Here is a 232,618-nt window from a genome sequence, read left to right on the forward strand (position 1 = left end):
CTAACTGTAAAGCCGTCTTGCATCCCCGGCTGGCTTCCTCCCAGTGAGTGAATTACCTTGCCATCAATACAAAAGTTAACTGAATGGTCATGAGAATCAGAGAAGACGAGCTTTTGTGCTGTTTTAGTAATGCCAAGGATAACTGACGGGTCCTTTTTAACAACACTGGTTAGTTCGACAGAGGCCTCTTCACGAGAAAGACATTCAATTCCTTGGTTGTGCATCGAGATCAGGAGCCCTTCCGGAGCGTCATAAATGCAAAGCGGTTGACCCTGGTTTACCACAAAATAAATCTCCAGTTGGGCTTTGTAACGCTTCTGCTGAATGTCAAAGTCAAACTGCGATATTTTGAAAATGGTCTTCTTGTCAAAGGTGAGGTGTTGCTGATTGTTTATATCGGGAGAAAACGTGACTAACCTTTAAAAATCTCTATTGTTTTACAAACCCAGCGCACGTTTTTAGAGGGATGTCGGCCCGCAAATTGACTTGCCGATAAAGACCAGAAATTTATAGATCTTTTTATAAATTTCTCATCCTCAATCCCGTTTCCCGCCGGAAATAGTAAAAAATTCCCGCGTCCCGCCAGAAAAATAAGCAACTTCCCGCTTCCACGCTATCCCGCATCCCGCCTTAAAATTTCCTTTCATCCCGCATCCCGGCAGCTAAAAACGCCTCATCCCGTATCCCGCCAAACCTATGTTAGACCCTCTAGATGGGGATCTGAATTTTGGCCGCGGGGTGTCCGCAAGGCAAGAGTTACTGTAATAACATTTACCAGTAAACCTAAAACTGATGACATTAATTTTATAAAAAAAATCCTTCAAATTAATCCATCTATTATTTTCCTTGATCAAAAGAAAACTTTTCTTTCATATAAATTGCCTTTAGAATAAATACTACTCGGGTCCACGCTAAATCCCACAACACGACGAAATCTCATAGTCCATTTGTGCTATCAGTTTTCAATGTGTTATCAGTTGTTACATCATGGTTTTTGTGTCTGGTCTTTCCGCCGTTTTAGAAGCAATTCTATGTATACTCTAGTCCTTATAATTGGTAACAACACACAAACACCCATTATTCTAAGTTACCTGCTTGTTGAACGTCGCCTTGAGCTTCGCTCATGCCGTTGATCGCCTTTTTCTGCTGAGCGACCAGGAACGTGACCTAGAATGTCGAGTTTATGAAATTAAATTTTGCCAAAAGATTGCAGATTTGAACCAGAAAGAAAACCGTAAATCAACGTTTACTCCAATTTACCTTCTACGTGTGATTATCTTTTCTCTTCTTTCGCTTCCCCATGGAAAAAAACTTTCTGAAATGTTGACTTTTTTAAAAAACGATCCAGTAAGCTCCAAGTATACTCAGTGCCCGTGCTCAGTCGAAAGCAATCCAACGTGCTCAAATGACCTATTCCTGGCATATTGTATGACATGATTAAACGTCATGCAGCGCGAGTAAGACAATAAAATCCTGGCAAGTTATTAACAGATTAACGACCCAATGCCTAACCAGTCAAGTTTGAGTCAACTAGTACTCTTTGATTCTGGTCTCCGGTGAACTATCAATCAATAAGTCCAAATACCAAGGAATACTGTATAAAATGGGTCATAAAATTTCAAAAAGCTTTAAAAATCCATGTTTAGGCGCGCATCGTAAATTATTGTTGTTATCTAGACGCCTGATCCTTAAGCCCATGGAAAACACGCTGATCCCGATCCCGAGGGCTTTGATCCCGGATCCGAGGCTGTGATCCCTGATCCCACCCTTTTTTAGGCCTTTGATCCCTGATCCCATATACCTCGTTACGACCCTGCGATTTACACAAGCCTAAAAATCCGGATTTACCGTACACTAACTACGAGTGTTTCGATCTCGACAAGATGACCGATGATGAATGTAACTAGTACCGCTGCCGACAAAATCTCTCTACTAGTTCCTAGTAAACCCAAAATAAAATTAAGCTTAATTGTTCTATTTTTTTGATCGAGAAAAAAGTTGGAAAGTAAGTGATAAGAAAGCTCAGTGATAGCGAGTGAAGTACAATCACAAACAAATACAAAGCAAAATAAGTCAAATCTCTCTCCATTCAGTTTGTGGTCGTATACAAAAGACTCCACGCTCTGTTCGTTTCGGATATTTCAAACAAACTAGTATTCTTCAAATTTAGTAGCAAAGTCTCGTTTTTACCTTGATTCGTTTGCCATAGTTGGGTTTTAATTTCCACGTTTTCGCACAACGTCAAACAAGGCTTCTAGACGTCCGCACGTCAAGGGACACCGCCGTCTCAGAAATCTACTCATGCGCAGTACGTAACCGGAAGTAAAAAAGTCCCACGTCGCCGTCGCCGTTGTCGGATCGTAACGTCCCTATTCCGGCGAGAACAAATGGTGAATGATTCACTCCTGGAAGCAAGCCTCTGAGGAGAAGTGAGAACACCGTTTAGGCAAAACTCTACAATTTGTGTACTTTACTAGCCTGTTCACAGACTCTCTTCATTTTTAGATATCGTCGAGTGCACGTATAAAAAAAAAAAAGCGCGTTCCGCCCTCTCTTACGAGCAATCGCTTATCTTGTGCGCGCACCAAATTCCCAAAACAGAAAAACGTCTGTGAGCAGGGTAGTACTTTCTGTTTCTACATATTTTTCCCACGGAGCTGGCAAGTGCAATTAATGACGGCTTTTTTTAGCAGGTCAACGTAGAGCGCTTTGCGGCGAACCGGCTTGGGAGGTACTTCTAATTCTAGTTGCTGACAAATGTTTTGAAGCATTCCAAGTTTAAGTCGCTCCAGAGATCCTCCCTTGGCCATGGCACAGATATCGTACTGATCGTAAGTGATGGGGTGCTGTAGCGTGATGGATAGGATTGTTTCTCTTGCCATGGTAAAGTTTTCCTCTTCTACTACAGCTTGGATTTCAGCATCATCGGATGTTTGCCGTCGGACCTTCGCTGCAAGACGTGAGAAATATGAAGTGCACTGCTGCGGGGTAAGAAACTCGGATACTTTAAACAAACGAACACCATCAGGTCCTTATGCACGTCTCATTTCACGTGATACGATATCACCGTCCAACCGTCCAGTTTTCTGCCGCTGGTTTGACCAATTGTAAACTTCGCATTTAGATAATCCCTCTGGTTTTGGTTAAAGCGATATGCTTTTTTGCTCGGCTTTAGCGCCCATCCTTCTTTTACCACTAATTCGCCGGATGTAGCCTCTCTTGTATCCCTAAAAGACGCAAACGAAATAACTTGACTGGTCGTGCCCTCCTCCAACCTGGACTTGTAGTCTAGTTTGGCAAGGTCTAACAAAGACAGCCTTTGAAAGACCTTAACACACCCATCCTGAGGGCAGGTAAACACGGATGACGATTCATTTGTATTGTCAGTGGGATCATGAACCTGCTCCACTTCCGTCCCTTACTTCTTCCTTGACTGAGTCGGTTTTGGGCTAAGGGGTTTAAAGTCTCCAGAAGAAAACTCAGATGAAAGCCAACCAATGCCATGCTCTGAAGTAGATAACACATAAAGAAACAAGATTTACATAAAAAGCACTGTTCACCTACTTCAATACTTCACTCTGCACAGCCTGTGAAGAGTGTCCCTTTGGTCCACTTTGCTGCGCGAACAGATGAAACGTTTGCTTTTTACATCTTATGACCGGACATGTTCTTCAGAACCGCCATATTCTGCAATGTTCGTTTTAAAAATTTTGTAGAACAAATCAAGGACTATAAATTTATAAAGGGTCTAAGGGGCTTAAGTATTTTACAAAGCAAAACCCCACGGGGTGGCAGACACCCGCTCCTCCTGCGTACCAGGATGGGAAATGGATGCCTTTCATGCGTCTGAAGGCTATAACAAACGATAAACGTACACCTTTTTACTCAAACTATAAAATATATATTTGCGCGATGAAATAATTCTAAAAAAGGAAGAATTGTAAATTTTCATTAGCCTAACCTTCTGATGTTGTTTCCAATGGGATCTCTTTTCCCTTTCCCATACCATAAGCGCGCCAAGCTACGAGAATTTCGTCTTTAAACTCGAAATTTTTTAATTTGTTGATACCAATAATCTTTCTGTTGTCATCTACTACTGCTTCCTCTTCAACACTTTGCATGACAGCAACTCGAACTCCTTCTATCCCCCCATGCGAAAGAAGAGCACTCTTCAGTTGTTCGGCATTGGTCACGTCATTTCCTTCGTTTATGAAAGTCCTGACGTGATTCTTGCAGGTTGCAGCGAGCCTGTCTGCGGCACCTTTTCCACCCTGTGGGTCAGAAAAGTCAATGCGCTTGATTTCGATGCCGGTGGAGGAGGATATCACTGGGCATGAGAGTACGGTGGACGACGAATGATAACATCCTGCGTTATCTTGGCGAAAGAACGCCTTGTTAATCTCACTGTGCTCCAGCTTGATGGTATTCAGGACATCCTGCATGATTTTAACCACTGCAGCACTGCCTTGATTGCACGACCGGACTATGTGCAGAAAGCCCTGCCACTGGAGTACCCCGCTCACACGACGGTAGACGACAGAAACGTGCCAGGAGATACCTCGCTTACCAAACCAGTCGGTTTGGGACTCTCTGTATTTTTGTGGCAGGAACTTCATGGCCCAGTCGTTAATTATCAAGACAGTGTTGTGCATCTATTCTCGCTTGGTCTTGGTTAGCTGATCTAAGGATGTGGCATTTCCAGGACATTATGGCCAGCTGGGCTGTCTGGAATATAAATAGCGCTTCGTCTTTCGCGTCCTGAGTCGGAAAGGTCGTCTCGCCAAGGACCCGTTCAATCTTTGCCAGAGTTTCCTGAAGACTTTGACAACGGTCACAAAGATCAGTGTGTTGGTGACTGCATTGTTGCTGGTAATCTGCATCACTACCGTCGCTAAGAGCAAACAACACACAATGGTCTGCTACGTTAGAGGGGCTTGTGACATGAACCTGTTGATAAAACAAACTGAAATTACTGTTTGTCTGTGCTTATACTTCAATATAATAGTTAATCAAAGGATTTTATAATCTAACATATATTATTAACGTAAGGGGGCGAATAACTTTTAACCTTAACCTTAGAAAAAAAAAACTATCCTCGTGCGCGCATTGTTAATCTCGAGAATTTATGTAAGCTAGTTACACGTGCACCATTTAGTGAAGAAAAAGAGTACAAAATATATATTTGTTTTACGGAATGATTTTGTTGACGAGGTAAAATAATTACTTACTTTTAGTTTTATTCAAGCTGTCTTTCTGGAGTCAGAATTCACATTACCTTATAGTCTCCCTTCAAATACTGCTTGCTTGTCATAAGAGCTTGCACAACTGTAGTCTCCCACTCCTTGCCGGAACCTAATCCCCCTATTTGGCGTACGAGGGCCACGAGATCATCAAATGCGCGAGCACCTTCAGCTGCAAAATAATCTAAGCCCTGCAGTGATTTTCTTACAGAGGCACTGCACTTAAAGAGTACCCGTCTCATAGTAGTTTCGCTGAATGGTTTGAAGTTGATCTCCAAACAGTACTGAGTGTACTGTTGTATCACTCGCTCGGGTATCATCATACGGATTACGTTAGGTACTTGAATAACCTCACCAGACGAAAGCTTGAGATGTTTTTGCCCAAATGGAAGGTCCTGAACAAGATGCGGGCTCGTGATGAAACCAAGAAAGTGGTCAAGCTGCCTCAAGTCTACTCGTATTCGTGTGGTAGGCTGTTGTGGAACTTGAGCGCCTCGGCCAAACTGTGATCGATGAAGATTAGCCATGGAGTATCGGTATCTTGTTAACCCCGGGATATAACGGGAAATGTCGTTGAAAGTTCCAACCCCTGCCATAATCGAAAGCACTTGTCTACGGGTATCCCAGCTGGTTGCATTCTGGTACGCTTCTGCTGGGGCCTCTAAATACAAATGCACTGAATGTGACAACTCGCTTACACCTAGGGCCTTGTTCATAGCCGTAGAAGAGGCTAGACGTCGCCAGAGTTCACCAGCATTATCAGGGGTGACGCACTTTAGCACAGTTGCTACTATTTCTGTGGCTCTCCTTGTTTGACGTTGTCTTGTTCGCTCAGAGGAATCACTCCAAGAAAGCCATGGCTTTCCAAGCGGTTCAAGTTTGCATGCTGCCAGGAACTCACTCAGCTTTTCGCGCGGCTCATGTAAGATCACAGGTGTGGGCTCGTCACTCTGAGTGGAAGCTGTGCTTATTGTGTCTGGTGACAGAAAGGTGTCATCAGCGATTGCTAGACGTCCAAGGCTTTCTGCGAACTCTTCAACAGATTGACCGGTATCACTTTGTCCTGGAGATGAGTTTGAGCTGTTCTGTAACATACAAAAAAGACGTTTAGACATCAATGTTACTTCAATATTTCTGTTTATTTTGTCACTAGGCATTAGTTTTTTTATTATAGTTCGAAACTTAAGTTATACATCATTTTAAAAAAATAAAATACGAATTTACACTTTCTGTTGTTGGTTTGTCTCCGCGAAATGTTGCTTGCACATTCTGCAAAGAGCTGTAGCAAAAATAAATGTTAACCTTGTTAAAAGGCCATCGCCGATTTCTTTACTATTCTTCAAAGCCATTTTCTTCTTTGGGGGGAGGGGAACAGGAGAATAAAGGGTATTGTAACGCTTGCGCATATGTTGCTTTACGCCCTCGCTCGTTTAAAATTAAAGCGTATACTTTAGCTACAAATGTGTTACGATAAACTTACGCGATCCAACTTGAATAAGTTCATGCCGATCGCCTTTGACCGAGGCTGTTTTGTGAGCAGCTATTTCTAGTGGAATGCTACACTTCACTTTTGAGGATCTCCAGCGCACCCCAAATTCTGCTCTTTGGCGAGGGCATATTGTCAATGACAAGTGGGACTCTTCCACTGCAAATACCCCTAAAGAAAGGTAAAGGGAAAATTATCCATTGCATACATCACGAGCGAGTTGAGAGGCTCGTGTGCTAGGAGATCTCGAGGTCCCCTTTTTCATAAAAAAGTCTTTAAAGTCTGTGTATCAGTGACAGGTGTGTGTGCGTGGGTGGCGGAGCGGGGGGGGTGGGGGTGGTGAATAAAGTTTTTTTTTGCTATCGTAGGCGTTAATATTAGGTTTGCAAAATATTAACGCCGCGGATAAAAGCCTGCGATTTTTAAAGAGATGAACTCGTTTGCTTATCGTTCTTGCAAGCAGGATACAAAAGAGCGGTACGCAAGTACTGGGGACAATAATTTTGTCAAATGGAAGGGGACATTTCGGTTCGACCGACCGAAATAACCTGACCGGTCAAAGTGGACCAGCTTCAAAGGCGTTCCCAAATATTCTGGTAGGACCGAACCGAAATGGTCCATTCCATTTGATTTCTAACCGAAACTTGCGGAATTTTGGGCTGAATGGAAAGCACCCGAAGATTTTCTTAGAATAACATGACCATCGTGAGGTCTGTGATAAAGAGATGATGGAAATGTACACCACTATTAGCCGCTACGTAAGACGGTAAGACAGTACATAAGATTTACCTGCTCTTGCTAACAGCAGTTTCCATTCAGTGTCAAGTGCTGTATCTGCTTTAAATCCATACAGCTCGCAGTGCCTCGAAATGTCCCTTGTACAATTTCTTAAAGCGAGAACTTCAACTTGGCCCGGATAATCGCTGCTTAAACCACAGGGTGTGGCGTCGTGTAATAAACCAGAAAAACTACACGAGTGAAACGTTGCCGAAGCCATGACAAAAAACAAAGCTCTCCCAACAAACGAGACAAACTCCACTAACGCTGTTTCGGTATTCGTAATACTAGACGGGAATAATTTAATTAAAAATAATATCGTGGAGGCACGTGCAATAGTAAGTGGCGAAACAGTTCGTGACAATATATAAATTTTATTCCAGGAGCATTTGACCTGGAAATGTTTTATTAATATTGTTCCTAGAGTCGAATATTTCTACACTGATGATCTATAAACAGACGTACGGTTGTACATTTTTTCATTGGGACAGCTGTAATTGCTTCTTTGTCTGTTTACATTGTGTACGAAGTATAGCACGTACCGTCATATGCGACAAGCTAGCGTGACCAATCTCTGCACGTTTGCTAAATTACACGTCATATGATCTTGTTATCCCGTCTAGTATCTGATTTGTTCGCTCAATAAGAATAATACTCACCTTGTCAACTGTGTGGTTTGAGCAGTGGTTAATTTTCATCATTGTATGTTATTTTCGGACCAAAACATAATCGGGTTTCATTATTATTAAAGCGTCTGATAATGCGTAATAAGCGCTGCGTGGGAAGTGTTTAGATAGCTCAAGCGCTGAAGTTGCTGGACACATTTTGGTCAAAATCAGGTATGGATGAGTTGCCACTTCACAGGACAAACAGATTGAGAGATGGATTTAACTTCTATCGCAACAAGCAATGGTAAGTTGTTCGTTCAACAAAACTTTGCGTTAAAAATATGAATTCATTCAGCGGGCCGTCTAATTTGCATAAATTTTATTTACTCAGATACTCAAATTGCTTACTTTAGTGTGAGGACTATATTGGATTTCCAGAGCTAAAACTTTCCAGTAATTTAGTTCAATAGCCAAGGTTTTATTCTATATGGGTTTTACTAGGTAACGGCATATACCAGTGGCCTTTTACAACAGTTAAAGTTCGCCTTCATTTATTAACATTTCCAGGGATACAAATTTGACCTTTTTAAACTTGTCGATTGTAAATGTTAAAAACTTCTGTCTTCAAATTTCTTTTAGGAAATTAAAGAGTAAGTACGAAATAATACTCGGCTGAAGTTTCGATGTTAGGGATTGTTTCTTATGCGTTCACCGTTTTCTCGAAGTTGCGGTCGGATTTTGTTCTTTTGAGTACGAAAAACCAGCAAAAAATCGATTTTTCAAACTTTTTGTAATTTCTCCCGTACAATGAATCGCTTGAACCCAAAATTACTTTTTCTTCAATAAGGTTACTAAAAGGGATGTTTTGGCGAGAGGAAAGAAAATTCGTTTTTTTCACGAGTGTCATGCGATTTTCGATTTTCTCGGAAAATGGCTCTTAAGTCGCCAGGCAGGTGTTTCGCTAGCTTTCGTACGACATTCGGTAACATGTCTTTCAGCAACCGGCTTCCCACCCCCTCCTCCCTGCTCCTAATTTTTTGCACCCCTTCGCTTTCGTGTAAGTCTCACTTTGCTAAAAGAAAACGGAAACGATTGTTCTCATCGACAAATCCCTGTTGCGCGCGCCACCATTTTCTTTTCTACAAAGTTACCCGTCAATCGTGTTTGCACCTTTGTGTTACGATTCACATGCTGATCGTCTGTCAGCACCTGTGTCTGATTACTATTGTCACTTTGGGTCAAATAAACATCACGTAGAAAATAAAAATCCAAAGTAACAAGAGGCATTTATTGCGGCAATAACGTTTTGCTTCTCTAAACCCTTTTTCACGAGCTTCGCTGAAAGCAGTGAGAACTCTTTTGTGCAATAGCATCAACAAATAACTTCTAAGGTAAGAAGAAATAATCATTACTGTGATGAACTAAAATGTCCGTGAGTATTTCAAACTATTTAGCTGCCATTGTGCAGTTCAAGGTGCACGTTAGTCTTGGTCCACAAACACAGGTAATATTTAACTTACTGGAACAGTTCGTTTCTGCTAGATTTGTGCGAAATGTTCACAGTTCAACAAAATCTAGACGTGGATAAGTTGGTTGGTAGGTGGCATTAATTTTCGACCAGAAAAAGCACGAAAACTGCGAATTCCACCGAAATAGTATAGAAAGAACGCAATCTAATTTTTAATGTTTCTTAGATAACACTTGTATTCTTTGATTTAAAAAATAGCGAGAAACTACGCCACTAAATAAAGAGAGGGTTTTTAACATCTCCCGATTCGCGTGCGGTTATTATTATAGAAAATGCCCCGGTAATTCGACATCTATGTGAACACAACATACGTGTCATCTTACTATGTTCAAAAGTAATAATATTCATAGGTGTTCATGGTCTGCCTTTCGGAGACATCTTATACCATAACTGCATCAGGTCTAAACTAATTAAAGAAAATAAGCATTCTTCAGGTAGCATACGTTATTGCCATGGCGTCTAAGAAAAGTTATCTTTGTCTTACATATTCCACCCGGAATGAATGTGCTGGGTACAGGGAATTCTTTGTTCTAATTTGCCAACCGAGTAAGCGACAAAGAACTGACTTGCTCGCTCGGTTTACCCGAGCCGTTCTGTACGTTCTAGCAAAAACTCAAGGACTTCAGTGTATTCTTTTGGCTGAAATCAATCCTTGAATGAAAAATAGTGTTCTATTTAGACGATCTTTCTTTTTTCCTTTCAGAGTGTTTTTATTGTCTTCGATCTCGTTTCTACCAAAATAAACGAAAAGAAATGTGGCTGATTTCCAGTCATCTTGACCTCACGCCTGATTCTATCATCAGTTCGGTTATTTCATTCATAACAAATGTTGGTCGTTAGTTGGATTAGAGCTTCGGTGAACTTTCGAAGAGATTATTCTTTACGACCATTCTTTTTTTAAAATTTTTTCGTCAAGCCAAGATCGTCATTTGCCATCCACCCTTAATGTTTTCCTTGGATCTCTATTCCAGCTCATATTGCTTTAATTTTTCAAAATATTTGCATTCTGCTGTAAAATTGCTCAAATGGATCAATATGTGACCCATTTAAAATACCGTTGTTAATTTTAGCCACTGGAAGAGGAAAACACGAACTTACATTTGTCATCATTGTTACTCTTTGTTTGTTTGTTTGTTTTTTTTTTTTAGTTTAGTCATTTCCATATTTATTTCCGTTAAAAGAATCAGGGTAACTTTTTTTATTGGACTGATTATAAACTAAAGAAAAAGGGATTTTTAGAGATCTTTATCGGCTAGAGAATAAATGAAAGGAACTAAGAACGTATTATCATGAAACGGCCATTATTTTCCAAGACAAAAAAGGGGTTAAAACGCGCATGTAATGTCTTAAAAAGCAATGGCCTCGCAAAAATTAAATTTATATTTGTTACTGTCTCGCCTATTATTTGTTTGTTCAATTTTTCCACCATTTGTCTTCTTTTTGAAATATTTTTGCTGGTCTCGAATAATTTCCTGAGGGTGATCCTAGGGAGTTCAAGGTTTTGATTATTGGTGCCTTTTGTTAGGAATAGGTAAAAAATTCCAAATTAGCCTTTTTAATAGACATTTTAAACCAAAGCGAACAAACTAACCTAATAATTCTTCTTCTGTGATTTAATTAGCGAAAGTTTTCCCTCCAGTGTATCCTTCATAGTGTAGGAGAGAAAATTAGCCTTCGTCGAAAACTACATTTTGAATTTTTTTTTTTCCTTTTTTCACCCAACTATTTGACAGAATGGCCAAAGAAAAAGACTCCGAGACCCACCGTATTGACGACATCTTACGTTATGTTGGTGAATTTGGTTTATGGCAGAAGTTTTTGTATTTTTCATCATGCTTCCTTGTGATAGTCCCCAGCGCCATTCAAATAGCCTCGCTAGTGTTCGCCACTGGTACACCAAAGTTTCATTGCGTGACACCCAACGTCACTTGCGAGGAAAGCAAGTGTTGTGACAACTGTACCACTTATGCTTTCGACAAATCCTTTACAAGCACTGTGACTGAGGTAAGTTTCGATAGGAGGGTTAACCTTCAGTTCTTGCAAATTGATCACTGGGGGAAGGGGAGAGAAGCGTGTAGTCCTCCCAATAGACGTACGTCGTTTAGGCGTCTCAAGCACTGAAACAGACGCGGATAGATGTGCATATCGTGATCAGCATAAACGACAGTAGCCTAAGAGCAGGCCCTCGAAGACTTTAAACGAGTCGGGGAGACTTCTCGTGGACTCGCGTTGCTAAAGGCCTCAAACTTTCCCGCGGGCGTAAAAAACGCTTCTGCTGAAGCGCTGATTATGGAGAGGCCTGGGGAGAATAAAGACACTCGCATAGCCCTTGGGTACTCCCGTCATGTACCAGTAAGGTTCACCAAGTTTATAAAACCATAAAAGCCGTGGTTTTTAATGCAAGCATTACATTTTTTTCCAGTGGAATCTGATTTGCGACAAGAAAAATATTGCTGCCTTGGTTCAGTCGTTATTTGTAGCTGGTATGATGGCAGGATCTATCTTCTTTGGCGTGATATCAGACTTCTTCGGAAGGAGGTTCTGTCTTTTTTTATGCAGTGCTTTAGCGGTGAGTCTAGTTTTCTGGTCTGCACATAGCGCGTGAGTCAATAAAGAACCTATGCGATATCTTTAAGGGCCAAGGCCAGTCTTTAGAGCCTGTAATGTATGTGTGCATTACACTCTGAATTAACAGAGTAAGTCGTTCTAAAATGTAGGCCGATTATCAAGTTGTAAATTGAAAATCAAAATTACACGGGTACTGCAAGCTAGCTGAAACTAACCAAGGTCCTTATTTTTGGTCGAAGAGAAATTAATATCTGGTCACTTGCTGCTCAGTCAAGAAAGGTATTCAAAGTTGAATTTTCCAGTTGCTGCTGTTTGGGAGATTTAAATTACATTTTCCTATTTTGACTTCTTATCTCGGTCACAAAATGTGATATTTTGTCTCTCTTCATCTCTTACTGCGACCTTTCATTTTTCTTATTTTAGCTGAGTTTTAGCCTGGCGTCAGGTTTTGCAGACTGTTTATCATTTTTTACTTTCCTCCGCTTCTGTGCGGGTGCTGCTATAACCGGTCTGTTTGTGGGGCACTATGTTTACATTTTGGAGCTGGTAGGGTGCAGCTATCGCACTCTTGCTGGAAAAGTGCAGGATGTCTTCTGGGTCATAGGCGCTTGCATCACGGTCATGACTGCCTACTTGGTTAGAGACTGGAGACAAGTGCTATTGATCGGTAGTATTCCAGCGGGCCTCTTCTATCTTTTATGGAGGTGGGTGTGTAAATAGAACCAAATACGAAGTCACCAATAGAGTCAAAAATGGATTTTGATACAGAAGAAAAAATGAATGTCGATTGAAAAAACCACTCAGAGCCAAAGAAGGTGAGAAAGGGGTTGGTTTGGTAGTTTGCGCGCTAGACTTGGATCGAGATGCCTGGGTTCAAGATTGTACCGCTGCCCGCTGCTTTAACTCGTGTATCAGCGGGCTCGTGTTCACGCTGCCGGAAGGACGGCCAAATGGAACGTTAAGCACTGGAAGAGATTTGTATGCCATGTAAATTCTCCGGATTCACGATTTTTTAACAAAAGATGAGGTAGTCTCTGACATCCCCCCACCCCCGCCACCTCTTCCTGTTAGGCTCCAATCACAACATGAACCAGAAACAGAATAACTTTGGCATTAACTTTCCATCTAGCGAGAATTTCGTAACACTGAAAAGCAATGACAACAGTCATTATTTTGTCCGCGTTCAACAGCCCTATTATTTTCAAATCTTATCTCAACATTTCTTTTGCAGCGTATTTCCGGAGTCTTTAAGATGGCTGGTTGCTCGTGATCGTTTAGAATCTGCTCATGCCATTCTTATGAAATACGCTGACAAGAACTCCGTGACTGTTGACTCAGAGACCCTCATGTCTATGTTGGAGGAATGCAAAGCGGCTTCGAAGAGAGTTGCGTCTGAGGTCAAGCGGTCACCTCTTAATCTCGTGCGCACACCAAGATTGAGAAGAAGAACTGTGATTCTTTGTTATAACTGGTTCGTTCTTTAAACATACTCATTTCATTCAATAGCAACTTCCATTCTGAGTGATATACAATCAATTTTCTCAACCAAAGTTGATCTTTTACGTTTTGTTTTTTAGGCTTGTTCTGAGCATGATATTTTACGGAATTATGCTGTATGTCCCAAGCTTGGCTGGTAATATGTACCTAAACATTTTTCTGATGTTTGTGAGTGATTTACCACACACTCCCATGGCATGGATTGTGTTCAAACAGTAAGCACTTGACAGCTTTAATTTTTTTAGTTCATTCTAGAGTGGATCAAGAGGAAGGCAGGGGGTGCGCACTCCCCTCCCCTAAGATGGCCTGCGTCCTTCTTTTCTTTGGGGTAGCAGTTACCTATTTACGTTCCCCCGTGATAATATTATATTCTTAGTTTGTATTTCCGTCTCTCAGGTTTGGTCGCCGTATTCCGCATTGCGTGTTCATGATGATCAGCGGTCTTTCGTGTCTGTTCGTACTTCTTGTTCCGGAAGGTTGGTGACAAAACTCATTGTAATTGGTTTTTATATAGTCAAACTTGTTTCTCTGGTAGGAAAAATAAGAATTTAAGAGAGATGTCGCAAGAGGGACATCTGTTAAAGTTGTTTCGTCTCCTGTGTACAAAATTACCTGGATACATTCACTGAAAAATTCAACTGATAACTAGATGCAGGAGCCCATTGCTCCTGGTAGATAACATGACTTTTTCTCTCGATCCAGCTCTCCAAATGCAACTAGATCGAAACATACTCTGGTGACAACGGAAAGTTTAAACGAGAGATTGTTATTAAGAAATACTGAAATAAAGCTTAATAATTGGCATGGTGCCCTTTGTCCAAATAGATCTGAAAGGTTTAATAACGGCATTGGCGCTGATTGGACGATTCTTTGGATCAGCCTCGTTCTCGAACGTATACTTGTACAGCAGTGAATTGTACCCCACGACCATCAGGTAATCTGAACCATAATCACGAATGATAAACGTCAACTGCTCGAAGATTTCCGATGATATCCGAAGCGCTTCTGACGTTCTCGAAAGCAGTTTCAAACCTTCAGCCTTAAAAGAGCAGGTGGTAATATCTCGCATCTTTCGTTGCAACGCCAAGAATCCTTTTGTCTTACGTCAGAACGTTTCACTGACAGTAGCATCCAAATAATTAATATTCTTTTGTAGGAATATGGCTCTTGGTACTTGCTCGACTTTTTCTCGTATCGGAGGCATGGTTGTTCCTTTCATCATTGCACTGGTGAGTTGCACCATCGGAAATAAAAGAAACATGGCAGAATAAATTTTTCCCCAAGAAATATTCATAGTCTTTTCATGGCTCGAATTTGGTCGTTCGAGCCCGTACATTGCGTACTGTCAATCACACTTCGCTGCACAAACCAGACACTTTATAAATTGTATTTGCTGGTGTGAAGAAATTTTTAACAAACCTAAGGGAAATTCACTTTTCAATCTGGTCAGTCGCTCCTTACTAATGGTAACAGTTATTTTGAGATTGTACATCGTCCCATTTCGAGGGGTAAGATAAGTGAAAAGGAGTCTGTCGTATTCAGCAGGTTTACGCTGGAGATTTGAAGCAGAAAGTTTGCGCTTCAACTTGCCTGAGATTTGAGCCTCATGGTAACTCTCTCAACAAAGGGTTTGTTTTCGCGTGTTATCATAACATTCAAAATTGCAAATCAAAGAAAGCCACGAATATTCTAGTTTCTTTATCGTTTCCAATCTGCGTTGACATCGTAACTCATTTGATTGCGTTTTTGGGGGCTTGTAGGCTCAGTTGCCTGGTGTGTCTGTGACTTTGCCTCTGGTTATACTGGGTATTCTTACCATTATCGCCGCCTTGATGTCCCTGTGGCTGCCCGAAACTCTTCTGTCCAACATGTGCGAGACGGTGCAGGAAATAGAAACTTCTAAAGAGAACTACGGATTTATTTGGATGGGAAAGCCACGACCTCCACTCATCTCTTTCCCATGCAATAGGTACGAAGCATCACACACTGGCGGCAACAGGCACAGCCTGAGAAAGTGACAGAGGCATTTGAAATCAAATTTAATTTTCTCCATGCTAAGACTTGTTTGTTATCTCTTAGTTTATTATTGTCCTTAAGAAAGGGTTTAAAAAAGGCTGACACACTGTGTAAATCCTTTTACCACTATGTATTACTAAATGGTATAATGTAAATTTTATCTCTACAGTGCCCAGGACTCAAACAAAGCAAACGGAGAAAATGCGCACGTTTTGGCAGAGAATCCTGACAAGAGCCAAAAAGGAAGGCCCTCAGAAGAACCCGAGGACCAAAAAGAAACTACACCTCTGACCACTGCGGAAGATGGGTCCCCAGAGTCCAATATATAGCTTTATTTAGATAGCTTTTAAGACTGCATATACGGAATAGTGTTATTTTAGTGTGGGGAATTAGGTCAAAGTAAGGATCGCTCCCATCCTCCCACTTACACTTGATTTCTTTTTAACCTCAAACATAAAATTACAAGGTATAAGATTTTTGTAGCAACAGATCTTCGTCGCCCTGATGTCTCGATGACTCACATCAGATGTTGTGACCGTATGGTTCAATTTTTAGACGAGTCACCGCTTGGAGGATTTATTATTCCTTCCAGTTTGGCTTTTCTCTTCTGGTGAGAGTATTACGTTTCATAATCTCTCTTTATCTGACCATGAGGCACGCGTGCAAATGACGTATATATAAAAGAAAGCTAGAAAATTGTTTTCAATTTTATTGAATCAAATGGGAATTGATGGACGCCTTAGAAACTAGTCTCGAGACGTTTTTACATCCATCGTTGCTTCATTTTCTGTCTTTATTCCCTCATATTTTGCTCACTAATGCGACCTTAATTGAAGATCTAGAAATGACATCATTGTGGAATCATAAATGTTACTGAAGCAGCAGCAGCAGCAGCAGCAGCGGTAGGGTAGTTAAGGGACTATCTATTGTGGTATCACAGGGCTATGAAACACGCGATCATTTTTTGTGCGTCAAGTTATTTTCCGTTGTAACCAATAACAAATGGAGATAATAAAATGACTGTACAACAATCTGCTGATGAAATAAACACCATGACCAGAGAAGGGGAATTTAAGAAATGTCATTTATTACCATTTAAAATGGCGTGGTTAAAACCCTTCATATACAGACCACTGTTAGCACGGTACTTAGAAAACTAAATAATTTAACAACAAACTTTTAAAATATCTTGCCATAACATTTACAATAAGATAATTCGTTAATTGTCTTCCGTTGAAACGAAAGAAGTTGAATTTAATTAAAGGATACCCAAATCCCATTTTCTGTGCGATAAATAATTTTAAATTTTAAATATGTAATGGAAACGCCTAGGCCTTGTTTATAAAGATAAGGACTGCTTCAGTTATCAAATTGCATTCGAAACCAGTACAATTCACCGTAACAAAATCCACTTTGCAGATTAAATAAAATTCACTGTGACTTTTACAGCCTTTTTTGAACTTTCATGGGACGTTGTTTGGAATCCCGGAACTTTTCCACCTGTCATTATCAAAAAGTGGGATACAAAGAAACAACTTTTATCTCATAAAAATGAAAACATCATAGAGGGTTTTTTTTCGCAGAAGTTCGTCAAACTGAAAATCAATGTGTATCGTAGTCCTTTCATGTTAGTTTTAAAGATCTCCCGTTCGCAGAAATTAATTAATATGCCCAGGAGATGTTTACAAGTTAAAAGTTCCTAAGAACTGTGTCAAAACATGTATTAGAGGTAAATGTTCTGTTATAGACCAGAAATGTTAAACCACAATAAACTGTCTAAGGAGTAATTCGCTCTCTGAATCGTCAACCTTCAGTAAAGGGCACTTAAAAGTTTCCGAGCAAAACTAGTCGAGTGGGTAAGCAAAGATATAATTTTTATAAGAAAATATTACAGATGTTGATACATGGCTTTGTAGATACTTTAAGTACCAAAATGATCTCGAGTGTTGCTGATGTCCTGAATGCAGTGAGCGGGTATTAAGAAAAACTGCGTTCTTCTGAGTTCCCTTATCATGCAACTGATTAGTTACCGCGAGCGCTCGTCAACACCAGCCGCAGCCATGCTATTCTCCAAAAGCACAATTTGTTCTGTAAAAGGACACAATGAAAAAAGGTTATCATTCGAATCAAGTTAACGGCTGTTTGATGGTACAATGTCGCAAAAATGTTTCGTGTAAACTAATTGGTCAGTTCGTGTTGTTATTGGCCGCACGGCTCGCTTGGTTTCGTTCTGTCGGTAATTTAAGGTCGTCCTGTAAGGTTCATTAGATGTGTTATTAAATGTAATGAAAGAGTCATTTTACCGGTTGCCAGCAGTCCATATTATCCTCGACATGAACCAAGTGAGCACCTATCCCACAATAAGGAAGGAGCAGCACACAATCAAAACCTGCCTCGATTTCATACTACTCGCCCCAGCGTTTCTGATGAGGTCGGCTTACCTTCACTCAAGTCTCCAATTATACTCATTTTCTGAAGAAATTCCTTGCATATGTCGTTTCCGAGACCAAATGCCTTCATGTTATTGAGAAACGTCCTAAAGATAGATATAAAGATTGAAAAGATCTTTAGTTGAAAGGAAAGCACATTTATTCTCGTAACTTGCAGTTTGATTTAACATATTTTGTGTCTGTTTTCCTAAGCAATTTATTCTCTGTTTCCCCTTCTCTTTCTAGATACTGACCCTAATTTACCAAATACGCTGTTCTTGTCACATTCTTTGTATTCACTTTGTTCTTGTACAGTCCAACTCTGCCACGTATCGCTAAAAGGTAATAAAGGATAAGGGAATCAGTAGTTGTTGCGGAAAATTTTTCCTTTCTGTGTTAGTTTACGACTAAACTGATTGACCAGTTAAAGTACTCGACGTTGATTGTTCAGTAAATAAAACTAGCCTTGATAAACTAACATTTATTGTTTACCTAGCTAGGGGCAATAATCACAGGGTCATTAGTATAGTCTAATATGGTGGATTATAACTGAAATTTGAAGTTTCATTTCATTTTTCAAAATGGAAATAATATAGACAAGTTAAAAGAAATTTCATAGGAAATTATTTTGTTAGTTCGGGTCAAGATCCATATTCAGAAATTAGAGATGGATTTCTGACATCTTAAAAGTCATGCGAGTTCTAGGAGAGTTTGTTTTCCCCATTTAGTTCAGCCGGAAGTTAAACCATAAAGTTTGTTTTGGTCCAAAAGAAGGTCAAATTGAGCGTCACATCATATACGAAAGAGAGAAAAAGTCAAATAACGCCGATAATGAGCGTGTTTACAAACAAGACAGCACGACATAACAATGTCACGGGTCAAACCTTGGTATGGCAGAAACTTCTCGTTCTCCATGTACGGCATCGAAAAAAGCTGCGTTCCAGAACCGAAGTGACTTCCTAAATTGAGGAAGAAAACCAAAACAAAAACAAAATCAAAACAAAACACAACTTAATACTCGCAGTCCTAGCGCGATGTCTACAATCAACGCGCAATTCTATCGACATGGGGGAAGAATTACAAAAAAGTCCGCTGTGGCTTTGACTAATTTTCCTTGTTCTCCTAGAAAAACAGAGAGTTTTCTAAATTTGTCGTTTGAATCGTTTCGTGCGTCGCAAAAAGCTGGTAAGGTACGAAGAGGAGGTAGTTCGGAGAAGCTGCATTGCGAAAATCCAGCTTAAAATTATCTAAGTTTTTCATATGCAATCCACGTAATCTCTTCCATGTCAAACCAACCCAAACTAATGTTACACTACTCCTTTAATTTTTTGGAGGATCGCCAGAAATTTCCGGCGCTATGAAAATATATATAGATATATGAAAATCCGGGCTCAATAGTTCGATTCTTGTTACCACGCTGTGTTCTTTATGTCAACGTACTTGTACCGAATATTAAAATCAACTTATCTAGGGCTAAAAAAATAATGAATAAAGACCCCCCCATTACAAAAAAATAAAGGTTTGCATCGACAAAAAAAAGCATTTCGTGTCATGCAAGAATCTTCTCACCAAATCGGTTGATCTCTGAGGTATGGAACAATAAACTGCTTCATTACTTCCTTTCCATCTGTAAATTAAATTAAAAACGAACAAACAAAAATTTAAGTCGTCTTATTAAAGAAACTATACAAAGAAAGTGAGTGAAGACAGTACATTGCAAACGTGTGAGTGGCGGATTCAGACAACAGGGGGGGAGGGGAGGGGAGGACGAGATGAGGGTGGGCCGAAAGAAGAACGGTGTACGAAAACCTTAAAAAATGTTCTAAATTGCGACTTACCTTTGTTAATTTGAAGGAAAAATGTAAAACACATGTTCATTAAAATCTTGGCTGGCTCAAAATCGTCAGCTTGGTTACATCTGATGAGAAAATAAACGTTACAAGAGTTCAATCCCACAGACTGCTTGTAAATCCTCGCTTAATAAAATAGATCTCCGCACATTCGGCGTGACGGTGAACCGCATATTAGTTCAATTTCCCTTTAGTAAGTGATCTCATCCTACAACTGTTCCCGTAAAAAAAAAAAAAAAAAAAAAAAAAAAAAACAGTTTAATGTTTTCATATGAGTGGGTGACATAACCCAAAGGTGACGTAACAGAATTACGCTAATGCTGGCGGCACGTTTTCTGGACTCCACTTCCTTTCCTTCATCAATACTGTGATATGTGATATAAAACCGATAGAAGACTGGAAAGCACTCACTTCCCGTGACTTTCAGCGCCCCTCAATCTTTACAATTTCAGTATGTCACTACTTCATTGTCCTCAAAATTTTCAATTTTTTCGCTTTACTGTATGTAAGTGTGAACACAAATAAGGAAAAGTTCTTTGTCTTGCATTTTACGCTTTTGTTACTGACACCTCGGTTCGGTTATAAAGTTGGAATCCACATAATCTCATAAATTCTCGACACTATAAAAGCTACAGTGAGATCTGTAACACAAGCGCACTCCATATCGAGTGGTTACTGATTATGCAGCCACTGACAACAGCCCTGTGGTGGCCAGCTTAACACAGGCTGAATAGTGCTGATGTCCAAAAATTGGCAGTTACTACACTAGGTAATACCAAGAACTGAGTCACAGCATATTATTTCCTTTCCTATGTACCAGTCGCCTGTCGTATAATCACATGTGGTTTCAGTTCCTTGTTAGCGGTTCTTATTACCTTGTGTGTTATCTACATCAACAACAACTTATCTAGGTCCAAGTATTTTTCTCTTTTCAAGTTTTTCTCCCACAAAATTCCTGCTGATCGGCTTACAAACGAGTTCTTCGCCCTTCGGGTACTATCAGATCAAACGAATCATTATGGACTATTCTGACCAAGTTATTATGGTGTCTCCAGTCAGAAAAGAAGTTCTCAATACGTTGCCACTTAAAAAAAAATCTTTATGTTTATTTCTTCTCCCTTTCTAAGAATCCTCGATTTCAAAAACTGGTGGATGCCCAATGAATGCGGAATATTAAATAAAAGAGAAGTACATTCGCTCAACACAATTGAAACAGAAAAACATCTACAATCAGGTTATTTGAAGATCAATCAATTTTAATTCATTCCCAACAAGACATAAGATGTTATCATGCTTGAATTATTTATCAATGACTGAAACAAAAGCAGCTCCTCAATGAAAACGAATGTATACTACGTTTCATTTCAATAACAATCTGTACAAATCTGTACAATTTGTTGTTTCCGGAAGTTTTTTCAATTTTACGACAGATATTTAAACGATAAGTTTGTTGAAAGGTGAGAAATATGGTTGTTAACTAAACCTTTCATAAGTGCATGTTACACGACTATCAATTATCACGATGTATTGAAATGTAGCCGAGTACACATTGCATCTGATTTTGAAAGGGAAGGAAACTGATTATCGTATTTTTTGTATCATTCAAAACTTTTCTACAATGGATTTTATTAACTTAACACGAATGTAATACTTTTACCTCTTCAGATACAAAATAATTATGTTGTAATCATTTAGTGAAATCTACGTTCGAGCGCAATATTCTACGAAGTGCGAATTCATTAATTATGTAATAGAAATCCTCTCTTCTTTCAGATAAAAATTGGGATAAAAGGGAAAAAATAATAAGAGGCATGGAAGTGGTGAGTAAAATAAGCATGGTGGAGATAAATTTAAAAGCACGAGAGTTTCTTTTTAAATTCTATTCAGTTTTGGAAGTTTACTAGAAAAATCATTCGTGCGTCAACTGTCACCCATAAAACTGTGAACTACCAAACAAACGCTGCACTAATTGGCGTCATTAAGAGATTGTTCATTAAAAATTAATTTTTTCTTAACGGAGAAAAATATGCAGCTTGGCTGTAGGGTTGAATATTAGTGGGGTTATCGAAACCAACAATCGGAATGAGCCACTTAGGAAAATTAAAACCCTCGCATCTGTACATCTACGATCGCCTCGGGCAAGAGAAAAAGGAATCAGGCGAAAGCAAAGCTGATGGCTACATGGACGACCAGCACACTTCGGTTGAATTACAGCAGGATTATAAAATACAGCTTAAAGATGACGGGCTTGGAAAATACAAGATAAGTCCGTTGGGTTATCTCAGCGATCCTAAAGATCTAGTAAGAATTGGCTTTAAATTTACAACTCAGTGTTTCTAAAATTGTTTATGTGACAATATATTTTAACTGTCACTGCTCTAGGTAGACCAACTAAAATTTTGAAAAAAAAACAAAAGCAAACGCAAACCTCGACATATTTGGTTTACTTTTAACAAATTTAGTTCGATATTTCGAAAACAAATGTTTGAACTGAAAACTTATCCATTTATCGTTCGAGATGATTGATTCGATAACGGATATAAAACACCTCAGAACCATAATTATGGTTTTCGTTCTATTTTCTTTACAGCGACAGTATAGTAATTATTTTGCCTTTTTTGAAAATTGTTTTAAACTTTAAATTCCTATTCTTGCTTGAAGCAAAATTCACCCAATTGTATAGTTTCTGACCAGCGCCAGTGCATTTTGTGTAACTGTAAGTTCTTTGTGCTAACCTTAAATCTATTTTAGATGTTAGATGAAAATTATCAAAATCATTGGAAGTTGTAATAGAATTGGCCACTCTTCTAAATAGCATACACTTCCTTCCAGAGACAAAAAATTTTAGTATTTTCAAATACACTTTGCATGTTAAGGAAAGATCTTACACATCCGTAATAAGCGCTGAAAAAAGAAATGTGCAAATACCCCTGTGATATTTTTCTTCGTTCTGATTGGCCGTTTGTATACTTTGGTGTAAGTTTTTACGACCATCAATCGGGTAAAGTCCGCTAAAAATGTGGAATGCTAAAGAGAAATTGTAAGTCGGTTCATTTTAGCATTTTTTGAGACCTGTTTCCATCTCAATTTTGTGGCGACCACTGTAACTTAAAGTCAACAATGTTTCTTTTCATCTTACAATGCCTGAATACTGATGTACAGTAGTTTTTCAGCCGAAATTTTCTAGTATGTTGGTTTTTGATGTTGGTTTCTTTGTTTACTTTTTCTTCTTATAGGAGACTGCCAGAGGAGGAGTTCGCACCAAAAATGGGGTGAGTATGGAAATTTTATGAGAAGATAAAACGGAAATTTTTGCCACCAGTAAATTTACATCGAAACTATATGCTCAAGGCTAACTTTTATGACCCTATTTTCAGGAAAAGAAGTCCACAAACAGTGTCACAAAGAAAAAGGTTAGTATTACATCTTAGATGACATAAACATCTGCGTTTCCTGAATTTTCTTAAAAATAACAGTTCACATTAAGCTGATGCTAGATACGGTTTTACTACATGTGATCCTACATGGCCTGTTGCACATCCCTCAAGCTCATTGTTTTTGCCAATCAGTTGATCTCAGATGATTGTTTCCAAAACAAAAACCCACTTTCATGATTGCATAATTATATAATATTAACCCTTTAACTCCCAAAAGTGATCAACATGAATCTTCTCCCTATAATATCCTTTCATCATCCAGCAAACAGCTAATAATAATATTCAAACTTATCAGGTAGAAGTTGTTGTCTTGATCTAACATCAAGTTCTCCAAACTAATTTACAAGGATATGTGTAGCAGCTGGAAGGGAGAATTAACAATCAGATCTTGGGAGTTAAAGGGTAAATGAATGGGTAAATGTTAATGCATGGAACCAAAACCACATAAAGAGATGGTTTTAAAAAAACATGGTTTTTCCAGTCCCTTGACTTTAGTAAACCCTAAGGGATTTCATCAAAACCCTTCAATTAACTACAATTATTATAGTAATTCAGCAGCCAATCAGATAAGGAAAAAACAATCAAAAGGAGACAAAAACAATTCCAGGTGAAAGAAATCATTGCAGATGGCCTGAAACCTTAGATAGTGTCAGTGTCCAAGACATGATTGGTTCCAGTTCGGCATCTGATTGGCTGATAAAACAGAGCAAGTTTCAAACCAATCAAAGAGTGATGTGAAAAAAAACCAGTGAGAGCAATCCTGGAATAATTTCAACTCTTAATAAGTGAAAATTTACTAACTATACAATCACTAGGCAAGGTATTAAAGATAACTGAAGAATTGACTCATGAAATAAATAAGGAAAGAGGAGGAAAAAGGTCCCACTTACTCAAATAAAACAATTGCAAAGTACTGTACAAGTCTGAAGAAGATGGTCTCTGGCACACTCTTGCAATATACTCTCTGATGAAAAAAAAGAAAAAAGGAAATTTTGAGACTAGTTTAAATCCACTTTGTTCTTAAGTAATGCCCCAATCAATTAAAAGCTTCAACACCTTCCTCCCACCCCCCTCCCCCCAATCTAAGACAACCTAGAGGCATTTAACTGTCATCCTTCTACCCAGGGGGTGGTTAATTTAAACCTTATATGGGTGGGGTAGGGAATTTGAACCACACTACTCATGTCTTTCTTGCAGAATAGGCATGTTTTATCCTATAATATGGAGGCAATTAGAAGAATATAGGCATGCATAGCATGCAAGAGTAATTTTTTTTGGCTGGGTGTGTTGAGATGGGACAGTTTGTGTACTTAATGTTTTCATTTTTGTCACAATAAAGAGCATAACTTTCAAAAAACAATCATATATCACAGAAAGACAGAAAAAAACCTAATTTATCTGAACTCACACAGATATTATGTGATTTATTGTCTCTATTGTCTAAATACTTCTATGTAAAAATGAAATGCCTAATGCCATGCTTACTGTTGTCTCCTTCAAAGCCATTGTTTGGTCTCCTCACACAACACCATCTATTTCCCGTTTGAGAGAGAGTGTGTTGCATGACAAGACCAAATAACAGTTGCCTAAGAGACAGCTCTTACTGTCATTCCTCCAAAAGAGAGAAAATCAAAATTATTCCTCTACAGTTAGTTACCTCAAAAAAAATTACACCTAATTTTACTACGAAAAGCAAACTGAAACTCTGTTGTACCTCAAATAGACCTTAACCAAAAATATATTGCAATCTTGAATTAGAGAAGATACATTGAATAAGAAAAAGGGTAATATTTCAAAGAGGGCTCCTTAATAGGTTGTTGCCTATCTGGACTTTGCCCTCTGCATGTGTGAAATATGTGACGAAATGCAGGTTGTTTTACAATGGATTAACATGCAATTGGGTTAAGTCCAAGGTAGCTTTAACTGACTTCAATTCATAGAAAAAGTCAAACACAGGAGAACTGCATGGAAAATTCAATACCAATAGCATTTAGTTCCATGTGAATTTTTTTTTCAGTGGGATTGTACAATACGGTTAGAATATGTGATAAAATGTCAGTTGTTTACCAGAAAATGACAAGTGATAGAGCAACATTTAATATAGCAAAATGGAATTTGATTGATGGAATACAATTGAAGCACATGAAAAATTACCTGATGTTCATGTAATGCAATGATTAGGTATGTTCTGATTGGACTTTGGACATTGTTATCATGATACATGATGGAATGTAAATTGTTTGGCATGTGAGTTGTGAGTAAAGGAGCCAAAAAAATACACATTCTAACTTAAAAATTTAAATGTGTACCTTCCACATCCCGTTTAATCTTGATTTTAATCGACGAGGCTCTTGCGAAGGTCATAAACCATTACACTTAACAAATGAGCTCAAAATTTCTGGTTAATGTCATTCTTTGCACACAGCTCTTTGATCCATGACATCATTTACAAGAAAACAATACCCAAACACTGTGATTGGTGCAAAGTGTTAAAATACTATGATATGATTGGTGTCAGATACATACCCTAATGTGGCAATCTAATTGGTGTGAGATACATATCCTAATGCAGCAATGTGATTGGTGCAAGCAACATGCTACTATATGTGCTAACATAGAGTTTGATTATTTTTTTCTTAATCCAAAAAAAAGTAACTAAAAAACATCACCAAGAAAGTCACAGTCACTGATATTGCCTTCTCCAAAAAAAAAGGACAGTCAAATCCTGCCCTTGGGGAAGGCATTCGAAAACAATTTTGGTTCCTGGGGGGGGGGGGGGGGGCAGGAAATAAAACAAGCCAATCTTCAAAAAGTCAAATGCCAGGGGAGAAGGAATGTTGATTTAAGCTTTGAACTGATCGACAAATAAGCAAAATGAACACTTTAGCAAGGTGACTGATTAGTAATGGTATAAGACTGAGTGGAGTCCTATTCAGTCTGTAATTATAGGAGTGATTAACAAAATTGGATAACTGCAAAGGGGGGGTCTAATTTGTTAATAACAAGGTTAATAATTATGAATTATTCACCTAAGTGGAGGTAAATATCCACCACTCTCACTGACACTGAGGTGCATAACTGTTTTAGTGTGTGCTACATATATAACATAAAAATGAGTTTATTTCTTATTGTATACAGAAAAATGGTTGCTCAAAGGTGAATAGCACTTGCAATTCACTTCAAACTAGCCAATCAACATGCACAAAAAAGCACTATTCACTTGTGTGGTAAATATTAATTCCCTTTACTGTTGAAAAGTCAGGTTTAATCATCTGGACTTGTAAATTGAAGTATATTTCAACGGAGTTACATTACCTGGTTGTCAACATGTTTGGAAAAGGAAAGACGTCCCACACTATGCTGTAGAAGAGAAAACAAATTATCAAATGGCTTGTAATCAGTACTGCATGCTTATACAGCTACTTTTGTTTGTGCAGATAAGAAAGAGATTTTAAAACACCAAAAAGTTGATGAGCAAAGCAAAATTTTGATACAAATAACTAAATGCAATGGGACTATAAATATTTCTTTGAATAAAGAAGGCAAAATCAGCAATAAGCACATAGACAACTAACTGGCTTCCCTAACAGAGCTTATCCCAGTTTCACTAGCATGAAGCAGCTACATTTTGGAGGCTAAACTTCTAAATTTCCTCATGCCTTCCATACAGTTTTCTATGACCACTTTATTCCTGGGTACAGAGAGTATTGTGAGAGTAAAATGTTTTGCCTAGAAATTGAAACTCAGTGACCCAGCCTTGCTTTAAAACAAGACATATTTGATCCACAATTCACAATGCCAACCACACAGCTGGTGGCTGGCTTTGCTTTATCACATTTGGGCTCAACATTACAATTAGTATGGGCGATTGATTTCAAGTGCAATTAGGTGATAATATGCATGTCTTGAGTAAATTTTTCAAAGACTACAAAACTGCACAAGCCCATAGGGAAAGTGCAAATTGCAGTCTTTGGAAAATGTACAGGTGCTTTACTTACACCAAATAGCAAGAGAAATCATGTTGTTACTTAAAAATAATTTACATGAAAAAAAATGTAAGATAAACAAAATTTTGAAAATGTGCACGCTATTTGTACTTTGTACTCATGTCACAACTTTGCATTCATCTTACATGAAAAATGAACTTGTTTTCAGTCAGTCAGACGTCTATAATGTTTTCATGTGTATTATTACCTGATTAAGGATTCCAAACTTGAGCTTGTCCTCCTGAGAAATAACGCTTCTAGGAAACAACAAATAATTATCAGAGGAGGCTGCAAAGCAAAAAACTGTATTAAATGAAAGTAAAATAACAAAAATCAGCCTAGAAAATTCAACTACAACTAGTCAATAAAAACCTGAGCCTTTAATTTGTTTGGACTATATCCTAATGACTTTAAAAATATTCCACTAACTGCTATTTACAGTATTCCAACCTACTCTTCTAGGAATATTTTTGCTACAAAATCTTTCATAAACTCCTCAGTCTCCTGTTCAAACAGCTCTGTTTCTTCATCATAATCACCCTCTGAACAATCTGTTGAAAAATTATAAAAATATATGCTGTCAAATACAAGCACATCACCATGCCAAAATAACAATGCTAGGTCCTCATAACCCAACATTGAAAGGGTTTTAACTACAAGCTTTTCTATGCACTGGTATATGAAGACAAATAGATTCACCAGAAGACTATCCCCTATTTTTTAAAATACACATCTGTATTGATTATGATATGTCAAATTAGGAACATACATTTCTTGGAATGTCTTTTTCTCTTGTGGTGCCTGCCCTTGTTCATTTTTATGATGTGTTTCACTGAGAAAACATTATTACCTCTTTCCCTAACTAAGGAAATCAATTTTTTCTTCTATATCATTGATAGGTGCTCATGGGTAATGGCTTCACATTCAGATACAAAGAAAATGCTTATTAAAATGACTCTTTGGTAATAATTTTGAATTAATTAAAATTTGCCTTCCTGTAAAAGCCACATCAGTTCAAAACACTTAGAGTGTCATACTCTTAGAGTGAGTAACTTCAGAAGGGGTGAAGCCTTATAAAATTGAGCTTGTATCAATCAGAGATTAGTGCTCTTGTGGTTGTGTCATTGAAAACCAAGAAAAATTAAATAGTAATTTTGTAATTATAACAGTTTTAGAGGTCTGATTTTATGCAATTTATTCAGTAATATGCAATTTATTCAGTAATATTCTATTTGTTACCATGACTTCAGTTCACATCTCTTAAGAATGCATTATGTCAGAGCCACTATTATTAAAATTATAACAATTATTATGAATCATATTTTGAATAATTTAACAGCATCCTTTTTTCATATGGCAACCAATATTTTTGTTTACAGAACCTGATCTTAAAATCTTACGTTACAAAATGGTGACTTTAAAATAAATCACTTTCACAACCCTGAATACCCATCCTCCAGCACCTAAGTCTGTTCTCAACAGGTTATGGCTGACTGCAGAAGTACGAAACCTACTACTGTATGTTGCATGCTTGTGGTAACTTAAATTCATTAATCAAAAATTTTTTTTCTTTAATTACTTTCAATCACAAGGTTAAGAATCAGGGTAAAACTAGTGTGCTAGTATTAAATGAGTCAAGATCAGGTCAATTTAAGAAAAAACAGCTATGCTAAAGACAAAATCAAAATAGTGCTATTAGTTTGATTAAGACCTGCTGAGACTGACATCAATATATTACTGCTAGGAAATAAATCACAGTCTATGAAATGGAACATCAATCTTAGCCCAAAAAAACAAAACAGCAGGAGCCCTTTCAATATTTTCCAAATCTAGCCTATCATCCATTCCTTAGGCGCTCTATTGATCTTTAATAAGTAATTAATACAGCACTCCTCATGTATGCCTAATGTAAGTTTCATATACGCAAACAAACGATTTATGTTATCCAAAAAATTGATAATCCAACGTTTATCTCAATTCTTGTCGTTATGCAAGAGAGTGGCAACTTCTAAATCTACATGAGTGGCGCTGATTTCTACTAATTTGCAAATGAATGTAATATAATTTCCCAGTTTTCGACAACGTACCGCTCTGATCACTCCATTCCTTCATGTCATTCAAAAAATCTAACGTCGTTTTAAGCACATAATCCCCGGAGGTTCATTGATCAGCTGGTGGCAAAAGACGCCAACAAAACATCAGAAAACATAGAAGACGACATCATTATATCCAAAACAAAGGGGAGCGGAAATGCTTTTAGTTCTTTAGATTCCAGTCCTCCTCGTCGCACGCAGAACAGAACCCTGTGAACATTGCGCATCTATTAATTGAAAAAACAGCTGATCAGTTAAGCGAGGGCTCATAAAATCACCCATAAAGCAAAGCAGGTTTTGTTCCGTGGCAACGTCTCCGAAAAACAAGTGCAAGCTACAGGAAAGCGACAATGGTGCGAATTTTAGTTGACTTTTCGTGTTTTGATTATATACGATTACGTTTAAAATATAAAATTTCTCTTTTCTTATAGTCTGAAGTTGAGGAATCGCTGAAAAGAATCCAGAGCCACAAAGGCGTTCTTGGAATTATTGTCGTCAATAGTGAAGGTACGAAATTCTGAAAATGGTTGAAAACCTTCTTTAACAACACAGAAAGTGCTCAAGGAAGGAACGCGTTTTCCTATAAGGTAGTTCTAAATTGAGATGCAAATGCTCTTCATTAATTTTTCCGCTGCAGGAATTCCTATAAGAACGACTATGGATAACTCAACAACTGTACAATATGCTGGGTTATTTCACCAATTGACCAGTAAGGCAAGGAATACAGTTCGAGATATCGATCCACAGGTCTGGAATGTCTTTATGTTATTTTCTAAATGTTTCAAAAGGGAACTTATTTTTCATTGTCAGCATGGTGGCCGTGTATGTCAAGCGTTCTTTAAAAGTCTTTGCCAACTATGGGTGGCGAACAGTTTTTGCTTAAGAAGCTGTTGAAGCACAAGCTTAGTAGTGTTAATGATGCTGGTAAAATTTCGGCATAGCCCCATACTACATTATGCATTCAGTTCTTGGATAGAGAAAGCAATGACAAAAACAATACATTGCCATTGGGAAAACAGATTTGTTTTACAATGGCATGGGGCTGTGCAGAAATTTTACCATGATGCTGTTTATGTGATTTTCCAACAAAGTCTCTATCTGTTTTGGAACTGATTAAATTGAGAGAGATTTGGGATTATTTTCATTATCAGAACAAAGTAATCTTGTTGTATTTGTTGGTACAAAAATTCAAACTAGAATCGTTTCACTTAAATTGAGTACTTCGTGAATTTTCTCTTATCAGAAATCATCCAAAATCCCTATTTTCATCTCAAAACTTTCAGGTTTCAGACATTTTTGCTCCTGAAAGCCAATTTAAGTTAGAGACTCTTCCTCCAAGATGCACAGTATTTAAAATCTCGTTTGCTCAACTGAAGTTTTAAAAGAAAGGTGCACAAGATTGAAATCCATCTAAACTTACTTTTTAAAATAGTGCCAACGTACCACACTTGATGGGTAAGTAACTTTTGGACAGAAATTTAGTTGTGACTCCTTACTACTTGGTCCTGTTGGTGGCAAATCATTTATTTTCAAGGAACTGATGTTTTCATTTTTCATGTTTAGAATGACTTAATGTTTCTGAGAGTCCGTTCGAAGAAGCATGAAATTCTGGTTGCTCCTGGTAAGTTTTCCTACCTTTCATTGAAATAATACTGCTGAAAATACTAAAAGGGAAATAGATTATGTTTGTGTAGTAACCTTGTTATGAATTAACTTTACTGTGTCTATGATCCAGCTGTCAGTACTATAGGTGTCGTGTGGTCATTGTATGTCACTCTAACTGGTCCTTGTAAGAATGTACTTAGATTAAGAATTGCTGGCATGGGCTGAAAACAAGGTTATATGGAGGGAGGTGCATGTTCCTGCATCATAAGAAAATAAAATTTTGCAACTTGTTCTGTTATTAAACAGAATCACAGAGGTTTAGTCTGTGTGGTTGTGATGCTTGACCTTCCAAGCTGAAAAACCTCACATTTCAAACCAGGCAAAACTTATGTTTTGGTAACTGTAGAAAAACAAGGGAACATTTCATTTTTCTTTGGCTATTAAGGTGAATTCTACTTTGCACATCACCTCACCTCACCTCACTTCTCTCTGATCAGTGTTGTATATTTGTGTACATATGCCATCAACATGTGGTAAAACAAGCTAGCTTCAACATCTTGTGTTAAATCTACTCAAGTTAACTCAGTAATTACCTTGAAAGGTAATTAAAGTATTAATTATCAGCTGAGTTGAATCCCTCATCCACTTTGATGAATGGCTATCACTCAAAATGCCAGCTTCGAAACTCTTAATCATGGCCAATTTACATTATCAACTTGGTTGATAATAAGTTAAATTACCCTGTAGTTATACTCTTCCACTGACAATATGCCACAGTTTTATGACAAACTTACCCCCTTTCTTTAATTACCTTAAAGATTTCTTCCAATTTTTAATTCCAGATAAAGAATACCTGATGATAGTTATTCAAGATCCTAGTAAAATACAGTGAGAGGAGCACCATACTATCACTTAAAGCCCCTTCAAATGTAAATACACTGCCACTTATCAATTTGTTTTTGGGATTTTGATTTCACTCTCTAGTTAACCAAGACAGGTCTCTAGACTGATGAGCTCTGTAATACAGTATTATCTTGTGCTTGGATTAAAAGGCAAAAAAGAGTAAACCAAAGTTCACTTAACTTTTACTAGTATTATATTGGATTTACTTTCATTATGGTTGTAAATTACAATAAAATTACATGTTTAGACCAATGTGGTGACAGTTTTTTAATGAAATCTCCTTTCTTCTTGTCATCTGCTTTCTTTTGTTGAGGGTTATCATTCCAATATTTTGAATTGTTTGTTACAAGTGGTAAAACCATATTCAACATAAAAAAAAACTACTAAAAATGTGTTGGTGAGCCAGAAAACCATCAAAAGTGAAAGGAACAACCAAATAGGATCAATTATTGAGAATACTGACACAAAATGGTAATAAAGATATTTTGAATATGCACAAGACATTGCATTGCTGCCTTAAACCACTCATACAATTAAATTGTCCAAAAAAAAAACAGCCTATATACTGGCTTGTCACTTCCTTTCCCATTATTGACCAAAACCCTGCTGCAGTTGATCATTGTCAAGCAGAACTGAGCAAGCAGAGATGACTAAGTGCCAGTCATAGCAAAAGACAAGTAATCTGCAGCCCCACATGCACTTGGATGATCACACAATGGAACTCCAACACCAGTGATCAAGTGTTAATTTTTCCTAGCGTCACAAATACAGAGTTTAGTCTTGATGCTGTGAGAATTAGAACAGTAGAGGCTGGAACTAGTTGCTTTGACAATTCATCACATGTAACATGGGAGAGTGAAATACAATTTCATCCAGTGAATGACAGGTATATTCAGAAAAAAGAATTAAGGCTGCTCCCAGAAGGCATTGAACCGATGACCTTCCATCAGCACTTAGCTAAAGGAGTGATGTGGTAAGCAAGCCATGCAAGAGTTTATGTGTAAACAAACAAATGTAAGGAAAAGCAAAAGATCTGTCATAGCCATTTGTCCTCCTGGGTTTATCCAGGAGCCAGTGGTGTCACACTTGATCATTTGAACACTTCCCTCTGTGAATGTAATCATAGTTGAATTTTCTGATGTAAGTGTTTGGGAAACTTCTTGCACTTGAATAAATATTTTTCATCCAAACAAATATAACCATTCAATTTATTATCAATTTATCCTCTGCCTGGGAAATAACTTATATAAATTTATCTTTTTGTAAGATTTTATATACCATGCCTTAACTTAATTCCATTTTTTCCTCTCTGTAAATTAAATATTGATGACATTTTGTTTTCTTAAACTATAATTCTCCTCTGAACATGAAGTACGAATATTTTCATTTCCTTAACTTTAACTTTGTCAGTATATAGTTTCTTATAAATTTTTTCTCAGGTTGTGTAGGAACTATTTGTCCAACAAACTGCCTACATTGTTTGGAAGGAAAGGTTAAAATTTTGTTTTCATTTTGTTTTCTATCATTATCTTTTAGAAGTTACATAAATTAAAATTCTGTTAGTTTGACTAAGCTTCTCAATGAACATATTTGTAAACTCTTTGGAATCTACACTTTATCTACATTCCTGTACCTTAGCATGGGATCATAATAATTCATAGTGCTATCTAACATTATTAGAAATGATAAAATGATTTAGGAATCTTCTCCAGTTGCTGGAAAAAAACATTTGTGAGATTTGACTTTCAAGTACTGGCAAACATAAGATCCTGAAGTTTTTTTTAATTGACATCTGTTTACTTGTTTTTTAATCATTTTGTAAGATGTGCACATCTTCTATTTGAAAGTCCCTGAATTTTGAGAAGCCTCTTGCACAAAATATAAAAGCAAAAGAAACCTACTGATTCTTAAATAATGAACAGAGCATAGGAGAGGTTTGTTAAAGATGTTTTAATTTAACTCAAAGAGCAAACCAATCATGACAAGAAAACTTCAGAAATTGTCTTTTTACTCAAACACAAACCACAAGCCACAAAACAGTTATGATCACAGAAAGTCCTAAAAATTTCAGCTTTTTAATTTTTACCATTTTGCTACAAAAGAACCTACCGATTACTCATTGTTACTGCTGTTACTTTATCCACTAAATGCTAATTTTTTTGTAAAAGCTGTGTTTTTACTTACAGTTCAAAACATTTTATATTTTGTCCATAATAAATTATTTCATTCAAGTGTAAGTACTTTTACCACAGATTACAAAAAGCAGTTATTTATAAATCTTAAAGCTGACAAGTTTTTAGTATTTACACCAGTCCACATAATTTTATGTACATTAATGAATGAGTCTGTTCTCTCTACTATGCTCAGCTGATGTGATTGTCTTTAAATTTTGCTTACATTAGCTAATGTGTAGGTTATTTGTTACATTCTAAGAGAAGTGTTTTCTTTGATTAGTCAGACGTGATTATTTACCAAAACTAGAAGTAGTTCTCGATGATGAATCAAAAAATATTTACCCTAAGCTTATCCTTCCCTCTAGGCTTTACAAAAGGTACTGTCATCTGTTAATTAAAAGTTGATACAGAAGTTTTCATCCAACTATCCTTTTCCTTCTTTCAGGTGCTTTTAGCTATAACATGTACATCAATAATTCTTGATGAGATGTTGAGAAAGGTGAAAACACAGCTGTGGAGTGAATTCAGTTGAGTAGCATTTCTTGAGTGTCTGGACCCTCCCTGGGTATGCATCATGTCAGTCCTCTCTCAATAGCATGGGGGCCCTTTGATGGGTGTGGTCAATATGTAGGGAAGGGGTTGGAGGTGCTTGCGCTTGTTCTGCTAGGAGTTCTGTCATTTCTACATCATCTGGAGCAGAGTAATATGGAGATCCCATCGCATAACGCTTGTTGTGAAAGTCTGCGCTTGGATAAGGAAAAAATAATAGGAATGGTGGATATCTTCTGTGAATTTTCTAATGTTTTAATCTCAACAAATAATTCTATATTTAACACTTCATAATACTACAAGTTAAACTTACATAGTAAGAAATCCAAATTGTTTTTGCTCCCAAGCAAACATTAATCCTTACAACCTTAAAAAGCAGCAATTGTACTTAAGAATGATATCTCCCACTTAAAACCTACAAATTAAAATTGTTTACATGTAGTTGGAATAGCTCTGTATATAAACTGTGGGGCTAATTTTCTCCCCCAACCCTCCTTCTGTTGCTTGATGGTATGATAATTTGTACAGTTTTTTTTTTTCATTATCTAATTTGCACCTCAAAAAATTCATTTTCAAAATATTTATCTTACCAGTACATGTAATGAAAAATGCTACTCAAGAAAAATGAAGAATGGATGTAAGTCAAAATATTTTGTTGACAATAAATTTTGCATCAGATATTAAGAGTAAAAAGCAGATATTAAATATAAACAACTTATCAGATAGCCTCAAACAAAAATATGTAAGAAATGCAAAACCTATACCATGAGTAAACTTTAAATAAATTATTTACAAATGCATGTTACTTCCATGTTACAGTTATGGATTATGTTTCCCTCCAATGCCAAAGAGCATACTTCATGCAACCAAGAGAAGACTACCAATAGTAACCACTACAGCTTGTTCCTAAATTAAACTCTGCTTAAGTTAATTTCATCTGAAAGCAGTGAGATTTTATTAATAACAGCAATTGGTACAATGTCACTTCAGATTATCCCTTTGGACAATAACAATGATTATGTAAGTTAGTCCCATATTACACATAACAACACAAGCTCTATATAAAATCAATTAATTCAGAGAGTTATGAAAAGCATTACATAATACAGGCACCTTTAAACCCGCTGGTGGAGTAAAATGTTTCGATCATTTTGAGTTGAATGATTTCTACGCTGGCTCTCACCCTTTTTAGGTTTTGGAGGTTGTTTTGCTGTTTTGAGGAATTGTACCAGCAATCCAATCAGTACCAGAAGTGGCCACACCCCCAAAATAATCCATGAAAACATGCATGGTTCATGTCCTTTAATATTCTTCATGAAAATTTTCAGCCAGAAGTAATCCAGCAATCGCAGATCCTCAATAAAATAGTCCAGTCCTCCCACAATTAAAGCCCCTCCATTAATTGATGATGAAACAATCAGAAGAACTCGTTTCCACCAAACATTTGCCCCTGCTATGAGAACAGAAACCCCAATGATGACTCCAACTGGTATTGATAGTGTTGTGTATTGGTATAAAGATGCAAAACCAAGAAGGAACACCATCGCTAAACAAAAACCAGCCATGATTCCACTTGAGAAGAGTCCGCAGAAAACTACTGTTGTACACAGAATTCCTGCAAAGATTGCTACTGCTGCAACAATTAAAAGGACATAGTGGATTGCCAGAGTGCTTCGAATCAAGCATATTACATAAGAGAGAAGGGCTGCAGATGAAAATCCCGTGGCAAATAAGGTTATTCTCTGGTATTTGAATCCTGAATGTAAAAAGGGAAAATGAATTGTTAGGGTTTTAAATAATGATTTGCTTATTTATCTTTACGACATGGTTTTATTTTGTAAAATAGTTCAGAACAAATTCTGAGGTATGAAAATGTCATAAATTTGAAGACAGAGAAAACGAACCAAAACCAACCACATCCAAGGCAAACAAAACAATTTTTAAGACTCAATTCATGATACCTTGTGGTTTGACCCAGTGCAACAACAAACAATCTCTATTACTAGGATGCATATTACACTAAGTGACTAAATTATTTTTTGTGGCCTCAAGATAATAAAATTTACATCAACAACAGCAATGAAAATAGTGATCAAGTACCATGGCAGAAATATTGAAGAAATGTAAAATGGTTTCCGTGTTTACATAGCCTGATGTAAACACTCAGGAGGTTGGGAGAACACAAGATAAGCGTAGGAAACCATGACGCGAAGCAGAGTGGTTTCCAGCTTATTGAGTGTTCTCCCAACCTCCCGAGTGTTTACATCAGGCTATGTAAACACAGAAACCATTTTACATTTCTTTTTATAAAATAACTAATGAAAGAGGAACGAAAACCATGTTTACATATGCTGATGTAAATGGTTTTATGGCCAATCAGAGTGCACGTACTATTTGAATTATTTTATAATGAATAATGATAATAGTTCCCAAAATTTGGCATGGAAACAGAAAACCAAAAGATCAAAAACACTGTATTTTTATTGAAAACATTGGTGTCATTGAAGAAATAGAACAACATTGATAGAAGTAATTGATGATGTTTGAAAATAGAGAAGAGAGGAAAAGCAAAGAAAAGTCAATTCCCACAGTTGCACTTCATGGTTGAATGAGCCACCCACCCATGCCCCCTAGTTTCATCATTTATATGTCAGCCACAGAGGTTGGTGATGGATTGCAAACTAAACATGCAAGCATCAAAACTCAACACCAGATTTGCCCAGAAGCATGAACAACTGAAAAGACCTTGATAACAGTAGGCCAAGATTGTAATCCTAAACTAGATTGGACACCCTTGCAAAAATTTTTTAGGAGGGAAAATTAACTCACCTAGTAGATTAACCTTTTTACCTTGAAAAATATTATTATCATTACCATGATAGCACTAAGACGATCAACACCCTTCACCACAACCACACCCAAAGGGAACCCGAAATTAAAACCTCCCCACGAAAATTACCTTAACTTTAGACTCCAGCTGGGCCCAGTTGTTCGAAGGCCGATTAGCGCTAACCCAGGGTTAAATTTTAATCTACGTTTCTTTATTCCTTTACTCAAAAGCCTTTTTGGGAAAATTTTCAGTGTCCTTTTTAAAGCATCAAGTAGTCATAAGTACTCTAAACAAAAAGAATTCGATTGAATTTTCTTGTAAAGCTTCTAGATCTGAAATCGGATTTCACACTAACCCTGGGTTATCTTAACCCAGCTTTAAACAACCCGGCCTAGGAAGTGGTTTGCCCTTTGATCGTCACAAATTTTTAGAATGCATGAAACAAAAATTTGCAATTGATATATATTCAAATAACAAGATGTTTACTTAATGGTCTCAGAACACAAGACAATATATAGCAAGCTCCTGCATTTCGCGCTGAAAACAGTCGCGATACACAGAGACGGGCTATCGGACCGCGTCCAGATGTAAATTTTAAAACTTTTTAGGTTGCTTAGGAATAATACTTTGTTTTGAAGTAAGGAGTTATCCAACAACAAAACTGGAACATGTCAAAAGCTTAAATTCGAACTGCTTCAGCTCAACAGGAAATGACATGAAATTACGGGTTGATCAGTGTCTAATTTCGCATCGAAAAGGACGAATGGAAGCAAGTTTCACGTGCACCACTATGTAATTTGAATTTCTTTCGTTGTGAAGAAAGTTTTGCTACGTATTTAAACAAAAGAATTCATAGCCAATAAAATGTAAATGAGGCGAAATGAGTCATTCGACATCGTTTGTTGTATCTGCCACCATTTTATTTAAAGCGATGAATAAAATAATCTCACAACAACGGCGCCTCGCGATTTTTTTCCTCATATTTTGGTAAAAACGATTTCAAAAGAAAGTTGACGTGTGTTTTTTTCTACACGCCAGTGCAAATACTCGGGTAATGCTGTTAGCGAGAACAAAAATATTCAATCCTATAACGATCTCCGATTGCAAAACGCGTGAAAACAAGCAAACACGTCCTAAACAGCTTAGGGCTGATCTCTTAACAATATCGACTCACTAAGGTATCGGAAAATTACTGTGCCACGATAAAAACAAACCACCTTTATCGGTTCATATTTGCCATTTGAACGAAAGTGTAGGCGATGACTCATTTGAGAGGAACCCCCTTGAGGACGAGAATATTTCTTAACCACAACTGCTTACATCATCTCCTCTGCGAAATCTAGTTCATTGTTCTGTTTTGAATATTATCAAGTGATTTGAGCTTTCTGAAATCAACAAAATATCTTTACAAGTTTTTCTCTTCTTGCCAGCGTTGTGCGTAATTTTTTTTTTAAGATAGACGGCACGCGTCTACGATTAGAGAAAGAAATTATTAGCGATGAAATAATTGTATCAACATTTTTTCTCACCTAAAATTAAGTTAAATCCGCCGATGACTATACACACAGATGAAGCAATTCCAGGTCCAAATGTGATTGGAAACTCCAGATCTTTCCACTCGCAACTGAAAGGTTTATCCGTTCCACCATTCGATGAATTGTTTGCGTTGTTCGAGGTTTCATTGTTTTCCATTGCCGCAGCCGACGAAATCCAGTAGAAGGCCAACACAATCGCTCGCAAAATCGTTTCGGAAATACGTTGCGGTCTTCCCATCTACAGTTCAATCAAGAACCGACAAAAAGCGCAATAAGTGAGCAAATAAAAGATTTCGAGGCCAAATTCAACGTACTGTACTCAACGAACATAAATCTCAGTTACTAACTCAGCCAATAGAACATACCATCCTGTAATGAGCGAATCCTCGTGAGCGTTTCAATTTCAACACCGGTTACGAAATAATTTCCACACCATCTACTGAAAAGCTGTCTTTTTCCTGCTGACGATTCTGGATTAAAAAGTTGACGAGGTATTTTGATCTACCTGAAACAGAACGCAGTAAGACCACACAGTCAAAGTTACAAAACGCACAGCAGAGAGATATTACACTATGTGTGGACCTCTCATGCAGTGTAAGCCAATTACAAATTAATTGCGCAGCAGACGTCATGAATTATTAATTTAATGTGTCACGCACTCTCTAAAGACTTCTACAGGGATCAAGAGGAGAAGAAAGAAATGGTTTCATTTCGTTTTCGTTCAATATTTTGTGAGAAAAAATTTGTGAATTTTTTAAGAGTGATTGTGCAGCAATTCGCATGTCGTGATTTTGTTTTTATTTTCCACACTTTCTTAATTAGCTTAATTAAAATGAAACCGCTCCCTCTGATATGTCGGAAAAGCGAGGAAATAGTGAGCTGGATATAAATTTGGAAAAATTCTGCCAATCAGAACTATAGCGGAGAAATTTATAAGTGGGAGGAGACGTTGATAAAAATTACACAGCCCGCGTTACAAGGACCTCGCGTGAACGCGAGTGACACGCGAGAGTAAGAGCAGATCGCGGGCAAACACCCGCGGAGATAGAGCGAAAAAGCTCTCAACCTCTTTACACTTAATTAGCATGAGCATTTTCCGGGAATTTAACTTTTTGGATTGGCGATATTCTGCACTTTACAGTAACCTAAAAGGTTGCGTTCTGAGAAGATTTTAACACCTAATGAAAATAATTTTCTTTGTTATTTTCTGCGTAAGCGGTAGGTTATTTTCTAGAGAAGGCAATAGTTTCAGATTTTTTAGGCTTGACAGGTTTTACATAAGGGAGCTACTCGCTAGATGATTCTCTCACGGATACTTTGGATTGAGTTCGAAAACGAAGATGATTCGTTAACACTTGAATCCCATGCGGAGTTTTTTTAATTTAATGCAAATGGTAACAATTTGGGCGTTTTTTTCAGCCGGATTTTCATTTTCTCTAGCCAGAACTTATCAAGGTAGGAATTGATGGCAATCCGCAAAATCCGCAAAAGCTAAAACATGCAATTTTTTCATTGATACGTGGTTTTCATCAAGTCGTGTGATTCCTTAGCTCGCGCGTGGTTTCTCGCTCGCGCTTCTCGGTTTAAAATTCCCACTCCGCCCTGACCTCGTAAAAGAATTGGGGAAAAGAAATCCTGAGGAGTTGGCACAATAAAGCGCAAAAGTGATGATCAAAAGGTGTGCTGTATTCCAAGCTGAGATCGCCAACAACTCATGAGCAACGAAACAGAAAATATGCAAATAGGAATTGATTACCACTTGTGTGCAGCACCTTGGCACCTTGGCTTAAGCCTCTAACTCTCCCCACTATCAGTTACACGTTTCCTCGTTAAATAGTTACAAGAATTTGTTGTTAGATCAAGATCACAACTTCTACTTGATAATTTTGAGTATTCTTATAACCTACTGGATAACGTATGGATATGGTAAGGAGACTGGGTACAAGTTAATCACTTCTAGGAGTTGAGGTTAAACTGCTTTTCACCAGTTTTCGCTTTCTAATCCGCTGAACTTTGCTCCGTTGAAAAGTTGGAAGACACGATGAAATTTGACATCTGTTATCTCCAATTTCTGAGTTTGTTTTCGTTTTCTCTGTTTCATGATGAGTGAAAATACTTCTTGAAATATAGTGGTAACAGCTTAATTTGCACACTCGTAATCATCGAATAATTTAATTCATGTTGGAAAAGTAAGAGCTGTAGGAAAAGTAGAGCGTCTTTCCCTGACAAGGATTCTTTTATCTCATCATGATAAACGTTTCTCACTTTCCAATTTTTGTTTCATTCTGTTTTGTTTTTCTTTCGCGCAGGATTTCATAGATCTTATCATGCTAGTAATGCGGAAGCCGATTTATTTCCTTATGAACGCAAACCTTTTTCGAAACAGAAAGAAAGCATTGTTTTTCTAACCAAACGCGAAATTTTGACACAACAAAGAAGCTTAGCGCAATTAACTTTGGTCTTGTCAATATTTTGCGTGATAAGCGACTCGACTAAACATGTCCTCTTTTGTTTCGCTGAAACTGAAATTACGCATTTATGAGCGCGTTTTTTTTAAAGGCTTGCTGATACAAAAAGAAAGGTTTTCCCCAAATTTGTTTAGATCAGTATCCAATCCACCGTTGATTTCAAACCAAACGCTTTCAATAAACAACTCCAAACTTAGAATGAAATTTCTAATTATCGGATAACGTATAGGCCAAACTTGAAGGTTATACACGGAAACCAGTTTAAACCACAACTAAACAAACGGCAAACCGTATCTTGAACTTACCGAGAGCTTTAAACGGGTGAATTCCCTTTTTTTTCGACCAACATAACGAGTCTTTCATAAGGCAAGAAAAAGAAAACCGGGTGGCATAGGTACATAAGCTGTGTTCATAACGTGGTGAGTGGAAGATATGCTAATGACAAGACTTACAAGTAAACACAGCCGTTCCAATGACACCATCACCCGAGAAAAGCGATATCAATTAAAATTTCATGAGATAGCTTTTTAGTTTTTCCATCCGGTGTTTTAGCAGTATGGGATGTGGACCTGGGGGGTCCACATCTACTAATGGATTTGGACTCGGGGGTCCATATCCGCTGATGGATTTGGACCGGGGTTCAAATCCGCGGGGGGTCTAAATTTGCTGTGAAGTCGGACCTATGAGTATAATAAAAGATCTTGGTAAATTCTAATGCCTTTTTTCGCCATTTTTTCTTAATTCTATATTTAGACTATTAATTTTTAATGTTTGGTTTTACTCTGTTATTTTTGCATTTTGCTTTGTTTGTCATTTTTGTCGTTGGTTGTTGTGGATTTCACGCTTTTTACCAGCGCCAAAGTTTCTCAAGTTGTTGGGTGCCTGAGTCACGGTTTTCAAGACTCAATTCCGGCGATTTCCTCAGATTCGAAAAGTATGCGTCACCATACAAAACGTGACAAGGTGTTCTCACATTTTCGGATCCAGGGTTTGCTCAGGCTATACGCTCGGGGTTTACAGTGATTGTTTAAAAAACCTTAACTAAGACCGCATAACCGACCAGAGTGTGGCTCAAGAGTTGGAGAAACTGAGCCCGGGTGAGAACATTGTGTTGGACCAAATTTCTGTTTGAGAAAGATTTTCAGATTACTTTTTCTTACTCTTTTATTTTATACTTGACACAACAAGCCCAACAAAGTGAACAGTTACCAAACAAAATGACGTCCTTCTTGTTTTTATTCAAAGATACTTACACTGAAAAAAGAGACAAGGAAAAAAGATCAATCTTAGCGCACATGATTGATTTTGGGGCACATGTTCATCCTTAAAGAATGTAATTTAATTTGCATGGTATATCGAAACATTCCTTTCTTTCCAACGTTTGGACTGAGACCCTCTTGTTATAGCCTGCGAGCAGGTTCCCATCATTTACGCTTCGCCAAGAGCGTTTTTTCGCCTGCGGGAAAGTAGGAGGCCTTGATCAACGCTGGCCGGCGAGAGCTCTTCTGCAAGGGGTCTAGCAATGATAATGTGGCACTATTAGTGCCAGACCCCCTGTAAACTTCCCTTTATATATATCGTTCTGCAGCGCGAAGACGAGGCCTACCCGCAAGTTAGTTTTGTCATAGTGCCAGTTTTTCACTAGTTTGAATCATTTCAACACCCCGCGTAAGCCACGTTTAATCAAAGGTTCCGTACTACAGTTTGCTATCATAAAAACCAAACACACTAATGATAATGTCTACCTTCGGTTGTAACTCTCTTTAAAGTTCCTCCTCTTACCTTTCGATTCCTATTTAACTAAGCATCCGAAAAAGTAGCCATTTCATACAAAGGGCACTACTCAACTGCAATGTCTATAGATCAGTGCATTCGGAGAGCTAGAACATATTACTTTATAGTATTTTGATAATGTTCAATACGGTTAGCAGAAAATTCCTTTTGAAACTTTATAGTTTTTAGTTTCGCACTGTGTCGGCCTGCTCGCTTTACAGGTGTCATCACAAATTTTTGATTTATGGCTTATACCTGTCTTTAAACTGTTTTCCTAAAATGGCAGATAAAACACGCAACTCATGCTAAAGTTATTCTCTCCCGTCGAGCCAACATTTTTCCATTGCTTAGCTACCACATCAAAACACTCAATTGACTTCACACCACGTCCACCGATGCAGAAGATCTGATTATCTCGTGTTACAAGTCCAAAATCATTCCTTGAGTCTTGCATTTTTTCATTTAGTATGGTCCAGCTCTTTGCCTTCGGGTCGAACACCTCTATCGTGTCCAGGCTCCGCTCGTTGTTCCTGCCGCCCACAACATATACCAGCCCATCTATCGCGCATGCTCTCAAAAGAAAACGCGGGAAGTTCATTGACTTCAAAGAGGTCCACTTTTCTTGTTTTGTGTCATAGCGTTCGATGGAGGCTAAGGCCCCATCTGGGCTGTGTCCACCAATCACGTACAGTTTACTAGACAAAAATGTCACACCTGTGAATGAAAATACTATTAGAGGGGGACAGAGGTTGCGTAAGAGTTAAGTGACTTGTCTTTGCGATAAAACAATTGGGAAATACCTGGACATCGCCTGCTGTTACTCATATTTGGAAGATCTGTCCACTCCTGTGTTTCCAGATTAAATTCATAAGCTGATTCTCCTTTCTGCCTTCCACCCACCACAAAAATACAATCTTTTCCTGCACAAACACCTGAATCACGGACGTCAACACCTGTAACATAATTTTTTTATATATATCAAAGACATAAATCTAACACTAAAAGAAACAACATTTTGCTAAACCTTGACAAAGCAGAAAAACAGAAGTGCACCTGTGCTTAGGAAATCACCTCGGATGGCTCCTTACACCTTGTGGTAAAAATTGGGAGGGGCACTGAGGTAGTTTACATGCCACAGAGAACAACAGGACTCGAAATAGTCCTTTTCACGATCCCAATTAAAGTAAGATGATGAACCCTCACCAAGCGTGCGCTGATCTGGAATATTTACCCGTTTCATAGCCATCCATTACAAAAGCAGGCAAGGCATTTTTCATTAGGTAACGTCCTATTAAACTCTATAACTATTATGCGGGAATTTCAGTCGTGCAATACAGAGCACTCAATCTCACCTTCACCCACTTCAGTCCAGCAAAGTTCCAACAAATTAAACTTGTCAACTTTGCTACTGCACACGCAATAAAGTTCATGTCCCACGACAACTGCGTAGCGGTTTTCGCTCAAACTCTCTACGGTTCCCGCCGGTCCTGTCATCTCATGGCAGCGCACGCATGCGCAAGTCACCGAATCGAATCGTTCCACGAGGTTTGTTCTACAGCTAATAACATAGATCACGTCTTGTGGCTTTCTTGCAAAATCTGATTTAGATGTTTGTGTTTTGTGTGTGTTGTTCCCAGATGCGTGTTGGTCTAAAGCCTCCTTCACCCGATCGACGCAAATATTGTACTTTTCACAAAGATTTGGAACGATTTCTTTGGTGAGGTACTTTGACGGGATCTGTTCAAAATGGATCTCCCTGAACACTCTTTCTGCCTTGCTTGCTCTGCCAAAAAAGGAAAACTTTCTGTTATCATGTATCTTCCATGGGACCAGGGGTAGGGGGGTGGGGTGCGAAGGATCTTTTAGGAGGGGAACATATGGTTTTCAGGGAGAACGGAGGCGGGATTGGTCGTTTCCAACAGAGTATAGGGAGGGTTCTGTTTTAAAATGACCGCCGATTAATTGGCCAATGAAGGGAAATCGTAAGAATGTTACAGAGGCCTCTGGGGGGGGATCAGGTAAATTTCATCGTAGTGTGACTTTTGCAAACTTGCATAGGAATTTTTTTTTAATTTTTCATTTCTTAGCTCTTAATTATATAAGTCGTCTTTATATGTCAGTGTCCAGTGGTGAAAGCCATTGCTTCGCTTTCCGAAGCGCTAGTTGTTCCAAGACTATTTGTCATGATCCACTGACGTGTCCCCCACTTCAACTTTGTACAATACGTTCCTAAATGTGCGCCGACCCACCGCTATTTCTATTTGTTTATAAAACAGCTTACCTTCCATTTGGGTCCTGTCTGAACCACCTATAAACTGCCTCGTACACAGTCTCCTCGCGTTTAACTCGTATATTTTCGCTTCCAATTACTTCGATTAGGTGCTCAGCGGACATTGCCAAAAAGTCAGGCTCTTTAAGTAGGCTCTTGAAGTTCCAGTCAACAAAACGGTCAATTTTAGCTTTGAAATTTGTAAGTTTAAGTTTATGGGCTAAGCTTTGAAACCGCAGACAGTTGGATGCTTGAAGGTTTGAAATGACAAATTCCTGGAGCTCTTCAACAATTTCTTGTATCTACAAGAAATAAATATGACATTTTGATCTTAATGAGAATTGGCTCTATGAATAGGTTGCAGGAAATTCAGCTAAAAGATAATGCAGAGTAAGTTGGAAGTTTAGTGAGCGATTTTAAATACGGCCAGGGCTTAGTGACTGCTTTTTACTAAATTATCTTTAGGATCAAGGATCATAACCAAAGCAAACCAGGGCACCCAAGCAGGAGAAAGGTAAAGATATCCAGGTGAAAAAATGAACTGAGATTAAAACACTAGGTTTTAGTTCAGGAAATGTTTTTCTTATTTGAATAATGGGCCAAGTTGTCGAGAGAAAAAATTTCATATAGATGCCAAAACTAGAGAAAGATAATATTCGTCATAGCACGAGCATGGATAAAGAAAAAATTCTGAGTTCCTATGAGGAATCGAAACTCAAACCTTCGGATTCCGAGCTCCGATGCTCTACCACTGAGTGACAGAGACTCTATGGATGAGCAAGACCCATCACGAAGTTCCAAAACTAGTTCGGAAGGATCCAGCCTATTCTCACTGATTCTTAAGTTCTGTGATTGGTAAAAAAAAAAAAAACCGCGAAACTTTCCTAATCAACAGCTATTTGATTAGGGTAATTTAGTGTTATCAGCTGAGTTGAAAACGTAAATTGGCCACCGTAAAGAGTTTAAAGGCTGACGTATCGAGCGCTGGCCCTTCATTAGAGCAATGGCTCTGACAAAGGGCCAACGATCGAAACTTCAGCCTTTAAACTTTTTACGGTGGCTAATTTACGTTTTCAACTCAGTTAATAACTTTAAATTACCCTGTTATACTCTCCCACCGACGCAGCACCACAGTTTCTTTAGAAACTTACTCCAGCTATTTGCCTACTATCCTTTTCCCACGTTTGTACCGTTCACCTGCATTTCAATCCGATTTCTCATTGGCCACTCGGAATCTTTAGCTTTGTTTTGATTGAACGGTGTGATAACTCTGGTTTTGGTTTTCACGCCACTCGATAGACACGCCTACGCATGTGGACAAGACCATGAAGACCCGTTTCGAATAATGGAAACTTTAAATCGCGGTTAGAAAAATGCCAAAATCATTGTTTTTCAGCTTATCGAGAGAAAATCAACATGTTTCGGCTTAGTGGAGTAGGTTATATTCGAGCTTGTCCCAACTTCGCAATGATTTTTTCCCGCATTAAGAGCGCTTTTTTGTCAATTAATTTTCGAGTTAGAGAACGAAACATATTTCCTACACCACAGAATATTTTCGTTCAAGATTCCTTTGCCTTTTACAGAAATAAGCAGCGAGTCATGAGATCTGAGCACAAAACCGGCGGACAGCATTTGACACATGTCCATAAAATTTGTTGCCCTTGGTTTTTCTTCTTCACCTGCGCTTTTTGAATGAACTATTTGGAAAGGCAGGAAAATTGTTGAAAGGAACTGTAATTGCGTCAAAAAGGAGCAAATCATGGTTAATTTGAATTTGTCTCTGGTTAAATTTTTCCCTCTGTGTCTCGGTTACTAATGGAAACTATTCTTTCATGTTACTGATAAAACCAACACCTGGAGATTACAAACGTTTCTAACGTAAATCATGTGTTTTTCTCCCTTTTTCGTGGTCAATGTTTCCTAAGAGAGCAACTCGGAAATGAACTCTTTCATTTCAGTTTTGTAATCAAAATTCGTTACAAAGTTTTATTAGTTATCGAATTACATCAGGCTTAATTACGATTATAATATGAAAATTCGAACGAGGCAGCCGACAATACTGCTCATATTGTCGCCTCAACGGAACGAAATTACTTTTTCAATATTATGCTGACCAAAAGTTATGACACACTTCAACAGGATCCGATTCACAAATTCACATCAGTTGGAATACGCCGACGTCGAATTCCGCCGGAAAAAATCAAATACGAAATTTCAAGAAAATGAGCATCAGTACATTCATCCTAAAGCAAATATTACATACGCAAGAAATGTTGCTCTTTCACAGACGGGAGAAAACATTTCACATCACACTGCTAATAAAGTCATTTTGTCCGGCTGATAGTTACTTGTTCATGTTACAAATGTAATATGCTAAGTTATAAGGCTTAAGTTGAAAATCTTTCTCACTGTAAAAAGAAAATTTTCTTGTGTAAATCATATTGTGTCCAACGACAAATGATGGTTGAAATTTAAAGTTCAATTTATTTAAACAAAATCATGTCAAACCTGTAAGAGGGAAGCCAGTGAAAGAAGCTCTTCGCAGTTGTCTGTGTTAATTACCAAGTTGCCAGAGTAGAAATAATCTAAAATCAATCTCACGGTGTCTTCTCGAAAAATGCTTGGCAAAGCAATTTCTTGTTGAAGTGTTCCAGAATTTTCCGAAGCAAAGATATTTCGTATGTACGGCGAGTTGCCAGCGAGAATCAAGCGGTGAGCAGCAAACGTTACATTGCCTACTTTCAATGTCACATCGCAAAGTTCCATATTAGATCTCATATTGTAAAAACGATCAAATATAGCGGCAAAATAACACGGATTTGAACTGTAGTCTATCCGTTTGCTTGCCCTAGGGTTATTATTCTGCTTAGAGCTTGCCATTCTCAAAGCCTATGTCGCAGTTTCAGAATTGGATTATACAGAGATCATGCGCAAAATAGTCTTAAAAGATAATACGCGTTATGATTGTATTTCCATTTTCGCCGTCGTCCATTATGTTCAGGCTGAGCATTATGTCTCTTCAAGGCGGAAAGTGTCACTTGGAGGCTACCTTATCTCTCCAGCTGCGCCATTCGACGTACACTTAAAAAAGAAGTCCTTGATTCATCACCTTGTCATGCGAAAGACCAATCACATTTAACGAGGTCTCCTATTTAGACAATTTCTGTGTCAATAAATCAGCTGCAATGAACCGCATTGTCGAAGTAAGATAGATATTGCGTGTGGGATTGACACTTCATCTCGTTGGACACTCGCATTATTTTGTTTGGAGAACTAGCGATTCCATCAGCGCAAGGTTTGTATTTCAGTAGTTGGCCTGAAGCAGTTCCGTTTTTCTTTGTTTATTCCATCAGTTGACGTGGCCACAGTAATTATCCAATCGACTCAGCAGTTTAATGTTTCCGATAATAACTTTGGCTCAGCATCATCTAATAACTCTTTCCTAACTTAAAATACCATTCAGAGGTTCCCTACCAATAGTTTTTCTCCCTCAACTGAAGAAAATGTTAAAGCGTCATCGAGTCGCCGCCTTATATAACTAATCTTTTGTTTGTGACAGCTTATCTCATGCACTGCTGCAAAAAAAAACAGTGATTACTTTCCTGTATTTAATCTCTATGGCGTCAAAGGTATATTAGAATAAAACTCATATTAGTTATCGCAGCTGCTATAGAAAAGTCGCTTCGAACGATGGCGACAGCCTTTCCAGAACTCTACGGCTTCGCTATTTCGCTGCTTCGTTGCTACCTTAAAAAACCTCAACGGAAATTGAAACTAGTTAGTTTCAAGCAGCTGTGAACCCCTGAGATAAATAAATTTCTAAAATCTCGCAAGATGGCATTTAATTTTTTTTTAAATCAGATATAATTTCTCTCCTAAGTGGTCAAGAAAATTGTTATTTCTATGCACACTTAAAAAAAATATTAGTTTTCTGGGGCAAGCGCGGTTTCACATATAGTTGAACATAATGAGATTTTAATAATATTTTTTTCTAAATTGGCTCGTAATAAGTAACCAAGGCTATTAAATCCCATTTGATATGAATCGAAATTCTCCTTTTTAGCGGCTATATCGTCATTGGTTAACAGAGCTAGGCGTTAGATAAAAATAATACGCTTCAGATGATACTGAGTTGGTGTAATTTAATCACTTATTTACTAGTTGGTGTATGAGAAGTTGCGAGAAAAAATAAATGTTGATCACTAATTGCTTTCAATTGTCTGGCTATTTGCTGGTTCTCTTACATCTTATCCGTCTCGCTGATCAGTAAAAAAAAAAAAAAGGAAGCTTTCCCAGTATAAGCATATGCTGCAAAGGGCATCCACAATAGTTCAAATCCTTCAGAAGAAAAAACTTGAAATTGATAGAAAATCAAACGTATAAATCAAAGGACATACTCATGCACGGATCTTGGTATATACATTCAAACATGAGAAGTGTCCAAAATGTGAGTCAATATTAAATTTTAATGAAAAATAGTTATATTCTTCCAATCCTCTAACAGCAAGTCTTTCTGGCTGGAAGTCAACTATTTATTACACTTCTTGGATTATAATACTTTCATTGCAGCTTTCTACACTTTCAGATTTGTCCTCTACCGACCTAACCTCCAAGAGATCTTTTTCCGGACTCACTTTTCCTTTTCCTCTGCCACGCCCTAAGGAAAATCCCGCGATAAATGTTTCGATTTGACTCATTCTGGTCCTCATTTGGCTACCAATAGACCATGAAATTCTAGGGAGATCATCTCGAAGTCTAAAGTCTTCCATTGTGCTACGCCTTCGCGTCTTTAGTGCCTCCCACAGCGTGTGAGGTGCGTTCGGATCATTTTCGTTTTTTGTCAAGTGCGATGCCAAAACCCATTCAAAGACAAGCACAATAAGACTTACTAGAACACCAGCGCCAAGAATTATGAAGACTCCCGCCATGTCATTCAATCCCAATTGTATGCCGCTATCACTGCTAAGGTATTCCTGAGCTGTGAAGCAGTCCTCATGAGTATGCAACCACTTTTGTTCAAGGTTGTCCATGAAGCCATCCTGGCGCAGTTGTAAGATTACTTGGCTTAACTGCTTTGTGTATTTAGAGCCCTTAGGCAGGCCAATACCGTAACCAATCTTGCCAAACAGCTTACCGATGGTTGTTAGAGACCCACAAGGCTCAGCAGAGTGCACTGAATGCTCCAAGACGATAGAGTCCCAAATGAAGGCGAAATTACCTCTCTTCACCTTACTAATTCCTTCATCACTGCTGGCGACGAGGGTATGATGGTACTTCATATACTGCCACATAGTCACGAATACGGGAATAGGAGATGACTCAAAGAACGCCTGTGGCTGGCTGTTACTAACGGTACCATACGAAATAGATTCCTGGCCTGCAAGGTCTTCCATGCTGCTTATTGGAGAACTAAACCTTTTTAAAGTGAGAAACGCGGCTAGATTTGCTGTATACGCTGAGAGAAGGATCCCAATTGCAAACCACCAAACTGTGACAACGGTCCTTCCAGAAGCCGAAACTGGGTGCAAACTGTCAGAGGTTTTGCCGACATAGTACATTGCAGATGTCCATAATGCATTAGTTAGGCAAAGATTGTGTTTTTGCTTCTCGTACTCCTTTGGTATTTTACGATTGGCTACATTAAGGCATCTACCATAAAATCCATAGGGACTAACAGTACTAAAAAGCCAAATTAGAAAGCCAATTGTCAATGTGGCAGCGAGTATCACTAACCACAAATGAAGATGAAAAGGTTTGAAAAACGTATAATACTCAACTTTGTCAATGACAGTTTTAACAAGGGCCGTCAGTCCTAGATCAATAAAAGGCTGGGTAAAATCGATGACTTTTTGTCTTTCTGAGCTAACTGTAAACGCAGCCACAGCCATATCAGCTCTTCCCTCGATCAGCTCCTTAACCATTCCATTCCATTCTTTAGAGATTGGGTCCTGTGAACCGTAGCTATTGTCTGGCACCAGGTATATTTCGTACGAAAATTTTAAAAATTTTTTTAGTTCTTCCAGTAGTTCCATGCAATAACCTTGTAATTGGGGTTTTCCTGTGTATGTGGACGACCTTCGCACGATAAAAGGTTTTTCTTCAATGGTGACAACTGTTATGGTCCGATTTTCCAAAGATACGGAGGTGTCCACCGGAGCGATCGTTTTCCCAGACGACCATATTATCTCCTTTTTTGTGTCCATTACCAGCCCATTAATTGAGTCCCATCGAGCAACTGTCTCAAAACCATACGAGCGCATGTTGACGATGTCAAATCTTGCTTCGGATGGAGAACGGTTAGTGCCAAAGAGCTTGCGATCTATGACACCAGAAGTATTGACCTTTGTGATGTAATCTAAAAGAGTGGCTCCAATTTCACTGAATGAGGATCCCTCGCCTTTGTCTGCACCAAACTTCAAACCCTTTGTGCTTGTTACATTGTGACCGTCTTCGACCATGTTGTGAATTGCCTTTGCCAAAACCAAGACTGAGTCAAAGACATGTCCCACAGTCGAATCTCTTTCAAGAGGTGCTTTTTCGTATCCTTTTCCTTCCCACATGCTTTTAAACTTTTCGTATTCTTTGCTTCCACCGAACGAATTCCTGATGCCTACAATACCTTGAAGATACCTCGGTATGGGTTGCCCATTGTCATAAAGTCCATCAAGGGCAAATGCTCCATTTGTGACAAGCCACACCCATCCATCAATCATTCCAAGATCACTGGCTTGTTTTAGAATTGTGCGAACGTTGCTGGCGATGCAGTTTACCAAAATGATCCTAGCACCTCGACTTCTTATGTGCAGAAGTTGTTTCGTCGCGTTTACCTTTGACGCGTTACTAAACTCTTGGAAACTTTCCACGGCTAGAAAGGTCCATCCCTTGTGAGAGGCAATGTCTTTGAACATAACTAAACCGTTAAGTCCAAAATCACTCCGGGATGTTAACACTGCTAGGTTTGTCCACTTGAAATGTGACACAAAGTCGACCATAGCACGATTTTCAATTGCATCACTGCTACTCATGCGTAATAGATATCCGTACGAGTGGGGAGAGAAGTCGAATATAGGATCCGTTGCGTAGGGAGCTAATTGCGGGATGTGAAAACCAGTGCATAGTGGCTGGGTGACTTTAATTGTAGACGAAGTGATTGGTCCGACAATTGCAACCGCACCACTCTGAATCTGCCAATAAGTTGCATCCACATTGGAAAAACTGTTACTCCAATCAGTTTGATTCACCAAAGGAACGAGAACGGTGCTCGGAAGCAATGTCGTATCGTTGTTGACATACTCCACTCCAAGATTAAAAGCTAATAGTTCTTTAGAGTTTTCTTCGTTGCAGAATATTCCTCCGATCTTTGCGTAGTTCGAGCCGGAAACACTCAAAGAGTACGTTAAAGAGGCAAAAAGAAGTAAAAGTTGATGTTTTGCCATCTAAAAACTTAACTTTCCTTTTCTCGTTCGAGTGTAAATTGTCAGTTGTTTAATCATCTACGTCACAAACAGCGATATAATCAGTTTCCCGCTCACGCGAGCGCCCTACGGGCCATACGATAAATATGTACTTACTTATTGATTTAACGTACGATAAATATGTACTTATTTATTGAAACAGAGACAGTTTCGAGTTTGTCAAGAAAACGTTCTCAAACACAAAGTGTGGATCTTTTTTGTTAAATCCAACGAAGTTTGCCCCATCAATTTGAGCTGAGGAAAACAGAATGTTTTCTGCGTTAGCTTCAGTTTTGCGTTCCGGTCCATCATGGAATCAATGTTAGATGGAGTTCTCGATATCACAGTACGAACCACCGTAACAACAGGTAAAGACGAGGAGTACTCTAAAGTGGAGATGAATGGTTATCCCGCTACTTCATCTCATGAAAACTTAATTCTTGAACGAACTTTTCATTTCATCTCTCTACAGATCCTGTCCTGAGGAAAGAAGCGCATACCATTTAGTGACCGGCTGTTCAAAGGGTGGATAACATTATCCACTGGATAAATCTCTATCCGGTGAATCGTGCAGTACACAGCGTTATTGACCGAGCGTAAGGTCTGAGGGAAGATGGATGGATGGATATTGGCCGGGTTCTTTTTTACGTTTTTATGGACCGAGACGAAATCGAAATTCCTATCTTTCTTATTCTATTAGTGCTAGTCCCTTTTTTGCATAGTATGAAAACGAGATAGAGAGGACTTGAAGTCAATTCTAATTCTGCTTTCCCCCAAGAATAAGATAAAATAATAATTTAAAAAGGAATATGAGATTCGTATGTTTGAAGGAATAAAGACGATTGGAAACAAACTTTTTAACGCTATTTTTACTGCGCTGAATTCGAAAACGAAATTCCAATTGCATTGTGTTCGCCATGTAAAATAACTTAGTAATTGATTAAGGATCATGGATTCGAACGAGTGGCGTTTATGCAAGTTTCTGTCAGGCGCAACAATTGTTTTTAACACAGGACACGAGCGAGGGACTGGCGTCAACACATCTAATGGCGGAAATGGACATCCCTACATGAAAACTCAAAGTTGTTTTTTTCATAAAAAGCCGATTTGCTGCTCCGGCCTCACTTTAACGTCAAAACATGGGGAATGGAATGAACAAGGTATGAAATCTCCTCTTCGTTTCTCTTTTGTAATATTCTTGCGTTTTTCGACAATATTTCCAACTTTGACATCGTCTGTACCGCTAGTGTGGATTGCAGAATTTATTCTAAAAAGCTGTCGATCGCAGCAAAGATCTGTTTTATTTTCTCTTATTGATGGGGAAGCCAACAGTTGTAAAAAAGGTTTGTGTTAAATGCAGGTTAAAATTCTTAGTATGCTTGTTATTCAAAGACGGGAACATGGTTTTTGCGCTCAAATTAAGGCAAACATAATTCATGTTTCTCTTCCAAAATCTAAGTAAGTAGTATTTTGAGTGAGATTCTGTACATTTAGTGGTCAGTTATGGCATAAAGAGGTCTTGTGTATCGTCTCTTATAATACCCCTAATCTGTGGAACGTGTTAGTGGTCAACCTGTTTCAAGCGGTCACCCCGCCCGCTAAATACAGGTTCGCCTGTACATCTCGGTCTGAATATCTCAATAAAGCTACATGAAATGTTAATCAACTCATTTGTGTTATTTTTTCTCCTTCATGGGTGAAATTACCTATGGCTGGAGGCCGTTAAGAGAAGAAAGGGAGAGAGAGCTCGTGACTTGGCAGCTGTAGGCCACAACATCCTCCACTTCAAACTGGAATTAAGGCCAAACTGTTGAAAATCCTTCCTAACTGTGACTGCCGTTGATCGTTGAGGTGTTACTCTATCCCTTCCCCAAATTTGAGCTTCAAAGCTCGAAATTTTTTTAAGAAAATCAATGCTAAAATCATGAATACAGCTTTCTGAATATGATTGGTGCCAAACTCAGTGACAAGAGGAATTCATAGCATGTAAGCCGTTTCAAACTTACCAATCAGCACCTGGCATCCTGCAGTAGCCCTGTGCAGTTGATGTCGATGCACTGTAGGAGTTCTATCAGTGAGGGGCTCAAAAAGTAGGGACTACATGCATTACACTGGCATGATACTGGCTCTGTAAAAATATCATGGCTACTTGCATAGTTCTCCTTTTGAATTTGAAGTGTCTTAACCAAAGACTCGTGTTTGTGATCACTTTATTTTATCTTAAACAGGTCCTTCCTGGACTTTATCTTGGCAACATCAGAGGTTTGACTTGATTTATTCTAAATAATTAATCATTTTACAAAAGTATTTTGAATACTAAGCAATTTAAGGTTTGATGTAAATTTTGGATATAAATTCAGGTATGCTCAGTTTTTGTTGATGTACCTTGCAGCATGCATGTCCTTGTAACCTAACAATATTATTCAAAAAGCATTCTTATTTTTAAAAGAAAAGTGAGAAATTATCTCTAACAGCTGTTCAAAGTTTACCTTCAAAATAGTGTTTTAAATTTTATTTGTTTCATTTTATATTTACTTAATATTTTTTTAATATATTATAGTTACATGTATCACATGGAGAAACCTTGATTGGAAGTTTGATGAAATCTTTAATATTATAAGTAGTTTCATAAAATCTGTATCACACTGCTTGACAATTCAACCTTTTACCTGGCATGTGCCATCCCTTCCCTTCCTCCACCTTCCCTTTCCCACTGACAATAAGGAGGTTGGATGTGATCATGGTGTGATTATTGGTTATTTTTTCTTTGGGGCATAATGCAATGTGATCAATCCTATCTTATATGAAGAACTTACCAGTAGAATAAGGCCAGACCATAATACTTGGAGCTCTTTACCTTACTCTTGGTGTAAACTGTGTGGGGTTTTTAAACATCCCCTGCCACCCAATTTGTAATGAAGATACTACAGACAGAGCTTATTGTTTTTATCCAAAAAGTCTCATTATTTGCAAATGACATTAAAATGGCAGCAGATTCTCTTTCATTAAACCCTCAAACTCTGTGTGCAAACAATTGACTATTTGAAAACTGGCCATATAATGACTTTTTCTTTAAGATGCCAAGGACAAGGAACAGTTAACAAAGTATGGAATAACACATGTTGTGTCCATTCATGATAATGCACAGGCACTGAATGAGGTAATTTACTGTTAATTTTAAAAATGTGCATTAATTTTTACTGACTCGTGTGTTTTCAGCTTTTCAAAGAGATTAGGGCCCATGAGCCATGATTTGTTTTGAGTAAATCATACAAGACTTGACTGGTATTATGTAATAGTGTGATTTCATTTACAATTGAATCAAATAACATAATCTGAAAAAAAAAAAAGCCTTCATGTATATTTTCCTAACTTGAACAAAATAAATGACAAGGGGTTATGTTAACTTTTAATAACCTTCTAAAGAACCTCTGGAACAATTTTATTACTTCACTGGCTGTATACTAAATTTTTCAGTTTCAAAATTATAATTGCCACATAAAAGAGTCTTAGAGTTTTTAGATTTGTGTAGGTTGAATAAATCGAGAACTATAATGGAGTTAAGAGTTCTAAACTGGGGCAATTTTCACCTTTTCAGAATCTAATTTACAAGTGTTTTCATGCAGCTGATTCTCCTGATCAAGAAATGTAGGTTATGTAATCCAGTAATTATAAGAAAAAAATATTTTTAAGCAATCAATCATGGAAAAAGTTTTTAATAATGGTAATAGGACTGATTGGAGTCCAATTCTGTCTGTAATCGTATGAGTGATAACAAGATCGGACAACTGCGCAGTAGGAGTGTAATTTACTTATCGTGAATATGATTACAGACTGAATTGGAAGACACGAAGTCTTTTTACAAATTAATCTTGAAAATTACAATTTCCAAGAAAAGAGGAATAGCCAAAATACTTGCATTAAAAGACTGACAAAGGAGGTAACAAATTGTTTAATATCACTTTGAAATTGACTACAATCAAAATTAATTGAATATGATTGGTTGATTTAAACTACAACTTGGAATGTGATTGGCTTAGTGAACTGTCAGATAACAAACTGTCTGATAACAACTTGGCATGTGAATTAGTGGAGAAGAGGAGTTATTTTATAGCAAGGAAATTTTAATTTTTATGATTATTGTTGTCATTATTTTTATTAAAGTAGTTGTAGTTTAATTGCAGAGGTAATTGTACAGTTGTATGTGATCTGAATGTTTGTAATAATATGTGGGTAAATATTGACTTTGAGTACATATGTTGCTGTAGAACTAACTAAAGTTAGGTTAATTCAATGATACAATTGCATCAAGCCTAATCTTCTTCAAGGCTTAAATATATTGCTGCAATCTGAAAAGAAAAACACAGCAAATTCCATTCCAAGCTTGGGTAAATCTTTATGTTATAAAAGCTTTCCACACTTTGGTTTGTTTGATTTTTTATGGAGTCCAGCTATAGATGAGGATTGCTCTTTCAGTGTTTGGAATAGCAACAATTGAGAAATCTTTTTTGCAAATTTTCAGATCAGTTTACTTCAAGGAGAGCATTGATTTTATTCACAACTGCAGGTAAATGATCCTCATAGAAAGATCCATATCCTTCGTCATCTTTACTTATTAGCTAGTTAGCGGATGTTTTGTCCCTGGATTGAAATGAATTTGGGTTAAACTGATTTTGAACCAGTTTTATGATTCTTTTCCTTTGATTCAGATAAATTATCATGCATAATTCTGAAGCAAAACAAAACAACACAAAAATTAAAAGTACATTTGAAAATTAACGTACATTTTAGTCTGTTAGCTACACTGTTAGTTGCCTTTATTTGTAAGCAAGTTTATTTCCTTTTATTTCAGGTTAAACGGTGGAGCATGCTTAGTTCATTGGTAGGCAACTGATGATTTCTACAGTTCTGACTTCTCCTTTAATGAAAATGCAACTTATACAATTTATTAAGCAAATTGCTTTGTGAAGTTGAAATGAACAGTTGCCATTTCGACAATGGCAACTTGGAGGACTGAAAAAGATATGGATGTAATTTTAAAGCTTTTTTTTATGTTGATAAGATTTTAATGGTTTTTTTATTATTAATATGCTTTTCGGAGCACATAAATTTATCTTTCAAAATCGAAATAAGTGATGACATATTTATGATAAAGAAACCAAAAACTGTTTTTTTCTTAAGAAAAGTGTTAACTAAACAAAGCGAGAGAGGTAAGTTAGTGAATGAGTTTGAGTAATGTTCGATCTTCAGAGCGCCTTTCGAGTGAGTGTCGTAAAATTATTATCAAAGTTCCCGTAATCACAACGGCCAATCAGAGAAAGGAAAATTTTACAAGGAGCAAGTGAGTCCTCAAATTAAAAAACACCATCAAACTGCCTGAAGCGCGGGAAAACGCGGGTGACTATGAAGCGAATGGTGTAAGTTTTATATTTGATTGGTTGAGAGAGTGGCGCGCATTTTCTGATTCAATTGTAAACAAAGGCTACCAAGGATACTATCTTTGCCGGGATTAGAAAAAGTTGCCCAGGTAAGAAGGGGGCCGTTGAAAATTTGATATTTTGAACAGTCCGGTATCGAATCGAATTGAAGGTTCGACTGTACAAAAGAGTTGTCCTATCCAAGTTGCTTATAGTTGTAAACTGAAGCTATATGTTCTTCAGACATGTGGCATGTTCACTTGAATTTTGTTTCTAGTGATTTTAATGAGCATTCCTTTTCTGTTGTTGCTGTTCTTTTTCCTCAAGCATGGCGGGAGTGTCTCGCTCAACAACACTTGTAGCAGCGTATATCATGGCAGTAACTCAGCTCGATTGGAGAGAGGCTCTTAAAGCAATTAAATGTGCAAGACCTATAGCTAACCCAAATTACGGATTTAAAAGACAACTACAAGATTTCTACAACTTACATGCACCTCAGGTACTAAAAAACTTGTGAGAGACATGCATTTTCATTTAGAAATGATGCCTGTATCGTATTTCATGTAAGATAAACTTAAAAAGCCAAATTTAGTTCATGGTAAGCTTAATGTTTGACTCAGTACAGTTTCACAAAACCGACTTTTATGTTCGTCGCTTCTATTCCACCAGCACTAATTGTCTAGTGTTGCTTCCTGAGAGATCACCGTGATCCAATGTTTTTTCCTTTCCTGAGCTAATTGCTTTAGCGTTACTAGAAGAAGAAGATTTAAACGCAGCGCTTGATCGGGGGGATGAGGTGAAGGAACTCGGAAACCAAGGACTTCTGGATTGCACGCCTCACTCCGTGCTCACAACTTCCCTTGTCGAAAGGGAAACTTTAGATAGAAAGTGATAATTTCAGTTTCTGAGTTTTCCATGAAACTTTGTTTTTATAAAATCAGGAACGTGAGAGACTAAAAAGAGAGTTTCCTAACCCAAAATATAATGACGAGGAATTACTCCGAGACGTTATGGCAAAAAGTGAGAACAACGATGATTCAGAAGATCGCACGGATGATGTTATGGACGCTTTATGTAGACATACACACAGGACTAAAATTCAATCAATCGACAAGGAAAATGAGGAAACAATGGATTCCATAGGCGAGGAAAAGATTGACTCAATAGGCGAGGAACCTCCACCGAATACAGCTGTAGAGAATTAGAATATTTTTGTAGGGTTTTTTGCTTTGTTTTTCAGTTTTTTTCGCGATTTATACTTCACTAGTTACATGTATTAGAAGAGAAATCATCACAAATGGAAGTTATACACAAATTCTAATCCAATTCCCACACTGGTGCTTTTACATAAAGTCTCAGATGTTCGTTTTATTGCTATTTAAGCAATAGACCGCACTTTCAATCGGTTTACCGTCGTAAAACCCCTCGTGGGATGCTGACAGAACATGAGAAATGTTTGTAATTCGTACACGCCAAGGGCACGTGGTGTACAAACTTTTTTAGTGTTCTCCTAACATTACGCCAATAAAACAATAGTAAGTGCGGTCTATTGCTTTTATGAAATACACGAGACAAGTTTCAATTTTCTTTGGGTTACAAGCAATAAACGATAGGTGTTTGACCAATTATGGCCCTCGTAGTATCTCAGTGATTTTAGAAACCAAGACAGTCTTGTACACCTAAAACGCCGTAAGAATTTCTGTCTCACGGGACTCAAAGCGGATTAATATGGGCGGCGATCATGCGCCGTTGTAATATTAGCTGAATATTTGAGATTATATTTTTATAAAGAAGCTTGTACAAATAAGTTACTTATTAAACTGATTGTAAAACAAGGAAAAACAAATGTGGTGGTTTTTGTTGCAATAGTTCGCCTCCTAGACGTCTGTGTCAGCCCAGCTTGTAAGGCGCTCTGATTCGATTCGATTTTAGTCGCTTCTCCTCTGATTTTTACTTATTTGTCTTGACGTATAAAATTTTTATTTCGTTACTCTGTATAAATAGTGCGTTCTCAGCGATCAATAGGTGCTTCAGTTCTTGAGGTCGTTATTTTTTGCCTCGTTGGGGGGGGGGGTATTATTCACAATAATATATATCTGATCCTCCCTTAGCCAAGGCTCTGTAGTATTCTAATGAGCCCCCCCCCCCCCCCCCTTGGCAGTGAATTTTCTATAGTGCCCCTCCTTTATTCTCTGTTAGCGACGGCTGATCCCCCAGATCTTCCCCCTGAAATCTAAATCATCCCCTAAAAAAATTCTCCGACCCCGCCTAAGCGATAAATTGATTTTTTCCTCGAAAGACCCGGAAGATTAGAGCAGGAGATAGTGAGGATTTCACGCAGCCAATGCCAGGATGTATCGGATTTTTTGCCGAAATTGTTCTTCCGTCCATGTGTCGGGAAGCTTCGACTTCCTCTGGAAATAAGTTTGCGCTTAGGGTTTTGTTCGAGAGGAATACTTTATCAAGTTTACTCTCTGTAGAAAACCTTGCAGTAAAACAGCTTAGCTGGCAATTACGTTATTTAATGCTTCGTAAAAGAAAAGAATAGATAATGAAAAATGTCAGGACTAATTGAAGTAGACTCGGCGATAGGTAATGACTTCACTCATAAGACCTCTCTTTAATATAACTCATTTTACGTAATTTTCCAAGAGTTTACGAGTATCAGAGAAACAAATAAAGTATGTTGACCTTGGGAGAAAGCATCGTTCATAGTACAATACCAGTGTAAGTAGCTGTTATGAGGTGGCCAATCCAATTACAGCACGGTCTTAGAAGATTCCCTATATTGGAATAGCTACGTAAACGCGTACAAAATGTTTGACGCGACACTGCTTTTACCATATTTAAATAAACTGTTGAAAGAGATGTTTCTGACGAACAACGAGAACAAAACTTCCGCGTTGTCAGTTTATTTATTAGGGCTCAGTGAACTGTAGAGGTTCACCGACTCCACATGTTTCCTTTTCAATTCCCCCAATAAACCATTTTATATCTAGAAAAGAGAGTGAACATAATATTTGTCGGCCCCTGTTAAGATAATGATCCTTAATCAGCCGCCCAAGGCCATATATAAATTACACTTGAGGCATCGTGGTTCCAAAAGAGCCCGGTCTACATTCCGGAAAATAACGCTGTCGATGTGACGATATTACTCCTCCTTAGTTGAATGCTCCGCATCAGAAATTTAGTTGTTGTTCATCTTGTTGCGAAGACGTAATCCAAGTACACCTACATGTAGTGAAGTTATATTTTTAAGTTTTGTTTAGGCGGTCTCGCCTGACAGGGTCTGTGTGACTAGTTTTGGATGTTTCCACTTCCAATTTCGCCATTTCTCATTGACCATATCGATAATAATTTGCTGGCCGCAAGGCATATTTGTTCAAGTTTAACACTTCCTTTCATTTATTTAGTACGTTTTGGTCGGTTAATACTCCCTTAATTCCGAGTTTAAAGAAAATTCTGCTTCTTTCCGGGAAAACTTATAATTTTTAAGATGTATGCACTATGTAATTAGACAGGTTTTGATGAAACACAATTTCCATATTTCCACATTGGGTGATCGAGGAAGTATGTGTTGCGTGACACGCAGAATTCAAAATTTTGAAAGTACGTTTTCCTTCTTATGTTTCTATTCAGCCTTTCTTTGCTGTGTCTCTATTTAGTATCATAGCTGTACAAATTTAACTGATATATTCTCTAAGACCATTTCCGCCTTCATGCCCGAGGGGTTTGTTTTTTTGGTAAAATGAACTGGTACGATATTAGCATAGACGCAACACGTGTTTATTTGAGAGGAACGGAAGTCTCACGCTTGAGTGGGTTGACCAATAAGAGCATATGGAATTAATTTACCGGGAAAAACCCTTCAATAACAGAAGCTCTGGGGTTAAAAAAGGCAACATTACTAATTGGGTTTGGCTGGCGAACACTTTTACGTTTAACGCATGGATGTCAGAAACCGAAAGAACTCATCCCTTTGCCTATTCCCGAAGATAGTGCTGTTGTAAATCCAGAACTGACTTAACTTGAATTTCCCTCGCAAGTAGATTCAAGAAAAGCGGTGCTGATACTGAAGGCGGCGACATGACATCGTCCACGGAGCGACAGCGGCTGAGACCCTGGTTAGAGGATAAAATAAACAGCGGAAAAGTGCCGGGACTGTGTTGGCGTAATAAAGAAAAGAAAGAATTTCGAGTCTCGTGGAAACACGCTGGCAAACCTGATTTTGTTGTGGAGAAAGATGCCATGTTATTTAAGCTTTGGGCCGAGCATACTGGTAAATATCGCCCCGGTGAATCTGCCGATCCCTCGACGTGGAAAACAAGGTTCCGATGCGCCTTGCACAAAATGCCGGACGTCGAAGAAGTAAAAGTTCCCCATAGTTTGGACGAAAAGGAACCTTACCGAGTTTTCCGTTTCAAGGATAAAGGTAAGGAAAAAGAACGGCGCGAGTCGAGTTTAGGAAAAACGTAATCCTAAATCATATTTGCTCACGAAGGTTTTTCGGAATCACGCGGTCAGTGCAGAAATAACCCATGACTATCAAGGTTATGTACACCGGCGAATAACAATTGTAGCCCGTTCAAATACAGCACTGATATCTTCCGACATTTAAGCTCTTTAGCCTGTGTGCAAACTAGTGTGACCTGTACCCAAGCTGTAGTAAAAAAAACAGAAACCAGCCGCTTTCCTTAATTTTACTCAACAAGAAGCCAAAAGACTTGCTTAGTGTTTAATCAGCGCCTGGTCAGTGATCTTTTTTTCTTACGAGCAACGAGGGCTATTAATCTTGCCTGAACGGCACTCTGACATTCAAATTTTTTATACTGAGTGTTATATTCTAATCATGGGGAACAACGATGGACAATTAAAAAAAAATTGAGAACAAAAAATGAGGGTAGACTTTTGATGTAGTTTTGTGTCGATCACTAGAAATATTAGGTTAGGTTTATTCAAATTTATTCGCCGAAATTTTGATATCAAAGTACCAAGGATTTACCAAACAAAATAGTTTTTATCAACGTGCACAATACATTGTCAATCAATCTTTAAGGAAGTTTACGTCATCTTGTCGCGGTGTTTAAGTGCTAGAAAACGAAAAAAAATTGATATCAGCCATGGGGTATTTGGTTAAAATCGAGCCATAAGTACAGGAATAACTTGCTTTTCCATCAAATGGAGTGTAAAATGCAATAAACGAACTTCGCTGGAAGGATTGCTTACGAATTATAAAATTTGGGGATTCCCGGATTAGTTGCGAGCGAGTTATCATCATAACAGTTAAAGAAAATTTCCCTATTTTTTTTAAACAATAATTTAAAAACAAGTTAATTCTGGTGTTTGGGGCCTTGTTAATTAGCTACGGTAAACAAAGACAAACTTCAAGAAAAATACCGTTTTGGCCGCCATCGAAGGTCTGCATATCGCTTAATGTTGTCGATTTTCGACATGGTAATAACGAGAAATTTTACTTTTGCATAATTTTGAGTACTGAGTTTCCGTGACTTTGTATTCTCTTTGCCCTGAAATATCGATTGTTTCGAACCACGTTTGAACCACTGAAACGAAACTGGAGCAAAGTCAGACTTGCCTAAAAGAATTTGAAAATATACAAAGTTCGAACCTTCTATGAATTTCTAAGACGCATGGATGATTTTATTTTGAACGTTTAGGCGGATGGACTTATCGCTTTCGAAACTGTTTCTTCATGTTGACGCAAGACAGTACTAAAGTTTTTTTTTCATGCTTCGAATGAGATCTTTGATTCCATGCCATCCATTTGTCACAGTGCTTTGGAAGAACATTCAGATGGAATCACATTCTAATTAGTATAGAAGGCAAAGAGATAGATAAGATCATTTGGAATATATCGTTGTTAAGACATCAAAATCGCGTCCGAGCCACTAATTCTAAAGCGAACCTTCCTAAAGAGATAATGAAAATATCAGTTAAAAATGACGTTGTCAACATAACTTAGTAGAAGACAAATATCCGGCTCGAACGAAAACCACAGTGTTAACTGAATTTAGGCCCAAAATCCTCTGCGATCAAATATTTAGTCAGAGAGATTTTCTTTTTTCCGTTTTCTCGTTCTCTTCTTGTCTGTTCTTTTTATAGAAAAACTACATCTTAATTTTGTAATTCAGGGTAAATCGAAAGTTCACTGCAAGGGACAAATGTACCGCACCCGGACACTCCCTGATCACACCCTGATGTTGTCAAGCTGGCTGGCGATTACTATCAAACAATGACTGTGCCAGAGGCTTTAAAAAAAACATTCATCGGCAACTTATACCTTTATAGCTAATATGCAATGAAAATCTTAGGTAGCGTTTTTTTCCTGTACACACACAAATGGTTCGATTCTTTTTTAATTTAAACTTTGCTTTGCTAAATTTTCAGACTTCATTGCCCCGGAAATAAAATCATGGGTTCAACTTTTTTATTGTTTTCAGACGATAAGACTTCCTTAGGTAACCAGCCAAGACTACCACGTGGGTGAAAGGAAGTTGTAATTAAGTGAGGTCGTTATCAGTTTCATCGGGTATCACTATTGTGTAATTTGAATAGGAAAACAAACAAAATATTGTGCTCACCCATTTCTGTGCCAACTATTCATGAAATCTAATAGGGAAGTTTGCAAGGGGCCGGGCGGTTCGATAGTTGGACGACATACCTCACAGAAACTCAAAAGCATGTAGTTAATTTTTCTCTCGAAAAAGTATTGCATAATTTAGGTGAATTAAGTTTAGAATCCTCCACGAGTTCACTCCCCAAAGAAAGACCTACTGAGAAAAAAATTTGCCGAGAGAACTGAATATTCAAGATCCTCAAAAATCAATAAATTTAATAAAAATGTTGCTTAAAGTATCTTTCTTACTATCGATCTTAAATAGGAATCATAAATCTCTTTGCGCAATCATATAAATGATGATGATAACTCGCAAGTGTGGTGATTTAAGTGAAAGATGATGTTATTCAGTGAATGGCACAGGCATGTTGGGAAAAAAAACTCGAGTGCTCCCAGTGGGAGTCAAACCTACGATCTTTCGATTAGTACTTCGGATGCCCTACCACTGCGCTTGAGGAGACTCGTGGTAGGCTAGTTTGTTTAGTTAGGTCCATGGTGACAAACCTCCTGCCAAGAATGTGCATACTGCTAAAAGGATTTGTTGGAAGATTGTCCAAGGTGTTTTGGGAGGAAGTTGGAAAGGTTGAAGGATATGATCGCGCATTTCTTTCACGTAAAACACAAGCTCAGTTATTATCTACCAGTTAGGTATCCCCATGCAAGGCTATGATTTACTCCAAGAGTTTTTTTTTTTTAACAGTGATCATTTCTACTTGTGTTCTTCAGATGATTGCTCGCAAAAACCACAAAACTTCGGTTCACTGAGGTCGGAGGAAAATCAAAATGGCAAACGCCCAATGGTAAGGACAGTGCATCGTTTTGTCCCTCGTTCGGATGTGGTTTCTCCGGTAAAGGTTTAACATGCTTCATTTTTTCTTTTAAGAAATATATAATTCATTTTGTCTAAGGCGGGAAAAGAAAAAGTCTGGGTCTCTCACAAAGAATAAAACCTCAGACATTTGGTTTTCGCAGCCTGATGCTCTGCATGCCTCTGAGCACTGATAACTCGCTAGGCCTCCATTGGGTACATATGTGATGAGTTTCTTGCATGGTGGGAAGATCAGCGATGTCGAAATTAAACTGTTGTGCGAATAATAAGAGTGAGAACGATGGTAAAATTTTAGCTCGGTCGTCGAAAATAGAAACGAAAGATGAAATTCATTTCGTTAATTAATTAAGAGCGTGAGGCGGTGAAAAAGACCAAGTTTTTCGATTTGTTTGATCTCTTTAGTGCCGTGTAAAGGGCGACTCAGTGATACGTAGTACAGCTCCGTCAGCAAAAGCGGAAAATGTGTTCTTTAACAACTATCCAATTTTGTCTGGACCGCTGAATTGTGGCCGGCTTCAAGACTCTCCACACAATAGCAGTGACAGCTCACCTGAGGACGATTTAGACAGTATCACTCCGGTGAGGATTAATGTTCGGTTTGATTTTCTAAGGACTCAGGTATTAAACAGAGTAAAAGTGGGGAGACTCCCGCTCCTTTCCCTGCTCTGAATTAAGAGTGACAGCGTTCATCGTTACGGCGTGTTTTTGGACTGTTTTTGAAAGAGGGTTTATTACAAGCTTAAACCTTTCAAAGTGTTGAGTATTAAGACCCTCTTAACGATAATTCACGTGTGTTTTAGACAGCTTTTTACTTTCTCTCTTCTGCCTTTGCACTTCTGAAAAAAAAAAAAAGCTTCGGTGATACGAGAATAGCCCCAAAAGCAACTTCCTTACGCAGTGATTATTTATTTTTCCTTTGGGAAGTTACTCTCTCTCGATCCAGTTTTCCTCGCCCGCCCCGAAACTTACGGTTATCATGCTTTTTAGCATGTCAAGAACGCAACAAACATTTGACCTCATTGAATGCATTTTACAGACAATTCCGCCATATCCGAGCCAAGGCTACGAACCCATGCTCACCGACGAACCAATATGTGGAAATCTACCAAATCCATATCAGTTCTCTTATTCCAACAGCCATCTTCTTTTTGGTGGGGATTCTGCAAGTGATAACTTTATCAGACCTACGCAACTCCCTCCTAGATTGGAGAGTTTGGATTTCACAAACGTCAGGAAGGATATTTTAGAGGCCACTCTCGTAGCCAATGGCCAAATGTTCAATGGATTAAGCGAAAGCGGACAAGCATTTCTACAGCATCTCATGGCAACCAACCCAGCTCTTATGAAACTTTGGCGTCAAGGTGCATTCTCACCGAACGAGGTATGAACAGTGTGTTTTGAAGAACTCTTTAAAAGGGCACATGAATTAAAACTGTGGATTTCTTAGAAGGGTACATTTGGTGTAACTACTTTTTTTCGGTCTGGTATTCATTTTAGCAGACTAAGTGACAGATTGAACGTATTTTGCATTTATTGGAGGCACTAACTTGTTTCCTCAATCTTACCTGTCGTTCCTGATGTTAACACTTTTGTTTCTAGTCCTCTAATGGATCATCTTCTGTCAGCACTCACTTCAACATGGATAATGGATTAATAGGTAAGATAATTATAAAAAATACCACAAGTAAAAGGCCAGAAGTAGCTTGTGAGTATGCCCTCGTTACCAGTGCCTCAGCACGAGTATGCCCTCGTTATCAGTGCCTCGACACAAACGTTTCCTCGCCCGTATCAGTGTAGCTCTGGTAATGAGGCATTTTTAGTGCCAGACCCCTAGCAAACCTCACTTCGACTCGTTTCAAATCTTTCCGCGGCGGAAAAAGTCGAATACTGCAGCTCTTATAAGGAGCGCCTGCTTGTAAGCTTCGCCGGTGGTGTTACCGCAAAAATAATAAGATACTTTTGAGAAAATGCTTCGGCTCCTGAAACAGCTAATACCAACACATATTAACCGTTACATTGGAAAGCGTCGCGTAAATGATGAAATGGTGATAATGAGATGAGTTTCTCCCCATTCCCCCGCTCCCCCTTTTATATTGCTGTGGACTGGGGTCTTTTCCGACCATGGTACCAACTGTGGGTGGAGTGTCTCAGCGTCTTTCACTTGGGCTTTCCGGACTTCCTTTCCAAAACCAAAGAATTCAACTGATTTCAATTTGAAAAAGGAACAGAGGACTAAGAACCATTTCGTTGGTCTGCCTGCTAAAACGAAATGCATTTGATAATTAATAATTTATCATTTATCCTGGAGTTCAACTTCTCCTATTGTTATATTATTTAAGAAATAGTAAGCCCACCCAGACGTGTAGATGAAGTAGAACTGTGAAATTGCACTGCACAAAAAAATTGAAGTTGATCATCTACACAATTTTTTTTGCAGAGGCTACTGGTTTGGAAATGGATGAAAGCATGGGCAGAACGGTATGTAAATTGTCAAAATGAAGATTTTTGAAGATGAGAGTGAGCATCACAGATATTTATTTATAGTACAAAAAAGTTCACATCTGTCTTACGTCACATTTTCCAGGTCACAAACATCCATCAATCAAATGAGAATCCAGGGTCAGGGTTCGCAAGGCCTGGAAAACAAGCAGGAGACAGCTGTGGTAAGTGAAGTCTCTCACTATAAGATGAGTATATTACTCAGCGGAACTCGAGAATATGCACAAAATGATCGCGGTATCTCAATGCGATCTGGAAAAAGGTCTGTCTCAGTTTAGTTAAAATGCATTTATAAGCAATTTACAAGGGTATATGCCTGTTGGTAATTTCAAATCATTGTTCGATTTGTATATTCAGAATCCGCCATGCGCATCCGGGTATTCTATGGTAACTATGAAGTATTATCCACCGACACGAAGCAGACAGAAAGTGAACGGTTAATCAGGATATCCCACGGATGTCACATGGTAGAACCCCGAAAGCTCGAGTTGGGTTTACTGTGTCAACTGTTCGGACCTCCTACTGCCAGACAGATCGAGCTACCGCCAGCTGTGAACAACAACTCCAGGGAAGTTATGAAAGTGATGGATTTCATTAAACGCGGTATTATATTGGAGATCAACGAGTCCAATGACATAATTGTCACTCGTCTATGCCTCGCAAGGGTAAGCAGTTTTGTTCAGTTTTGTTCGTTTTTACTTGTGGATACCCGAAGCAAAAGAATGAGTATTGTGGGGATTCGATAAACAAATTTCGTGGCGTTAGCACGGCCTTAGGAGTCTGTGGAGAGCATGCATCTTATCATCACAACTAAAGAGGACCCTTGTTAGAATGTTGGCTCCATTCTGCTTCTTGGAATTATAGGATCACTGGCCTTTAGTACAAGCACTGTATATACTAATTAGATTCTGTATAGCATATCCACAACTGAAGTTCACTGAAGTATCACTTTGATCTTTATTATATTAGTGCTTATAGTAAGCGTGATAAAAATGCCTTCTGTTTTTGATCAGTTTATGGCGTTTACTAATATCTCTTCTTCTTCTTTTAGGTTTACTACTCGAACGGAAGAAAGGCTGCTAAAAAGCTCATTCGCGAGGAACGTACTAAAGTATTTGATTATCAAGGAAAATTTCTTCCCAATCTCAGAGAAAGCCAAAACGGGAATTGCGAGTATCCTTCGTATGAAGTCACTCTTTATCTGGGAAGAGCCGATGGGAGTCTGGTCTCTATTGTTATCACTCACGTGATGGCTAAGATGACGCTGCATATTACTAGCTCATCGGGTGAGAACTTTTGGTCGGAGCCAAATGCGAACGACCAGTTAGCGACAAACTTGGAGGAGGATTGTATGTATTAGTGTAGACACTTAAAAAGTTATCACGTATATGTTGAAAAAAGCCATGATGTTCTATGCTCTCTTCAGTGCTCAGGGCGTTTACCTTGCATTATTGCGGACTGACTGACAGAGTGGCCAATTGATGAAGATAATTCTGTTGTTAAATTGAACTGTGAAGCCAAAGAAATCAGTTCTCTAAACTTTGCACATCATCTCTTGTACTAAACAAAACAATTTCGATTCTCCTTTTCGTCAGCTGTGCCACTGCAAACACAACCAAGAGAAAATACAAAAATGAATTCATTATCACAAGGCTGTTAAAAATGAAAAATTTCGACTGTGTTTAGTATCAAAGATATCATAATGAAGCCTTTTTATGTCTTATAATTAGATGATAAAAATTCGTCTGTAGTTGTAACATTAGCGAGTGTTTCTAAGTTAAGTTGATGTGAACCACATTACAGCTCAGTCACGAGTGAGCTTTTGTTAAAATTACTTATTTTATGAATTTGTAATTTTTTTCATTTCTATTGTCATGCGCAACCATAACAAAGACCTTGATAACATTTATATAGTATTTCTATAACATCAAAGAACAAATGCGTTTGTATCAAACTTACGATTGTTATGTAATTAGTAAAACCATGTCGCTATGGAGTTGTAGCCGAGTCACACTCAGTACTTAGTATTCGTAGAGCCGTTTTTATGTGACTGTTTTAAAACTGAATGCAATTCAATCAAGTCCGAACACTGACAAGAAAGAATGTGAACGCAAGCGAATTACTATTATATCTTCAGTTAAGAAATACGTGGTAGCTATATAGTGGCGGAAAGTGCGCGAATACCACAGGTGTTAAACGCAGAAAGCCCGTCACTGCCACGGGTTAGGGTGCACGGCCATTGCCATGTATGATGGGAATGTTATCAGCATCGTGCCCATGATCACGCGTGAAGCACGAAAGAAACGTGCGTTGGATCTTGTCTTGCTATTAAACAGTTAGGATAAGGTAAAAGTATTATTCACCAATTATTTAAACCACTCTGAGTGCGTAGACCGTGAACACAAAAACGTGACGAACCCATTCATGCAAAACTGCTATAGACAGTCATATAAAAACAGTTTTATAGAAAAATGTTTATTAAGTTGTTTTCAACTGTATGCCAGGTTTATATTAGACTTTTGTAACTAATAATACGTTTTTCAATAAAACTAACACCCACACGCAATTTAAGTTGGTACGCGTCTGGTTTTTTATATAATGATTATAAATGTTCGAGAAAAATCGATTCCAAGTAACTCATTACCCATTGTATATGACAAAATGAATTTACTCCTCTTGATAATTCATCTGCAGTCTCTCTCCGACGCCTGTAAACGCGTTCATGTCGACCCATGTACAGCCACCCCTTTCTAGACTTTGATTACATCAATACAAAAAACTTATTTGGGCTCTGACTGATAATTCATTTTAAATTATTGTTTAAATTCCAGTCTTTTTCCTGTGTAATGATTGTGTTAATCCGTAGTTTTCGGTGGTCTTATTGATGGGTTGCTTACTTTTTACTGGATTTCCATCCACGACATGCCGTAACATGTCATCGAGAAAATCACGAAACTCCATCTTAAAATCATTTTTTTGATCGACCTTGGCTGAAAGTAGACTTGCGATTGATTGCGTGTCCCTAACTCAGTCAGTGAATTCTTCAGATCCGCAACAATAATCTTAAGAGTAATCAAAGATACTACTGAAAAGGAAGCGTACAGCTGACTCTCAATACCAAGTGACTGACTAATTCCCATAAAAATATTTACACTGAACAGTGATTTAAATCTTATTGGTCGTTATTGCCTGCGTGCTGTTATTCATTGGCTCAGGTCCGCTGAAGAAATACTGTAAACAGTCATAATTCCTTAAAAATATACGCTTTACAGTTTGGCGAAACGCTCTATATCGAATGCTATATATGATTGGATTACAAGCGCTGTTTGCAAAGCCGATAAACATTGTTATTAGATCTGCTGTTGGTCCTCCTGTGGATTTTCCACGGGCCATTTGCACAAACAGAAGAACACAAAAAGGTGACCAACAAACCATATAGATTCCAATAACAATAAGCACTGTTAAGGCTCCCTTCCTAGTTGAGGCCCGTGTTCTTGTTGTTAAATCAAAGTTACTTCGCACCTGTTCCATTGTCACGGAAATTTTCTTCGACTGTTTGAAAATTGTCAAAAAAATCTTCAGGTAAACAAAGCACATGACTAAAACGGCAGCCCCGTATGTTCCACAAACGACTGCAACGGTGAAAACGACCGCAACTTTGCTCTGGAGCCAATCTTTCTCAAGACATTTTCCGATGTAAGGAATAAAACATTCGTAAGAACTTACACCAAAAAGTGGCGGCAGGGCCCATAGAGTTGAATATATCCACAATAAAAGACAACCATATTGAGCTCTTGTTTTGGTAAATATCGAGCGGTAAGCTAAGGGACGAGTAACTGCAATATATCGGTCGAACGACAGTAATGTTAGGTGCATAATAGAAGAAATACAGAAAGAAAAGTTACCAAACGCGTTTAGTTTTCCCCATAATGCTCCACATCGCCATTTTCCTGATAACAAACCGTCGATTGCACAGGGCATAACTAGTAAACCCACCAAAAGATCAGCGACCGCTAACGAAATGACGGCTTGATTGTTCGCCATACTTTTCAGTGAATTGATGTTCGCCATTGCCACGATAACAAAAGAGTTACCAACCAGAGTTACAACGTTCACTACAATCATGAGAATGCTTGTTAAAACTACCACTCCCAAAGGCCAGGTTGAAGGGACCAAGGAAAAATCTTCCACAGTAGATACATTACAGCAATTGTTACTGAAATTTTCTGACATCCTAAACTTCATCCAATGGATTTAAGTTCTGAAGATGGCAAATAATTCTTTGCGTTATTTGTTTGATGGCGTATCGGAATAGTACAGTGGAAAAGCACAGAGTCGACGAACTTGAAAACTAAAAAAATAATCACAATTCTCTGTGTGTAGGAGGTCCCAAAGTCTTTTTCAAGAAACTTCCCTAGAGAAGACTCGAACCTTTAAAAAAGGTCTCTGCTCTATTTTTCACTATATCCTGGTGTTCTAAGTCTTGTTATCGTCCTGCGGGCAAATATGGCTCAAATTCTCTCATTATTCAAAAGTATACGAGGGCACTAAAGGTTCTATATATCGATAATTGTAAAAGCCACAGACACAATAACGAAGGAACCACAACGATCAATACAGCTTCGCTTAACTAACAATATTACCACATTCAGAATGTTTTTATTAGCTTGCGTCATGATAATGCAGGAGAGATCGACTTCACTAGAAGCACTTTCGGTTAAAAGTATAGTTCGGTATCGTTAAAATAATGATTAAAGAGCACTGGCTCTGACGATGGGCTTACGCCCGAAACATCAGCTTTAGAAACTCTACCGTGGCAAATTTACATTATAAACTCAGTTGCTAAATCCAATTATCTTTCAGAAAAAAGAAGCATTTTTTACTTTCTCATAATTCACGGACTCAAATTGAATTGCTTTCAGAGAACAAAATAGTCGTAAAAAGTGTAAAATCTCGTTCCGCTCTGTTGAGCCTGAGTTATCAGCCACGAATTTATTGTTGTTTGATTGGATGATCTGAAATAGCTTCACGCTTCTACACTTACTATGGAGACAACATGCTGAGCAATTAGAAAACAAACCACAGTTTCCACGAATTTTTCAAACACACTATTGATAATTTCATTCTGTTTTTAATACTACACAAAAATACTAGCGAAATTGAAGTGACTAGACAATAACGAAATGTACTTGAGTACCAAAATCTAAAAAAAAACTAAGGGCATTGGTAAAATCAGTTATTTTAATTCAACAAGATAATTTTAAGAATCATTTTCACCATTTATAGAAAGTGAGAGTTATTTTCATGGATTCAGTATAATAAAACATAAGTCAAGGAATAGAAGAGACAGCGTGACAAAGTTGATAGCAAAAATCCCTATGCATTTCCTATGACTAAATACATATATAACTGATATAATAGGAAAAACCTTATGAACAAGACTCAATGAACAAATTAAAACAAAGCAGGGTTCCAGACGAAAAGCCCAAAATGGTTTTGTAAGAGCTACTTTTTAATTAATCTAATTTCTTTTGTGGCGAGTTTAGAAATGCTAAATTTAAACTATTGAAGGGTTATATTAAGAAGTCTTGACGAAGCAATATAATCATTCAGTGCCATAAAATCTCCCGGCTTCATCTTAAAGTTGCAAAGTGAAACGATTATTGCTGACATTCATCTTTTCAGCACCAGTCTAAATCTATAATCAAACTGGCTCCGTTACTAATGTAACGTTACGAAAAGTGTACTATTAACGATTTCTACTGTATCTGGTCGTAGAGTTTTATAAATAAAAACTCGATGAGTGTAAAATTTGCAGAAAACAGATATGTTAAGTCAGGTCAATGAAAATTATTTCCCATGTTATCCTATTTTTAAAAGATCTTATGTTCGAGGATCTACGTCACATTTTGTATTCGGGCTGAGTGTTTTTCAGCTATCCTGTCAATCTTCTCCACACTCAATCATTCATGCTACATTTCGGTCTGAGGTTTCTCCTGTTCATTTTAATGACTTTTAAGCTTGGAAATTTTAACTAGGGCAATTTCACAAACTGCAAACAAAAACAAAACAAAACAAGGGAAACACATATGAAAATACATTCACCCAATAACTCTGACCCTAGAGATTCGCACGCGCTGACGCGCGTGTGTAAACAGCGTATGATTCACACGACCTAATTGACGCTTTAACTGTATTGTTACAATTTGGTAACTACTTCATTTGGAGATATGAAAGAAAAATATCTGTCACTTCAGCTTCACGAGTTTTGAGTATGGAAAAAGTGGGCACAACCAAAATACTGAACTGTCATTCTCTAGGTGAAGGCCAATATCTTACACGAAATCTAATGTTCAACGCTATCCAATAGCAAGGTTATCTGGACATTTAAAATATTTTCATCGACAACTGTTGCAGAAGGTAAAAATGCCGATGCATGAATGAGCACCGAGCTCAAACATTTTCATTTCTCAGCCTCACACGAAAAGCCAATTCATATCAGGAGGGTCGTAATAATGTAAACAAAGGATAAAAATAGTACCATGATTTCGTGTTGAATTTAGAAATGAGAAGCACCCTTAAGTAGATTTTAAATTTTCCATCTCTAGATCGCTTTCTGACGACGACACAGCAGCTATATTGTTTACCAAAACGATATGATGGCAGCCATGTTAGTGTTCAAGTCTTTCCTGTAACCTTATAAACGCTTTTCATTTGTAGACAGTTACTTCTCCGATAAATTTGCGTAGCTCTCAGCACGTGATTTTGAAAACGTCCTCGAGGATTTGAAAAATTATTTGGGTGTATTCATGATGTTCATATTCGAAATTCCTGCGGGAAATAATGACATTTTGCTTAATAGGTTAAGATGGATTCCATGTCTGAGAAGTACTGGACCCCTCGTCTTTTTGATTCCTGGTTGAAAAAATGCAAGTGTTCTCAAGGTAGCTCATCAATTTAGTGTAATGCTCTAAAGATTGGCTCAGGTGCAGAACTGCACAACTCCTTCTGGACTGCTAGTCTTCCTTTTTTCACACAAAATTGTTCCATTTGAGAATGATTGGTTTGCGTTTTCCCGTAGCTTCTTGTGGCCTAAGAGTTCCGGTCTCTGGCACCTGTACTTTTCCAAGTTCCTGTTTCAAGTGATTGTTAAAATAACCAAAATTTTGAAATAAAATCATGGTTTTCTTGCGCTCTATTAGCCTAAGCGAAATTTTGTCTCGTACAGCTTGATAGCTTTTAATTATCAAAGTTCCCTGATCAACTTTGATAACAGATTAGTTTTCAAAATAATAGGCTTGAAATGTTTGTGTGCCAAACCATGTTAAAAGCATAATACTACTGCCGTGATAAACAATACTTGAATCATATTGGACAATTAGTTTTTCTTCATGACGTTCCATGCCCTTAAACTTAACCTGTTTTCGCAAAACTGAATCATAATAACCTCCATTTTAAGATTTCATCGCTGTAATACCCCTGTGAAGATCACTAGCTTGATTAAGGTTGTACGATAAAAAGTTTAAACCCATGAGCTACTGATGATCATGTGTCCTGACCATCCAGGTTACAATATGGTCCTGACTGTCTTTTGTCCGTCAGGAGACATTCTTTCCCGCATAACGCGAGCGGAAGTCGTTATAGGAGTTAAATACGACACCAGAAGGATTCGTAGACACACGTAAGAGAGGGAAACACAGGAATCCAGGCTGTTGGAAAATCATTGACGTTTCAAGTAATCAAGCAACAGTCCTCTTCTAATTATTACAAATCAGAGCAGTTTATCAATAAAAGGAAATTCTTATTCTAATACCAGTTCCAAATTTGCCTGCATCATCATTATGTCTTGAAGATCGTTTCTTAAAGTCATGTGTGAAATCACGACTTGTATATTACAAGCATTCACATTGGATTTCTACGATTGGTCAAAAAAGCGTCATATGTAGAAACAGCTAAATAAACAAACGCTTTTTTTCAATATTGCGCTTGATCTTAGATCTCTCTCTACTTCTCCAGACTGGAAGCAAAAACGGCGAGGAGCCTTTTACTGTATAGTTTCTAATGTTAGCAAAAATGTTTATGTAGAAACCTCGGCAAAAATAACGATTATAGCATTTTCTTTTTAAGGCTTGATATTCCAAATTAGAAGATAATTAATCCTTCTAAGCCTGCAAATGGTAAGTATTGATATTTTTTTAAAAGCTTTGTTGCCGAAAAAAATATTGATGTCTATCAGCAGGTAATATTTTGCCTGTCAACGTCTTGAGATAAACTGCTGCACTTGTCCTTTTAGAAAAATGAGAAAATATAGTCAGAAATGCTCTCGCGCATTCTATTTCCCTTTAACTGATAAAAGAAACTCTATCGTTTTCCTTTTTTTCAGATTGATATCAGTATGTAGCAGTGTTATTTCAGCAATATGTCATAACTGTAGAAAAAGGCAAACACGAAGAGACTGACGAATTCTTTACAAATGTAAGTTCTCAATTGTAAATATAGATTTTTTTCGGATGAAATTTCCTCGATTATTGTCAGTGATGAATTACCCGTAAGGTGACAGAAAAACAGGCTGCATGATGTTTAGCAGTAAAAACTCATTCTATTTATAAATAGAGTTATTCAAATTAATTTCGGCTTTAAATGTTACCAAGTAAAGTCATTAATTTTTAAATATTAAAGAAACGTATAAGAAACATTTGGCACGTAAACAGTTGACTATTTTAACAATCTACTGGCTTGGTTTCTTGCTTATTGTCGTCTGCTTAGTCTAAACATTTCGTAAGTTACCGGCAGTTCGGCAATGGTAAGTAACTGATTCTTTCATTGTTTTCATTAAATAAATAAAAAAAAAACTGGAACAGTAAGAAAATTCCTTCGAGGAAAATGAAAGGATTTCACCCGCGCCCAAATGTTTGCTCTTAAAATTCTTCACTTTCATAGTTTGTTTTGCCATAGATTTTTTTCAGTTCTAGACACTTTGGGAAGAAACGGAAGACAGAAAGTACGTTTGAAAATTTTTTTTGGTTTATCGTCGCGAGTAATTATACAAAAAAATCTGCACGGATGAACTTAAGTCAAAATGTAATGTAGAAGGGCAACTATTCAAAATCTATAACGAGGTCGTCTCATCACACCTCTTTTATATAAATATTGATTATTCTGTTGTGCAAATGAGTTAATGTAATTCGGTGATTGCAATAAAAAGTGTTATGGTATCAAGGTGTTGAAAATAATTTTTAGGGGCTGGATTATTAAGCTTTTCAGAGTTTAAAATTCTAAAACAAAATAAATCACTTGGTAATAGGTAGAACCAACCCCACTGTTAATGGCTCAACAGAAGGCAACTTGGTGACCAAAATTTCAGATTTGTTAGCAGGAAAAAAAATTCCTTAAAAATAATAACAAAGAAATGAATACGAATGTCTCAATAAAGAACACTACTCAACTACTCTACTTAAAGTAGTGTAGTAAGTGAACTAAATTTCAAGCTCCTGGAAATGTAATCACATGCGAAATTACAATCTAAAATTGCTGGTATTGAATATGTTATTTGATTGACGTGTTGGGTATGCATCCAGTCTTGCACATGTCTCTTATGTTGTTTTCCATTTTTATTCAAATTAAAAAGACAGTTTCTCGAGAGAAACAATATCAGGCCAAATAGACTTTAAGATTTCGAAAAGACCCGATTACGCTTTGATGCCGGTGTAAAAAATATAATTTTCTTTGCATTTCAAAATTGAGTGATTTTAGTTTATTCCGATATGACTTTGTTTATATTATATCAAAAAATAAGCAACCAACTTTTTTAAAACCAGTTCCGTGTTAAGTCTATAAATTGGTTTGATGTTTCGACAAACTTTCATCATGGATGGATCAATGAAATAATTATTTTAACGAAGGTTTATCATCATCGCATCCTTTGTCTTGAACAACTTCAAACAATTTGATAGAACAAGGGATTTGAAAAATCGATAATAGCATTCATGACATTGCTATGGTGATATGTGTCACAGAGGAAGTCTTAATCGAGTGGAGTTATTAAAACTAGTGTGAGGTGTGACTTACAGAAGTGACACTTATGAAGGCTGATTCATTGGCAGAGATGTAGCCAGCTGAATCGTTACTAAGGTTATAAAAACTTTTTATATGGCTTCTTTCACAGCAGAAAATATTCTTTAAAAAGTAACTACTTTTGAAGTATGCTAGGTATTTTATCGAGCTGCATTAGAACAAACTACTAAGGGTGAAAAGGTTAATTCTGTCACTTAAACAGACTTCCAAGAGTCACATCGAACGCCACAGAGAAAACGGTAAGCGATCACTTCTCGATTCGCCATCTTATCGATTAGATTTCCCGAATGCTCTTATTTGACCATTCTAGTACTTTGTCGCTTACTTTATCGCTGTTTTCATTTCGTCTTGCTGTTAATATCATCAGGCCCCGCTTCTTACTTTAACTGGGCTTGGCGGTGACATAATCAACGCTTTAAACTAGTTAGCCGTCAAAAAGGTAAATGACACAATCTGTCTTTTTGTATCAAGAATCCTGGTTTGGACACATTTTAAAATATTTAATATACCGACATAAAGAGTGATTTCTAGAGATAATCGTTGACTTACGCCCGAGTGGCTTCACTTGCTAATTCAATTCTCATAAACGCATCCAGGAGTTACGAAACTAATTTTAAATGTACATCCCTCATAAAGTTAATAATTTTTAAAAACTCTAATGTTCTGCTTTAAAAATAATCAATTTGAGACTGAGAGGCAAGTTTTTAAGAGTGAATTCTGTAGCCTGTCCTTCCTTACGGGATTCTTGATACAAAAAGACAGACTGTGTCATTTACCTTTTTGACGGCTGACTAGTTTGAAGCGTGGATTACGTCACCGCCGAGCCTAGTTAAAGTAAGAAGCGGGGCCTGATGATATTAACAGCAAGACACAATTAAAACAGCGATAAAGTAAGCGAAAAAGTGACTGGCAACGAGATTTGAATGGATTTATCCGCAAAGAAGCCAGTCAATTCCTAATACATGTATTTGAAAGACAGGTGTCGTTTAATACAAGCCAATCAACTTTAAAATTTAGTTGAGAAGGAAACAAAAACATGGGAGGGGCCAGTTTGCCCAATTTGAATCTTATTACGGCAGTCGATTACATTTGACTCCGGTAAGAAATTGAGCTCTGGATGTTTTGGTCGGAAATTTATATAATTTGATTCCCTCAGTGAACGGCTGTCAAGTTGTAAATTTTCTCATGTACTGAAATTTATTCAATTGCAAAAGATTTCCTTATTCCAGATATTAGGAAACAAGGCATGAAAAGGACTGCAAGCTTTGTGTTGGTTAGAAAGTTATGTGTGCACTCACTAATAGAGTCCTAACATCGATGCAGCGCGAAATTGACGATGCTTCCGCTCATTGAAAGATCAAATGTACCGAAGTGCCTTTGGGCGATTTTTGTTGGCAGACCTATTTTAATTTTTTTAGGGTTCCAGGCGTGGAAATTAAAGAAAAATGGAGAAAAGGAAAGAGATTTAGAAAGAAAGAAAAAAATTACTTTAAGAAAACAAAACAGAACCCAAGAAAAAGAAGATTTAGCTTTTTGTTTTGGTGGAAGTTAATTAGTAAGCTCACGAAAGGAAATCACGGTACCTGGCTAGCGACTTTCATAATAACTGCAATCAATAACACCGTAAAGCTCATTATGGTAATTTTGATTTCTCCCTTATTAACCCCTGAATGAAGAGCAATTTTGGGCAGAGGAAACGGTTATGGATTTGAAGATTTCATACAAAGAGCACATGTAGTGATATGAACATCGCTATTTGGACCTGTTCAAATACTTAAAGCTGCTTCCGACATTTTCTATTGACTGAGAAACATTGTTGATATTTCTTGAACACTTGGATAACTTTCAATTTTGTTTTTTGGTGATCAGTTCTCCTTTTGAAAGGAGGATATCCTCCAGGCAGTTCTTTCCTTGATGGAGTGTGGGCGGGAAAGTCATTTGGGGCTCCGGATCAAAACGTTCAATGTCAAACTTGTTTTGATTTCATTTGAGGTACAGAGCTTTACCCCACAGACAGCAAATAAGACAAAGAACTGATAACATCTGTAACGTATTAGATGCTGTGCAGGCTACAGGCCATTGCGATTTCATTTCAGCCTTTCATGTGTCTCTAAAGCAACACTGAAACACTTCAATTGTTTTAGAATTGATGTTAATGGTCACATTGAGTGATGTTCATGATAGTTATTGAACTGAGTACCGTGTTGGTAAGTGTATCTGATTTAATTGTTTTTTTTCTTTCCAAACATGAAACTCCTGATCAATATAAGTACATGTCACTGACATGGAAAAAATTGAGGTAGATTATAAATATTCACAGTTTACAAATTGTGCGAAAAATCTCGCCTAAAACAACAAATATTTCAAAAAATCCTGGCTCAGGATTCGAATCTGTTGCGTCTATCATACCGTGATAATATTCTCCTGCCTAAGCTAAGTACATATTGGTGCCGAGGTCAAATAAACGTCCTCATATAATGTCAGGTAAGTTTATCGCGAAGGCTTAAGTATGATGTAAAACAAGATTTTTTCTTTCTTGTCCAAGGTTTCGATTAGCCTGTTTAGCTTTAATGCATGATTTGAGAAATAAGTTGTAAACGGTAGAGACAGAGTGGGAAACATTTTTTCTAAACAAGATAGGAGTAGTTGTTGATTTTCAATAACATGGTTACATAATGGGTTCTATTGAAGGCAGCATCCAGATAAAAATAATGCAGTAATATAGCTTATCATTAAAGTGATACATCCACGGTTGAAGTAGTATTATTTCAAAGTAGTTTTGCTCTTCATTTCAGTCAAAGACTCAATGATAAAAATTTAAGAACGAATAATATACACACTCATAAATAAATGTTAGGTCAGCGACACAGTGCTGTTGTGCTGTTTATTTGCATTGATTGGTTTCAGATGCTTCTTTGCCCGTAAAAGTCTCACAGCTTCCACTTCTAAAAACTGAGACGACAGGAAATTTATTGACTACATCGTCAAGGGAAGGACATCCGGATATTCTAGATTCGTTATGAACTTTCATCTCCTAAAACGCCGGAGAGAAATTTCGAAACCCTTTGATTTAAGCTGTCAATTGAGATTTTACTATTCAAACCGATATTTTCATAAAGACGTTCTCATTCTTTTAATTGTGAGCTTAAGTATACAAGTCTTGCAAATGATTGAATGGGTTTGTCAGACAGACATACATATAGAAATTATAAAAATTTACAAAATACACCCCGTTGAGAGAATATAGGCACCAGATTTGATAGTTCTATTCGAAAAGCATCAGACACAACCTTATTTAAATGTAAAAGTTTGTTGGTGGTATTGCAATTGAATCTTCGCAACTATCACGATCGATTGTTTTCAAGTGAGACAACACCAGGCTAGTCGGCCGGAAATCTGTCAACAACATTCACTTTTTGCTACTGAAACGCAAGCGAAAATATTTGAAACGAATTCGAGCAAGGTAAGATACTGTATGTTCAACAAATTTCATTTTTCACTAAACCAGAATGTTGCGAACAATTTGAACTGTGGCTGCTGGTTGTCTGCAAAATTATGACTTGCTCTCGAGTAAAATGATCTAAGGAAAGACAAAACATCAATCTTCTAGAGAACCAGATACATTTCCTCTTGTTAAGGCATCAAGCTGGGAGTATTTGAACCGCCCAATTACGGAATTATATGCATTTTGATTTAACAAAAGACAATTTGGGGAGTCCTGAAATCAACCAAAAGGAAAGCGACTCAGATTTCTTTATTTTAAAGGTCCGTTTTAAACTTCTGTGGGTTAGTAAGGGACTGAGAGACGGTCGAATTTTAGAAACTGCAAGAATCTTTAGTCATGAAACTTTTTCTTTCTTTCTCCATGGCCATATGATAGATATTTCAATGAAAACTTTCCGTTACTATTTTTTCGGTGTAATCTTATCGGATCAAAGCTAAATTATCTACAAATTTTACAACAAATAAATGTGACCATAGTCTTGCAGTTTTAATACAAGAAAGAAAATGTCACCATGAGACACATAACATTTTTCATATTTAACTTAAATGTGAAAAACGATTGCGGCTCAGCAGATCGAAATTGGGATTCGAAAGACATAACAGAGAGGATAAAATGACCCCAACGGCGAATTGAAAATGCGTAAACAATATATTTTTTATTTCAATCTTCAGTTTTGTTAGCACGATGTCCAATGATAGTAGAATATTTTTAAATTAATGGAAAAGAAAAATAGGTTGTTTATATCTTTTGGTATACGTCTGAGCCATCGAGCGATTATTCTAAGGCTTTGTTCTCCATCGGATATTTAAACAAAATTATCTGTTTTAAAATATCTTTGTTCTCTTAAGGTCTCAAGGATGCGCGAGTATGAAATGAAAAGCCTTTTCATGCAGTGTATGACTACGTACCAAATTTTGGAAAAAAGGACAGTAGGAATGGATTGCGATTTTTTTAAATTTTTTGTTGTCAGTACCGCAAAGTGAAATTAAAAACTGTTCTTTTTGTCCGTTACTTGTAAGAACAACTGGTCTGTAAAAAACTATATTCGATGTAACAAAGGAAAAAGCCTCCATTGAGCCAAAAACTGTTGTAAAGTACACAGGAAGCGGCTAGATGATTGACAAGAATAGGGCCGGAATAAATTAAACACAGTCAGGTTATCTCCCTTACTCTAGAGTAGTCTGTCGCTTCCTGTTACACTATCCGCCTTCATAGTATTCAAATATTTTTTTCGCTTTAACCTCTTTGTCCTTTTCCGGCCCTGATGCGGCGTGTCGTTATTAGGGGCAAATGGAATAGCTTGTTTTTGTTTTTTTTTTTTTTGTCTGATCTGTGGTGAAACTTTACAACGCCGCACTAAAAATGATAGAAATGTGCTTCTGTGTCATGGTAATGACCACTTAACATTTCCAAAAATCAGAGTACAGGGTGCATCAAAAACTTTATAAGGATATTTAGAAAGTTAAGCATTATTGTTCATGCGCTCTTCTGTGGGGCGGATCAAAATTTATGTTAAGGCATAATAAGTAGGTAATAAGCAAACTTCAGGTTAAATTTTTGGTCCTGCTGGTGTATTGTTGTTTACTTAAATTACCCTTGATTAATGTCTTCAAAAACAGGAAATAATGTATGGCCCGACTGCAAAACTACAAGTTTCCAAAAGTTATGTGCAATAAAACAAATTTGAAATAGCACTATTTTCAACACGGAGAACAACAATCCCATCATCCAAAACACTTTCCAAAAAGTTTATTTCAGAGATATCGTCTATCTGTTGACGGCAAATGCTTGATAGACAATAAAACTTTACATTTTGATATCTATGGCGCCACATGAAAACGTCAACTTGTGAAATGGTGAAGCAACATCCCTCGAGCCAGGCATGTCTGCAATATTCCTTTCTTTATTATGAAGGAAGTGGAGATAAATATAGAACAAAAAGCTGTTATTTCTATTCTTGCTATTTTTATATCCAAAGGGAGTATTCTGGAAGCTCTTCAAAGGTGAATGTGTCAATCTCAGGGAATTTTCCCTCCTTCGTTTTTACTTTCGTCTTCCCTTATCTCGCTTACTGTTAGGTAATTCCACTCCTTTTATTTATTACTGAATTGATTTAGTTTCTTATTGATATCCTCGCTGTTACTTACCATTGGAAGATTTTGAAAGTACGACCAAAAAAATATTTTCCCCGCGTTTTTTTTGTTATTCAGATTCCAGTGTTTTAGTTTCAAAACTCAATGAGAAATTGATAAAACGATGTGAATTGAAACTATGTGAATAAAGACAAATATCTTTAACAGCTGCAAAATAGCAGTCTCAACTTAGTCGTACGTGATGGTCAGAGATAAACAATTTGCTATGTCTGTGTAAAACCCCAGACTAGGCGACACTTCAATGCACACATCATGCTAAGACAGGAATTTGACTTGAATTACATCATTAACGGCCGAAAGGCGCAGTGTCATTAAAATGAATCATTGTCTCCCCGTCGTGCTAATTACGTCATGCCACACGCGAATTCGTAAAAAATTAGAGTTTATAATTAGCTAAGAAGAAGAGAAAGAGGCAGAAAAAAGTAGTGCTTAAAAGTAGATCGGAATTCTAGCTTATTCTCAAGAGGTTCACCTGTAGAAGTTATTTCGTCATTTTCTTGATACGTTTTATTTTTAGATTAAGAGTGAAAAGCCATGTCCCATGTCACGCGCCATGTGCCCCTTAGGGATCAATAACAATCATTTCGACTTTGTTTATTAGGCGAAATTGATTTTGAGTTACAATTCTTTATCTTTGGGCCGAAACTATGGATATTAATGTTGAATTCAAGTAGATTTCCCATGGGAATCATGACATGTTGTCGCTGAACTAAATTTTGGTAGGTAAGTGATTCACGTTGTTTCAACGAGCCCAAAGTTCTTTTGATTAAATCTAAGAACTAGACTTGAATATCTACACGTTCAGCAAGGATCAATTGCCTCTGCATTAAGCTTTAATAAAACTTTCGGGATTTCAAGGTAAACGAGCATAAGTGTTGTCTTTTATTTTTTAATCTTTCTTGGTGTTTCCTTTTTCACGCGAAAGGTATTGCTAAATCTTCATATTCAATTCGATGGCATGAAGTAATTAGAAGCTTTTTCGTAACTATATGCTTATTTCTCTAGCGGAAGTAGCATGAATAACGTCGCCTAAAGTCGACTACATTCAGTGAAATGCTAGAGAATACAGCCAAACTGACATTTCTATTAAGTGCTAAAAGTGTGTCGAAGAAAGCATCGAAAGTCAAATGCCTAAATCATTCAATGTTTTAAATCAGGTTATAGTCTCGGTAACAATGTAAACTACTTGGCCGTGGTAAACGAATTAAGATAATAACAACTTTAATCTTTTCTTTAACAATTTCTCTAGCTGCCGAAATTATACGTGATGTTTTGACCATTGGTATTATTCACATAATGCATGAATCAACAAGACAATGGCATCTAGTACCTTTTTGAGCTTCGTTAAAGAACTCTACCCTCGGTTGACATGAATCAGTTCCGTTAATTCAAAGTCGATTAAGTCACGGCCAGTCAATGAAGAGATTTTATCATTTATCATGATTTTTTGAAGGATAGTGTGTATAAAGGCCCATTTTATTCCCAGCTGCTTTTATGAAATAGCAGGGGATGAAAATTTTCTCATGAGCATAAACATGCGAAATTGTGAATTTCAAATTATTCAATGATTTGTCACTGATATGTAGGGTCAACGCAGTAAAGTCGATATGGAAAATTGATATCATTCTTAAGATATCGGAGATAAAAATATAACCTTATGTTTACCTGCCTATTACTTTATTGTTACAGTGGGTGAAAGTGAATTTCAATTGTCAAACTATCATGAGTCTCTGAGAACTCTATTCACCATCTTGAATACGAGAACAGCTTTCAGACGCCAAACTGGTGTTGTTTCATCATGGAAACAACACGTGCACCTATGCACTGGTGGACAACGACAGAAAAATCTATTTTAGCAACGACGCTTGGGATAATTATTGTTTTTGGAGTGTGTGGAAATTTACTTGTGATAATCGCAATTCTCCGATTCAAACGTCTTCGGCGAGCAGTGAACAGCTATTTGATCCTAAATCTAGCGGTGAGCGACTTCCTCACGGCTTCCATACTGATGCCATTTCACTTGGCTACCGTCTTGGATCTCAACATTATTGTGGACAATGGATTTCTCTGCAAAATGGGCGGAATATTATCGTATCCGTTCTACATCTGCTCAACTATAACACTTGTCATGTTAGCGATTGAGAGACATATTGCGGTGAGCGACCCTTTAAGATACATAAGTCGCGTGACAACTAGAACAATCGCCATTATGATTGTGTATTGTTGGACTCAAGGAGTCATTTTCGTTGTGCTGGTTTCGTCTTTGGCTAATATTGAGTTTTCTACTCAAAGTTTAGACTGCGGAGTCGCGTGGGCGGGAACTCCATTATGGCTCAGTATTTTGGCTTTGCTACTAAACATTGTGCTTCCATTTTTCCTACTGCTTATCATGAGCCTGCGGGTTCTAATCGTAGCAATACGGCAGAAAAAGAGGATAGACACTGAAAGATTTAGAATTGATCAAACACAAAGGAAAAAAAGCGTTTTCTCAGGCAAGTATTGATCTAATTATTGTTATCGTATTCGTTAATGAGCTCATATTCTAATAATTTTCCTGAGGCATGTTTTTGGGCTCTTTTTGTGCACTATTTCTCCGTTTTGTTTTGTCTTCAACTAGTCAGAAATCGCCGCCGTCGATTAGCCGGAGAACTACCGGCCAATCTACGAATATTAACCACGAATATTAACCACGAATTTTTATCTACGAACTAAGAACAATCTAAAATCTTTTATCTAAGAACTACGTACAATCTACGAACATGAACTACGAATTTTTCGCTCTAATTTAGGGCTAAAGCCCCGTTCAAGAGGTCCTCATAGTTGATGATAACTTTAACTATCACCTGTGTTCTTGTAGCTCATGTTCAAATTCGACATAATAGTTGATGATAGTTTTTGCCGTTTGAACGAGCGGATGATGGTTAGTGATAGTTTTTCGGTCAGCAGTTTTGCCAAAACCGCGGGCTCAAACCGAAATGGCAGATGGTAAAGTGACAAAAAATGGGCATCAAAATTTTGCAGAATGCCTTGCTGGTTCACTCTCATCCTCTCCTGGTAGGCTTCAATATCTTCAAATCGCAACTTCCTGACTGAAATTTCAAATGTCACCGAAATTGCTGACTTTGGCGCGCGTCATATTTGTTTACAATAAGCGATCTCATCAACAATCATGAACCGTTTGAATGCAAACAGGATTGTCAATGATAGCGAAAGAAAGTTGAAACGATCATCGACTATCATCAAACATCATGACCGTTTGAACGGGACGTAAGGCTCGAGATGTCAGCTTTAGAAACTCATAACGGTGGCCAATTTGCACCACTGACTTGAGCGCCTCCCGATGTAAAATCAAAAAAAAATCGTATGTGCTCATCAACACCGTGGTATACAACGTTGGGTCGGCGGGAGTGGATCCCTTTTGGCCAGCCGCGCTCCGATTTCCTGCGCAAGCTTTTAATGGAAAATATAAGAAAAAAACACTATCTAGCAAATTGAGCGAAATAAAATTGTAAGAGGAAAGATTGAAAGAAATCTGTTAGAGGTAAGAATGCAAGGGAAAAGGAGAACCGAGACTTTTCGAATACAATATTGTAGTGGCGAACAAGCGTTCAAACTAAAGATATAAATTAAGGAGAACTCTTAAAAGCAGAGAAGCAGATGTATAAGATGGCAGTCAAAGCCGAAAGTAAAAAGCACGCTGATCTTCTCAACCTTCATCAAAGAGCAACCACACGGCGATTGATAAAACCCCGATATTGTTATTTTCCTGCGTTGCTATCGGAAAGTAAGCTTAAGAAGCACAGACTTGACTAAAAATTCTGCGATCTCGATACTTTCACGTGTTCCACGTGCAATTTCCTAAGTTAATGTACGGTGCTATTAAAAAAATGCGAAAGTGTCTTAAAGAGAGAAGGCCCTCTTAATTGTGCGGTTGCAAAAAACATTTTGAATGAACTGATAAAAACTGCAGAGCATGAAAATATACCTATGTACTGAGAGATTTGACTTTATGAAGCGTGCTGTGGGATTTTAAAACGCAAAGGAGATTAGGATTGGGGGGAAGGCACGAGTACAAGTGAGGAACACACGTTTAAATAAACGTAAATACCAAACGACTACTTCCTTTTTCACCCTACGAACCCTCGGTGTGACCAACTTCTAATTTCTCCTTACAATATCACCACTGGATCAAACATTGAGGTCACGAGAATAAAGTAAATGATCACCAACTGAAGAAGCTCTTGATTGTTGAACAGATTCTCCTTATCAGCACTCCAGGAAATGTATTATAGATAACAGTATGGAGGATATGTATACTGATATAAAGAGTTAACGAGAGCAAACAAACGAACAAACAAAGTAAAAAATGATCGAGGTGAACAAAATATTGGTCCAGCAAAGATTGTAATTTCAGAATTGTCGGGATGCTGTTATTGTGAGATTAAAGATGATGATACTCTGTTGAATGCTAAGGAAGTCAGTTTGATAGTTTGTTGCGCGCGTAGTGTTTCAGTTTTATCGTCAAAGGAGGGTCTCAAGAGGGAGATGGCTTTTAAGGATAAAGGTTAAAATTTTGGATATATTGCCGCTAACAGTTAATTTCTTTCCGTTTCGTACCCAGGCAAAACGTTTACTTGGCTTAACATTTTTTTAAACGAAAAACGGTTAAAATTGTCAGTTTTTTCGCCTAACGGCCTTGAATTTGTTTGCCCATTCCACGACTAACGGTTAACCCCATCGAGACCCTCCAGAAAGTAAAGAACAAAGAAGACAAAGATTATGCTGGATAACATCTTATAGGCGTATTATTTGTATCTTCTTGCAGGACTTGAAGGCAAAGCCACAGTTGCTGTGTTGGTGGTTATCTTTGTCTTTCTCATTTTATGGATTCCATTTCTAATCACTCGGGGATTTATGGCGTTCACTCAGCTCTACATCTCACCGATAGTAACTACTTCAGTTGTGTGGCTGCTTCATTTAAATTCTGTCGTAAATGTCTTCATTTACACGGTGCGTAGGTCAGATTACAGGCATGCGTTTGTGTCAATCATCCGCTGTACATCTTTATCACGGTCTGCTGATATCGAGCGCACCATAACCACCATGCATGAAGCCGGCTCGAGGGAAAAGAACATGAACCACAGCTCAGGGACGATACAGCTCAACTGCACGGTCATTACCATACCTGACGTAACTTGAATCAATTAAAACATGAATCGAGAATAATTACTTTACATTTGGAAAATTACTCTAAGTAATAACTTTTTCATTAGGCAATTACTTTTCACTGATAATTATTTGTTTTCTAAGGCCGGTGGGGGGGAGGGTTAAGAGGAGTTTGTGTGAGTCCCAGTAAACATTAGTTGATCCCCCACTAAAGCTCTGTGTATTTTAATCGTACTCCTCATTTGAAGTCAATTTTCTACACTAACCCCCTCCCCCTTCTTTATACTCTTTTAGTGACAACTAGTAAAAGGATACGCTTAAACGTGGGGTAGTAGGGTAGGGTAGGGTTAATCTACAGGTTTTCCGCAAAAATTCCCCTGATCCCCAGCCCGTTGAAGTTCGTTCTCCCTAACATCATCTAAACCCTCCCCCCTCCCCCCTCCCCCTCAGCCGAAAAATTGTGACTGGTATCCCTTGGAAAATCATTTCCCGTAGTAATGAAAATGAAAAATCGAGATGGTGAATACAAAAAATTTCTAGGTTACAAGGATGTCACGAATCACAGTCCTAAGGTGGAAGAAACGATTCAGAGTACACATTTGAAAAAAAAAAAAAAGATACCTTTTCAGTACATTCTCTTAATGTAATTGCATCAACACCTGGCTAAATTGCCAAATAAAGATTGAGACAGACACTCAGCAGGTTTTTTTCTTGTTTTTCTTTTTTCTCTTGTTAATAATTAATATTCCTTAATGAGTAGAAGACTTCACAACTTATATTCCTTGCTTCCGTTCCACATGAAATTTATAGCACGGAAAACTTTGCCACTTTTAAATATACTAAGACATACGACTAAGCAGATTATTTATAGTCTAATATTCTTCGCCACCGAAGAAAATTCGCGGTGACCAGACAGAGAACTTTTGCATGTGCTGTAGTTTCTTTTTTCTTATTTTAAAAGCTTCTTGATAACATAATTCTAACCAGTTTCAAGTATTCTTTGCCTTGCACGACCCTGCCGGCCGCAAGTGTTTTGATTACAAAAGGTACATCCATGCATGTCTCGCCACCATTTTCAATATCAGAAGTATCCAGTAAATCTTCCCCGTACTACACTCTAAACTCTTGGCCAAATGCTACCCTCAGTGGTTCGGTTAGGTTGTCGAATATCAGCTCGGGGGATTTAGAGTGCACTCTCGAAAGTAGATACGGTTGTGTTTTCGACAACTATGGTAAAACAAATGTGTTGCTATGGTCAGTGATAAATGTTTGAAGCAAACGTTCGTCACCACAACCTCAGTTACTACAGCGGTTGCTGCCTGTACTGCACGAGACTTCACCTCTTAAATGGACGAGTTTGAACGGCAGGATATAACCGCTGACATGCATCGTGAATAAAAGCGTCATCTCGGGCCCCAAACAAACATCTTTTGTTTTCACCTTCTGCGTGCTACACTGGAGATGCTGAAAATTAATAAAGAAAAATTCGGCATTTAAGTGAGGAAAAATCTTCATCATTTACATCCATCTAGAATTGCGCAGAAGCAAGCATCACGTATTGACATTCCTATTCCAGAAGTATGCAGGAAGTTTATCACCATGGACTAGTTAGGCAGCTTAACCTACCATGAGCCTTCTATAGCTCAGGGGAAGTGCGTTCGAAGTACTAATATCAGAAGGTTGTAGGATCGACTCCTATTGGGGGGCACTCGGAGATCTTTTTCTCTGAGTATGTCTCTGTCATTTACTGAACAGCATCCTTGTTCATAAATATAAACAACAAAGTAATTAACAGGAAGAAAACATATCGCTATATTGATAAGCATTGTACCATCACATTGGAAACCCACCAACCTTTTTGGTTACAGAATACTCCGTAATATCCAGGGACACAATGGCACACAAAACTATGGGTCTCATTTAGCGGTTTGCAGGTAGAACCATACTAACATGGTCCTTATTCACACCGACTCTAATTATTTGATATAGAAACGATCAAATATTAGAAACACGTCAGCAGGAAAAAGAATCATTAACTAGGTAACTTGGATTACTTCCATATCTGAGACTGAGGTGAGATTTTCCTTGAGTTGAGTTCGCATGCAGGTGTTGATAACATTCGTTGCTCTTGAAATGTGTCACTTCAAGTCTTCGTAGATCTAAGTATTTCATATATTGAGTTAGCAGAACGGAGTGAAATAGTTAACGGCGCAGCTATAATGGCGGAGAGAAAAAAGCGGGAGGCTTGGGTCGAGTCACAACCCGACCCACCCTCCTTTACGCAACTCAACCAAGTCTCCCTCTTTTCCCCTCTCCTTTGCTACTATCGTGCCGTTACTATTTCACTTCGAACGTACAAAGTCTTTTCGTTTTAACTTTCAAGTAACAATTTTTCTCTTCCTCTCCCCCTTCGTATTCTTTTTGTATTCCCGCGCGGCGCGCGTGATTTCACAAATAATTAACCAATCGCGTCTAACCTTGACAGTCTGTGTATTGACTGAATTGGCTCGAAACGGCGAAAGGCAATTAAGAAAGGACGGGAAAGCAAACCATCCGTTCAGAACGCGAGGAAGCATAGTAATTCTCGTGGGCGGACAATTCTACTTACGTAGACTTTTCCCAATTCTAAGGGGGTGTCCGCTAACGAGAGAGTTGGCTGTTGATATATTGATACGGGAATTTCGAGCTTATTTGTCAAATAAAGAATGTTTCTGAACGCTGCGTGTTAATCAACGCGGTTAAGAAAAATTTAACTAACCCTTTAACTCCCATGAGTGACCAAGACAGAATTTCTCCCCACAATGTAAATACAATATCAAGCAGACAAGGGATGAGATTAAAAAAAAATAGAAATTAAAGGATTATTAGTCGATCTTTTCTCAAATTCTCCTAACTAATATCAGAAGAATTGTATGGCTAGCATTAAAGATACCTACTAACGAGTATGAAAGGTTTAAGGTACAGTCACTTGTTGTTGTTTATCGATATACCACAACGTGACTTGAATTTCAACTTACCAAATATAATATGCATTTATAGCACATTTACCTGTTAGTAAATCGGTTCGTTTGCTGATTTGAAGCAAATATAATTAACTAAAAAGCGGATGTCAATAACTTTCCATAATGTTTCGTTGTATTGGGTTCAGCTTCGTGGTTTGCGATTATAATGAAAAATACATCAATATCTATCCGAAAACATTATTCTCGTGCTAAAACCAGCCCGAGAAAAATCAATTAGAAGTGTTGATAATTTATTTTAACGTATTAACAGTGCTGTTAGCGTACATCACAGATGGGTTTCACGTTTTTAAAAACTGCATGCTGTATTTCTTTAACATTCTGATCCATATCTTTTCAAATTGGTTAGAAGCTGTTAACGTTCTGCATATTATTGTTTTCACTCCATTTTCTGTTCGATAGCTCTACATTGCTATCTGCAAATAAGTTAGGTAAAAACCAGACAAGACAAAAAACAGAACGCAATAAAAAATAAAAAACAAAATTAATTGCTTTAAATTAAACATGAAGTTTCCAGATATCTTTTTTTTTTCTGTAAAAGCCGAAACTGCCTTCACTAAACAAATGCGCTATCCTCGACGAAAATTGCTTACCCATTTCAGTTCAATATCTTTGCGAACTAAACAGCTGAAGTGAATATTGGCCGAGAACAGCAGGAGCTTAATGTTGTTAAAAGAGATTTAATAATTTGACATATAATTTTCAATAACACCGTTGCTTAAAACGGTCGGATCTTTCTAGAAAGCAGGAAGGAAACACGAACTGAAATTTTCTGAATCACTTTTTTTTTCATATTTTTTCCGCGTAATATACGTACGAAGCCTAATTCACCTGTCGAAGAGAAAGCATAAAAGAAGCTATAGAATTAATGATATGAGATCTTACAAAATTTCCGTGTTCGAGTAGGGTGTAAAACCTAACCAGAGACCAAGGAGAAAATTAATAAATTTATCAATTCTTTTGCCATATATACAGATAAAGAGGGATTATAAAAACTGATGCGGTAAACAAGAAACGCAAAGCAATAATCTTTTACGTGCTGGATGTGGTAAAAGTCCTCCTAAAACAAACAAAATTTGTCTTATTTGCCTTGAACTTAATGGAACCTTGGATCTGCGTGATAAACGTTGACAACTAAACGACTTTCACACGCCCCTTGTCAATTAAGATCGACTTCCTTTGTTGTTTATAAATTTCATAAGTGAATTTTACGAGGTTTAAGCGTGCTTCGGTAAGCTTCAAACTTCAAACGACATAGGCACCTGTTTGGTTATTGACAAAGAGCTGAGAAGAGACTGTCTTTAACGCGGAAGGAGAGTCCATTGAAAGTCCGCTATTAGCGAAATCCTTCAAAATATTTGTTTCCAATGAGGTATGTTTTTCACTTTAATTCATTTCGATGTTGCAGCTACAAAATATGTGCATAAAAACAAGGAAAATATATACTGAATTATAAATATTAACCCCGGACAAGATGAATATGATGTCTTATATCGATCAGTTATTAGAGAAAATTAGCTGGATAAAAAATGTGGCTGAAAAAGGCACGTTCGACAAAAGAAAAAAAGATGAGAAATGCGTTTACATACTGTATCTATACTCAGATCAAAACTGATATTTGTTTAAAATAAGTAACATCAACTGCTGTTTCGTTTGATGAAACCTTAGCGGCTTAATATATGCATTATTATTGCTTAGTCCAGGCGGCTGTTAAATCCCTCCTCGCATCTTATCTCCGCGCACACGTTGAAGGATTTCCCCATGCGCTTGAAAATAGTCCCTCCCTATAAAAAACGATTACAGGTGAATAAAGAAAATTAGTCCCTTGCTGAGGTGTGCTAATGTAATCCATTTAATTCAAAATAACATTAGCAAACGAGAAAACAGAGAAATAAACGCAAATTGTAAAAGTTTCGCGAAATTGGTTTGATAACAACTACTTGGTACCTAATTACAGTTCCTACGGACTTCATCATTCGAAACCTTTTAACACTGAGATGATGCAGTTCAAAAAAATTTTTAAAATATTGATTTGTGAAAAATAGAGCTGAAAACGAACTTGATAGGTGTTGCTAAATGTCTGAAGAAAAAAAATTAATCTATCCAGGAAAATATGCGTTTTATTAACTTGTATTAACTTACTTTCTATTCACGTCTGTGGTGAACATAATTTGTGCGCGGCCTGCTGTGTTAATTTTTTCCCTACCAAACTGTTGTCTACCAGATCGGAAAAGTGAAAATGAGTTCAACACCTCGAAGCATGTTATTGTTTAGAAAACAATTCTTACATAATTGAAGATTTTATTGAGCCATGAATAAACATCCTGAACATGGGCTCAAATGGAAACTAAAACACAGGCGTCTTATACTCTGAATATTGTCGCTAAAATGCATTAAAGCTTTTTCGGACATGATAAAAGAAGGCCTCAGGGCTAGTATCAACTTCACTTGCCTGGGAAGTTTACCGAGATTGACGGAAACTACGTATACCATCATGAGTAAACTTAATGTAAAAGTTGACTTGAATTAATAATATCACATAGCGTGGATAGCTAAAGGACAACATTTTCCTTTGGATCAAGCTCCGCACCACCGAAAAGTCCGAAAACATGTGAGTAATTAAACAGATTTGTAAAGTAAAAAATAACTTATTTTAAGTCTTGAAGCAGGAATTTTTATCAAACGCTTCTCTCCGCTTTTGGTGAGATAAATTTTGCATTTTTAGGTTTTGAATAATTGATTTACCTAAAAAGGGTTGTACTACAACACTTTTAATTTTATGGTGAAATTATTGCATTGAAGTTTCCAGCAAAATGAAAATTAAGAAAATTAAAAGGTTTTTGGATTCATCTGCTCAAATTTCCTCCAAATTAAAGGTAACTAACATTCATATTCCTGCATATTAAGGACATCGACAAGGAAAGGTTGAAAAAACTCAAATATCACATACAGAATGTCTTGCTTTCAACGTAAAAAGAAGGATCTTTTATATAAATTTTTTAACTATCATGAATCAAAAATGGGAATCAAAATACTTTGATAATACCATGCAAGTAAGAATATAGGCGCGTCAACTGAGACAAAAAGCCAAGTGTAATCTTTTTTCCTGTACGGATTATTATAAGAGTACGCATATAGTTGAAAATGTTCAAAATAAATCTTTTCGAGGAGGAAAATTTTCCATCCGCAGCCGAATATTTTACTCTTCTCCCTTTCTAAATCTTCACATATATATCTATCATGTGCTCGGGTTTATTTGGGTGTGGCTGAATGTTTAGATATTTATGATTGTTTTACGCGCAACATTATTACGGAAACAGACCCAGAATTTTAGTCGAAACCATCTCCAAACTTGTACTTTCCTTTCACTAGGGTAATATAGAGTGAACTGGTTTGCGAAGTTGGTGCGTAGCTGGCGAGAATGTAAGTAATGAGTGCGCAAGAGAGTAGGGTTGACAGAAATGTCTTCATAAGTATTACGTAACTTCAAAAAGACCTCAGTGAAAATTCGTGTTTTCTATCTTGAGTACACTACATACAAACTACAAGGGCGCTAATTTGAGCGAGAGAGTGAACTAGCTTGGATAGCAGGTGGTTAGGTAGCGAGAATACTTGCAAAAAGTGCAAAAACGAGCCGCGCTGAACGCTAACTTTTCATAAGCACTGATTACGCAACTTCAAAAAGAACATTCGTGTTTTCATGTTGAATCCAAAAACCTTAAAAACTACAAAGGCGCTGTTCAGTTTTACACCTTTTGCATGGCGCTCTTCCTTTCTTTTTTCATTTGTATATCAGAGACGAAGACACGCAAACCTAAGTTACCACTCTGGCATAGTTGTCTTTCTGGTATAAATTTAATTGGTTCTTTGCTCAAAATTCCAGTCGATGTCAGTTTAACTAAAATGCAGGAAAAATTTATCCTTCCATTTTTTTTTCGGTGTAAGCAATGACAATTAAAGAATAAACAGATGAAGGTTCTAAGAACTACATACAAAGTGGGCAGATTTTTATATTTGTCGCTAAAACACCAGCAGGAGTGCTCTTATTCGTTGACGAACAGGAGGAAAGAAAACTATTTTTTTAACGTTTCCATTTAATCAGTTGCAAAACTACTCTCCCTAACCTCAGGCATTTGCTTTGGTTTATATAAACTCTTCGGATGAATATAACATATATTTCACCGACAAGAATATTACCGATTTGAAAGCTATACCCAAATTCTGGTTGGATCATGAAAAAGAAATGAAATATTTTACGTTTGATTTATCTTATGCCAGAGAAACGACACGAATGTTTTTTTTTAATAGAGTTCGTCGCAATCCGGTGTTCACCAGGTTTCCAATTTTGTAATGAAAATGCATTGAGGTTGTTAATACGAGCAGCTACCATAGACAACATTGCAAAGCAAGTTCATGTATTAATTTCAAAATTTCGTTGAAGTAATATTAAATAGATAATGTGACTTTCGCATGGTATAACTTGCCGAGGAGCTTTCTCTCGCTTCTTTGGAGTTCAAGAAGGGAAAAAGAGCTACTTGTTATTTTAATTTAAATTGTAATCAAGATAACATATATTTACAAGAGTTCCAAAGTTTTCTCTTTATATAAATAAAATGATTGAAAGCGGTGGATCAGACAAAGATCACTGAGATCGAGAAACCCAGTACAATCAAATGTAATTGACTTTCTCCGTGCCATGGCAACGAATGAGTGAATTGAAAGCTGCAGTTTGAACCTCATTTATGAAGAGTGTTCAATACACGATAACCTACTATGATGATAAAAATAATAATAATTTATCGGAATCAACTTGACAAATATTTTACAGGCGCCGTAATAATGAAAATAACTACATAAAAGATGAATTTACATAATTCTTTATTTATAGAACGAAAAACAGCTGAACACATATAATTTAGAGTTACATTCCAACTTGTCAGTCAGCTCCTCAGCAGCGTTCTTCGGCAACAATTGGCAGCAACTGCGTGATAAAAGTTTTCAAGTTTTCAAGTTTTCTTGCAGCAGGTAAAGTCCATTTAAATTTATGACCAGAACATATTTCTAAAACACTTTACATAACCATTGAAGAAGTTGTACTATTGTCTTCTGTTAGCGATACGATTTTATTCCAAGCAAAAGTTAAAGCCGGATCAGTCGGTTGTAGCTTCCAAATATCAATTTGCGTTCAATGATCATGATTTTAATGTGAAATCTTCTCTTTCTTCGTCATATGATTGACCAAACTGTTCCATAATAATAAGGGCGAAAGTTTGATTTTCTACAGTTTTCACACGCAAAATAGATGGTAAGATATCTGCTTCGGATTTATTAGAGGACGGATCGTTTGCCAAATCGCGGATAGGGTGAAAATGTGATTCTTCTTTTAGCATGTTATTGCGACCACATGCGACCACGAGCTTGGAAACGATCATGCAGTCACCGCAAAATGATGACATATAGTCTGAAAATAACATGCAATAAGCTTCAAAATGGCATTCGTTTGATAACTAATATTTCATAAAGAAAGCTTGTATAAAAGATGAGTTGTGGATGGTCCTCGCAGGAAATTGTAGAAAAACTGTTTTGATATTTAGCTAATTTCCTCGTTGAAAGGGAAATTGCAGAATGACGCTGATATCGATGCAAATGCAAATGAAGAACACTTAAGCTGCACAGTGATTACCAAAACCAGTCTCAACAATACGCATATATTGATATCTTATCTGAAATTTTCTATTCTACCGACACGGTATTGATAAAAGATTCGAAATTGAGGACTTTAAGCGATGCAGTTTTAGCAGGTGGTCGATTTATTGTGCTGGGGAGTACCAAATTCGAGTTTGTCTGGCATTAACAACATTATACAACGTTGTTTGTCAGTTCAAGTCTTTATTTGGTTCTAGTAATCGAGATATTACCTACGCCAGACAGTTAATTACATTAGTTGGTCTGTTGCAATTATTATTGGGCAAGAAGATTCTGAGACATTTCTCATGCGAGTTTTTCTGCATCACAAATCTCCTGGATTCCCCACCGAGAAAGTCACGTCTTTCAAATACATGTTTTAATCCTTACCAAGCGCTTGGATCTGGCCGGGTAAGTATCACAATGATTTATTCATACTTCAAGGTATTACATATAAGATGATATGATAGTCTTGGAAAAGAGACCATGACAGTCACATTTTTAAAAATTTTGTTCATATGTCATGCAACGCGTAGCGCAAAAAAAAAAACAATTATTATACACCATTTTGAAACTCTAATCCAGAATGGAACGGATGCAAAATTTCAGAAAATAACCATAGAATTTTCGTACATTTGTCTATATTCATTAGCGTATCTTTTATTTAGTGAAACAGATGTCTTTAGAAACGAGGAGTTATGAATAATAATAATTTTCTAAATCGATCCCCTGTCTGCCTTCATGACAAAAGTAAGACTATCATTATTATTTCATTTGATGGCTTGGCTATCATAGATTGCTGTGAGAGGAAAAAAAATGTCAGTTTTTAGAAACATAAGATAGGATGATCTCTCCAATTCATAGCGGATAATTAAACATAAAGCTTGACGATCTCTTAAACACAGATAATAGCAAAGAATATTGTTTTGTGACTATATGGACTTCGAGCTTTCATTTACAGTCGACTGTTTATATATTCATTGCAGATTATTTATTTTTCATGAATAGATATATGAGTTTTTCTAGCCAAAATACGTGTTAGCTGGAATCGAATATCCTTCATCAGAAACGGGAATTGGTTGTTAAAACACGCGATAATATTTCCAAGTATGTATGTAATCGCCGGAGAGCAACGTTTTCTTTAAGCTATTTTAGATTTTAGTTGTCTCTTTTGGTGCAGTGATTCAAGCTTTCTAGTCGAGAGAAGAGACGGATTGTGGTCTGCAAGTAAAGAAGCTTGTTCTGCATTCTCGATGAATAATTCAGTACGGGTAAATTGAGTCAATTTAACTCTACGTTATTAAGAACTGTCGAGAAATTGAGATCAGTATCTAATAGCTGATATGTTATTATCAACAAGTCATACATGATTTATCTCGAATTATACATTTTTGACGATAAAATTCCTTAAAAGAAAGAAAACCTAAGAAAAAAAAGAAAACCACTGGAAACAGCTGCCTTGCGCTCTAGAGGAACATGTAGCTTACATTAGGCTCCGTTGCTGTGGTAGTAGCACCCAATCCGTTCTTGGAGACACTTAAAGTTCGCGAAGCTTAATATCTACCTTAAATATGTGTTTACCTTTTAAATCCAAGATCAAATTTGTAATTCTTCTTACTGTCAACCATAAAATTCTTATAATGTTACTTCAGAGATTTAGTATTGGATCAATTAATTATCGCCAAATTTATAGTTTTCTTTATTCTCATCACTTGTCTGGTTGATATTGTATTGATATTGTAAGGAGAAATTCTGTCTTGGTCACTCATGGGAGTTAAAGGGTTAATTGCAGTTAACCTGCAAGGATCAATTGATCATGTATCATCCGCCGTTTCAAATGTGGTCAAGGTCATACGTGATTAATATTAAAATAGAAAGTTATTTTTTTGTTAGTGGTGAGTAATCAGTTTGCGCGAATATGGTCACTTTGTAATAAACGGGGAGTCACAGCTGTGAGAAGTGGTATCACAAATTTAAGCAGGGGGTCTGCATGCATCTGGCTAAATCAGTAGATAAGGTTGAGAGCAGAAGAATGTAAGCAGAATTTTAATTCAGCGAAAGATCAGTACAGCGTGATATCCTGTCACTAAAAAGGCAAATGTAAAATGAAAACAGCTCATGTAGATATTTGGGGTTTGACCTCGTGGAAAATACCACTTAAGGTAACTTTGAATATATGTTTTGAAAAATGATATGCGTTGGGGAAATTTTATTTCTTGGTACAATTTTCGAATCTCGCTATATTTACCTTCCGTTCAAAAATCCAATCGTTTGTTTGCGTTGCAGGGTTGTATTTGTAAAGAAGCGTTTTCTTTAAAAAATGTTAAGCTGCCTCTCTCCATTGAACTTGGTCTCTGTGTTTCTGCTTAAAGCTTCTCGTCTAATTACTTAATTGTGGTCGATTTAAAGGTTGGGCTCTTTATAGAGTGACAAAACATAACATCTTATATTCATGTTTTTTAAAATCGTTTTTGACTGCGTCGATGAATTAATTTGATATTGAGTGAATTCTTCATAATAAGATTCCGTGAAGTTTATGATCATCTTCTGCATGAATCCTGTCTCAGAACCGAATGGTTGATAATCTGAGACATTCAAGAAACATGTACGTGTCGATGTTTTAGGTCTGTTTCTGAAAGATAAAGAAGAAAATTAGAAATTAACTAATTCTAACAACTATTTTTGCTTGGCATTGGCTTAAATTTCTCAAAATTAAAAGTTAAATTGCATACTCAAGGTATTTACAATAAACAGGCAACACCAGATAAACACCAATAGCTTTTCAGTCTTTTTTTAGGCCTGAAAACCAAATATATCGCGTTTATTAAATGATCTTATCAAAAAAAAAAACGGCTCGTTGTCTCCACATCTTTCTTGAACATTCTCTGACAGTAAGCACCTTTGAGTGATTCTCTTCGAAGGAAACCACCATACGAAACCTCTCACCTTCTTCAGATGATGTGATAAAATGGCTGACACACAGCACTTATCGAACAATGTAACTATATCGTCTTTTTCAGAAAGACTGAAGTATTTTCAATGTGTGTCACATAAGATCAAAGTTAATGATATGTTTCGTCTGAAGAAATAAACCCTTTAAACAATGCAGACGCTTTATTTAAAGGCACAATTTGGTAACAAATAAATTGCTGTGCATCGGCGATTTACATAACAATACATTGTTATTATGTGATGCTTTGCATGAAAATAATTGACGTGCTTTGATATACTTTAATATTTCATTCGATAATACGAGGCTAGTGGCCTCTTCTAACCATTTGTTGGTTAAGTACTTTCAGGTGTGTAATTCGCTTAACATCCCACGCACTACAATACTCGTCTGCTAGAAAAATCTAGGTGAGGTTGGCAAATGTCGATCTAATATAAAAGTTGTCTGAAATCATCAAGGAGAGAAGATGTCGAACATCTGGGGTGGAAAACTGTGAGTAGTTTGTGTCCAAATCTGTTCGTCTAATACCACTACAGAGTAACTGCCTTGGTAAGAGTTGAGCAGTCTTTGCTGTTATACGAATTTATTAAACTAGCTTCGTTTAATTCCTCTTCAGCACGCATGGGAAATGATCGATAGACAAATATATCCAGTTTCTGCTTTCTGTGCGTCTCCGTATAAAAAATCTACTTTATCACAGTTGTTCACCGCCCAAAATCGTCGTAGTTTTTTTTTCGTTGTTGATATGGTAGACTAACAATCGTGAGTCTCAGAATTGAAACTGTTGTCAAATACTTGCATAAAATCTGATGTCAGTTTAATAGCATGTGTGTATTCCAGACGTATTGATTGATTATATAGCTGCATGTAGACCGAATGCAGTAAAGTACAGACCGTAGAAAATTTTGAAAAATATTAAACTGATGGATATCTATTCTAAACGACGGGTGAAAATTCAATTTCAAATGTAAGACCAGCGGAACCTTTCACTAACTAAGTCGACCAACAGAGCGCTGATAACTTATGAGCTTCAATGGCATAATTAGGCAACTCGGCGGTAAAGCATTTCTACCGGAACACTTGGAGTCATATAGTTCCATATAGTTCCATGTCTGACTTATAAATCGCTGTGTATGACAAATCAAGCTATTTTCCTGTTTGCATTTCATTGTTTACGCGACTGTTATCAGCTGTAGTGAGTCAAGTCAAAAGGACGTAAAATTGCCACATAAAATTAGATAAGGAGCTTCAAGTGTTCAACTATTTTGCTTGAAATATTGAGCGCAATCTTCCCAACTGATGATCATAATCCTCCAAACTGATGATTACACTATCATAACACAGTTTTTTGTTAGCTTTTCATGAACATTTAGTGATCTATCAAGAAATTGTCACCTAGATGATAATTTTCATCTTTCTGTTTGAGAGTTTTATACTGTTGCAGATCAAATTTATAACTTTATCCCTAAGTCATGACAAGTCATGATCGGTCATGATCACTCAAAAGAACTACGCATTATAAATTTGATTGATATTGAATCAAACAAATGCTATTGGTTACTTTCATCAAGCTTTCAGACATTTGCTACTTCCCTAACCCTCCTAAAGCGATCTCCGAAATACCGTGTACAAACTGGCGGTTGAATACATTGGAAGAGGAGTGAGCGGCGATAGAAGAGCGTGTGTGGTCTACCAAAGATGCTAGTTCCAACTACTACCACATTCCTACCCTGAACTCAGGGTTGCCATAAAAGCCATATAGCACCTACAAATCATTATACAAGCAGTTTTAGATGTCACGTTCACAACTCAACTCTAGATCTGATGAGTGAAGAGTGCCATCCCTATGGCAAGAAAACTATCACGAGATTTCGTGATACAACTTAAAACTCGAGTTAAGTTATCGCTCCTCGAGACGAAAACGCAAGTGCTTTTTTGTTTGTTTGTTTAAAAGATTCAGGTCAACATCTTCGTACGTCGGCTTATAGGTTTTGGGTTCCACCAAACAAGAATTTGCGCATAATTTGCCAAGGAAAATGGAGCGTGGGCACCGTAAATCATCGCTGGGACGGCTAAACAATGGCTGTCGGAACACGCTTTATAGCCAAAGGCATTTAGGTCAGTTTGAAATTGATACTCACATCGAGAGTGTTTACAGGTTATTACGTTTTTAGAACAAAAGGTCAAGTTCTGCTATCATGTGTTTGGATCAAAGTTTGCTTTGTTGATCAAAAGCTCGCGTCCGATATTCTTGACACGACTTAGCAGGAAATATCATATTGGTTCAGTTAAATTCCCAAGTTAGATAATTCAGTGGCCTGTTTGGCCATAGAGCTTCTTACTGAGTTGAATCACTAATCAGGGGAAGAGTATTTAGAGATTCACGGAAAATTAAGGTACAGTGCAGCAACGAAATCGTCTATAGAATCAATCAGTCTTAGGTGCTATGCAGTTGAAGTCAGTTAGAGTCCTTTGTGAAAGTGATTGTCCACAAATTAACTAAGATCATCCTTAAGAAATTTTCTTTACTGAAAAATGTTCGATGAAGTCGTAATAAGGACTACCTGAACTAAGCACTGGAGCCCGATTAAGCCGAAGCCCCAGGATGGCCATGAAATAAATTTAAAACTTGTTTGCTTTTCATTTTGATGCCTTCAGAAAACATTGCATCTAAATCAATTTGTCCGGAAATAACTTTAAATATCTGCTGTCCCACAAATCACTGAACACTCAAAGGCTACTCCAGTTACCCTAGATCAACACCTCTCACGCAACGACACCTTACAACTACAACGGATTATGACATTCCTCTATAATTTTACGACGAAAATATACGCATGCAATCGAACATTTTTACACACATTCTTTCGAAGCAAAGTATCGACGTCAGCATCGACAGATGGATTACTGAATTTTCAATTTTATGACACGAATCTATCTTTCTCTTCGAGAACTGCATTTTTAAGACTCCGAAGTCGATCTCATATTTTTTTATCGCGTGCAATCCATCCAAGCTACCCGAATTATAATTTGAAACATTACAAAGGACCTTCGTAAATTTTGAACCACGCATATATATACTTTTAGGCCTCCACTCCACTTTTCAGTCCTCGACTTGAGCTAGGTAAATTCCAAAGTTAAAGGGATTTGTCACCGAGGTGGGAACTGACATTGAAATTAATCTAGAATCATTTTACACCTTAACTAAGTAGACGTTAAGATTGCGGTTTCTTTGACTCAAATCCAATTTCCTAAATCTATATCAGTTTTAAGTATCAATTGAGGAATATTATTCTCATACATTAATCGAGTGCATTGGTGCATCTTGAACGGTTCTAATGAGTTCATGAACCTCTTTAAATCCCTCTTTTCATTTCGTCAGCAGCATACAGATGTCAAACAGCACAGTCATACCGCCTATTAACCTCATACAAGAAAATGGCTATACTGAGGTGCCAAGAACACCGCTGGTCACAATTTTAGCGTTACTGTCATTTAGCACTGTCCTCGGGAACTGCGTGATATGCTTTGCCATCTACAATCATCCTGCCTTGCGTCATGTGACCTACTTATCAATTTTCAGCCTGGCGATCGCGGACTCTTTAGCAGGCCTGGTTGCCATGCCAAGCTACATCTTGAAAAAGTTTACATGGGATGAACCAACGCAGACAATTGTATGCGATATTTTTCGTTCTTCGTATTTCCTGACGGGTTACGCTTCCATTCTAAGTTTATCAGTCATCAGCGTGGAGCGCCTTATCGCAGTGAGAAATCCGCTGAACCACGTAACTATTGTCTCACGTCGTCGAGTAGTGCTGGCACTGGTCTTTGCATGGGTGGACGCCCTTCTGGTTTCGTCACTTCCTTTCTTCCCATGGGAACCGAACAATCCGTATAAGGAATGCAGCTACAGTCCGACTCGCTGGTGGAGCATTATGGTCATCATATCCAATGTAATTACTCCATTTCTTGTCATTGTGATTTGCTACAGTCTCATGTATCTAACAGCCCAATCCCATGTCAAAAAAATGTCAAAGAACAGTAGGCAGCTATCCCACAACAGTAAAAATTCCGCCAAGAATCACAAAGAACGCCGAGCTAACATTACCATTATGATTGTGATTGGCGTCTTTGTGCTGTGCTGGTTTCCATCCTGTTTCTATTATTTCCTTCAGAAAACCTGTCCGCAATGCTTCTCTGAAGCATTCAAAGCCAAACAGAGTCTTGTCAATGCTTTAGTGAAGGTTCTGACTTTCACTTCGTCCTTTTTGAATCCCATAATTTATTGCTGGAGAAGTCGCGAGTTTAGAAGCGTATTTCTGAAAATTTGCCGCCGAAAGAAGCGCAGCTTTTCTAATTCATTTTCCAGTCATTTTAACATTCGCGTTTCACGACGGAACAGTAATGATCAAACAAGGCCTCGACGTTCTACAGCAGAAGAAGTTGTTATTAACAAGGAAACTCTAGAATTACTAGTAAACAGTAAATCAAGTAGTGTGTAAAACGTTTTACTTAAAAAAAAAGTTTTACCAGTTGATCACAGTCTGCGGTTGCCCTTAATATTTGTATCAAGCCAAAAACTTTAGAAGCTACTCATTAAAAAACAGATGCCATGTTGCTGTGCCTCTGTTTAGTAATAGATCACTGATGAGAAGTTAGAGGAGTTGTTAATACTTGAAGATAGATAGAGAATGTAATAGATGGGTGCGCGTGGATATGGAATTTCTCTTAGAGTGTTTTACTCGATAGCTCACGAGAGAGCGCAGCGAACGAGTGAGATGTTGAGTTGAACACGAGAAGAGAAATTTAATATCTACAAGCAACCATGTATTATTTTTTTATCATATCAACACAATAGCCCTTTACTGACAAGAAAAGACAACCTTGTGAATGAATGAAAATAAAAGGATCAACAATCCCTGAATAACAACCGAACAGTGCGTTGGTGCTAAGGCTCAAATGGAAAAATGCGTTGAAACGCTACAAAAACAAACAATGGACGTAATTTTCAATATAAAAAAATTCTCAGTTATTGACTTAATCCTTACCAAAGCCACTGAATACGTAACTTTCGGTTTTTCTTTCCGTATTTTGGTGTTCTTCCCCCTCTAGGAAGGTTTGAACTGTCACTGAACATACATGTAAAAATACGATCTTTTTCCACGTGTGTTATTACGGCTTTTCTCAGGGCTGGAAATCCTTGTATAATACCGTAGTTTCTATGATAAAATTCTTTTCCACGCCGGCAGCCATGTAATATCCTCTGTGCCAAAAAGATGAAAAAGAAATAGGATCCTTAAAAAAAAATGTAATTAGTACATTAAAGCTGGACAAAAGTTGACGAGGGTAACGAATGTAATTCCAGACTTGCCCTGTGGAACCATTCTCCTTAAAATTCAAGTTCTTGGCCGACTTCCCTACAAAACAGCAGTATGTCGAGGCCAGTATGAAGGACAATTCACAACCCACCAAATTTAAAACAAGCGAAGGACCGATCTGGTGGTTAAATGAGTTTGCAAAGACAAATGTCGGCAGGAAATATCGCACTTAAGCCGGTTAGCCACCGACACTGAGGTGAACCATTGTTTTAGTGTATACTAAACCGAAGATAATACGACACAAAAATAGTGCACATCACAATCGAGTTCCTCGGAAGTGAATACCAAAGGATATTCGGAGTTGGAGCAGCCAATCAGAGCACACCTTCCAACGCTATTCACTGTTTTAGTATACACTTATCATGACTATCATTTTAGCTAATACGACCTCACTCAATTTTAACCCTCAGGGTAGAATGTTTTTTTTTAATTGAGAAGAGTTTACTAGAATAGATAATAGCTCAAGTTAAGCCTTAATCACTGTGTAATCACTTTTACTGCCTTATGTAAATATCTGACATTTTACACTTGGATGTAAAGTGAAGTGATTAATGGGTACACAAGTCCTGTAGATAATCATGTCAAGTTAGGCTTTAAAATATTTCTGTGAAAAGCATTTTTTTATTCGAAGCCCTCACTCATGTTTTTACATTAACGATACAATGCAGCACAGTTTTACCAATTATTTTACACTAGAGCTTAATGATACAACTCTACAATAGTTATTTTACAACTAAACAACATATAACTGCACAATTGTTGCCCTTGAGAAAAACAACGACACATTTAATCAGTAGGGTTGCGCCTCAATTCAAAATCCAACAATATATCCTGGGTCAATTACAATATTCCTGCAATTTAAATCGACGCTAGAAATCATTTATCACTTCGTAATTATCGCTGAATTATTCTTTATGCATTTAATTTCAGCTCAAGTGGGAAAATAACAAAATATTTGGTGTATAAAATCGTAAGGGAGCAGAAAGGCGAGGCTATCTTGAGAGAAAATTGCATCCAGCTTATTTTCACAAATACAAACATTTTTAAGAACGTTGCTTTTGAAGTATGACGATAAACGTCGCGAGGCACTAATTTCGAATTGAGAAATTTATTATTTTTTACACATATCACCCTAATTATGCATAGTTTAACAAATTACAAAGCCAACAGCGGATACCAATATAAAGTTATTATCAAGTTGAGATTTCAAAGTTGCGATCAAAATGACTCTCGTTTCTTTGAAGTTCGTTGGCCTTATTTGGGTTGCCTCTGGTATTTCTTCAGTGCTCCATGGCCAAGATTCTAATGTTGAAATGTTCAAATCTGTGAGCGGTGGACAAATAGTCTTTTCAAATTTCGTTGTGTATTTGCATAGCCTTCTAAATGTTTCCGCCATGGAATCACACTCCACCGAGACACCTGAAGATTGCCAGGGTCTTTGCCTAATCACCCCTCACTGCTTCTCTATCAATGTGGCTATCCATTCTAACTCTGAGAACCGTCGACTCTGCCAGCTGCTATCCACTAATAAGGAAGGACAGTCTGAGCACTTTGGACCAAGCAACTATTTCAACCACTTCACGACAGTGGTAAGTATTTTTATTTTTTGAAAGGATTGTTTAATGCAAGCTTTCTTCTTGAACACTGGCATTTCGATAGAGATCCAAAACTCTGTCTTTTTTCACATTTTGTTTTCAGATAAAACAAAATTATGCATTTTCTCTCCGTCATTTCTCCGGCAGCAAACTTTTCATTTTTAAAGACAGTTTCGTTTTGATCCCACCAATTAAAAAAATAATTTTCAAAAGATTAATCATAATATCTCGGTAAGCGTATTTGAGATTTTCAAGTGTCATCCTCTCTTGTTTTTCACTGTAATAATTCCTCTTTTATTCTTTTTTACAGTTCCTTTTTTTTTTCTTTTTTTTTTTTGTACTTTACCTCTGTGTTTGGTTCTTACTCTTTTTCAAATTATGTCAGCTCTTTGTATCTAGGCTGCATTTTGGAATTTCCCTACTTTTTGTGGCGCCTTTTCATTATTATAATTATAAATTATAAATTATTAAATTATGTGGATTATAAACGAGATTTTAGATCTAAAACCATGAAGCACGTCGTGATCAAAGAAATCTGGCGATGGCAGTAAATTTGACATAAAAAATAATAAAAAAAACTACAAAGCACGCTGTGACTAATCCTGAGTGATCACCTTCATGCTGTACTGGAGACAAAATGGCGGAAAGTTGGTCACCTCGGCCATTTTATGTGTGGGTGAAAATTCCAGGCACGCTGCGTCGAATCGCTTCTCCATATTGGCATTATCACGCACAAGATGGCCCCGAATTAAACAGAAAATCATGCGGCGGTGAAACACATGCATACTAAGGCATTATTTTAAGTCCTGTTTCAGACCCAAGAGGGAAAAATTATTTCCCTCGTTGGCGCTGAAATCTCAATTTTATAGGAAGTCAGAAACATAAATCAAAATTTGTTTGTCCTCAGCTCGCAAAGGTGGTAAAAATTTTGTGTGATGTCTTATATTCAAAGTCATCATGAGAATCATAAAGATTATATCACAAATGGAGATTCTCATCGTCATATAAATTGAAACAGAAGGACAATTACACAAAATATCTCAGCCACATTTATTCCCTTAAGAAATAATCTATGTTATTTACCAGCTGGTAGGTGCCCGGGGCCGCAAGCACGGGGAATTGTCTTTGAGCCTGGGGTCATTGTTTTCAAAATACAAACAGACATCCCAGCCGACAAATAAAATACACTTATTAATAGATTTATTAGTGAATCTTTTTTCTTCTCGAATGCAGAATATTTAAGCTACTCTGCAACTTTCGGCATGTTATGCCTCAAAGAACTTAAAATGGGGAGTGCCTACCGTTTGCTTGATTGACAGCTCAGATGAGACCAGATAAAGAAATGATGAGTAGATCACTATCAAATTTATCACTCGTAAAAATAATTAAATTTTAGGGAAATATGATTCTACCTGCTGCCTCTCATGAATAAGGAGGTATAAAATGAGGACGCTTTTTTACAAAAGCAGAATAGAAGTGAGCTTCGTCGAACCACAAGTCAGTCGTGAAAGAATACTGCTAACATTGAATCATGAAGATGTTTCTCCTATTTTTGTTGTTTACCTGTTTACAGCTGATGGCCGAGTCTGCCTCAATCAAGGAGAAAGGTAACTGTACAGTACAGTTTGCCGTAAGAATTATTTTTTGGTCTTTCTGTGTGGGTGTGTGCGTGTCGCTCTCACCCCTCTAGTGCTTCTGTAACCTTTTCGAGAATCCAATAAGCCAATTCAGTTATTCAGTATAGCACTCACGGCAAACGGCACACAGCAAGTTCTTGTCATCGTTTACCCTTTTTAAACTAAATTATGTTAAAATTTCTGCATTCTCTCTGAAAAAGATCTCTTCAGCATCCACAACCTCCTCTCTCTAACTAAGCCCCCTTCAAGAGCAAATGTTTGATCGTTTCGCATCTTTTGCAAATGCACAAGAGTGAAACAGGAAAAATTAATTCAGCGGCGATGCGCTCGTAGGCTCACTTTGCTCAATGTTTGCCGGATCAAACATCGCCTTTACTTAGTCACTCTATGTTGTGTGCTACAAACGCGATGTTGACAGAAAATGTTTTAGCTTAATCAAGTTTTTCAACGTTTGGCTGATCCTCTCTTCTCCATGATGGTAAACCTATAACCGATTCACATTGGTTTTTTTCGATTCCCTTCAAAATTGGAATAAAAAAGACTTCAAGTATGGTATTTAAAAAAATCCACGAAGCTTAAATCTTGTCACATCAGCTTGGAAAACAACCAATTTGGGATCCACCTTGGTAATCGAGGACATTAATGCTTTTGGTTTGGGAAGAAAATATCCTGTGGCTAATGTTATCTTGACGTGGTATAATAGGTATATAATTTCTAAAGTTACAGTACTTTAAAGTACTGTAACTTTATGAAGGGTGATGAATTTTTTAAATTACCCAAAATCTTTGTAGAATGATGAATTTTTAAAACAATTCATCACCCTACAACGATTTGGGTAATTTTCAAAAAGAAAAAGAAAAAGAAGAAATGAATATGAACTTTTATGATTAAAAATCATCGCCCTATATGTTATTGAAACATCACTTTTTGTTTCATTATAGAGGAGATTGCAGGTATTCTACGTGAACCAGCAGGGTGCACAGATGAAAACCCCACCTATTGCAGCACATTTGGTAAACAATACTGCACAAATGGACAACTTTTTTCCACTTTCAGCAACTTCGATGACTTCAAAGGAAAGTGCTCCGCCTTTTGTGGACTCTGCTAGGAGAATAGGTAGGCCTAAGGATAGGTAGGCCTAAGGATAGGTAGGCCTAAGGATAGGTAGGCCTAAGGATAACTCTTTTCTCAAAAACAATAGGGTTGCTTATTTGAACAAAGTTTAGGTGATGACTGACAAAACCTCGTTCTGAGCCAACTTAAATATAGCCGAACCTTTTACTTGAACAATTGAGAGCAGTTTCAACAGGGCCGAAAACTAATAGTGGATTGACCATTTTTAAATTATATCAACCCTTTTAAGGAGGGTAAAACCGCGTAAATATCAGTTAGGTACTATACGTAAAAACCGCGTAAAACCGCGGTCGTGGGTTAGAACTCGAGTAAATAATAACCCCATTGTTATGCTTGGTTTCGTGGTATTCTATAGGGTGCACGATGGAGTTAATACCTATTTTATCATCTTCATTGATATACTTTTGCTGTTTTTTTAAGTTATTCTTTGATATGGCTAAACAGCCTAAATCCCCGAGAAAATTTTATCTTTTATTACGTAGTCTGGGCTTGTGGCCCAGATAACGCCCGCTCTGATTGGCTCCCTTGATGCTCACAGACCAATTATGAATTATGCGAGTTAGAGCAGACTTTTAACAATTATTCCACGAGCGAGCGTTGGATATGACATGGTAAATAGCCAGCAAGGCGTGTAACGCGAAGTTGGCGATGATCAATCTCGTATCCAACGAGCGTGAGTTAAATAATTGTTTCATTAAATTTCATTTAATCCTAAGCGTTTGGATATTTGGAGCCTTTTTCCAGCTCCGCAACAGCTGGCTTAATGCGTATCCAAATAAAGTGACTCGGAATATGAGCAGATGACCGAAGTTGAGTGAATCAGTCAGAACACTAGAATTTCAATATTCTGCGTTGAAAATTTAATGAAAAAGATTATTCGTGGGGTAATGAAAAAGATGTCGCTCATTCAAAACGGAATGATGTCAGCTCCCGATTATCTCAATACGACCGAACCAAGTGGTCAAAGTCCTTTTCAATTGACTGTCGAAACAGCAATATCTGAGTAATCACAACGGCCAATCAGAACAAGGAAAAATATCACTTAAGAACAAACAGGCGAAGAGTATGAAGCGCGAGAAAACGCGCGTGACCAAGTTGCAAACAGTTTTAGTTTTGGATCTGATTGGTTCAGAGAGAAAGTGGCGGGAGTTTTCTGGACCAATCACAGAGCTAAGTTAAACAACACCAAAGCAACCTTCAATCACTTTCTGTACTCAGTGAAAGCTGCTCTAATAAAAAGTATTTCTTTCTTTCTCATCTTTGTCTATATGTGTGTCCATCACCCAAAAACCAAGCGTTAAGAGAAACCTGATGCTATTAAGAAAGCTAGTCTTGTTACTCTGTCTGTGCAGAACCTTTAGGATTTCTAACCATTGTTATCTGAGACATGCTCATAAAATTCATCTCTCCTCTTTTCAGGACACAAATGACGTGAGTGGAGAGTTGAAATGAACAAGAAAGAGTGATCTATATGCTTATAATTGTTGTCCTAGAGCTGTAATAAAAGAAATGATCATCAGCTGTTGTTCATTAGTTTGAGTTTTGTATTGTACTTTGCGAATTGAATATCAAAATGACGGAAACCTCGAAATTTGTACCGTTCCGCCTCAAATTCCGAACTCAAAGATAGAACAAGGACCTTTGTGACTTGGGGACTTAAACGGCCTGTCGAGGACGAAGAATTTGGGACCTGTGAGAGCCTTTGCTAATTATGATGTCATAGAGAGAATGAGGATCTGTCTGCCCCTAAAAAGGAGGCTGCAGATTAGAGACTTCTCAGCGGAAAAAAGACCCGTACCCGAGTAGATAAATATTCCTTGTCAATCACCTTTCAATAACCTTAAATGATTTTCATTGGAAGCGCGTAACCACTTTGTCCTCCATAGCTGCTATTACTTTCCTCCGACATAGCCAGCTATTTTCGTGTTTGACAGGGTAAGAAAGGGGAATTACACTGTATTTCATCTCAATAATTAATTAGAGAAAACGAGAATCAATAAATGTGATTCACAAGAACACAATATTTTCGCTCCCTATAGTCGTAATGCAGCAAGCACTTCGATGATAGCACGTTAATCTGCATAACCTATATGACCGTTCGGGATCGAGGTGCAGTTACGATTTGAAAATGGCAGCTGCGCTTTTATAAAAAGCAATTAAGCAAATTCGGGCGGCCAGTCACAAAGAGGTTCATTAAACAGAGTGCAGTGCATGAATTAACAACTGACAAACAAAACAAATCCGTACTTTTGAAATTTTGATAAAGGAGGAAACATTCGTGTCTTGTATTATAAACGTAGATTTGGAAGAAATTTAAAATTACACCTTTGAGCAGGAAAGGTTGTCCTAGTTTGTTCAAATGTTAAATTTGCACAGGCGTCAGTATTTGCTTGCTTAAATGCAGCTGTCATCTCTGCTTGACACACATCTCCGGGGCAAGATTTGTCATTAGGTGTAAAAGGAAAAATAATCAGGATAAGCGAGTGGATGATCGCATTTACAAAAGCCAATGCAATCCACTGATCTCGTTGCAAATTAGAACAGCAGGTTTTATGGTCGATCCCAGAGTATTTCTCTAAAGGCACTGAATGGCTTGTGAGTTGTAATCACATCCACTGTTCACACGTTTCTAAAAGTGCAATGACGGCATATTCCATTTTTAATCAACTATAAGGAAAATATCACTAATTTCCATTACCATCTTTTCGGCTAATAGCGGCTTTAAAACACATATCTCACTCCTTCCACGAGCGGTCGATCGAATCGAGGACGAAGCTCTAAGATTAAACTTTTATGCATTGCTTATTTAAGGTAAGTGATAACTAAACAGGAGTAACTTTTCATGTTTGTGAGAAATGTGTCTGTAGCTTCGTTCCATTTGCCTATCCTCATGATCTTTAAGTCGTACGAAATGTAAACGACCACGCTGTGAAAGTATACAAAGGATGAAACTTCGTTAATGATAACAGCAAAAACAAACCATCATTACGCACACTTTTCTCTTAACTCTTCCTTCTTGTTACATAAATAAGACCAAATTGTTTGATCGAAGACAGAAATTCGGTGTTTTTTATCCAAGCTTTTTATGTAATTTATTTTCGCCCATAGCAGTGATGAAATTACTATTTTTACATCAGTGAGACTTCACGGACCAAGTCAAGTATAACAAAACCTTTTACATGCTCTTGTTCTCTACTAAAACAGGTTGAGAAATAAGAAAAAGATTTGATTATTTTCTTGAGGAGAAATTTTAATCAACTTGCTTTTTTTCCAAAATGGTAGAAAACAATCCCGACGTAGTTGATTCTCATTTTCATTTATAAATTTCAATACATTTATCGATGACCTGAGAAAGAAACACTTGGTAGAGTTTAAATCAACAAAACACAGACATAGATTATTAGCAGTTTTAATTTTACGTCCTTTTTTTAGGATTTATTGATCTCTTCTCATCATTATTTTTTCAACTGGCGCAGAGTCCCTTTTCATTATTCCACGAAACATTATATCGTTATTACATTTTCCCAATTTTTATTAGCACTTTTCATCGACTCGACAGGAATACAATTTTTTTAATGACCGCCTTCTATGTTTTGCTTTGTTACGACTTTTCTGATTTCCTTTTTTTCTTTTCTCGTTAGTTTTAACTGTCATTTCACCGACGTCAACTTAGGGAAACTGAAAAAATATTTATTTATACTTTTCCCGTTCATGATTTTATTTTAAATTGATGTCACAAATATTCAAAAGAACCAACCACATTAGTTACACTACTAACATTTAGTACAGGATGACGAGCGTAATTTGAATGGCTTTCAGAAAGCTGTCTTTAATCTTACCGAACCGGGCTTATGATAGCTATTTACGATATTAAAAGTTATTTGAAATTCACTTCCTCAAGTAAGGCAGACAGAGAAGTTTCTCTTCGGTTCGTTTGATGACTTTTCTTTTCAATCAAAAACAAGTAAAGCTTTGCAAACACAATTTTCATTGACGTTGATTTCTATGCAGTGCTTCATCGCCATAAGAAAGGTTGATGTTTTTAATTTGTTCTAAACCTTACAAAATAGAAATTCACAAGTAAAATTATATGCCCATGTGAATTAACAAAAAGCGGGCTATCTTTGTGCGCCCTTTGATGTATTGCACATGGAACTAAAAGTGCCGTATTCCGGATTCTCGTAAGTAATTTTTCCTTTTTGGGTAATGCGACTTTTGCACTTTGAAATTTAAACCATTTGGAAAGTGCGAAGTTGCACTTAGTTTATGGATTTCTAAGTGGAACAAAATTTGCATTCTACCTTAATCTTAGAGCCAAACCTATCTTTTTCGTTCAGCAGGTATGTAATGAGGAACATTTCAAATTTTCTATCAAGAATCTTTGCGTTGCACTGTCGCTGAATACCTTTCTTTTGGGGAAAAGGAAAAATTTCCATTACAATTCAATGAGTTACAAACCTACTAAGAATTTAATCTGTACCTGGAAAGATATGCAATAATAGGAAACTTGAATCAATATATAAAACAACAATCTGATTAGTTCTTATGAAAAAAAAAATTGGCCCTCTCGACAAAATATTACGATTCACATCAAGAACGTCATGGAATCACCTTCACGAATCGCAAAATTCAAGTGTGAATTCACGCTGGCCCAAACAAATGAAACGCTGAATAAAGCAGTGGTTAATTCCTTCATTCACTTCTTTTGTCATTCATATTTTCCGAGTTGCATGCATATATGTTATTTGCCGGCTGGGAGGTCCGTATGGTGAAAAACTGTGACCGAGGTCTTGAAAATACTGCCCGAGGCCGTAGGCCGAGGGAAGCATTTTCAAGACTGAGGTCACAGTTTTTCACCATACGGACCGACCCTTAGCCGGTAAATAACATATTTATTGTTTTTAAACTTGACGAAATTCTTTCCGAAAGAACCCGAATGATTTATGGCCGTAAATACGACAAGATCTTCCATAAACTGAACAATTTTTGAGTGAGTAAATGGTAGTTAAAATAGAGGTGATGCAAATTTAAGAGAGATGCCTCAGCGAAACATTTTCATTTCCGTAACGATAAAGGTGATTTAAAAGGCTTCCAAACAAACTTTGAAACATTATTTTTACAAGTATCTGTCACAATCTGACACCTGTCAACTAGAGAGCGCGCAAGAAAAAAAAAAAGCGTAGGAACATTTGAAAACCAACAGAACTAGTTTGGCAAGGACTGTCACGACAATGTTTTCTTCAAAATCAGTCAATGATCTAACGGAAAGTATTATTCACTCTCATCGACCATTCATTCATGTACGAAGATTTACCTCTGTTCATTAAGTAAACGGCGAGGAAAGTAATTGTGAGTAAATTCAATTTTTTTATTTTGAAGTTGTGAGAGTTTGCTCCTTTGTTTGCTGTAATGGCGTGTTTAACTCTGATCTTTCCTTCACAAAAACTAAATTCGAACGGCACACTCCAACGAGATACAAGGGAATGTAATGCGGCCTTTTCTCAAAAAATTCCTTCAATTTCTGTTGTGCAATTTAAGGTACAAATGTCCAAATTGAACGGAATTGGAAAGACTCACCAGGAGCGTATATTTGTTGTAGAACTTAAATTAAAACTTCGCTCGCTCTTTCACTATGAACAAATTGCTCGAGAAAATTCAGATATTAAATGAATGAAAGTTCCATCGTTCAGTTTAACTGTAACCAAATACCTCAAGTTTCAACTTTCTGGGTACTTTTTGTGAACGATTAAAATTAATTGCAGACGGTTTTTAGGCCGCTTGTCAACCAACGTAATGACACTAATGTTTATACAAATTCATTCTGAAACCAATATTTTTCTGTCAACCAAAGTGATTTGATAGAGAGAAAAGAGAGGATTCATAAGTTATTTATCGGCTTGAGGTAGTGACCGACGTGTTTGCTTAAAAATACTGCCCAGCCGGAAAACGAGGTATGTTTATGAAAAATGACAACGAAAGTTGGGATGTACTCGGCGACTCACGAGAGCGTTACCGTGGCCCGTGGGCAGAGATAGGAAAATACTGACCGGGTAAAGAACCAATCAGATTGCAAGATTCGTTACCGTGCCCTCTAAAAAAAACAATAAATAAACATATTTTTAGTATAACTTGCCCTAGGGAGAAGAAGCTACAAAATATATCCTCACTCCGAAAAAGTCAAGTACGATGCTAAAAGAAGCAATTTGCTGTAGTTTAGAGGCGTATTGTCTAAAGTGTCTTCTGATCTATTATGATTTTCTTAGATGAAAATACGAGCTTAAGAACGATGTGATTGCCCTAAAGTGAACAGAAGGTAATCTTATCCGTCCATCTGTAAGACTGTTTTCAAAAATGAATGTAAATTCTACAAAATATATAAAAATAGAGATATCTGTTAGTGGCAATATGTACAAATGAAAAATTCCGAATTGCGGTAATTTCCAGGTCTGACTTTAGAATACTCAAGTGTTAATTATACGAAAAAAAAATACACAGTGTGAAGTCAACTACGAACGCTTCAAAGAAACACTTCTGTCCAAACAACTGTCGACAGCTGCTCAAGGGCATATCAGTTGGCCATTACTAATTTCTGAATCAAAACTCAAATATCTTTTTGAAATCATAAAGCTAGAATTTTTTCATGCAACAAAGCATTCCTCGTTGTGAATATTTCGCCATTCCACCATTCCGCTATTCAATCATTCCATCGAATGGCGTCACCCTGTTAAACTCAACGCATTGCTCCCTCCGCAGATATAGCAGGTCTTTTGAGCATTTGTCGCCGATTGAAATGGTAAAATGATCTCTTTTCGAATCAATGAAATTTGCCTTTAAAGTTTCCACGATATGCAGATCAAACCTATTTAGATATTTCTGCAAAGGAGAAGTCTTTTTTTCAATTACTTGCATGAGACGCCATTATGAAATTATTTTGAGATGTTTATCATCTATTGTAGTGTCACGGTTAGAACTGAAAAAATTGTATCTTTGGATCTACTGGAAATAATTCGCTGATTCAAACACCAGAATGCTCTCTCTTTCAAGAAAAAGTTTTTCCTCTATATTTTCACGATGCGCTAATCACCACTTTTAAGACATTTCTGCAAGGAAAAGCTTTCTTTTCTCACGCGCCATTCTGAAATGATTATGAGATATTTGTCGTCTTCTGCCGCAAAGCCATAACGTTGTCCTAATGAGTGAGTTGGGGTAACAATAGAATACGAACGACCTCTTCGTCCACAACGAAGTCTGCCGAGTCTTACCCGATATTCCTCGCTTTTGCCATTAGCTTATTTGGGAACATCTTCGGTCGTTCAACGCTTAGTGACGATTTCTTCGAATTGCTTCGAATGTTTTACGGAATACTAGGTGATCATTCTGTTTTTCGGTGCTACTTATTGTTTGTCACTACGAGACAGACTTCGTTGTGAACGAAGAGGTCGTTCGTCTTCTATTGTTACCCTCACTCCCTCAGTAAGACAACGCTATGGTCTCGCCTCCATAGGAGGCAGTAGCCGTAAAAAAATCATCCGCCATTTGATCGCAAAGAGTAAGGAAATTTTAGAAACCACAACTGGAGTGATTCAGGAAAATTAAAAATCATGTCTTGGCAGCAATTTAAGCGCAACAAGAACCAATCATTTATGGTGTCAATGTTAGAATTAATAGAATTTGAAAGTGCACAACAATACAAAAAAGTAAATCGAGAGTGAGAAATGGTTCTTTCTTAAACTAGTTATGACGTTTTCCTTCACTCATTGTATGGCTTTTCCTTATATTCCACCGTCATAAAATATTCTTTCCTCAGTCAACCTGGTACATAAACATTTTCCAAATCACTGCTTTGAACGGAGATGCAATATTTAACTCAAAAGCGCCTTTCTGCATTTGAACACGAGAGTTTTCTGCACCAGTCTTATTGAGAGAAAAGTCTTTCACGAAGTAAAACTAAAACATATGTCGATAACCTCAAATTTGTATCGTGAACAAGCTAACAAAAGGAAAATGAAGGCTTCTTTTCATTATCACGGCTTATTTGTCCACTTTAAATTTTCTGTTCAAGTGTTATTCCAGTTAATCCCGTGACAAACTCTTAACGCGATTTTTTTAATCGATTTTTTAATGAAACAAATGTCAATTAATCTCTCAGCAAAGATATTTTCGGAAAATGAAACTCCTGTGTCGCTTTCGCAGGTAAGAAAGGCTAGTTATTGTCAAGATTGTGAAACACCCCCCTTTAAAGATCTTCAAGGGAGGCCAAACTGGTATGCATAAATGCACTTGATACAGCGTAGATAACGTGAAAATTCTCCTAGTAATGATTTTTAAAGAATTTTTATTTGCACGACACTACTACAGGGCGGTAAGTGCAACATGTTTTTGCGAATTTCAAATTCTCCATTTGAGTTTATTTCTGTGTCTAGAGGTTCTCAATGGGGTTAACAGTTAAAAATTTAACACTGAGTTGGACGTACAACATGACTAAGGTTAATCGTTCGTCGTAAGAAACCTTAACCGTAATTTTTTTAACTTTTAACCGCAACGGAAAGAAATTAACTGTTAGCCATAAAATGACCAAAATTTTAATCGTAAAGGCATCACCTAGCTTTAAGTCTCTCTATCTAGATTTAAAATTGTTCATGGAAAATTTTTATTTCCTAAAACATGTTCTGTTTTCAAAAACCACTCAACTGTTAGGATCGATGTTGAAACGGAACGGCGATACTCAAAGACCAGCATAGAGGTAGAAATGTATTTAGCGAAGAAATTTATCGGCAAGATATAATTTTTAGAGCTAGAAGGAGATCTACAGGCGCTATTAGATTATTTCTTAACACTCGAGAAGAAACCTGCTTGAATTTGATTTATATTTCCCTTTCGCGAGATACTGGAATATCACAGGGTGTTTTTTTTTTAAGTCCAAAGCGAAATAGTGATATAAAGGAAATAAGATCGATTTCTGTTGAGCTCATTTAACCATAGGACTTAATATTTGTACCACATTTTCATTTTCATGATTCCTTTCATGCTTGACCCTAACAACCATTTGCAGTAGATTTACATGAATCGGTTGACTATGTAAACGCGTGAATTTTTTTCGCTATCCATAAGCTGACAGCATGAAAATATTGGTAGTACGAACAAATTGTGATTTTATATTTCCTTAGAGGATTTTAGTTCAGATTTTGCGCGTAAAATATTCGTCAACATTTTTCAAGGGCTCCATTTGAAAGATAATTGCCTTCAGGGTAGATATAATAGGAATTTACATTTAAAATTGAAACATCAAAGAGTCTTTTGAAACAGCTGTTAAAATGGATGAAAACATCATCTCATATAATGATATATATCTACTACCACAGCAGATAACCTCAAGATGAATAACAGCAGTATGTCTACAGGGGTCCATATGCATATCAATGACAGATTGCCTGTTACACCCGTGGTTGTAACTCTTTCGTTTTTATCGCTTGGCACTGTGCTCGGAAACAGCTTGGTATTTACAGCGATCCTCATTAAGCCTGCACTTCACAGCATCACATATCTGTCTGTGTTCAGTTTAGCGATCGCTGACTTCTTAGTAGGAATACTTGCCATGCCCAGTTACATCCTCAAAAAGTTTTCCATGGCAGAGTCTGTCGATATCATCATATGCGACGTATTCCGGTTTTCGTATTTTCTCACCGGATATGCCTCTATCCTGAGCCTTTCAGTCATCAGCGTTGAACGCCTGCTCGCCGTAAAGTGGCCGCTGAGATATGCAACCGTTGTCACACACAAACGAGTTATCACGGGCTTGTTACTCACTTGGTTTGACGCGATAGTAATATCACTGCTACCGTTTGTTCCATGGGAGTCAGATTCTCCTAATAAGGAGTGTAATTACGAACCTACACGCTGGTGGAGCATTATGGTCATTGTAACCAACGTTATATTGCCATTCGTAATCATAACAACTTGCTATAGCTATTTGTATCTCACTGCCAGGTCGCACATAAAGAAGATATTGAGTGACAGAAAGAGCCTGGGAGGTACTGAAACCCGGAGACCGCGACAAACGAACGAACGTAAAGCAAGCACCACAATTTTAATTGTTATTGGAGTCTTTGTGGCCACTTGGTTCCCCTCATGCCTTTATTACTTCCTGTTAAAGACCTGTCCGCAATGTTTTTCAGATTCATTCAGAAGTAAACAGAGTATTTTAAATGCTTTCGTAAAAATGTTGACGTTTACATCGTCCTTTGCTAATCCTGTGATTTATTGCTGGAGAAGCCGGCATTTCAGAAGAGCTTTTTTTGAGATTTTGGCAAGACTGTCTAGGAAGTTTTCTACACTGCAAAGAAAGGATAGCAACAGCACTGAAGTTGGTCGCTACAGAAGAAACACAATAACCAGCATTGGTAAAACAGAGGCCTGTAATGTTTTCGTGTCTCAAATGGACGAAGGCAAATACATTCCAATTACCTTAGACAAACCTAAAACCGATTCGAGGAGAGATCACGAAGTGAAAGATGAACAACTTTGACACGTGCTTGTAATGAAGGAGAGCTGAAATAGACACATGTACAATAAAACTTTATATGTCAAAACAGAAGTTTTGAACAACGAAGCATTCAATGACATTAGTAAAAGTAGCTTTGCTTACACCTTGGTCAACTAGCAAATTCGACATAAATAGCAATCGCTTTGATGTAAACTGAATTGTGTGGACAACATGGATTGGATTAGATTTGTTTGGTTTTATCTTGAGGGTTGCCCTCAAGACATTTCAGAATTGCTTTGAGATCTATTGGCAAACGGACCTAGCTATTCTTGAACGACGGTCTAAAATGACATAAATTATAGCAAATGGATCTCTTGAAGTAGATGCCAAAATCAGCATCATCATTATCACATCATAATCATCAAGAAATGTAAGTTAGAGTTGAGCAGTCTGGGGTATAAATATAATTCTGCATCCATCTAACGTATCTTATTATACATATATACATATATACATATATATGTTTTCAGATACGTTTGATAGATGCCGAATTATATCTATACCAGACTTCTCAACTCTAACTTACATTTTTGATGATTATGATGTGATAATGAATATGATAATATTTGTTTCCCAACCATTTGACAATGCTGTAGCACATAAGGACTCCACTAAAAGACCTCCTGCTGGAAAAGGCTTCAGTTTATTTACCGTCTTTGCATGGTATCTTTTAATTCTATTTACACTAAAGTATTTTAGTATTTTTGCGCGAAGGTCTAAAAAATATACTTTCAGAGTCATTTTATTTAGTAACTATTTTTACGAACGAAAGTAATTGAGAAAGAATGGCAATTTAACAAAAATTTAAAATGTGATCAGATGTGCTTCTGCCGAATTTTTTTTATAAAAGATCCTTAACAATTATTACTATTATTGGTATATCAGGCAAGAAACCCATTCAAATGGACAATCTGTACAATACGAGTCCTCTAAAAACGTTGTTATAACAACGCTTTTAGAAAGCTATGAACAGTTCTCACCCCGTCACAAATTTTGATGTTCACAATCCTCTAATTTGTCCAAAGATATAAAGTTCATATCGAGCCTAGAATTAATATTTTCTTCCTAAGTGATAAATCTCAAAATTATTTCATCATTCTGTTTGGACTTGCATTGAAACCGTACGAATAAATGTAACGCTGACAACTGACTCCAGAGCTTAAGACTGAAGCACGAGAACAATATCATAAAGGTTATGTTTCCAATGACGACGGTAATGATCAAAACAGTAATCACAACAATAATCACAAACACGGTTATGATATTAATTAAGAGATTTCCATCACCTTGAAATACCACGAACTGCAACTTGCTAACATGAAATGTTCAAATGTTCATTAGCTTAACCTGACACAATAAATTGACAATAGCTTCCAACTGCTGCGAAAATTTACTAAATATTTGTTCACGATAATTATCAGTTCTGAGGAGAGTAGTTTCCCAAATGCGAAGCTCTCGCTCCAAATGGAAGCTATCGTTTTTTCCTTTTTAGCGCCCAGGCAAAAAAACCACTACATACAGTTTGTAGTGTGGTTCTTCATCTGCAAGGGCCGAAAAACGCTTTAAGCCTTAAATGAAGACTTCGTTGTATCAAAAGTAAGGTTTGAAAATTGTAGAACATCACTAAGGGAATATCACTAGAAGTTCCCCACCTTTTGCTGGGGCAGATTCAGTCAAGTTCTTATTAAGGGAAATGCGGTAAATAATTACGATCGTTACGTAGCCTCTGGGAGTCTTACACAAACGTTGACCATTCAAAGATCCTACACTTGAAAAAATAGAAAACCCATACCAAGTCTAGTGCACGTTTGTTCGTCTTTATAAAGACACGCGCATCTTAGAACTAACAAACCGCTCTTTAATTGCCGCGAGATTTATTCACAGTCGCGATGGAGAAACTATGACGAGTGCACTGCACTGTCCTCCTAAGCTGGAACTACACATAACCGTTTCTAATGCAAAGCCGGATATCGCTTGGTTATGTCATACTTATCTGAAATACCGATAACTTTCATTTTTAACTTTAATAGTTTAATTCTGTTGTAATCTCTTTCAAATTTGAGCCTCACCAATTGGTAAAGTATACCATGCATCTTCGGCCTTGGTATTCAACCATTTTGACTCGAACAATTCTCTAAAATCCTTCCCATTCTTCAATGTCACTTCTGATAATTTCTCCAAAGCTTAGAGCAAAGAGTCCATGGATACAGGAGTACCGCTGACCAAGGTTATTGTAGTAAACTGGGAGACACCGCGCTTGTCATGAGTCAAAGCGATCTTTCTTCTTAAAAATGTCCGCCATTTTTGGTCGCTGTGCATCTTTTAATCGATGGAATCCACTTATAAACGTGCTTTTAATTTCTTGTCCTATTTTGCTACTGGAAGGAAGGCTTGGAAAAAGGAAAAAAAGATTCACATTTAGGAAACGAGCAAAAAAACAAACAAAAAAAGAATGAAATTCAATCGATATTCAAAGCAGATAATTACTGTGAGAGTGATTTCTGGTCTGCCTTAACCTCGCATTCTCTGAGAAGCACATGAACGGTTTCCTGTTTAAAAAAAAAAACAAAACAATAGAAAAAGGAGCGATTACAAATAGCATTTGCCTCAAAAGGGTCATTTTGGAGCTACGCATTACAACAATCATATCGAAGAAAACTGCTTAATGTTAGTACTACAAGATTATAAGGCACAAGAAAGGTACTAATAAACAGAGGGGACACGGATTGGTAAGGATTGGGGAGATTTACATGGATTACAAATGACAAACTGAAAAATTGAAGCCAAATTTGTAACGATGGAATATCGTGACGTAAATATCTCAAGTTGTCATTAAAACGTTTGAACAAAATGACCAGCGGTCATATTTGTTTACTTATTCAAGAAAAAAGATTTGGATTTGAGAGAGCTGTCATTCCACCAATATGGCCAATTGTTTTTTTAGTTTTTCAAACCACCGACATGGCCATTGTACCGTGACGTTAACAAAATGTTATTAGGCCCAACCTCGCATTCTGGAGCCAAAGCCTCGATGTCCTGTTTAACCGCGCGGAGTCCTGGGATGATGTAATCATTTAACACATCAATAGAGATGACAAAGAATGGTTAAGGAAAAAAGTCCACAACAAATTATTTCGATATCTCTCCACTTGAAATGCCTCGACTAAACGAAAATAAGACGAATAGGGGTTAAAAATAGTGACAAAATAGTAATTTAAGTGCGTTGAGTATAAGATAAGCAGTGTAAACAGTCTAAGGTAACTCTGACTAAAAAAGAGAACAGATGCAGTGAATTTCATCGCGCTCGCGCCAAATGTTAAATGATCGAGCTCAAAATTGACTATCTTGTGCGACCTTATAACACATTTGACGCTTTAAGAAGTTCTGCGGATAAAAAATTGCCGAATGGTAGCACGCCGCACGAAACTCTGAGAGCGAGGCACAATCTAACATGGAAAAATCTAGAACTCTGACCATAGTCAGCTCCTTGCACATAGTTCATCGCCTACATGAATTAGTAGGATGAGCTTGACGACAACTATTGGCATATGCAGAGAAATCAAATCAAGTTGTGGACTTGTGACCAACTTCAAATAATAACCCAGAATACATGACGGAAAGATGGAACTAATCGACCGAAAAATTCTAATAAAAGTTTCTCTAATATAATGAGAAGGATACAACAACACGTCAAAGACACGTAAGCTTCCATTAGCTCCAACGCAATCTCCCTCCGTCTCGTGTCGTCTTGTGATTGGTTATTGATTGTTGCCATGACAACCAACCGCGGTAAGAGAACTAGTGAACAAATGACATTGTAATTAGCAACATACTCTGGATAGAACTGTAGTGTGTTTCCCAAAAGTGGAATTTTCGTTCATAGAAATAATTTGTTTCCGTGAAATGGACGCGTGAAAGGACACGGATTCATAGTTTTATAATCTTCCTCCTGGATTAAAGACTTCTTTCATAATGGCAGGCATGATTACTATTCTATTAAGAACATGCAGATGAACTTACTAGGCCCTCATTTTGGTGTGAAAATTCCATTGATTTTGAGCATGCTGACGGCACTAGAAAGGCTAATTTATTTTACATGCATACAAAAGAATAAAAACATAACTCGCTATTTATGAAAGAGGTCTGTCGCCTTCTTTTCTCTTTGACCTGGCAGGTCATCTTACTGAATGGAATTGAATTTTAAAGGTTAAATTCTAGCCTACCTTCATCTCTGAAATGTGGCTCTGCATGAGGGGCGACCTTGCCAAACGTTCTTATCATGGTAGCCTGTAGTTCATGTTGATCTTTGTATTGTGGGTCTTCAAGAAACGACTGGAACTGTACATAAACTTTTTCTAAAATCTGTCGACGCAAATTAAAAAAATCCAGATTAAAGACAGTAAACTCCATGTTACTGGCCTGTACAGGCATTTATTACCACCCCCCCCCGCCCCTTTCGGGCACAATTAACTGTTGAGGACCCTTCCCTCTTTTAATCGTATCTTCAGTAAAAATACGCCATCCCTGGTTCCATTCGTTGTCTAGCAGAATCACATTCAGGGCGCTCCCGATATTGGACGTGGTCTAGCTTTAATTTACAACTTATTGCTTCACATAGGGCTTAACTCGGCGCATCTCTTTCTCTTGGGCTAAATTTTCGTAGAAAAATTGTAATAAGTACGGGTATGAGCATAAAATAACAACAGATTACATCTATATCTACCATTTTATCGGTGACATTTTCTACTATTGCACCAAACGCCGGAATTGCCGCCGTTCTAACTGACCTGAACAAAAAATAATAAAAAAAACTAATCAATATTTCAGCACAAATAAGAGGAAAAAAGTGAAAAATATGTTGATAACACGCCTTTTAACTTACATTTGTGAATCGGAAGCTAAAGTTACTAGAGCTGGTAAAACCTTTCTACTGATTAGATCCAGGTCAACACCTTTCATTAACACCTGCAAAGGGTGAAAGATACGACGGCATCTTACACTCAGTAGATTTAACTTTTTAAATTTTTTTTTTAAAATGATAAACTAGTGAGCAGCTCTGCACAAACTAAAGTAGTAAAAACTTGTTTTAATCTCCTACGCGTTTCGTCTGACAATAGCAGAATTCATAAGATAGTTTTTACAAGTTGGGCAAATAAGCTTGCTTATGTACAGGAACAGTTATAATAAAATGTCGATTTTCGACTTCAACGCATAGAGAGAAGCAAGCGGAAAGCATTCGCAAAGTATGACTGAGGTGTTGTACATGCACGACATTTTTCGGACGTTACACGTACATGTACATGTACATGTACGAGTAGGTGAATAGTTTTGTTTGCTAGTCCAGACAACACCGTGAAGGAAAAATTATGGTCTAATATTGCTTCCTGTCATTAGCATTAGATTCTGACACGTCATATTTATGCAGCCAGGTTACTGAGTTGTTTTCAGAATGACGGTGTCGGTAGTCAATAGTTTGTACCATTTACGGTAAGTAGAAAATTGTTAAACACTTCTAAATAACGGGATTTGAAACGATAAGGGTCTCTGGAGCATAGAGTGAATTTCATGCAAGCTATATTTTCAACGTTAGACGAATCATTACATAATATATATTTGAGTGAGTTAACTTACAGTAAATAAAGGAGCCGCACAGCAGCGTACTAAGGAACTGGAATGGACAACTATCTCCCAAAGAACACCTATAAGTACCTCAAGATAGCGGGATGAAGTACTAAAACAAGAACATCAAACGAAATCAGTGGTAACAATACTAATACTTTAAGCTGTGACAGCGTATTTCTGATGCGAAAGTGTAATCAGTATTAGAGAGCAAAGACATTCAAAGATTAATCGACACATTAATTTTTTTATAAACATTTTTGGGTGATCCTGTCATAAATCACTGAAGGAATTGTGAAATAAAATTCTGAATCATCTGACGTTCAAAGCAAGTTTTTGCTCGAAGAAGACAGGAAAATTGGTTTGGCAAGACTGAAAAACACTAAAGAGGCCTTATAATAACATGTGTGGCTAAGAATTTCAAACCTATGGCGAATAACAACATGGAAAAGTTTGGTCGAGAAATGGACGAGAGCAAATGAGCCAATCGTGTCTCGCCATTGTAACAGGGGTCCGTGAATCAGCTGTCACTCACCTCAACTCCTGGTACATGATGATTGGTCCTTCGAGTGATGCCGAAGCTTCAGCCAGGGCAATTACCGAATTGCGTAATAATGACGTCAGTTCAGACATGTCGTCCTCCTGGTGAGACCAAGTAAGGTTGAATAAGAAAACGTCCAGTATGAGCTGATTTTATAATGTGAAAGTCCACGACTTCAGTAATAACGTACAGTCTGTTATAAGTCCTACAAGCGCTTACTCTTTCACCAATGGATTTGATAATTCAAAACCTACCGAATCAAAACAACCCAGGACGCCAGCGACCAGAACTGGAAGCGAGGCACTGGATAGGAGACTTTCTCTTTTTTCTAAAGACCACAAAAGAAAAAGGTTGAAATGAACCCTAGTGACAAAAGAAGACTTCAACATTACTTTCATCACTTCTATGATTATTTTTACAAATAGACATAAATAGGCAGATTAGATGACCAGAAATTAATGATTTTACCAGTTATCATGAAACGCTGCGATAAGGCGTGAAGCGCTGACCTTGTTGGCGCAAAAGTCTGCCAAGGTGAGATTTTCAAATCGAGCAACTAAACTGTCCCATCCACTGCCCCACCCCCCTCCCAAAGAAAAATGGAAAAATAGAAAAACAAAAAAACCTGCTCGCAAGTGAGCTCTATCAAAGGACTAAACTATAAAACTTACCTTCGTCTAAAGAGAGAACATTTAATCTTTGCATACAAAATGGTTTTATCTGCAAACAAGAGTTATAGCAATTTTGACAAGGCAGTTGAAAGATACTATGGATGCATCTTATTGAAAAGAAAAATTAACAATATTATGAGAGGAATGGAAATTCTTTTATAAACATACACCTTGTGAAATGGACAGACTTTACTTAGCCGGACAAGCAGAAATTAATACTTACCCTTCCTGAAGAGCAACCTCTCCTTATCAATACAATTTATGGCTGCTAAATGGAAATATTTACTCAAATATTGAAAGTTTAAGTGATAAAGTTAAAAAATGGACGTGTATTTGAAAATGTAATGTTTTCCTCACCTTTTTGTCTGAGTATGGTTTCCCAAGTGTAATACACAAAGAGCGAAAGAGGGAAATCAACTGTTGTACACAATCCGTCAAAGATACATGAACTTTTCCTAGAAAAGATGAAGTGCAGTTTTTAAAGACACTCCTTTGATATGTGGCAAGAAAATAAGTAATCATATCTCCTAGTGTCTAAAGGTGTTACAAATGAACTCACCTACAATATCACACAGATTGGGTAGACTGTAAAAAGAAATGAAAAAAAAACCCAAGGTTTTCAATAATCAACATGATCTTCAAAGAAAGAAGTGTGTATGTGTTTATATGCAGAAAGTGGAGCTACGCCATTGGTGGGAATATGGTGACAAGAAAACAAGAATAAATTAGTTGAATGAGAAGCGCTCGTTGATTCCGTGGGGATTAAGGGTGTCGATTTGGAAGATAAATTTTTGTTCTAGTGTTTTACGGCTTTCCGGAAAGCATATATTTCCACCAATGGCGTAGCTCCATTTTCTGCATATAAACCCACACACAACCCACAATTCCTCCAATCGCTCTGACGAAGGGCTAACGCTCGAAACGTCAGCTTTTTTACCCTTTACGGTGGCTAATTTACGTTTTCAACTCAGTTGTTAACACTAAATTACCTGCCATACTCTCCCACCGACGCAGCACCACAGTTTCTTTAGAGACTTACCCCCTTAAACCAAATACGAGTTCCCACGTGGAATCGAACCACCGACTTTCGAATTTCTTTATCATTATATGGCAAGGCAGTCTTGAGGTAAATCCGAACGTCCTGGTTGGCTCTTACTTGGTTGGGATTTTGCCATACAGACCGTTTCCACGGCCGTATATTTTTGTTCTCGAAAGCCGGCAAATTCAAAATAAACAGGTTTGGTCTGAGTGCCATATAATAAATTACTTACTTGCCTCGCTTGCACAAGCCGAACTGGGAAATATTGGATATCGTTCGTTTCTGTATGGATTTCGCTGTGCTCGGTCCGTACTGCCAATACCTCGGACCAATATTCCCCAGTACGGCCCACGCGCTCGGTTAGTAAAAAGTTATTTCTGTGGCTTTACGTTTAAACAAAATACAGTGTGCACCAGAAATATTTCTGAAATATTACTGCGCCTAGTTGAAGTATCCAATCAAACTATTCTTACCATTCGTAATGAATCCAGGTCAAACTATCCCATGAATCAAAGTGGTCCTCCGACACGTGCTTGTCAAAGCGACGAACATGGAAGGCGACAGCCTGGTTCCCGCCAAAAATCGTCTCGATATCGGTCAGCGGCGATTGTGGTGTTAGCAATCTTCCTGGTGCAACTGGTTGAGAGAAACCAAGGGGTCATTTGTATTATTCAATTGATTTTAATTGATTTGGTTATTTTTTTCTTCCTCTTTCATTAGCCTGCTTTTGCTTATGCGTGATATCGTCTAACAGCTATGTGTTTTGCCGTAAGTAGTGATAAAATTAATTCTTTGCTTAGGTGGAAATCGATGGTAAAAGAACGACCTAACCCAACCATCGCTCAATTTCGGGACTTGTAATTGCTTTAGAGATAAGTTTTTTCATCAGCGGGCTAATAACAAAACACGATATTTTGATCAACCTCATCAAATTATTATTATTATTATTATCATCGTGTGGTAAGGTAGTCGTAACGTAAACTCGAGCGTTCTGGTCGGTTCTTACTTGGTGCGTACTTTGCCATACGGACCACATCCACGGAAACAGTCACAAGCTGTGCACTTTAGGTCGCGAAAGCCGGCAAATTCAAATTAAATAAGTTTGGTCTCAGTACCATATAACAAACTCCTAATTATCCTCGATTGCTCGAGCCGTAGTGGAGAATATCAGTTTTTGGTCGCTGCACTCGGTTCGCACTGCCACGACCTAAGGCCAACATTCCTCAGTACGGCTCGGGCACTCAGTTAGTAAGAAGTTAAAATTTAGTAACAGCACCTGGCACATTGTATCTTTCGACTTCTTCTGGCTTTTTGGAAAATGGCGCTGGGTTGGAGAAAAACAGAGCATTACAACTTAAAAAGTAAGAAAACAGCTGATAACAAGTGAAAAATGGTACAAATAACATGATAAAGGTTCAGAACGTGGACATAAAGTTTTAACTAAAAATTTCAACCTTTCAGATTTCAGGTTGCCGCGCATGCGTTAAGTAAGAAAACAAAGATGATGCAAAAATGGATAATTGGGAAGAACAGCTCCCCTCTACCGACTGTCGGCCAACTGTCGGCCGATAGATAACCGACAAGCCACCGACAGATAACCGTAAAGCCACCGACAGACAACCGACAAGTTACTAGTCGACCATTACAAAATTAAAGAATGTCAAAGTTTGCTTTCATAACAAAGAGCAGAATTGCCAGTTATGTCTTTATTCATGCTGCCCAGGGGATCATAGGGAAAAACCAATCGCAAAAATTTGGAAAACCTGGAGCTTACCTGTCCGTAGAACTGAGGCAAACAGCACCGGAATAAGCGATGAAATAACTTGAACAGAGCGTGCCAGTCTGTCGTGAATTGCTTCAAATGTTTTATGTACTTTCTCAGTATCCTCTGAGTCATTGGAAAGTTCGTGAACCTGCTCTAAATCCTACCAAATAGAGACCAATCAATGAGTTCAGTGAGGTCGCTCAATTGAAATGCTCACTAAGACCAAGTTTACACAGCACGGCGACAGAGTTATAGGTACTCCCTGTTCAGTGACAAGTCAAAAGGTCAAATCAAGTATTGTGTCCAAACACTTAAAAAGACACCTTACCTTTAAGGCATTTTCCACTATGGAGATTAGGGAGGTGAAGAGATGAGACTCTACTTTATCAAGATCTTGAGCCCATGCGGCAAATGACGGTAGAAACACTTCTCTGGAAGTCTTCGCTACTTTTTCTGACGGATCAAACAACGTTTCCTCTAACAACTCGTAGGCCTGAGAGGAAAAAGTTGCATAATATCTGAATCATTCCACTGTTAAAGAGAAACGCTGCATGTTGACAAGCTAAGGACGAAGAAACATTCTGAGTTCCCAAAGGGAATTCAAGTCGGCCGGAAGGTTCAAATTGCTACGTACGGAGCTGCAGAGAACTAGCTTAAAGAATCAAGCCGGGTTGCTGAGCATGCTAAGCTGTATATGGGACATGAGAGGTGTTAATAAGCTAAAGTTGCATTCCTGCTCCTGGTTTTGCAGTTATTTACAAATTTTGCTTCTCCTTTATTGTCTTTGAGTTCATTCGCCGTCCACACATTATTTTCTTGATTAATATTACTTTACTATACGTTTTGAGAACGTTTTGAGCTCGTTTTCGCGGGCTCTTTCACCTTCACTTTTATCGATGGTCCAAAAGTCCAAGGTAACTCAATATTCTAATACGTTCTCCTTTCTCGTGTCCTTACCTGTTGATATTTATCCACATTTTCCATAAACGCCACGACAAGTCCCAGACTCTTTGTTACGGCCTCTCGAACAGCCTCGTTTCGATCATCGCTCAGCATTTGTTTCAACATGGACCACACGAGAGAGCTACGAATGTAATCCTGAAAGAAGAAAAAAAAAATAAAGAAACAGGTGTAATGCGTGATCATAAATTGACCCACTAGGCCTCGTTCATGCTAAATTCCGTCGAGCCTTTGGTATAAAAATACCCACTTTTCACTAAGACATTCCCTTTAGCTCTGGGCTCTAAGGTTAATGTTGATAAAATTCACTATCTACTCCTTAAAGGGACGTTTTAAGTGGGAGACATTGTGTTCTTCCGATTGGACCCAACAACCCTATCCTAAAAATACATCATATAACGAAAAAGAGTGAGCAAATTCGAAATCGCCCTTGGAAACTTCCAAATGTTCAACGTAGGCATTGAAATAAAAGTGAAACGAAATGCTTGCATTTCCTAACGAGTTCAGTAAGTTATTTACCGGTAAATACGGCGCTAATCCACCACAAGCTTCAGCAACAAGGAGTCTTCTTTCAACATACTTGTGGCCAATCTGCAATGCAGCGTAGAAAATGTGAACGTTAATCATATTCTTTCCACAGTGACAACACACAAGTGATTCTCTGTGTCAATATATAGTTCAAGCGCACTGTACCTGTTCCCACCATTGTGGTAAAAGTTCAGCCTCTATTCGAGTTGGTCCCACGACCTGCGCAAACGCAGCACACCCGCTCATAATCATCTGCCTAATTGGGTAAATAATTCAACTTATAACAAAGCAGTGATGAAGAAAATGAAAAAGGCGAACAAACAAAAATTGAAGACTACCAGGGATCTTTGCTTGTCTCTCTAACGATTACGTGTCTTGAAAATTAGAAGCAGCGCAAGGAGAAATCTAAAGCGGAGTACCGTTCTGCCAAGAAAGGCTACACTCCCGGCTCCGAAGAGGACATGTGCACATGCAGTGTATCACTTTCCTTTTTTACAACGAATACGCTATTTTAAAAATAATAGAACATTCTACTTGAGTTTTCATCTCTAAGAAACAACAGTGGCTTGTATATCTAAAGAACGCTTTTTGACCCACCTCTGATCCTCGTCTGGTCGTTTAATAAGATTAAATAACATGTGAAGAAGATTATCTCTTTCCTTCACAGCTGGATGGTGAATGGCTGAACAAAGAATTACAGGAATCAATTCCTACAATAAAACGAAAGGAAAGTTAGTGTTCTGTAAGACAAAAGATATATAATTCAGGTTTTGTATTGCAATCGGTGTGAATCTTGTCCATCCTTGGCCACGCTGTTCCTTCTTAGCTTATTGTTTTATGTTTTACTGTTTTTCTATCGTACCACGCGAATATTTTGTCGTTTCCTTCAAGTTGAAGGTTGTTTGTTTTGGGGAAAAAATAACCGAAGTAATTTATTACTTTTGCTGACAGAAACTCTTCTATTACTTATGACTAAATTTCAAGTACAATTTGTGCACGCAGTGATTATACTTGACGCAAAGTCTAAATATTAATTCATCTGTAGATAGCATTGGAACAACAATTCTCCAAACCAAACTGTTCCAATAAGCACCCCTCACTCCTCAACCGCTGTTCAGCACATCAGAGAAAAAGCTAGCCATTAGCATAGTTGGACAAAAAGCCTACTTTTAGCACTCACCTCTCTTTTGTTCAGCAACACGTTTGGTACAATATGAGGCAAACATCTCGCAACAATAAGAACCACATTTTCGTCAGCGTTGGAAAGCTTACAGACCTACATATTATAAAGACACAAGTCAATAGCGCTCATCACTTCTAAACGTCCTTGATCCCTAGCTCTCTTATCTTCCAGCTCCATGTTGCTCCATGAAGCAGAAAGGATGGAAACCCTGAAAACAAAGATCCCTATCCAAAACGTTAAGTTCGGTTGAATGTCTCGAACCTCGTGGCCTTTTCACCGCCGGAGAACTCACTGAAGCGCTCACGGCTCAAACCAGACCGTCCAATGCGGATTCAGCTTGCTAACCACTACGTCTCTCTCAAGAAATGCCAGAAAGTTACCTTTACTGTCTTTCAAACACGAAAAAGTTTGCAGTTCACCTACCTCATTAGAAAGTCTATTCTCTAACTGCACATGCGTGAAAGTCAACAGCGTGTCTCTAAATAAAGATGAAGTTGTTCTGAAAGGAAAAGTGAATCTAAGTTACAAGCTTTGTACACTCTAAAGCAAGCTTCAGATGTGGTGTTGCCTGCTCGTTTCTCAGAACCGCCCTTATTTTCACCGAGTGTAAAAAAAGCTTCTAACTACATAGGCCATCTGAATAGCCGCGGCGAGTTTGGTCACTGGAAAAAAAAAGAGGCATGCACGATCAAGAAACGCGATAACTGCTTTGGAGCCCGCATTCTCTTCCTAGATATGCGCCGAATCTCTCTTTACTTGCAGAAAAAATTGTCCTCGGTCTCATTTCAAGGAAATATTTAACGCCACAAAATTAAGTGACTAAAAATAAAGTTCCTTTAAAATGGAAACCGGAATAATCTGTCGTCTGTTCTGTTCACTGTGAAAAATGTCACCCTCCGTACCTTGATGAAGTTTGATCTTTCTCTTCATTGCCGCTTGGCTGAGACGATGGAGAGAAAGTTCTGACTTGAGGGTCATCACCCTAATCACACAAGTTTAAAAATACAGCATCAACGAAACTTCCACTGAGGGAAGTTAACAATTCAAAGAAAATAAAGTACACTTTTTTTGAAATACAAGTCCATCTTTTTTCCTATAAAGAAAATTCAAGCCAGATCACTTCACGCTGTACAATTGTGTTTTATTGATGGAGGGTGGTAAAACCACACCCAAAGCAACCCGAACTCACGTGAAAACAAGCCAACTGCCAAAAGCGCGGGAAAGGTGAGTGACCAAGTCGCGCTTGGTCTAAGTTTTGGATCTGATTGGTCGAGACGATGGGGCCAGTTTTCTGGACCAATTACAGAATGAAATAAAGCAATCCCGCATTGTCTCCAAAACAATTGAAAATCGCTCTAACGACGAAAATGACTAATCATATTGTACCTTGGACTGATAAACAACGTTTTACTGTCGTTTGCCTGAGTTACTAAAATTGTAGCGATATAAACGCCCTCTCTTCCCATGCGCGACAAGGCCAAACAGGAGGCTGCAAAGGAGACTAAGAACCACCTAATGGACTAATTTGTGTAATTTTACCTTTTGTTGTGTCAGTTCCATATCGGCGGTATTTCGTTGATGACTACCATCGTCAGGTAAATTTTCTTCGGGATCTTTACTACCTAATTCTTCACTAGTCTGAAGTTTCTTCGCAGCGTCTCCATTTCCTTCCTCATTTGGTACATTGCCTCTTTCACTAATCTCCACAGCATCGATGTTCTCCGTACCATCAGTGGCGTCCTCATTCTTTGTTGTTGATTCGCTGATGTGTTCTGCTGTGACACCATCTGTATCTGTCTCTGATGATTCAATGCTTTTCTCTACGCTCAGCGAGGCCCTTTCAGTCAAATGTGATGAGTTGACAATCTCCTTTATTTCACTATCAACAAGAAAACAATTGAAAAATGATTATTGTTTTTATTGATGTGGTTTTGACACATTTCCATCTAAAAACATTTTTAATCATGCTGGGGTAAAAGCCCTCTTATTTGACTTTTGATTTTTGCAAAGGTACCCATAGAGAAGCAATTAGAAAGACAAAAGATACTTTGGTACTAAAACCAAAATTCAATTCAAATGAAAAATCAACTTCAATTCAGGAAACTTGTCTCCCTATTTGGCTATTGTCACAATCTACCTTTCCAATTTTTCAACTGTTTCATTCAATGTATGGTTCTCATATTTCAACTCTCCTATTCCCTCCTGAAGCTGTTTGCACTCCTCTTGTAACTTGGCATATTCTGCCTCCAAGTTTGCTTTCTCTTCTTTCACTGATTTCAACACCAGCATCACTTCGGGTACAGTGTGATGTCCATAGTCTCTGTAAAGATGCAGCAGGTCTGGAGGCTTGGCAGTGTTCAAACCCACATCATCCCAGTCATCAAAGTCCTGAGGAAAAAAAACAATATAAATTATAAAAAAAAAGTATTTATTGCCTCCTGGTCTTGACACTTGAAAGGTTCAATTTGTTTTATTAGCACAGGCTGAAAATCTAATTGAAAATGGCAAAATTCTAATTCTGGTCTCTCAAGAGGTATACATCTGTAGTAATCATTGTCTTTATGTACAATAAAGAGCTCAAGCGAATTCTTTGACAATCTTCACTCAGCCTGAGAGATAGACACCCAGGGTATGGTGTTTTCTGAGTAGTATCACTGATAATGTATGGTTACTACAGGGAGAAGTTACATGTTAATCACTTCTGGGGGTTAAAGAGTTAATTCATCACAAATAATTCATGATTATAGGTCAATTTATTCAAATCACCTGATCAGCATTCTCATCTGAGAAAGTTACAGAGGTCATTCTGTAGCCATTCTTTAGTAAGTATTCATTCACTAAGAAATTCAGGGCTCGCTTCTCATGTGGTCTCAAGGAGTCCTGATAAATTAATAAAAAATAAATACCTTTAATGATATCAACATAGCCAAAAACATATTCACTTTTAATTAAAAGATTGCTATTGCATGCAAAATATTACTTTACTACTGATGTTAATAGCCATATATTTCAGTGATAGAGCATCTAGGCATGATATCTGAAGGTCAGAGGTTTGATTGAAACTGAAGATGGGTCCCTTTCAATATCAGCCTCTGACACAATTCAGATTTGAAATACCTCTTACAACTTCCTTACCCCTCCAGATGAATGATCTCTGTCAATATTCTCTCCATGACTACTTTCAGAAGCTGGAGTTTCAGTTTCTAGAATAAAATGACAGACTCACAATTTATATCTGACTAAAGGTGAATCAAAACATGATTAGCATTACAATGTGAAATTTTCCTGCACTCAGGAAGTCTATTCTGAAAAATTTAATTCAATCGTAGTTTAAAATCTGTGGCTGCTGAGACAGGACACGATGTCCATTGGAATGAACAGGGCAGAAACTAAAACTGCCTGCTCAACTGAACAACATCATGTACAGCTGAAGTTCTACTTGGAATAGCAAGTAAACATGTGATAGCTTCAAGCTCCTATTACTCATGTACTGAGTTTCATAGGACTTGATACCTCCAGCCACTCTCTTTCCTGAAGGGCATTTGCTTCATGAAATAGGGATAAGACATTTACCCCTTATATCGTATTGTGATTTTCAATAAATGTAAGTCTTGACAAAAATTACCAGTTGCTTCAGTCAAAGATCCCCTCAGTGCTTTAATAGTCTCATGAGCTTTCCTCAATTCAAATTCTAAGACTTGAAATACAAAATAAGAATATGTTAAATGTTTTTTATAAAGCCAGAATATGCCGTTTAAAGATACCAAGAACCTGAATCACAGGCATTTTCCACACTGCAAAAATTCCTATGCCTTCAGCTCAATATTGGATAGAGGGCCAAGGAGAAAGAACCCCCTGAAATTGGAATTCTGAACCATTGATAAATTGAAGTTTATATCACTAAACTTTACCATTCCAAAATTTGACTATATTCTGATCCACAAACCTGCAACCTTTTCATCTGTGTCTCGGGCACCATCGTCTGAATAACGAGCATAATCATCCAGTGAATCAATGGTTGCAATACTAGATGTGCGAGCTGGAAAACAATAATAAAATAGAGTATAGCATCATACATCTAAATGCCGACAATTGATCATAATAATACAGAAGAGCAACATTGAAATCAATAGTGATAATATTTCAGGAGAGAGCTCATAAACTCCCGAAATCATGTTGATGTTCAGTTATTTGAAGAGAAAAACAATTATAGCGATAATTAAAAAAAGGGAAATTTGTGTGTACCTTTTTGTGTCTCCCATAGAAAAATCAATTTATTTTTCATTAGGCTGTTTATTCAAAAACAATATCATCAATGCGAACAGCACAGAAGATGCTCGATATTGCAGAAGCGGTCATTAAACTTGATTTCCGGTTAAAATTATATGGGCTGAAGAATTGTTATAAGTTTTAATTACGACAATCACTCTATCTTATTAGTGTATTTGCAAATAAAACAAACAAAAATAGCATTAAAGCCATGTTAATTCTTATTTTGTTTTTCTTTTATGAAAAGAGGTGAACAAAATACTTACGTATAACTGGCGAGTGTGCGCTACCGCTTAGTGTTGTCGTCTGGTATTGACGTTCGAAATTCCCAGGATTGGAGAAGAAATCACGTAAACGAGGAATCTCCAGACCTGCTTCAACTAATTCCGTGTGCAGCTCAAGTGCAGTCAACAGTAACTGGTGCGTCAGGAGTTTTTCGGCGAATATGTCAAAATCGCTCGCGGATAAACGAGGCGGAGTTACTTCAGTTTCCTCCTCCGCATCCGCCATCTTGTCGAGAAGTTTCCTAGAAGCGTGGTTACTAAGAGACAATTTTGAGCCTGCAGAGCATACTAGACATCGGCTTCTCACTGGATAATTATGCGCAACGCAACGTAAACAAGAACTTTTTTATTTTCTAGGGCCGAAATGACGTGATAGCAATTTTGCAAAAGATTTTGCAAGAAACGCCTCGAATTCTGTTGTTATCGAGGTAGAAAAGAGCTCTTAAACTTTTGAGAAGCATAATCATGTTGGATCTCGAAGTCGTTCCGGAAAGATCCTTGGGAAATGAGCAGTGGGAGTTTATACTTGGTAATGTTAATGTTTACAATGCAGTTTGTACATCATAAGCGCTTTCCCGCCTATCACGAAATTTATTGCCTTTAAGCCTATTCATCTTAGATTTAAATCTTACCTTCTGATGCTTTCGTATTCATTCTGATTATTTTTAGGAATGCCTGTCGCGCAATGTGTGCAAATCCTGAAGCGGCAATGTCGCGTGATCAAATCGGTACAAGCTATGTACAGTGAGGCGGTGAGTGTCTGGATTGTGTTTGACTGTGTAACGCATAAACTCTCTTTTCTTGCATATACTTGGTTTTAACGACGTTATAATTATTCTGGAACTTACATGTGGGATAATCTTTCGTCGTGGCTGGACAGAGTATCGACACTTACTTTGATTGTCATTAATATGTACATGTCTGGACAGGATGAAACTTAATTGTTTTAAACATTTCGCTTCTTCTTCGTTGTGTAATAGAACCCCTTGGCAATGGATCTGGTCTTAAACCTGCCCAATGATGGAGTTAGACTGGTCTTTGATCCTGTTACACAGAGACTTAAGGTACAGACCAATCAATTATATACTCTTAAAAATAATAATAATTGCTTTCAATTGATGATATCCCAATGGAAAATTTAGCTTCTGAATTGTACTAATTTAATATATTTATTTATTTATTTATTTATTTATCTATAGATAATTGAAGTTTACAGTATGAACAAGGTCAAGTTGAAATACTGGTAAGATTTGGTTTGCTTGTTTGTTTACTTGTTGATAATTGTTGTTCTTGTTTACTAGTCAATAAGTGTTGTTGTTGTAAATATATCCTCAGGGGATTATTGTGTATTTCTTTCTGCTTTTTATCAAATTTCACAATACATCAAGTCAGGTTATGATGGACAATACTCTTAAAGGCTGAATTTTTTTTTTTTTCCATTTCAGTGGAGTGCACTTCAACTCTCCTCAAGTTCAGCCAACAATTGAACAAATTGACATGTCATTTGGAGCAACACATCCTGGAGGTTTGAAAATTTCTCCTATAACTTCTTTCACATTTGAAAAGTAATCTAGTGGAAGTGAAGTATCAGTTTATAAGTAATTGTTCAAAGGCAGTAAATATAGCATATGAGCTGTCATTGTTCATGCCCATATCTACTTAATTACAAACCAATTTTTGATTGATGGTATGAGCTGTTTACATCTTATTTGGTTAACCTTTTGATGCAAAAGAGTGACTTGCATCTAATTTCTTTTTACAATATCACCCCTGAATCACATTAAGGTTGCAAGAATAAAGGAAATGATCTCTGACTAAAGAAGCTCTTGGTGGTTGAATAAATTCTCCCCATCAGCAACTTAGGAAATGTACTAATAATGCTACAGAGAGCATGCAAACTGATGTTAGGGTGTAAGGGTTTAAAAGGGAATTGTTTTTTTTTTTCAGTCTATGATCCCACCCATCAGCTGTTTATTCTGACCTTCAGAGGTCTCTCTTTCTCTTTTCCAATTGACTCAAAGTTTGAGGTAAGTGTTTCAGTCTGTGCTTAAAATAACTGGTTAAAGACTGATTTTGTGCATTGTATTTACTAATTAGCCTTGAGTTTGTGAATTTTCTAACAGAAAACAGAATTTTGATTCTGACCTGTAGGATCAAAATTTGTCTTTTAACCCTTTAACTCCCAAAAGTGATAAACATATGATCTCTCCTTACAAAAAGTGATTAACATGTAACCTTTTCCCATAATATCCCAATATTGCATTTCTTGTGTTCTGATTGGCTCACTCAACTGTGGTTATCAGCTCATATTCTAAGTCACCTTTTATGGCATTGCAACATGTTGGAAGCTGAAAATTTTTGCTGGAAATATTAAAAAATTCAGGAATTAAAGAAATTTGATGTCACAATTACTCCATTTGCACTTGTAGGATATGAGATTGGTTATAGCTAACTGGTAGCTACACATCTCATTGACTATTTACCTTCTCATATCAAATGTGCACTCATTGAATAATTATTAATTATCCAGCAAACAGAGAATGAGAATACTCAAACTTTGTCAGGTAGAAGTTGCTGTCTTTATCTAACACCACACTCTCATAACCTATGTACAAGAAAATGTCCAACAGCTAGATGGGAGAATTAAAAATCAGATCTTGGGGGATAAAAGGATCAGGATGGTGTATTGATGTATTTTCTTTAGCTTTTCTTTTAACTGCCTGTTAGTATAGACCAGCTGAATTCAACTACAGTTGTAGGACACTTGTTTACAGTAGTGGCACACTATTTTTATCTCTCCACAGCCATATTACACTCATGGATTAGGCTCTCTCAAGTTCTCATCTGGTTCCTCACCAGTTGTGTCACGCATGTCAATTTACCATGGAAACAACTTGACAGATGCCAAGTAAGGAAGCAGTCATGGTCTATCTATAAGTTTTTCATTTATTAATTTTTTTTACAAGAGAGCCCAAAAAGTTTGCAGGAATGAAATATGCAACATACTGTTTCACTTTATGATCATTGTTTTGCAGGGCACCACCCCTTCCCCTCCAGTGTTTTCATGGTAACTGTTTTGCAGAGAGTGTTGAAATCATAAACCAGGATGGTAAAGTCCTGGGTCTTAAATGTTTCCTTGTAGCAGAAGGTAAGGCCAAAGACAACAGTATCGATAGGACTCAGTCAGCCCCCACCATCTAGTTCCTAAAGGTTAATAACCCTTTACACCCTAACATCAGTATGTATGGTGATCATCTTCCTTCTTCTTATGACATTGATGTTTGATCCAATGGTGATATTGTAGGGAGAAATTAGATGCTAGTCACTATTAATGGTTAAAGGGTGAAGCTTTTAAAGACTCCCTTCTCCAAACCCCTCCCCCCCACCACTGTAACTAAACCCCCCTCTTCCCCCCCCCCCACCACCATAACTAAACCCCCATTATTTAACCCCCATTTGTAATTGTTCAAATCATATAAAAAACCATAACATAAATGTCTGGGAGGCTGGCCAAATGCCAAAACACATTAATAAACCAAATAGGGACAAGAATGGTTAAAGGATTAGATAAAATAATTAACACATATTACATTTGCCAACCCTAAAAGATTTAGGCAATGGCTTTTATTCTAGGGGTGGGTAGGGGAGATCTAAAAAATTTAACATGCATGAAGTACTATCAGTAACATCCACCATCCACTTATCAACTGTTTTCTTTGTTTAAGGTCCTGGTCCTGGTAAGATCTTAGAGCTACGGCGAAGAACCTTTGAAAGGAATGTGATATTTGGAGATTCATGTCAGGTTAGAATTTGGAGCTTTGGTTGTTTTACATCACAAATAATTTTCTAATGATTGTGCTGAACAGGAGGCTTATCATGGCTCAGTGAGTCATCATCCTGCAGCTGATGCTTAATTTATGCCAAGGCTTGTTATTGAGACCATGAATTTTTGTTTTCTTAGGATGTTTTAAGCTCACTTGGATCTCCATGTAAAGTGTTTTACAAAGCTGAAGATAAGGTCAGTTGATTTGAGAAAGTTGAGCACAATACGATTGAAGTGAAGATGGAAAAGCCCTCTCCCCTCCCCCCCAACCCCCATTCTTTTAAAAACTGGGTCCTGTCCTTGAAGCTGTGTAAACAGTCACTTTTAAAAATTTATTTTTCTAAAGCCAATCTTCTTTTTTAGATGCGGATCCACTCTCCTTCTCCTCACAAGCTTGCCCAGTCCAAGAGTTCAGACTACTTCTTTAATTACTTCACTCTTGGAATTGTAAGTAACACAACTTAAGAGTTGAAGAATCATTGTATTTCAGTGACTTGTTGCTGTGTGGTTTACAGAAGAAGCTCTCAGTTAATCATGAACTGTTACTTTTTTCTTCATTTATCTGCTCTAGGACATCTTGTTTGATGCATACAGCCATCTGGTGAAGAAGTTTATTCTGCACACTAATTTTCCAGGACATTACAACTTTAACATGTAAGCACGTTGTCTGTGAAAAGTAACAAATAACGTAGAGCTCTGGGCCCAGTTGTTCGAAGGCCCATAAGCACCAATCCAAAGTTAACCCTTTAACTCCCAAGATCTGATAGTCAATTCTCCCCTCCAGCTATTACATATTTACTTTTAAATTAGTTACAAGAACTTGGTGTTAGATCAAAACAACAACTTCTACTTGATATGTTTGAGTATTCTTATTACCTGTTGGCTGGACAATGTATGGATATTGTAGGGAGAAGTTAGATCTTAATCACTTCTAGGGCATGAGGGGACGCAAATCCTCTGCACTGTAAGTACATATCAAGCTCTGTAGGTGATTTAATCCCATTTTAATCCCATCCGATCTCACAATTTACGAAAACTTCATTATTCTTGTGAAAAATGATATCCGTCTTATTGAAACTTGATGACAAGTATAAGCCGGCAAAGAAAACAGTGCAAAAGCAATTATCTGTCACATCGATGTCAGCAGCAACAGGATTATGACACCTTACAGTCCCCATACATTTTCTTAGACTAAAAGTCTAAGAAAATGTAGGGGACTCTCCGGGATACTTACAGTACAGACGATTTGCGTCCCCTCATGTTAAAGGGTTAAATTTTAATCTGGGTTTCTTTATTCTTTTTGTTCAGCCATTTTGTGACAATTTTCTCTATTCTTTTTAGAGCATCCAATAATCATGTTCTAGACAAAAAGAGTAATACTGAATTTTCTTTTAAAGCTTTCAGATCTGAAATCAGATTTTACACTAATCCTGGGTTATCTTAACCCAGCTTTGAACAACCCTGCCTAAGATAAGAAAGGAGACTTGCATCCACATGCTTTCCACAATTTCTTTGCTCTTTGAGTTTAGTTGCCTCAAGTTGTTATTGCTTATTGTGTTTGTTGTGGTTTTTTTTTTACTTGATAAATGGTAATTTTGTAGTGTTTCTTGTGTTTTTCACGGACTGCCCTTTTACTGTCTTGAGTTACGTTTGTTTTATTGAAGGTATCAACGCTGTGAATTTAAGGTTGGAATTCACAGGGATTCCAAAGGTAACATGAATGCTTTCTAAGCTGGTAATTAATATTTGACATGTTAAATTTGGTGAAAACCACTGCAACTCTGCTTGCACGCTAAATCATTCGCCTATTACAGTGTCGTCAGAAGAATCTTGTTAATAACTCGTCAAAACCATAATATTTGCATCAAGTGCCAATAAGTATCTTCAGTGGAAGTCTTCGTTAAAAATAAATGTAAGATGAAAAAGCGTTTTGATGCTGTTTCAGAAGAAGAGATAGACTTGGTTTTCTTTTTAACAAAGATGTACCAGTGAACGCTCAGTCTACGGGTATCCTACGGGTAAGAGGTTAGCAACTGTCTTATTCCGCGCCTTGCTAGAAATCATTGGAGAGATGATAAACACTATAACTCCTGACTTGGCGCGAAAATGTTCTATCATACTTTTCCTTGAAGTAAGCTTATAGTCAGCCGCTGGTAACAAAGATTGTTCCTATTTGTTGCGGTGTAGCTTGTGCTTACTCTGTTGTTATGTCTTGTTTAATATGGTGCTCTAATTTGCAGATTCTGATCTCGATGATGGAACCCCTTTTGTATTAACTTCGTGTACGAAGGTAAATATTGCTGCATTTATAGAAATGTCGTATCTTCTCTCGAAAAATAGAGAAGCCGGAGGAAAGGAAAGCCGGCCATTTTGCTCCATGGTTCATTGAGGGGGACATTGGTATTTTTGGTTTTGGCTATTTTTTAGATCGGTTTTTTCGGTTTTTGTGCCCAAAAACTTCGGTTTTTCGGTTTTGGTATTCATTGCGGTTTGCGAATTTTCCACCTCTTTGGTTTTCGGTTTTCGCGAAAAATACTAACGGGTTTTCGGATTTGACATCCGATGCGGTTTTTGGTTGTCCTATTTGACCTATTTGGGTTCCTGTTTCTCTTCGATCTGAGCGGCAATTACGCGCCTCCAATGATCTCGAATAACTGCTAAACGCAAATTTAGGTTTAGGAATTAACGAAACTCTTGACTTCTCGTCTGTAAAAGCTTACATAATGCTGACCGTTGGGACTTTTTTTATCTTGACTGGTTAAGGAAAGGCGTCCGGTCTTGCAATTTCCAGCCAGTTGTTTCTTCCAGCTGTATATTTTTCGGATGGTAGTACAATAGTGGACTAATGCAAGGCGAGTAATGAAGAGGAAATGTTTAAGTTTTCATTGTTGTCTTTCCATTTCATCCAGTGGGACAGTGTTCAGGATTACCTGGGCAAACCAGTCGAGGCGCCTGTGGTACTCAATCGGTAGGTTCAAAGTTCAATTCGATTGTATTTGTAACTATGTCACACGCCACATTGCTTGTTATGATGTCGGTATTGATGTTATTATCATCTTGTTTCTTTCGAAGATCTTCTTCCACCAACACCACCAACCCGTTTGGTTCAACTTTCTGCTACAACCTGCAACACATGATTTTCGAGGTTTGTTAGCAATAGTCTGACAAGGCATTTAATTCTTTATAATATTCAGTACTAAGTCAACTGATCCTTTCAATCTAAGTGGCCCTCGTCGGTGCGAATTATTCATCAATCGCACTGAATTTTGTTCAAAATCGCATCTTTCCTTGTTAAGGAGCATTAACATCAAAACAACCAATCAGAGATCACGCATATGACTTCAGACGAATTTGCGCTCCACTCAGTTTCAAAATCCCCTTTGTTTATTATAACCATAGTTGATAGATAAAAGGAATCAGTGTTAAGAGTTAACTTACAATGCACGAATCTTAAACTTCTTTTCACTTCTACGCGACACGTGAAATGAAAACTCGTTGGAGCAATATTTTTGCCAATGAAAGGATAGGCGATTCCATTTTTAAAATAAAAATACATTTGTATGAATACAGCATTATAGCTCCGGTGATTTGGTTTTCATGATTTATCGACATGTGAAGATCAATTTTTAATAAAAATCTTTTTGGCAACGTAATTGCATTTCAAGTGAATTTCGTTTCAGAAGCTCGCCTGGCAGCGACGACGAGGGCTCGGTATATAATGAAAATCTGTTCGCACTAATTGATCATATATAATTTCGTTAACTAATTTAGATTGTAAGACTTGTTCATTTGTTTTTATTTTCTTTTGTTTTGTCTTTCAGGTGATGGCCAACAACCATTTAGCATCAGTTACACTGTATCCCCATTGCAACAAGACAGACAATCATCTTATAACATAAACGTCCATTGAATTGGAGTGGTTAGGTGTGTGATTACGTGACTCAGGCTGGCTGGAGAAACATTGGACTAGAATGTTCTCAGCGGAGACACAAATGTCTCCTACCTTTGTTTGGGAAAGGGGTTTTGATATATTGTTAAGAGAGAAACCGCGTTCATTTGTTTCTTTTTTTTTTTCTAAGAAAACCATTATTGGTTTTGAAGAAAATTTTTGACGCTGGGATAAACTTTGAGAAGTAAAAAGAGGGAAGTTTGAAACTTTCGTGTTACTGTATTCGATTGGTTACATTACTTGTTTTGCAGTAGCTAATTATATTATGACTGTTATTGCTTAACATTTTCAAAAATTAAAACTAATTTATAGCTTTCCATTTTGTATATAATGATGTTAATAAAACGAAGTGTGGTTAAATTGTGAAGTAACAATGTAATTTTATCAAACGAGATTATTGCATTTACAAATAAATGAATTTCATGAGAATGAAATTGGGTTTTGATAGTTAAAATGACTGTGCGCGGCTTTTGTTGAAAAGAACTTGACAACATTTCAATTCACATTTCATATGAAGGCAAGACAAAATCCCCAATATCTACGAAAGCTTTATCGTGACCGTAGGCAGAGATATAAGAATGCAGACGGCGCTAAGAACAACTCAGAAGGCAGGATTCTGTACCCTTTTGCAAAAGATATAGTGCAGTATTCGCTTACTACTGATGGTTTTACAGTATCATAGATTACATCATCACACGTTATCAGGTCAAAACCTTAAAAAGAGTCAATTGACGTATTGACAACAGAGGTCCTCTGAAATTTTACTGAGGGTAGAAGCTTTTAACTCCGATCTGATAATTCGCTATAGGAAGGCTCAAATTGAGACATCTTATTGATAATATTTAACGATGTCAGAAGTTCTTAATGAAAAAGAAAAGTAAACCAAAATTTATCTTAAATTTATTGTCGTCATGCTAAAATCGACAAGAGGCCCAGCAGGCGATAAGGCGAAAACACAGGTCTTCTCCATTTAAACAAGCTGCAAAAATTATCAACAAAAGTTTATTTTTTGTGTGAGAAACGGAAAACGAAATAAAAAATTTATCATCACTTTGTCGACGGCTCTTCTCTTATTTAAACAAGCTGCGAATTTTATCAACAACAGAAGACTAATTCTTGTTGATTCGCTGTCGAATGATTCAACGGTGGTCGAATCAGATATCTTATTGGTTGTATTTCAAGAAATTAGTTTTCCTGTGTAAACAGGAAGGCGAAGTGTTAGAGGGAAACTCCCACCAGGTGCGTTAGAGGACTTGACTCTGTGTTGAATTTTTGATGTAAGGACATCAAACAGTATAAATGGTTGAGAATATGGGAACAAATTACGGGTGAAGAGTCGTCCTGACTTAGTTGACAAGGAAGAAATATTTATGTCTTTCACATTTATAGTCTTGGTTTTTAGCCTTGTTTAATAAAGAGAAAGTACAAATAGAAAATAGTTGACATAGAGCATTCTGTCTTAATTCCGTTTGCTTCAGTCAATCAAAGCATCTTTCACTTGTCAGTCAGTTTTCAATATATTAAACTGGACATCCATCACATTTACTAAGATAAAGTAACTTAAGATCTCTGCGAGAGCTTTTTAGAGTTTTCCATGCAGATCCCCTCATTATTACAATTATCTTTAAAGTCATCGTTTCGCATTATGTTACCTACTATGGCCTTAAATTCTGTCAAACAATTATTACATGACTGTCTTCATAAATCCTCATGCAGGATCAGCCGTTTATTGCAATTGTTATTTGCTAAATTTCTTTGAATTTACCTCCTAATACAGTAGTGGCTTTGGTTAAAAATATTATTTTCATTTCCGATCAGTTATACGAGACCATAATCTTGAAGGCGAGACGACATTTAAAATCAATCATTTGAAATGTTCACCGTTACTATGCGTCAAATAAAACTCATTCATTATCGAGCTGTCTTTTCACTTTTATTTAGTTTGGCTAATTAAACAAACGAACCATATTTTTATTTAACCAAACGTCAGGCCTCGATACCTCTCACAGTGTTTGTAAAATTACTTTGAACCAGCCGTGATATGAGCTCGCTTGTATTTGTTAAGGTATTCCTCTTTTGCCATGTCTTCATGCCCGCAGTTTTTAGCTTTTCCGCCATTGGGAGTATGGATCATGGATTTGGAAAACATGACGGAGGGACCCTTTTTATTGAACATGTTCACTTTGTTTTGGATGTAGAACCCGAAATATCTGTTTCAACGTACGATAAGATAATGTGTGCGTTTAAATGTCTGCATCAAAGCTTTTGCCTTTCGTTCAACTATGATGCTCGCTCGCCGGGAAACAACAGCTGTGAGTTACTCAGTAAAAACAAGTACACACTTTCTGAAAGATTTCAACCAAGTCAGTTTTTTAATCATTACAGCTTGATGGTAAGGATAAACGGTAGTTAGATTAAAGTAACATGTGAAGGAAAGCATTTTATGAACTAGATTCGAATTGGCCTTCACATGAAATATTTCAGCTTCATAGTGCCATCTGTAAGACCAAAACATTAATAGAACAGGCTAAAAAATAGTTCTCATTTCAGTTCAACCCAAAATATCAAAGATATAAACATGTTTCAAAGACGAGTCGTTTGCAAATGGTTTCATTTATTTACTTTTGTTGCATGACCTGTTATAGTACTCTTTGAAATCCTTCCAGTAGCAGTCCGTCATTCACCTTCTCTGAGTGCTACCTTAATTGTTTCAGAGCCCATGTGAAAACGATCCATGTAAAAAAGGAGCAAAGTGCAACCCACTATACGGATCTAACGGTTACTATTGCGAACGAAGTCCAGGGAGTATTGAGCAAGGTAAAATTAAAGTTTGTGTCTGGTACTGTTATTTTCATTTTTGCCGAGGCTGCATAGTATTCCGAGATTCATTAGTCTCGCAAGTGTAGGTCAGCGCCTCCAAGTCGAAATGATTTAAAACCCCCCGGCTATGGAGCTAAAATCGGGATATGCCTCTTAAGAGAAACATTAGTTTGTACTTAATTCTCACGGTTCCTATTTAAAATGAATACTTGAAATATGTGTACGATAAAGAAAACTTACAAACAATTTCAAATTTTGCTTTAAGTTAAATCTTTCGTTCGTAAGCATTTGCTGTCTTACTCCATTACGGACGGATTGGAACTCTCGAAATTTAAATACAATACCATAACAGAAATGGTCGTCTCAATTAGAATTTTTGCCCATGAAAGCTCATAATTTTGCAGATTTTATGTTTAAAAATTTGAAAATAGAATGGAAAGACTCAGAACTTGCAAAAAGCCAATAACTTAACAGGTTGCTCAGATCCACAGTTTTTTTTAATTGGTTTCCGAATTTCCATGGGGTCAGCGAACGAAACTGAGGCTGAGTCGAAGTTCGCCCATTCCTAAGATTGGCCCCAGTCTCCGTTGCATTCAAGGATTCCTAAAATTGAGCGACTTTCCATAAGAAACAGTCTTTCTTACGACTTTTCCAAAGTCAAAGTACTCTATGGTTCTTCCATCATTCCTTTCAGGGTCCCCATGGATTAAACTCAACAAAGATGTGGTCTGCTTTGGCGCCAAAAATGACGCATTCGGGAACTTCATTGTGACGTCTCACGGAACTATCCTAACAATGAGGCTGGTCTACATTTCGGGGTTTGTGACGTGTAATAACAGAACCGTCCCTTATGGAAGTCACTGGGCGTGTAAAAAGGGATCAAATATTGCAACAATTGTCACCAGTGCAGCCAAGAATGTAATATTCCCAGAAGATTACAAAAATAAATCTTACTCATTAGTTGGTTACCATGCCAACTCGTCAGAGCTGGTATTTCCACCCCGGTCTAAACCCCTGAAGGTAACTAATGGCGAGGAATACCAAATATGGTATAACGAGGATTTCGTTAATGGAGAAGAATTTAACAACGACGGACAAACCTGCGTGAATGTTTACGCCCTGTACGAGTCATAACCGGTCAACTGCTTACTTCCTCTCACTGGATTAGAAAACAGCGGAATTAATACAGTTGTCGTCTGTGTGATGGAAGTTCTGAATGTAACCGTTGTCGGTCGAAGCGACTGACTTCATGGTCTGATGATGACTTCCAACCAGGTTTTCAAAGCGTAAATTGTTGTCATCTGTACGATTATGGTCATGATCGACCGTTTACTGTTACCGCTCACTTTAAAATAAGTAATATTATTTCAAAATCATTGATTGTTTGAAATTTTCGCGTTTCTAAAATGACCCGTCCACGTTGCGCTACATGCAGTATTACATTAGTGTTTTGAGGTTTTCTCGTGTATAGATTCACATTGAGGTACTTTTAATTATTATATCTGTGAAAATTTTAAATGGTAATTTACTATAATCATTTTCTTTTTTGTGCAAATCACATAACGGTATGGTCAGGATATTGTACCCTAGAAATAGACAAGGCATTGAAAGCTTCATGGCCTGATCAATAAAAGTGTCGCGAACTTGTAGCTGTTTCTTCTGCACTGCTTTCACCATCTATTAGGTATCGTAATATGCACTAATTATAATTTCCAGACTATGAACAGTCCCTCCTTTCCAGCGAGGACCGTCGGGCAACACGGTCATTTGCATGGCTCAAACTGTGCTAAGAGCGACAATGACTGGCGTGAGGACAGCGGTCTCCTTACTAAGAAAGAGCAATGTTCCAGTTAAACAGCTGCGGTCTGGAGATGTTAGACGTAGCTGGAATAGAAACTATTTATTTAAGGGTGGCCCAAGCTCCCATTGTGAGATGATAATCTTGCGAAATAAGAGTCATGGCGAAATTATAAGAATTTGTAAGGGAATATTTACGAGCGCTCGTAGGAGTAAAAAAAGACAGTCAAATTCTTAATAAAAATACCTCACCTTACTTCCACAGTGCATCGCTTGTTATCAAACCGCTTACTATGTTGAAAAGAACCCATTTTAGCGAGTTATCCATTTCTAGGTTTATTACAAAGGAGGAGCTTCTCTCATGTAATTTTGCAAGATGATCATCTCACACTTAGACTATTGCTTAGTAAATTATATGCCTTTTGCTTACCTGCCTCTGTTATGTTTTCATTTGCTGCAAGGTCCAACGTGCATAGCTGACAGTTGTTGTTGGTGATGGCTTCAGCCAAGTTCTGTGCTCCATTGTCTGCAATATTATTATTCCAAAGATTTAATGTGCGTAGCTGACAGTTGTTGTTCTTGATGGCTTCAGCTAAGTGCTGTGCTCCAATGTCTGAGGTGTCATTGTGTAAGAGGTTTAATGTGTGTAGCTGACTGACATTGTTGTCGATGACTTTAGTCGAGTGCTGTGCCCTTATGTCTGAGATGTTATTTAATGAGAGGTTTAACATGTGTAGCTGACGGTTGTTTTTGTTGATGGCTTTAGCCAAGTGCTCTGCTCCAATCTCTAAGATGTTATTTCCCTAGAGGTTTAATGTGTGTAGCTGACAGTTGTTGTTGTTGATGGCTTTAGCCAAGTGCTGTGCCCCAATGTTTGAGATTTTATTGTATGAGGGCATAAGGTGCGTAGCTGACAGTTGTTGTTGTTGATGGCTTCAGCTAAATACTCTGCTGCTTCGTCTGTCAATTGATTGTGTGTGAGGTTTAACCAGCTCAGTTGAGATTTCCTACTTTTTAACAATTCACAAATCTCAAAACAACCTAATGGACCAATGTCATTGTATCTCAAATTTAAATGTGAAATTTGTTGAACGTTAATTACATTTACTAACGAAGAGCAACCAACAGCTGTGAAGTGACAAGAAATAAAATTTACATAATTAGAGTTTATTTGTGGAAGTTTTCTCTGTGCTTCTATCTTCATTCTACTATTTTCGTTTATACATTTGATTAATGTCACTGCTAAATCTTGTTCGTCTTTAGTCGGCCAGCAGGTCACTTTCCTTTTCTCTTCATTCTCTGTCCACTGTTCGTTGTAGTCTGCGCTTTGTTTTTCTTCAGTTTTCACAGGAAGGTTAGTGATAATTTCCCTTGGTAGGTCATTTTCATCCACCATTAGTCCTGCTAGAAACGGAAAACCAGCTGCCATTTGCTTTCTTTGATGTTCTCAGTAATGAAGTTCCTTAATTCTGTTTCACTCCAGTTTGTCAGGTGCCTCGCAGCGAAAAACTCCTGCATTGTAAGATGAATGAAACAGAACTGTTCTTCTCTACTAAACGGGTCAGGTTCACGGTCGGGTAAGTGGTGAAATAGAGCGCTGTCTTCCATTCCGCGTACTTCGTTTCCTACAAAGGTTAGACTTCTTCCTTTAATTCCTTCAAATGCCATTTGTTCCAGTTTCTTCGATTTCTTTTCTTCTTTAGGGGGCAAATCACTTGATTCAAAGTCTTCGCGAGTGGAATGTTTATATCGAAATTCTTCTTTGTGTCTTAAGTAGAAAATTTTCACGGCTTTCCTGTAAATGTTTGTTAAACTTGTTGGTAGGTCAAGACTTTTAGAACCATAGAACTTCACCATTTTAAAGAGACTTGAGCAAATGATGAAGCAACTCGCAGGAATGTAGCATAGAGATAAGATATTGATGTTGCTGGAGATGTGACGTCTTTCTGTGTCGCCTGCTTCCTTGTCTTCTTCAGCAAATTTGGTTACATATTCTTCGACTTGTTCGGATGAGAAGCCAAGGATCTCGAATATTTTGTCAAAAAGAATACTTTCGGTGCATGACATAGCTGTTGCGGTAAAGTTTCCGCACAGCCCCATACTATTGTAAAACAAATCTGTTTTCCCAATGGAAATGTATTGTTTTTGTCACTGTTTTCTCTATTCAAGAACTGAATGCATAATGTAGTATGGGGCTGTGAGGAAATTTTTACCGCGAAAAGAGGCATCCTCTCTTCTACGCTATCTCTGTATTGAGGTTCACTATCTTCCGTGCTGATCTTTGAGTTAAATTTGAATTCATCGATTCCATCGAAAATGAAGAGAACTCTCTAGGGGTTTTCAAAGATGTAATTCCAGACATCCTCATCCAGCTCATTCCTGGGTGAGTATGTGGAGCAGGTCAGTAGCTCCCTAAGGGTAAGGTCGGTTGCATCGTTGAATGCTTTGAATTTGACGAAGAAAGCAGCATCAAAGTGGATTTTGTCCCCAGGTGTTTTATGGAATACTTGTTAGATGCCCAGTCTCTGAGAATGTTTGTACAGCAAAGAGTCTTTCCGATTCCGGGACGACCGACGATCAAAATTTTTTTTGTTTCCGTTATTAAGAATGTCCTTTGGCCCTCTTGGTGTTTCGTTTTTCCCACCCGACCTGGTATAGATTTCCAAATTCTTCCGTCTGTTTTCAGTAAAGTCATATTTAGCCATGTCAGGCACAACAAAAAGGTTTGTATAAATCTGATCCAGAGTCAAATGTTTAGGTGGGTGTCCTGCGCCAGAAGGACTTGGAAAAGGCGACCGGAGTCGTGGAGGTTGATCAGTGACGTCTCTAATATTTTCCTTTGTGCCGGTCTTGGATGAATTTCTGAGTGGTAGTTTTAGGAGTTGTTCAGGCTCGCTTGGCAGATGTAGGATATTCCTTTCGGTTCTTTCTTCAAGCTGCAGTTGTGGGATGTTTGTTTCATGTTCTGTTCTTGCTTCTTGCTGCTGAATTTCTTGTAGGATGTTTGCTTTATGTTCTGTTCTTTCTTCTTGCTGCTGAGGATTTTGGTTGATCGACGGAATAGTAAACAATGGAAACAAATAATGAAGCAGATCGGACCATTGGTTAGTTATGTTGGTTAAAGGAAGCGGTCAACTTATAAATAGCACCATCTGAAACAGAATCATGCGGACAAGGTCGTGTTTTACACAGCACTCATGAAAGATCACTGTTTATTTCTAAAAGAAAACAGCTTACAATAGCTGATAATTGATAACCCAAATCAATTCCTAACAAATGAGCGAGCTTTTGACCGCACAGTTCCAGAGGACTGCCAGTTCCCGCGTCAACTTTCGATTGACAAATGAAACTTAGAAACTAATCAACTGATTTTAAGTTTCTCGACCTGTTCTCCGACTAAGGTCTCCTCTTAGACGTAAACAACTCTTTCTCAATCTCGTTCATTGCTATCTCTGGTGCTCTTTCTCGGCTAAAAAAAGGATACCGTGCTTTCACGCTATCTAGCAACCCGTACTATAACTGGAAAACGAAATTTAGCAAAGTTATCAGTATATTCAGTCATCGGCGTTCTGTAAAAGCGATTCACTGAGAGCCAAATCCCAATAGTGTTCTACTCCGTATTTCTTAAGATGTTCTCTCGCCATGGACTGCATCGGACATAACTTAAATTTCCAGTCACTAAAGCTTCTCTCCTGATTTGTGCCCTACACGACGGAAAAAAGTAATCATCAGCTGTTACCTACGAGGGTTGATTACTGCCGAAAGTAAGTTTGGGATTTTTTTTATGCTGTTTGCCAATGCTGTTTTAATGTTTTCACTGATGTTTTTGTGTTTGACGTGTTCTCAATTATGTTTGCCAATGCTGTTTTAATGTTTTCACTGATGTTTTTGTGTTTGACATGTTCTCAATTATGTTTGCCAATGCTGTTTTAATGTTTTCACTGATGTTTTTGTGTTTGACGTGTTCTCAATTATGTTCGCCAAAACGTCATTGTTGTTTTGTTGCTCCTGTATTCGATTCTTCGTATTCCGCTTTATGTTTGTCCAACAGGTGCATAAAGTATGCACTTACATGCTTTTTTAGCCCGATTTACGCCGGCATTTTGATAATTGTTTCCTACAAATTGGTGAATTTTTGATATGAAAATCAAGGTCGAAGAGAAGGGTCTCCTCTGATCACACTGGTATGAAAAATATTTCTGGTGAAGTTTTCCATATTTTTTTTGTGAAGTGACTGACGACATTTCCCAACTTGTAGCAAGGGAGAATTCCGTGAGATGTCACAGCAGTGCCAGCGCGCTCGACAAAATCTGTGAAATTTACACTTTCGATTGCTGTCCACACAGGTGGTCTAGCCAAAAATCAATTTTGTCTTGTAACGACGGAAAAGAAGAGAATTGGAGAACCAAACTATTCTTTTTCCATGGGAAGTCGAGAGGATGCTCTTAGCGAGAGCGGCTCTTAGTTTATCACTCGCGAAACTATAGCGGTCGAGCTCTGGAGGAACATAACTCGAAACACGAATAATAGACTCGCACTTTATAATAACAGAATACGTAATATTCACATAACCATAAACATAATGCGGAATACAAAGAATCGAATACAGGAGCAACAAAACAACAGCGATGAAATCTCAAACTTAATTTTGGCGGTAATCACCAATTGTGATTACACAATTTTGTTTGTTAGGGTATACAAGACACTTTCAGACCTAGCGTGACCGAAATACAAAGAAAACATGATACGGGACAATCGTTACGATCCTTGAGAGAAGTTTCTTTCATGTTTACTTTTTCCAAGTAAGGTGAGCAGTCTTGACAAAGGATCGCGACAAAAGTTTGACCAATGATTTATAACAAATTTGTTCCATAACTACTACACAAATCATGTCATCCTCATCACAAACCGCTATCTGAAATGGGGTGTGTACAGATGTACTCTTACCTCCCACACGAGCACACAAGGAGCGGTCTTTTTGTTTGCTACTTCTTCGGCGTGATCATCATCATCAGAATCTTTCTCGTCTTCCCACTTGATTCGACTCAACATTAGACGTTTGAATTTTTTCACAGCTTTTGGCCCTCCTTCCACAATGACTATATTGATATCTTTGTACAGGAGAGCGCACCCTGTTGATAGAGCAAAACTTCGGTAAAAAAAAAAAACAATAACAATAACAACAAAAACAAAAAAGAAGAGAATCAGACATTACCCAGCCGCCTTAAACGCAGGATTTCCCACTGAATATCTTTGAGTAACGATTTAAAACCAAACCACTGGATTAATCTAGACCATTGTCGAAAATTTTTGAGATAAATATGTGTTTGAATCTGTCAAGGTATTTTTAAGAACCATTTTCGCCTAGGTGACGGCTGTGCTTCCATGCAAGAAATTTAAGGAGAAAGGTTGCACAAAACATTACACTAGGTCAGACAAAATGTATCTCTTCTTCAAAAGAAACCCGAAAAATAAGTATAGCTGTCCTTAAAGTACCACTAATCAATGTACTGGTCTGTCCTTATGAAAGTGGAAAGCCTCAGGTAGGCGCTGAAGTACACACTTAACTATAATCGCCCTTCTTATCTTGTGTGCATTCACTGGTTATTTGTTGTAAGAGGGGTATCCCGCCTTGGCGTATTTGCATGTCATTGTCAGCCGAAGTCTCATCTACGAGTTTAAACGTTTCAAGGAGAGGAACCGGCTTTGCCGAGTCAGCTTCATGTGAAATCTGAGAGTATGTCACATTCAAACAACAGCAATACGGCTACTCTCTGGTAGGGCTACGAGCCCTAGAACAAAACTAAGTGAGAGTAAAGCGTAATGCGTAGGTGTAAGCAAGTCTCATTACTTCACGAGGAGTAAAGATTCCGTTCTCTTTCCGGAGATTGTGGAAAAAAATCGTTGCTTTTATCATCTATTTTTTTCCTCAGAACGCGAAGAAGTTTAATGTTCCCTTTTACCATAATCACTTCAAAACAGAAAATAACTTGCTAACCCAGGTAAAAGTATAAAATGCCTACTACTGTGAATTTCCTTTTCCTCGTTTTGAGTCTTTGTTTTACGACTTTTTATGGCCTTCTTTGTCTAGTTCATGGATTCTTCGTTTACATCGTTAAGGGGAATCTTGGAGTTTTCATTTTGGGTGCTTCGTTTTTGTGTTTTGAGAGGTCTTCCTTTCCATGTTGTGGAGGAATCTCCGTTTTTCGTATGTTGGGTCGTTCGTGCTATGGGGTTTTTCGTTTTCTTTTGTGCCCCATCCAGACTGTTGCACACTAATTAATAGATTTACTGCGTCTCCAATTAACCTCATTTATTTGACCATAAAGGGGTGAGCATTGTAGCTGTGCATAAATAGACTGACCCAACGTGCACTAAGTACGTGACGACCGATTACTTACAAAGTGCAGATACATACCCGTTAAGTACAGCTGCTGAGCATTGATATCCACTTTGTACTTTCTCTGAGGATTTTTAAGTTCTGTTACTCTGAACAACGCCACATGAACACCAAGGGATGTGTCTTCCTTCAATTTACGGATTGTTTTCTCACGTCGTGCCTGGGGAGTCAGTTTTCTCGCAGCGTTGGCAGCTTCGTGAGCTCTGTTAATAAAGAAACAAGGCAGATGATTACTGTTTTGGAACCAGTGAACTGCTGCAATAATTTAAAGGTCTAACATCCAACAAAGTGAACTTCATAGAAGTTTAATGAACCGCTCAATGACATTTCAGATCACATCAAAGTCCAAACCACTTGGTAAGAAAACCAGGCATTGTATCTCCATTTCAGAACAACAAAGCACACTCCTGAAAAAAGTTTGCTAAGTCAAAATTTGTTGGAGAGCGGCATTTATAAAGCACGTCTACACATGGTTACATAATTTGAATACATAAGATGCGGTGAAAGGCATATCCTGGTAAACTGTGGCGACACACCTGAATTGTTCACTGAAGTGTTCAATGCTCTCTAACATGAAGAGAAACAATTGTGTAATTTTATGTGTGTTTTACAATGCATTTACTTGTACTGTAGATCTCACTAGAACACTTTTTAAGTATATGGGAACAGCATTTAGATGGTTAAGTTACACAGAGCATTAAACCAGCACAGGCAAATGAAGCTTACTTTTGTCTTTGGGCCATCTGTGCTCGAACATGAGCTTCAACTTTAGTGGGGTCCTGTACTGCTTCATTCCCCAAAACTCTCATCAGGTTGGAAATTTTAACTAAAAGCAGAGGAAAAGGTACTCAGTAATAGATATCTCTTAAGCAGTATATGGAAGTTATGGCACACATTCACCTGAGATGACATGACAAATTAAGTCTTAAGATTTCACTTTATGATCCTGAGGTGTTTCTTCTCAAAATTCAGTGTTTGTTAAGTAAATAAATAAATGGACAGGAATACCCCATAGGGTAGGACACCCCATATGGTAGGAAACCCCATTGGGTAGGAAACCCCATTGGGTAGGAAACCCCATTGGGTAGGAAACCCCATTGGGTAGGAAACCCCATTGGGTAGGAAACCCCATAGGGTAGGACACCCCATTGGGTAGGACACCCCATAGGACAGGACACCCCACAGGGTAGGACACCCCATAGGACAGGAAACCCCATGGGGTAGGACACCCCATTGGGTAGGACACCCCATAGGGTTGGATACCCCATATTGTCATTGCTTTTTCCAATATCAAGTGTGCCCCAATTGAAAACAAAAAACCAGAATGTTTTCTTAATCAATAGAACATCCTTTCCAAAGGAATTATATAAAAACACACTTGTCAATTTAATTCTGTTGGGAGTCAAAGTTTGTTTCCATAACAAACTGAGTAAGTGACAGATCTAACCTTTGGGAGGTGGTGGTGGTTCAAGGCCAAGCCTGATTTTTTCCTGTTTTTCTTTTTCAATCTCTCGTCTTCTCTGAGTACGAATCTTCTTTCTTTCCTTCTTTGTTAACATGATGGGTACAGATGGAGCTTCTTTGGGTTCAGCTTGAAAGAAGAAATGAAGAATTGATGTCAAAACAATTACCTGGTCTTTGAACTAATTATTTCTTATGTACTTTATATAGAGATTATTCCATGGAAAGTGCACATGAATATTTTCTATTCACAAATTGCAATACATAAAAAAAAAAACATGTGAGCACAGTGAACAAATAAGTTTTTTGATGCATTGCAACTAGTAAATAAAAATTGTTTAAACACTTTCCATAGTATAAATATATTTTTTTTAATACATACCAAGATTTTTTCATATTTCAATTCAAAGATTGGAAGTGAATGAATGTGAAAATACATTGTTCATCCAGTCAGAGACCCAAACAATATTACTTCACAATGAACAATCACATTCCTCATAAAGATATAAGGCAAACAAACAATCTTCAGCCTTGTAATATTGTTGGAGGAAAAAAAATTTTTAATGTTATCTGCAGCCACTTTATATCATCCTGGTTTTGCAGCTCTTTGGATTAAACTGATTTTGTTCAATACAAGATAGAATCAGTGAACGTATTGAGGTGGATATGTTTTTCAACCCATTACAAGCTTTGATTAATAACCAAATTTGGCCTACCAGGAGGGTGTTTTTGTACTGGATGTTCAACCAGTGTTGTTATTCCAGCAATGTCATCTTCTACATTGACAGCATCTAAACTGATGTACTTTCCACCTGGTAAGATGTTGGAATCCCACCATTCAACATCTGGAACAGTATCCTCATGGGCTTCTCTTGGCGTGATTAGTGCTAGTTTTGTTGCTGATGAAATCCCTGTCTTCTTAGCTGCTGCTGCAATCTCCTTTTGAAGTTTATCAAGCTGTGCCTATGAGCATAAAAATATACCATTTTTTAGCATTTTGTTTCAACAACTACATGCATATCTGGCTGTTGGTAATTTAGTGTTAATGACTGAATATCGGTCACCATAAAAAGTTTAAACGCTGACATTTTGAGTGTTAGCCCTTCGTAAGAGCAATTGACAAAGGGCTAATGCTCGAAACGTCAGCCTTTAAACTCTTTATGGTGGCCAATTTACCTTTTCAACTTAGTTGTTAACACTAAATTACCTCTCCCAATGACGCAGCACCACAGTTTCTTTAGAAACTTACCCCCTTTATTCATTTATCTGGCTATTGGTTTACTTTATAAATACAAGAAAGGAAATATTAAACAATGTCTGACACAGACACAAATGTTGAAGTGGTACAAATAATAGCCCCAAAGACATGGATATACATTTACAAATACATTCAATGTGAACTAGTATTGCAGAATATTGTAATAAAAAAAGAATATTCATATTTTCATACAAAAGTGGTAATTATTGATCAAGATTTTGTAAAGTTACTGTTTTCTAAGACTGACAAAGAGACAAATATAGAGCATGTTACTATGCAGGAAGATAATGAATATTCACTGTACCTTAGCTCTTATTCTCTGAGCTAGTTGTTGAAACTTTCCTTTGTCATGAAACTTAAATCCCCTTTTGTTCCGCTGTGCTGCCTTGATCCTGGTTCAAGATTAAAGAATCTTATCATTAGCCTGATCCACATTCACTTAAATTAACAACTGATGAACAGAAATCACTCAATCAATCAACGATTTCAGTTTACTGTAACAAACACAACTAATTTCCCTATTACTTAATTGCTTTTAACTGCCATGCGGTACTTTTGCTACTGAGAACTGAACTACCACTGCTACTATTACTTCTTTATTACGAGACAGATTTAACAACTAACACAACCCATGTATAGCATAGGCTAATCTTGGTGGGTATTAGTAATAAATACATACTGAGTTATGCTAAGCAAAAAGATACAATTACCATGCAATTGCTACTTCATGGTTCAATTAACTAATACATAAGTCAACACAGCAAGCACAACCAGCACAGCAAAAAAAATAACTAGATTTAGCCTTGAAATGGAAGGTAGGAGGGGAGGTTATGAAGTAAATATAGGCATTTCCTTACCCAACCCGTGGATCAAAATACTTGCTTTCATTCAAATCTTCAGGAGGTTTTTCAATCTTAAATTGTTCTGCTTTCTTAGCACGAATGTTAGCCTTTAGTGTTGGCATTCTGCTGGTCAGCTGAATGGCCCTTCCAGATGCATCAACCGTTCGACCTGATTCATCCAATATCAAGGACCTAGGATGGGAGCTTTCATCCTTTAGAGCACTCACTGAAATTAAACCTGACTTTATCAAGTTTGCCCCAGCACTTGTTAAACCTGAAGTGGAGAACTAAAGGATTGTACAGAAATTAAAATCGCTGGCAAGAAAACAATACCAAAGATCTGAAACTCAACACAGTATGCTGACATGTACTATTGCATAGTGCAGAAAATAACATATTGCCTAGAAAAATATTGTATATGTGAATAATGAAATAATTGTGCATGCTATTAAACAAGAATAAGCAATTCAATTTTTTTAAGACTACAAAAATGCACAAGCCAAAAGCATAAGTGAAATTTGCAGTATGTTAAATTCAGAATGCATGTTATTCCTGAATGCATTTGGTTTTGTGTGAAAAATCATGCATTTTGTTTTTTTTTTTACTCAGTTTCAACCATCTCTATTGTTCAAAAGTTAACTGAAATAATCTTAACCTATAAGCAAGATGAAAGTTTGGAAAGTACTTGTAAGTTTGTTTATCTTGGGTTTAATTTTTTGGCAGTACCAATAACAAATAAATCTATGCAGCTTACTTATTAACTTACCAAGTTGGGTTTGTTTGACAGCTGTGCCTGAATCTTAGCCTGGAGTTCTGCAGCTCTTTTAGCTTTTTCTATTGCTTCACTCATCAATTCTTGTTGTTGTTGCATGCTAGGAATATTCTGTTCAATCAAGGAGAAATAGTGAGTTTGATGTTTCCTTACAATTAATATAGAAGTAATTTCACATGTTCAGAAATATACCTAGGTATCCTAGGTATGTAGGAGGCACGGTGGCCTCATGGTTAGTGCGCTCAACTCCAGATCAGGTGGTCCGGGTTCAAGCCCTGGCCGGGGTCATTGTGTTGTGTTCTTAGGCAAGACACTTTACTCTCACAGTGCTTCTCTTCACCCAGGTGTACAAACGGGTGCCAGCAAATGTGCTGGGGGTAACCCTGCGATGGACTAGCATCCTATCCAGGGGGGAATAGCGATACTCCTAGCCACTTCATGCGAAGAAAACCAGAGTTAAGCACTGGCCCCATGGGCCACTTGGGCCCATATAAAGGCTTTACTTTTACTATGCTGTACTTTAGAACTGATCCATTGACAAATTATACATTTGTGTTATCAGTTAAATTGCTAATTTTAATGTTTCGAGTATATTTACCTGTCCAGGGACTGGAGGTGGGAAGGAAGCTGGAACTGTAGAAATAGCAGCTGGCTGGACTGGTCTCATAACCGTCAGCTGCTTCTTTCGCTCTTCAATTTGTTTTTTCATACTTGCCACCATTTCACTAATTTGGCTGCTACTAAGCGGAGTAGGCCTCTCTACTGTTTCAGGAATGGCTGGGGGTAGAGGTACGTTATCTTCTTTTAAAGCGTCGAACCGACTTTGTTTTCGCTTACTCTTAAGATCGGCAGATTCATTACGATCATCTCCTGGGTCATCTCCAAACACATCTTCTAGCGTCCTCTTTTTTGCTTGAGAACTTTTTCCAGAGGTAGAATTCTTGCTGTTTTTAAGCTGATATACTTTATCAAATAAGTCTGTGACAAACTGAGGAGCTAAATCGTCTAAAAGCGACGAGAGCTTCTCTTGCGATGAAACTCTATCCAAGTTATTCTTCACGCAGTACAAGGCAGCGTTAACAACACTTTTCTCATTAAACCCAAGCCGTCGCTCCACAGTTTCTTCCACCCAAGGCTTCAGTTCCTCTAACTCTCTCCTACTTACAGCCATTCCTTCTCTTCCGAGCTTAAAAATACTTTAGATTTGGATCACAAATTGATTACTACCTTCCGTTCTCCAAACGTTTGCGAGAGAAGAATAAATAGACCTCAATGAGGTCAGCGGTAAAACAACTTTAATACTTCATATAGAGATGTAATGTAAACACAGGAACCTTTATATACCGGATAATTCCCATCCTGTGAAAAAGGTGGGTTGGACATTTCAGTTACATTTTTGGGAAAAATGTAGGGGTAAGTTGCTAATTTCATGATGAGACTGTGAAAAACATGAGACTGTATTCCCACTTTAATTATTTGTTGGGACAAATGTGGGAGAATATTTCCATTTTAATTACAAGTTGGGGTAACATGATAATTACCGGAATCAAGCTCATTATTCCCATTCCCAGGAAAACTGTGAGCTTCGAGAAAAAACTAAGTTATGGCTAATGTGTTTACCTTTCCTCGAATATTTATAATCAAGGCCACTCGTTTGGGAGACCTTTTCCCAAAAGAATCAGACGTTAAAATAATTCTGTTTTCCGTTCGAAATGTCCTCTTTCCTATTTAGTTTAACAAACGCACTCAGGATGCCACCGATGCCTTTCCCGATGCCTCCAGTAATAGGTATATGTATAATCAAAATTGCTTAACTTTTTGTTTAGCGAAGTGACACGAATAGTTACTGAAACTACAACTGATTTGTTTCTACCTGCGGTATCAAAGCTTTTTAACCGCTGACCACTCGTATTTCGGACTTTTTCCGCTCCTAAACTGGCTCCCAACGTATCGGAAAGCACTATATAACATCGTCCTAAACCAGATGAGCCCACGACATGCCAGCGGCATCTTGTATGAGTATCCGCAGTTTACAATGTGACTTCCGCTTTTTCTTGATGACGCGTACTCACAGTGTACTCGAGTGTCAGGAAGTTCGCGTAGTGCGTCTGAGCCAGTTTCTGCCAGATTTGAACAGAAAAACAGGTCCTTTGTTGGACTGTAATGATACTTTGATGGCGCTGTTAACGAAATATTTGGCTGGTTCGTAAGTTGTCAACCTGGTTTCGGTCGATCTGATTGATTGGCAACACCTCTTGAAAATCCTACACACCATCGACCTAAGCCTCATAGCTGCCAAGTGAGCAGAAGAACAATGACATCAAAATACTCGAGAAAGATAAGTATTAATTTTAATTGCATTTGTGTTAAACTTATATGTACAGAAATTTCTGAAGAGGTACTTAATCAGAAGTTTATCACATGATAAGCCTTCAAACTTGTATTAAATAAATTGATGTACATATTTCACAATTTTAAGATGATTGTGTTAAGTATTTCAATTTGAACTTGTAGAATATAACCTATGGATTAAATGTGGGTCTATAAGTATCATCCATGAAATTCTTACAGGCAATTTTCATCATGATATTAAAGCACCACAAACTCAAGAACAAGGAAAAATAAGTTACGCAGAAAACTGAGTTAGTCAGAAAACTGACGGAGAAATTCATAGTTTTCATAATTTTGAATTCATTCATAATTTTGAATTACAAATCATTCAGACCATAGCCACATATAGACTTTTAGATTGTCACTGCTTTTCTTTTGGTGATTGCATGATATGGTACCCGTCTTGACGTTCTTGGGAAAGGAACCATATCATGCAAGTCCAGGCAGTTGATGTAGTGTTTGCGCATTTTGTCTTGGTCATATGACTGCGCTGTGGGGTCTAGGCCATGGCATAAATCTGTAGCAAATGCCAGTGCAAACAAGCCACAGTCATTTGAATTTGTTTGCTTTTGCACTCTTTCATTACAAAAAGTGACTGTAGAACCAGTATACAATAGCATGCGACATGAATGATCAATGGCAACCGCGCTTACATTTTGATATAAGCTGTCATACACCTTGACAGTTCCAGGACTAGTAGCTATTGTGCTCAGGTAAACCCAGTGTGAGCCAGTGTTTATGATCTGTACAAACTCACTAATGGCTGGAGTGACTAATGCACCCACAATAACAGGGTCCCTTAGACCATCTACAAGAGGGAATTTTTGTTTTAGGAGGATCTGACCAGCATGTATCTCAGAATCACACAGCCATGTTGTCTTCTTTAAAATGGATCACCTATACTTATTTTAATTACATCAGTGCTGTCTTCTTCCTTCAGTGACTGTGGTTGTTGATAGGACTCACTATCACTTGTTAGGCAGTAAGGCCTAAAAAAGAAATTATCATCTGGGCTTTCTTCTTTCCACTTCTTGATTTTTAAGTCAAGGTTTTCTTGATCAATTTGTGAATGTCTGCACACCACTGTGGCACAATACATGTGGTTCCTGACATCCATGGTTGTTGGGAAGAACCGTCTGTTGGTTAGATCTGGAGGCTGTTGGCCTGTGAAAAGTTCCTTCTTTACATAATGATGCAGGTGCCGTTGCATTTCAGAAACACAATTAACACCACTTCCAACAAGCTCATGAATTTTTTTAACCAGTGTCTCATCAATAGGCTGAAGTAGCCTAGCAGTCTGATTACACAACAAGAAAGAAAGAATAATTGCTTTATTATTTATTCATTTAAAAAATTACACAACCTCATCCCCAGGTTTTCTTGGTCAACGGTTCAATAACCTGGAGCCGGCTGCTTTTGATGTCATTGGTTCAATATGAGAAAATTTTTTCCAAATTTGTTCAACAGCAGCTGGTTATGATGAAATATGTGAGTGGTTTTAACCTTTCAGAAACAGGGAAATATTTTGAATGAATAATAATGCAAATTATACCAACATTACTATTGGCAGTCCTCTGGTAGGGCTTTTCAGTAATAGTTACAGAATGTTATAATTACAGAGTACTGAACACTGTATTTTTTAAGAAAATCCATTTAAAAAGTCCATGACAGCATTCCATTAAAACAGTGCCAGTGGAAATCCCTCTCCGATAAAATTGTGATATTATAGTCTTGACATTGAGTTTGAGGAATGAGTGCCAGTGTAGCTAAAAGAAGCTCTACATGTAGTACATTTTATTGGTCTTTTGTTGTGACGTATAATCTTTATTCATTCTTTATATATATTCGACATGACAGTGGAAGCAGCACAGTCTACAGTAGACTGATGATCTGTGTGAAGTTAAGTCACCTTCAATTCCCCACCAAACTTCAGTTTCCTGATTCCAAAAAAAATTTAATTGATGGCCAAGTACTTACCCTCCCCGTGGGGTGAAATAAGTGATCTGTAGGTTTAGGAAGTAATATGTAAATACGCTCCTCTGTAGCTATTGTTTGCTTCTTTTCTGACTCTAGGGATGTTCTCAGAAATTTTGACATTGTCTCCCTTCTACTCTTTGTGTTCTCTGAAATCTAACGATACAATGTTTTAATTAAAATAATATTTGAAAAATTGGTTTCTAAAATATTCACTCTGTTTCCATTACAGGTAAATTTGTTTCAATTCTGCACAACAAAGTGTCCAGGTTGTCTTATCATATGTCCTCTTCACCTACATGTAACACAAGGCCCATTAGGATTAAGCACCCTTTATTAGGCTAGTGATCATTCATGTTAATGGTAGTGCCCCCTGAACCCTTATTCAATAATTAAAATAAACTGACCTTATTTTCAGATACTTGATTATTTTCCTTAGGTGGATCTTTGCTGGACAGTCACATTTCTTCGTATCCTGTACTTTAAAGCGCTGTTTGGTGTTGTTATAGCAGTGATCAGCATTCTCCTTCTGAAACCAAATAGATTTATTGGATTGTTAGATAGAGCAGTCATATGGGAATAGTCAAGTTATCAATAAACTTAGAAGTAATGAAAAGTATCCTTTAAAATAGTACTTGATTCCTACCTTGTAAACTGCAGTCACAGTGGTCCTTTTTTGCAACTTTGCTTATTTTAACAAATAAAATGTGATATGTCCTTTTACTTGCAAGTGGTAAAAAAGAAAACATTATTGCCTGCTATTAGCCCTGAGGGAGAGGTGAGTGCCCACCAACTTGCTTAGAAAAATCAGTTGGGACTTACCACCTTGTTAGCTTAAGAGCAAATAGGTGAAGGTAAATCAATAACTGTGTAATACCCTACCTATGATATCCTCTTTGGGAGTCCTTAAGTAATAATATCATCTTGTTTACATTCTTATTTAGTTAATTATTATGCATGCTTACATCTTTTTGTAGTCTCTTTTGAGCCTCCTTCCTTTTGAGTGCCTTATTTCTGTCTGGCCCATTTTGGCATTCTAAAACTTTGACCCCCACAATTTGGAATGGGATACCATCAAAACTTAGTCTGCATCCTGTCATCTCCTGTGAGTCAGCCCATTGTAAACGGTGGTTCTTAGCATTTTTATCTGCATTTTCTTTTATGTGAGAAGAGGAACCAAGCTAAGTTAGCAATACGATACATGTACACAAACACATACGTACATATGTACACATGGGTGCTTAAAATGGAGGGCCTGAAAATCAAGCCTGCCCCACCCAGATGTAGCCCAAGGACTGGTGTAATGGATGGGGATGCTGGCAGCTGTGTGTCAATAGCACTGAGTAGGGTTTTGACACTTTAAGCTTGATCTTAATTAATTAAGCATTTCTTGCCAACTCTTGCTGCAGGCTCACAGTAAATTGACACTTGAAGCTAAGTTGAATTTTAATTACATGTTAATTTTGAAAGTCTAACTGACTAGGGTAAACCGAAGAATAATGATGTGTACATGTATTCTTAAGATATCAATAATTATTGGAAAAAAGTTAAATCCCTTTTTTTATTTTGATTTATCTATATTTCATGTTAATAACACGATCTCACACGCCCCTGGCTTTAAATACCTACAGTGTCTAAATAAAGTTATACTTCACTTTACTTTACTGTCAGTATGGTTTATTTTGTAAATCTTTACATGTGAGCTTACTTACCCAGCCTACTGCAATTAGAAAATCCTCCTGTTTGTTTAAATACAGTGAAGAGTGTCGTCGTAGCTATCTCGTACTGTTTTATGAGTTCGTCAGCGCTGCTTTCATCGTTAACATACCCGGAATAAGGGTCAAACTGTACGGTCCATCTTGAAGCCCAAGGTGTACTGTTATCAGCCATGTTTGTTCTTCTACCAAACATTTAGATTTCCCGCCAATATTTACCCGCGAGCCGCAAAACATAAATGCATGAGTGTTAAATATTAACTGGACCACCCCTTGGCAAATATATTTATTAGTAGCAAATAAGATGTTGAACAAAAACCAAGAGATCATGGTCAAATAAAACGTAAAGATAATTTATTACAAACAGAAAAGAACTGTGTGTTTGTTCCAATCGAAAGATTTTACAGTGCAAAGTTATGCAAATGATCTTTGACCTGAATCTGCTTTTGGTCGACGATAGCGAGGTCAGAGGATAACATCGACCGAAACTATTAGGCCGGTCATATTTAAATGTCGATCCTCCTTTTAACGCCTTTATAACAGGCTAGATTTTTTCTTAAATATGTGATCTAGACAGAAATTAGTTTGTACAAGTTATGGGAAGAATACTTTCGCAATAAAATATTGAAGAATACAACGCTTTATCGTCAGTCACACAGGTCACGGTCTCTTGATTCGCTGGAAACGAGCAGAAAAATAGAAGACTCTCGCTACGATTCCGCTGACGTGTCATGGGCTCATCTGGTTTGGGACGATGATATGTATTGCCCTTGGGGTGTTGTCAATTAATCAGATCGACCGAAACCAGGTCGACAACTTACGAACCAGCCAAACATTTCGTTAACAGCGCCATCGATGAAATGTCATTACACTCCAACAAAAGACCCGCTTTTCTGTTCAAATCTGCCAGAAACTGGCTCAAACGCACTTCCTATTCCATGAGTAAACTGTAAAATACGCTTTAACAAGAATAAGCGGAAGTCACATTGTAAACTGCGGATACTCATACAAGATGCCGCTGATATGTCGTGGGCTCATCTGGTTTAGGACGATGTTATATAGTGCTTTCCCAACGTATCGCATTTCAAGGAAGTCCCAATCCGCTGACCGGCTGACAAGGTACAGACGGACTACAATGGTATCCAGGCTCTTTCAATTCTTCGTTCAATTTCGCGCGCTTTTTCTCTTTATAGAATCAAAAGTTCGATCAGCACTGTTTTTTTTCTCTCAGAATGGGAATTCACGGTCTTTCCAAGGTGATCGGAGATCATGCTCCCTCTGGATCAAAAGAGAACGAGATTAAGAACTATTTCGGTGAGTCAGTCAATTTCATGGTCGAAATGTTTCTGAGGGTATGCCACTTCATGTTTGGACATAGGTGAAAGCAAAGTATGTTTGCATGTATGGAGGATATTACTCGGTGGCGAGAAGATATGAATTTAATGCTCGAGTGGTAAGAACAATTTCTCCCGAGTGAGCGCAGTGACTTGCCTTGAAGGCATAGAGTTCATTTTTTCGAGCTAACGCGTAATTTTCTTTTTGTTACAAGGACAAGACATATGTATGGTAGAGATTAGCAAGCTGGCTTTGATACAAATACTGGGTATTAATACAAACAAAATACCCGATGCCCAAATTGCATTACAGTTAGCCATTTTTTTTTTATACTTTTGTTACTTTTAATGCCCTTTAAGCCTGAACAATTTCACTCGACTTTTATATTTCTCCGACATATTTTATTTACAAACATGACATGTAAACAACAAAGATTTTATACAAACTTGTTTTAATATACAAATAGTCCTTTTAATTAATTACTGATATTATTTTTTTGTTTTGTTTTAATCATATGGTTGAATTTTTAGTGCAAAGCACTTATGAATTAACTATTCATCTTTATCTTTTATCTACATATAACACCAGTAGCTGGGCCAAATTACATGTGAACTGATTTTCAATAAGCTGGGGGAAAAATTATATTATTTGTTATGGCATGACTCATCAGATACCATTATTTCCAGGTTCTTTTACTATGAACTTTTAAGGGTGGTTTAGTAATATCTTCTATTTCTCTCTTTTGTTGCAACATTTGAGAAATCCCTTGAAAATCTTAAGATAATACAACATTTTCTTTTTGTTATTGTCATCTTTATGTTGTTTATAAAATGTATTTACATATTAATTGCTTACCGCAACAAATCTGGTGGCAGCTTTTATTCCAAACAATGAACAAACCAATTTCATTCAGCAAAGTTTGATGCTACAAGTGTTTTAGTTCCCATTAAAATGCCCCTGTCCAAATATTAAATATATTTATATACACCTCTTTTCTGGCAAAAACGTTGTAATTTGAGAATATATGTTAAACATTTATACCTTTTTTTTTTTCATAAAAAAAGGAGATGGACGATGTAAGTACAATTCCCATCTAGAGAACAAAGCCTTTTTTTTTTATTGTGCAAAAGTGAAACAAAGACTTTGGGAACTTTTACAGCAGCTATTGTATTTTCCTTTGAGAGATTTTCCCTATAATTTGTTCTGTCCACACCTTTTTAATGGAAAAAGAAGAGGTATATATATTTTGAAATAGCAATGTTTGTGAAAATGAGAATGTATATATACATATGTCATAAAGTCATGCCCCTCAATTGAATTGTATTTCTTTGCATAAAAAACTATTATTCTTATTTTTTATGTTTGCTCCTTTAATTAATAAGATTGTAATAATTTTGAGCAGTGTGAGTTAACTGTTCAAGTGATCCTTGAAACCATTTTAGGAAGGAAGATTGCAATTGATGCATCCATGAGCATTTATCAGTTTCTCATAGCAGTAAGATCTGACGGAAGTCAACTGACAAATGAAGCAGGAGAAATAACCAGGTAAATGCTTCTGGATCATGTGTACTTACAGCATCTGTTGTTCAAGTATCTGTTAACACTTATTGGTCGACTGGGTGTTGGCTGATATATCAGCTGATTCTCACCCAACATCTCAAACAAGTTTTGGCTGATATGTCAACTGACAGTGGTTGCCTCTCCACCTACACATGTCATGCCAATTCTTTATGGACACTCTGCCAATACTTTACCTCTGCCAGTACCTTTACACTTTCATTTTAGATTTGACCCTACAGTGAAAATGAAAGAAAAAGAACATGTCTATGTATATTCCTGTTCAGTATTTCCAGCAATGTAATAGAATCCTGGGTGATAGAAAATATTACTTAGCTTGTGGGTAAGGGGTTGTACTTGTTGAGCCGGCAAGTAGGTGTACAAGATGGGAACATTTACAGAACCAAATGAGCTTAATGTCTTTATCTCAAAGTGGACTTTCGTGGGCAATATCTTGTAACAATCTTTAAAACAATTTTTGGGGTGAGGATCTTTGTACTCTATTTGTTCATTATTTGTACCCTACTTTGTGCAGTTGGATAATAATGATTGATACTTAGTGGTCTGTAGTGCTCATGATCCACAATTTTTAGAGATTCTCAATAAACTAACCAACTTTGTAGCATGAAACTCATGCAGGGCTGATTTTTATTTGAGAGTTATCAATATTTTTTATGTCTTTCTCATGTGGAACTGTTAGGTTTTTATAGAAATCTTATGCAAATAACTCAATTTAAACAACAATCATGACAGAAATGACAGAACTGGCCAAGAAACTTTTGTAGGGAACTTTCATAAGAAACACAATATTATCTTTACTGACGTGATCAACATTAATACTATTTATCATTGGTTTTTAGTCATTTGATGGGCATGTTTTATCGAACTATCAGGATGATAGAGAATGGTATCAAACCTGTGTAAGTATACTTAAGTTGATTGTTATCAATAGTTTAAAGTTAATATTTCAGTGTGGACGTCTATGTTGGATATCATATTTAAACGCCACTAAGGCTTTGCTAGTTGTAAGCTTTTAGATATGTATGGTAATTGTTAGTTGCTTATGACAGGTGCTTTTCAAAGAAAACTTTGGCATGGCATGTCAGGGAGGGGCTGTCATGACCCCAAGTGTTGTGTTATTTTACTGTTTGTACCGAGTTCCAAGGAATCTGCCTCTGCTTATGTTGATGGTCCAGTGATCTTTACTGGTCTTCAATACTCCAAGACAGACTGTTATAAAGTAAGTTATTCAAGTAACCAGAGATAATCATGATATTATGAAATAAGGTTATATATTTCTAATCAAAGTGTGTATTTCTTACCTGAACATTTCTTGTAGATATGTTTTTGATGGCAAGCCCCCTCTTATGAAATCTGGGGAGGTAAGTATTGTAACATATTAACCTGAAGTAAGGGTGATCAGCATTCCAATTGAATTCTGAATGTTTTACTGAATTAGCTGTGAGTGAAGTCTGTACTCAAGCCTATTGGCCCACCCAGCAGAAGCTTATCCCAGTTTCCTCAGCATTCCAATTGAATTCTGAATGTTTTACTGAATTAGCTGTCAGTGAAGTCTGTACTCAAGCCTATTGGCCCACCCAGCAGAAGCTTATCCCAGTTTCCTCAGCATTCCAATTGAATTCTGAATGTTTTACTGAATTAGCTGTCAGTGAAGTCTGTACTCAAGCCTATTGGCCCACCCAGCAGAAGCTTATCCCAGTTTCCTTAGCATGAAGCGATTAGTCCCCCTTGGATAGGATGCCAGTCAATCACAAGGTTTACCCCCAGCATTTTATCAGGCTTTCCTGACAATCAGCCAGTACCCATTAATCCTCTTGGGTGAAGAGAGGCACTGTGAGAGTGAAATTTTTTGCCCAAGAACACAACGTATTTACACAGCTAGGTCTTGAACTCAGACCTCTTGATCCGGAGTCCAGTGCATTGACCATTAGGTCACTGTGTCTCTCAAACTTCAACCTTAATAAGTGTCAATAAGTTGTGATTAACAACTGAGTGATTTGATTGACTTCACACCTGTTGTGATACACCTGATAGCCATTATAGATTTACTTCTGCTAAACCACAATTGTCATCTCTTTATGATACAGATTTTGTTGAGTAAATTTACCAATGCATACAATTTTTAAAAAACCTTCACTACCACAAAGTTTTCATGATTTTGTTTTAGCCATGCATGTCAAAGTTATTTCTCATGGTTTGATATATAATATTCATCAGTATCAGAAGAGTAATTGGTAATGAAACGATTATGTTGCAAACATGTAATAGAAGGTAAAGTGGTTGTGATTTCCATCATTCACACAGTTGGCAAAGAGAAAAGAAAAGAGGGAGGAGGCACAAAAAGGACTCGCCCAAGCACAGGAAACTGGTTTGTTTTGTCTTTGTTACAAATGAATTGGACTGAAACAAATATTCTTTCATGTAAAATGTATGTTTGGATGTTTTTGGTTGAAACTAATTGTACGTAGCCCAACACAGTTCAAATGTTGAGCTGTCAGGTATTATGCATTCAGTTCTTTGATTCACAGACATAACTAGTATGTATTGCGTAACTACTGGACTAAAAAAGATATTACAAAGGACATTGCAATCAACTGGCTTATGTGACTTTTTATATAGTTTGATAGTTTCTTGGTTGCTATGTTTGTTTATCTCTTTTTAAATGAAAAAAATTGTTTGAAATTACAGGTTTGTTTTTATAGCCATATGTTGTGTCCTGTTTTCTGTTTATTAACAGGTGATGCTGAAAGCATGGAAAAATTTTCTCGAAGACTTGTAAGCAGTTTTTTTGCTCCAGTTTATGATATTGAGAGAAGTTAAAAGTTGTCATTTTAAGGTGCCTGATGAGGTCAGTTTGCCTTGCTGAATTTTAAACCCTAACTTCATTTTGAAAAAGGTCTACTTGTTTGCTGTTAGTGGATTTTAGACAGAACTTTTAAGAATTGATTGATTTCCACATGTCAAAGGTACATTTTTAGTGAAAAATTGCCATCGTGAAAGGAATCAGGTCAAGATAAAAGTGCATACTGAAATTCCCTAAATATCCAAAAACAAAGACAATACATATATATATAATTTATGTAGGACTTGTATCGAAAAAAATCTTTACCATTTTCATTTTCCAGAATCCTTTAAGCATGATTCTTTATTAATCTCATGGTCTGTGTGAGTTTTCAAAATTTCAGAGAAACTTGGCAAGAAAGCTATGATGATTTATAATACTTAAACCTGATTCACAATTTATAGAATAATTTTAGCTTGTTTTAGGAAGTAACTTAATCACTCTTCCATTAGGTAAAAGTGACCCCAGAACATAATAACGAGTGTAAGAAATTACTTAAGCTGATGGGAATTCCATACATTGAGGCAAGTTTGTAAAAGCAAGACTATAATATGATATCCTTGATAAGCACTTTCAAATAATTATCAAGGTGTAATGGTTGGTGAATTAACAGGGTTTTGAAATTGCACTTTTATGCAGGTATTTGAAAGAAAATCCTATGAAAACACTTACTAAGAGAGCTGAATAATAGAACACAATATAGAAAGGAAGGCTGTTTGATGAAGCTGTTTCTTTTCCCACTATATATTGCCTCAAGCATGAATTACTAGAGCAGAGCTGTTAAAATGGAAAATGTTTTCTCACTCATTAGCCCCTGAAATGTTGTTGCAGATTTTGACAATTTGTGGCTTTGTTTTTCCTCCATACCCTTCTACATTTTAATGTTTTCAGTGCAAATGCTTCGTTGTTCAAAAGAAAAGGGATGTAACTTTCAAATGGAAGTAAAAGTAGAAATATTGACAGCTCAAAAGGGGATTAGGTATAAGAGCACATTCCTGGCATTTTTCTTTCAACTTTGCGGCCAGATAAACAAACTGAAATGGTTACCCATCTCAGTAAGTTTACATGTTACCAGTTTATAGAATGTGTCATTTTGTTCATCTGTGCCCAAGTTTTCCTGAATTATCAACAATTGAACAAATTGCTAACTTTATTAAACCAAAATATTATTTGTTTGAATTTAAATAATATGTTCCAGTCAGTGATGATATATTTTTCTGTTAGGCTCCTTGTGAAGCAGAAGCGCAGTGTGCTGCATTGGTGAAATCAGGCAAAGTATGTTATTTCATAAAGTGCAGATATGGTTGTGGGGTTTTTGTTTTCACTCCTAGACAAAGTGATAACAATAATTGTGTTTATAGGTTTATGCTACAGGAACAGAAGACATGGATGCTCTCACATTTGGGTCAAATGTTCTCCTGAGACATCTTACTTTTAGCGAAGCAAGGTTTGTAAAGTTTCAAGTTGTTAACTTTTTTCCATTGAAGATATTGCAGGCACACCAGGTGATATGTTAGTGAATTTAATAGCACAAAATGTTCTTTCTTTTTGCCTTGCACCTTCCCTTTAGCTGTAGAGATAGTTAAGTTGATGGCATGTTACATGTGTGTGTCATGCTAAAATCCAGACATAAATAAACCTCGTGACAAAACAAAAAACTTCTTTCTCTATCTCTTTACCAAGCTCAAAACTTACCATCTCTGATTTCTATCTACAAATTTAGAATTTGTTGTTTAGAGATAATAACTCAAAACAAAACTTCAAAAATTTGCCATGCATTTTGTAAGCTCTTTTTGAAGCAGATTCAAGATAGTATCAATAACTGTGCCATGTGAGTTAAATTGTGTCCTAAATATGTCACCACAGAATAGTCTCAAATCAGAAGGAAGTGCAATGTGATACATTCTCTGCAATGTTTATAATGCTTGTCTCATTGCGCAGGAAAATGCCAATAAGAGAATTTTATTTGGACCGCGTACTTGCAGAGCTTGAACTTTCACATGACGAGGTAAGCAGTTCATGTATATAACTTGGTGAAGCCTGCCCCTTTTGTTTGGAATTAAGCCTACGTGTTGTCTCATTTTTCTATGTCACAAAAAGATAAAATAAGAGTGACACTTGTTTTGTGCTGTCTATGTGGTGCATAAATTTTTTGGGGGTTTTAATTTCTTTGTTTACTCTTAATTTACATTCCCCTCTGTCTTGTATTCAATATCATGACCAACAAAAATCTATCTGGTTTGAAAATGTTTATACCAACTGAAGTAAACTTTGAACCACAATGTTTTAAATTAGATGTCCAAATCACAGTGTTACAATATGAACCACATGGTCCCTAAGAACCTTTTTTAGTCAATTTTCAAGAATCAGAATCACAGAATAACTATTTCTCATATACTTCTTTAAAGTTTGTGAAATTTTTATCGTATATCTTTAGAAAATGTGAAGAACAACTCCTTGAATTTGCAGATTTTAATTTACAAGTTTGTCGGTGTTGACAAAAATTAAGAATGATATGATAATGCAGTACTGATGTAATAGGAAGCAGCTAGTAAATTATTTTTTATTTCAGTCCTGCATATTTTATCCAATCTTGTGTAGCAGAACTGCATCATGATGGGTGACTATGTAGCATGTCAGAGTTATTAATGAAGCTATAGTTCATATCTCTCACTATTTAGTTTGTTTATGTTGCATGATCTTTTTGTTTGTGACAGTTTATTGATCTTTGTATTCTATTGGGATGTGACTACTGTGACTCCATCAAAGGTATTTTTTTCTTTTTTGTAAATGTAAATGCTAGGTGTCCTGTGCACTAGGCCCAGTCTGCGCCGAGGTGTTGTCATTCGACACTAGGTCAAACCTCGGCATACATGTGTTTTTATCGCTTGTTATTTTCGCCTTTATTTCTCGGATAAGGATCGTTTAACTAGTCTCACATCGAAGGAATAGAACATTACGGAAGCATTACGGATATTTCAGCAGTTTTCAAGGTTACGGATAGAGACACTTGCTTGTTTGTAAGGATTTCTTGTACGGTATTGTTTTCGAACGGTGTGCTGAGCGTAGTTGATCGGATCGAATAAAACGTGGAATTGACATCGAATTGACGGCTGTTACAGTAAAAGACGTTCTAGGTGGCATGTTGATTTTCTTATTACCATGTGGTTAGGTGTTTATCAACTGCCCATTTTAAGAAATTATTTCATTTGCCTTTTAGTGATAAAAAGTAGAAAGAAATGTAAATCAAATCAGAAAAATTAAAAGCTGGTTTCTTCAGAATATTTCAGAGATTTGTCAATGTCAATGTGGTTTACTCCTTAACTCTTCAGGTATTGGGCCTAAAAGAGCAGTGGATCTAATCAAGCAATATAAGTCCATTGAGGAAATCGTCAAACACATTGATACAAATGTAAGTGTGTGTTTGCTTATTTTTGTATTATTCTTTAGAATTGATGCACTTCACCAGTTTGGCAAAAAGTTTACGTAGTTAAAATCAACTAATTAAAGAGTTAAGAAAATTTATTTTGAAGGTAGTTGATGTGGGAAACAATTTGATCAAGAAAGTTGTTTGTCACTTGATGGTTTAAACTTTTCTTATAATTTTGTAAAAGTGACCCTTTTTTTCTTGATTGAATCTGAACACTCTAAAAAAAATTATAGCTATTAATTAATGTAATTAAATTATGTGGGATTTTAAAGTTTTAGTATCTTCTTACAGGTGAACTCAAAATGCTCCTTTTCATTTTAAATGTATTTTATTGATTGTTGTTTGAAATTTTTCTGGTTAAAATGTTTCAAGTTGTTTCAATTTTATTTTTCTCTATTTAAAGACTATTGATAGTCTTGTGTTAAAAAGAAAAACAAATTGAACTAATTTGAAATCATTTTGACCTGATATTCATGTTTAACTACAACATGTTTACTTTTAAAACAACAATAACATTTGACTGAAAGAAAATGCATCTCTAAATTTATGAAGTCCACCTAACATGATACCTTAATTGATAGATGTTTAATTGTATGATTCACTACTTCTCCTACTTTCAAGATTTCCTTCAATATGTTTTTATGATTTCTTTTTTCAGAAATATATCTTACCTGAAGAATGGCCATATCAGGTAATTATACTTTGATCAAAGTTTTCAAGCTTTGCATCATCATGAGCTGTACATGACTTTCCTATTCAAACCATTTTTTCTGACCATAGTAGGCCCCTCTTTCAAAACTGTTATTCCAGAGATTTCTGTGAATGTCAATGTTTTGACATGCTCCTGAATTTCAGGGATGTAGGGTTGGTTGTGAAATCAGACTCCTAGCTTGCAATAACAGACTTATCTTGCTCCAGAAAATCAAAAGAAGTCTTGCATTTTTTCTCTAAGTGAAGATTTATGGCCTTAAAAATTTATCCTGTACCAAAAGTAGTGGTTTTTAAGGGTTATTTTGTTTTATGATTTTGCCCACAACCATGTCAACACAACTAAAACGTGTTGTCAAAATAGACTTGCAACTGTAAGGTCCTTTTCATAACATCTGGGTGGCCTATATAAATTATAGCGGTTGGTGAATAATTGATGAAAACTGGCCTCTAAATTTAAATTTATAAAAAAACTAAATCTTTTCACAATTTCAATGGAGACTTTACTTATGAACTCTGATCTTCAAATCTTCTTTCCTTCTATTTTTTACATGTAAATCAGTAGAATTTTATAGCATACTGCCTATTTTATACACAGGAAGCCAGAGAATTATTCAAGAACCCAGAGGTTTTGCAAGATGAAGATGTAAATGTGAGCTACTAGGGGTAGTGAGGCCAAGTTAATGATATGTCTTGTTTTTATAAACATCCATTTTGTGACGTGAAGAAGAAGTTTGTCTGCCAAGCTAAATGAATTTATCTCCACGTACCAGCATACAACTCAGCAAAACATGCATATCTGGGGCCTCAACATTGTCTAATAGGTGTACTATGTTAGTAAATTTGGGTTTGTTCATTATTTTAGTGGTCTAGGTTTTGTGCTGTGAAATCTATCGGCCACTGTTCAATTTTGAAAAACTGAAGTAATTTAGGTAGATACAACGACATGAGTTACTGTGTCTTATTGCTCTTTGAATTTCTTGTCTGAATATTTTTGTCAGCTAAAGTGGGAGGCTCCAAATGAAGAGGAACTTGTGAAATTCTTAGTTGAAGAAAAAGGATTTAAGTGAGTACGACGGGAAAAAACAATTCTGTTTTAGAGGTGACTGTTTTAGCTGGCTTATACTGAGGAGATGTTTGAGGTTATTATTCAGAGTTAAGATAACTAGGAAAAAGTCTGAATAACTATTCTGTTAGTTAAAAAGTACATTTAAAAAAATGCAGTATGGCTTATTTTTGCACTTTGGTTTTCCAAAGGTACATTAAGTAGTTATTAAGTTACAATATGATGATTATCTTCATTGGTCTCTCTTTCTTTAGAGAGTAGATACAAACAATCTGAATTAATACAAGGATATCAAAAGATCTAAACTGGCAAGAAGCAATTGACTATGAACAAGGCACTGACAAGAAATTAAATTCCAGGCAACTGAACAAATCTGTTGGGTAACATTGTGACAGCAGGGTCAGTGCTTTAATCATTCGGTCAGGCTACTGCTGCCTGAAAATGAGAATAAAATTAATAGTCAGTTTATCAACATGCATTTAATTGTTTCATGTCAAGTCACTTTGCTACTTAGTTGTTTCGCTTTAGGACAAATCTGAACAACTTGCTCCATAGAGTTTACTTAAATAATTATGCTGATAAAGATGTCAAAGTTTTTATTTTACTTCAGAGTTACTTTTAACTTGCTGTTTGGTCTTTGAGACAGATAAGCCTTCAACAATTTTGGGTGCGGCATTCTCCTAGCTGATGCCTGTTCAAATTTTCGCCATTTTTCCCCGTTAAGAGAAAAAAATAAACTAGTGAAAGTTTGAATGAGTTTCAGATATTGTGGAAGATTTGTTTAATATCTTTCCATGTTTGTTGTTGAGTTTAAAGGAGAATACTGGTCTTACAAAAAGACTTTCAAATTGTAATGAAAAGACTTAAAGTGAAACGATCAGACACACAACTTCTTACTCATCCACTATTTTTGTTTTTGATGTACGTTTCTTGTTAGTGAAGAGAGAATTCGTTCTGGAGTAAAAAAGGTCATAAAGGCACGTAAAGGTTCTACCCAAGGAAGACTGGATTCCTTTTTCAAGGTTGTCCCTTCACCAAGTCCTCCAGTTAAAAGGAAGGTGAGTCAATGACCATGTTTGAAATAATCATTCTTATTTAGATAAACTAAAAATTTGAAGTAAGAATGTTGACAAAATGTTTTAGTTTAAAAAAATTTTAAATTTGAAAGTGATTGTTAGTTAAATTTTAGAAGTAGTAGTTATGATAAAGTACTAGATTTTATACTCTTTTCTGTTCTTATCTATTTTATGGAACTTACGGGCTGTTAATTTTTTAAGGAGGTAATAGTGCTATCGTTTACAAGATCATATTGAACACCTCCTCAAACGAATGCTAGAGTAGAACTTCTTTACTTTTGTGTGACTACGTCAAGTTCAAAACAAATGTCTAGGACAAAAAGTTAGCTTTGAGCACCATTGAAATGACAAGTAAATGTCATGACCAACAGGTGGAAAAAGCCTTTCATGAACTTTTCTTCTTGATCTCCTTTTAGAATGAAGACAGCAAAGGACCAAAGACAAAGAAATCCAAACCTACCACAAGAGCAATAGGAAAGAAGCCCAAATAAAGGACAGTTTTGGATCAGATATCATTGACAGAAGTGATTGTTTTTTCTGTTCATCCATACTTGAACTTCTGGTTAAACTTTATTGATAAAGAGAAAAGACAAGCAAACACATTAGAGCACATATTTTACATCTCCCTGTTGATTGACCAAGAAATGAAACAAAATAGAAAATTGGACAGAAAAGTGAATAATCAAAAGGAACGAACTGAAAAACTTGGACTGAATTCATTTACATCACTGTTTTACATAACCGTGCCTAGCAGAGAAGAAATTGCTTCATATTTCTTTCTGACACTAGATATTCTATTAGTTACGGAAATACAAACAGAGTTCAGTGTCTTCATATTAGGAAGAACATTCTTTCAACATCTACTGCCTTGAAAGGAATCGAATTATTTCATTAGTTAAAAAGATTTCATTTGGGCTGTATTTCTTTTGTTGTACTGGTGCATCAGTCACCAGCATATTGAAACAAGTCAAATTGAGAAAGATGGGTTTGCTTTACTTGGATCTTTTAATGCCTTGTAGACACTATCCTAGGAAACTATTACGCAGGGAATAAAGAAGGATATAAATTTGTTGTAGTTGCTTCATATTTTTTTAAGTGGGCTAAATTTTATCATACCAAAGTAAAGGAGATGAATAAAATGCCATATTTCTAAGGGAAAGATTTGTCGAAATTAACATGTACAGTATCCTTCGTATTTCATCGTTACAGCCCCAGGGAAAGGGTTATCATTAGGAGTTCCTATTTCCATTGGTCTAAATCACCATTATTGTGATTCCTCAGATAAAAAAAGTTATTGAAAATTCTTTTTTAAACTTTCCATAAAGGTTCCCTACCAATGTTTGTTTCGAAAAATACGATTAAAATAATAGATCACTGTACTTGGTTAAAAGATATGGTGAGGAGTTTTCCGAAGACCAGATGATGAACTCATAAACACGACACAAGTCTGGAGAAAAGTTTTGTCCCCAGATTTTTCTTTAAAATGCAGCAAATTAGAAACTTTAAAAAATACTTACAACCACTCAAATAGATCCAATTGTGATACACTGTAAATTTATTTTCTTTTTTACAATTATATACTTACAATGATAACAATGAGTGTTGGAGTAAACAGTACAGGCAAAAATATCCAATTTTCAGAAAACTCGACTGATTGTTAGAGTTATTTACTCTTAGTAACAAAAGATGCTCTTCAAGTCTATTGAATCATAAGCCTAAAACAAAGCTCCAGAATACTCTTAGAAACTGATTTGTCAAGAATATGTCCCTTTTTAAAGGCAAATGAAAGCTTAATTGAAGAATAATAGCAGTTACAGGCTGTTTCAGCAACAAATCCAAAAATTTTTCCTCCCCAAAACCCCCAAATCCATCAGTCAGGTTTAAGCCTGCAAGAATAAAAGTCGTATGTCAAATAAGTAAAAACTGGTTGATGAAAATAATTTGTTAGTTGTGGTTACACAATGGTCACTGAGGGTTCATAACTGACTCAACAGCATAGACAGCCTGTACTTGAGGAATACATTTAATAATTTAATTGATAATTTCCTGTTAACTCTTAACTTAAAAACATGTTTAATTCAGCACAGACTTTTAGGTTTGGTATGACTCTGCCATTTAATTAATTCAATTTCCTCAACATTGGCCTTGAATTCAAGCCAAATTCGTAATATATGATGAAGAAATACATGTCACAAAAAAGAGAACCACAATTTTCCTATTTGGGGATTGATAGTAATGTTTACAACACTAGCAGCCCTTTGTCAATGACAAAAGGTGTTGCTTTGATTTAATGTGTGTGCACCATTTGTGTGGAAACCATGCTCAGTCACCCAACACACAATTCAATAATAAGAAATCACCTTACTTAAGCTTTAGACTAAAATCCATACAAAGTCATATACCTAGATTTACCTTGGTTTTATTTTTTTTGCACTGGTAAGTAAAGCTTGAATTCTGCTGGTAGTTCATCTTCTGAGTACAAGCGGTCGGAAAAGTAAACTCGTCTTATCCTGCAGTTGGCATGGATCTGCAGTTATGCATTCACATAGAAAACATAAAAAAGTGAAATGAGCTTGACATTATCTAAAAAAACTAGAAAAGGCTGAGGAACTGATGACACTGGAGGAAAAAAAATAGTCCATGCCCTGCCAACGTTCATCAAGAGGAAGTATGTACCTTAACTCTTTAAATATTGTACTCAATGTAAAAACAGTATTGTCTATAGTAAGTGATTAGTGTATTGCCAGACATGAAAGAAGATTTAATTAAATGTCAGATGTGTAAATTGAATGTTAGGTTCACAGTGTCCATATTATGAAAATAATAACAATTATAGAAGTAAAATACAGAAAATATACACCTAATGATTGTCAGTTTAGGGTTTTTTTGGCAAATTGGACACCATGAGAGTGATTAAAAAATTGAACTGGCTGGTACATTTGGTGACACAGAAGGTTGGCTATAGATTTATTTTAAATTGCAAGGAGTTAAACACTTTATTTGAGGTCTCTAAAAATAGAGAAGCCAAATAAGTAAATATACAATAACAAACCATTGAACTACATTCCCTTTTCTCAAAGTTTTTCTACCAAGATAGATTCCACTGGGTTTAAAGGATAAAATTAACATGACAGGAAATGCATTTGTCTCTTATCTATCTAAAGCTAATACCTGAACTCGAAGTGTTTCAATGTAATTTGTACCATAAGCCCGTCTTGTAAAATCTGAAAGATTAAACTGTGGACAAAATACTCTAAGCAATGTTATTAGACATTATAAAATAACACAAAATAACACACTCAATTACATACAATCATTCCTCCAATTGAGGACTGGAGTGCTTCTTCAAAAGTTAAAATGAGACACGAGAAGCACTTGTTTTATTTTTTATTAAATAAAGGCCAGATGTGAGGTTGTAATCAGTAAATTTTCTAGATGCATGATCTAAACTGAGTGGGCAGCTGAATTGAAAAATGCTTGCATAGCAAGCCTGGCATGTTACAAAGCCACAATCACTTCCAGGGGGTCTGGGTCCACATGCTCTCCCAAAAAATTTGAAATTTGAGACTCTCTGAGATGTAATTTCTTGCATTCTGGGACATGTTTGAGTAACATGTTAAAGCCAGACATTGATGTTGGCATTGATTCAAAAGTACTTATTTTCCATCTTTGTCTTCCACTTTACCAACCATCACATGTTCAGTAGAACAGCAAAGAATGATGCCCCTTTGAATATGCTGAACTAAACTCAGTGCCCTTAGTGTACATCTATGAACTTACTGAGACAAATATTATTTCCTAGTTTAAAAAACTTCAACCCTACCCACACACATTGTGCACATTAACAAATACTTCCTTATGAGGTAGCAACCAAAGGAGGTCAATATTATGGCTGCTGATGCATATTTATTAATTGAAAGCAAGAGCAAATAAATTTCAGAAACAGACCCTCAGCTCATGCGTAATCCTTGTACCAGCCAAATTTGTGGGTCATCCTCATTCTAGGCAGCAAAATCTTTGTCAAGTGCACTTTTTCAAGATTTTAACGTGAAACTTCTAAGAAATGCAACATTAAATAGTGTTGCATGGCACTTTGTGGCTTTTATCATTATTCCCCAAATGGCACTGACTAGTATTACTTCTATTTCTTTTTTTTAATTTTATTTTTTTTTTAACTAATTATGCTTTGTAACACTTGGGGGATTAATTTCCATAAAAGGTGAAACATTATACGGGCTGGTAACTAAGACTGAGGAAACCCATCAGAACATCAGCAATGCGAAATCTGAGACTAATAACTTGACAAATAAATATATATATAATTGGTTACATTCACATAATGTCGGATATCCTCTTTCAGTACATAAGAGCCACAAATGTATCTTTTAAATCTTACACCAATGCGCAAAGAATAACAAACAGGAAACTAGAGTTGATGTGAGTTTGCAAGCTCATAGAGGAAACAACTGAGGCGTAGCAACAACATATTGCGATCACTACTTTAGCAACATTCTACCTGGATTTGATTCCATCCGTCATCAAGCCTCATGGGCATCGTACAAATGAATGGTTTCACTCGCGTGGTTGATTGGTAGTTAGAAGCGCGGAATCGTCTTTTAACATTCTTGTCGTCCAGGACCTACAGGAAGTGTCAACAAATGAATTGAATTTGCGAAATGAGATTGTTTAAAACTATCAAATGTTTCAATTCTGTCAAACTTAAAAATACAGAGTTGAAAACTATCACATTTACCTGAACTTCAAACGTGAAGTATTTTTTCAAATTTTTAATGATCATCACAAGGAATGGTAGCTTGATTCCAAGAGTCTTCTTTGGGTCAGCGGGACATGTGATATAAGTTGTACTGGAGTGGGAGAAAAAACGAGTTCATTTTAGAACGGAGTAAGACGAAGATTTACCGCAGTAGCACCATGTAATTATTTCCAAAATATAAATAAGAATGAACATATCATAATGTTCTTCTTTACGGATAGGCTTACCATAAAATTACCCCCTAATTCACTGCTGATCTTTACGATCGATGAAAGGGTTTCAACAACTTTTGAATCATTTTGAAGATAAAACTCATACCTGACGTTTGTTCCGACGACCTCCAAAACAAGTGACTGAATGTCGTTATCGGTTATTCTCTTTATATGTCCATTTCTAACCTGAAAGGTCGAAATTACAGAAATTAAGCTAAGTACATTGGAAAACTCTCTCACAGAGCATTAGTACGCTTACTCAATGCCACAAGTCTGCTTACTTTCTTGTCCCAGATTTGCAAAGGCTTGCTGCCAATGCTATATAATATGGATAGGAATCCTGACTGAAACGTATTCTTAAACATGCCTTCTTATGGTAACAATTTTTTATAAATCAAAGCCTCTGCTTTCTTCGGCACGACCGTAACTAGCGTGTTGTGGCTCAAGTGAACAGTGGTTGTCGTTAAGCACAAGGTCTGTTTGTTTGTTCATGCGCGGCAGTTCAGTTACTATGGAGACTGAGCGACGCGCGAGGGATGTTTACCTCGCTTCCAAGTAACAAAAGAAGACTCACGCTACCCTAGAGAACCATGTAGTTACGAAGCTTTAAAGGTTGATCTGTATAGTTGAGTGTGATGGTGTTTCTGCTGGAATTACTATCAAATCGAAAAACGAGAAGCCTTAGACCAAAAAGAAGATCCAAATTCAGATCTAGAAAATATGTTAGCGAAGCAAGTCATTGGCGTTTGGGTATCCCCACTTGGGATGCTAACATGAAGTCCAATGTCGACCCTTCTTGGACTTACAAAATTGCTTGCTGAAGGCAGAAAAATCGCTGCTGAAAGTCAAAGTAATCCCCAAAACGTCTACCAGGATTGTGTTTAGGGAGGGAAAGCTTTAGAAAGTCGTAAAGTGTTTTACAAAAGAGATATTGAGAAGGGAAATCATGTTCACGGTCAACTAACCGTGAGTAATAAGAGCCTTTCATGTAAATTATCAAGTGACCAAAAATTATTTGTAAATTAATTTTATGCTAGCGACCTTTATCATCATCATCAATAGCAGACATTCTAACCCTCCCGATGTGGTCGAGAGTCTCCCGATTTGACGTGTTGCCTCACGCTCTCCCTATTTTTATCAGGTTCTCCAGATTAATCACAAAATTCCGATAACAAAGAAAAATTGTTTATCTTAGAAGTATTTTTGCGATCCGTTTTTTGTGGCTCCCCACTGAATGCATTTATGCCTTGTGGACAGTAAGTTTACAGTTATTCACGATCTTTCAAAGTGGCCATTTAAAAGTAGTAAAAGAAATCTCCCTTTTTGATTCTGAAAAGATGGATTGACAACAGCAAAGAAAAGCTCAAAGATATCTGTGATAAGGACAATGACCTTGTATAATACCAAAAATATGATGCCAAAATGCAGGAAATGCCACTTGAGAGAAACTAAATTTGAAAAATTTCCTGGGGGGAGGGGCATGCCCCTAGACCCCCCAAGAGGCTCACACCTTTGGCACAAAATCCTATTTCCACTCTAAAGGTGTAGAATGTCTGCTCTTTGCAACTAGTGTCAAGGACTCAATCCCAGTGCCACTGCCACATGTGTGGGGTCATTGGGCTTTTCATAGCCCATTGCCTGAATAGACAACCCTTAACAGCATCCATGATACTGTTCATATATATATGTATATAATTAAAAAATATTCAGCTTAATTGCATATTATGTTATAATTGCATATTACTTGTCGCATTCACTTTGTGCCTGTACGTTATGTTGGTGACAGCATTGTCAACTATCCAGGCACAATTTTTGTCAGCAGAATTACCTTGCAAAATGATACATTTCCATCTCAGAAAGCTAGAAATTGCATTTCTGAGAGTCTAATTTCAAAACATTTTTAAGAGAGCATGCCCCTGCAACCCCTTAGAGGCTTGGCCTTTGCCCCTCTGTTACAGATTGACTCCTCTGGGAAATATGATTTTTATCCCCCCTCCCCCTCAGAAATCCCAGGCCTTCAATAGTGGAAGGAAGGGGTACAGATTGATAATGGATAACAATTTTTGAGGACTTTGCACAATGAGAATCTTAAACATGCAGGATGGAAAACCAAATTTATAGTAGTTTGGGTAGAAGTACTACATAAAAAAGAAATAAGCCCTTTAATTCAGTTCCCATGACTGTGAGGTACAAAAGGAATTTGGAGACAAAAGACAAATAAAAAAGCACCCTCCCTTCTCAACCTTCTAGGCATTCTATTACGGTATTTTCTGTAAATGAATGCTATTGAAGCAACAGCAAAAATGAAGCCTGACATAAAACTCTAGTCTGAACAGGAGTTTAACCCATGCGCTTTGTTTATTAACACAATGCTTTCAGAATGTAGAGTAATTCCTAGACCACCAGCTCCAAATCCCACTTGAGTAACCTGCAACTCTGATAACTTCTATTATATCTTATGCCCCAGTTCACCACTGAACCATTGTGCAGAGTTTTTTGGCAGGGGGGGGGGGCAGGGAGGGGGGAGGGGGTGAGTAAGTTTGTCTGAGGGTGCAGGATGCATTTCTTTTGAATGAAATAATAACAATCTTAAAACCACTATTCATTGCAGTGGAGGTGACTAGTGTGTTGCATGGTAAGAAATAAGAGAGAATAAGAGAAACTATGGTGGTAAAGCATAAAGGAAAAACAGAAAACCAATAATAACTGCTGAGGCCAAATGCTGGCAGCCCGGCCTGGTCTCAAATAGTCTAAATGCCTGGCAGTCAAATTTTCACAACACTTCCACTAGAAGGTTCTTTCTCACTTCTTAAGGACATCTGATTATTATTTTTGCTAATATTATGAAAGTAAGTGCATCAGCACAATAAGGAAATTTGATCATTTTACTCTTTTGTATTTTTTCTAATTAATATTCTTTTATCTCTTTTACACTTTAGAAAGGCTTATGACTCAAATGTTCTTTTTTTTGTCTCTCTGGACCACATGTATTGTTGCAAAGACCTAAACTAGAGAAAAGTTGGAGTCTGCATTTCATAACAATCTAAGATGGCTTACTAACCAGCCACTCTCAAGCCAGAAAGTTGTCTATCTTTCCTACAAAAAAAAAAAAAAACAATGCGAGTTGCTGCTTAAGACTCCTCCTATTGTCAACAGCAGAGTTTTCTTTGTGATCTTGATCCCTGGTCCTTACTTGTTCTAATCACGTGGCATCCAATGGAAAAACAAAATGTTTATTTCCTATGTTACAGTGTACTTCTTTTACTTCCAATACCAATGACCTGGCAACTTCTTTTTCACAAATGCAAGCATCCAAAATATCCTACGGAGGGAACAGTGAATAGAAGCAGTGTGAAATGTGACAACAGGACTCCACCACAACTGGGATCTAATAACTGCTGTACACTGGGTGTTACCAACAGCAAGCTACATCAAAGTTTTCCTGTTTCTCAATTATCTTTCTATAAAGATTTTTTCCTTATTGTGATCTACAATATATTACAATAATAAAAGTGAACAAAGTTAATTCAGCAGTTGTTTAACAAAACCCTGTACTAGACAATCCTCAATTTAGTTGAACCTTTTTTCTGAATGTTTATTTTTGTGAACACTGTAAAGAGGGCCAAAAGCTAACAGTGGAAAGACATTTATTTCATTAAATCAACCCTCTTACAGAGAAAGCCTGAAACCCACTGATTGCGTCAAACCATGGTTTGGGTTAGATCTTGTGTAAATAACTGACCATAAGTGTTACCATTTGTTACGAATCTTTAGTTTTCATTGTCACAAAAAATAATTGGTGTTGCAACTGTTGTGCAAGTAATCAGCGGCTTATGTTTACCTGGAGTTTAGTTTGAATTTCTTCTGTCCTTTCAGAGCTGATGTCTCCAAGCAGCCATGCAATACTTAGATGAAATGATGGATCCTAAAAATGAATTCATTTGATAAGCCTAGTATTCAACTGATGAAACAGAACCAAAAACATGTGTTGTCAGGTGAAGTGCATCACAAACAAGAGCACACAAAAGAAGACCAAAACTAAACCTACACAAAGAAATCCTGTTGAAAAACTCTCAGTAAAATAATGTTGATTCCACATTCAATATTACACTTATTTGAAAAATGTCAAGAGAAAGCCAATTTCAATAAATAAGCCTTCAAAATCACCGAAACATATCACATCAATCTCTACCAAGTTAACTAAATGAAATACCTTGTAGAATGCTGGAAGAGAAAATTCTTCCAAGATATCATCTACTATGGCAACGATCTCTTTCAGCTGAAAATTAAAAGTTTTTCAGCATTAATGTTTCCTTTCCTTTACAAGGCAATGGCTTATTAAAAGCTATAGAATTATAAAAAAGATGGTACATTTCCTGGTAAGTTAAAAATCAATTCTAGGTAAATAACAAATTTGTTCTATTGCAGTCCTTCAAACACATATACAAATATATATTAAGCAATTCAATCATCTGTGTGAACCCCTTTGAGACAATAATAGACCATTTGCAGCATTTCACTCTTTTTACCTTCAAGGCGTGTTTTAATCTCAGTCTGTCTAATATATATTAATTATATATATGCATTAGATTTGTAAAGTAAACACCATAAAAAGTAAAAGGACTTTATTTTGATATATTATGAAAATAGAGCTTTTCTTTTGGCCAGTCAACAATTGTTCCCAGGTTGAGTTGTCTTGTCCCCTGCCAGGCAAGCCAAAGTGTTAATACGAGAACCTGACAGTGTTACCCTACCTGCCTAACTTGCTATCACCTCCATCCCCCCTGCCGAGATGACTTTGCCATTTTCATGTTAACGGTTGGTTGAATTTTTCAAACAGTTTGATTACTCTGGGTTTTTTTATGTCTGTTTCCATTCAAATGACTTATGAATAAAGTACTTCATTACCTTTTTATGTCCTGCAACTACTTTCAATGCTAAAAATGATCTGAAATTAACCACAGAATGTGAGGTTGTTAACTCATCACTGAGCTACAGCTGTCAAGACTGCAAGAAAATCATTTTAATACTAAGAATTAACTAAGCCATTGAATTGCATGTTCTCTTCAAGGGTGCAGTTGATATGCTGGGGACTACTTGTCACAAGCAGTGTTAAGTACATCAATTAGTTAACTACATGAGCTCATCTTCAGGTAAAACAGTTTTGATTAGAGATGACATTTTGTACATTACCTTGTTTTTTCATCATTTGTATAGAATTCAGGGCACTGCAAGGTAGACCTAAAACTAAAACATAAGTAAACACAAAATGGAATTTTCATATTCTATAATTGATCGAATAGGGTTCATTATACCACGGGCAACTCCCTAAGGCATGTACATTATCAAGCATAACATTTTCTTTACCAATACAAGCACATGCACTGATTCTTGTATGGGCAAGTGCAAATTTACAATACTGCACTCTAAAAGGTTGCTGTGCCTGGGCTGTATTTCTTTTTATTTCTCCTTGAGCAAATCATGGTCAAAGAGATGGCCTTATTGAGCACACTTCGCAGAATGGCAGAATTGACAATGATTACTTTTATTAAAAACTGACACAATTTGTTCTAATCTGTGTATGGTTCTATTGATATCAAAATTAGCACTATCTTCATATACTTGCTAAAACATTATGTATTTTAAAATGTATTTCATACTATGGTAGAAAGTGTTTGGACAAACAAAATCTTCTTTTTAAATGGGGAGTTTAAAACGTGAAAAGTACATCAAGATATGAGAGGTAATCATCTTGACTAAGCTATTCTAGTTTATACCATACCTTTGCACTGTACTGAGGCCATTTTTTAGCTGTTGTACAATTGGCTCGATCCAGTAGTGTCTGACTGGCACTGTTCTGGACACACTAACATGTAACTCATTACATGGTGTCAGGTGAACTTCACCTGATATAATAGTGGCCAAACTTTCGACCACAGATACCACAAGGCTCTCAAAATAACTGTTGGTTGTGACTTTGCAGGTGAAACACAATCAATTATCAGTAAAAATTTGTTCACAAAATGTTTTACCATTCATAATTGTGTATATTAAAAAGTCTTGCAAAAAGCCACAATGCAAAAAGTAAACAAATTACCACTTTGTTGACATGTTTCACCAGAAAAGTATTGAATATAAATCTTTCTGTTTCTCTGCCTTACCCATTCAACTTAAATATGCCACTACATTTAAGTTAAAAGGATTCACTGCCTGTTACCAGTTGTACAAAAGTACACAAATGCAGCCAATCATGCTGCCCCTTTCAAATTAAAGACACAGCATATATATTTCCCTGCAGAAGACATATGAAAATAATAACTAAAATAAAGTATTGATTCAGAGGAACTTACAAGGAATAAACACATGCATAGCCCAGTTACCAGGAAAATGAGAAAATGTCCTTATCCTTCCATGGTGTTTAGCTGATTCGTCTTCTGAGATGGGATCTGAAGTAACATGATTAATAGCAAAAATGAAACATTGCCCAAGTGTAGGTGAAAACAAGGGAATACTTTGAATTTGACAACCCACAAGCATTGAAAATTTGGTTAAAAAAATTTGATGGGTTTAAAAAAGGGGTTATGGCAATGTGAAGGTTTGAGGGTGTGTCTATACTCCATCTGATCATTTGAAACTTCCACCTCACACCAATCTCTTGTGAGCTACTACGTTATTTACAACCATAACTGACACATTCTTGCAAAAAATGAATGAGGCAACACGAACTTGAGCCACTACCACAGGAGAAAAGTCCTTCCATGAAAATGAAGGACAGAAGAGGTAGAAAACAACTTATTATGCCTTTAGATATGTGTAGCTCTGGTGTGTTTAGAAATAGTCAGAAGTCTTTGTTTTAATAAGGTCAACATATCCTGTGATTTACCACAATTGGCAGTAATGTTGCAATCTGAAAGGCAAATTTGTTGTTGTTGATGAGAGTACAGATGATGCTGCTGATATCAATGTGTCACAAATTGTGGTCAGGTTCTGAAAGAGTCATTTTATTTGATATCAATAAAAAAAAACAAATTAACAGTGGTTTAGAATGGCCTGCTGGGCCTCCTAAGGTCCACAACTCTTTGACCACTATGATGACCAACATCATTATCGATGAGAGTGCAGACCACGTTTAAAACCACTGTCAATCAGGTAAATGGTCCAGATATTCTGCCTCATCAACCAAAATCTACCTAATAGACATCCTGTGCATGAATCTCAAAGAAGCAGCATGGTTTGTACTTGATAAAAATTATATCAAATGGTAAGCTAAACACCTACTAATAGTATGTTTGTGGGGTGCTTTGCAATTGTTGTGAGAATAATGATTGCTTTGGCCAATTTGATGGAGTGCATTGTATGCTTGCATTGTCACCAAACATTGATGTCATAAAACATGTTTGTGGATATGAAAATCTCCTACCTTCTCTGAACATGTTCAATACTTCTTTCGGTAATGGCAAAACCTTTCTGTTATAAACAAATATTGTTTAGGTGTGAGTTTATATTTCAGATGCTTTATACTGAACATTACCTGACTGGCAAAAATATCAAATTCAATTAAAATTCCTATATGGGATATCAAAAGAAAGGAGCAAAGGTTACTCCGAGCAATTTCACAACCTTCCCTTTCCCACAGAGTCATAAAAACACAGCAAATTGCAGGTCTTTCATGATGAGAGTAGCAGCATTTTTTATAGCCTGGCAACACTGATTAAGTTTTCTCAGGCAAAGGTAATAACAACAACACCTGTCTCATGGGTTTAATGTGCAATAATTGAGGATCCCTTTTTTACTCTACTTCAGTGAGGAAAAAATTTCTGCATACTTTCATGTATCATCAAGCACATGGGAAAAGGGTATAAATATGCATACATAATTAAGTTTCAGATTATATACCAAAATAATTTGGAAAACTGACCAATATATACTCCCATCTTAATCAATCACTTTATCATTTTATTTACCATTTTCTCATGAAACTTTCATCATTTGAGTTCATAATTATATATTACTAATTTACTAACAGGATGATGTCAGTAATAATCAATTCGAAGCTTCAACATTCACCCCCCCCCCCTCCGGCAACCCACTGGCATTTGAGCATCATCGATGCCCAAGGGGGGGGGGGGGGTTGTTTAGGGAATTTGAACCTTACCTGGCTGGGCTGACACAAGCACTAAGAGTTGCAACAGAATTAATTTGTCACCATCATTCTATAAGTATAGTAAAGCTGAGGTTGACTAAAAATTATTTATCATTTCTATGTAGGACCCCTTCTTACTTTCAAAAATTTGTAGGACTGAAAAAATTAAATTAAGCTTGCCTTTCTCCTTGAGTAATGCCACAATTCTCGCACCCGCCTTTTTCAGTTTTGGCCAGTTTAAGTTTCATGCTTTGAGATCCCGTTTTCTTTTTAACAGCAGTCAATTCCTCCGCATCGTCGCTCGAGTTTTCCGATTCATCTGATCCATACGATGACAGTAGCTGAGACAGGCCATCCTTTGACATGTTTCTGGGACCGCTGAAGTTCGGACACTTTAGTGTGTAGTACTCGCTCTGTAGTACTCATCGTGTAGAGTACATGAAGTAATGCACTGAGAAACGAAACATGGCGGACGGCGAAATGGTGACCGATGTATCTACAAGTAAGAACTTTTACTCTTCCAGAAGTTTCTGAGAACTTTATCGTGCATGTTTCAAAACATAAGTTTCTTCCATAGAAACAGCTGTGAGCTGTGTATTTGTTTGTTCTCGAGATTCGGAAAAATCAAAACGTAACACGAAATCTGTGAAGCTTATTCGTGGTATAACCTCATTATTCGTAAAGAATCTACCTTTAAGATGAATATTTCACAAAGCTTACAACTTAGAAGACTGATATTATCCAAGCTGAAGGGTTCAAAAACTTCTATACTGAAAGATTTTATACCTTTAACCAGCGGCGTAATTTATTTCAGTCGGTGATATACATACGTCGTAAGATTTAAAGTCATTAACTAATGGCGTAAAATCTCTTAATATGAATGTATACCGAGTAGGTTAGTGGCTTAAAATCCCACATTCTATAGACTTGTGTTAGTCACATAATACGGCGTTATCTAATTACCGCTTTTCACTGCTTTATAGAAACTAATGATATGACAAATGAAAAAATGTAAAGCTTGCCTGTATCTAAACTTGCCATCCTTTGCAATTTTTCTCTTTTTTTTAAATTTTTCTTTATTCTGGCAAAACAAAACTCTTAAAAGAACTTATTTTGCCATTTCATAACCCAAATTTTCTAAGTATGCTTAGGCATCAAAAAACTGTTTCTGTTTCATTTTGCATACCGCTATTTCTTTTCAGTTTTCTTCATAATATCTGCTTGGATTCTTGGTACCATTTTATTTGTTCATTAGCTTGTTATTCTTCTTGCTGATTGTTAATTTTTGATGGAACCCTTTTACTGGATTTACTCAGAATTGTACTTGATCACAAAACAAGTCATAAGTAGACTAAAGATGGGTGACTTACAAAATATTCTCATGTTCTCCCAACATATGCTATAGGTTTATTATTTTGTTGAACCTGGGAAATGTGTGCCATTACCTAGTGGTAATTATTTCTCAGATATTTGAATACAGTTTGCTCACACAAATCAGCAGCTACGGCACATGGGTATGTTTCCTTTGTTACTTTTTGTTCACTGTTATTTGTTTTGTTTTAGAAGCACTTTATTCTGGCCTCCCAGAACATGTTCAACACAACTTGGAAGAACTTAGTCTTCAGGTAAGAGTGAAGTGTCACTCGTGTTTCCTTCAGGAGGAGGGCTTGGAGTCATCAATCTTGTAGAACTTGATAAGTGGGGTGAGAACTGGTGATTTCTGGTCAACACATTTGGTGAAACTGACTTTTTATTTCTAATTCTAAACATTCTCTCTAAATATACTCTGACTGTAATCTATATCTTTCTGTTATTATTGTATTCAACACAGTAGTGAGATGAAGCAATGTGGCTCTTGAACAAGGTTAGGGTTATTAAGCCTTTTGAGAACACCTCCACTAAAGCTTCCCTTGAGTGCCTGTTCTCAGTGAGGAGTTTCTGAAGAAAGAGGAGTATTCCCTTTTTTTCAAATTGAATTATGATCAAAAAGGACAAATATTAAACCATCTTAAAAAAGTTTGAAAATAGGCTTCATAGATGTCATCTTTGGTTATTACTGAAGTTAATTTTATTGAGAAAGTGGACATGCTTTAAGAGTAATTTATTGATTGTCTGACACAAAGGAGGTAGAGGAGAAAGTGTCTGTTATGCTAAAAAAGTTACTTCCTCTATAGCATTCCATGGATTAAAATGTGTTCTCCTTCCCACTTTCCAATGCAGCCATTAAATTGTTCTGCTAGAAGCGCAGTAAAATCATTTATGGGAAGAGTGGTACAAAAAAATAAAGAGGACCTGGAAAGGAAACTGCGATATGATCCTGTGACTTTGGACAGGCTAAATAAACACAAGCCAAACAAGAAACCAAAGAGAAAAGAAATGTCCCTAAGAGAGAAAAAGAGTCGAGGCATTTACAAGATTTCTCCCAAAAATCAAAGGTGAACTGCATCTTTTATTGATTTCACAAGAGAATAGGGTTAACTGTTAACATGAAGATCTTGATGTATTTATTATTATAGCACAACTAGTTCTACTAAATCATCAACACAAACCTGATCAGTCTGGTCACCAGAAATGAGAAATTAATTTGTGGTAAATTCAACTGAGCCAGACAGCACCTGACTAGTATATATGACAGAATTTAGAAAGTTTTTGCAAACTTTAAGTTGAAATGGGAAGATTAGTAAGACTCACTTATGATTTTTTAACTTGATTTAAATAACACAATTAATTATTATAAACCGTAAACAAAATAATGTGAAGCATATTTACCAAAGTTATGTTCAGTTTCTCTTCTAGTTTTGGCATGATATTTAGAGTGTGGAAGTGACACAGAAAGTCCCAAAATTTGATTGGTTTTCTTCATATCACTTCTCATGTGTCAGCTGCTAGGGCATGCTGGAAATTGGTGACACCCAGTATTATTTCAATGCACTTGTGAATATTAATATTGTTCTGGAATGATTTTCTTGTTAGGTATGAAATGTATCTTCCTCTTCATGATTTATGGACAGGCTACATGCAAGAAATGTTAAACTTGACATCTGAAAGGTACCTTTTTGGCAAACAATTTTAAGTGCTCAATACCAATACCAGTTTCTTTTGGTGACATGCAACATATTTTTTTCTCTTCTTTGGTTAAAACTTGGAAAAAAATATAAAAGGTAGATACTACATGTATCTTGTTGGTGATGGGGTCTGCATAACTAATATTAAAGGAATTGCAAGAGAAACATCAGCTGTAAGTGCTGTAGGCTAGTATGCTTTAGCAACAGGTGTTTCAGGTGTCAACATAGCCCTATGGTGTGATTATCTGGGAGGGGGCTGTTCTGACAACAAGCTTAATCTTTATCAAAGCATTGTAACATGGGGAAGTGAATGCATTTTTGCTGGTATTTCTCCTTCAACACAAATAAAAGACCTTAATCAATCAGGCTTACTCATCAATTTTGTCAGTGTTTGTCATCCAGACTGCAGTAATTGTGAAGAAGAGCTCCCTCAGAAACCCTTTCAGCCAACAGATAACCAATAGGCCACTGTATGTTGGCTGATTGTCGGCTGACAGGTTTTTTCAGGGAGTTTTTCTACACAATTACCCAGGTTGCTATACTTATAACGCATGCTTATTTAACTGCCTTTTTCTATATTTTAGTAATTTGAAAGTTATATATCCCAAACTACTGCGTGCTGACTACCATGGGTGTATTCTCAAGGGTGAGTAAATTATTGTGTAAAGCTGGCTTAACTTGTCAGGGCTTGATAATGGATGTTCCAGTCAGTACAAGGAGGTATTTAGACTTCACCTCCTGTTTCTATATATTGGTTAACTGAAATATGTGTATAACAATATATTTATTTGGGTGTCTCAACTTGTGCCTTTTACTCTATTGTTTTAACAAAGCTAAATTAGCTGTAGTAGAATATTGTGTGACTTTTCCCCATATGATGCATGTATCTGAAATTTTTTTACCCTTAACACCACAACATCAGTATGCATATTCTACCTAATGTTCTCTATTTATTTCCTAAGGTGCTGACAAGGAGAATTTGTTTAACAATCAAGAGCTTTAGTTGATGATCATTTCTTATATTCTCATGACCTTTAAGTGTGATTCCAAATCACAGGGGGTGGCAGGGGTGATCTTGTAAAGAGAAATTAGATGCCAGTCACTCTTGGGGGTTAAAGGGTTGAAACACTGAACTAAGAATAATCTTGTACTTTGCTTATGAATGTTTGAAATTTTGGGATAGTTATTATTGGCCTTTGATCAAAGGCTTATGAACTTGCAAAAATTATAATGCCTCGTGTACCTCCCTAACGGTAAGAAATGAAATATTTTAGTCTTTAGGATAATTGTGTCTTATGAAAGGCACATTCCTCTGGTTGGGGTGAGAATTACTTGTGGACTGGAGTTAACCTTTTTCTCCCTTAATAGACTTAGATGTAACTTCTTGGGACTGAAATAAATAGTGTTAAACAGCTTTTGTATTTCTTTTTTTAACAGTGAGCAGATCCAAGTGTCCATCATACGTAGGAACGTGTGGAATCTTACTTCAAGAGACAAAAAATTCCTTCAAGATTATCACAAAACAAGACAAACTCAAAAGTAAGTCTCATTAATGACACTGACCATAAGATACACCCGACACTCGTTTGGTTCTTGGTAGAACACGCATTTTATGTAAGATAATATTGTAATTTTCAACCCTGTCTTGGCTGAGCCACACACACTTACAATGTCTTTCTCTTTGATGAAGCTTACAAATGGCTTTTTACTTTGTATCAGATGGAAATTTGATTTAGGAATTATTTAAGAAATTCCGTTTCAAGAATCTTCCTTTGCTCCTTCCTTCCTCTGTCTACTACACATTAACGTCAGTTGTAGTAAAGGTAGCTATATGCCAGTAAACAACATACTCGGTGATATGTTTTACGTTTTTTCATTTTTTTGCAAGTCTACAAAGTTTGATACCCAAGGCGCTCTGTAGTAACCTTGTGTAGAAATTCTGTAGAGGCTGGAGAGTTATTAAATTCTCTGGTATCCAAGTCCATTTAATTCAAATGCGTCCTTAAAGGAACTTTTTTCATACGATGCTCTAATCCTACTAGCTTAATCACGGATCTGTTGCTAAGAGATAGAACTTAAGCAGCTCTTTATTTTAATGATTTCGATTTGTCGGTGACGTCAGCCACATGTGTAAGAGTTTTTGTTTTTTTTTTACATTCTGAATTGAAAATCTAATTTTTCTACCTGCCATACGAATGGTACATCCATTTACGAGGAATTTATTACTATCAACTAAGTTCATAACGTAAATTGATCACCGTAAAGAGTTTCAACGCTGGCGTTTCGAGCGTTAGCCCTTCGTCAAAGCGATGACGAAGGGCTTAAGTTCGAAACGTCAGCTTTGAAACTCTTACGTTGGCCAGATTGCGTCATCAACTCAGTTGATAATACTTATTACCCTGTTATACTCTCCCACCGACGCAGCACCACAGTTTCTTTAGAAATTTACCCCTTTTGTACATCCATTTAGTTTCGTACTGTTTAATGCCAACTTGCAAAACCGGAAGTCCTTGTTGTAAATGTGTTCCACCGATTAAACCCCTTGTCTTGTTCAAATCAGAATTAAGTGCGATTTAGAACTCTTACATACATACGCCCATTTGTAACCGAGGAAAAAAAAAAGAGAAATTTATAAACATGACAAGTCTATTCCTTGGTTAAGAACTTGAAGCCCTCATTGGCTTCTCTTGATTCTGTAGTTCTGAGGTGGCTTTGTGCTCCTTAAAAAGAACCAGTTATTTGCTGTCAGATCTACGTTTGCACTAGGAATTGACACTGTTAAAAAGCCTCTTCACTTTCGTAGAAAATTTAGTTTGTATGTCGGTAATCTCGGCAAAGTGTCTTTCATAAGTCATATAACCGCAGTCTGAGCTGCGTGTTTTTAAAAAAACGAATTTGACGATAAATTTTACAAGAAACTGCTTGTATGTTTTAGTAATAAAACTTCACAGGAGTCTTGAGGAAAAAACTTTTATCTGAGCTACACAGCTCGACAATGATTCAGCCGTTTACTTTTTTAACTTAAAGGTGCTTCACTCGCTTTATTAACAAAATGCGTTATTTTTTCTCCGAATTATGATATACAGAATGACAAAACAAAATGTCTTCACACTGGAACTTATAAAATGCTTTGTTACCCAGTTAGAGTTGTGTCAGTTTCCAGAAGTGATAGTAAATTTTACTCAACTATCTTACTTAGCTGCAAAACCATGCTAAGTACATACTTTTTGCTTTTAATTTTCAAGGTAAATAATACACTCTGCGCTGAATGTTCGCGAACCAGGCGCCGAGTTTATTCTAGGAGCTAAATGTGAGAGATGAAAGTTTACTTTTTCCGGAACACGCTTCTTAAAGCATTTCTTACGCGTGCGTTTTGCAATTGTTTCCATGAATGTGCAATATTTCCGGCTCTAGTGACGCTAAACATAGATTCTTTCCCACGGCTGGAAATTTTTTGTAAGGTCATACATGTTTTTCGTTGTGCTTGTTCAGAAAATACTGTTATTTTTCATCTTATCGGAATCTTGAAAAAAGTAAAGAGAGATGGTCAAATGTTATTTGCATCTGTTGTCAAGGGAAATATCCGATTGTTCACGTCTTCGTTTTTAATGTTTGTAAAATAATATTGAGCCCGAAATGGTTGAAGTTTTTTGTTTACAAAGTTTGATAAGGTCTTTCTATTTCTGACTGAAATGAAACTCAGCGAACAGTAACTACTTGTCAAGCGGTAACGTAGGTTTGAAGCCTTGCGTCATTTTGAAAGGCCGAGTGCAATGTGCTAGTAACTAAGATAACCATGTAGTTTAGTGTTGTAAGATTAAAAGTCAAAACTCAAAACAAGCATACAAAAAATGAGAGCCAAGCCGGAAATATACTTATAGAACTTCATGCAGGATCAGAGTGAGAAATATTGGAACTCCTCGCTGAATGATGTACTTGAATACCGCAGGGTGTTCCTGCTCCGTTTATGCCTGTGGGATATCAACGTGTCATGCCCATGGAGAGAACTACTACCTTGCATATGAATAAAAGGGGTAATTTCTAAAGAAACTGTGGTGCTGCGTCGGTGGAAGAGTATAAAAGGGTAGTTTTATCAACTGAATTGGTAACGTAAATTGGTCACCGTTAAGAGTTTCAGAGCTGACGTTTTGCCGGAGTGTAAGCCTTTCGTCAGACGTCGCTCTGACGTAGAGCTAACGCTCGAAACATCAGCTTTAAAACTCTTTACGGTGGCCAATTTATGTTATGAACTCAGTTGATAATATTTAATTATCCTATCTAGCAAGCCAACGACGTCCCTGCGCTACCTCTGGCCCCCCTAGTAAAACGTTTGCGTTGCACGTAGTTACGAGTTTATAGGATGGAAGCAAATTGAATCTACCTTACTTCACTGAATGCAATATATCATAAGCCCTTGACATTTTAGTGTCGTTTTCCTGTTTTAGTTTTACATTTTATATTCTTATTTCTATGTTAGCCTTTCCCGGGCTCTTAGTCAGTAGAAATGAGCGATTACGATTGTTAGGGAAACGGATGCCTGAGCACCGCTGCCGCCGCCATTGACTGAGAGACTAGCAGAGGCTATGTGTGGTGATTCTATATGTTTTGATAATACATAGCCAAACAACAAGTTTCTCTTTTGTTTATGTTCAGTGATTCCTAAAGCAAACAGTGTGTTTGCATTTGAACTGGGAGGATTTGAGTTCACGATTCACGGAAGTCATTTCTGCTTCCGATCTAGTGAGCGCTCGGCAAGGAGATTCAAACCAAAAGCGACAACAGACTTATAAACATCCATCTTGGACAGATTTTCCAGTCAACATTGTTCCCACAGCTGTGGTGCCGTGATCACAGAAAGTCCTACAAAGAAGGAGTATCTGAGTAATCACAAATATGCCTATGAAGGGAATTTGTAATTTTGCATAGAGAACGTTTTTAGTGTGCATGCTAAACGTCCTCAGACTTTGTCAAAAATTTGAATAAACATTACATTTTGCATTACATTTTGGTGTTGGTAATGATGCTAAATGAATTTCGGTGCGCCCACAGTTTTCAATGCAGAATAGCCCTTGGCATGTTTCACCCTCAGTTCATGCACTACTTTTGACATCGTGGGACTATTTTCATGGAAAAATTTTTTGTTTAAGAGGAAATTATTTACCCTTCGAATAGCCTGTTCCAGGCCGTTAGTATGTGAGCCGGCGAGCGATTGAAGAAAATGAGGGGAAACTGAAAACTGCCCGTCCAGTCCTCCTCCTGCTTTGACTAATACCCTGCCACATAATATACCCATACCTCCCTACATTGGCCACTTTCCTCAGTTTCTAAGGGGGCCTTTGTGAATTGGTTAACATTCTGTTTTTCTTCCTTGACAACTGGAGACGCAAAGACAAACTGGAGAGAATGATCGAAAATAATTATAACAATGATAATGATTATAACGATAGTAATAATAGTAATAATAAAATAATAATAACGATAACATGTTTTTGTGCACTTGCAACTAAACGAACTCTATTTGGACTTCATGTTATTTCTATTTCGTTCATCTATGATAGTTCTACGAAGAATTAATACTCCGCCGAAGCAATGAAATATTAGAGGCGGTCATGATCATTGCCAAAGACGACTCAAGCTCCTAGCAGGCAATTCTTGAGTTGTTTAACAATACAGAAGTTCTGTGTTATGAATTCTTAATTGCCAGGAGCGTGAGGAATTTGTAACATTAGAAATTAAGTTAAGGTGGCAATGGAACATTCTAGTTAAACACTAATTTGAATGATAATCATTCTCCTGCGCATTTTAAACCATATTTTCCTCATTTTTTAGCCGCTAACAATACCGGAGTGATTAACCTAACCTAATTTTCGATTTCTAGCATACTTTTCGTGCTAAGACTCTCGGAGGTTAAGTGTTTCCACAAAAAATCTTTCCTGAAATGTGAAAAACTCGCAATAAATGGATGTAAATAGTTGTTGTCTTGAATACAGATACCGCCAAAAATATCTTCAAGAGGTCCGTTAGACAAACGTTATTCTATGTTTTGTTCAACAGAGCGGGAGATATGTTTTATATGTCATGTTTTTTGTCACCAAACTCAACGAGCTCTAACCGTCCCCAGCTATTGACCAGTCAAGTTTTGAAAGGAGAGTTCAATCAGCTGATGGCTGTACTATAATTAGCAACAGGGTCTATAAAAAGAAGTATTTTAAAGGTCAATCTTGTGGCTGGCGCATCAACAGTAATATATTCCAGTTCCGTAAAGAATTTCGTTCTCCGATCTTCTAGAGTAGATTCGAAGGTTTACAGTATTAACTTCCATTGCAAATAATGTTGCATCATTTTGAAGCTTCGTTAGCCTCGGTTTAATTAATAGTCTTCAAGTGTAAGAATCCATAGGGTGATTGTTTTCGATTTAGTCTTAATTTTCACCCACTCTAAGACTCACACTTGATCGCAATTTATTCCAAGAATTTTTGGACAAACACTGAAATGAAGCAATTTGGATTGTGACGGGTAGATCAGATCTAATAGCAAATGGTGCAGTCTGCAGTAAATCCCCTTGACTGAACAAGGTTCAGAAGACTGCGAAGCGATTTACCTATCTACTAAGTTTATGAAGGTCATCGGATTTTGGTTTCGGAATTTTAACACAAAACACTTGGAATAAGTTTGTTGATCTATTTATCTCTACTTAAGGTGAAATTACTTAAGGTACCGAATTTGGATCGCCATGAATTTAGTTCACAACTCAGCCAAACATTCCAAACATTCCTGAAATTATTTGAATGATTAATACCCATTGTGTAGGTTGTTAATGTTGTTCTTTGATTAGGCTAATCAGCCAGACTTCTGGAACGAAAGCGCTCTTCGATTTTCACTTTCACGATTGAGTGAATCTGCTGGAATATCTTTTTAGGAGTTTAATGTGATTTGCAGGCATGTAATGTAACTAAAAATGGGTAATAAGGGGTCTTCTAAATTGTGGTATCTGAGACACAACGGAAATGAACAGGACGCCGGGTTATGATATCATTGACGTCACAAGTGTTTTGATTATTTTTGCAAGCCCCTTACAATTGCCTGCAGAAAAACTAATTGGCTAGCGTAATGATTTGACCTCAATTCGTGACAGTTAAGCCCCGGCGATACAACGTATCGGCTCAAGTTACAGTTGTGTTATCATTCACATTTGCGCATTGTGGGAGAAGCTGTTGTTATCGACAATGGACAAATCTGATGGGCAAATCACGTGTTTGAACGTGATAATAGCGTTTTCACGCGAAAGAAATCGCTGTTAGTCAGTGTGGATTATGTATATACCCGCCGAAACCACAACATGGGGGATTTCAAGTATAATTCTCGCCCTCTCCCAAATCGTCGAAATTTATGGTCACGTGACAAGACTCCCCCGCAACGAGCTCGGGATGAAAGAGAGTTACCTAGTGCGCATGCGTCCAATAACTCCACAGAATCTTCCGTCAAAATGGCGTTAACTTGTAAAGTTCAGTATTTAGATGACACCGATCCTTTCGCCAGCACAAATTTTCCTGAACCCACAAGGCCTCCTACATACACATTCCATCTGAATATACCACTTTTTCAGCAAATCGGCGGACTCCATCGGCTGTTGTCTGCTCCGCATAGCGTACGCTAAAAGTTGTTTATATCTCTGTCCACTTTTCATCTGAATTTTTGTTTTGTTGTAACCGGTGGCTGTGTACCTTTGTTTTAATTGACTGTGATGATTTGTTGCCATAGATCGACGATGTGGCGCTGCAGCTGTCGCACAATGGATGTTATTTGGATTTGGAAAGCTCCCTGGAAGAGCAAGCCGATTTATTGGAAGGATTTTTAGACAGGTATGAGATGATTGTCACCTTCAATGTTTACGAAGCCGTAATTACAACTTAACTCTTTTTTTTATTTGTACCAATGAAGGTTCCCTTTTTTTGTTATCCTCTAAGTAAAATGGGGCTTTTTATCTCTCGTAGCCGTAAAAACACAATTATTCTACGGACGGCTCTGTCGGTTCGAGTGCACAACTGTATAGGTGAGTGAAACTTCAACTCTAACATCTTAAGCCATCTACCATTTCACAGTTTGAGCTGTAGGAGCCCATGCTTGAGTGAAAATAGTGATTTATCAGGCACTCATGACCAAAGGGAAGGTGAAAGAGTAATTTATAATTTGAACAGCGTTCAGCTTAAAGCTGTCTGATCCGCACGGATTTTTCTCGCACACAGACAAATACCTTGCCAACTGTTCTGAAAGCCAGATATTTGTTGTGTGTTAAGCCATGTTTGGCTTATATGGGACACTTTGGCTGAGCATTTCGAGTGGGTTGTTTTGGCTTAAATACGATAACAATACACTTGCTCTACAAGACGTAATGTTACTAAAGGTTGCCTGCTTGCCGTTTGTATAACATGCTGGCATCTCAAGTAGTCAGGTTATGTTACTATTTGCCAGCTCATTTGGGTCAATAAGTCAACAGTCGAGTAGCTAAAATTTTGTGATTTCCGTTGTTTTCTCTTAGGTTTGAAATCAAACAAAGAAAGAAACCCAAAAATTATATCTCTGCTTGTCGAACAACACTCCTCGATCGTGCACGAATCAATTTTCGCTAAGCGCGTTACTGTTTTGTTGAACAATTTGCATAAAAATAGGTTTGTAATCTTGGTTTGGTTGAACGATCAGTTTACTCGCGGGCTATTTACTTTTCACAGTTTGTATTACTCTGTGCGTGAGATTTGACTGTTCGTGACTTCAGACCTGCCCTAATAAGCTTTAGTGGAACACTTAATCATTTCAAAATGAAACAGCAGCCAAAACTGTTCGATGTGCAACGCACATTTCGTACTGTTCATTTTAGGTTCCTGCTGATTTCCGTCAGTAATAGCTCTGGATTAATTTCATTTTAACAAGTTAAGTTCTTGGAAAATCATTGAAAGTTTTACTCAGCGCTAATTTTTTTTTGAAGTGCTTCAATTTTCCTTTTTCGTTTTGCTTCCTTTTCTGGTAATCATGGTAATCGAGCCATTTTAGGGCTTTAGTTCAAACTTCCTTTGATGGTTAGTCACCCGAAACAAGGCTGATCATAAATAACTTCGCTTCTTGTTGTTTTGAAGAAGACCATGTGCTTGTTTATCATTTGTGAGTGTGTAAAATTGACTGATTTTCGTGTGTCGCTAATTTTTTTTTAAATTCAATGAATAACCATGAGGGAACTTTCAACAGGCAGGAAACGTTTTATTTTCAAATCCTGTTACATACTTAGTATTTATTCCTTAATTTGCAATCTTCTTCGCTATTCACAACTAGTAGGTGATTTTCCATCGTCTGTTGTTGATAGTACTCTTCCCAAAAATGGGCTATTTATCTCGCTGACAAGACATTGTAGATTGACTTTTTTGTGTCAGTCAACTCCCCAATGTGGTATAGTTGGTTTGTTTATCAAGGTGGTTATGAAACATTGACAACTTTAGGCATTTATTAGTTCAATAATTAATGTTGCATTTAATTGCAAATCTTCAAGACAGAGCATTTTCAGTTTCCAACAATAAGCTTTTTGATAAAAGTAGTTCACTCAAACCCTTGCTCTCCTGGTTAACAGTTGAAAATAGCTGGTGGGCTTTATTGGCCAGATATTCCCCTGATTGTTGTTGAAAATTTGAGTTTGATGAGAATAGATATTTTGTAGTTTATTTTCTTTAGGGAAAATAAAAACAAAACTTGCTGTTTTGCAAACCAAGACAATTATTTTATTCCTCCTCTATTTTCTTTGCCTTATTATTGAAGAATTGAATTTCATCAAGGCTGTCCAAGATAGAGGATTCTGGTATTTCAAAAACACACTCCTTGAGGATTATATTCTCAAAGTCACTAATAATATATTCATTTCCCAGCATTGAAAATTTTTGCAATGGTCATTCTCTTGCCTTACTCTCTTAGGGACTAGTTGTCCAAATTCCATTTGTCACTAACTCTTTGGGCTTATTTTTTGCTTGTGGTCTAACCCAAACCACAGTTTTAAGCTTTTAAGGGTTTTATACTAGGCCTCAGACTTTCTCTATAAGAGAGTTGATTTGATTGAAATAAATGCCCTTCCACTATTAGCTTTCAGCCTTCTAGACACTCTTCACAAAAAAGATGTTCAGATGAAAAGTTTGCCCAAATTGATTTGCTGTTTCTGTAAGACTTGCCTTTTTTTTTTTTTTTTTGGTTGTTAAAATATTTTTCCAGTTGAATTGATATGTTAAATTCAGCATTATTATGGTGAAAAGGCTTCTAAAGAACACTGTATGACAAAGAATTGCCAGCTGATCTTCAAATGGCTAATAACATTTTAACTGTCACAATCATGTCATGTCTAAATTCTACAAGATGTCACAGTTTTTTTGCTCTGTATTTTAGAGCTAATACAATTATTCCTGCTCTTCACATAGTCCAACCTACTATTTGCATAGAACTGGGGTTTCTTTGCATGAGGTCACTCTGGGATTTTAGCCTAGGATAACATGCTTTGCACAGTATGATGTAATGTACAAAAACACAGGGTGGTAGATCACTTTGAAAAGAATAATCCAATACCACAGAGTAATGCTTCTTAAGTCTTGATATATTCTTTTGAGAGCAATGCTTGCTGCCAGGTTAGTGTTTTATGGCTACTTGGTCATAAGTACATTGATTGTGGAGCAAAGGTTTACTACTTTTGGAATCAACCACAAGAATAGAAATTTAAAAGAGTTACAGCTTGACTTCCTTTAAGTTCAGCTAATATTGCAAATTTTGTTCCTTAACAAATTGTTTTTGCTAATTATAGATATTTTACTTTGATGAGTGTGAATTCTTCTGTTCAGGTTTGGTTTTAAATTATTGGTTTTCTTTGTTTACAGCTAAACTACTTGCTGCATCAGGAAGAGAGCTCAGGAGAGCTTTGTTTTCATTGAAGCAAATTTTTCAGGTAATAAGAGAGGTGGAACATTATAATAATTATCTTTTTTTTGTAATAGATAAATAACCTTTGCTTGGCCACAACTAGTGTTTTGAGCTCTATTTTTCTATAGCCAATCAACAGCATTAGAAATAAGTTATATTCAATGTTAAGTTCTATGAGTTGTACATTAACATTGTGTTTACTTGACAGGATGATAAGGATTTAGTGCATGAGTTTGTCAACTCTGATGGATTAAGTGCACTGATATCAGTTGGACAAGATGCTGATCAAAACTATCAGAACTACATCCTTAGAGGTTTGAACAATTTTTAAGAAAATCAATTAAAAATTTATCTTGTAGCAATCCTCTGAGAATGTGCTGATGAGACTATTACAACATGCAGACTAAAGAGAGCCTTCTTGAAAAATGCGCAATGATAACTGGCAATTTCAAATGTTGTCATTTAAATGCATACCTATTGGTCCTATTTAGTTTAGATTAGGGTTGTGTAGCACTTGTCAAACAATTCTTTTAAGGCTATAGGAGCTTAGAGATTTGAATACAGGGGATTGTCACACTGGTGTTGCGACTTAGCATAGTGCAGGAAGTGAAGTTCAGGAAAATATTAATTCCTTATCAGTTTATGGTATGATAATTTGTAATGCCATATACATGTAGTTGATTTTATAGTCTATAATTCACTTTTCAAAGTAATATCATGAAATATTGCACAAATTTTTAATGGTAATTTTATACTGGTTTTGAGTCAGCCATACAGATGAATGATTTTTAGCATGAGTGTATTACTCATAATAGTTGGTTTTAGTGATGCAGTGTGAGATATTGCTTTGTTTCCTCTATGTTGTAAGTCAATGTGTATTGTCTTCTGGAAGCAGCTCCCTGGTACCCTTGGGAGTTCAAGATGGTTTTAATTAGTATTAACTTTGATTACCTTTTTGTTGATAGCAATTGGTCAGATAATGTTGTATGTGGATGGAATGAATGGTGTTATTAATCACAGTGACACTATACAATGGCTTTACTCTCTCACTGCCTCTAGGGTAAGCTGTATTATTGGGTGTTATTAAGATATTCAGAAAAAGGTGGGCAATTATTGTGGTCTTGGTTAACAGAGGAAATAAGTAACACTGCAAGGGAGATTTGTTTTGCCATGGCAATGTTGAGGGTAACCCCACAAGGTGAAATGTATTAGTAGAACTTACTGTTGACTTTTGAAAAGTTTTCCATGATACATCTTTATTCAAAAGATTGAAATTGTATATTTAGCATAGCAATTTTGGTTTTATCAACTGAGTTGATATTGTAAATTGGCCACTTGAAAGAGTCTCTAAGCTATGACAATTAAGGGCTAATGCTCAAAACATCAGCTTTGAAAGTTTTTATGATGGCCAATTTACGTTATCAACTCAGATAATAAAACCAAAATTATCTCCTTATACCCATATATACCCACACAGATGTAGCACTGCAATTGCTTAATAAACTTACCCCCTTTACTCATTTGTATATTTAGCATACTTGTGTCTTTTTTGTTGTAGTTCCGTCTTGTGGGAAAAACTGCACTTAAACTTCTTCTTGTGTTTGTGGAGTATACAGAATCTAACTCAAGAGTATTGTATGAAGGGATCCAAGCTGTAGATAGCAATCAAGGTAAAGATTTTTGTAAACATTTAAAAGGTACTGGTATAATGGTGTTCTGGAAAAAAAGACCCCTACAGTTCCCAAAGGTTTTAAATTTGTCAGGATTGTGGGTACAGAGTTCTTGCAAGCTATCAGACAAATTAAGGTACATGCATAAGTCTTCTGTAGACAAACTGTGGTCATGTAAGGGAGTAGGGGCTTTGTCAAAGCACAATGCTGCTTGCATGTTACTGTTCTGTGTGAACAATCTGTGAACTCCTGAAACTTTGTTTAGAAATGTACAGTGATTAATTTACAAGACTACTGACAGCTCTTTATAGGTTTACTTTAAATTTGAAGTGAAATGGTACCTTTAATTTTGGCTTTAAATTCACTCCCTGATCTCAATATCAATTTCTCCATCTGTATGCCATACATTTCTTGTATGTTTATCCTTGAAAATTTGGTGTTTTATTAGGTATAATTTTTTTTTTCATTTCATCACTTGTCAGCTTGAAAACTTCCTAGAAAGAGATTCTTATATTGTATATCAAACCATTATCCTGGAAGTGGATGGTTAATTCACTTGATTACAAGGTTTTTAATGGTAGCACAGGATGTGCAGTGCAATGCTGAGGAACCACCTCAAACAAGTTTTGTTTCTGGTCAAATTGGCCCAGTTGCTTTCCTTCCCAATGCATTACATGAAATACACTGAGCCTACTCCTGTTCAAGGGGAAATGGTAACATGATTTGGCACTGTGTTATTTGCAGTTACTGTTACCATTTTATCCAGTAATTTTCAAATTTGCTCTAGTGGCAAAATGTGGAATTTTGTATTCATTGTCAGGCATTTGAACTGCATGTTCCAGCAACTGATACACTGCAAAAGAAGTCATACCATTGTTAGTATTTTACATGATTATATTTTGCACTCTATGCAGTACCACCTATATGAAATTTGTCAGTCTCAACTCAAAACTCAATCCTTAACTGTCACAAGTTGCGAGAACTGAGGAGAGAATTTCAATTTTTGTTTTTTTTTTTTAAAGAATCAAGAATTAAGTTTTGAGGAATGCATTGGCACTCAAAGAATATTTGGAGGAAACAATTCAATCCTCTAAAAAAGAATGATCATACCAGTGAGAGTGTTTGACACATTACTTCTTTTATGTACATAAGCCACTCAAAATACAAATTACTGTTTTCAGTGATTCAACTTAAGCCAGATTTTCTTTACACAGCAATAATAATTTCCCAAAAGACCTCAAACATCTCAAGCCTCTATACTCAAATTTTTGAAGCATCAAGGATTTGGGATCAATTTGTTAGGGGGACAGTCATCTTAAATTCGAGTCATACTTTGTTAGCTCAACTAATGCTTCTGTAGATATGCTGTATTTATATTTAGTCCACTAATACATAGCTGCTGTGGAAACATTAAAGTTAAGTTTAAATCTGCGAACTATGTTTTGACTAAGTCACTTACCTTGACCCAGTTTCTTAGGGGTATTTTTCTGCATGTACCAACATCAACTGATGTTCCAGTCATCTTGCTTAATCACCCTAATGTCTATTAACCTAAGCAGCAGTTGATATCAGAGTGTTAACTCTATGTTTTTACTTTTCAAAGGTGTCAGAGAATGGGCTGAAATCCTAGGAATTATGACAGATAAAGAAACCCAAGGAGATGAAGAGGTTCTAATCTATGCCATGACACTTATTAATAAGGTATATATTTAATGTGTAGCTGTACTTTTAAGTAGCTTCTGTATTGTTCTTATTATGGACTGAAAATCCCAAAACAGTTCACCTTGTATGCTCCTGAAACTTCCAGCAGTCAGCTTCTTTTGCTATGAGTGAATGACTTGTGTTGAGGACATTGAAAGGAGATGCCCAGAGAAAAAAGACTTTGGGCTTTTTTCAAGGACTTGGGCAAGTTAAAGCCCTCTGGCTTTGTCTGTCCTTGCTCATTACATGGTAAAATCAAACCTCAAATTCAGAGGTTTTCATTTTTGTTAAAAATAATTTTTAAATCTTTCAGCAAGTTTTGATTGTATGTATGATATTTTTACCACAAAAATTTCAGAATATGCCTCATAGTTTTAGATCTCACAACTACCATACCCAGACAGTTTAGGGTTTTGGATTTCAGTCAATTTCCAGTTGTTAGTTATGTTGATATTACTGTAAATGATAAGCTGAAATATACAGCTATTTGATAAATAACATTTTGCTTCTTTAGTACAGAGATAGACTCCATGTGTTACTGCCATCTGTTCAATAATAGATCACAAAAGATTTTAAAAATCTAGTACGATCATCAGCGCCTTGTGTACCACTTTACTATTTTCACTACATTTTGACGTCATCTGTGATCTGTTATTGAACAAATGTAAGGTAACATGAAATCTGTTTGTTAAATACACTATACTGTAGATATTTCATAAGTTTTACTGAGTCTTATATGGAGATTTATCCAGTGAATGAACTACTTTGCAGCTCTTTCCTTCATTAGAATACTCTCCTGTTAGACTTAAATTGCCAAAAAGTATATGAGAAGCTGAATTATACATGCCTTTTGATTGGGTTTTGTGATAATCCATTGGTGGACAGACACAGGGATGACATCACTATTAATAACATTTTGCTCTTTTATTATATAAAACGAATACCTAGTGCACCACTTTTTTGTTCTAACCACATTTTGACATCCTCTGTGATCTGTTGCTAACCTATGGCAACATGAAGTGAACATTATGCATGAACTGTAGGGTTGCAGCTGTCTTATGTTTTTTGATCTGGTGATGTTTTTCAAGGTTTTGTATGCAACACCAACTCAAGATGGGTTTTATGATATAACTGATGCACTAGAAGAACAAGGAATGGAACAGATAATAAAGGTAAAACCCATTCATATACAAATGTTTATTTCAACTTTAAGCATATAGGGGCTGCTTCTTGGAGCAGTGAGCAGGGGGGTGCATATTTTTTTCCAAATCATGACATCATGATGTTTTGGACCAAAGCATTTGATGTGTACATTAAAAATAAATTTAAAGATACTGATATGATCCCTAGATAGCGTAAAACTTTAAGCAAGAGAGTGGCAATTAGACAACAATTGTAAGAACAGATTTGACATGTGGAGAAACTATGAAAATACCCTAAACTGGAAACTATAAGGTGCAAGGTGGAAAAAAAGGCATTCCTTTCATTGTAATGTTGTATTATAAGCAAACACTGGTCTTTTGTTATCTCAGTACTTTTCCATAACCTCAGGGAAGGAGTGGGGCATTCCTATGGGGGGGGGGGGGGGAAGGTTGAATTTTTGGTATACATCTCTTACAGTGGTTACTGTCAAGCTAGTTTTAATTGTTCACTCCCAAATGCTAATTTTCTAAGGGCAGCTTTTCTCAGGGGTGTTTTATTCCCTCTTAATCTTTGAGCCCCTAAGAGTGCCCAGCATCTTATTTTCTCCTCACCATATCCCCCTTGAATCATTCATGAAGGTCGTGAGAATAGAGGAGATGATCACCTACCAAAGCAGCTCTTGATTGCTATACAAATTCTCCTTGTCAGCCTCTTTGGAAATGTATGGAGAACAGTATGGAGAATATGCATACTGATGTTAGGGTGTGAAGGGTGAACTCTCAGCTTTAAGGTTCTTGGAGTATTTGGCCATCAGGATTAAATTCAAGTTCCTATGATAATGTATGTAGCGGTTCTTTTACAAGAAAAGTACTTTCATGCTGATGTGAATTCCTGTGTACTATTTTCTGTTAGATACATCAAAAACGCAATGGAACAAATATTGACTTGATGGAACAGTTTAATATTTATGAGGTAAATAAGTTTCAATTGAGTTTACTCCAACAAAACATGTTTTTATCATTATTTCCTAACGTTTACCTACTAACAAGACACGCAATGTTTTTCTTGCTCTGTGGATATACACTGACTGCGATTTTTTCTGTTGCTGTAATTGGAAATTTTATTCTAGCTTAGCAGCCATGTGTCCTGTGTAAGTAAAGCGATCTCAGAATCTTTTCCAATCAATTTTAGACGGCACTTAGAATTGAGGATGGTGATGAAGAATTCCCAGCGTTTGGAACTTCTCCATCAATAAGGTAGGGCAGGTGTTTTAATCTTACTAAGTTTTCTTGGTTTGTAAAAGTTATTCTAAACTGAGTCGCTGATGCAGTTGAACTGTGTAATTTAGTATTATCAACTTAGTTGATAACGTAAATTGGCCACCGTGAAGAGTATCAAAGCTGACGTTTGAGCGTTTGCCCTTCGTCAAAATGCTGTAATGGGAAGCCCCTTCGCTGCGACGAAGGGCTAACGCTCGAAAAGTCAGCTTAGATACTCTTTACGGTGGCCAATTTACGTTATCAACTCAGTTGATAATACTAAATTACCCTGTCATACTCTCCCACCGACGCAGTACCACAGTTTCTTTAGAATCTTACCTTCTGAACTATGTAACTCTCTGCTTCATTGCATGACGCGAGGGTTTTTTTGTATTCGTCCGTTTCATGCATGGAAATTTTCTCTCTGTAGACAAAGAAAAAGGACGACATCGTATGCTACAGGTATGGCGTAATATCGTCCATGTTTTAAGTGGAGCAAATTGTTCTTGTGATATTCATTTTGATCAATGAGGGTTGAATGTACCAGTGAGTGTTGATTAAGTCGATGTTTTAAACTTTTTAGGTGACAGAAGACGGAGTCGACGACATAATTCAGTCAGCCAAATTGACGTATCATCCATCACAAAGGACAACCTCCTTGTCCCTCCAAGAGCCAAAATCAGGGAGGGCTCAATGCATAAGGTGGCCAGTGCTCCTAATGTGGGTACCGCTGTGAAAGTGGAGCCCCCTACTTTGCCTGTCAAGACTTCAGCAAGCACAACACCATCATCGTCAACAGAGTCAGAATTGGACGAGAAAACTAAAAATCGTTTAGAAAGAAAGTACGTTAAACACAAATCGTCGGCAATCAGCCTAAGAAATATAGGTTGTTCTTAATGCGACTAGCACCAGACTTTCAAAATTTCAGAATTCCAAAAATGCATCCCGTACTAAGTGAGAGTCGGTGATGGAGATGATGGAAAGAAATTTTGAAAGTAAAGATCCTTGTACCAGAATCAAATTAATGTGGGTATAGTTTAGAACTAGTTTTTACTCCTTTTCCTGTACTTCTGGTGGAGTAATATTGCTATGTTTTCCAGCAAGAAAGAAAAATTTATGGCAAGCGCTCCATGCTGAATATCTGCGTGGCACAGATTAATTGTAACTCCCACTGAGGTTGCAATCAACCCGTTATTATGGTGTGATATTACCCCTGACCCTCTATACAAAGGGTGAAATAAGAACTGAAGAAAAATTGAGTAATGGTCGTGGAATATACGTTCATAAACCGTTAAGATGATTTCTACAAAACTAGTTTTAACTCAAAGAAAATTATTTGTCCAAACGGACCTGTTAAGCGGCATTACTCTAGTATGCCATCCAATAATGGATTTTGTTGAACAAAGCAGAATGTGGGGAATGGAACTGCCCGTTATTCTTTTTTTTCTTTATTTTGTTGGAAAAGACTTTGTTAATCTATTTAGAGTTTGCTTTACTTGATTGGTGTTGTCTTGTAGGCAGCGCCGCGCCGCTAGACGGGCTGCCTTGGGGATAGCTGAACCAGAACCAGAGACGTCCATATCTAGTAGGAATGACAGAGGCAGACAGCGATCTGACAGCAAGAACAGCGCAAATGACAGGAACCATTTGGAGGTGTCTTCACCACCTAGCGACAGACCACGGTCGCCTCGTTCATCTCCTCGATCATCACCACGCCCTTCCCCCAGAAACTCACCAACGCTTAGCCGGAGAAGATTCAAGTTTGAGGAGCCACAAATAGAAGGTAAATGTGTGTTTAATGGAGATCGTTGAATTTTTAAAGTGTAAAGCACGAAAAAGTCACCTGTAGTTAACCTGTTGCAATTATGGTTGTTCTAAACGACTGTGAATATACGAAAGTCATATATTTGAACTGCGGATAAAGACGTGAATATGAAAGCGATCTTCGCAGTAATGAACACTACTTGAGCAGCAATGAAAATAAGGCCTAAAAAAAAATTCAGGGCTGTACGGGATTGGACCCCTTAACCTTTGCGATACCGGTGCAGTGCTCTACCAACTCTAGCAATTGCACCATCTCTATCCACGACTTTTTGTTGCAAAGAAAAAGAAGTAAGTGAAAGTGAAATGTGATCATCGCAGTAAATTTTCCAATTTAAGCAATTGGAAAGAAGAAGCCTGAAAAAAAAAAATCAGGGCTTCAACGGGATTCGAACCCGTGACCTCCGCGATACCGGTGCGATGCTCTACCAACTGAGCTATGAAGCCACACATTGGGAGCGAGGTCAATTTATTGAGTTCATATCTTCCCGTGCAGTGAAATGATGTGAAGTTTTATATGAAATAATTCATATTTCAAATAATTCATATTTGTATTTGTAAAGAAGTAAGGAGAGCGAGAATTTTATTTTGAACAGTGTTGATATGGTAAGCTGATCTGTAAATAGTCAAGTGACTGTTATCACTTGAAATACTATCGGTGTTTTCATTCAAATCACATCGCATGTACTATTTTTACTTTTTTTAATTGCCGTCGCAGTTGCCAGCGTTGCTTTAGGTTGAGCACGAAAGATTCCCCTCTTAAAAAATTAATCAAAATTTTGTGCGATCATTAGGGAAGAAAAATTTAAATCTTAAGGCTACTTTAACGATTTTTTTAATTTTATTCGTTTATTTTTGCTTCTTAGAGAAACCAAGTTATAAATCAATGGGGCATCGAGAAGAAACTCTGCGGGCGCATGAAGATCTCGGGAGGCAACCAAAGGCTGAGGCGTCAAGTCACAGGAAAGATTTCTCGGAACACAAAGAGGAAAAATCTCCGTATAGAAAGGACTTAAACGTTTCGGTAGTGAGTAAGAAAAAGACTCCTGATGTAAAGAGAGACAGCAGTAGGGAATCTTTGACGAACAACTTAGATAATAATGGATCTTCGGATCAAAGAACTAGTGATGAAAGTGAGGACACTGACGATAAACTTGGTTCTAGTACGGACGATTTGCTTAACAATAATGAACATACAGAAACTGTAACGTCTTCGGAAGATCATATCAACAGACGAACTAGCACAAGTAGTTCTACAAATGATGGTAGGCGGCCCAGTGTTGTAGATCCGGAGAAGCGATCGAGTGTTTGTGAAGGATTTCCAGGATTCCCCAACAAGAAGATGATGCTATCAATGTTATACGGACAAAAGTCCCTTGATGATGCCGATAGGAAAAGCATGGATGGTACTTTATCTCCAGGAGGGGATTCAGTTCAGGAAAGGAAACAGCAGCTGATGTCGTCCGGAGGCAACGATGAAGCCGGGCAGAGGCCAACAGAGTTACTTGCAGTTGATAATTTAGTAAATGAGGCTGTGAAGAGATTGAGTGGTTGTATTGAGGTTGACGAGGAAAATGAGACACCCTCTAGTCCTCCGGAGGGCAACTTTGAAGGACTCGTGGAGAAAGCAAAGTCTGGGCTTACAAAACAGCCAACTGTTGACAAACCTGATCCGGCTGCGGAGGAAGAGGCTAGAAAACAGGAAGAACTACGGAAGAAACAAGAGGAAGAGCGAAAAAGACAGGAGGAAGAAGCTGCAAGGAAAGCCGCTGAAGAAGCCGCTATACAAAAGGAACTGGAATGGGAGAAAATGATCATACTAAAAAGGAAACTCATTGTAAACGAATTCAACTTCACTGAATTAGAGAATGATGAAGATGAACTTCTGGACAGTACGTCTTCCCAAGCAGATGAAACAGATGCCCATCCTCATCGAGGAGTTCCCATGTTTGGGATTCCTGTTCCCCCACCCCCTTTCCCTGGTGGCCCCCCGCCCCCTCCACCACCTCCCGGTGGTGCCGCTCCCCCTCCCCCTCCCCCGGGACTACCCAAGGCACCCGTTGTGAATGATGCTAATCCGAAGAAAAAATTGGTGCGTTTATTTTGGCAAGAGGTTAAGAATTCACCCCTTATAAACGGTGTAAACAAGACAATTTGGGGAAGTATTGATTCTGTGGATGTTGATACCAAAAAACTGGAACACTTGTTTGAGAACAAAACGACTGCTAAAGTAAAGGTGAGGAACTGTCATAACTATTACAATCTTCGAAAGTAAGTTTTGTTTACTTCGTTCTCCCACTAGCGTAGATTTCCTCTTAATAAATAATTACCCGCAAAAAAAAAGTATGGTAGGACCCCTTTTCTTTGACCACTAATTGGCCTGGAAAATTGGGTGGTTATTAAGGGTGGTCAAATAAACGAGCGTGTGAAACAAAGAGGTGATCGTATTTACAAATGGTAGGACGAAAAGGTCAGGGGTACAGAGCCTTCCTTTTTAAAAACGCTGTGTATGTTGCTGTCGTGTTGCGTAAAATTCAGCTTCAGAATTTAAATACTGTGATAGCTTTTCCTTTCATTTAGAGTTGAAGGGAGTTCTAGATCGGAAATGTGCTAAACCCCAAATATATCTGCCTTTTATCGAGGTTTCTTTTTTTCCTTGTAGAAAGGCGAGGGTGAAGATAAAGACAAGAAGAAGGAAATAGTTGTTCTGGAAATGAAGCGATCTCAAGCGATTAACATTGGTTTGACCAAGTTACCACCCATCAGAGCTTTGAAGCAAGCTATTCTGGCGATGGACAGCGCCGTAATCGATAGGGAGGGGATTGATGTAAGTATTATTACGATCATGCAACGCTATCTGTTAATTTACCTTGCATGAGAAGCTATCGTGAAGTACACCATTTTGTTGTAGGTGAAGTACTATGTCTGTGAAATTTCAAATTTATTCCTAGGCTGAATACTTTTCTATTCGCAATGAAAACAAGACGACCGTTTCAATTTCAGAGCAGCTGTTAAGGTATCAAGCAGTTCTGTCAGTGTAACCGCAAATTTTCACACTACGCTTACTGGATGTAATTAAAGATGATAAAGGGGCTCTTTCAGACCCAGTCAATCGACCTGACAATGCTTGACAGATGCAAGAAAATTCGAATCGAACGAGCTTCTTCAAAATTACAGTTGAGTCTCTCTCTATGGACAGTTTCTTTGTTCTTTTCAAATTCTCCACTACGCATTTGTTTGAATAGGTAAGAACCCTCAAAACGATTAGTAAGTCGTTCTTATTTGTTTTTCTCAGTGTTTTATGATGTCCAAGGTCCAGTTGTATAACGGCCGGATAGAGCTATTCAACGGATAAATCGCTATCCCGCGGATAAGTGATAACAAAACGTATAGCGTTGTCCACCGCATGGAGATTAATCCTTTGGATAGCGTTATCTGACCTTCGAACAACCGAGGCTAGTTGGTTTCACTGATGAAGTGTTATTTTCTTTCTGTAGAAATTGCTCCAGTTACAACCAACGGCGGAAGAGAAAACCAAGATACAGGAGGCTCATATGTCAAACCCAGACGTGCCTTTGGGGACAGCTGAGCAGTTCCTGCTAACAATGTCCTCCATTAACGAACTGGCGCCGCGTTTGCATCTGTGGGCCTTTAAACTTGACTATGATCAGCTAGAAAGGGTGAGAAATCTTTACGACCGAAACGAAGGAGATTTTTTTTCACCTCACTCAATGCTTGGTGATAATTCAAGTCAGACTGAAGTACGGTGTTTGATTGATTTTCAGGAGGTAGCGGAGCCTCTAATGGATTTAAAGGAGTCTGTACAAGAACTGCATAACAACGACACCTTCAAGCATATATTGGCCACTCTCCTTGCAATTGGAAACTTCTTGAATGGAAAAAAGGTACTGAACTTAAATTTTATGTGATCTTTAAAAAGAAAATTTAACAGAATTTAACCAAGAGTGAATTTGTCCTAAATTTTGTGCAACTTTAGTTTCGTTTGTCATTCAATTCTCAGTGCAATGTGATTCAGACTGTTGTTGATTTGATTACAGGTGAAGGGGTTCCAGTTGGACTATCTGGCAAAAGTACCAGAAGTAAAAGACACAGTGCACAAGCAGTCGTTGTTATATCACTTGTGCTGTATGGTGATGGACAAATTTCCAAACTCCACTGATTTTTATAGTGACTTAGGAGCCTTACATCGCAGCTCTAGGGTACGTGATCTGATATAGCTTTTTGTTTGAGTGACTGTCAGTCCGGTGGTTGATTGATCATCGAAGTTCGTACTGATTGAGCTAACGAGCGAGTGGTACTTTTGCAACTGAGTGCCTGACAAGACTGCTCGTCATTTCTGACTGAATGACAGACAGACAGACAGACAGACAGACAGACAGACAGACAGACAGACAGACTGACAAATCAATAAAGAGGGCAAGTTTATAAAGAAATTGTGGAGCTGCTTCAGTAGGGAAGTGTAACATGATAATTCAGTTTTATCGTCTGAGTCGGTAATGTGAGTTGGCAACCCTAAAGAGTTGCTAAGCTAACGTTTCGAGCGTTAGCCCTTCGTTAGAGCGAAAGACCTCCCGTTTTACTAAGCTTCTATGTGTAGGTGTGTTCTGTGAGTTACCTTATCTTATCATCGACGTTTCAATAATTGCTCGTATTGTTTTTGCGTTAAGGTGGACTTTGATGTGGTGATGGATAACTTAAAGAAACTGCGTGAAAACTGTAAAAAGTCTTGGGAATACTTGAGTATTGTTGCCAAACATGACAGCACCAAACAACTCAAAAGCAAGTAAGTCAAAGAGACCACGAGTTTAAAAAAAAAAACCTTCGAGCCAGTGTGATGTAATAGTAAGCTAATGAGATAGCCAGCTTTACATTTTTATTATCATTGCGCATCTTTTAAGAAAATAATAGAGCTGTTAAGTGTTGGTAACGCACTACCAATATTCACTTTAAATAGACACATCGACAGGTAATACAGGCGCGAAATACAGAGTTAAGTACGCATGCCGCGGCTTTCTTTCATTATGTTTTGCTTCTATTCAATGTTTTCTTTTTTCTCGTTACTGCGTTAGTAGTTTTCACACCAAATGTCGCACGACTTTAGTCAAAAATGTCAAATTTTGACTTAAGTTAGTTGTAAAAATAGGAAGAAAGTTTTTTGTATTGGCTATGACTTTTTAATTTATGGAAGAGAAAGTTTAGCCTGACTGGTTAAACTGCCGCTCTTTTTCTAGAATGAGTGAATTTTTAGCAGACGCTCAGGAGCGGAGCACAATCCTCAAAGTTGTCCACAGACGGGTCATCAACAGGTAAGACACATCTCTGATCATGTGCTCTCTAATTTTCACAAAAATTAAAAAAATCGATCAGAAAAATCGTGCAAAGCACTCGGAGGAAATAATCGACACAATTCTTCACGGCTGAAGATGAAAAGCTACGACTTTAAACCAGAATTACACACAGAAATACATATTTTGAAGGTGTGCAGGTAACGCACATATTTATTTCAATTCATACTTTGCCTGAGGGGATACTTCGAAACCAGTACAGTAATTCTCTTGGCATAAACTTGGGAGCCCGTTTATCAATTATTATTTTCATGATTGTTTTTTAAAGATTTCACAAGATGTTGTTGTACCTGGGACTACAGTCAAGCGTAGCGAACAAGACCAAGGTAACATGGCATGGGGAGTGTGTGTTAGTTTGTTGAGCGTTATTTGAAGTCACACAGCTCGGAATTTAACTGCTAACGTTGATTTGGTTATGCTGGCAAATGAAGAGTTTACTTTAATTGTCAACGTCATTCTGTTTTATCAGGTGAACGAGTTTTGCAAGATTATCAGTGAGTTTTCTTTGGAATACCGAACCACCAGGGAACGCGTGATTCAGATGAAGAAGAAGAAAGAGAACATGAGGGAACGTAGCAAGACGAGAGGAAAGCTTATAACAGAAACAGAGGTAACGACTTACATTTGGACCTAATACTTTAAGAACTACCATTACTGTAAGGGAAGATAACTGTATTTTAGTAGAAATATTTCTTGATTGTATTGTTATAAATTCCCCGTTCGTTTTCGTTGTTCCCAGTCTTACTCAGTTGCCGCCAAGGTATCCGCTGAGGAAAACATCGAAGCGTTTCGTAAAGCTCTCATATCTAATGGCGATGAAACGGATAACGCAAGAGAGAAGTTGAAAAGCGCCACACTGCCGGGAACACGGAACAGGATCAAGAGCGCTGGTCCCTCTCGCACTAATTCTGGCATACAAACACTAGATGAATTTCAAGACGACACTACTGATGAAGTGATCAACACGCTGGCTAAGTCGGCGACAGTTCCGGATTCAAGAACAAGACAAGGAAGAAAGCGACCCAGGGCTTCCAATAGAAAATCAGGTCAGTAAGTTAGCAGATTAGGAGGGCAATAGAGGGAAAGCAGATAGTTTTGGAGCCGAATGTTCCCGCCACGATTTAGTGTGTACGTAGAGTTATTTGGCCATAGGGCAGTAAAAAAATGCAGTGCAGTGCGTTTGAAGGGAAGAAGTAGCTCGGCTTATCTTCTCGTACAATAATCGAACGTGGCTTGAAGATTATCTGGCCGCGTCGCGAATCATTGTGACGTGTTTTTATACAGTGCCTCTCTTTTTCAGTGAGAGAAAATGCATGGGGACTTATTAGCTACGAGCATTCCATTCTGAAAGAGTAGTAAAGCTCTATCGAAAACCAGGATTAATCTTTTCTCACATTTAACTGTTTTTTTTTCACAGCTCGAAGGACACTTAAGAGTGGTATTAGTCCTGAAGATATTGAAAAGCTAACTAAACAGTATATGAATAATATGGAAACCAAATGACCCTTGTTAACTTAATTTAAACAGAATTTATCAGTAATTATATTTTTTACAAAGAAATAGTCTTATTGGATACTTCGATGCAAGGCAGGCTGTTCAACACGTGGATTCATGAAGGGTTGTTTTGTAGCGACGGTGAACGAGTAGTGAAATCTGGATATTTGTATATAAAAATTGTGAGTTTTAGGGCATTGTAAAGTTTATTTCTCTTCCCATGTTGATATCAACAACGAATTGTAGATTTTGACCAACTAACGGTGGTGTAGTTGATCTGTTTTCACTGATACTACTGGTACATTCCTCTTGTAATATATTTCCATCAACTAAAACTTCCAGCAGAATAGTTTGAGCTACCACGGATTTCCTTTTCTCTCTAAAAGTAAACAAGCAATATTTCGATGTCAGTTTTTACTACTTTTATTCTCTTACAAAGTATATTTTAACAAATTTGTAATTATAAACAGTCCTAAGATTTTTTCTAAATAATGACTAATACGTTTCATTGTGGTTTGTGAATTCCGCGTAATTTCATGACTTGCACTGAACTTGAATTGCACATAAACTAACTGATCACTCAAACATTGTTTTGATCTTTTTCTCTCCTGATTTCCACGAATGATCAGTAGTAGATTCTCCTCACAAATATTGCTACGAGCTCTAAAGTATACCAAATAATCAGTGATTGTAGGGGCCGTATAGCTGAGTATCATCTGAGCTTCTAAGTTGACAATTAGGCAGCCGTCCTCTATGAGAAAGCATCACCTTCTGTCGCTGACGATTTATCGGAGATTGTTTGTGCTTTGTGATTCGTTTCCTTGGCGGTAATTTTGTATATTTTTTAGGGAATAATTTGTCCTTGTTAATAATGAACTATGTTAAATGTGCAGTATTTCCTTTCCGGTTACAAGCAGGTCTTGTTGTCCTGACTTCAAATGGATTCTATGATAATACTGCCACATAACATGAAAATTCTACAATTGTTGCTTCTTGTTTGAAGAATATTAATTACTTTGGTAGTAAAGAAACCAAGGAGTTAAAAGATACGGGGTACACCTATTTAGAACTGGGTTGTTTTGTAATGATACGTATGCTGTAGAGTTTTATCTTTGTTCTATAGATGGCAATGTCAGTTATCACCATAATACAGCCAGTTGATTGGCTGAGTAAACAATCCGGTCTATTTTGAATCTCTGTGAGTTCTTTAATTAAAAAATCCAATGTTTGAACTAGTGGATGGGTGCTTTTCTTTGCCTACCCGCTAAAATATACCCTTAAATGTTTACATTCTCATTAACTTCTCTTTTTCTGCCACTCTTGAACGTTTTTGAAATTATATCTTCAAGTTCAATCAACGTACACCGAGTCTTTGAGATTCAGGCCGTAAGCGGATCGACCCAGCTTTTAGAACTCATTTTCACCCGCAATTAGTTCTGTAAGTAACAACACGTGAGACTCACGGATGAAAAATGTAACAAGAGCACGTACGCCTCTTATTGATACACGTTTGTTGAAAATGTAGACCTCTCCGCCTGAATCTTTTCGCCTGAGTTTTAATGGCTGATGGGTGAAAGTATTTAAGTCCAATAAAAAATGTTTGTAATCGAACAGTTTGGACATGAACAACCATTTAAGAATTTTTTTATTGACGCATTTAATTTACATTTAATTCCTGGGCTGTACGATGAACGCGATTTAAAAATCTCTCTAGTTCAATCATTCTTTACACCGATCACGATGGGATGACGCTATATTGTGGGTTTGCCTTTGGGGTTAAGAAGCCACAGTTACTCCAAAGGTCTGTGAGAAAGAAAAAAGTCTCTCTTAATCCTCTCGAGTAGTCGTTTATACAGGTTAAGGCAACCCATCTCCCCTCACAATGACTAAACTTAGCTCTGTTATATTACGAAACAAAAAGTTTAGGGATCAATATCAGTATCTGGGTAACTGCCCACCTACCTCTCCCCTAACCCAACATTAACCTTAAGTTGTTGTCAATTGACTGTTGTTGAGTTAGGGGAGGGGTAGGTGGGCAGTTGTATTGTGATATTGATCCAAGTTAAGCACACAAGACTGAACTAGTACAGCAACTCGAAAACTATGAGGTGCTTATTTAAGGCCAAAAGTCATTTTAATGACAGCTATCAACAGTAATCGTAAAAAATGCTGGAGTTTGCTGTTGTGGTGGTTAAGGTCTAATGTAAAATGTGCGTTGAAAATATCAGAGTTCACGACGGAGTCCGTAAGTATCACACACAGTCACCTCTCAGCGAGGGGGCTGAAATCGAAGCGAGGTTTTCACATGGAAAATAAACCGATCGTATTATCAGTAATGTGTATGCCAGATCAACATTACCACGCAAAGTAATTTTACTTTTCTGGTTTGTAATTGGTCTTCTCGATTAATCCAAGGAGTAATGGACATGGAACTTTGTTCGGTTGGAGGCAGGAAACGTTGCGTGATAACCCACGGAACAACTGTGAAAAAAGGTATGACCTGCATGAAACTCAGTCCTTCAGACCATCAGTCTCGCCTGAATACAGTCTGCACATTCTTCATCGCACTCCTTCATAGCATGAAACTAGTTCAAACCCTCTACTAAAGATAATTAAAATATCCTGTACTTAAAGTACTTTTGGCGTCGAACGACTCAGTTGCGGAAGTTGACCATATACTGTAATCGCTGTCATCCTTCGCTCAATAGAAAGCATTAGTTTACTTATTTACCCCTTTAACCCTAAGAGTGACTAACATCTAATTTCTCCTTACAAAATCACCCCTGAATAAAGCATTCAGGTCATGAGAATAAGGGAAACAACTAAACTAAAGAAACTCTTGATTGTTAGACAAATTCTCCTTGTTAGCACCTCAGAAAACGTATAGAAAACAGTACGGAGAATATGCATACTGATGTTAGGATGTAAAGGGTTCAAGCCAAGAGTACAAGAACCGTTCCTTTTCTCATTAACAATGTAGTAACTTAGGCAAACTCATCACCAAATAGGAGCCTCATATTTTCGTCTCAAAAAAATTCAAGGCTACGAAAACAAGCGGAACAAATCTTAGCGTTCTCTTTGTTGTGGAATGTACACGAACTACAAACTCTGCTGCCCGGCTTTGACAGCTCCACAGCACTAAGTCCACGTGTCGTGGAACATATGGCACAGATTTTGTTCTCAACAGGATTTACGTACGTGCAACGAAGACAGGACCATTCTCCTCCACTAATTCCGATGCCTTGTTCACTCTTTCCTTCAGAGGCCTCGAGGTTCACAAATTCCTGCTCTCCTTTAGTAACCGCGCAAATATCCACAGCAGAGATTGCCTTGCACTTTTCACGTGTCGTGGAACACATGGCACAGATTTTGTTCTCTGCAGGATTTACGTACGTGCAACGAAGACAGGACCATTTTTCTCCACTAATTCCATTGCCTTGTTCACCCTTTCCTTCAGAGGCCTTGAGGTTCGCAAATTCATGCTCTCCTTTAGTAACTGCGCAAATATCCACAGAATAGACTTTCTTACACTTTCCACAGGCTAACTGATGACAAGAACGGCAAATGCATGACGCGGGTAGCAAGCAATGTTCACATAAGCCGTTTTCAACTTTTTTGGCTTGCTCAACTGCACGTGCCTCATGAGACAATGTTGTTTGAGCGACTGATACAGCTCCAGTTTGAGGACCTTTCACTGAATCTTGAGTAGGATTTTGAACCTGGAAAGGAGAGGAATGACAAGCTGAACCATCCACTTTTCGAGTCGAATCCCCGTTCGTTCTGTTCTGTACGGTTGCACTAGAACTGACATTGAAGACACCTGTAGGCGCAACAGGACTTTCAATATTAACTTGCGATCTGTGTGCTTGTCGTGATTTGGTGGTTTCCTCCGCACTTGGAATATGCTCCTGCCTCCTGTGTCCACTGGACATGTTTTTCTGCTGCTGAGGAGCTTTTGCAGCTTTACTAACGTTAGATGGCTCGTCGTTACTTGACAAATGATTCGAAGATCTCACATGCGTCTCACCCTCCAATCCAATCAAGCCCTTTGAGGAGCGAGAGATGTAAGCTTCCTGAATTATCGGTAATCTGTCTTCAAAGCGTCTCTCACCCTCTTTCGTAGACAAAGATTTATATGATCCACTGCATCCAATGTTTTGGCTGTCAGAACCGATGTTACATCCGAAGTTTGCATACCTGGTGTTTATGCCATGAACACTCGCGCCAGCTCTGGCTGAACTATTGAACGAATGGCCATTATTGAGTAAAGCCGGTTGCACTTCAGGATCTTTAACTTCTACGTTAGTGAGACGAGCACAGTGTACATGTGGTACACCAAGCTGATGGAAAGTGCAGTAACTTGAATCAGCGTCATGCTGCTGGCCTCCTTTTGTGTTAACAGAGTACTGAGGGCGACCTATTGGAGGTGTTGTAACATGTTGGCTATTACCAGTCACTTCAGGATCTTTAACTCCTACGTTAATGGGACAAGGACAGTGTGGTACACCAAGCTGATGGAAAATGTAGTAATTTGAATCAACGTCATGCTGCTGGCCTCCTTTTGTGTTTGCAAAGTTCTGAGGGCGATCTGTTGGAGGCGTCGTAACATGTTGGCTATTACCAGTCACTTCAGGATCTTTAACTCCTACGTTAATGGGACAAGGACAGTGTGGTACACCAAGCTGATGGAAAATGTAGTAATTTGAATCAGCGTCATGCTGCTGGCCTCCTTTTGTGTTAGCAGAGTACTGTGGGAGACCTGTCAGAGGCGTTGTAACATGTTGGCTATTACCAGTCACTTCAGGATCTTTAACCCCTACGTTTGTGAGACGAGGACAGTGTGGTACACCAAGCTGATGGAAAGTGTAGTAACTTGAATCAGCGTAATGCTGCTGGCCTCCTTTTGTGTTAGTAGAGTACTGAGGGCGACCTATTGGAGGCGTTGTAACATGTTGGCTACTACCAGTCTTTTCTCTTGTCGTGGCACTCCTTCTAAAATCATCACATCTGCAAGGATAGCGAGAACTAAGTGATGTCTGGTCGTGCACCTGCCATTTGTATGCACTAGCGCGCTCAGGTTGGCTTTCTTCAGGATTTACACCGTACAAAACGTTGTCTGTAATCCGTTCCCAGTCAAAACCGCCTAGTGGTTTGTGATATGGTAGTTGAGCAGTGGGAACGTATCCGTTACGGGCTGTATGCTCATCTGAACGATTACTAGCATCTACAGCACCACTGTCTGATACTTTTAACGGAACAGAGAGACTGGCTGAAGATCCGCTATAGCTGCTGGTGGTGGTTTGGTCCCCTGACGATAATTCACCTGGAGGTCTGGCTCTGGCTTTGATGTCATCACTGGACGTCCCCCTGGTGAGCCCGTAAGATGATGCATCATCTCCCTGTCGTTTGTCAAGTTCTGGCTGATTACTGGAAAATGTTAGGTCTAGATAACGAATAGCTTCCTCCACGGTACGCCTTTTTGATCTTGCTCTAACAATTTCCTTCAATGGAATATTTCTGCTCGAGTTTTGACTTTGAATTTCCTCCATTATTTGCAACTCCACTTGAAGTAAAAAGAGGTTGAAGGACGCCCATATGGGATTTCTTCTTCCAGAATCTTTTATATACACTTTGTGTTCATCTCTTTCTGTGTAGCCGAGAAACTTCAACACAGAAAAAATGAATTCCTTGTCTTTCAGTTGTTTTTCAATATTCTTTAAAAATTCTGTGCAAAGCTGTTGAAAAGAAATGAAAAATTTGTAAAGCTCACCGAAAAACCTCAACGCACAGAGGCCGAGAGTGGCCATTGGGAGTTAACTCCGAAAGTGAAAGGTTAGTCAGGACATCAGCATAACTAGTAAACATAACACAGCCCGTTGACTCATTACCAACTGAACAAAATTGACCAATCACAACTGACTTAATTACTGGGTGAATCTGCAAAGTGAGATGTCAGATAACGAAAATTTTGTATAATGATTTCTGAATCTGACTTTTCACCTATGATATTCATAAATGAACTTTATAATTTGCCTTTTGATCCGATATTTCTGTTTCAACCTCTGTGAGCCGCCTGAAATACACATCTCAAAAGGCAAACTCATGTTACTGAAATGGTACTTTATCAATGGGAAACAAAACAGACTTACACAAATCTTCTGTTGTCTCTAACCCATTTACTATCATGAGAGACTATTCAATCACAGATTAAACTCTAGAAGTGATACATTATTTTTAAAGAAAAAAGTTAACATTCATCATCACTGCCAAAGAGAAAAAAACATGGAAAATCATCTATTTCCATACAAGGTACCTTAACAGTGTGGTACTCTTTACACCAGGGGAACCTCCACAAGTTCACTCCACATTTCTCAAGGCTGTTAATTCCAGCCTTCATCATTTTAAAGAAGTCTTCATCACTTTCAAATTTCTGAGCAATTCTTTCTACATCATCATAAAATTTCACTTCCAGTGCAAATCTGTCGCCAGGTTCAGAAGTGCTCAAGAATTCTTTAGAATTCCTCACAAGCACCTTCTCCCTAGTTTCATTAGCATCATTTGAGTGATATTCTATGTACTGATTTGGCAAAGATTTCCAATCCATTCTTTTTTACTTCACACCACTTTTGAGCCTGCAAAGAAAATCAAATCTCATCTTTAAAAAAAAAAATTAAAAGCATTAAAAACCCAAAATAAACTGATTTACATTTCAGCTTTTCAGATATTTTCTACAAAAATTTAACACAGACATCAACAGAATTTGATTTCAGGTAAAAAAAAAAGAGAGAAAAAAAACCCTGTCAAAGTAAAAGGGAACAGCAGATCTGAGTGAATGAGTGAACAAGTAACACTGTATCTACAGTAAGATACTTAAATCAACAAGCTCAAATGATAGCTGGCATGTTTAACCACTTTTTTGGGGATCGATGATACCAATTTTTCCTTCCAAAATTCTCATGACCTTGCCAACTCTAGAGGAAAAAAAATAATTTTTTTCCCTCTAGAGTTGTATTGAATCATCATGACTACAAAAATATATTCTTTCTCAGAAATGATACATATGTTCTCAGAATATTACTACAACAAATTTATGGTAAAAATTCAGCATTCAAAAGGTGCATGAGAGGATTTAATCTCAAATATGCTAGGTTCCTGAGACTCTTTATGTAAGAGATCTTCATAGGAAAAAGTACTAAGTGTCACATAAACAGTTTTAAATGAAGCATTAACAAGAAAGACTACACAGTTTTGAAAATTGCAACATATGTTCTTAAATCACCCATACAGCATTTATCTATTGTTAGTACACGTTTTTGTTTTTGTAGGAAAATTAGGTAACACATATTAGTCACCCTTCCTGCAATATATTTTTTTAATTTTCATACTTTATCATTGTCCACAATTATTTTGTCAATAGCTAAATACCCTGGCTCTTACATTAAGTCTACCAACCTTCCTACTTGTTAAATGAATTGACACGATATGAAGAATTAGACCATTCTGATATAAAGTTTCCAGAAAATTCTGTACATATTAACTTGTAAAATGATGTCAAGGACTTTTTCGTGTTTTGTTTTCTACATTTCATCTTGCAAAGGACAGTTTGGTTAATTTTATCCGGTGGACTATTAACAAAAGATTAACTCTCCTTGATAGAGGAAATATTCCACTGTTCAAGTCTGTTCACCATTTCTTCCAGATGTATCATTCACGGGAAGGGAGAAGATCAAAAGTTGTACTTTAATTTGCTAACGTGTTTTTAAACCCATTTTGACAACTACGACAAAGCAAGAGTCGAAAGTGAAACCGGAAATGTAACCGGAAATGTAGCGGTTGAACACCGCTTCGCAATATTTTTAGAACATTAAAATTGACTTCCTTACGAACCTTCATTGTGTCCTAGATAGAATAGTAAGTTAGATATCGCAGATATCGTAGATATCGCAAGAAAAATTCAGACTGTACCCACAATAGAAAAAGATATTCTTGACAAAAAAATCTTAACATTCAAAGAATATTAAATCGCGTGAAAAACGAGCTTCTAGGCCTATCATGTCAGCTTGCACAATCTCGATCACAAGTAGAAAATCGGTAACGAAACGAAATATTTCGCGCGTTTTCGCATGAAGTCCTACGGATTTAGATTTCTAAGTGATCACAACAACCTGTCGTAGAACATAACGAAGTGACCACAAAACATGAGCAGAAAAACATTTTCTTCGCTGATCACTGTGTACGACATAACAAACCCTAATGATCAACTACAATAAACACATACCGTAGTTCAATCAGTTGTCTTGAAATACCTTCAACAGACTGCTAAGATGTAAAGAATCGAAGTATCTCCAAATATCTAGTCATAAAAATATATTTCCTATTATGACTTCAACCATCTCGCCTTTTTGCCATAGGGAAGTTAGGAAAGTGGGATTGGTGGCCCAAATCTAGTGCACAGGCTTTCGTCAGTTGATCGGCCACTTCCAAAGGGTGTGGTGAGTATGTGCAAGTGAGCAAGATGGTGCTTAAAAAAATAAAAGCAAGAAAGTGAAAAAAAAGAAGTCGCGATCAACAGTAAGGCGTTTTTTACATCTATTTTGGTTTGTTTCAAACATGCGCCGATTTCAAGTCCGTTCGAATCTTTTTTTTTTTTTTTTACGCTTTAGATACGATAAACATATTTCCCTCAGCACACGTCCCTGGTCACCTGAAAGACGGTCAACCAACAAGTTACTACCAAACAGATTTTGAGATCGATTTGTGATACGATGATGATGATAATGAATAGTGAATCAGAAACTTCGAATAAACTTCTTCATGGCATGAGTACAAAATTTTTTTTGTCTATTCATCCTTTTTCTTTCTCCCTATCCCAGGTCGCGATCACCGAAAAGACGCCGGAAGGATAAATTGAGGTACGGATTTCTATGCTGTATGCGTATTTTGACGAAATAATCAGAGAATTCCAGTAAGACATTTCCTCGCATCATGATCATAAAGTGACGCGCATCGCCATAGAGAAACTACTACGTCCAGATCAAGTTAACAATTATAAACGTTGCGAAGCAGTTGCCTTGTAGATCGATTACGATTAAGTAATAGTGGAAGAAATTTGGAAAAATTGATTTTGAAGGATGTTGTTTCTTAAATTAGCACCAAAAGCTGATAACTTATAGCTTATTTGGAGACGACTTTAATATTGTGTTGTCCTTTCCAAAATCTCGCACATCCCTGCTGGGAATAGACAGCCAACCAACTAGACCTTTCGCCTGTGCTTTATCATATTGATTCGACTTTCTGTTCTTATTAACAACTAAATCTCCACTTGTCGATCGCCGCCGGTGCGGTAGCGTACATCATTTATTCCAAATTTACTTCACGCTGTGAACATCTTCTACTCTTTCTGTTTTCTCAGGATTGGTGTGCGACGAAAGGTGAGCCACCTGAAAGCGCGAAAAAAGGCTGTTATGTTCGGCTCGTTTACGCTTTGCTAAAAGGAAGCGGAAATAACCGTTACTCAGGCTAAGGTTTTGGCAGAGCTGCGTGCGATAAAGATAGCCTGCTCATTTTTACAGAAAATAATGTCCGCGCAAAAGTTGCCATCGTTATATTTGCATTGAAATGATTAACCTCGGCAACGGTAATGAAAATGTTCTAAACTATTAACAGGCCAAATCGTCATGGAAAAAAAAGGCAAAATCAAGTTTTTGGATCTAAAGTGGGGTTCGCTTAATGAAGTGAGGATAATGATAACATAATACAACTACTCAATTCTGAGAACCACTGTTTGTGTTCTTGTCTATGACGATTCTCGGCATCGATCAAGATCGTGATGACCATTTTATGTTTCAAAAAAACGACCTGCTTGTTCTGTCAAGTCTTGTGATAAGAAAAGGTACGCAGCAGTTGAATGCGTTTACCATAATTCTACTCGTATCTTTCCTTTTCATCGCGGCGTCTCTATCGTTGTGCAAGTTGGATAGTGGAAAATCTATAAAGTCCTCTTTTCTTCCCTAATTCTGGCCATGTAGGTTTCGAATACAGCTTATCATGTTTTTATTTCCTATCATGAGTTATGGATAGCAGTGTATGTTTCTCTTCCTTTTACAATGTAGTGGAGAGTATGGTGTTGACTGCTTTTAATCCATTCTGTGTATCATTCTATGACTGTGTTCTTGTCTACAACTTCAGTAACTCCTCTTGGATTAGGTGTGTCTCACTGAAATGTATTATAGCATCTGGATTAATTTGTTTGAAGTGTACGCTCACAAAAGGTAATAATGAACGTCTTTGCTTAAACGATTTGACGTATCTTACGATCATTCACACTGATTTTCATACGGTAGGCAAGACACTAAACATGAAGTTTCCATAGCCTGGCTTCCAAGCATTCTTTCTTGATACTGCAGACGAAATTGGAACCACACTTTTCCGACAACCTTTGTTGCCACCTCCTCATCCTCCAGGCAGTTATCCACAAAATCAAATACATCGATGGTGGGTAAGTAAGGAGATTATAACCAGCTACACCTTAGATGACGCCTTAAAAGAGATCAAAATTCTTTTTAACTCAAAGAACACTTACGTACTCCATTACAATGATGGTTCATCTTATGGTAATAGTGAATGACAGAGACTTGAGGTCTTCCTTGCGCTACTTCTTGGAAAATTCAAATCGTTAAGATGGCTGTCGAATATTTTTAGAGGAGGAGCGGTCAAAAACAGAGGAGAGTTTCAAAGCTTGTATAGAGTTTACTGCATCACAAGCTTCCTCTACTAAAGACCAGGCCGAAAGGTTCGAAGCTAACTCTACTAAGAAAGGAAAACTAAAGACAATAAACGCTTTATCTGAATTTTTGTCGAAGACAACCATCAAATGTCTTTAGAGATGAAGGTTTATTAAAAAGCATTCAAAAATAGCACCCAAGTGGTGAAATACATGTGAATTTACAAGCATACTTCAAATATTTAAAAAATACAAAAATCTTACATTTGACTTCAAAATTAAGAGTCTAAAGGGACTGGGAATTACAAGAGTCAGTAGTTATATACCAATGAAAAAACGCTTAGGTTTGCTTGACTACAAGGACTGGGCGTTAGACGCCATTGTTGGAAAGAAAGATTTTTTAAATCTTTCGGTCCGGCATTTAAAGAGTGATACATGGTTTTTGTTGCGCAACTCATAAACGTGGCAATCGGCGCGCTTTGGTGGAATAAGGTGGTACAGCCGTGACCCAGGCACACAGATACCGTCCCAAACTTTCTTGCAGAGTTCGTCTCTTCTCACATTTAAGCGAGTGGAGTTTACAGCCACAATGGCGTCTTTGTAGCTCAGCGCCGGAAATAATATACGCAGAGCTCTTTTCTGAACTCTTTCGATCATGTCCTTGAGGTAAATTGGTAGGCTAGTAGACCAAGTGACGCAGGCGTATTCGAGGACCGGTCGTACCAAGGCATAAAATATGTTAATAAGGTCTTCGGGTGGAATTCCGGACCGCTTGAGCACTCTTAAGATGTAAAGACGTTTTGAGGCTTAGGAGACAATCTCACGCACGTGCTCATTCCACCCAAGAGTGTCGCTGATAGTGACTCCAAGGACCTTGTGTGAGGAGACCCGTTCTAAGGGACGTCCATTGACGCAC

General features: G+C 37.3%; 24 protein-coding genes, 2 long non-coding RNA genes and 1 pseudogene across 51 annotated transcripts; 13 read left to right on the forward strand and 14 right to left on the reverse strand.

The window, feature by feature from the left end:
- Positions 1-2,488: 2,488 nt before the first annotated feature.
- On the reverse strand, positions 2,489-6,416 carry LOC149047811 (uncharacterized; annotated as a pseudogene). Its single transcript, XR_016184519.1, has 4 exons — positions 5,276-6,416; positions 3,962-4,947; positions 3,422-3,507; positions 2,489-3,322 (listed from the first exon to the last, which is right to left on the reverse strand). The product of XR_016184519.1 is annotated as an uncharacterized LOC149047811 (transcript).
- A 2,940-nt stretch (positions 6,417-9,356) lies between these two features.
- Positions 9,357-16,790, forward strand: LOC113675247 (organic cation transporter protein-like). The gene is made up of 11 exons (XM_089200045.1): positions 9,357-9,502; positions 11,373-11,643; positions 12,062-12,208; positions 12,631-12,911; positions 13,439-13,678; positions 13,785-13,919; positions 14,101-14,180; positions 14,530-14,638; positions 14,861-14,933; positions 15,465-15,673; positions 15,890-16,790. Exons 2-11 carry the CDS (start codon positions 11,374-11,376, stop codon positions 16,047-16,049), a joined length of 1,704 nt encoding a protein of 567 aa, XP_089056171.1. The 5' UTR covers positions 9,357-9,502; position 11,373; the 3' UTR covers positions 16,050-16,790.
- Positions 16,791-29,698, reverse strand: LOC113675245 (uncharacterized protein KIAA0513). Of its 4 annotated transcripts, none has more exons than XM_089200049.1 (12): positions 29,510-29,686; positions 27,877-27,973; positions 27,631-27,679; positions 26,752-26,796; positions 24,327-24,400; positions 19,988-20,067; positions 19,719-19,776; positions 19,034-19,108; positions 18,404-18,484; positions 18,162-18,256; positions 18,024-18,070; positions 16,791-17,808 (listed from the first exon to the last, which is right to left on the reverse strand). In XM_089200049.1, exons 1-12 carry the CDS (start codon positions 29,532-29,534, stop codon positions 17,743-17,745), a joined length of 792 nt encoding a protein of 263 aa, XP_089056175.1. In that variant the 5' UTR covers positions 29,535-29,686; the 3' UTR covers positions 16,791-17,742. The 4 variants fall into 4 exon arrangements, with proteins under 4 accessions (XP_089056175.1, XP_089056174.1, XP_027047592.1 ...); XM_089200048.1 differs by lacking the exon at positions 29,510-29,686 and adding an exon at positions 28,192-28,354; XM_027191791.2 differs by lacking the exon at positions 18,024-18,070 and having other exon boundaries at positions 29,510-29,698.
- LOC113675246 (dynein light chain roadblock-type 2) lies at positions 21,348-32,275 on the forward strand. 2 transcript variants are annotated; one of them, XM_089200051.1, is made up of 8 exons: positions 21,348-21,456; positions 21,773-21,819; positions 23,236-23,271; positions 23,377-23,412; positions 29,947-30,022; positions 30,153-30,262; positions 31,079-31,136; positions 31,963-32,275. In XM_089200051.1, the coding sequence occupies exons 2-8, from the start codon at positions 21,811-21,813 to the stop codon at positions 32,010-32,012; spliced, it is 375 nt and encodes a 124-aa protein (XP_089056177.1). In that variant the 5' UTR covers positions 21,348-21,456; positions 21,773-21,810; the 3' UTR covers positions 32,013-32,275. The 2 variants fall into 2 exon arrangements, with proteins under 2 accessions (XP_089056177.1, XP_027047594.2); XM_027191793.2 differs by lacking the exons at positions 21,348-21,456; positions 21,773-21,819 and adding an exon at positions 22,016-22,300.
- A 939-nt stretch (positions 32,276-33,214) lies between these two features.
- LOC113675244 (transmembrane protein 198-like) lies at positions 33,215-42,070 on the reverse strand. 3 transcript variants are annotated; one of them, XM_089200047.1, is made up of 5 exons: positions 41,885-42,070; positions 39,477-39,616; positions 39,106-39,349; positions 35,930-36,502; positions 33,215-34,938 (listed from the first exon to the last, which is right to left on the reverse strand). In XM_089200047.1, the coding sequence occupies exons 2-5, from the start codon at positions 39,477-39,479 to the stop codon at positions 34,775-34,777; spliced, it is 984 nt and encodes a 327-aa protein (XP_089056173.1). In that variant the 5' UTR covers positions 39,480-39,616; positions 41,885-42,070; the 3' UTR covers positions 33,215-34,774. The 3 variants fall into 3 exon arrangements, 2 of the variants coding, with proteins under 2 accessions (XP_089056173.1, XP_089056172.1); XM_089200046.1 differs by lacking the exon at positions 41,885-42,070 and having other exon boundaries at positions 39,477-39,689; XR_016184907.1 differs by lacking the exon at positions 41,885-42,070 and having other exon boundaries at positions 33,959-34,938; positions 35,060-36,502; positions 39,477-39,689.
- Positions 42,071-42,799: 729 nt separating this feature from the next.
- LOC113675243 (kelch-like protein 28) lies at positions 42,800-48,896 on the reverse strand. The gene is made up of 5 exons (XM_027191789.2): positions 48,130-48,896; positions 45,634-45,923; positions 44,705-45,135; positions 44,153-44,305; positions 42,800-44,066 (listed from the first exon to the last, which is right to left on the reverse strand). Exons 1-5 carry the CDS (start codon positions 48,499-48,501, stop codon positions 43,627-43,629), a joined length of 1,686 nt encoding a protein of 561 aa, XP_027047590.2. The 5' UTR covers positions 48,502-48,896; the 3' UTR covers positions 42,800-43,626.
- A 1,171-nt stretch (positions 48,897-50,067) lies between these two features.
- Positions 50,068-53,057, reverse strand: LOC113675242 (glutamate receptor ionotropic, kainate 2). Its single transcript, XM_027191788.2, has one exon. The coding sequence runs from the start codon at positions 53,055-53,057 to the stop codon at positions 50,157-50,159; it is 2,901 nt and encodes a 966-aa protein (XP_027047589.2). The 3' UTR covers positions 50,068-50,156.
- A 487-nt stretch (positions 53,058-53,544) lies between these two features.
- Positions 53,545-60,338, forward strand: LOC113675233 (dual specificity protein phosphatase 22-B). 2 transcript variants are annotated; one of them, XM_089200052.1, is made up of 8 exons: positions 53,545-54,235; positions 55,304-55,337; positions 56,153-56,235; positions 56,674-56,723; positions 57,598-57,642; positions 57,928-57,957; positions 58,820-58,991; positions 59,434-60,338. In XM_089200052.1, the coding sequence occupies exons 1-8, from the start codon at positions 54,215-54,217 to the stop codon at positions 59,695-59,697; spliced, it is 699 nt and encodes a 232-aa protein (XP_089056178.1). In that variant the 5' UTR covers positions 53,545-54,214; the 3' UTR covers positions 59,698-60,338. The 2 variants fall into 2 exon arrangements, with proteins under 2 accessions (XP_089056178.1, XP_027047577.2); XM_027191776.2 differs by lacking the exon at positions 53,545-54,235 and having other exon boundaries at positions 55,075-55,337.
- A 2,030-nt stretch (positions 60,339-62,368) lies between these two features.
- Positions 62,369-71,020, forward strand: LOC113675231 (interferon regulatory factor 5). The gene is made up of 9 exons (XM_027191774.2): positions 62,369-62,924; positions 65,853-65,926; positions 66,358-66,534; positions 66,992-67,336; positions 67,555-67,612; positions 68,393-68,433; positions 68,540-68,618; positions 68,812-69,119; positions 69,506-71,020. The coding sequence occupies exons 1-9, from the start codon at positions 62,579-62,581 to the stop codon at positions 69,812-69,814; spliced, it is 1,737 nt and encodes a 578-aa protein (XP_027047575.2). The 5' UTR covers positions 62,369-62,578; the 3' UTR covers positions 69,815-71,020.
- Positions 70,914-73,663, reverse strand: LOC113675232 (trace amine-associated receptor 5-like). The gene has a single exon (XM_027191775.2). The coding sequence runs from the start codon at positions 72,697-72,699 to the stop codon at positions 71,620-71,622; it is 1,080 nt and encodes a 359-aa protein (XP_027047576.2). The 5' UTR covers positions 72,700-73,663; the 3' UTR covers positions 70,914-71,619.
- Positions 73,664-78,748: 5,085 nt separating this feature from the next.
- On the forward strand, positions 78,749-90,050 carry LOC113675240 (trace amine-associated receptor 365). 3 transcript variants are annotated; one of them, XM_089200076.1, is made up of 3 exons: positions 78,749-78,767; positions 85,876-86,678; positions 89,012-90,050. In XM_089200076.1, the coding sequence occupies exons 2-3, from the start codon at positions 85,985-85,987 to the stop codon at positions 89,383-89,385; spliced, it is 1,068 nt and encodes a 355-aa protein (XP_089056202.1). In that variant the 5' UTR covers positions 78,749-78,767; positions 85,876-85,984; the 3' UTR covers positions 89,386-90,050. The 3 variants fall into 3 exon arrangements, with proteins under 3 accessions (XP_089056202.1, XP_027047587.2, XP_027047586.2); XM_027191786.2 differs by lacking the exon at positions 78,749-78,767 and adding an exon at positions 84,511-84,905; XM_027191785.2 differs by lacking the exon at positions 78,749-78,767 and adding an exon at positions 84,529-84,909.
- Positions 90,051-93,584: 3,534 nt separating this feature from the next.
- LOC113675238 (histamine H2 receptor) lies at positions 93,585-105,937 on the forward strand. 9 transcript variants are annotated; one of them, XM_089200070.1, is made up of 3 exons: positions 93,585-93,744; positions 97,261-97,397; positions 104,393-105,937. In XM_089200070.1, exon 3 carries the CDS (start codon positions 104,400-104,402, stop codon positions 105,507-105,509), a length of 1,110 nt encoding a protein of 369 aa, XP_089056196.1. In that variant the 5' UTR covers positions 93,585-93,744; positions 97,261-97,397; positions 104,393-104,399; the 3' UTR covers positions 105,510-105,937. The 9 variants fall into 9 exon arrangements, with proteins under 9 accessions (XP_089056196.1, XP_089056195.1, XP_089056194.1 ...); XM_089200069.1 differs by lacking the exon at positions 97,261-97,397 and having other exon boundaries at positions 93,592-93,744; XM_089200068.1 differs by lacking the exon at positions 97,261-97,397 and having other exon boundaries at positions 93,598-93,744; positions 104,390-105,937.
- LOC149047812 (uncharacterized) lies at positions 93,741-94,649 on the reverse strand. Its single transcript, XR_016184911.1, has 2 exons — positions 94,515-94,649; positions 93,741-94,156 (listed from the first exon to the last, which is right to left on the reverse strand). It is a non-coding gene; the product is annotated as an uncharacterized LOC149047812 (long non-coding RNA).
- A 3,510-nt stretch (positions 105,938-109,447) lies between the features above and the next one.
- On the forward strand, positions 109,448-112,270 carry LOC113675239 (uncharacterized). Its single transcript, XR_016184909.1, has 3 exons — positions 109,448-109,587; positions 110,559-110,733; positions 112,171-112,270. It is a non-coding gene; the product is annotated as an uncharacterized LOC113675239 (long non-coding RNA).
- Positions 112,271-113,220: 950 nt separating this feature from the next.
- On the forward strand, positions 113,221-122,671 carry LOC113675237 (adenosine receptor A3). Of its 2 annotated transcripts, XM_027191780.2 has the most exons (3): positions 113,221-113,346; positions 113,468-113,562; positions 120,114-122,671. In XM_027191780.2, the coding sequence occupies exon 3, from the start codon at positions 120,128-120,130 to the stop codon at positions 121,274-121,276; it is 1,149 nt and encodes a 382-aa protein (XP_027047581.2). In that variant the 5' UTR covers positions 113,221-113,346; positions 113,468-113,562; positions 120,114-120,127; the 3' UTR covers positions 121,277-122,671. The 2 variants fall into 2 exon arrangements, with proteins under 2 accessions (XP_027047581.2, XP_089056192.1); XM_089200066.1 differs by lacking the exon at positions 113,221-113,346 and having other exon boundaries at positions 113,466-113,562; positions 120,117-122,671.
- LOC113675216 (RAB11-binding protein RELCH homolog) lies at positions 121,919-138,408 on the reverse strand. Its single transcript, XM_027191756.2, has 31 exons — positions 138,136-138,408; positions 137,547-137,639; positions 137,226-137,297; positions 136,736-136,803; positions 136,367-136,480; positions 135,738-135,988; positions 135,140-135,479; positions 134,503-134,582; positions 134,024-134,099; positions 133,598-133,693; positions 133,015-133,127; positions 132,583-132,673; positions 132,409-132,480; positions 131,887-132,027; positions 131,258-131,422; positions 130,939-131,089; positions 130,441-130,488; positions 129,638-129,800; positions 128,685-128,710; positions 128,483-128,580; positions 128,126-128,174; positions 127,709-127,782; positions 127,449-127,555; positions 126,926-127,025; positions 126,177-126,259; positions 126,018-126,081; positions 125,518-125,656; positions 124,976-125,092; positions 124,301-124,389; positions 123,782-123,843; positions 121,919-123,684 (listed from the first exon to the last, which is right to left on the reverse strand). Exons 1-31 carry the CDS (start codon positions 138,377-138,379, stop codon positions 123,555-123,557), a joined length of 3,516 nt encoding a protein of 1,171 aa, XP_027047557.2. The 5' UTR covers positions 138,380-138,408; the 3' UTR covers positions 121,919-123,554.
- Positions 138,409-138,461: 53 nt separating this feature from the next.
- LOC113675235 (phagosome assembly factor 1) lies at positions 138,462-146,359 on the forward strand. The gene is made up of 17 exons (XM_089200062.1): positions 138,462-138,682; positions 138,823-138,905; positions 139,134-139,217; positions 139,353-139,396; positions 139,599-139,678; positions 140,101-140,180; positions 140,958-141,061; positions 141,189-141,301; positions 141,879-141,955; positions 142,115-142,171; positions 142,340-142,423; positions 142,548-142,630; positions 143,641-143,687; positions 144,217-144,266; positions 144,886-144,944; positions 145,049-145,121; positions 145,798-146,359. Exons 1-17 carry the CDS (start codon positions 138,619-138,621, stop codon positions 145,873-145,875), a joined length of 1,260 nt encoding a protein of 419 aa, XP_089056188.1. The 5' UTR covers positions 138,462-138,618; the 3' UTR covers positions 145,876-146,359.
- Positions 146,360-147,907: 1,548 nt separating this feature from the next.
- On the forward strand, positions 147,908-151,712 carry LOC113675229 (uncharacterized). Its single transcript, XM_027191772.2, has 3 exons — positions 147,908-148,317; positions 148,640-148,742; positions 149,440-151,712. The coding sequence occupies exons 1-3, from the start codon at positions 147,967-147,969 to the stop codon at positions 149,877-149,879; spliced, it is 894 nt and encodes a 297-aa protein (XP_027047573.2). The 5' UTR covers positions 147,908-147,966; the 3' UTR covers positions 149,880-151,712.
- A 234-nt stretch (positions 151,713-151,946) lies between these two features.
- On the reverse strand, positions 151,947-152,642 carry LOC149047813 (NACHT, LRR and PYD domains-containing protein 3-like). The gene has a single exon (XM_089198746.1). It carries the CDS (start codon positions 152,640-152,642, stop codon positions 151,947-151,949), a length of 696 nt encoding a protein of 231 aa, XP_089054872.1.
- Positions 152,643-153,737: 1,095 nt separating this feature from the next.
- LOC113675217 (U4/U6 small nuclear ribonucleoprotein Prp3) lies at positions 153,738-163,158 on the reverse strand. The gene is made up of 10 exons (XM_027191757.2): positions 161,874-163,158; positions 161,270-161,386; positions 160,519-160,790; positions 159,966-160,053; positions 159,120-159,366; positions 158,390-158,533; positions 157,669-157,768; positions 156,961-157,145; positions 155,490-155,674; positions 153,738-154,246 (listed from the first exon to the last, which is right to left on the reverse strand). The coding sequence occupies exons 1-10, from the start codon at positions 162,444-162,446 to the stop codon at positions 154,097-154,099; spliced, it is 2,061 nt and encodes a 686-aa protein (XP_027047558.2). The 5' UTR covers positions 162,447-163,158; the 3' UTR covers positions 153,738-154,096.
- On the forward strand, positions 162,577-180,461 carry LOC113675218 (flap endonuclease 1). 5 transcript variants are annotated; one of them, XM_027191759.2, is made up of 19 exons: positions 162,577-162,645; positions 163,008-163,063; positions 168,587-168,669; positions 170,133-170,235; positions 171,108-171,167; positions 171,587-171,629; positions 172,573-172,636; positions 173,006-173,043; positions 173,563-173,634; positions 174,335-174,385; positions 174,472-174,557; positions 175,052-175,118; positions 175,828-175,879; positions 176,443-176,522; positions 177,199-177,231; positions 177,847-177,900; positions 178,250-178,314; positions 179,252-179,372; positions 179,807-180,461. In XM_027191759.2, the coding sequence occupies exons 3-19, from the start codon at positions 168,588-168,590 to the stop codon at positions 179,879-179,881; spliced, it is 1,146 nt and encodes a 381-aa protein (XP_027047560.2). In that variant the 5' UTR covers positions 162,577-162,645; positions 163,008-163,063; position 168,587; the 3' UTR covers positions 179,882-180,461. The 5 variants fall into 5 exon arrangements, with proteins under 5 accessions (XP_027047560.2, XP_089056191.1, XP_027047559.2 ...); XM_027191758.2 differs by having other exon boundaries at positions 162,588-162,688; XM_089200065.1 differs by lacking the exon at positions 163,008-163,063 and having other exon boundaries at positions 162,586-162,645.
- Positions 163,611-167,290, reverse strand: LOC149047814 (calcium-responsive transcription factor-like). The gene is made up of 4 exons (XM_089200092.1): positions 166,606-167,290; positions 166,044-166,169; positions 165,644-165,796; positions 163,611-164,963 (listed from the first exon to the last, which is right to left on the reverse strand). The coding sequence occupies exons 1-4, from the start codon at positions 166,738-166,740 to the stop codon at positions 164,550-164,552; spliced, it is 828 nt and encodes a 275-aa protein (XP_089056218.1). The 5' UTR covers positions 166,741-167,290; the 3' UTR covers positions 163,611-164,549.
- A 466-nt stretch (positions 180,462-180,927) lies between the features above and the next one.
- LOC113675220 (cilia- and flagella-associated protein 20) lies at positions 180,928-184,875 on the reverse strand. The gene is made up of 7 exons (XM_027191762.2): positions 184,658-184,875; positions 184,483-184,562; positions 184,144-184,255; positions 183,907-184,029; positions 182,562-182,627; positions 181,803-181,917; positions 180,928-181,276 (listed from the first exon to the last, which is right to left on the reverse strand). The coding sequence occupies exons 1-6, from the start codon at positions 184,739-184,741 to the stop codon at positions 181,810-181,812; spliced, it is 573 nt and encodes a 190-aa protein (XP_027047563.1). The 5' UTR covers positions 184,742-184,875; the 3' UTR covers positions 180,928-181,276; positions 181,803-181,809.
- A 2,392-nt stretch (positions 184,876-187,267) lies between these two features.
- On the reverse strand, positions 187,268-192,941 carry LOC113675226 (U6 snRNA phosphodiesterase 1). 2 transcript variants are annotated; one of them, XM_089200083.1, is made up of 9 exons: positions 192,700-192,941; positions 191,797-191,843; positions 190,757-190,822; positions 190,159-190,351; positions 189,570-189,623; positions 189,285-189,324; positions 188,590-188,655; positions 188,218-188,301; positions 187,268-187,698 (listed from the first exon to the last, which is right to left on the reverse strand). In XM_089200083.1, the coding sequence occupies exons 1-9, from the start codon at positions 192,882-192,884 to the stop codon at positions 187,579-187,581; spliced, it is 855 nt and encodes a 284-aa protein (XP_089056209.1). In that variant the 5' UTR covers positions 192,885-192,941; the 3' UTR covers positions 187,268-187,578. The 2 variants fall into 2 exon arrangements, with proteins under 2 accessions (XP_089056209.1, XP_027047571.2); XM_027191770.2 differs by having other exon boundaries at positions 190,727-190,822.
- LOC113675227 (ribonuclease P protein subunit p29) lies at positions 192,797-200,587 on the forward strand. Of its 2 annotated transcripts, none has more exons than XM_027191771.2 (7): positions 192,797-193,021; positions 194,083-194,144; positions 194,740-194,954; positions 195,493-195,567; positions 196,169-196,230; positions 197,022-197,123; positions 200,062-200,587. In XM_027191771.2, the coding sequence occupies exons 1-7, from the start codon at positions 192,985-192,987 to the stop codon at positions 200,145-200,147; spliced, it is 639 nt and encodes a 212-aa protein (XP_027047572.2). In that variant the 5' UTR covers positions 192,797-192,984; the 3' UTR covers positions 200,148-200,587. The 2 variants fall into 2 exon arrangements, with proteins under 2 accessions (XP_027047572.2, XP_089056210.1); XM_089200084.1 differs by having other exon boundaries at positions 200,238-200,587.
- A 2,120-nt stretch (positions 200,588-202,707) lies between these two features.
- Positions 202,708-222,214, forward strand: LOC113675221 (FH1/FH2 domain-containing protein 3). Its single transcript, XM_089200056.1, has 25 exons — positions 202,708-203,232; positions 203,346-203,446; positions 203,579-203,637; positions 206,483-206,550; positions 206,734-206,839; positions 207,491-207,585; positions 208,084-208,195; positions 209,799-209,896; positions 210,985-211,068; positions 211,952-212,011; positions 212,231-212,295; positions 212,729-212,760; positions 212,882-213,140; positions 213,816-214,081; positions 214,986-216,355; positions 216,782-216,946; positions 217,617-217,799; positions 217,905-218,024; positions 218,178-218,339; positions 218,808-218,923; positions 219,372-219,446; positions 219,754-219,811; positions 219,955-220,095; positions 220,225-220,531; positions 220,903-222,214. The coding sequence occupies exons 1-25, from the start codon at positions 202,924-202,926 to the stop codon at positions 220,986-220,988; spliced, it is 4,497 nt and encodes a 1,498-aa protein (XP_089056182.1). The 5' UTR covers positions 202,708-202,923; the 3' UTR covers positions 220,989-222,214.
- Positions 222,215-223,856: 1,642 nt separating this feature from the next.
- On the reverse strand, positions 223,857-229,395 carry LOC149047815 (uncharacterized). The gene is made up of 3 exons (XM_089200057.1): positions 229,258-229,395; positions 227,293-227,611; positions 223,857-226,714 (listed from the first exon to the last, which is right to left on the reverse strand). The coding sequence occupies exons 2-3, from the start codon at positions 227,581-227,583 to the stop codon at positions 224,006-224,008; spliced, it is 3,000 nt and encodes a 999-aa protein (XP_089056183.1). The 5' UTR covers positions 227,584-227,611; positions 229,258-229,395; the 3' UTR covers positions 223,857-224,005.
- Positions 229,396-232,618: the final 3,223 nt, after the last annotated feature.

The sequence above is a fragment of the Pocillopora damicornis genome, chromosome 3 (assembly GCF_964200805.1).
Source record: "Pocillopora damicornis chromosome 3, jaPocDami1.2, whole genome shotgun sequence".
In the NCBI taxonomy this organism is placed as follows: Eukaryota; Metazoa; Cnidaria; class Anthozoa; order Scleractinia; family Pocilloporidae; genus Pocillopora; species Pocillopora damicornis.

What these genes read in the sequence shown, in the direction of transcription:
- LOC113675247 (XM_089200045.1), top strand. Translation starts at nt 11,374, where the DNA reads ATGGCCAAAGAAAAAGACTCCGAGACCCACCGTATTGACGACATCTTA. An exon ending in CGTACTTCTTGTTCCGGAAG is followed by an intron (nt 14,181 to 14,529) that starts GTTGGTGACAAA and finishes TTGTCCAAATAG; the next exon opens with ATCTGAAAGGTTTAATAACG. An exon ending in TTCCTTTCATCATTGCACTG is followed by an intron (nt 14,934 to 15,464) that starts GTGAGTTGCACC and finishes GGGGGCTTGTAG; the next exon opens with GCTCAGTTGCCTGGTGTGTC.
- LOC113675246 (XM_027191793.2), top strand. Translation starts at nt 22,082, where the DNA reads ATGAGCCACTTAGGAAAATTAAAACCCTCGCATCTGTACATCTACGAT. An exon ending in TCAGCGATCCTAAAGATCTA is followed by an intron (nt 22,301 to 23,235) that starts GTAAGAATTGGC and finishes TTCTTCTTATAG; the next exon opens with GAGACTGCCAGAGGAGGAGT. An exon ending in TATTGTCGTCAATAGTGAAG is followed by an intron (nt 30,023 to 30,152) that starts GTACGAAATTCT and finishes TTTCCGCTGCAG; the next exon opens with GAATTCCTATAAGAACGACT.
- LOC113675245 (XM_089200048.1), bottom strand. Translation starts at nt 28,237, where the DNA reads ATGAACAAGGGCAGGCACCACAAGAGAAAAAGACATTCCAAGAAAT. An exon ending in TTTGCAATTGTTTTATTTGA is followed by an intron (nt 20,068 to 24,326) that starts GTAAGTGGGACC and finishes TTTTCTCATCAG; the next exon opens with ATGTAACCAAGCTGACGATT. An exon ending in TTTCCTTCAAATTAACAAAG is followed by an intron (nt 19,777 to 19,987) that starts GTAAGTCGCAAT and finishes TTTAATTTACAG; the next exon opens with ATGGAAAGGAAGTAATGAAG.
- LOC113675244 (XM_089200047.1), bottom strand. An exon ending in CGGATTTAACTTAATTTTAG is followed by an intron (nt 36,503 to 39,105) that starts GTGAGAAAAAAT and finishes TTTTACATTCAG; the next exon opens with GATTCAAATACCAGAGAATA. An exon ending in ACCTCCAAAACCTAAAAAGG is followed by an intron (nt 34,939 to 35,929) that starts GTGAGAGCCAGC and finishes ATCCAAGCGCAG; the next exon opens with ACTTTCACAACAAGCGTTAT.
- LOC113675243 (XM_027191789.2), bottom strand. Translation starts at nt 48,501, where the DNA reads ATGGCAAGCTCTAAGCAGAATAATAACCCTAGGGCAAGCAAACGGATA. An exon ending in CACTGGCTTCCCTCTTACAG is followed by an intron (nt 45,924 to 48,129) that starts GTTTGACATGAT and finishes TATTTCTTGTAG; the next exon opens with ATACAAGAAATTGTTGAAGA. An exon ending in AGACAGGACCCAAATGGAAG is followed by an intron (nt 45,136 to 45,633) that starts GTAAGCTGTTTT and finishes CTTTTTTGGCAG; the next exon opens with AGCAAGCAAGGCAGAAAGAG.
- LOC113675242 (XM_027191788.2), bottom strand. Translation starts at nt 53,057, where the DNA reads ATGGCAAAACATCAACTTTTACTTCTTTTTGCCTCTTTAACGTACTCT.
- LOC113675233 (XM_027191776.2), top strand. Translation starts at nt 55,217, where the DNA reads ATGGCTACTTGCATAGTTCTCCTTTTGAATTTGAAGTGTCTTAACCAA. An exon ending in ATGCACAGGCACTGAATGAG is followed by an intron (nt 56,236 to 56,673) that starts GTAATTTACTGT and finishes TCACCTTTTCAG; the next exon opens with AATCTAATTTACAAGTGTTT. An exon ending in ACAACTTACATGCACCTCAG is followed by an intron (nt 58,992 to 59,433) that starts GTACTAAAAAAC and finishes TTATAAAATCAG; the next exon opens with GAACGTGAGAGACTAAAAAG.
- LOC113675231 (XM_027191774.2), top strand. Translation starts at nt 62,579, where the DNA reads ATGACATCGTCCACGGAGCGACAGCGGCTGAGACCCTGGTTAGAGGAT. An exon ending in CATGGATAATGGATTAATAG is followed by an intron (nt 67,613 to 68,392) that starts GTAAGATAATTA and finishes TTTTTTTTGCAG; the next exon opens with AGGCTACTGGTTTGGAAATG. An exon ending in CTCGTCTATGCCTCGCAAGG is followed by an intron (nt 69,120 to 69,505) that starts GTAAGCAGTTTT and finishes TTCTTCTTTTAG; the next exon opens with GTTTACTACTCGAACGGAAG.
- LOC113675232 (XM_027191775.2), bottom strand. Translation starts at nt 72,699, where the DNA reads ATGAAGTTTAGGATGTCAGAAAATTTCAGTAACAATTGCTGTAATGTA.
- LOC113675240 (XM_089200076.1), top strand. Translation starts at nt 85,985, where the DNA reads ATGGAAACAACACGTGCACCTATGCACTGGTGGACAACGACAGAAAAA. An exon ending in GAAAAAAAGCGTTTTCTCAG is followed by an intron (nt 86,679 to 89,011) that starts GCAAGTATTGAT and finishes ATCTTCTTGCAG; the next exon opens with GACTTGAAGGCAAAGCCACA.
- LOC113675238 (XM_089200067.1), top strand. Translation starts at nt 101,474, where the DNA reads ATGTCGAACATCTGGGGTGGAAAACT. An exon ending in AACATCTGGGGTGGAAAACT is followed by an intron (nt 101,500 to 104,392) that starts GTGAGTAGTTTG and finishes TTTCGTCAGCAG; the next exon opens with CATACAGATGTCAAACAGCA.
- LOC113675237 (XM_027191780.2), top strand. Translation starts at nt 120,128, where the DNA reads ATGAATAACAGCAGTATGTCTACAGGGGTCCATATGCATATCAATGAC.
- LOC113675216 (XM_027191756.2), bottom strand. Translation starts at nt 138,379, where the DNA reads ATGGCGGATGCGGAGGAGGAAACTGAAGTAACTCCGCCTCGTTTATCC. An exon ending in CAGATGAGAATGCTGATCAG is followed by an intron (nt 135,989 to 136,366) that starts GTGATTTGAATA and finishes TTTTTTCCTCAG; the next exon opens with GACTTTGATGACTGGGATGA. An exon ending in AAAATGTCACCGATAAAATG is followed by an intron (nt 125,657 to 126,017) that starts GTAGATATAGAT and finishes TTGCGTCGACAG; the next exon opens with ATTTTAGAAAAAGTTTATGT.
- LOC113675235 (XM_089200062.1), top strand. Translation starts at nt 138,619, where the DNA reads ATGTTGGATCTCGAAGTCGTTCCGGAAAGATCCTTGGGAAATGAGCAG. An exon ending in ATGTTTCCTTGTAGCAGAAG is followed by an intron (nt 141,302 to 141,878) that starts GTAAGGCCAAAG and finishes TCTTTGTTTAAG; the next exon opens with GTCCTGGTCCTGGTAAGATC. An exon ending in GGACATTACAACTTTAACAT is followed by an intron (nt 142,631 to 143,640) that starts GTAAGCACGTTG and finishes GTTTTATTGAAG; the next exon opens with GTATCAACGCTGTGAATTTA.
- LOC113675229 (XM_027191772.2), top strand. Translation starts at nt 147,967, where the DNA reads ATGAGCTCGCTTGTATTTGTTAAGGTATTCCTCTTTTGCCATGTCTTC. An exon ending in TTAATCATTACAGCTTGATG is followed by an intron (nt 148,318 to 148,639) that starts GTAAGGATAAAC and finishes TAATTGTTTCAG; the next exon opens with AGCCCATGTGAAAACGATCC. An exon ending in TCCAGGGAGTATTGAGCAAG is followed by an intron (nt 148,743 to 149,439) that starts GTAAAATTAAAG and finishes CATTCCTTTCAG; the next exon opens with GGTCCCCATGGATTAAACTC.
- LOC149047813 (XM_089198746.1), bottom strand. Translation starts at nt 152,642, where the DNA reads ATGGGGCTGTGCGGAAACTTTACCGCAACAGCTATGTCATGCACCGAA.
- LOC113675217 (XM_027191757.2), bottom strand. Translation starts at nt 162,446, where the DNA reads ATGGCTGTAAGTAGGAGAGAGTTAGAGGAACTGAAGCCTTGGGTGGAA. An exon ending in CACCTCCAGTCCCTGGACAG is followed by an intron (nt 161,387 to 161,873) that starts GTAAATATACTC and finishes TTGATTGAACAG; the next exon opens with AATATTCCTAGCATGCAACA. An exon ending in TATTTTGATCCACGGGTTGG is followed by an intron (nt 160,054 to 160,518) that starts GTAAGGAAATGC and finishes ATCTTGAACCAG; the next exon opens with GATCAAGGCAGCACAGCGGA.
- LOC149047814 (XM_089200092.1), bottom strand. Translation starts at nt 166,740, where the DNA reads ATGACAGGATGCAGACTAAGTTTTGATGGTATCCCATTCCAAATTGTG. An exon ending in AAAAGAGACTACAAAAAGAT is followed by an intron (nt 166,170 to 166,605) that starts GTAAGCATGCAT and finishes ATTTGGTTTCAG; the next exon opens with AAGGAGAATGCTGATCACTG. An exon ending in TATTTCACCCCACGGGGAGG is followed by an intron (nt 164,964 to 165,643) that starts GTAAGTACTTGG and finishes TTGTGTAATCAG; the next exon opens with ACTGCTAGGCTACTTCAGCC.
- LOC113675218 (XM_089200063.1), top strand. Translation starts at nt 168,368, where the DNA reads ATGCCGCTGATATGTCGTGGGCTCATCTGGTTTAGGACGATGTTATAT. An exon ending in CGAGATTAAGAACTATTTCG is followed by an intron (nt 168,670 to 170,132) that starts GTGAGTCAGTCA and finishes AAACCATTTTAG; the next exon opens with GAAGGAAGATTGCAATTGAT. An exon ending in TTGAACTTTCACATGACGAG is followed by an intron (nt 175,119 to 175,827) that starts GTAAGCAGTTCA and finishes TGTTTGTGACAG; the next exon opens with TTTATTGATCTTTGTATTCT.
- LOC113675220 (XM_027191762.2), bottom strand. Translation starts at nt 184,741, where the DNA reads ATGTTTAAGAATACGTTTCAGTCAGGATTCCTATCCATATTATATAGC. An exon ending in TGCAAATCTGGGACAAGAAA is followed by an intron (nt 184,563 to 184,657) that starts GTAAGCAGACTT and finishes TCGACCTTTCAG; the next exon opens with GTTAGAAATGGACATATAAA. An exon ending in GTCGTCGGAACAAACGTCAG is followed by an intron (nt 184,256 to 184,482) that starts GTATGAGTTTTA and finishes CTCCCACTCCAG; the next exon opens with TACAACTTATATCACATGTC.
- LOC113675226 (XM_027191770.2), bottom strand. Translation starts at nt 192,884, where the DNA reads ATGTCAAAGGATGGCCTGTCTCAGCTACTGTCATCGTATGGATCAGAT. An exon ending in ATTGAACATGTTCAGAGAAG is followed by an intron (nt 190,823 to 191,796) that starts GTAGGAGATTTT and finishes ATGTTACTTCAG; the next exon opens with ATCCCATCTCAGAAGACGAA. An exon ending in TATGCATGTGTTTATTCCTT is followed by an intron (nt 190,352 to 190,726) that starts GTAAGTTCCTCT and finishes TCACCTGCAAAG; the next exon opens with TCACAACCAACAGTTATTTT.
- LOC113675227 (XM_089200084.1), top strand. Translation starts at nt 192,985, where the DNA reads ATGGCGGACGGCGAAATGGTGACCGATGTATCTACAA. An exon ending in ATTTCTCCCAAAAATCAAAG is followed by an intron (nt 194,955 to 195,492) that starts GTGAACTGCATC and finishes TTTTCTTGTTAG; the next exon opens with GTATGAAATGTATCTTCCTC. An exon ending in TTAAACTTGACATCTGAAAG is followed by an intron (nt 195,568 to 196,168) that starts GTACCTTTTTGG and finishes TCTATATTTTAG; the next exon opens with TAATTTGAAAGTTATATATC.
- LOC113675221 (XM_089200056.1), top strand. Translation starts at nt 202,924, where the DNA reads ATGGGGGATTTCAAGTATAATTCTCGCCCTCTCCCAAATCGTCGAAAT. An exon ending in TGTTGTCTGCTCCGCATAGC is followed by an intron (nt 203,233 to 203,345) that starts GTACGCTAAAAG and finishes TTGTTGCCATAG; the next exon opens with ATCGACGATGTGGCGCTGCA. An exon ending in TCAGAACTACATCCTTAGAG is followed by an intron (nt 206,840 to 207,490) that starts GTTTGAACAATT and finishes TTTTGTTGATAG; the next exon opens with CAATTGGTCAGATAATGTTG.
- LOC149047815 (XM_089200057.1), bottom strand. Translation starts at nt 227,583, where the DNA reads ATGGATTGGAAATCTTTGCCAAATCAGTACATAGAATATCACTCAAAT. An exon ending in AAGAGTACCACACTGTTAAG is followed by an intron (nt 226,715 to 227,292) that starts GTACCTTGTATG and finishes TCTTTTCAACAG; the next exon opens with CTTTGCACAGAATTTTTAAA.